This window comes from Rhineura floridana, chromosome 4 (genome assembly GCF_030035675.1).
Source record: "Rhineura floridana isolate rRhiFlo1 chromosome 4, rRhiFlo1.hap2, whole genome shotgun sequence".
Classification (NCBI taxonomy): Eukaryota; Metazoa; Chordata; class Lepidosauria; order Squamata; family Rhineuridae; genus Rhineura; species Rhineura floridana.
Genome location: NC_084483.1, coordinates 190,293,221 through 190,581,578, shown reverse-complemented (window position 1 = coordinate 190,581,578; position 288,358 = coordinate 190,293,221). Strand labels below are relative to the sequence as shown.

General features: G+C 42.9%; 3 protein-coding genes, 1 long non-coding RNA gene and 1 other non-coding gene across 9 annotated transcripts; 1 reads left to right on the top strand and 4 right to left on the bottom strand.

The window, feature by feature from the left end:
• The first annotated feature begins 9,867 nt into the window (after positions 1-9,867).
• On the top strand, positions 9,868-68,366 carry KCNK12 (potassium two pore domain channel subfamily K member 12). The gene is made up of 2 exons (XM_061626473.1): positions 9,868-10,210; positions 67,471-68,366. The coding sequence occupies exons 1-2, from the start codon at positions 9,868-9,870 to the stop codon at positions 68,364-68,366; spliced, it is 1,239 nt and encodes a 412-aa protein (XP_061482457.1).
• On the bottom strand, positions 14,975-33,628 carry LOC133384526 (uncharacterized). Its single transcript, XR_009762599.1, has 3 exons — positions 33,432-33,628; positions 18,243-18,346; positions 14,975-15,063 (listed from the first exon to the last, which is right to left on the bottom strand). It is a non-coding gene; the product is annotated as an uncharacterized LOC133384526 (long non-coding RNA).
• An 82,571-nt stretch (positions 68,367-150,937) lies between the features above and the next one.
• Positions 150,938-256,333, bottom strand: MSH2 (mutS homolog 2). 4 transcript variants are annotated; one of them, XM_061625640.1, is made up of 16 exons: positions 255,990-256,333; positions 248,567-248,721; positions 247,496-247,774; positions 233,048-233,194; positions 222,885-223,034; positions 217,599-217,732; positions 195,505-195,704; positions 190,732-190,841; positions 181,415-181,538; positions 178,877-179,027; positions 178,641-178,738; positions 165,857-166,102; positions 161,889-162,093; positions 160,119-160,366; positions 158,379-158,551; positions 150,938-151,828 (listed from the first exon to the last, which is right to left on the bottom strand). In XM_061625640.1, exons 1-16 carry the CDS (start codon positions 256,237-256,239, stop codon positions 151,658-151,660), a joined length of 2,841 nt encoding a protein of 946 aa, XP_061481624.1. In that variant the 5' UTR covers positions 256,240-256,333; the 3' UTR covers positions 150,938-151,657. The 4 variants fall into 4 exon arrangements, with proteins under 4 accessions (XP_061481624.1, XP_061481625.1, XP_061481626.1 ...); XM_061625641.1 differs by having other exon boundaries at positions 195,508-195,704; XM_061625642.1 differs by lacking the exon at positions 255,990-256,333 and adding an exon at positions 252,248-252,319.
• Positions 170,497-170,615, bottom strand: LOC133384652 (5S ribosomal RNA). The gene has a single exon (XR_009762640.1). It is a non-coding gene; the product is annotated as a 5S ribosomal RNA (ribosomal RNA).
• Positions 256,334-264,695: 8,362 nt separating the features above from the next.
• Positions 264,696-278,566, bottom strand: EPCAM (epithelial cell adhesion molecule). Of its 2 annotated transcripts, none has more exons than XM_061625639.1 (10): positions 278,447-278,566; positions 277,986-278,082; positions 271,416-271,520; positions 271,018-271,261; positions 270,301-270,366; positions 269,786-269,846; positions 268,961-269,062; positions 268,650-268,844; positions 267,117-267,158; positions 264,696-265,157 (listed from the first exon to the last, which is right to left on the bottom strand). In XM_061625639.1, the coding sequence occupies exons 2-10, from the start codon at positions 278,053-278,055 to the stop codon at positions 265,116-265,118; spliced, it is 927 nt and encodes a 308-aa protein (XP_061481623.1). In that variant the 5' UTR covers positions 278,056-278,082; positions 278,447-278,566; the 3' UTR covers positions 264,696-265,115. The 2 variants fall into 2 exon arrangements, with proteins under 2 accessions (XP_061481623.1, XP_061481622.1); XM_061625638.1 differs by lacking the exon at positions 278,447-278,566 and adding an exon at positions 278,275-278,433.
• Positions 278,567-288,358: the final 9,792 nt, after the last annotated feature.

Below are 288,358 nucleotides of genomic sequence, written 5' to 3'. Positions count from 1 at the left end.
TAGCACACATTTTAAATGTTCTTCTACAACAGGGATGCAGAACCTGTCACCCTCCAGCTGTTGGACTACAGCTCATCCTTGACCATTGGGGTCATCCTTGAATATTAACCTTACTGGGGTCCAGCAACATCTGAAGGGCCACAGAATCCTCACCCTTGTTCTACAGTCATGAGGACTATAATATAATTTTAAGTGAAATCTGAATTCACTCCATTTTATAAAATGGGCCAAGCCTTCCCCAGCCCCACCCCGGGAAACAAGGGTATGTTGTCAGCCTGTAACTCTATTGAGAGTTGCTCCATTAGAAGAAAATTAGAAATGTAATGCCACTCTGTATGATTACAAAAATTACTGAGATAATCTTCAACATGAAAGGTATAAAAAGTACCTGTGGATCCACTAGTAATTGTGATGCGCTGTTTCAAGGTAATTGATTGAAAGGAAACTGGTAAAACCTCACTTTTTAAAATGGTTGATAGCAGTGAGATGGGGCAGAACTGGAAGCTGAAATATCTCTTTTCATTTCAGCAACGGTTGAATAAGGACTTAATTAGACGTTACCAGAATCTTGAAGCTGCTGCTGTGGTCTCTCTTTCTCGCCTTTCTTCTTGTGTCACACAATGTGTGATGTGAGAGAAGGGTGAGGCAATGCACAGTCCAACATAAGAAGAGCCCTGCTAGATCAGGTCAAAGGCCCATCTAGTCCAACATCCTATTCCCATGGTGGCTAACCAGACATCCATAGTTAAACTATGGAATCTGCTCCCACAGAAGGCACTGATGGCCACCAACTTTGATGGCTTCAGAAGAGGATAGACAAATTCATGGAGGATAAGGCTATCCATGGCTATAGCCATGATGGCTATACTCTTCCTCTACAATCAGAGGCAGTACACTTCTAAATACCAGTTGCTGGAAACTGCAGGAGGAGAGAGTGCTCTTGCACTCAGGTCCTGCTTGTGGGCTTCCCATAGGTATCTAGTTGGCCTCTGTGAGAAGGATGATGGACTAGATGGGCTATTGGCCTGATCCAGCAGGGTTCCTCTTATGTTCTTGTGTTCTTATACCTATCAGAAACCTACAAGCAGGACATGAGACCCACAGCACTCTCCCGCTTGTGTTCCCCAGTAACAGGTATTCAGAAGCAGTATCTGGGCAGTACTGCCAGTGTGGTGTAGTGGTTAAGGTGTTGGACTACAACCTGGGAGACCAGGGTTCAAAGCCCCACATAGCCATGAAGCTCAGTGGGTGATCTTGGGCCAGTCACTGCCTCTCAGCCTCATGAAAACCCTATTCATAGGGTCACCAAAAGTCGGAATCGACTTGAAGGCAATACATTTATTTATTTTTATTTATTAATTATTAATTAAATTTATATACCGCCCCATAGCCGAAGCTCTCTGGGCAGTGCACAACAGACAGACAACCAATATACAATTAAAACCATATGTTAAACAACTTTAAAACAGATTCATTATATCATAAATTAAACATAATTAAACACAGAAGTAACTAAAAAAAAAACTCAGTACAAGATAATAAATATTAAATTAAATTAGTTAAGATATTAGGATGTGAAGATGTTAAGGTGTTAAAAATTACAATATTAAATATTAAAGGTATTAAAATATTAAAATATTAAAATGCCTGGGAGAAGAGGAAGGTTTTTACCTGGCGCCAAAAAGATAATAATGTTGGTGCCAGGAGTACCTCATCAGAAAGAGTATTCCACAGTTCGGGGGCCACCACTGAGAAGGCCCTTTTTCTCGTTATCACCTTCCGGGCTTCTCTCTGAGTAGGCACCCGGAGGAGGGCCTTTGATGTTGAGCGCAGTGTACGGGTAGGTTTGTATCGGGAGAGGCGTTCCAACAAGTATTGCGGTCCCAAGCTGTTTAGGGCTTTATAAGTTAAAACCAGCACTTTGAATCGAGCTCGGAAACATATGGGCAACCAGTGCAAGCGGGCCAGAGTCGGTGTTATATGATTGGACCGCCTAGTCCCTGTTAATAGTCTGGCCGCTGCATTTTGCACGAGCTGTAGCTTCCGAACCGTCTTCAAAGGCAGCCCCACATAGAGTGCATTGCAGTAGTCTAGTTTAGAGGTTACCAGTGCATGGACAACTGACGCAAGGTTGTCCCTATCCAGATAGGGGCGTAGTTGGGCCACCAGCCGAAGTTGGTAGAAAGCACTCCGTGCCACTGAGGCTACCTGTGCCTCTAGTGACAGGGATGGTTCTAAAAGAACTCCCAAACTACGGACCTGCTCCTTCAGGGGGAGTGCAACCCCATCCAGGACAGGATGAACATCCACCATCTGTTCAGGAGAACCACCTACTAACAGCATCTCAGTCTTGTCTGGATTGAGCCTCAATAAATGTCTTGCAAAAATGTGTATATTAGTAAAATAAAGCATATAAGAATGTGTTTATTAGGAGAAATTTGCACTAAAACGCTGAAGAATTTTCATGAGGATTTTTTTTAAAAAAAATTGCAAATTGTTGCAGAAATGCGGAGAACTGAATTTAAGATTGGAAAAATAAAAAACGGAGAGAACCGAAATTGACAGAACTTTCCATCCCTAGTGGGACTTCCTGTACTGAGTATTTTATAGCAGAAATACAGGATGAACATCTTCATAGTAATAATTAATAAAAGGATTGTAGGTGGTGGTGGTGAATTCCCAGACACATGGTGTTGGGACCAACCTCCAGAACCCCTTACAACTGGAAGAAGATCCTGCTATATCAAACTAAAGGTCCATCTAATAAAAAAATGATGAATTGCTGCAGTAATGCGGAGAATTGTTTTTAAGAATGGAAAAATGAGAACCTGGGAGAACCTAAAGTGAGAGAGCCTTCCATCCCTAGTTTGGACTGTACTGCTGCTTCTTATATGTAGCTGCAGTATTTTATTATCTCTCTGTGTTGCTTGTAGTTATATGGTCATGACTGCTATGGCCTTCAGCTAAGACAATAAAACTTTATGGTGTGGTATTTTGAGGAAGCAATTTGGGGGCTGAGCTGAATGTTCTATATCAAACATTTTCAGTTCAAAAAAGAACTTGGATGGCATGAAAGGTCCCTCCTTTTTGCCTCCCTTTTCACTGCTGCTTCCTAGTTCTGGCATCAATTGCAACTCCGCTGCCCAGTGCTGCTCAGTGCTGTTGTCCACTGCCCGCCCAGTCAGCTTCAGCACGTGGGTTGTATATGGGGATGGTGGGGGAAATGCCTTCTTGTCCTTGTCTTAGGCAGCAAAAGGTCTTGGTCCAGCCCTGCAGCTATGGTGCATGGAACCCGTGCCTGGAGAGCTGTGCATGTTGAGGGACGTGCACAGAGAAGGGGATGTCAGAGCCGCTGCCAATGCCGATCACCCCCCACTGTTAGGAGAAAACTCTTGCAAAAATCTGCAATTAGTCAAAACTGCATACAAAAATGTATTAGGAGAAATTCACACTAAAATACTGAAGAATTTTAATGATTTGGGTTTGTTTGTTTTTTTAAAAAGCACAAATTACTGCAGAAATGTGGAGTACTGAATTTAAGATTAGAAAAACTAGAAATTGAGTGAACCAAAATGGACAGATCCTTCTCATTTCTGAGAGCCAATGTGGTGTGGTGTTTAGTGTGTTGAACTAGAACCTAGGAGGGTAGGGTTCAAATCCCCACTTGGCCATGAAGCCAGTCACAGTCTCTCAGCCTAACCTACCTCACAGGGTTGTTGTGGAGATAAAATAGAGAGGGAGGAGAACTATGTACACCACCTTGATTTCCTTGGAGGAACAGTGGGATATAAATGTAATAATAAATAAACAAATAAATAAACATATAATGGCCTCAAGTCATTCAGAGCTTTAAAGGTGATAACCAGAACTTTGAATTGAGCACAGCCTGGAAGCCAGTGAAGCTGGTATAAAAGAAAAGTCACATGCTTCTCCTCCAAAAGACACCCTTGCTCAGGTCAGGACTGTATCAACTGTCTTTTGTACCTACTGAAAATTATTTGTGCTTTTCCAAGGCAGCTCCATACAGTGCAAATTGCAGTAATCCAACCTTGATGTAACTAAGGGATGTGTGACCACAACCACAAGCCTATGCTGGGCACAACTGCCATCTAAAAATCCAAGAGCAAAGTTGGGCCCTGGAGCATTTTAGAATGTCTGCCTCAATCCTTACAGCATGCAAGAGCAATTGTGGTGCTCCAAGTGAGTGGCATATGGGAGGGAACCAATGTCTACTGCCTTCTCAATGAGCCAAGCACTGCCTGTAGGCATGTTCAGATTGGCACCGTTGGTGATCCCCGATTTAAGACAGCAGGCACAAACACATTTTGATTACAGTCCACTCCATCTACTTCTGTTTGTGAGAAATGTCATATCTGGCAGCACACGTATGATGTGGGACAACTGCAGGCCTTCAGACCATCAGCCCCAGCCAGCATGGCTAATGGTCAGGGATGATGGGAGTTATAGTCCAACAACACCTGGAAGGACAGAAGTCCCCCATCATTAATGTAACAATTTTAATTTGTAATGTGATAATGAAAGTTTGAAAGTCATTAAATGATGAAATTCATAGGCAGATGTCCAGAAAGCCTGAAAACTCAAAGATGACTGTTGATGCATTCACCAGGATGATACATCATTGTTCATTTGGGAATGGAAGACTTCAGTTAGTTATCTGGGAAATACATGTATGCCCACAATTCCCAGAGTGATTTAATAATCAATCCCTCTGCTCACGGAACTATGGGAATTATAGCTCTGGGAGGGAAATAGCGGTCTCCTAACAACTCCCAGCACCCTACACAAGCAACAGCTCCCAGGATTATTTTTTTGGGGGGGGGGAGCCATGATTAATAGTGCTTTAAAAGTATGGTGTGGGAAACCTTTGGCCCTCCAGATGTTGCTGAAGTACAAGTCTCATCAGCCCCAGCAAACATGGCCAATGGCTGGGGATGATGGAAATTATAGTTCAGCAACATCTGGAGGCCCAATGGTTCCCCACATCTACTTTTAATGTATAGTGCCAATGGGGCCATAAGAGATAGAAACAGAGAGAGAATAAGGCACATGAGAAATCTATCTACTGGTGAATTGTTAAAGTACTAGTTAAAAATCACAACAACACATTTGTATTTCTTTAGCAGTACATGATGCTCTGGGTTCTGACCTGTTTTCAAGCTGGTGGTTTAATTAAATATCTAATGGACGCATTTCCTTTCTTTTGCATACATGTTGCTCCAAACAACCATACTAATACCATTTATTAGTTTATTAAGAATTGCCTCCATCAACCCAGGCCTCCTCTTTTTTAATAAAAAAAATGGTCCTGTGCACATAAACTCAGGAAATTGGGCTTCTGTTGCACTTATATTTTGTCTTCAATTAAAACAAGTTTAAATAATAATAAGATGACTGATAAAGGATGCAAGAATAAGAGGAAGAAAAACCTCCACTGCAGAACTGAGACGCAACCTGATTAGTATCGAATAAGGCCCAGTTAATTCTACATTATCATTGACTGTAACCTCATTTATCCAAGCGGCCGGAGGAAACCACTAAACCATTTGATTAACTGAGGCTTTTTACACAGTCACTCACCCTAAGATTAGCGGCACATGTCGGGACAACCCTTGAATTTGTTTGCACGAGTGTAATCAAGGAGTGAGGTCTGGTTTACGCATGTAAGTGGATTGCATCATGTGCAATCCATATATTTGAATCTTCCTGTATGAAAAAACCTCCCTGCAAGCAGCAAACTAAACAATGGGGAGCAGACAGGACAAAAATAATAATAATTCTCTTTGCTGTGATACTGGTGGGTTTCTTTTTCTTTTTTTAAACTTGCAAGGAACATCTACATTGGGAAACATTTTTAAAAGTTACCCTCTCCCTACAGTATGAAGTGGTACAGTCCACTCTACCCCCTGAGGATTCTACCACTTCGTCCTCCTGCTCCTGTAGACCAGCCCCAATGAGAGGGGCAGAGGCAGCAGCGTGCCATCCTGAGCTGTCATTTCAGGAGGCACATTGCCTCCCCAGTGGGTGTGTATCCAGGATATGATAGAAACTTTGCCAAGATTCATCAAACCCAGTGACCATTTTCTCTTCCTGCTGATTCAGTCTCTGCTGCTACCAGCAACACCATTTCAATACCCTGCTGTGGATCCTCCTATATCATATTAAGACTTCCAATTCCTGACTCTGCTATGGAAGCTTTCACTCTTAAAAGCTGTGCAGGCAAGCATTTTGCAGATTATGGCTTTTCCCACCATTGCGGCACAGTGACAGGAGAAAGTGCATCTCTACCATGTCACTGCTAAAACACAGAAGTACCTTCCAAGGCAGTTAAATACTTCTCTGGCTTCTTGTTAACCTGCCCCCCCCCAGGGATGCCCAGTCTCTACCGAACAAGTGTAAAACAGGAGAAGGAAAGTGCAGTTTGAAACAGAGAAGCAGCCCGTGTGTGAGGAGAAAATGCCTCACCCTTTCCCTGCTCACCTCTTCCCCCTTGCAGCTCCACACACCCACCCTCTTTTCTCCCAGCCACGTTCTGGACACATTTTTGCCATGTCCCAGGGAAATACAACTGGGTCTTCACTGTGTAGTACAGTGGTACTACCCTATCATAGAGAGCCAATGAGGTGTAGTGGTTACAGCCTCAGACCAGGGCTAGCGTGATCCAGGTTCAAATCCTCCTTCATCTATGACACTCACTGGGTGATCATGGGTCAGTCACTACCTCCCCAGCCTCCCCCAGGGTGATTGTGAGGACCACATGGGGAGGAGGCGAACCAATGCAAGACATCTTGAACTCTTTGGATGAAAGGTGGGATATCATTGTAATGAATAAATAAATGTCACCACTAAATCATCTGACCCTGCTGTGTACTGAATGTGCTCCCTTTTACAACTGGCTATCACACACCACTGAACACACAAAAATTCCAACGTCTGCATTATTACAGCAGCAGCAACAACAACAACATGCACCTTCCATTTTAGCGTTCACAAAGGCTTTTGGGGGGAGGGGGAGGGGGAGGGGGAAGGGCATTGATCAAACTGCTGAATAAAACCAAGCACCTTCTTTTATGTGCAGAGGGAATACATTTAAACCTTTCAGCCAACTTGCATCTATTGAGGCATTGCCCTGGGAGCGCAACTGTTGTCTGTAACCAAGATGACACATAGGTTGGAGTTAACACCATCGTTCTGGAGAGCTGTAAGCAACATAATGGAAAGGCCCTGGTTGCCTACCTTTGCTGTAAGCCCATATTTATTGTGTCCTATTATTGCCACTGGCTGAGGAGATTTGCAGTTTTGGAACTGCAAAACCTCTGGGTGAGAGAAAGACCGTGGAGTGCCTTCTTGAGGTCTGACAGACAACTGTCCCCAGCCAGAGCTACTTGGAGACAGACAGGTTGATACGGGCAGGGTGGGCAGGGGCGACTGGACCGCTTTTTCTATTTCGCTGCAAAGTTACTTTAGTTAGTTTAAAAAAAAAAAGACGCACAACGTTTCGATTAAATCTACACACGTTTCTGTGCAATCATATATGAGAGGTATATTGTTACAGGGATCAGACACGAGGCACAGTTGCTAAGTCATCGAGAAAGATTTACAAAAAGCTACCCTGGACTTTCCACGCCGAGAAAAGTGGCGCTTTTCGTTCCCCTTCGGCAGGACCTGAAAATGCCAACCCTCTTCCAGAAACCGAGTGGTTTTGCTGCTGGTTCTTTCACGGTCGCTTCTGGAAATAATTCTGCTCTGGACCAGCCTCTCTGCGTTCCTCCCGCTCCCGAAAAATAAATAAATGACTACCAAAAATGCCTCTCTGGCACAAACAGCAGCAACAACAACAACAAAAGAAAGGAAACCCTCCCAGTGGGCAAGGCGGGCACAACCGCCCCCGCCGCCGCAGCCGCCACCCCATTCGCTTCGGATTGGGTGCTCTGCCTGCTTGGCAATCAACAGATCTGCCGCGAAAGACATGAGAAAGGAGGAAACGATCATTGATCAACTCCCCAGCCGGGGTTGGAACAGCCCACACGCCACCCCCGCCCTCCCAAGCCCGCTGAGCTCAACTACAGGCGGGGACAGAGCCAGAAGTCGCGAGCGCACGCGGAGCTGCAGTGCGCTATCCGTGGTGCTGAACAGCCGCACTTCCTTGGCCAGCTATTCTCCCCACCACCCTCCCCACCGCTGCCAACTCGATCGAGGGGTAAAGGCGATTCACCAGCACCATCAGGTTTACGGGAAGCCACTTCGCTGACGTTTGGGACTTTAAAACTGCACGTTCCGGGGGATCAGAAGTACTTTGGAAAAGAACACGGTGTGTGTTTTCTCGGGGTTAGGGCTGCGTTGGGCTGCGATTGCCGGCTCCTGGAGAGGAAGGGAGGGAGAGATGAATAGCCAAACCAAAGCTTTTCAGAAGTGGAGGCGGAAAGAGATTGTGGGGTGGTGGGTAGATCTGCATGAATAAACAGAAAGGTAAAGAAAAGGAGGAGAAGTACGTTTGGCAAAGTGCATTTACTTCATACCCTTTGCTTTCCCCACAGTATAATCTAAATTGTGGGTGGGTGTGTGGGTGAGTGGGTGGGTGTGGGTAATCTGGAAGGGTTGAGTGGAGGACGGTTGGGCCCTTCCTTAAGCAAGGTGGCCTTCTGGTTCATTTTATCCCTTTTCGTTTCGTTTGTTTTCTGCCTGTCTGTCTTCATGTTGAACTGCATGCCCAAAGGTTGTTTGGTCGTTGGTTTGGGAGGGTGAAAGTGTGTGTGTGTGTGTGTGTGTGTATAAGGATCTAGTCAGGTTCTTGGAGTGATACCAGTATGCTAACAAAAAGAAAAGTCACACCACCTCACAGGCAAATGCTCTGTTGCATATGCCAAGCATTTTGTTGAACAAAAATCCATTTTGAGCACATAGAGCTATAAAAAGGGGGTGAGGGTTAGTCAGCTGAGGACTAAATGAAGTTCTACTGGTATCTCATTGATCTAGGTCTTTCCAACCCATGGAAGATGCCTGCAAAGTTGAAGCATTTGAGAAAGAGACAGGCTGGCTGGCTGGATCAAAGTGGCTTAAATACAGATTGGTGGTATCTCAATAAATGCCCTGTGTGCGTACACTCTTGCAGCCTCTGAAGATTGGGCTGAATGCAGCTGGTGTCTGCTGTCCTGTCCTTGCCTCAGGTAGCTTTCCAGATAAATCTAGTTCACAACTTCCCCAAAGAATCTAGGAGACCCAACAGAGAAGAAAGATCTATGTTGGTCATGCATAACTGAAGGAATTTGATCTCCAGGTCTGTTCAATTGAAAAGGAGGGAGGGGTGGCATGTACAGGGTGTGAGGGAGGATGGCCCTTCGCAAAAAGATCGCTGATGTCATTGGGAATCCTTCAGGAAGAAGAGGACACCAGATTCTGCTTGTCTTCCTGCTACACCTCAGTACTACTGAAACGGATTGAACACAGTTTTCTCCCCACTAGCCTTTGGTCCGCATAATGGCTGGAATACAGATAACATGGCCAAATGGAGCTATCTGGGATGGGAGGGTAAAGCCATTTCTTACACCTCAGTGGCCAATGCAGGCAAGAGCTCACTGCTGAGCAGCAAGAAAAACAGAACACCCAATGTGGCTCTAAAACAATCTGTGTGCCTAGGGTGATGTGGGGGAGCCCTATGGGACACAGATAGGTGGAATTCCGTATTGACATCAATCATGGCAAGCAAAGATTTATGACTCAGAAAAGAAACCCTTCCAAAGAACGATCCAGGTTTTCCCCTTGGACTCTTTAACTGGTTGGTAGCTCCATGCCGGTATCTCCAATGAGGTGTTGGTCGCTGTCCATCACCTCTATGGTGCTGAAATTTGGATGATGTCTATCAGGAGATCTAAGGGCTGCTGCTGCATGTCACATTTCAATGAGGACAATGGCAGGTTTGTCCTCTTAGCGCTGCTCATCATAGCATACCTGACAGCTGGAGCCACCATCTTCTCAGCCATTGAGAGCCCATCTGAAGCAGAAGCTCAGCATCGTTGGAACCGGACCCTTCAGAACTTCAGCCAGATCTTCAACATTAGTCTCCCTGAGCTAAGGGCCTTCTTAAGAAGTTATGAGGCAGCCATGGCTGCAGGCATCAGGGCAGATGCCCTCCGACCGAGATGGGACTTCACAGGAGCTTTCTATTTCGTGGGCACAGTGGTATCAACTATAGGTAAGTCTTTTTTCCCCTTTTCTCTCTGTCAAATACCTAGAGTCTACACCACATTGGCTTCCTTCTTAAGCAGTAAATGGGCAACAATGTTCTTCACCACATCATCCATACGCTCATCCTTCTAAAATGAAATCTAAAATGTTTCCCTTTTAGATATGCAAAGTGACTGTGTGCCCAAAGACAGAAGCCTCGTGAACTGACTCAGTTCCAAGCTGATGTGCTTATATACAAATAGGGTTGCATGAGTTTCTAAAAATTATTTATTCTTGTTCCTACCTGCCTTTCACCAGAAGGTCCCAGAGTGGGTTATATCATATGAATACAAATTACAATTAAAACAGTGATACACATCAACAACCCCACCCATAGCCCCAAGACAATAATTCCAAATGTTGTATACCTCTCTCTCTCTCTCTCTCTCTCTCTCTCTCTCTCTCTCTCTCTCTCTTACCTTCTATTTTTTACCCACCCACTCCCCAATCTCTGCCTCTCATTCCCTTTTTCTTGACTCCCACCCCCCAGGAACTTGCACTCCCCCATTCACTCCTGATTCAGTTTGAGCTCCTATGTATAATGTAAAGGATCCATTTCCCAAACATCTGCACTAAGGCTTTTTTCACACATTTTGTGTAAAATCACATGAAGCTTTCATGTGACTGTTACTAAAAAGAGGAAGAGAACTAATTTTAAATCTAAAGTACATTATGTCCAATAGAGATTTGACATTCAAATCACCACTGCTAGAAATGTATATATCATATCTGATTATATAACCATCTCTCTGAGACATGTTCAGGTGTGAGGCTGAAATCAGCTTAGATGTAAACCAGTCTTTGATGTGAATGGAACATTTCTACCTACTAGAGTACACATTCTGGTGGTGGCGGCGGCGGCGGTTGTTTCTGTAGCCATACCTGCATTAACAACACTCATGCAATGCACAAATGTTGCATGAGAGGCTCCAGTGCACTTTTTAGCATCACATGTGGAATTGGTCTCCCGAAAAGCAATGCAGTCAATATACACTGAAGAGGAGGGCATGGGAAGAGGGGAAATGTACAAGGATTTGATAGCATTTGAAAAGATTGCCACTGATCATATATATGGCATTTTGTTGTTGGCTTCCTTTCCCTCCCCCCCAAAAAGAAGGAAAAGCTTGAGTTGACTAGTGCACATGCACACACACACACAAACGTGTGTGTGTGGCCCTTTCAAAAATCGGAACAAACAAACAGCTGCTACACATTTTGACGAAGTAGATGGGTGAAGTTCAGAAGTGATGTGTGTTTCTAGAAAGCTTTCCTAAGTTGCTATAGCAACTGGAGTTTGGGAAGTGTTTCGAAAGTCAGGAGCTGGTGTCTCCCCACCGTGTGAGTAGCTGACTGTATTTTGGATCTGGAGTGAATGTAGGGGATGGAGTGAGGACAAATAGTCACAGTCCTGCTCTCTGTATCATCCTCTTATGGTTTTTGTATGCCTTATCCATTCAGGCTGCAAATCTATACCCATGAATTTCCAGGGGTCTAGAGCTGCAAGGTAATCCAATCTATCTGGGAGCAAGCATATCTGGGTAGATATGCACAGGTCTGTTCTGTCACTGTTGCTAATGCCTTTCTGTACTTTCCCCACACCTAATTTGAAACCAGGTTGAATTACCTTGCAACTCTAGATGTAAATCCATGCAAAGTGAAATTCTATTCAGTGCTAATAACATGTTTTAAATTTTGGATTCGGATTCCCCCCCCCCAAAGATATTCACCTTCCTCCCTACCCTTCCCCTACACTGATCAGCATAATTTATTTTATAATTACCTCAATGTGAAATGGAATTAAAAATTCATATCCGGAAGCAAGAAGTAAATAAATAATATCTGATAAAAATGGGATTAGATTATTTTTCAAGACTCTTTGTTTCCTTGTGATTTTAGCCTGAGACAGCTGATTAGTCTTTCTGGCGTGTGATGCATGCATGTGTTAAGAGTTGGAAAACTTTGCACAGGAAAATATGTGGCCTGATCCATGACTCAATTCAGTTGCAGTGACTAAATGAGATTTAGGATCGGTGCACAGCACCTTTGCTCAGCATTCACTCTGAGGTTTGCTGATATAACAGCCATACTGTTATGTTATGCCAACCAAAGATACATTAACTATCTCTATGCTTCTGGATAGAGCAAGGGTGGCCAACCTGTGGCCATCAATCTAACTTCATCCAGGTAGCAAGGGGAGAAAATGGGGAGAAGGGGTGGCACTTAGACAAACACACACACAGAGAAGGGTGTGAACCCACTTTCAGCTCCAGCCATACTCACCTCAGCTTTAGTCCCACATACTTTTGCCATGCACTCTCTACCTATCGCCCTCCAAAGGACTGTGGCCACCGCTCAGTGGTAGAGCATCTGCTTTGCATGCAAAAGATCCCAAGTTCAGCCCCTGGGACCTCCAGGTAAGGCTGTGAAAGACTCCCATCTGAAAACCTTAGAGAGCTGCTGCCAGTCAGTGTTGACAATATTGAGCTAGATGGGCCAATAGTCTGACTTGGTATAAGGCAGCTTCCTATGTTCCTATGACAGAAAAATGGTTTTTCCTTCTCCTTCCCCGACATAGGGAATGACTAAAGATATTCCTTTCATGGGCACTGAGGGTCAGTTGATGCTGAAGGTGCTTTTGATGGCTGGTGGCTACTATCTGCTAACAACATTCCATCTGGAGAGAAACAGTCACTGAAGCTGGAATGTAGCCTATGAAGCAGATATGCCTGAGGGTGGGTGTGTTTGTGTGTGTCTGCTGATAGGTTAGGAACTCCAAGAGCATGCTGTTTGCTTTTTTCAGTAGATTGATACTGCTTCAAAGTCTAACGCCATCATTGTTGGTATCCTCTGCTTTCTCTTTCGTATAATTGGCATCATTGTAAACATATTTGTTTATTTATTAGAAGACCAGTATATCCTCCCTTCTAAGCAAACAGGGTCCATAAAAGGTTGTTTGCCTGAAATGCCCTGTTGCTCAGAGAATGGGGGGAGTATGAAGCACCAGCTTTGACCTGCTGAGAGATACCATCTGTCTCAACAGTATACTTGAGATAGGCTGCACTTCCTTGTCTCCACTGATTTAACTCTAGCTACTGCTCTGTAGTAAAAGAGCTAGTGTGGTGTAGTGGTTAAGGTGTTGGACTATGACCTGGGAGGCTAGGGTTCAAATCCCCACATAGCCATGAAGCTCACTGGGTGACCTTGGGCCAGTCAGTGCCTCTCAGCCTCATGAAAACCCTATTCATAGGGTCGCCATATGTCATCAACTTGAAGGCAGTACATTTACATTTTTACTGCTCTGTAGTAGTAGGTGTCTAACTAACAACAGCTGCAAAGTTGCTGGTGGGCACTCAGCTCACTCATGGGATCGCAATATTGATCCTGCAGACAGCTGCACAAGCCACCAATTTGCTTCTGGGCACAATTCAAAGGTTTGGTGATTCTCTTTCAAGCGCTAAATGGCTTCGGTCCAGAATCCCTTAAGAATTGCCTGCTCCCAAAGAAGGAGAGACCCTTCACTGTGTCTAGGACAGAGGGTAGGCTGGGTGGGACAAGAGATTATGAAGCACCCAGATTAGGGAGCATCTCACCCCTTCAAGTGCAGTCAGGGGCCTCTACCTCACCTTTTTATTCTGGCCATCTTTTCTTTTATGCGACAGACAATCTCTCTCTCTCTCTCTCTCTCTCTCTCTCTCTCTCGTAAAAGTATTACATGGCTTTTCTGGAATTGTATTTTATATGTTGTAAGCTGCCCTGAATTGTGTATTTACAGTATATGGATAGGATATAAAAGCTTTAAAATAAATAAACAAACCCAACATAAAATCTTCAGAATACACACAGCATAAAATCACAACAACTGACCAGATTCATTCTTTCTATTGATGTCAGCCAGTCAGCTGCCTTAGGGAGACTCACAAGGGGGCTAGGATCCCTTGTTGTTATTCCCCAGGTGTTTTCAGGCTTTGTACAGCGACCAAACTTGGGAGGGGGATGTATTCCCTACCTATTGCTTAGTCCCATTTAAGTCAAAGAGGCACATGTTCATGCTACTCTAAATACATGCTGGAGTGTGCAAGTGCATGTGAACTAGTAGTGGTGCAGTGCTTAGCATGTTGGACCAAGATCAGGGAGGAGTGGATTCAGATCTGAACTCAGCCACGAGCTTCAGTAAGTGACCTTGGACCAGACATCATCTCCCAGACCAATCTACCTGACATGGCTGTTATGAGGAAAAAATGGTGGCTGGGGCGGGGGGGGGAGAACACTGAACTCCACCCTGATCTCTTTAGAGGAAAAGTTGGATAAAAATGTAATAAATTATTGACAGCACTAATCTCCATCCCCTTTCTGCTTTGAAATCAATCAGGTGCACGTTATCTCTCTACCGAACTTTTATCCGTAGTTTTCAGGCTTCTCAATGACCCATCTTCCACTATAATTTGCAAGACAAAATCCAGATTTTTTTTTTTAAATGTATATATCACCCTTTCTCCCTTTCTCTCTCTCTCATCCTTTTGTTCTCTTTCTTTGTTTAGGTATATCAGCACTGCAGCCATACTGGTTTAACTGTATTCTTTCTCTCTAGAGAACACTGAGAAATTGTAGTGCTGGGCAGACAGGCAGAGTTTTGTAGAAGAGGATTGTTAGCACCCGCACTAAACTATAAGTCCCAGAATACCAGGAGGGGAATCCATGCAAGTTAAACTACTACAGAATCATAAGGTTTCATGGCCAATTTAATGAATGTGAACAAATATTAACCAATAGGGCTGAGAGGTAAGAATGTGTCCTTGAGGCTCCTTTAATTCCGGTGTGTTACTGAAAGAGAGAAAGAAAAGAGTTAAAGTTAAAGGTGGCCTTCCCCACTTACAGTGACTGGTACATTTTGTTTATCAAATTATGAGTTATCTTATACTTTCTTCAATATCCCAGAAAGGCTCCCTATATTGAGATTGTTGTACTATGCATTAAAATGTAATTTGATTAACTATGCAGTTGACCAGTTAAAAGGCAGATTATCCATCAGTTAAAAAGCATTTAAAGTGATGACAGCCCCAACCACAACAAATAATAATTACATTTCAGTAATGATACTGTAGGGACTTCGTTATTGTTATTTCATTAGATTTATTAGTTGCTTGATGCCCAAAGGTCTCCAAGCGGCTTACAACAATGTTAAAACAAACAAAAATCATACTATAAAAAATAAAACAACAACATCACAACACCTCCCATGCAGTCACAGGAAGCTGTGACAGCATTCTAATATTGTACTAATGTTGGTTTTTTGGGGATGGGTGAGGTAGACACACTGTTGCCCAGTCCCACGTACATTAGAACCTTGGACTTTTCCATTGATGGCTTTGGACAGCCCTCTCCTTTGTCCCTGGAAACATGATAAAATGGTTTCTCAGGAAATGGCCTACCCAGACACAATGAGATAGCTTATTCTACCCTTTTCTATATCTGTATTTCTATTCCTCCCTTTCAAGCTGTTGCATTCCATTCCCCCCTCACCCCCCCCAAGGGTTTCCCTGCAGACTCTCAACATCGAGTTCTTATGGGGCTGTTTGGGAGGGGGTCCCCTCTCTTCCTAAAGGTGTACAGTACTTCTGCAACTCTCAGGATTACCAAAGGTCTGCTGATACCTCCCTCTTGTTTGTGGGTGATGTGGTGTTGGCTATATAGGCACAGGCAATCAGAAGACTCAAATCGGTATTAGTGTATTAAATGATAATACTATAATACCTCAGTTAACCAAGCCTCCAGGAAGGAAGCTCCTTTTAAAGGGAAGGCTTTTTTAAAGGTGAAACTGACAAGCTTTGCTTTACTATGGAATAAACTGTCAAGCCTGTGTCTTTGCTTTAAGGTCAAAGTGACAAGCCTGTGTATTTGCTTTGCATTAAAGAGATCTCTTGCTTTCTCCCAGGGCTGGGGAGGGAAGGATCCAATATGATTCAGGGGAGGGAGAAGGAAGGGGAGTAGGTGAGTGCTGGAATGACACCCTTTAAAGCCGAAGCTGCTCCCACCATCTATGAGCAGGTGTAGGAACCTGTGCCTACTCTTTCCATGTTATTCCTACCTCTGGTACCAAAGTTTCTGTTAAAGAAGTAATGTCCAGGAATGCATCTACTCTGTTGACTGAGGTGTTATTGCATACATCTGGATACAAGGTGCTGGGAATAGGGAAATGGAAGGGGCTATTGCTCTTGTGCCCTTTTTGCGAGACATCTGCCTTAGCCATTGCTGGAAATAAAGTGGCGAATGAGATGAAATCTCAGTCTCATCCAGTAAGGCAGTTTTTATGTTCTTTATGTCTCACGGGTTGGAGGAGTGGAGAGCACAAACCAATATAAAAATGGAATGAAATTGTACGCAATCAGCAGCAATCTATCTTCTCTGAAAGTTCTGCCTTTTTTTCCAAGTGGTACTGTTCTGTCATATATATCCCCCTCCACTTAGCTGAAATTGCTGTTCTGTTTGAACTCCCATTAGAAACAGCAAATTTCAGTTAACGCGCAATCAATGTTGCATTGAGCTAATGAACACTTCATTTGGTAGCTTCAGAAATGCGTTTTAGGTTTATTGGGGCATATCCTGGGTGGTGTATTCCTTTTGAAAACCACAGAAGACACTGAAATCTGAGGAGGTGGTTGAAATTCATTTGGTGTCTTTTCTTTTAAAAATTGGATCTGCAAAGAAAACATGCCTATTAACCAAGTGAAAAAGTATCTTATTCCTACAATGGCATCCTTCAGTCATATCCTCTTTGTTGTCTCCTGTTTAGCGCCTCTGAGTGATTTGCTTTATAGGATAATTACATGTTATCATTCTGATTGCTTTTTGAGTGAGGAATATTTTCCAAAGTTGCTCCAGGAAGGAAGCTAATTGGCTGTTACTCAAAGGGAATGATCACAGAGTCTTAAGTTACATCTGTATGGCCTATAAACTATGTGTGTTACTGGAACACAGACCAAAAGCAAATATTCATATCTTATTCAGATCTCCACTTTTAATAGGAAAGTTAGACAGCATGCACACTCCTATTTATTCTGCATCTAGTGCACTCCTGACACTGGTTTGGGAAGTGGTGTATGCATGATGTTAGCCACATTCCTATCATTTCTTAAATACTGTGTATTGATGCATTTTCCTCCATACTAGCTTCAATCTAAATTTAACCCAGTAATGTGTGCACAGCCTTACTACAGAATGGTTCAGACATGTTCATCATTTGATGAATGCAGCATCAGGAGACAACTAGAGATGTTGAGGAATTCAGTTTCTGTGAATTCCAGTGTGAACTAACCTCACAGACAAATGTGCAGATCAAAATGTAATCATTGTGCAGATTTTGCTCTTCTCCAAATTTTGAAGTACAGTTCTTGCCTCAACAAATGTACTAAAATGTGTGCATTGAGACAAAATACTTATTTAAATATGTATTTTGTGATAAAATATTGTTGCATTTTGTGTTTAAGTAATTTTTTCTGTATGGATTTTTTTTAAAAAAAATAGAGTTTAATGCTGAAATAGGATGGAACAGATTTGTGAATGAACATATATGAAATTCACATGGATTGGAAATAGACTGATCTCTTCATCCCTAGCAGCAACTTGCATGTTTTAATTTATTAATTAAAATGTTTAGATCTCACTTTTCTGTTCCACCCAGCATGGACCCCCTAAGGCATCTCCAACCAAAGTATAAAATCAATTGCAAATAAGATGATATTAAATTAAAACAGCAGCAGCAGCAAGAACAGCAGAACGTAGCCAGCAAATAAGAGGACAAATCTCATTTTTCCTCTGCCAAAGAAACAGCTGTTTTTTTAAAAAACTAGAAGTCCTCCTCCTCCTCCTCGAAATTTCTATACTGCCCTTCAGTAACAATTGCCAGGGTAGTTTATATAAATGTCAGCAGGGAGGAGCCTTCTGAATTAAGGAGTTGCATAGTATAAGTGCCGCAACCAAGAATGCCCTGTTTGCCTGCCTACCATCTGCACATCCATCAGTGCCAGAACACCAAGCAGACCCTCTCCTGTACTGTAGATCATTGTGATGGGTGGAAAGCTCATGTGGGAGAAACCATTTAGATAACCTGGTATGAAAGAAAGGAGATTTAAAAACCCACAAATTTAAAACATTTGTATCATTCTGCATTAACTTAAGCACAATGCTTTTTCATGGCATCAGTTCACATATCTGACTGTAGATCGCTATATCTTGAGTAATCAAATGTTGTACATACAGCGGAGACTGGTGGCTCTGATGTCAGTGGTGCAGAGAATCCACTCCAGGTGTTACTTTGAACTTTCAGAGCTGAACTAAACCCAGAGTGGATTCACTGCCGCACTGACATCAGAGCCACTAGTCTTCACAGGGTACATATATGTGTGTGAACAGGCCTTAGGAGAAGCCTTGAGGGAAGGGGGTAGCTTAATATGGTCAGGACCATCTCCAGGATTTTGGGGTAACTGATACCCAATATCCTGTGGTCATATCAAAACTGATAATATTGGGTTAGGATTGCCCATAAACATATTTGGAATTTTTAGAGAGTGTTGTGGGCATCACTCCCTCTGATGGCTTGTCTCCCCCAGACAGTCTTTCCCCCTCCAGACAGTCAGAAAGAGAGAAAGTGTGCACTAGAGATCTGCAAGAATTTCAATTCAGTTCACATTTCAAGCCAAATTTATCAAATTTGCACTTTCCAAAACAATATGAGGACCAAAATATAGCCATCCTTCAAAATTAACACTTATTTGAATTTTACAATTGAGTTCGCCATCCAATGTTTACAAAACTGCACATAAAAATGAATATATGAGAGAAAATAACATGAAAAATTCATTATATGACAAGAAATGGCTTGCAAAAATGTGTCTATTAGTCAAAACTGCCTACTAAAATGTGTTTGCTGGAAGAAATTCGCACTAAAATGCTGGATAATTTTTTTAAAAAAATCACAAATTGCTGCAGAAATGTGGAGAACTGAATTTAAGATTGGAAAAACAAGAAACTGAGAGAATCAAAATTGACAGATCTTTCCATCCCTAGTGTGCATGGACATATGCAAAAGTACAGATACACATGGTAGAAACACATGCACTGTCTCCACCTCTCTCTTCTGAAAACAGAGGCACACAACGATAGTCAAAATGAAACCCTTTTTACTCCCAAGCTGGTAGGAGCAGCTTGAGTATGTTTTTTTTTTTTTAAATTGCTCCAAAGAGATTTTGCAGCTGATTGGCAGATCAACCTGTTCCACCTCTAGGTGTGGCTAATGGAAACATGATGGATTGATTCCATAAGATGGATTGATTCCCTAAAGGAAGCCACAGACCTGAACTTACAAGATCTGAACAGGGTGGTCCATGACAGATGCTCTTGGAGGTCACTGAGTCATAGGGTCACTATAAGTCGTAGTCAACTTGGAGGCACATAACAACAACAATGGAAACACTTCGCTCTGGTGATTAGTGTGTTTACACCATCTCAGACACTTCACTTTTCCAAGGATTCTGGATAAAAGTCAGATCCAGCAGAATTAAAATAGTTCCTCTTGGATTTGTCTAGCTTTACATGGGGTCCCTCCAAAGCCACTATCACGTTAAAGCTTGCATAGTAAAAATTAAAGATCCAGTGCTTGCTAGCACTGGGAGTGTGCATCAACTCTGTGTGTACCCCAAATTACTAAATGAACCAAGGTAATTTGGGAATAGTTCTCACATTTCTCATCCTCCCATTAATAAAGCATCTTGAGACAGATCAGGGACTGCCTAAGCTTCCAAGCGGCTCTGTGACTTTAGCTGCCAAACCCGACTCCCATGGATGTGTTTTTTTCTCCTGATAAATTAAACAAAGGTAGCTGGGGAAACAGCCCGAGCTTGAAGTGGGAGTAGGGAGAAGTTAGGGATCTTTCATTTTGACAGTGCATTCTTTTCCCAGGAAAGTCCAATCACCGTGGTTTGGGGGAGGGATTAAAAACTGTTTGTTTTTCATGTGGATTGATGGGGAACCTTTGGCCATCTACCTGTGTGAGTTTCTGCAAGACCTGCTCCCTGCATTTCTGGCTGATTTCCACCTGGCCTGGAAGGGCGGGGCCCTGTCTCTCTCCAGCTACAAAAAGCAGCAACTGCTGAAGGGGTCAGAGACCATCTACCTGTGTGAGTTTCTGCAAGACCTGCTCCCTGCATTTCTGGCTGATTTCTACCTGGCCTGGAAGGGTGGGGCCCTGTCTCTCTCCAGCTACAAAAGCAGCAACTGCTGAAGGGGCCAGAGACCATCTACCTGTGTGAGTTTCTGCAAGACCTGCTCCCTGCATTTCTGGCTGATTTCTACCTGGCCTGGAAGGGTGGGGCCCTGTCTCTCTCCAGCTACAAAAGCAGCAACTGCTGAAGGGGCCAGAGACCATCTACCTGTGTGAGTTTTTGCAAGACCTGCTCCCTGCATTTCTGGCTGATTTCCACCTGGCCTGGAAGGGTGGGGCCCTGTCTCTCTCCAGCTACAAAAGCAGCAACTGCTGAAGGGGCCAGAGACCATGTGTGTGTATGTGTGCGTGAACCTGCTGCTCGGGATGTCTATAGACTACTGGGGTTTTGTTTAGTATTATATGTTATATTTTACTCTATGTTATATTTTAGTCTATGTACGCCGCCTAGAGTGGCTGTTAATTTGGCCAGATAGGCGGCCTAGAAATAAAAAATTTATTATTTATTATTATTATTATTATCATTCCTGGCCATTGGCTATGCTTGCTGGGGCTGATGGGAGTTGTAGTTCAGCAACATCTGATTGAAAGCTCCCCATACCTGACCTATGCATCCCATTATGCAAGTCAGTGGAGAGATTTCCATTGTATACCCCAAAAATCTGGGGGGGGAGCAGGAGCCCACACCCACCAATGACCGTTGGTGAAACAGGGTAATTACTGGGGTGGATTCCCCCAGTACTTCCTGGGGCTTTTTCACAACCGTCTTCCCTTATGCAAGTCAATAAAGATCTCCCTCTCTTCTAGAGAGAAGAGGCTGTATCCCCAAAACTCTGTGAGAGTCCTTGCTGGGAGGGTGACAGTTGCCCCATCTTTCCTGGGGATCCATGGTATTTTCTCACCTCACTTCTCCTCAGCAAGCAAATAGAGAGCTCCCCAGTGCATCTCAAAGAATCTAGGGAGGGGTCAGAAACCCAGCCCACCCTTGGGGTAACAGGAGCTTAGCTGGCAGGGTGACATTTCCCCTACCCGTCCTGGGGATTTTCCACTTCCCACCCCCCTTTATGCACATCAGTGAAGAGGCTTTGTAGGGTAAGCAGTGCTCAGGTCTGGGCTCTGAGGAGTTCACCAGTTCTGGATAGGGTTGAACTCCCTCTGAAGGAACAGGTGTGTAGTTTGGAGGTGCTCTTAGATCCATCTCTGCCACTGGAGGATCAGATGACATTTGTGGCAAGGACCACTTATTATCGTTTAAGCTGATGCAACAAGGGTTGATATCAAATCAATTTTGAAGTCTGTGTGAAGTTGACTTCAAGGTGAAACGCACTGCTTGAGCTGCAATTTCCAAGGTTTTAGAGTAAAAGGGGGAGGAGTTTTCAGAGCTTGGAAAAGTTACTTTTTTGAACTACAACTCCCATCTGCCCAATCCAGTAGCCATGCTGGCTGGATGGGAGTTGTAGTTTAAAAAAATAACTTTTCCAAGCTCTGGGAGTTTTGCTAGCATTGTGTGTCCCTGCATTCAGAAAATGAAGCCAGCACAACTGCTATTGTGCCTCTACCCTTAGTTGGACTTGTGGTACGGGAAATGATGCGAAAATACACTGGAAAGTGTGAGATAACCCTTGTTTAAGACAACATAGTCTAACCTTCCTGCAAACAATTCAGAATGATGCTCAGTAAATAGCCAACATCATTGAATCTCCCTGCAAAAAAATCAGGATAAATGCTCAATAAAGAGGCCCTCTGGTAATGGCCTTGGTTCCCAGTTTGATGAGTTTTAGGCATCAGGCCAAGACCCCCTTATTTACAGTATCCAGGCTCTTAATTTTCAGTAAAGTTGTATTTCTCTTTTAATGCTTCCTCTGTTTTTACAGCTGCTGTTTTATTAGGGGCTCCTGTGACTGAATTATTTTAACTGATTATTTTTAATTGTTTGCTTAGTTTTGTTGCTATGAGTTGCCTCTGAAGTTGCATATGGAGAGGTGGCAAATAAATATTTCAAATAAATAAACTATTTGGGTTCATAATTCTATCACTGTAATTAACATGCTTAATAGGCTGCAGCTTCCACTGAACTCCATGAGACTTACTTCTGAGCAAATGTATTGGGCGTCATGCCAGTAATTTTACATATTATATTATATTATATTATATTATATTATATTATATTATATTATATTATATTATATTATATGTCCCATCTTTCCTCCAAGGAGCTGAAGGTGTCATACAAACATGGTTCTTGCTCTCCTGCTTGTATCCTCACAACAACCCTGTGAGGTATGTTACGCTGAGAGACAGAGGCTGGCCTGAGGTCACCCAGTGATTTTGTGGCATTGGGTTCCAATACAACAAGCATGAGGAACCTGCAGCCCTACAAATGGTATATAATGGACTATAACTCCCATCATCTCTGACCATTGGCTATGCTGCCTGAGGCTGATGAGAGTTAGTGGGATGTGAATTTGGAGTTAATTCGGGGATGTGAATTCAAATTCAGCACCAAACACAAGCCCTGGTTTCAGCAGGGATTGGTTCCACTTAATAACTCGTGCAAATGGAACCAATCACAGTAGGGCTAGCATTGGCACCCAATGTACAAGCTGCTGAATGCAAGCACTGCTGCAATGAAACCAATCACAGCAGGGTTAGCATTTACAAGTCACCAAACTCTACTCGTAGAGGAACAATCAGTTGGGCACTTGAAGGCTCCCAATTTCAGCTGGGGCTTTCTCTGCCCCACACCTGATGTCAGCAAAAGTGACTCCACCATGTGGGGATGAGTCACTACTGGGTGTTGCTTACCAGGAGAGGGGAGGGGAAATCAGTGCAGTGCAAATGCAATGGTAGAGCCAATTTGTTGGGGACAATTCAGGGCTACTGCCAGTGCATTTGCACCGCATCAGCCTCCCTTCCCCCTGTCTCTCCTGGTAAGCAACAGTGACCGACATGCCAGAAAGCTAGTGTGGTAGCTCTGCCCCACTTGGTGAGTCGCTTATGGATGCCAGGAGTGGAGTGGGTGGGTATGGCTAGGGAAAAATGGCTCTGTGAGCCAAATTAGGACCACTGGTGTACCTAATTTGGCCCACAGGCCAGAGATTCCCCACACCTGGTGTAAGTCATACATTAACAGAGGGCTAATTTGTAATTTCCAAGTTTACACTCCAATGGCAAATGCAGAAGAAGAAGAATTGGAGAGATTTTACACAGAAGTACAGGAAGAAATTGATCATACACCAAAACAGGATGTGCTGATAATCATGAGGGACTGGAATGCAAAAGTAGGGAACAGAGAAGAACTAGGAATTGTGGGGATATGGGGCTTAGGAGATGGAAATGAAGCAGGAGAAAGACTTATTGAATTCTGTGAAGCCAATAATTTGTTTCTTGCGAACACATATTTTGAGCAACCAAAAAGATGACTGTACATGTGGACATCACTGAACGGTCAATATAGGAATCAAATTGATTATATAATTGGTAGCAGAAGATGGAGAAGTTCCATACTTTCTGCGAAAACAAGACCAGAAGCAGACAGTGGTGCAGATCATGAACTGGTAATATCGAAAATTAGAGTAAAGCTAAAGAAGAACAACAAATCATAATGCCAAAATACAATTTAAATAACATCCCAGAAGAATATAAAGATTAAATAAGGAACAGGTTTGAGGCTTTAAACTTAGTTGACAGAGAACCAGAAGAACTATGGACTGAAGTCAGGTACATTATCAGGGAAGAATGCAAAAAGACAATACCTCTAGTTAAAAAGAGAGAAAGACCTCAATGGATGATTGAAGAAACTCTTAAAATGGTTAAAAAGAGAAGGAAAGCAAAAGCAAAAGGAGATAGAAACACGGTTAGAACCCTAAATGCAACAATACAGTGACTAGTACGTAGGGACAAAGAGAACTAATGGTTATTGTATAGAAATAGAAGAGGACAAGAAAAAGGGTAGAACAGGAGCCCTATTCCAAAAGATTAGAGAAATGAAAGGGAAATTTAAGCCAAGGGTACGTATGTTGAATAATCAACAGGGGAACACACTGACTGACTGAGATAAAATAAAAGGAAGATGGAAACAATACACTGAAGAACTCTATAAAAGAGATGCCAGGATGACAGATTCATTCACAGAGGAACTGTATGATGAAGAAGAATCAGAAATTTTAGAATGTGAGGTGAAAGCTGCTCTTAAAATACTTGGAAGAAACAAATCACCAGTAACAGATGGCATACCAATAGCTTTTCTAAAAGCAACCGAGACTGAATCTGTCCAAATTTTGACAAAAATTTGTCAAGAAATATGGAAAACTAAACAATGGCCTACAGACTGGAAGCGTTCAATATACATCTCAATTCCAAAGAAAGGGGATTCCAGGGGATGCAGTAATTATCGAACTATTGCCTTAATATCCTATGCAAGTAAAGTAATGCTCAAGATTCTACAACAAAGGCTCTTACCATATATAGAGAGAGAAATGCCAGATGTCCAAGCTGGATTTAGAAAGGAAAGAGGCACGAGAGATCATATCGCAAACATACATTAGATAATGGAACGGAGCAAGGAATTTCAGAAGAAAATCACCCTGTGCTTTATAGATTACAGCAAAGCCTTTGACTGTGTAGATCATGAAAAACTATGGAATGCTTTAAAAGAAATGGGGATGCCACAGCATCTGATTGTCCTGATACGCAACCTATACTCTGGACAAGAGGCTACTGTAAGGACAGAATATGGTCAAACCAATTGGTTCCCCATCGGAAAGGGTGTGAGACAGGGGTGTATTATCACCCTATTTGTTTAATCTGTATGCAGAACATATACAGAAAGCGGGATTGGACCAAGATGAAGGAGGTGTGAAAATTGGAGGGAGAAATATCAATAATTTAAGATATGCAGATAATACCATACTACTAGCAGAAACCAGTAATGATTTGAAATGAATGCTGATGAACATTCAAGAGGAAAGCACAAAAGCAGGACTACGGCTGAAAGTCAAGAAGACTAAAGTAATGACAACAGAAGATTTATGTAACTTTAAAGTCGACAATGAGGACATTGAACTTGTCAAGGATTATCAATACATTGGCACAGTCATTAACCAAACTGGAGACAAATGGGTGTTAGAACAAATTAAACCAGAACTGTCACTAGAAGCTAGAATGATGAAACTGAGGTTATCATACTTTGGACACATCATGAGAAGACATGATTCACTAGAAAAGACAATAATGCTGGGAAAAACAGAAGGGAGCAGAAAAAGAGGAAGGCCAAACAAGAGATGGATTGATTCTATAAAGGAAGCCACAGACCTGAACTTACAAGAACTGAACAGGGTGGTTCATGACAGATGCTCTTGGAGGTCGCTGATTCACAGGGTCGCCATAAGTCATAAGCGACTTGAAGGCACATAACAACAAAATGCTATTTATTGCTTATTTTATATAACACCTTCATTATTTTTAATGAATGTTTACACTTTTTCACCATTTGCCTGTTATTTTAAGAAGCTTTAACTCAACTTTCCTTTTGGTATGGTCTGGCTCTTCAGTCACTATCCCTGTGCTCACTGGAGCAGTTTAATACAGAGGGAATTGAGAACCCACTCTTCATCCATTAGTATGGAATAGCCACCAGTCATCAAGGGCCATTAAGTAGACTCATCTTGCTAACGATGTTCAGCCAAAGCCAGAGAAAAGTTCATTTTGCATATCCAAAGAGAATACTTGCAACAATGTAATTAAAACCTTCGTTAAGGAATCGAGCCAGATTATTTTCAGCTAGCATCATTGTTGTCAAATTTAGTTCATGATGGGGAGTCTCAAGATTGTGTTTTGACAGTTCAATGAAAAACAAACCAAAACGGATAGGGGTTTTTTTGCTGCATGCGAGAGCTTCTGGGAGTGTTTTTATCAATCGTGCAGTTAATCACTGGGGAGCAAAAGAAATGATGAACATAACTGTGTTGATTAATATTGTCATATTTTTTTAACACTGCCATATTTTTAACGCTGAATAATTTATTTGTGCTTTCAGGCTAGACACATTTATGGTGCAGATGTACACTCTGGCAGCCTTGTCACAGCTAAAGTAAAGGGTCACAGTGCCGGTGTACAAGATGCCAGCGCTGGGGCATGAACCCAGTTCCATTCCCAGAGGCCATTCCATGACGAGTGTTGCATCAATGATCACTCACCCCATCCCTCCCTCCCCATGTATTAACATGCCTCTGCACTGGTAAGAACTCCATGAGCTACAGAGATTAGACAGGTTAATGGAGGATAAGGCAATCAATGACTACTAACCCTGATGGCTATGTTCTGCCTCCATTGTCGGAGGCAGTATGCTTCCGACCAACAGTTGCTGGAACCTGCAGTTGGGGAGAGCACTCTTGCACTCAGGTCCTGCTTGCGGGCACCCTATATTAGCCACTGGAAGAATAATGCATTTTATGTATGTATGTGCATAATGCATTTTATGCAGAGCTTGGAAAAGTTACTTTTTTGAGCTACAACTCCCATCAGCCCAATCCAGTGGCCATGCTGGCTGGGGCTGATGGGAGTTGTAGTTTAAAAAAGTAACTTTTCCAAGCTCTTATTTTATGTATTTTAATAGTATTTTATTCATTTGAATTTACTGTAATATTTTGTGGTTTTATTGTGTATTTTATTATATATGTGTGCGATTTTATTGTAGCCGCCCTGAGTGCTCTAGTGTAGGGTAGAAGGATGGGACAGAAATATTTTTAATAAATAAACAAATAAACAGGATGCTGGACTAGAATGGCCACTGGTCTAATCCAGCAGAGCTCTTCTTCTGTCTTTGAGAACAAAGTAGCACTGGATAACATCAGCAGCACTTTTTGTTTTAGTTTGCAGCATGGGTAGCAAATCTTTGGCTCAGTTTATCCTTAATCAGCCCTCCAGGGACTGCATGCCTGCGGTGGGTGTAGTCACCTCTAGGGATGGAAAGAATGGTAAAATGAGAAATTGAGAGAACCCATATTGACCAATCTAAACTTCAGTTCTTCATATTTCTGCATGAATGTGCTATTTTTTTTAAAAAATTCTCATGAAAATTCTTCAGCATTTTATGCAAATTTCTCCTAATAAACACATGTATTGTATGTAGTTTTGACTAATGTACACATTTGCAAGCAATTTCTCCTAATGTGATGCAGTTTTGAATGTTACTGTCACGAAAGTATTCATTTTTATGCACATTTCCCCCAAACATTTGCATTTTTTAAGCATTGTTTGGCAAGCTCCATCACAAAATTTGGATAACTGCAAACATAAGAACTTAAGAAGAGCCTGCTGGATCATTTTCATAGCAGCCATCCAAATGCCTATGGGAAGCCCGCAAGCACAACTATGGAAGCAGAACATAAGAACATAAGAAGAGCCTGCTGGATCAGGCCAGTGGCCCATCTAGTCCAGCATCCTGTTCTCACAGTGGCCAACCAGGTGCCTGGGGGAAGCCCGCAAGCAGGACCCGAGTGCAAGAACACTCTCCCCTCCTGAGGCTTCCGGCAACTGGCTTTCAGAAGCATGCTGCCTCTGACTAGGGTGGCAGAGCACAGCCATCATGGCTAGTAGCCATTGATAGCCCTGTCCTCCATGAATTTGTCTAATCTTCTTTTAAAGCCATCCAAGCTGGTGGCCATCACTGCATCTTGTGGGAGCAAATTCCATAGTTTAACTATGCGCTGAGTAAAGAAGTACTTCCTTTTGTCTGTCCTGAATCTTCCAACATTCAGCTTCTTTGAATGTCCACGAGTTCTAGTATTATGAGAGAGGGAGAAGAACTTTTCTCTATCCACTTTCTCAATGCCATGCATAATTTTATACACTTCTATCATGTCTCCTCTGACCCGCCTTTTCTCTAAACTAAAAAGCCCCAAATGCTGCAACCTTTCCTCGTAAGGGAGTCGCTCCATCCCCTTGATCATTCTGGTTGCCCTCTTCTGAACCTTTTCCAACTCTATAATATCCTTTTTGAGATGAGGCGACCAGAACTGTACACAGTATTCCAAATGCGGCCGCACCATAGATTTATACAACGGCATTATGATATCGGCTGTTTTATTTTCAATACCTTTCCTAATTATTGCTAGCATGGAATTTGCCTTTTTCACAGCTGCCGCACACTGGGTCGACATTTTCATCGTGCTGTCCACTACAACCCCGAGGTCACCGCCAGTTCAGACCCCATGAGCGTATATGTGAAATTAAGATTGTTTGCTCCAATATGCATAATTTTACACTTGTTTATATTGAATTGCATTTGCCATTTTTCCGCCCATTCACTCAGTTTGGAGAGGTCTTTTTGGAGCTCTTCGCAATCCCTTTTTGTTTTAACAACCCTGAAAAATTTAGTGTCGTCAGCAGACTTGGCCACTTCACTGCTCACTCCTAATTCTAGGTCATTAATGAACAAGTTGAAAAGTACAGGTCCCAATACCAATCCTTGAGGGACTCCACTTTCTACAGTCCTCCATTGGGAGAACTGTCCGTTTATTCCTACTCTCTGCTTTCTGCTTCTTAACCAATTTCTTATCCACAAGAGGACCTCTCCTCTTATTCCATGACTGCTAAGCTTCCTCAGAAGCCTTTGGTGAGGTACCTTGTCAAACGCTTTTTGAAAGTCTAAGTACACTATGTCCACTGGATCACCTCTATCTATATGCTTGTTGACACTCTCAAAGAATTCTAATAGGTTACTGAGACAGGACTTTCCCTTGCAGAAGCCATGCTGGCTCTGCTTCAGCAAGGCTTGTTCTTCTATGTGCTTAGTTAATCTAGCTTTAATAATACTTTCTACCAGTTTTCCAGGGACGGAAGTTAAGCTAACTGGCCTGTAATTTCCGGGATCCCCTCTGGATCCCTTTTTGAAGATTGGCGTTACATTTGCCACTTTCCAGTCCTCAGGCACGGAGGAGGACCCGAGGGACAAGTTACATATTTTAGTTAGCAGATCAGCAATTTCACCTTTGAGTTCTTTGAGAACTCTCGGGTGGATGCCATCCGGGCCCGGTGATTTGTCAGTTTTTATATTGTCCATTAAGCTTAGAACTTCCTCTCTCGTTACCACTATTTGTCTTAGTTCCTCAGAATCCCTTCCTGCAAATGTTAGTTCAGGTTCAGGGATCTGCCCTATATCTTCCACTGTGAAGACAGATGCAAAGAATTTATTTAGCTTAAAGAATTTATTTAGCCATTGTGGCTAGTAGCCTTTGATGTCCTTATCCTCCATGAACTTCTCTAGTCCTCTTTTGAAGCCGTCCAAGCTGGTAGCCATCACTGCCTGTTGTGGGAGTGAATTCCATTGTTTAACTATACGCTGCATGAAGAAGTCCTTTCTTTTATCTGTCCTGAATCTTCCAGCATTCAGCTTCCTTGGAAGTCCATGCGTTCCAGTGTCATGAGAGAGGAACAAAAACTTCCCTCTCTCACAATACAAGAACTCGTGTTAGAACACTAGCGAATTTTGAAGGATGGTTGTGTTTCCATTCTCATATTGATTCGGAAAGTGGGAATTTGATAAATTTGAATAGAATTTCTCCACCATCCTTAGTCAAGTCACATTCTTGCACGCACACAGAGAGGATGCACACACGCACACAGGATTGTTGAGCATACACACGTGCATGCACGCACAGCCCCTCCCCTCAGTAGCTGATCTAAGGAGCCTTGTTCTTCAGTCAGTGGACTTCAGCGTCTGGCAATTGACTGGGCCTGCACCTTTAGCTGCTGGCATTCCTCTGGACTTGGTGGCAGCTCTGCCTCTATGCAACAGCTCTCATGGAGAAGCTTGGGGCTCTGTGATCCCTGAAGGCCACAATCCCCCTGCTCTGTCTCACTGTCCATTGACACAGCCTGCTCCTCTGTAACATTTGCTTTGGGGAGTGCCAGGTCTGTGTCTGAGGAGGATTCCTCCAGTGGGGCATGATAATTACAATATCTTAAGAGGTGTCCAAGTCAGTCCAGTTTTGAAAGGTTTGATCCACCCTCATGACTCAAAATAGCATCCAGTTGAAGCCAAACATAGACCAATAGCTGCTCCTCAATCTCAGGAACAATAATTAAAAATTTGGTGAGAACATCTTAAGAAGTGTCCAGATCAGTGCAGTTTTGACAGATTTATTCTGTTTTATTGATTCAAAATGGTGTCCAAATAAGCAAAAGCCTTCTCCTCCATCTTTGGAACCATTGTGCCAAATTCTAAGAGCTGTCTGAATGCATAGAGAGGCCAACCGAGAGGTCTTCTGTATCTTTAAAAGTTGTGCAGGGGGAAGGGAGAATTCCACCTTGTGGTTTTTCCCATTATAGTGTTGCAAGAACACCTGCACATGGCTGACTTTCTCTTCTCCTAAAGATACAGGATCAGTCTCAGGCCCTGAGCCCGGCAACCCTATTCCCCACCCCTGGTTAAAAGGCTCAGGTAGCAGATGATGGGAGGAACTGTCTGTCTGAGACCTTAGGAAGCTACTGCCAGTCAGAGTAGACAGTACAGTGTCTATGGACAAACAATTTCACCTCATATAAGGTGGCTCCCTGTTTGCCTATGAACAATAAACTAGCCCTGGAGACTTGAACATTGAGACAACTCTGCTCTTGTTATGTTTGCCTGCAGTTTTTCAGCAAATGTTATTGCTAGGCATGGAGGCAAACACAGCTAAAGTTTATATTCTCTCTCTGATTTCAGGAAAAGGCATAGTTGAGCCCTCAGGGTCTTTCACAAGATTATACCCCCCTCCCCAACAATATTAATCTGACCCAGCTCCTAACACCCCACAGACAGTGCAAGCCTGTGCATGTTTACTTGGGAGTAAGTCTCACTGAGTTCAACTGGGTCTACTCTCTAGTAAGTGTGTATAGCTGGGGTAGGGAACCTCAGGCCCAGGGGCCAAATGCGGCCCTCCAGGTCTTTCTATCTGGCCCTTGGGACTCTACCCAAGCTACAGCTCTCCCTGGTTTCTGCTTCGCAACCTCCTTGAGTGTGTTTGCCTGGCTGTGTCCTTGAACTCTGATCATGCCCCTTGCTTGCTGGGATGGAGGGTAGAAAGGGGTGTGCAAGTATGCATAGAAACTAAGGTACAAAAGGAAAAATTCCATTCATTGCCTCCCCACCCATTTTTGCTTCTAGCCCCACCCACCACTAGCACGTGGCCCCCAAAGGATCTCATAGAACAGTGGTTCTCAACCTTTTTTGCTCCATTCCCCCCTTTCACCATTGTTCAGAATATAATTGCCCCCTTCCCAAGATAGTCTCTCATAGCGTGTTGACGTTTCGTGAGTGACGGTGGTGTTTCTCGTGAGAGAAAAATTTCTTATTTTATATTATAACAGAATTTCTTGGAGCACTTTCTGGTCTTTAAATAATAATTTAATTTTGCAAATGAAAATAATGCTGCATGTTCAAGAATCGATTTTAATCTGTGACATTCAATAAACTTCATTGAACGTCACAGATTAAATTAAAAACAAACTACAATTTTACAGATTGTACATAATCTACAGGACATCACACTTTGCTGAATAGTGGTCCCAATTCCCCCCCTGGAACCCTAAAATTCCCCCCCCGGGGGGGAATTCCCCCCTTGTTGAGAACCCATGTCCTAGAAGGAGATGTGGCCCTTGGCCCAGAAAAAGCTCCCCAACCCTGGTACATAGGATTGCAGGTTAAATCTATGTCCCACTGAATCCCCCTAAGGCTGCTGCGTGGACTTGAGAGTAAGCCCCATTGAACTCAGTGAGATTTAACCTTAGAGTAAACTTGTGTACCATAGGAGGGCTGCATAATTGCCCAGTGGATTCCCCAGATCACATCCTTTCCACCGCATGCTTTAGCTATGCCTTCTCCCTTGGCTAAGCCCTCAGTCCTTCTATCAATTTTTCTCTTGTAAGCTCTTCTGCTTGTGCTGATTACATATGAGCCAGGTTCAAGGTTCTAGTTTTAGTGTACAAAGCCCTATACAGCTTGGGACCAGGATACCTGAAAGACCGTCTTACCCCTTACATACCCAGTCAATCACTGCGCTCTGCAGGTGAGGGCCTCCTGCAGATACCATCTTATCAGGAGGTCCATTCTGCACAACATAGGAAACGGATCTTTGGTGTGGTGGCACCTACCCTGTGGAATTCCCTCCCCTTAAATATTAGTCAGGCACCATCACTATTATCTTTTCAGCGCCTTTTGAAGACTTTCCTCTTTCAACAAGCTTTTTAAGTTGAGACCTATCCCAGTTTGTGTCTGTGTTGCAATTGCTTTTTAATATGTTTTTTATTAAAAAAATATGTTTTAACCCTTTTTAAAATATGTTTTTAAAGCTTTTTTAAAAAAATGTTTTTAAAGTTGTTTTGTTATAATGTATTTAAAAGTCTGTTTTTATGATGTTTTGATGTGTTTTTAGAGCTTTTGTTTGCCACCCTGGGCTACTGCTGGGAGGAAGGGTGGGATATAAATCAAATAATAATAATAATATGAAAGGTAGGATGGCAGTGCGTAAATCAAATACGGTTCTCTTCTCTCTCTCCCACGCCCCACACACAGAGCAGTTCCACTGTTTGACCACAGCAACCCTGGCAAGTCAAACAATTTTATCTTCTTCTCAAGGGCATCCAAACCGTTCTGAGCAGGAATCTCTCTAATTTAGCAATTTGTGAAGACACAGACAGACAGCAATCCAGGAGACCAGCCTCTTGAACTTATAGCAGCTGCGAGGGAGGGATGATATCCATCAGGCTACAGCATGGAAAGAAAGGGCTTTAAAAAACCTCCCTGCACAGCAGTAGTGTAGCAGCAAATTCAGCAGTGCAGGATCCCTTCATGTTAATCACAGCCATGCTCCCTCCCTGCTTTTTTTTTGCTGTTGGGTTGAGAATGAGGTCCTTCTTAATGCCTAGGAACCTATAAGCATGAAAGAGAAGAGTGTTAGCACTGAGAAGAGTATTCTCAGTATTGGCTTACCTCCTTTCACTCTGTTTGGTTCCAATCAGCAGGAAAGGACAAGGAAGCATGTTAGAAGGCTCTTCTCAGTGGCTAATACACTCCTCTTGTATGTTGATTGGCTTGTAGGATGCTGGAGACATAGGGACCCTGCTGGGACCCTGCTCCCAAAAAAGTAAAGGGTCTAAAAAAAACCCGAGACCCTGCATGACTACGCCCCTGCTGCACAGACCTGATTTCACAGTGAAGCTGATAGCAACACAAGGAAGTGAGCCAGGACTGGGGAAAGAATGCGGACCTTGGCCTGAAAAAGGTTCTCCAGCGAAGCAGGCTTTATCCCTTTCTTGATATGCATTAATACAGTCATAACCTGGAAGATTGTCAAAGCCCCTTTCATATATTAAGCAGGACTTTAACAGGACTAAGATTTCAAACAAATGAAAATGCAACTGCAGATATTGAATCTGTACATGTATGGTGAATACTTTAGTTCATTGCCTCTTCTTTCCCCCCAGTCTGTAGCAGGGTTGGGGAGCATTGGACCCTCCAGGAGTCATTAGACCCCATCTCCAAGTCCAACAATATATGTGTGGTCAAAGGTTAGAAACTCCTGCTCTGTGTAATGATCTTGTCTGTCATGACCTAGAATTTCTTATGGGCCTACTTATACTTCTCAAAAACTCTAGGTAAGAGTGAAAAAGAGATCAGTTACTCACCAAGATCCTTTGCTTAGTATAGCTAAGACAATGCAAACCATGGGGGGGAAATGAATGTTTTATAGGGACGGGGGAGAAATTTTATTCGGTTCACATTTAAAGCCGAATCTTCCAAATTCATGCTTTCTGAAACAAAATGAGGAGCAACACATAGCCATCCTTCAAAATTTACACTTTATGAAACAATATGACCAAAACATAGCCATCCTTCAAACTTATCCGAATTTTGCAGTGCGGTTCTCCAACCAACCAATGTTTACAAAAATGCATATATTAGGTAAAAGTGTGCATAAACATGAATATATTAGTGAAAATAACATTATATTAGAATAGTCTTGCAAAAATGTGTACGTTAGTTAAAACTGCATACAAGAATGTGTTTATTAGAGGAAATTTGTGCTGAAACGGTGAACAATTTTCATGAGTTTTTTTTAAAAAGTCATAAATTGCTGCAGAAATGCGGAGAATTGTTTTTAAGATTGGAAAAATGAAAAACGGAGAGAACCAAAATTGACAGAACTTTCCATCCCTAGTGGGATTTCCTATACTGAGTATTTTATAGCAGAAATACAGGATGAACATCTTCATAGTAATAATTAATAAAAGGATTGCAGGTGGTGGTGGTGAATTCCCAGACACATGGTGTTGGGACCAACCTCCAGAACCCCTTAAAACTGGAAGAAGATCCTGCTATATCAAACTAAAGGTCCATCTAATAAAAAAATGATGAATTGCTGCAGTAATGCGGAGAATTGTTTTTAAGAATGGAAAAATGAGAACCTGGGAGAACCTAAAGTGAGAGACCCTTCCATCCCTAGTTTGGACTGTACTGCTGCTTCTTATATGTAGCTGCAGTATTTTATTATCTCTCTGTGTTGCTTGTAGTTATATGGTCATGACTGCTATGGCCTTCAGCTAAGACAATAAAACTTTATGGTGTGGTATTTTGAGGAGGCTATTTGGCGGCTGAGCTGAATGTTCTACATCAAACTTTTCCAGTTCAGAAAAAAGAACTTTGGGGGGTGCATGAAGGTTTCATGACAGCCTCCTTTTTGCCTCCCTTTTCACTGCTGCTTTGTGGATGTGGCAGCAATTGCAACTCCGCTCCCCAGTGCTGCTCAGAGCTACTGTCCACTGACAGCCCAGTTGGCTTCAGCACATGGGATGTATATGGGGATGGTGGGGGAAATGCCTTCTTGTCCTTGCCTCAGGTAGCAAAAGGTCTTGGGCCAGCCCTGCAGCTAGGGTGTACTGAGCTCAAGCCTGGAGAGTAGTGTGCAATGAGGGAAGTGTACAGACTGAGAAGGGGATGTCAGAGCCTCTACCGATGCCAATTGCCACCCACTCTGCCCCACAGGCTCAACAGAACCTGGAAGGGACAGTTCAAGCATAGGCTATATATGTGGTGTTGGAAGAGAGCTTTGGCATACCATGAATTGCGAAAAAAAAAATTGGTTGTTAGAACCAATTAAACCAGAACTATCACTAGAAGCTAAAATGATGAAACTGAGGTTATCATACTTTGGACACATCAGGAGAAGACATGATTCACTAGAAAAGACAATAATGCCAGGAAAAACAGCAGGGAGTAGAAAAAGAGGAAGGCCAAACAAGAGATGGATTGATTCCATAAAGGAAGCCATAGACCTGAACTTACAAGATCTGAACAGGGTGGTTCATGACAGATGCTCTTGGAGGTCGCTGATTCATAGGGTCGCCATAAGTCGTGGTCGACTTGAAGGCACATAACAACAACAACCATTATACACCAGAGAGGGGGAACCTCAGCCCAGGGTCCAAATGCAGCCTTCCAGGCCTTTCTGTCTGGCCCTCAGGACCATTCCCTGGCCACAAACACTCCCCTGCCACATCCCTTCTCCCCGGGCCATCGCCCCCCCCCACTAGCCCTGCTTCACACCCTCCTTTGTGCCTGGCTGAAATGTGTCCATGAACTCTGGTCATGCCGTTTGCTTTCCTGGATTGTGTGTGTGTGTGCAGAAATTAGCCTACAGTCCAAAGGTTGCTCATAAAGGGATGTAGCCCTCAGGCTGAAGAAGTTTCCTCATACCTGATACACACAGTACGTAACCAAGCCTGCAGTCCTAATCCCATCTACTCGAGAATAAGCCCCTTTAAATTCTATATGGTTAGGATTGCACTCTGTGCAACTAACGGCACAGTCCTGTGCATGCTGACTTGCAAGTATGTCCCACTGAGTTCAACGGGACTTTTAAGCCATAGCAAGTGTGTATAAAATGGGTTTCTATGTGATTGGCTTCTGGTTTTTTCCCCCCTGGTTAATTCCCAACCCTACCTTGACAAATGTGCAGTATTGCAATATTGCTGTAAGTACAAAATTGCAATATTCAAGGCTGCTCCTTTGCTTTTTGAATTGTAGCTTATGGCAGCCTCCAAAAGCAATAGGCCTGAATGGACATTCATGGATCCTTCCCCACCTCCATTCAACACCCACTCTGGCTTGCATTGATTTTCTAAGCATTTATTATTGTTGTTATTGTTGTTGTTGTTGTTGTTTGTTTGTTTTTTTAGATTTATATCCCGCCCCTCCTCCCAGTAGGCTCTCAGGGCAGCAAACAGAAGAGGCACTAAAACCACTCTAAAACATCATAAAAACAAAGTTTAAAATATATTAAAACAAAGCATCCTTAAAAACCTATTAAAACAAAATATCTTTAAAAACATCCTTTTTCAAAAAAAGCTTTAAAAACATATTAAACATATTAAAAAGCAATTCCAACACAGATGCAGATTGGTACTACAGACTCATTACTGGAAGTCCCTCATAATTATCAGCTGAGAAAAGAATCCAGCGTTATGCACTTTCTTACAGAAAGAACAAAGTGACAGGTCTTGGATAAACAACTGAATATTCTCGACAATCTTTCCAGCACTTGCGAATTTATTTATTTATTTATTTATTTATTATTGCTGAATGTCAAGAAGAAGCCATTTATTTCTACATCATGGGTTGTCTTCATGTGCTTTGATGGAAGTCAGATATAGACCAAACAGCAATAGTCAAACCAAAATTTTATTCTGTTTCCTACTCATCAGTACTAGGCACTTTGCATGCTGGCTGCTAAGCTTGTCGTTCTATGATCAAAGGGCCAGTCTGCTGGATGCTACTAGTCATGGCTACCTTTTTTGTCCTGAGGGGGGGAAGGAATCAAAACACAGGGGGAGTTTAAACCTGAGGGCGAATGCAGCTGCTGCACTGAATATAGCCATGGTCCAGCTCCAGCCAGTAGCCTCAGGATGGATATGCAGCTGAGCAACCCATCCACATCAAAAGGCACATCCAGATAGTGCAATGGGGCCTGTACAAGCATATGGAATTCACATAGGTTGGACATGCACAAAGCCTGATCCAGTACTCTGATGATGATGATGATGATGATGATAGTGAAAGTGATGGTCACTTTAATTTTTATGCCGCTTTCCCACTTAAATGCACCTAAAGTGGCTAATATCTCAAGAACATCAATACATATGGGAAGTTGCCTTATACAGAGCTAGACCATTAGTCCATCTAAGCTCCGGGGTTCCAAAACTGTGGTTCATGGGCCACCAGTGATCCATGAGCTTCATGCAGGTGGTCCACCACATGTCTGTAAAAATCCAATTAAAAATCATACAACATCTAGCACAGCATACTACAAATGCTGCGGCAGGCAGAAATATCATTAGGTGGTGTGCCAAGAAGAAACTCAGCAATCTTCAGTTTGGACTTTCAAAAAGCTTTCGACAAGGTACCTCATCAAAGACTTCTGAGTAAGCTTAGTAGTCATGGAATGAGAGGAGAGGGCCTCTTGTGGATCAGGAATTGGTTCAGGAGCAGGAAGCAGAGAGTAGGAATGAATGGACAGTTCTTTCAATGGAGTTATGTAGAAAGGGGAGTCCCCCAAGGATCGGTATTGGGAGCTGTGCTTTTCAACTTGTTCATAATGATCTAGAGTTAGGGGTGAGGAGTGAGGTGGCCAAGTCTGCTGATGATAATGAGTTGTTCAGGGTTGTTAAAACAAAAAAGGATTGCAAAGAGCTCCAAAAGGACCTCTCCAAACTGAGTGAATGGGCAGTAAAATGGCAAATACAATTCAATGTACACAAGTGTAAAGTTATTCATATTGGAGCAAAACATCTTAATTTCACATATACGCTCATGGGGTCAGAACCGGTGGTGACTGACCAGGAACAAGACCTTTGGGTTGTAATGGATAGCTTGATGGAGATGTCAATCCAGTGTGCAGCAGCTGTGAAAAAAGGCAAATTTCATCCTAGGGATCATTAGGAAAGGTTTTAAAAATAAAACTGCTGATATCATAAACATGTGGTGTGGCCACATTTAGAATACTGTGTACTGTTCTGGTCACCTCACCTCAAAAAGGATGTTGTAGAGTCGGGAAAGGTTCAGAAAATGTTTTAGAAATGTATAATGCATTAAAAATAAAAATAAAATGTACACTATTCCCTGACAAAGTTCTGGAGAAAAACGGCATAAAACTTTGTGTATAAATGATTTATCAAATAAACTGCAGAAGGCAGATGTTGACTGCAGGAAAAATAACTAACGCTACATAATAGCTGTCAGTTCCATCCTCAGTTGCATTTGGGTTTTCTTTCATAAGGAGATATGTGAGCTAGCCTAGTATAAGAAAGTGTAGGGCTGGGCTGGAGAGAGCTACATTCAAATCCCTACACAGCCAAGGTTCGAAAAAGGGCAACCAAAATGACCAAGGGGATGGAGCAACTTCCCCATGAGGAATGGTTGCAATATTTGGGGCTCTTTAGTTTAGAGAAAAGGCGAGTAGGAGATGACATGATAGAAGTGCATAAAATTATGCATGGCATGGAGAAAGTGAATAGAGTGAAAAATGTTCTCCTTCTCTCATATCACTAGAACTCATGGACATCCAATGAAGCTGAAGAAGCAGTGATGGCCATCAACTTTGATGGCTTCAAAAGAGGATTAAACAGATCCATGAAGGAAAATGCTATCAATGGCTGCAAGCCACGATGGCTATGCTCTGCCTCCATAGTCGAAGGCTGTATGCTTTTGAATACCAGTTGCTGGAAACCACAGGAGGGGAGAGTGCTCTTGCGCTCAGGACCTGCTTGCAGCCTTCCCTTGGGCATCTATTTGGCTGGCCACTGTGTGATGCTGTAGTAGATGAGGCCACAGGCCTCATCCAGCAGGCTCTTCTTATGTACTGATGTTATGTTCTCAAGTAGTCTGTGGGGGGGAAACATTTGGGAACCACTAATCTAGCGGTGTAGTGGTTAAGGAGCTGGACTACCACCTGGGAGACGTGGGTTCGAATCCCCACACAGCCATGAAGCTCACTGGGTGACCTTGGGCCAGTCACTGCCTCTCAGCCTCAGAGGAAGGTAATGGTAAGCCCCCTCTGAATACCACTTACCATGAAAACCCTATTTATAGGGTCGCCGTACGTTGGGATCAACTTGAACGTAGTCTATTTCCATTTTTCAATCTAGCTCATTGTTGTCTGTCCTGAGTAGCAGCAGCTCTCCAGGGTTTCAGACCAGTTCAACCCCTAGCATCTCCAGGTAGGGCTGGAAATCCAGAAGAGCCAATGCCAGTCAGTGCACCATAGTGGTAGCCCACGTGGTGCCCTCCAGATGTTGTTGGACTGTAACTTCCATCATCCTTGCTCACGATAGCTGGGGCTATGGGGACCTGTAATTCAGTAACATGTAGAGGTCAACCCGTTGGCTACCCCTGGCATAGACCTTAATGAGCTATGTGGGCCAGTGGTCTCTGGATAAAGCAGCTTCCTGCATTGGAATGCATTTTACCCAAAATGCACGTCTTTGTACACTTTGTAAGCATTTTAACCATTATTATTGGTGGTGGTGTTACCACCCACCTTTCACCCTGAGGACCCAGGATGGGTTACAACAGTTTAAATTGCTTCATTAAAAACATTAAAAAACACCTTAAAATCATAACATCACAAAAAATTGGGTGGGTCCTAGAAATATACATATCAGGTTTAAAAGGCCAGGGTAAAAAAAACCCCACTCTTTTTGTCATGCTTTTTGAGGTGGGCACTGTATTGTAAAATTTGGAGAAATGCAAAAACCGAGGATAACTGCATTTTAATCCACATATTCGTTTGGAAAGCATGAATCAGGCCAACTCCCTTAAAAATGTGGTCTGAATTCTCCAGCCTCTCCCTCCTTAATGGCAAATTATCGTAGGATATGGCACCAAGAAAAACAGGAATGCAATCAATCCACAGCATCCACTGATAGCAAGGCCATAACACCACTGTCAGCTGGATTTTAGAGAAAATTAAAAAAAACTGCAGGACAGAATGGCAAATGGGGTGTGAAAGCCACTAGATTAGCTTTATAGCCAGGTACGGCTATTACTCAAGTCTACAGGTCTATAGTTGGAGCCCCTTGCTCACATACTCACAAAAAGGTAACAGTATCTAGACAACAAATCTCCAACTCTCCCTGGCCTTGGGGCCAAGCAAGATGCACTGGAGTCTGGGGCAGCCACAAGTATTCACATGCCTGCCCTGTTCACGTATAAAGATTGGAAGAGAGATCTATTCTTTACTGGAGGGGTGGGCAACAATATTTCTATGAAGGGCCACATTCTCTAAAGGTAATGCATCAGGAGAGGAGTGTAGTGGCAAATTTAGAAGTGCAGGGTATCTTCATGATAGTCACAGCCATGCCCCCTCCTTTTTTCTCTCTGCTGCAGCTGCTGGGTTGAGAATGAGATGCTTGTTAATGCCTTCTTGCACAACAACAGATGTCCCTAGGAACCAATAAGCATGAAAGGAGAATGTTAGCTACTGAGAAGGGTCTTCTCCATGGCTGACGCACCTCCTTTCCCTCTGACTGGCTCGCATCAGCAGGAAAGGATAAGGAAGCAAGTTAGAAGACTTTTCTCAGCGGCTAACACACTTCCCTTTCATGGTGATTGGCTCATAGTATTCTGGAGAAACAGGGACCCTGCTCCCAAAAAGGTAAGACCCCAGACAACTATACCGCTGATCAGGAGCTACATGCCAACTTTCGGTGGGGTGAATGAGCATCCATAGGGGGCAAGGGGGGATATCTCCCCCCCAAATGAACATAATCTCCAGATCCCCAGTTTTCATTTTTTAAAAAGAATAAGTTTCTAGTATTTGTAGAAAATATATGAGACAAAATGTACAGGCACTATTCTCATGTCAAAAAAAAGAAGAAAGAAACTAGCCTGTTCCCCCTTTCAGTGTTTTACTTTGCCCCCTTCAAAAAATTCCTGTGGGTGCTTATGGTGAGGTAGAAGCAGTAGGGACTGGTGGTTCCGATGTCAGTGCAGCAGTGAATCTGCTCCAGGTTTTAGTCTGAACTTTCAAGGAGGTATTTTAGCAAGCAATTGATTCTAATATAATGCATTTGTAATGTCATTTTCACTAATATATGCATTTTATATACACTTTTCCTTAATTTTGCTTCAACACCCGACACCTGAAATATATGTTTTCAGGATGTACCCTATTTCTGTGACTATAATTAGTTTTAAACTGTCAATAACAACAACAACAACAATAATAATAATTTTATTTATTTATTATTTGATTTATATCCCACCTTTCCTCCCAGCAGAAGCCCAGGGTGACAACAACAACAATAATAAGCATTTTTGTACACACTGGTTGACTGGAGAACTGCATCACAAAATTTAAAGTGCAAATTTTGAAGGCTGGCTGTTTTGGTTCGCATATTGGTTTGAAAATATGAATTAGGTAGTTTCTCATTAAAATGCAAACAAAACCTAATTTCCCCCCCTCCCTAGTTGCCAGGGACAGCTGCAAGCACTCAGATGACCCCTCTTCTGAAGTCGCTGTACTGCTTGCCTCTTACCTTTCCAACCCAATTCAAGGTGCTCCCATTAGGGTTTACAACCCTAAATTTGAACTGAACTGAATTAGAGAATTAACACATTTATCTTTGTGTCCTCCCTATAGTGAGTAGTATGGATTATTCATTTGGGGGTTATTTGGGGGTTTGCACTGTGGTACACCAGTGAATGAAGGGCAATGAAACAGGCTGGACAATGGCTGGAGCTCAAGTGGCGAAAAATGTGCTGTGAGGCTGATCAGGCACGAGTAAAACATCATAACCATGCCCACTGTGTGGCGGTGAGGGTGGCGATGAAGGCCCACTTCTCTGCCTCCATCACATCCTCAAGTAGCTGTCCAGTGGAGCTTTTTCGTATTGTCAGGGGTCTGTTGACATCGACCCCAGGAAATGGAGTTTTAGACCCTTCAGAGGCCCACTGTTAATTGTTTGCAAGGCACTTTGAGGGTAAAGTTGCTTACCCCTGTAGCAATCGTGATGTCCTATCCACATCTGTGGTCCCCAGTGAGGTGTCCAGTGCAATGTCTGCTGCAACTTCTTGGGATCGTTTTCAGTAGATGCAGCCTGATGAAGAGGATAAGGTGCTTGTGAAGATGCAATCAGCAACGTGCCCTCTTAACCCTTGTCCTTCTTGGCTTATTAAAGCTTGGATCCAAGGTGTGGTCAACACGTCTTTGCAGGAGGGGGTGGTCCCAGCCACCCTGAAAGAGACAGTGATCTGACCGCTCCTAAAAAAGCCCACCCCAGACCCACTGATTTGTGACAACTCCTGCTTGGTCACAAATACCCCTTCTTAGGGAAGGTGATAGAGAGGGTTGTAGCATAGCAATGGCAAGTACTCTTGGATGAAACAGATTATCTTGACCCATTCCAATCTGGGTTCAGGCCTGGTTATGGGACTGAATCAGCCTTGGTCACCCTGATGGATGACTTTTATCGGAGGAAGGATGGAGGAGTGCAACCCTGTTATTCTTACTTGATCTCTTGGTGGCTTTTGATACTATTGACCATGGTATCCTTCTGAGACAATTCTGAGATGGGTATCTGAGACACTGTTTAACAGTGATTCCAATCCTACCTCCAGGAACATTTTCAGAGAATAGCATTGGGTGATTGTCTTTCAATCCCCTGGCAGTTGTGCTGTGGGGTGCCACAGGGTATTATCTTGTCCCCAATGTTGTTTAACATCTATATGAAGCCCTTGGGAGCAGTCATCAGGAGATTTGGGGTGAGGTGTCAGCAATATGCTGATAATACCCAGCTCTGTTTCTCTGTAACATCTGAATGAGGAGAGGCCGTGCAAGCCCTGGACTGGTGACTGGACTCAGTGGTGGGCTGGATGAGGGGCAATAAAGTGAGTGTGAATTCTAGCAAGATGGAAGCACTGTAGGTTGGTGGTTCCCAGGTTCAGATAATTGGTCAATTGCCTACTTTGGATGGGGTCATACTACCTCTGAAAGACCAGATTCGTAGTCTGGGGGTGCTCCTGGATCCATCTTTGTCACTCGAGGCCCAGGTGACCTCAGCGGCTAGGAGTACCTTTTACCAGCTTCGGCTGGTAAGACAGCTGTGGATGTTTCTGAACTAGGATAGCCTGACTGCCATTGTCCATGCACTGGTAACCTCCAGGCTGGATTACTGTAATGCACTCTATGTGGGGTTGCCATTGAGGTTGGTCAATGCGGCAGCACGACTGCTCACTGGGGCAGGGTATTGCCAACATGTCATCCCACCGCTGAAGGAATTGCACTCACTGCCCATTAGATACCGGCTCAAGTTCAGGGTTCTCGTTTTGGTGTACAAAGCCCTATTCAGCTTGGGACCAAAATACCTGAAAAATCATCCTACCCTTTATATTCCCAGTTGATCACTGCACTCTGCAGGTGAGGGCCTCCTGCAGATACCATCTTATCAGGACGTCTATTCCACACAACAGAGGAAGTGGACCTTTAGTGTTTGGTCACCTAACCTTTGGAATTTCCTCCTCTTAAATATTAGACAGGTGCCATCTCTGTTATCTTTTCGGCGCCTACTGAAGACCTTCCTCTCTCAACAAGCCTTTTAAGTAGAGACCTTATCCTAGTCTGCATCTATGTTGGAATTGCTTTTTAAGATGTTTTTAAACCTTTTTTTCATGTTTTTAAAGATGTTTTGTTTTATTATATTTTAAAGTCTGCATTACAGATGTTTTAGAGTGTTTTTAGTGTTTTGTTTGCCGTCCTGCGCTCCTTCTGGGAGGAAGAGTGGGAAAATCATCATCATCATCATCATCAACATCCACCCATCCATCAATCAATTATGATGATGCTCAGATACTGGAAGTAATCTGGGCAGGGAAAGAATATGTATGCAACAATGGAGCACAGCTCAGTAAGTGGAGAAGAGGCAGGGTTTAGCTTTGCAAATCACTTTGTGCTTTGTAGATTACAGCAAAGCCTTTGACTGTAGATCATGATAAACTATGGAGTGCCTTAAAAGAAATGGGGGTGCCACAGCATCTGATAGTCCTGATGCACAACCTATACTCTGGACAAGAGGCTACCGTATGGATAGAATATGGAGAAACCGATTGGTTCCCAATAGGAAAGGGTGTGAGACAGGGGTGTATTTTATCACCCGATTTGTTTAATCTAAATGCAGAACATATACAGAAAGCGGGATTGGACCAAGAGGAAGGAGGTGTAAAAATTGGAGGGAGAAATATCAATAATTTAAGATATGCAGACAATACCATACTACTAGCAGAAACCAGTAATAATTTGAAATAAATGTTGATGAACATTCAAGAGGAAAGCACAAAAGCAGGACTACAGCTGAACATCAAGAACACTAAAATAATGACAACAGAAGATTTATGTAACTTTAAAGTTGACAATGAGAACTTGTTAAGGATTATGAATACTTGGCACAGTCATTAACCAAAATGGAGAGAATAGTCAAGAAATCAGAAGAAGGTTAGGACTGGGGAGGGCAGCTATGAGAGAACTAGAAACAGTCCTCAAATGCAAAGTTGGATCACTGAACACTAAAGTCAGGATCATTCAGACCATGGTATTCCCAATCTCTAAGTATGGATGTGGAAGTTGGACAGTGAAAAAAGCTGGTAAGAGAAAAATCAACTCATTTGAAGTGTGGTGTTGGAGGAGAGTTTTGCGGATACCGTGGACTGCGAAAAAGACAAATAATTGGGTGTTAGAACAAATTAAACCAGAATTATCACTAGAAGCTAAAATGATGAAACTGAGGTTATCATACTTTGGACACATCATGAGAAGACATGATTCACTAGAAAAGACAATAATGCTGGGAAAAACAGAAGGGAGTAGAAAAAGAGGAAGGCCAAACAAGAGATGTATTGATTCTATGAAGGAAGCCACAGACCTGAACTTACAAGATCTGAACAGGGTGGTTCATGACAGATGCTCTTGGAGGTCACTGATTCATAGAGTCACCATAAGTTGTAATCAGTTTGAAGGCACATAACAACAACAACACTGTGCTCCATTTCATGTAAAAGTAGAATGGAATGCACTCTGCTAAACCAAAGAGAAGCTTTGCCTCACTTACAAATCCTGAAAGCCTTTAAGTAAAAGGCACTGCCACTGAAATGACTGAAAACCTGCCTTAATTCAATAATAATAATAATAATAATAATAATCTGAGCAAGTTTGCCTTAGCTCATTATGAAAGCTTGACAGCATCTTTCGAATGGTTCATTCTGTGAAGATGTTACATTTCCAGTGGCTTTGCATTCCAGGCCAGTCATCTCCTTACCTACTCGTATTGTTAATGATATCAAGGGTGGACATTTGCATCTCCAACGCTATATTTGCCTTCTAATGCGGGACATGGATGGGAGAACTGGTGCGTGGGAGGGGTGCTTAACCCTTTCTCCACCCACCAATTCTTCCCTGAAAATCCTCTGCTCTTGCTTTTATTTTCCATATTTCTCTCATCTTGCAATACATCGAGCTGGGGGAAGAGAAGAGGCCTGGGGAAAGGATGTGAGGGAGAGAGGTAGTATGTATGTTATTGACCTCAGAGCTTGGAAAAGTTACTTTTTTGAACTATAACTCCCATCAGCCCAATCCAGTGGCCATGCTGGCTGGGGCTGATGGGAGTTGTAGTTCAAAAAAGTAACTTTTCCAAGCTCTGATACAACTGCCATCAGCCCCAGACAACATGACCAATAGTCAGAGGTGATGGGACTTGTAGTCCAACAGCATCTGGAGGGCCACAGGTTGATTTCTAATATAGAGGATACCCTGAAACTCTGTAGGATGTGAGCACAATCAAGATGGCCAGTGGGCTGCTCAAAGTGGGCTGCGCCTGCCTCAGTTCTTCCCTATCTAAGGCCCCATCCACACTATACATTTAAAGCAGTATCATACCACTTTAATGAGGCATGCCTTCCTCCAAACAATCCTGGGAAATGTAGTTTGTTAAGGGTGCTGAAGTGGTTTAACAATCCAGGGAACTCTGGGAATTGTAGCCCTGTGGAGGGAATGGGGGTCTCCTTACAACTCTCAGCACCCTTCACAAACTACAGTTCCCAGGAAACCTTTTTTGTGTAGTCATCACAATACAAATACAGAATTATAGCTTCATCATTTTAAAGGAGATTGTTCTTCTCCCACCCTAGAACATCTCTTTCAACCTGAGTCAAATAGCAAAAACCAACTAGAAGTGGAGGAGGGAGAGACAGAGAAATCATATATATTTATTTTGTTTGATCCTTCTTGTTCTGGGGCAGCCCCTCTTACATGGGTACTGCTATTCAGTGGATCATAATCAGTTTGTTGCTAAATTGACCATTCGCAAAGGGTCTTTGACATCTGTGCGGAAAATGAAAATGTTGAGCAGTGCAGACATTGCTGGGTAGAGGGGGAAACGCTGCGCCTGCTAGAATCCCGTAGCTCCAACACTTCACAGAAGGAAATAATAGAGGTAAAAGGTTGCAGCGTGGTGTGTCCCGGTTCATGTCTCCAGCCAGCCAGCCCTTTTTCAGGTTGCTCCAATCCATTCCCCCTTCCTCTTCGTTTTCCATTTCCCCTCCACCAGTCAGTCAGTGTCTCATGCCCGTTAAGCATGTTTAATCGTCATCAGTCTGAGGTTTCGGGGAGAGGCAGGAAGAAGGTGATCCCTCCTTAATTTTTTTTAGTGATTTGTTATCTGTTTTAAGGACTGTGCTATTTTATGGAATTGTTTATATCTGTTTGCCTGTAGCAAACCACCCTTTGGCTTGGGCAAAGGGAAGTATCTAAATTATCAGTATGAATGAATGAATGTTCTCTCCTCCAAAGTAAGGCACACTAGGGTAGTGTGATGCCCCGAACTTCTCACCACGTGGGAAATTGGGGAGTGTTTAACAATATATGCTAAAATATCCTATCAAGTGTTTCCTCTAGCTGTCACTACTCTGTGAGAGGGATTCACCCACGATCTGAGAAATTTAGGCTTGCTCAGTTAAAATGGATTAAAACAATCTTGTACAACAAACACTGTTTTGAAAAAGTGGGCCTTTTGCGGTGAAGAAAGTGACTGAAAATGCACTATGAAGTGTGGGATAATAATCTATTGACAGGAAATCATATAACCTCCATGCAAACAAATCAGCACAATCAGCTCAATAAACAGCATGTGTTGTATGATCACCGTGCAAGCTTTGTGCAAACAAATCTGGACAAATTACAGGACAGGAGCACTACCCTCTCCCCCTAAAGAGGGGCCCTTCGGGGGGCCTCTAGGCCACAGGGGTCCTCAGCCAGGGCCCGACCTGGACCTCCTCTGGCACCAGACCTGGAAGGGTGGGATAAAAATTGAAACAACAAGCATCATCTCTGTGTAAGCTTTACGCAAGCAAATCTGGATGAATGCTCAATAAACAGTTGATCTTGAGGATCCCTATTTTTTATCATCTTCTTTGCTCATCTCTTTCTTTTTAAGAAACAACCTAGCTCCTCAGTAAGCCCCACATGCCCATGTGAACAGTTTTCCCCCATTGCACAAAATGTGTCCAGTTTAGGGTTGCCAAGTCTCTGGTTTTTGCCCAGGGACTCTGGATTTTTGGGGTCCTCTCTGGGTCTCCAGGTGACTCACCTTAATCTCCAGACTCTCAGCTTTCATTTTTTTAAAAAGAACAAGATATACACCAAAATGTCGGCCGCCACCCCCTGCAACTTCTGTTAAAGGAGCACGTAACTGGATGCTCTGACCCCACCCTTTCAGGTTTGTAGCCAATAAGTGAAGTTAGGGTTGTGATTGGTTGACAGGCAGTAGCTAGACTCCATTGCAAGGCCAGAAAACTGTTGTTTTTTCCTGAAAATCTCATAAATTGAGTATTTACTAATAAGCAAAAAACCTTGCAATTTAAGAACATACCTATAGCCAACAGATATTTCTATCAAACTTTAAAAAGCAGAAAAATGGGCAGCTATAGTGAATGCACCAGGGAAGCAGGAGACCTGACCTCCTCTCTGAAATATTGTACTGCCCTACAAATTTGTCAAAATGCAAACACAATTTGGGTTGGTCTTCCACAGTCCAATCCACTTCCTGTGAACGTTTTGTTCTTACTGAGCATGTCCAACATTATCATTGAGTTTAATGCTAAATTTCTTAAATTAATTAAAAATCAGCCCAGCTGCAGAAGATGAAGGACAGAGCATGGGGCAAGGTCAGTAACAGGATTACAGGTACTGTGAACATAGCAGATTTCTAATTAATTTCATCAGATTATGAGTCCAAAGGGGGTCTGGTTTTTCTCTTTCTCTTTTTACACTTTGAACTCTCAATTCTCTCAGACTGTTTTGTGTATCGCCATGAAAATTGAGAGGGTTGTTAAGCAAGCGTTTCTGAGTTCAGGACTGTAAGTTTTGTAAGGTTTTGTTTTGAAATGAGCTGATGGGCAGCATCAGAATGTCATGGGGGTATTTTCAATTTAACATTGCGGAATCCGAAAAATCCATGCTGACTATAGTATACAGCCACTCTCGTGGCTCTATAATATAGTTTTCAGTCTTTTTCTCTCTTGTGTGCAGTAGTCAAACAAATTTAAATTTTTCTGGGCTGTTAAAGAGGGCAGTGTTTTGAAAACTGTCCCAATATGAAGCTTTAGTCCACTTTTCTGGGAGTAAAGGTGCAATGCTAATCCTACTTATCCAGAGTAAACCCACTGAATTCAATAGGACTTACTTTTGAGTAGAAATGATTAGGATTGTGCTGTAAATTAATGGGGCTTTTGACTGTACAAAGCAAATAATTGTGTTTGTGTTGTAAATCTTTCTTCCCCCAATCATTTCTTAAAGCAATTAGGCAGGACTCACTTAGGTATCACAGCTTTTATTACGTAGGAAACTAATGCTGATTTTATTTTATTTTTTAAATGTTCTGCAATGACCTGTATATATGTGTGTGTGTGTGTGTGTGTGTGTGTGTGTGTACAAGTACATAAGTACAAACAGTTGCAAAACAGCTTAAAGTGGCATGATGCTGAATTTTGGGTTGGGTGACTGAAACTCCTTATGCCTTGAGGTTGCAATCCTGTGCACGCTACTCTATTTGAGTAAGCCCTATTGAAAACACTGGGACTTGCTTCTGAGTAAACAAACATAGGATTGCACTATAAATATATTTACAGGTTGTGTAAATAATAAACATATTTGACAGTCATTCTTATATAAATATTTCTTCATACTATGTCCCAATAAGTATCTGATTTCTCACAATGGTTGTATATTATTATTTCCTCTACATTTTAAGTGTGCCCTTCTTCCTTGGGGTGGCCATGGTTCTCCTCTGTTGTTTTCATCTTGAGGGGCAGATAGGCTGAGAGATGATGAGTGCCCATGGTCACCCAGTAAACATTATAGCTCATCTCCATTTTAAAAATTAATTAAAACAATTTACATGCAGGCAAAGTTTATTAAGTAGATCCACACAATACATTTAAAGCACATCCAACTCACATTTAAAGCACATGATGTCCCCTAAAGAATCCTGGAAGTGTAGTTTCCCCCTCACAGTTATAGTTCCCAGTACCCTTAACAAACTACAGTTCCCATGATTCTTTGGTGTGATCCATGTGCTTCAAATGTGTGTTGAATGTGCTTTAAATGAATGGTGTGGATGTGCATTCATTAGTGAATGGAAAAGAACCATTTTAAAAGATAGTTTTTTTAAACAGGGGAAGGGCTATAGCTCAATGGTAGGGCACATGCTTTGCATGCAAAGGGCCAAAATCCATTCTCTGGAAAAGACTATTGCCTGGAATCCTGGAGACCCAATGCTAGTCCATATCATCAGCGCTGAGCTAGATGGTACCAAACTGCCCGAGTCAGTATAATGCAGACTCACTGGAACTGAGTTGGCTATCAAAGTGAGTTTATAGTAGCCCACAGGGTAGACAGGAAAGGGTAGAGAAACTTCTTACTCATTACTCAAACCTCTTTCTGAAGTGAAGGGTCAAATCTGTAAAGACGTTCGGAGCAGCCATGTTAAAAGATAGGAGCAGGGCATTCCAGGCAGGGGCTTGCCAACCCTGCTTGGATATGGATATCTTTGCAGAGGATCCCTAGTCAAGCTTTACCAACAGCACAATCCAAACTATATCTACTCAGAAGTAAGTCCTATTGAGTTCTATGGGGCTTAGTAAGTGTGTTTAGAATTGCAGACTTCAGGGGCATCCATCGTTACTCTTGAGTGCTCCCATCTAACATCTCTACAACGCTAGGCTCCTTTCTACCTACAGTGGCCTTCTGATGACCGGGCTGGCCTGAGGGCACTTAAACCCTTCTTGCCAGAAGCAAGTAGGCTAGATTAAATGTTCCCTACCCAGGCTCCATGTTTTAGCTAAGATTTCTATCTTAATTTCCAATCAGGGAAATGTTTTTGTTTGAATTGTATGCTCCAAGCAACTATGGTTGATGCTTAATGTATTGTGCACAATGACATCACTCAGGCCAACCCATGTGATATCACTTGGGCCCACCCCTGAAATCTCCGGTTTTGGGATGCTTCTGACCTGGCAACCCTAGTCCAGTTACAGATTAGAATAAACTCTGGTTCAGGGAATGCCTAAAACCCTCCTGCTTCCCTCTCCACACACATTTCTGATCAATGGGGACAACTCAAAGTTGTACACCTCATACACACCGAGCCCTCTTTGAAAATGCACTCATAAATCTTTGCGTTCTGCTTGTGTCTGCTATAAATACTCCTATAAATCTTTCTTCCCTTTTCCTCGCTCCCTTGTGAAGGCCTCTATAAATCTCACAGTGTGTCTTTGCTTCCCCATGCGCAATGGCCTTTGTTCATAGAGTCCCCTGTGGGGGTCCTTTTGTTTCCCTCACTAAGCCTCAGGCATCCATTTCACTAAGTAGAACTTTGTCAAACATCAGCATTAAAGGCTATTTAGGATCTATTGTAGCCGCCACACAAATTTACAGCTGCAACGAGCCACAACACTGTGAGAGCTTGGCCTTACCAATAAAGATTGACCTGACACACCCGCTGACAGGCAGAATAACCTGCCGCCAGAAAGCAGTAGTCGAAGATTGCCAGCCAGCCAGCATTGTACTGGCCTGACCAAGGTGTTCCTGAGCTGTGCTTGCAAGGAAGAGTCAGGACTGGAACTCTGATGGGGGTGAAAGCTGCAAGAGGAGGGTTGTTTCAGGAGGAAAAGGACTAGCAGGAAAAGAGCATGCAGTATGCCTTTCCTTCCAGTCCCTTCTCCAACATAAATTAGCCTGGCCTGAGGGCTTGGGTCCATGCAGAGTCTACCCTCCTAAGAGGCACATGGAGCTTCTAAGCTCAGGCATCAGAGAGGCATCAGGATAATCCCTCCGTACCAAGAGTGTCTGCAGAAATGTTTTGGGGTGGGGAAAAAGTCTACGAATTGTTAGTACAGGTCATTGGCAACCTACTTCACCCACCATGAATTCAGGGGGGTGCCCCCTCCCCCCCAGACACCCTTGACCAGTGGCACCTAACTGAGGCTCCATCACTGGCCACGACACCTCTAGGCATCCTGCTGTATGGTGAGCCGAGGCCCAGGCTGGGTTCAGTCACTGGATACAAGGGATGCTGGGGTGGGGGGTCTCAGGCTGAATGCAAGGCTCAGGCTGTACTCTAGGAACACAGACCAGCAAGATACAAACTGAGACCGAGCCCCATATAGTAGCAGCATCCTAACTGTTAGCTCTGCCCATGCTGGGAGGGGCTGCTTTAATTAAAGGGGCCCAGCCCTCTCCAAGAGTGTCCTGCTGCGATGGAGGAGGGGAACCACTGGCCTTGCTGGGTTCTCAGCAATGGAGTCCTCTGAGTTTGAAGATGGCAGTGCCGCATCCTTGGCCTGGAGAAGCACTGGCCCTGCAGGCTCATCTGGTTATAGAACTTCTGTGGCTGGCCACGAATGCCCTTTACCTTCTCATTTGACATCCTTGACTCCATCACCTAAAGAAGAGGGATCAGACTCCTGGTCCCTGACACTAGAGACACTATAGCTTCAGCAGACCTTTACTTTATTTACTGTGTCATTTCTGCCTCAGGTAGCTGATTCTGGGTGTCACAAAAGAGCAGCAACACAAACTGTTGGTTATTTAATTTGTTAGTGTCTTTGTTTAATTGGTTTAGTAACAGGGATAGGTGAAGGCACTTCTGCAATTTTCTACCAAAATAACATGATCGGTGTCAAAGACTTGTCCCCCTGGGGTTCCTTGTCCTTAGTTCTCCAAGGGGGGTTCTTTGCTTCTGAGAACAGTCCCACCCTTCTGGGCCGCTGCTTCCCAGGCAAACTCTCTCTCTTTCAGGAGTAATTACTTCCGTAGTAACTGCCACCACCCTTCTGGCTAGGTTCCTTTCTCTGAGGGAAGGGACCTCAGAGCCCAATGTGAATTCCAAGGGATTAACACTCGTTAACTAACAGTAACAGTAGCGTTCAGCAGTCAAAGGACTAGATTTAGAATCCTTAGTTCCAATCCAATACGCAACATGTATAAAAGAGAATTTATTTAAATGTAAATGAGTTGGTATTTACAAAAGAGAGCAGTGGTTTGTTTCCTTAAAGCTAATCACCCTCAAGCGGGTTACACGAGGTACATTGGCATGACAAAATGGGAGAGGTTCAACACAGACAAAAGAATAAAACAAAGGACTTTCTAGGTAGATCCTATACTTACAGAGATCAGCCCGGTTCCCGCAAAAGGCTTTCTCTGTCGCATTTCAGGCAGGTCGAGTAGATGGAAAATAGGGAACTCTCTTGGAAGTTTATCCTTCCTTTTTTATGTAGTTTAACAGTCACCCAACAGGGGAGAAAGCAAACAGTCATCTCCCACCTCCAGTGGCGTCACTAGCGGGAGTGCGGGGCGGTGCGGACCTCTGACCCGCGCCCTTCCAGGTGCATGGACGGGGGTGGCTGGTTTTGTGTGCACATACACACACACGCACGCACTCACCACACGCTCCAGGCTAGTGGTGGAAGGCCTGTCCCAGCTTCACCGCCAGCAAGCAGGCGCCTGCTGTCAGTCTCGCCCGCCCGCCTCCAAGGAGGAGTTGGCTGCGCCGACCTGGAGAGCTTCTCGGCTCCTTTGCCAGCCAACGGCGTGGGGCGGGGCGGCTCTGGGTGTCACCCCCCTCAGGGTGTCACCCGGGTGAGGTCCGCACCCTGGTAGTGACGCCCCTGCCCACCTCTGCAGGGGTCTACTCCTTTGAAGCCTTTGAAGATAAGGGAACTAGTCAGCTCCCCCCAGGGGTTCTGATCTACACACCCCTTCTTCCTGACTTTTAATCCCAGGAAGCTGATAAGGAATAATAGCTAGAGATCAGTTACATCAACAAAATGTCTTGGGCTCACCCTATTTGTAGTAAATCCCTTTATCTCTCTCATCTATTTTCACACAGGATAAACCTGGATTAGGGATGGAGGAGAAATTTGATTCAGTTTACATTTAAAGGCAAATTTACCTAATTTGCAGTTTCCAAAATATTATGCAAACCAACACAGAGATATCCTTTGAAATTCACACTTCTCTGAATTTTGCAATGCAGTTCTCCAATAGAGACGGAAAGACGTGTCAGTTTCAGTTCTCTCAGTTTCTCATTTTCCCAGTCTTAGATTCAGTTCTCCACATTTCTGCAACAATTTGCATTTTCCCCCCTGAAAAAATCCTCATGAAAATTCTTCAGCATTTTAGTGAGAATTTCTCCTGCTAAACACATGTTTGTATGCAGTTTTGACTAACGTAGACATTTTTGAAAGCAAATTCTCCTAATAAAACATTTTTGTATGTTATTTTCACTAATGTATTCTTTTTATGTACATTTTCCCTAAATATATACATTTTTGTAAACACTGGATAGTTGGAGAACTACACCCCAAAATTTGTAAAGTGTGAATTTCAAAGGCTGGCTGTGTTTCAGTTCTCACATTGTTTTGGAAAGTGTGGATTTGATCAATTCTGCTTTAAATACAAACTGAAACAAATTTCTTCCCTATCCCTATTCTCCAAACAAGTAATGCATCCAAAAATGCAAATACCAAAGTGTACATATAAATGCATATATTTGTGAAAATAACATAAACATGCATTATATTAAGGAAAATTGCTTGGCAAAAATGTCTGTATTCAGCAAAATTGCATTTTAAAAAGCTGTATTAGGAGAAATTTGCATGAAAACGCAGATGAATTTTCATGATGACTTTTTTGAAAAATAAAATCACACTGATGTGGAAGTATGCAGAACTGAACTTAAGACTGGAAAAATGAGAAAGTGAGAGACAGATTTGTCCATCCCTAACCACACTTGATGAGGAGCCACAGCCAATTGTGTATTAGTATGATAGACAAGTTTATCTACTCACACTTCTACGTTTTCAAGTGCACAGTTAACATCATAAGTTTCACACCTAAAATAATACGTCTAAATCAACTTCCCACCCCTTTAACAAAAATGGCTAAATCAACTTCCCACCCCTTTAACAAAAATGGCAGATCTTCCATTCAATCCCACTGTAGGGAGGAGACATCTATAGCCATCCTAGTGGGAAAGGCTCTAGATAAATCAGTATAAGCTGCCTCATTCACAAGAAAACAGGATCATTTGCAGCGTCCTTTTCTGCTTCTAGAGGAGTGTTAGCTTTGCCCTCATCCTCTTTAATTATTTTTCACATGGGTCTGGAAGATGTGAAATTCTTGAGATTACTAAGCAAATGGTTATCTTCTCTAGTAGTTACAAAACTGCATGAGAATCTGGAACACTAATAGCAATATAACATGAAATTCAAATGTAATATGCAAATAATGCGCATATTAGCACAACAGAATTGTTGCATTGCTGTCTGCTATTCCATGACTGAAATTAAATTCACAGGTAGTTCCTCCTATTGTTAAAGATTGTAATCTTCACCCTGGAGAATTTGATTCAGCTGTCAGATTTACAGACTCACATTTGCCAAGCTCCATTCAATAATCAAAGTACCAAGGTACCAAGAACAAAGCTATCTGTGGCATAACATCTTTAAGTTCTGAAATAGATTGGGGGTTCACATGCTTCACACTAGGCCAGCACTGGAGAAAATTAAGGGGAAAATAGGGAGGTAATGTTTTTTATTCTTTTTCTCTGACCTCACCGTCCTTTATTTTAGAGATGTGTCCATAGGAAACCATTAAATAGTATTGGAGTTTGTTATATCTAGTGGTGGAGAGTGGAAATGAATAGTCTGGTAAGACTGGTGGTTGAAAAAATAAAGAAACTTAAGGTTTATGGTTCCCAGGAAATAAAGCTATTCTGAATACAGACATACATGTGTCCATTATGGAGTCATCACTCACATACACCAACTAGATCTAAATGCCATTAAAATGTGTTATGCGTTCATAATTATGAGAAGTCAAACAAGTTTAAATTTTCCTGGGCTGTTAAAGAGAGCAGGGTTTTGAAAACCTTCCCAAGGCTATGTTCTGATGGCACATGAGGCTAGCACCCTGCTGAAGCTAAGCAGCGCCAGGTCTGGTCAGTGCCTAGATGGGAGACCACCCGGGGTTTTTATCATGAAAAGAAAGGTGGGGTATAAATGTAACAAATAAATAAATAAAGATGAAGTTTTAATCCTATACTCACTCTTCTGGGCGTAAAGCTGCAATGCTAATCGCACAAACTGGGAGTAAGACCCATTGAATTCAATAGGACTTACTTTTGAGTAGACATGGTTAGGGTTGTGCTGTAAATTAATGGGAATTTGAGTGAATATAGCAAAAGATTGTGTTTGTGTTGTAAATCTTTCTCTTCCCCTCCAATCCTATTTTTAAAGCAATTAGACAGGGCTTACTTAGGTGTCTCTGATTTTATTTGGTAGGAAACTAATAATGCTTTTACTTTTAAAAAAATGTTCTGCAATGACCAACTGGTTTTGACAATAAACTATTATATGGGGTGTATGTATTTTACATCTTCAGTATGTGGGTATATGGAGTCTTTCCAACAACTCTGTGAGGTAGGGTTGGTGGCAGCTCACAGCAAGAAATAAATCCATTTAAAATCCAATAACCATAAAATGAGTATAAAACAGTTGCAAAACAGCTTAAAGTGGCATGATTCTGAATTTTGGGTTGGGTGAGTGAAGTTCTTTATCACTTGAGGTTGCAGTTCTGTGCACAATTCCCTGTTTGAGTAAGCCCCATTGAATACATTAGGACTTGCTTCTGAGTAAACATGAATAGGAATGCACTATAAATATCTTTATAGGTTGTGTAAATAATAAATATCTTTGACAGTCATGTTTATACAGTAGGGCCCCGCTTCTTGGCATCCTGCTTTTCAGCATTCCGCTAATACGGCACCAGCGGGGTGATCAGGTGGAGCAGGGGCTGGAGCTCCCTGCACTCCAGCTGATCTCGCCGGAGGAGGGGAAGATCAGCTGTAGTGCACTACAGCTGATCTCCTCCTCCTCCAGCACAATCAGCAGGTTAGGTTCCAGACCCCCATGCTACAGCTGATCTGCTTTTTGGCAGTTTTTGCTTTTCGGCGGGGGTCTGGAACCTAACCTGCCATATGAGTGGGGCCCTACTGTATAAATATTTCTTCATACTATGTCCTGACCAGTATCTGATTTCACTCTATTGTTGTACATTATTATTTCCTCTACATTTTAAGTGTGCCCTTCTTGCTTGGGATGGTCATGGTCCCCCTTCATTGTTTTTACCCTGAGGGGCAGATTAGGCTGAGAGATGGTGAGTAGCCCATGGTCACCCAGTAAACTTTGTAGCTGATTTCCATTTTAAAAAAATAATTAAAATGATTTATATGCAGGCAAAGCTTATGAAATCATGCAGATCCACACAATACATTTAAAGTACATCCAACTCACATTTAAAGCACATGACTTCCCTCAGATAATCCTGGAAAATATAGTTTTCTCTTCACAGTTATAGTTCCCACCACCCTTCGTAAACTACAGTTCTCATGATTCTGTAGTGGGATTCATGTTCTTCCAATGTGTGTTGAATGTGGTTTAAATGCATGGTGTGGATCAGCCCTAGGTATGTTGTGCATTCATTAGTGACTTGAAAAGAACAATTTTAAAATATAATTTTTAAGCAGGGGAAGGGCTGTAGCTCAGTAGTGGTGCACATGCTTTGCATGCAAAGATCCAAAATCCAATATCTGCAAAAGATTATTGCTCGGAATCTTGGAGAGCCAATGCTAGTCTATGCCATCAGTACTGCTAGATGGTACCAAATGGCCAGAGTTGGTATAAAACAAATTATTTTGTTCCTAAAAGAAGAAAGAGGTTTTGAGCAGCCATACATTACATGGCAGGGTCACGGCATTCCAGGCAGGGGGTTGCCAACCCTGTGTTGATATGAATATCTTTGCAGAGGATCCCTAGTCAAGCCTTATCAACAGCACAATCCTAATCATATTTACTCAGAAGTAAGTCCTATTGGGTTCTATGGAGCTTAGTCCCTTAGTAAGTGTGTTTAGATTGCAGCTTTTAGGGGCATCCACTGTTACTCCTGAGTGCTTCCATCTAACATCTCCACAACACTAGGCTCCCTTCTTCTTACAATGGCCTTCTGGTGACTGGCCTGGCCTGAGGGCACTTAAGCCCTTCTTGCCAGAACCAAGTAGGCCAGATTAAATGTTCCCTATACAGGCTCCCTAAGCAGATAAGAAGGAATGACCCCGTAACTTCAGCTGGACCTGGGAACAGCTAAGATTTCTATCTTAGAGAGAACATTTTTTTGTTTGAAACTCCAAGCAAGTGTGGTTGATGTTTAATGTATCATGCTTAATGACATCACTAGGTCCCACCCGTGACATCACTAGGGACTGCCCCTGAAATCTGAGGATTTGGGGTGCTTCTGACCTGGCAACCCTATTTTGTTGCCACACTTCATACTTCAGGTAGAAGGGTCACCATAGAGAAGCCCAGTTAGTGACCTCAAGGCACAGATAGATACATATAGAAAGAGGCACTTCTTTAGGTTCCAAGCCATGTAGGGATTCAGATGATGACAATGAAGCCATCAAGGATTGATTATTCCTGGAAAATACAGGCCTGTGCTATCTGTGAATTACCAAACAGATGAAGCATCCATCAAATCCAGCATTGTTGGTATTATTATACCAACTTATGCGACTTATGGCGACCCTATGAATCAGCAACCTCTAGTAGCATACTGGCAAACCAAATGTGTCTTGGAAGCTCCCCAGCAGGGCATAAAGGAGATAGACCTCTCCCACTCTTCCCCCCCCCCCAGCAACTGGTACGCAGGGTATACTGCCCCTGCATATTGTTGTTGTTATAATTAATTAAATAAATTTACACCCCGCAGTTCCTCCCAGTAGGAGCCCAGAGCAGCAAACATAAAGACGTGAAGGCTCCATGCAGCTCTCATGACTATTGATGGTCACCCTCCGTCAATCTGTCTAATCTGCTTCTAGTGAAACCCAAGCTGTTCGGTGGGATGGGTTGCAGGTTGTTCAGGCCAGCTGTATTTGCTTTATCTGTGTTCTGTAGCTTGGCCATTGCTTGTTTTTTTTTCCCTCTCGGGTTCCCCAGAGCTATTTCTGTCATTCGCTGCCATTTCTGCTTTCTGAGTATGATTCCCGTCTGGTTGAGCAGCACCAATCTAGCAGCACTGCAAACCTTCCCTTGCATCCCCCGGAGAGTCAGTAACATCATTTAGAAAAGTCAGGAAAACCAATCAGAATGGGAGAAATAGCAACACTTGCTTGGAGTTGTTAAAAGCAAGAGTGTTCTAATGGCGCAATGTTGGTGCACTTGGTTGTTATGGAGATTTTATGTTTACTTTGCTGTTATTGTAGAAAGAGCACTGAAAAGAGAACAGTGTTTCTCGATAAATCGGGAACTAGACATTGGGTGAAGTCCTGCAGATGGGAATCGAAGGCAAACAGCATATTTACTGTTGCCATCCATCTGTTCACTGGGGGCAGTTGCAATTTAATAATTGGAGGAGTTTACACAACGTCAGCCCAATATTTCTTTCTGAAAGATCCAACCCGCGTGGTACGGTTGCAAACTGCTTGATCACAGGAATATTTCATCCATAAACAACATTCATAGCTGCGAGCCTTTTAACAGATATTCAGATTTTAAGCAGGTTTAAACAAACTGATCCATCAACTTTGCTTACACGGAAGGGAAGGCAAATACAGGAAGCTGCTTTGTAGAGAGTCAGACTATTGGCCCACCTTGCTCAATATTGTCTGCACTGTCTAGCAGTGGCTGTCCCAGCTTTCAGGCAGGGAATCTTTTCCATCCCTTCCTGGAGATGCCAGGGATTGAACTTATGACCTTCTGCATGCAACGCAGATGCTCTTCCACTGAGCTATGGTCCTTCCCCATGGACCACTGACATAATCCACATGGGTCTGCCTGGTTTGTATTCCTTAGGGAGTTGGTTACTACAGCTTTCGCTTTTAGCCGTAGTAACTACCTCTGACTCTGCTGCCAATTACATGGAGCGCTGATCTTCCCAGCTGACATCAGACTGGGCCAAACCAGACCCCAGTTTTGCCCCCTTTATCTGCTTCTCTTCAGAAGATAGCGATTCGGTTAACAAGCCTTGGCGAAGAATCTCTTTGGGGAATCTCTGGAGCTCATCACTTGCGCCCCTCAGCACCAGCTCTGCTAACAAAAATAGATTCTGTTAACAACTGCAGCCCTAGTGAAAATGTTCTGCACCCCAAAAAAAAATTCTCGGCATTTCCTCGACAAGCTCCAATACTTTGGGGAAGCCCCATGTGCGTAGCTGCCCAAACATGAACACGGGGGAGAGAAAAAGTTGCCAGTTAGTGAGAAAACTTGGTGGTGTCCAATCATGCTTGATGGGATGCTGGTTGGTGACCATCCATGTTCCCACACTGAACATACGAAGCTACCTTACATGTTTAAAGTTGGGCCATTGGCCAGTAGCATCTCCCTGTGGCAGCAGCTCCCAGGGGTCTCAGTCAGAGGTCTTTCCTGTCACTGCCACTGTGATCCAGTCTGGAGAACTGATCTTTGGGCTGGGCTGTGGGCACTAAGCTGTGAGCCTCCTGTAAACCAACTGGCAGGAGGGTTTCTCTAGCAGTACAGTAAGGCTCAGATGCTTCATAAGGCAATGCGGGACTAGGGCAATGGGAAGCATCTTTTCTGGTCCCGTGCACCCCCCCCCCTCAATTTCAGCCTGAAAGATCAAGGAGATGTGCGGGTGCATGCAGGGTAAGTTGTAAGCATGCACTTTTGGGGGGGATTGCACAACATCATTATTGATCATGGGGTATGGCTATGACAGCACCGCCCTTAGCTTCCCATTTCCTGGCTATGTGGAGCTTGAGCCAACATGGAAAAGCCTTAACACTGGGGGGGTTCAGTCACCAGATTCATATAAAGGCATTAGGATGCTAACCTTTTCATCTGGACTAACTATAACGAAACATGTCATAACTATCCTCTTCAAAATTGTTTTGTTATTGTTCTCAAACAGGAACTTAACAATAAACACTTAGCTTAAGATTTGGCACAGCCAGGGCTGGTTCCAGAAGGCGGCCAGGTCGGGTCCTGGCTGAGAGGCCCCTGAAGGGCCCCTTCTTAGGATGGGTGGGTAGCACTCCCATTGCACGACCTGTGGCAGCATCGGCTCCTCCCACGGATCACAGAGAGGGAGCTCCCAGGCACCCCCCCACAACCATGCATGCCCCACCTACCTCTCCCATTGTGGTGAATGATTGATTTTCCTTTGGAATCCCCAGAGCCAATTAAAAATGCCAAAGAGGCTCGTGATGATACCTTCAGACTGTTGGGGGAAGAACACATTTTCATAGTTTTAAAAATAACTTCCCAGCAGTGGAATGTAATGTAATGTAACATATTCAATGTAATGTAACATATTCAAGGCTAGCCTTTTCTGCATATGAGCAAAAAAGGCTAGCCTTGAATATGTTTCATTAGCGCCGAAGCAGTTTCCCTCACCAGAAAGTTTTTTGATATGGGTCTAGCATTCAAATATGTCATTCCTCTATCTGCAGTCTCAGGTGGTACAGTCCTTCTGGGGAGGGGGGAATCCTTTGACCACACTGTCTGGAATACCCAAGGAAATGAGTGGGTAATTTGTTGCCCTGTGTAGCTTAGCTCACTTGCTTGGATCACTTGCTTTATTTTTTAAGTTATTTATTTGCACCATAAGTTTATTCTTCCAGTTTGTAGAGCATTATTGCTTGAGATGCCTAGTTTCATTGATAGATGATGAGGTGCTGACTATTCTCTGTTGGATAGCTGTATCTCCATGAGGTTCACTGCCTAGTTCCGATCCACTTGTATTCTGATGGTCCATCGTTCAATCCCGATCTGCCTTTTTTTGTTCCCTCTTCCTTTGGCACTTGCCGATTCGATTTGCTGTTGGTTTTGGGGGGAGTGGCAAAAAAAGTTATGTAACATAAATGCTTATGTAAATTCATCGAAGTTAATGGATGATAGCGACTGTAATTACAAAGATGAAAAAATGGAAATGGACTGCCTTCAAGTCGATTCTGACTTACGGCGACCCTATGAATAGGGTTTTCATGATAAGCAGTATTCAGAGGTGGTTTCACCATTGCCTTCCTCTGAGGCTGAGAGGCAGTGATTGGCCCAAGGTCACCCAGTGAGCTTCATGGCTGTGTGGGGATTCGAACCCTGGCCAGTCCGAAAAGACAGCAGACTGTCAGATTCTGTCAAAATCCAGTACTAAGTCTGATTTAGCGGATATTCTTTCCCATCTCTAATCTTCACTCATAGGAACATGCCTTATACTGACTAAGATCATTGCTCAGTATTGTCTATATTGATTGGTTGCACCTCTCCAGGGTATCAGACAGGAGGCTTTTCCAACCCTACCTGAAGATCCAGCGATTCTGAATACACAGCATGTACTCTGCTGCTCACCTATGTCCTGGGGTGTAGTCATCCAGGGGCTTGGAGGGGCTTAGACCCCCTACATTTTGGGGAGCAGGGTCCCAGCAGGACCCCTATTTCTCCAGCATCCTATGAGCCAATCAGCATGAAAGGGGAGTGTGTTAGCCACTGAGAAGAATCTTTTAGCACACTTCCTTGTCCTTTCCAAGAGCCAATCAGAGTGAAAGGAGGTGAGTCAGCCACTGAGAACACTCTTTTCAGTAGTTCAGTCACAGAACCACAGTTCCCAGGTTTCCATGAGGAAACTGAATGACTGCTGAACTAGCTGATGACCCTTGCCAGCATCATATATTCCTGGGGCCAGGCAATGATGGTGTAGGAAGAAACCCTGTTATTATCCCCACCCCAGGAGCTGGATATGTTTAGCCTGGAGAAGAGACTTTGACAAAGTGACATGATAAGACATCTCCAAATAGTAGAAGAGCTGTCACACAGATGATGGAGCAAATTTGTTTTCTGTTGCTCACGAGCAGGAGTAGCCAACATGGTGTCCTCCAGATGTTGCTGGACTCCAGTTTCCATCATCCCTGAGCATTGGTTGTGCTTGCTGGGGCTGACAGCCAGTGCAATGTAGTGTTTAGAGTGTCGGGCTAAGAACTGGGAGACAGGTTCAAAACTCCACTCAGCCATAAAGCTACCCATGGCCCAGTCACTGCCTCTCAGCCTAAGTTACCTCACTATTAAATGAAGAGGGAGGAAACCATGTCCGCTACTTTGAGCTTCTTGGAGAAAAGGTGGGATATAAATGCAATAATAAACAAATAAACAAACATCTGGAAGGCATCACGTTGGCTATCCGTACTCTAGAGGGCAACATTCAAACCGACCAATGCAAAATACAAGGAAGGGGATTTCAACTCATCATTAAGAATACTGGGTACAAGAACTGACTGCTTCAAAAGGTGGTGGTATCTTCTTCATTCAAGATTTTTAAGCTTGTAGCAGTGGATTTCCTGCATCAGCCAGGGGTTGGATTAGATGACTTTTGAGGTCCGTTTACCTCTCTGAGTCTTTGCATTCATTATGGACCATCATGGGACCAAATCACACCAAAGTGGCTTCTTCGCCACTTAGGGTAACAGATGAGGTGGGTGTCTGGAAACTGATAGCCGCCACTACGAGCCTATCATGTCATTTCATTAACTGTATGGCGGGCAGTAATTTGTAATCTCAAACCACGCAGTAAAACCACACTACTGCTGTCCTTCCATCCCCAGATTTGTTACACGGTCATCAAGTAACATGCCATTGCCTCTCCCTGTGGTTACCGATGCAGTGCTGTAAGCTTTTGAGCTGCTCCTTTGTGGTTTGCAATTAGCTGTTTCCATTCCTTGTGTTCCAGCTTTGGGTATAAGGCTGCTTTTGAAGTCTCGCCCTGTGATTTACTGGTGAAGGGTCTGAGAGCATAATTGGCAGCGTCTTATTTTCTGAAATGTCCTTGAATTGTTTGGACACCACAAAAAAGAACTTGATTGGTGTGGAGGCCAAGCAAGGGTGTAATTTTTTCTCCCTGTGAGAGCTCTAAATCTCTACAGCTGTCTGACTCCCTGGTAGTGTATTATCATACTTTACCCTCCTCAATATGAGGATTTGCTGTACATTTTGATTCATCCATCACCAATGTGTTATTAAAGACTTCCCGCTCCTCCCCACAACATCCACACACTAGCAAACAAGCTCTTGAATTAAGCCCTTGGATTGTCACCGAGTAAAGTACGAGCCGAGTTGCCAGATATGCATCTCAGTTTCAAGAGATACCGCAGAACTAGGCTGTCTCCATCCATGGAGTCAAAGTAGCACAACAGAGTTCACCAGTGAAGGATTGCCTGACACACACACACTGCAAATGGATGATATCTGGTAACCCTATTCCAGTGTGTCAAACTCTGAGGTTCTACCAACTATCCTTAGAAGTGGTACCTCACACATAGCTTGATTCTGGTTCTTGAGCAACCAGATGGAACCAACCAGCAAGCTAGGCATAGGGCTGCCAGCTGGTGCAGCGCAAAAATGAGTGGGGCAGTTTCATGATAAGCTTCATCAGAATGGAAAGAGCTATTTCTCTGTCAAAGAGACTGTTTGATTCTTAGTGTGGTCCCTGATTGGTTAGAACTGCCACTTATGTGACTAATGTAGGTAGCATCGCCCACACTCTTATGGATTTGCTTTGCTTTTAGTGATGTCAACATGTAGCTAAATCCAATTAACTACATAGTATTGTGACATCATCCCAGCTTGTACATGATCCCTGACTGGCTGGGATCACTCAAGGTGGAATAATGAATCAGCAAAATAAATGCCCCCCACCCCCCAGGCAACAGCAGCATAAGACAACAATAAGAAAGCAGGGGTTGTGAAAGTTCCAAATAAGCACAGAAAAGAAAGGATTACAGAAAAAAACCATCTTTTTTGTTGCAGTGGGATTCAAGGGATTCAAGTCAGGAGAACATTTGGCATAGCATTGTTGCCAACTATTTTATTTACTCATTTGATAATTTTGTCTCAGATTTGGTATCAGGTATTTTATCTGAGTACACCATGTGTTTTGAGCCAGTTTTTAAAGCAAAAATGTCTATTGTCCCCATACTCTGAACTGCAGCCTTCCCTGCTCTATGCATTAAAATCTGCCAAGCTCCATTGCGTCCCATGAAAAAATCACCAAGCTCCTGCTTTTGACCAGTTAAAATACTTCCCCTGGTTCTACCTGCTACCTCATCCCTAATTCTTCCCACTGACCAAGTATTTTTAAAATCACAACTTGGAAACATTAATCAGATGGTGCTGGCGAGCCTTCGTTATTACCAGTAGACAGTAGGTCCTATGATTTATACCAGAAGTATTTCATATAGTCTTCTTCTGGCTTTTACATAATTGGGCAGTCAGTTAGCTATTTCAGTGTCGTGAGTAGGACTTGTTCCTTTTAAATATAATGTCGGATGAGTATTGTAGTTTTTGTTTATTGCTGTTTTTGTAGTTTTTGTTGTTGCTGTTTTTATCTGATTTTCATGTCTTTGTTATTTTGTTTTTCCTGTTTAAGTCAATTTGAGGCACTTGAGTGAAAAAATGTGACATCATCAACATCATCATCATGGCATATAGTTTGTACCACATCCAGAAACTATCACTGAGTTTCACTTCCTGGTCTGTGCAAAATCAACCCTCTATTTAAAGATGTACAAGCATTTAGAGTAATTAGTGCAGACTGTGACGCCCTTCCCTGGCTCTCCCTGTCAGGTTCCTACCTGCGCGTGGCTACTGCCTGTCACTAGGCACCACCAGGGACTCCACCAGTCCGGACTGTCCTTTTTTATTGTTTCTCTCCCCGCTCTAGCACAGATCTCAACAGATCCCCCTGCTAGGCAACCACCAGTCACGTCCTAATACTAGTATTCCCAGAGACTCTGAATACTGGTATTGTTATTCTCTTCACCGCTGCCACCATTTGTTACAGTTTCCCTTCAGCCTTGGTCATTACCTTACCCTCCCTTCTGGTCTGTGAAACCCCAGCCAAGGATCAGGCCTTTGGTAAACCAAATTAAGTATTTATTACAGATAACAAAGCTAACAAGATTAACAAGATTTCTTCTTAAGGCACATAAGCATATGGTTTTACTCAATACTAATCCGAACTCCACCTCCCTCCTGGCAAACAACTCTCTAAACCCCACCGAGCAACCCACTCAGTTCTCTTCTCCCCCCTAGATTCCACTCTCACTCTTCCTTTTATATGTTCAGCCATTTTAAACACTCAGCCAATCATCTCGCATTCTACTGCCCATTCACTCCCCCTCTTTCACTCCACTTACCATGTATCTTCTAAACAACAACACTTACCATATATACATTAATATAGGAACATCACACAGACATAAGTGAACCATCACCTTTTGCGGGAGTGAATTTATATCTTGGTGTACAGAGCTGCAGAAATTTAATGTTTTTGATTGAAAAAATAAAAAAAGAGGGAAATAGGAATTCTGCATTGCCTTTATCCGTTATTTACTACAGGCACATTGAATGCTAACCATACTAATAAGATCTTTTTGCCTATTTCCTTTTTTCATGACACAGGTAGGGCTGCAGCGTTTAATTATGAATTAATTACATTCAGATCTTCTGATCAATTAAAATGGTCCATCCCCTTAATAGAGCAACAAATTATTTTTAAAAAACTAAAATACTTTTAATGTAATTACAAATCTATGGGCAATGGTGCCTGCTTAGAAAATGAATTCCCCTTCTGTCCCACAGCAGAGGGTATGCCCCATCTGAGCTGGTGGCTGCCAGCAGAGATGTATGAATGATCCAAACACAAATAACATGTTTTTATTTACAAGCATAGTTTTATCATATGCAGATGTATGCTGATTTAATCAATTAATTAATCAGTTAAAACTCATACAATAAATGGGGATTTTTTTTAATCAAGTGAAAGTTTTAGATCAGGAATGGGTAACCTGTGGTCCTTCAGATGTTGTTGGGAGTACCACAGTTCCCATCAACACCAGTGAGCATGGGCAATGGTCAGGGGTGATGGGAGTTGTAGTCCAACAACATCTCAAGAGGCACAGGTTCCCCCCTCCATTCCCTAGATGCATTAGATGGTTATGGACTAAGATGTAGGTGCACAATCAAGAATGGATTCATTTTACAACTGGAGCCAATGTTCCGTTAGGACAATTTTTAAAAAAAGATTACATTTCCATGAAAGAGAACCTGTAGGGTGCAAAACATGTTGGATTAATAAGCATCTCTTTTGTCTACCCAATTGCTTTTCACTCCTACTTCCAGTTACTTTTGGGGGTTCTCATTTTTATTGCCTTTGACCTTCTTCAGTTTGGGGTTACCATTCAAAATTCAGCAAACTGTCAATGATTGGATTTATTCTTCTAACTTTACCTGCCAAAAACGTTCATCCTCCAGCACCAAAATGTTATGGGTCATGTCTGTTTATAACAGTTTCATTCTCTCTTTGCTGCTCCAGGTTTCGGGATGTCCACACCAGCTACAGTAGCTGGTAAAGCCTTCCTTATTGTTTACGGTCTCTTTGGGTGTGCCGGCACCATCCTCTTCTTCAATCTCTTCCTGGAGCGTATCATCTCACTGCTGGCTTTGGTCATGAAGGCTTGCCATGAGAGGCAGCTGCGGAGGAGCGGCCTTCTACCTCCAACCTGCCGAAGGGGCTCAACCATGTCTGACGTGGACAGCCTGATTGGGTGGAAGCCATCGGTTTATCACGTAATGCTCATTCTGGGAATCTTTGCCATTACTCTCTCTTGCTGTGCCTCGGCCATGTACACAGCTGTGGAAGGGTGGAATTACATTGACTCCTTGTACTACTGTTTTGTCACCTTCAGCACCATCGGATTTGGTGACTTGGTGAGCAGCCAAAATGCCGTGTACCGAAATCAGGGATTATACAGATTTGGGAACTTCATGTTTATATTAATGGGGGTCTGCTGCATATACTCCCTTTTTAACGTCATCTCAATTGTGATCAAGCAGGTTTTAAACTGGATGCTCAGAAAGTTCCGATGCAGATGCTGCCCAGATTGCCATAAACCAACCTCTCGCCTTGGGCGGCGCAATGCCATCACACCGGGATCCCGTTTCCGCCGGCACAACATCTCTATGGAAACAGACGGACAGTATGACAGTGACACAGAGGGGAGGAGGCTTTCGGGTGAAATGATCTCCATGAGGGATCTCACCGCTTCTAACAAAGTCTCTCTGGCTCTTCTGCAAAAGCAACTATCCGAGACAGCCAATGGCTACCCTCGGAATGTTTGCATAAACACTAGGGAAAATGGCTTCTCAGGAGGAGTTGGGGCTCTAGCTATCATGAACAATAGACTGGCAGAGACAAGTGATTCTAGGTAGAAATTTTGAAATTATCTTCTACAAAACAAAAGGCTTTTTCTTATTCTTTCTTTAATAAAACAATATTTTTTAAAAATCATCAAGTCACTCTCAAGGGCAAGTTTATGGAACATTCTATGTTTCGTTTGTTTAAGAGGTTGGTGGGCAAGGTTTTTTTTAAGTTTTTCTTTAAAGAGTATTTTCATCCCCTCATGGTTTTGATTCCTTTGTAGGTAGCATCAGCAACTTATCCTCACTGTAAACCACGTGGAGATCTGCGGATAATATAAAGTGGTCTATAAATAGCCTAAATACACAAAATAATCAGTGGCTGGCTGATAAAGCAGTTTGCTAGTGGGAACAATTGACTACTGCTGTGAAGCTGTCAACAAGAAAGAAGAATTCTCCACCATTACTGGTAGCAGTTGGGTAGTGGTAGGAAGGCAGGGATGCTTCAATCACCACCATGCAAGTATAGGTTTACCAGGTTCAGGGCCTGAGACTGATCCTGTATCTTTAGGAGAAGAGAAAGTCAGCCAAGTGCAGGTGTTCTTGCAACGCTATAATGGGAAAAACCACAAGGTGGAATTCTCCCTTCCCTCTGCACAACTTTTAAAGATACAGAAGACCTCTTGGTTGCCAGGCCCGGCCTCCAAGAGGACTTCTGTATCTTTAAAAGTTGTGCAGGGGGGAGGGAGAATTCCACCTTGTGGTTTTTCCCATTATAGCGTTGCAAGAACACCTGCACTTGGCTGACTTTCTCTTCTCCTAAAGGTACAGGATCAGTCTCAGGCCAAGAACCTGGCAACCCTAGTACCATGCCACTTGTATAGTACAGGCTGCTGACATCAAAAGAAGATGACTAGCCAATCAACAACCACTTGCTTGCAAAGTGGTGGAGGAAGGAGGAACCACAGTCAGCAGCATGCAATCTTGTGGTTGCTGATTGGCTAGCCATGCCCTTTTGAAGAGCCCCCTGCCTTCACCACTGCTTCCTAATTGCTAAGGGCCAGGGATCTCCTTTTTCCTTGATCACTCCACCACTGCAGCCAGGAACTTGCTAGCTAACTGTTTCACTGGCCACCACTTGATCTAATATTTGATACAATGGGGTGCATTGCTGAGTAAAGGCAAAGTCTTAATTATTTTAAGCTAGCAATTAGCTTGATTAAAATAAAAAAAAGATGAAAATGCAACAACAATGGTTCATAACATGTTTTGCTTCTGTGGAAAGCTAGTGAATAATATGCACATGCAAAGGAACAGGAAAATACATTCATGTGCAAATAAAGTCTTAGAGCTGCTTTTCTATTAAAATAACAGGTGAGGGGGGTCAGTGTGGGCTAGCCCCATCTACCACTCCTGACACATAGTGCAGCCCAGTCTTCCACTGCCAGTGTGCATGGCAGACATGCTTCCCTGCCATCCACACATTTAGATAGTGTGGAAAAGGACTCCACAGGTACACAGATGATTTCAGGTAGAGAAGGAATGGGGTCCCTTTTGGCCCTCCAGATGTTGCTGAACTACAACTCCCAGCAGCCCTAGTGAGTATGGCCAATGGCCAGGAATGATGTAGTTCAGCAACATCTTGAAAGCCAAACGGTCCCCACACATGAGGTATAGCTTCTCCACGTGAGGAGGGACTGTGGCCCAGTCAATCAGCACTCATTGTGGGGCAGGATTAGCTAATGCACCCCTGTGATCTATTGTGAACCTCCTACATATTACCTTCAATTTCAAAATGCAGACCTGAGTTTACTGGTGGAAGGGTGGGGCATGAAATCCATGATAATAAAATCTCAGAATGAAAATACTACTGGTATTTAGCAGTTACATAGAATTAGAGCTTGGAAAAGTTACCTTTTTTAAACTACAACTCCCATCAGCCCCAGCCAGCATGGCCACTGGATTGGGCTGATGGGAGTTGTAGTTCAAAAAAGTAAATTTTCCAAGCTCTGCATAGAATTTTTAATTCTGCAAAATGGTTTATGGTGTGTGTGTTTTTAATGTAAACATCACACAATAACTGTGCAAGGCAGATTGTCTGCATTCCTACAGTTGAAAGATGAGGATTTGCCTAAGGCTACAGAATAATTGCTTAGCAGAAGTAGCACTAAGGGATCCCAGATTCACAATTAGCTCTAAACCCCCTAGATCTCATGTGTTTTCTCTCTCTCTCTTTTATGCACACACGCCTATACACACATATCTGAGGCCAAACCTCCCTAGCTTTTGATCTGTTCAGTAGACCAAAGAATATTTTTCAGCAAAATTAAAAAATATATTAATACTTGTTTCTGTGTTGTAGAGTGCTCTTTTGTTTCCCTGACTATCTTCTTCTTTGCCTTCACTACCCTTGGCTTAATTAGCCCTCACTGCACTTAACTTGGCTGTGGCAATCCTCATGTTGTAGTCAATGACCTCATTATGCTGCATCTGACATGATGGCATTGTGGATGCCATAAAATAAAGTCATGTGGGTCATCTCAGACTATCATATCAAAAGCAGTGTAGGCAAATGAGGTTGTGGACAGTGAGGGTAAATAAAAATAAAATGGCTGTAAGAAGGAGAGACAGGGTAATGGAAAGCCACTGAACAGCACTGAAACAATATGAACACTGTTGATATAATTAGTTGGGATGTCGATATAATTAGTTGGAGGGTTGGGGCAACCCCCAGAACAGATTTAGGGAGTGCAACGGGAGGAGAAGGGAGGAAGTTCCATTGCACAAGCAGCAATCCTTGAGCAGATGGAATGACTGAGAAGGCACTACATAGGATTCCACCTCTGATCTCCACAAGCCATCCAAACGGAGGTCTACAATTTGCAGTTATTATCTGCCTATCATAAATGATCATAGGGATGTAGGAATCTGCTGTATACCAGGTCAGACCATTGGTCCATCTACCTCAGTACTGTCCACACAGACTGGCAGTGGCTCTGCATGGTTTCAGATGGGGAGGCATTCCCAACCTACCACGAGAAGCCTGAGATTGAACCTGGGACCTTTTGCATGCAAAGCAGATGCTCTACCACTGATCCCTTCCAGCTATTCCCTGCCTATCCCTTCCGGCTATTCTCTTGCTGAGGGTGGGTGTATTTCATGCTTTCACAATTTCATGCTGTAGTGTAGAGAGACCTAAAAGAAACAGAGGAAGCTGCCCTGTAGTGAGGGCTCATCTACACAGTGATTTGCTGTGTGTTTGGTGCTACCCACATCTCCTTTAAATTTGCATAGTTCACATGACGTTACCAGGAAACAGAAGCTATCACACAGTTTTCTCCCTGCAAATCCATACTAACCCAATCCACGGATAACATGAAAAGGGAAGAAAAAAAGTCTTCACTCCCTTTCTCTAGTGCTTGCAGACACTTTGCTCCAACGCTTTTAGGTGGGTGTGTCAGTTGTTCCCCTCTCCACGCCCACTCCCTCCTCCTCCTTATTTCATTTTATTTCCTGTTGGCTGACAAGCAACTTCCGGTTGTTCCCCTCCATTCTGCTGGCCTTTTTTATGTTGTTGCAAACGGTGCTTTTATTTTCTTTCCCCCCTAACTTGTGCGCAAAAGCATAACACTGCTCAACCAAAGATTTGTATTTCAGCTGTATCCTACTAGGGAAAACACAGATATACGTGCTTCCAGGTTTGTTTGTTTTTAAAGGAACCTACTGCAGCTCAGTCACGTTAGCAACCAGAGGGAATGGAAATATATAATTAGAGGGTGGGGCCACAAGAAAAAAGCAAGACTAATCCTCCCCAGAGGAATGCCTGCTTATGTGAATGGGAAAAAGTGATTGGCAGCTAACATTGAGCAGGAACAGCAGATGATGCAAATGAAAAGTGAAGGTAAGAGAAGTTTTTTTCCTATGAAGAAATGCTCCCATGTAGATGAGCCCTAAGTCAGATCACTGATCCATCTAGCTCAGCATTGTCAACACTGACTGGCAGCAGCTGTCTGGGGTTTCAGGCAGGGAGCGTCTCCCAGTCCTACCTGGAGATGCTAAGGATTGAAGCTGTGACCTTCTGCATGGAAAGCAGATGCTCTACCACTGAGCTATGGCCCTTCCCCAGTATCTTCCATATTTGCTTAATCTGTTCAGATTGCAAAAGACAGATCTTGTTAGCATAGGATTTAAGGTGCTGCCTTACACACTTGAACCATCTACCCATGAACGATCTACTCCAGCTTTTCCCAACCTGCTGCCCTCCAGATGTTTCAGACAAGAACTCCCATCAATCGCTGGCCATTCGCCATACTGACTGCAGCTGATGGAAGCTGTAGCCCAAAACATCTCCTATGATTTGGAGGGCATCAGTCTAATAAGTCTAGAAGCAGTTCTTCAAGCCTCAGCCACAAGTCTTTCCCAGGAACTCTTTTTTAAGCAGAAATGTCAGGGATTGAACCAGGGCCCAACTACATGAAAGGTCTACCATCCCTTTTTTGCTACCTTTGTTCAAAATGTGAAAATATATAAACACACTCAGAGAGCTGTGTTGATACATAAAGTTGTATTCTGTGCCAAGAAAATATAAATACTGGGAGCAATATAGACTATGCAGAGTAAGTAAATTTGCACAGATCTGCACAATCCATTCTGGTTCTGCTGGTCACGGAGGGCAGAACAGGAGTTGTGCATGCAGTGAATAACTCCTACTCAGCATCACTGCTTTCATAGAATCATAGAATCATAGAGTTGGAAGGGGCCTTGTAGGCCATCGAGTCCAACCCCCTGCTCACAGCAGGAAATCCACAGCTAGAGCATCTCCCGCAGATAGCTGTCCAGCCTCTGCTTGAAGACAGTGAAGTCCTTAAGATGAGGAGTCCATGCACTTTGGACAATACCCTCGCCTCGTGCAGATGTGGGATCTGTGGACAGTGAATGCATGGAGGAAATAAATAGACTTGTGCCCATTGTCCCCAGGGACAATGGGTCTGGTGCCCATTGGGACTGGTAGGGCAGAAGGCAGGGAGCCAAAAATGGAGGTGGACCCAAACCGGTGATAGGCGGAACCAACTGGTTCTAGTTTGTCCCCATCCTCCTTCCTGCTGAGTTCTACAGGGGGCAACACTGAAACTAAGAAGGAGGAATCTGCAGCCAGGGCTGGTTGTAAGGAGATAGCCAAGTGGAGACTGGCCAAGGGCAGACTGGGCTTAATGGGGCAGTGTCCTACTTGCCACAGTTGACCAGCCTCCACTGCCCCAGCCCACTCCCACTCTAGCCTCCATATATCCATCAGATCTTGTGCACAGAGCTTATGCACTCACAAGTTGCACATATGTCGTCTCTTTGTGTGATTTGCACCCTGCAGTTTTGCAACTGTAAAACCCAATGCACAAAACCCAATGAACTGCTGGGAGCTGAGAGAATGATCCTTCTCCCCAGATGAGACGTTGTCAGCACAGGGATTCTCTTAACAGCCTTAAGGACCAGACATGTATGTGTTTGCTTTTAAATGGAAGCTGACTCTCACTGTGCAGACCTCTGTGCCCAGCTGTGCACTTATCTAGGGGTTGCACGACATCATAGAATGCATGCAGCACGTGATAATTGCATGAATGACTTTTTCCAAAGGGCATGGGGAAACTTTGGCCCTCTGGATGTTGCTGAATGACAACTCCCATCAGCCCCAGCAAGCATAGCCAATGGCCAGGGATGACAGGAGTTGTCATTCAGCAACATATGGAGGGCCAAAGCTTCCCCATGTCTGTTTTAAAAATAAATAAATAAATAGCCCAATCTGGGCTGAGATCCTGGTGTAGGGGGACTTTAGCCCTTCCCCCCCCTGTGGTTGTGGGTCAGTCCTCCCCCCAGCCCTGCAATTTGCACTGAGGGAAAACCTCCAACTGAAATGAATGGGACCTTCACCCATCCACCCCCAGTGAAAATAGAAGACGAAGGAGGTCTGATTTAAATCAGGACCACAGGCCAGGACAAAAGCCCCTGCTGTTACCCATACAAGGGCCCTGATCCAGTGTAGATCCCATCCATGTCTGCAATTTCCTTTTTAAAAGCTATCAACGCAATTACTACTAGTGTGAATGACATGCTATCTCATTTGGCCCTGAGCATACATGCTTGGTCCTGTGGGATAAGCCCAAGCTACACACGCTGTCTTCCACTTTTATGATGTGAGCACAAAAAGGATCAAGGATTTTTAAAAGGTCATATTTCTTGCTCCTTCAGTTTAACATTAAATCACCACACTGAAACTGTTGGAAACTCTAAGAGGAGAGACCAGAACATCAAAAGTAGCTCAAGGCGTTGCATAGGTGTTAGGCAGTTGCAAGTCGTATGGTGCCAACATCACATTTATGCCATAAATAGGAGATCCTTTTTAGCCCAAGGGCCACATTATTCCATGTGCACCCTTCTGAGGGTCATATGTCCATGGTGGGAGGGGCCAGGGGCAACAGATGTGATTCTTACTTTTGTACAGTAGGCTACCTTCCAGTCACGCAAAAGTCAGAGGTTCCTACACACACCTCCCTCCATCCAGACAAGCAAGTGGCATTATTGCAGTTCCAAGACACTTCCAGCTAGGCAAAAGCACTCAAGGAGGGCATGGAACAGGCCCAGTAGGGGCTGTGGCCGGGGGATGGGGCGTTGCCTTGGGAGATGCCTGAGGGCCAGACAGAGAGGCATGGAGGGGCACATTTGGCCCCAGCGTCTGACATTCCCTACACCTGATATACCCAAATCATCTGACATCGGCCTCGTGACAGTGTGTGTGCGTGTGTGTCATATAGGAGTCAGCACCAGGCATATGGGGGCAGCTGCTGGGGCCCAATGCCAATGGCTGGCTCTGCTCAGTGCCAATGGTAATGCATGCTGGGGCTCATCACCAATGGGAATATCTGCCAGGGCCTCCACTCTGGGCCTCTGGTCACAGTTGACATCTGCTGACTTACTTTTCCCAAAAGTTCGTAAGTTCCACTGTACTGCTCCATTGTGGGTAAAAAGTATTGCAGCCCCCAATGGAGGCCCCCGTGTTTTTGTGGTGCTGCCATGGTTTTTTCTTTAACCCACAATGCACCACAACAGCACATTTTGGGGGAACTATGTGGGTGGCTGTAACTGCAGGGGCAAAGGCCCCTCAGGCAGCACATTGCTAAAGGTCCACTCAACTCTGGAGCCGTCTCTGACTGTGCACACATACATGCATGTAGGTAGGGAAATACTGAAAGGGGCCAAAGAAAACAAATGGGAGCCAATCTGCAAGTGAATAAGAGCATGTGCATGCACACACCCTCAGTTTTCTTCATAGCATGTGTGGCTAGCAGTTGCGCTACACATACCTTAAAGGTAAGCAAGCATTTGGTGTGATTGGTGCTGTCCAGGTCTCATGTTCTTTTGGAGAGAATTAGAAAGGGGGAGACAGCCTCCCCACTTCCCCTTGACTTGGGTTTTTAAGTATAACTTGAAGTTTTGGGGGTTCATTTGTCTTCTCAGGGTCTCCAAGGGTAGAGGTAAAATCTCAGGGGAATGACCATAATCACTGGAGCCCTGTTCTCAGGACATAACCATGGTAAGTGGCTACGTTGAGGGGTGGGGAGGGAGCTATGTGCATTCAAGTGAATGTCTGCATATGTTACACAGCAGAAGGGGATTTGAACCAAGTCCTTGTCCAACGCAGTAACCCCAGCCTTCTCCATTCTGGTGCCCTCTAGATGTTGCTGGACTACAGCTCCCCTCATCCTTTACCATTGGCCATGCTGGCTGGGGCTGATGGGAATTGTTGTCCAGCTACATCTGGAGGGCTACAGCTCCCCCACCTCTGGCATAGAGTCTGCACATATAGATCTCTCTTTGCACAGTCAGGAGGTCTCCTGTTTGAGGACTCCCAGCTGCACAGAGAACCCAACAATTGTACACATGAGACCATGCAGATATTCAATGAAACATGCATGAGCAGGTGGTGAGGCTTGCCAGTCCCTCTATGCTGTTCCCCGCCTTTTGCATATTTATTCACCAGAGTTATGAGAATAGGACTTTATTCCAAACTAAGAATGCGAAAGATTGCTGCCCAAATTGCCTTCAGGCAGATAGCAGCCTAATCACAACCCTCTCCACTTTGCCTGAAGAAAGAATGCATATAGTCCTTTGTCAATAAATGTTGGTGCAATACATAGTCCTTGCCTTTTGGTTTCATATCTTTCCTGAAATGTCAATGGGTGACAATCCACTGTGGTCATCCGTGTACTTGGCACAGAGTGTACGAGTGAATTTGGACAACTAAACTGACAACACCTTCATGCCGTAAGTTCATCATGGGAAAGAATTTCTTCCACAGATGCTTACATGTGCTTTAAAGGCTAATCAAGGGAAGGCTAGAGGTTACATGTCTTAACATGTCAGTTCCAGGTGGCCAGGCTTCCATATAGTGCCTATAGTCACCTTGAAAAAACAGGGTCATGTAAAACCAGGGCTGACCCTATCAATAGGCAGAGTAAGGTGACCACCTCAAGCAGAGATACTGGGGGATGGACAGTGGTGATGAGATGAATCCTTACTCTGGATTAGGGATGGACAAGAAATTAGATTCAGTTCACGCTTAAAGTCAAATTGATCAAATTTTCACTTTCTGAAACAATATGAGATCCAAACCACACCCATCCTTCAAAATTCACACTTATGCAAATTTTGTGATGCAGTTCTCCAACCAATGTTAACAAAAATGTATCTTAGGGGGAAACATGCATTAAATGAATATGTTAGTGAAAATAACATACCAAAAATGCATTATATTAGAAGAAATTGCTTTAAAATGCACATTAGTCAAAACTGCATACAAAAATGTGTTTAATATGAGAAATGTGCACTTAAATGCTAAAAAGCATTCAAATTGCTGTAGAAATATGGAGAACTGAATTTAAGGTTGGAAAAAATGAGAAACCGAGAGAACCGAAATTGACAGATCCTTCTATCCCTACTCTGGGTGCATATTTTGTGTGCCATGTAAACCCCCCCATGTGTCCATAGAGCTGAAAACAGGCTGGTTCCTTATGTTTGGGTGATGTGGTTAGCAATTATAATGAAGCCTGCACAAATCCTACCAACTCCCCAAACTCAATGTATACTAATTGGTGTGGGATTCTGCAGCATCACATTGCATTTAATGTTAAGGGGAATCTTCTTCCATTATAAGCACAATGTGAGGGGGAGGGAGGAGGGGGAGGGAGGGCAGTCTATGGCCCAGTTTTCAGCCCCTGTGTGATCAGTCCTTCTCAAAACCAATATCTGATTTTCGCATACTGAGTGATGATTGCAATATAAGCTACTGTAAATAAGTCAATGGGCTTATGTGCCAGGAAATGCACCCTAAACATAGAAATCCCTTTGCTTTGAAATAATAAAGAGGTGATTGCCTGACCTGGGTTTGTAACTTTGCTCTATAATATAAGTATTTAGTAACCCTGCAACAAACGATCTTGGAATTAAAGTCACATCCAAACTATACATTTAAAACACATTTAAAGCACATGATTCCCCCCCCCAAGAATCCTGGGAAATGTAGTTTGCTAAGAGTGCTAGGAAATTCTGGAAGGTGTAAACTACAGTTCCCAGAATTCTTTGGGGGAAACCATGACTGTTAAAGTGATATAAACGTGCTTTAAATGTATGGTGTGGATGTGACATGAAACAAAGGGAACCTGTAACACATTACAGTGCAGGTGATGTTCACTCACTCACTCACTACTTGAACTCTTTCCTCAGGGGCCTGGGTTCTTTTCTGTGACAATAACAGGCTGCCTGCTCTGCCACAGAATCCCTTCTTAAAGCCTTTCCTGCTCCTTCTCTTCTTACAACAAACTCTATAACTGGGGCTATTTGACCTAGGCCAATCATAAACCTGCCTGACCAAGATATAAAGAAACATTTTACTTTACCATGATTGGTTTAGACTCCCTTACAGATGGGCTGCGGGCCTAGTTAATAAGAAGGTTCCTCCCAGCCTCCCAAAGATACATGTTACAGTCAGCTTAAGCCTCAAATTAGCATCTATTCTGTGTAAAGTATTTATTTAATCATGGCTGAGGAGAGTGATTTGAGCAGTTTGAATATCACAGGAACACATGGGGATTCTTGTACAACCTTAAAAAGCTTCCAGAAGAGATGCTTACTACCCACTGTATGGATCTACATGGAGCACTTACCAATGGCAACTACTCTGACATCAGTGGTACAGATCTTTGAATTGAGCTGGGCCATCTCCATCACATTCTACCTCCTGGAAAAGTCTTACCATGAGATGCCTCACAGTACATCAATGATTCCAAAATGACTGATGCCTTCCCAAATGTTCATGTAGCATTACAAATTCTCCTGACACTTTCAGTTACAGTTGCCAGTGGCAAGTGTAGCTTCTCAAAATTGAAGCTCATAAAAACATACTTGTGATCTACAATGGTGGATGAGAGGCTCACATCACTTGCTATCATATCCATTGAGAATGCCATTACTCTAAACCTTGATTTCTCAGCCACTGTGCTACAGTTTGCATAAGCCAAAATGCAAAAGGCCACATTCTGAGCAGTGGCAGCGCACTATGTAACACAGCAGAACTATCACAGGTTTCACTTTTAATATTATTTGCTTTGTAGCAGTTCCTATCTTTTAGAGAGCATTTTTTTATTTTAGAATATCCATTATTTTTATCTTTAAAAATAACAAATAAAAGATAAATAAAAGAGGTATCCAGGTGACCTCTTGTTGTTGTTAATATAGTGCTATGGTGTTCATAGTATTTGAAGTGATAAGTGCTTGGTAAGGGTGCCTCAAAGTAAATCTGTGTTCCAACAGGTGGAAACTGAGAAACATACTTTAAAGCTAATGAAAGGAAGATCATTTTTGTAGTTAGCACCCAAACAACCTGACACTTGCTTTATCCCACCCTAGCTCACTGCAGAGAGTACATTCCAAAAACACAGCTACTGAGCTCAGTTTGGCACCCCCTACAGCTCAGCTTGGAGCCCCTGACAAATATCCAGCTTACCCACACCTAAGGCTGGCCCTGAGCATCCTGGCTTTTCCCTCTCAGCTTTCTAATCTGGATCCAAATTGCCAGACTAGCCGTAGGAACAGGATAGGATGCTGGCATGACCTCAGTGTGTACTTTTTCCTCCCATTTGTCCTCCTTTGTCCTCTCATTTTGCCTTCCCATAAAACAACACACCTTTCAAAATGCCTCGCAGACCAGCTTGCAAAAATCCTTTCCTCCCTCTGCCTGCAGTCTGTGGTCCTGCAAACTGCAAATTGCCTGCTAAAGTGACAGATCCAATCCCCCACTGGCTTCATTAACTACCCTTATTAGTGATACTGATTGTGGTGGTTTTTTGCTTTGTCAGCAGTGGGGAGTCTGAGGAATATTTCACACTTTCTGTGATGCACAAGAAACATACAGAGAGCATAAGAAGCTACAGAACTGGAAAGCAAAATTAATTGCACCAAGTGGCATTTTCTTGCCATATAACCCAGAAGAGGTCCATTACTTGCAGACTAACTAGTCAATTACTTGCAGCATCAATTACATGAAGTAGTCAATTACATGAAGCTTTGGTTTGTTTGTCAGAATCAAGCAAGGCCTGCTTAAAAATCATGAGGACCCTATGCAGGAGTTACAAAACATTACGGACCCATGATTAAACCAGATATACTGTAATGCAGTTGGTACGGCGGGGGGGCTCTGGACTGTCAGTATGGGAGTGATTCAAGTGCATACTAGAAATTTAGGTTTGTGCAAGTAGAGTGGATTAAATTGCCCTGTCGTCCTAGTGCAACAAGCCCACTTTTAAAAAGAAGCGTGACTGTTCGCCGTTAGGAAAGTGACAGAGAAATGCATCTGAACAGTATGGAATGAAGAAATGATTAACAAGATGTGCAAACACCCTGCAAGCAAATCAGGATTAATGCCGAATGAGTTATCATTGCTATATAACATCCCTACAAACAAATGAGCATGAGTGCTCCATTATCACCAGATGTAATATAACCTCCTCTGTGTAAGCTTTGTGTGAACAAATCGGGATGAGCGCTGAATAAATTAGTCATCTGGAGAAGCCCGAGGGCAGAAGCTTTGAAACGATTTAAACAGGAACACAGGAAGCTCCTTCTATGAAGCAAAACCATCCATCCATCTAGCTTAGTATTGTAAACACCAACTGGCAGCAGCTCTCCAGGGGTTCCAGATAGGGGTCTTTCCCAGCCCTACCTGTAGAAAACAGGGACTGCTCCTTTCTCATTCCCTGCCTTTTGTAAGCGGAAAAGCAGGCCACTGCTGCAAAAAGCCACAATTGAATATAGCTGGATGAAATCGTCGTAAACACACAACATAGTTTTTTTAAAACACATTGCACCACTCAAAAATGGGAGAGTCCTCACATCCTTCAGGGGGTAAACAAACAGCCCCTGAAGATGTCCTTTTCATTGTGCATTCATGATGATTTGTGATCATTATGGCATTGGGGCAGTTATAAGCGATCCTACCGCTTGTGCCGGCAAAAGGTTCAGAGAAGACATGCGGCTTCATTTCCAGCCAGTGAGTGCCCCACAACTTCCTGCTGAAATGCTGTAATGTTGCATATCACAAATGTTCTGTGGGTTTCTTGCCCTGCGTTTGTGCAAGAGTGCCCCTCCAGACAGCAATAATGCATTGGGAAATAAGCACTGGGACAGCATCACAGAACAACTAATAAAGCAGAATGATGTGCGCATGGTCCAGTATAAAATTACCACCAATGCGCTATTATTGCATCAATAACATGTTGCAAAATACACCTCCCCCGCACACCAAAACAAAAAGCAGTCTGGAGGTGTCCAAAGAATGAGTTCTCACAAAAATAGCCTCACAGCTGCAGTGACATAACAGAAAAAAAGCATTGGCTCTTGTAGCAGCAACGCTAACCTTAGATGGTGGCAGGTTGGAGAACAGGGCCTTCCCGAAAGATTTCAACTTTTTAGTGAGTTTTGCCAATGTTGGCAAAGAATCACGGGGTGTCCTCGCAGCCTAGGCTTCTCAAGTTTTCTGACTCACAGCCACAAGGTTTCCTCCTTAAGAAAGGACACCATGCTGACAAGCATACTGGAACAAACTCTGAATGGCCTGACAAAGCTTGGCTGGCTTTAAGACAATCCCTGAAAATCCCCAACGTTCCATGTTTCTGGCACTGATTTCTATCCTACTTCGAAACACATGAATCAGCTTTTGGGTTGCATATTAACATTATATTCATAATTGCAGAAAACAAAGAGTCAACTCAGCAAACAATGGTTGGCCAATACTCTTGACTGATTAGCATACCCGAGCAAGAATTGTGCAGATCCTGTGTTACCCATAGGGAGACACCTTATACCAGGTAAGACTATTTGCCCATCAAGCTCAATATTGTCTACTGTTACTGAAACTAGGGTGGAGGGGGAAATTGGATTCAGTTAATAATTAAAGGCAAAGTTGCCAAATTTGCACTTTCCAAAACCACATGTGAACTAAAACAGAGCCATCCTTCGAAATTTGAAATTCTCCGAATGTTGCAGTGCAGTTCGCCATGCAAATAATGTGTTCAAACACACAATTTTATTTTTATTTTTCCATTTATAGACCACTTACTATCTGAAAGGTCTCCAAGCAGTTTACAATAGAATACACAAGGTACAATAAAAAACATATCAAATTAATTTACAAAGCAAAATACATGTACTAGACAGGTTTTTTTAAAAAAATGCATATGTTAGTGAAAATAACATACAAAATATGTTATATTAGGGGAAATTGCAAAAACGTGTATAGTAGGCAAAACTACATACAAAAAATGTGTATATTTGGAGAAAATTGCACTCAAATGCTGATCTTTATGAGAACCTTTTTAAACAAATAATTGCAAACTGGTGTGGAAATGTAGAGAACTGGAGATTAGAAAAACGAAAAATTGAGAGAAAGGAAATTGACAGATCCTTCTATCCCTTTCTGTGACCTTTTCACAACTAATGTTGGAGCTTTGACATTGATAGGGCTGGAAAGGAGGTATGCCAGGGAGACTGGGTACATGCCAGGGTGAGCCATGAGAAGGCTTGCATCCAAAATAGCCAGTGCCTTCCCAGTGTTCCAACACACCCTCAAACTGGGGAGGTACCTACTGCAGGCTTGGAACCAGCAGGGAACCAGGAGGGAAAATAAAGGAGAATTGCAGGAGGGTTCCTCCAGGGCATTGGATGAAGCAGTTCCTCCACCATCATTCCTCCCTCCCCCAAGCCTTAGGATTGCAAACTTAAGAACTTGGAAGATCCCATTAATTTCAATGAGAGAGTTAAATATACCCGTAACTATGTCAAACTGAGATCATCCTGAGATCATGTAAGCATTTTTCACTGTGGTTGGATCACAGCCAAAAATGTGCCAAAGCATATATATTAGAGTGACCACCTGCACATCCAAATCTGCATCGAAAACTTCATCTCACATCTTGCAGGCCTGCAGTTTTCTGGCTGTACAGTCTGCGGAAGGGAGTATTTTTAGCACAGAAATTTGTGACTCCTAGTCCTATTGAACTTGTCAAGGATTATCAATACCTCGGCACAGTCATTAACCAAAATGCAGACAATAGTCAAGAAATCAGAAGAAGGCTAGGACTGGGGAGTGCAGCTAGGAGAGAACTAGAAAAGGTCCTCAGATGCAAAGATGTATCACTGAACACTAAAGTCAGGATCATTCAGACCATGGTATTCCTGAGCTCTATGTATGAATGTGGAAGTTGGACAGTGAAAAAAGCAGATAAGAGAAAAATCAACTTATTTGAAATGTGGTGTTGGAGGAGAGCTTTGTGGATACCATGGACTGTGAAAAAGCCAAATAATTGGGTGTTAGAACAAATTAAACCAGAACTGTCACTAGAAGCTAAAATGATGAAACTGAGGTTATCATACTTTGGACACATAATGAGAAGACATGATTAATTAGAAAAGACAATAATGCTGGGGAAAACTAGAAAAGACAATTCTGTTTCTTTGGTGACTTTAACAAGTTCAGCTTGGTCATGTTGGATCTTTATAAACAAAGCTTTGCTTTGATTTGGATTCCTGCATTGGATTCCCTCTACTATTCTATGATTCTAAGCCCTTGTCATTTGGGGATAAGGCCTCAAGTTGAGTACGGATTCTCTTACTTCTCCATGCTGTTCATTCTGTTTCCTGACTCCTAATTGAGCAGAGCAGAGGGAGCTGTCTCAGTTGGTCCACAGGTGAGGAGATACAAGCAAGCCAGCTTTCAGAGAGCGAGCGAATAGAGCAAGCAAACAGGAGTTTGACAAAGGAGCTGCAACGAGGAAAGGAAAAAGGCCAAGAGGGCTCTGAAGCCGTGTGCTCTAAGCCGTATGCTCTGAAGGGTTCCATAGCAGCTTGATTGGAAGGGATGTGGCCTGATAGCTATTGGCTTAAGGGCGTGGCCTGAGAACTGCCAAGGGTAACAAGCAGCAGCTGTGGGTGCTGGGACTTTCTGTTTCCTGACTCCTAACTGAGCAAGCCAGCTTTCAGAGAGAGAGCGAACAGGGAGAGTAAACAGGAGTTCGACAAAGGAGTTCGACAAATGAGGTCAAGGGGGAGGTCCCTAAAAAAAAAATTTACTAATTCTCCTTGTATAGTGCACCGCATACCAGTTTACCCTGAAGTAGAACAGGACAAAACACAGGCCACTCCAAAACAAGTAGTTAGAAAGAAACAAAAGTAGAAGAGAGTATGAACAGGAAGGATACTCCAGTGGTTGTGACCTGCAAGGTGTGTGCCATGTTTGTTTTCTTGCCTGAGAACAACATGGCTTACACGTGCAACAAGTGCAAGCTCGTGGCACTGTTGAAAGAAAAAGTGAGAGGCCTGGAACAGCGGGTGGCCACACTGAGGACTATAAGAGAAGGTGAAGACTTCTTAGACAGAACGCTGGAACAATATCAGCAAAGAGAAGTGGAGGTGGAAGAGCAACAGTATGTGGTAGCAGAGGAGACTGCTTTGGAGGGGAACAACGAAGTGGAGGAAACTTCATGGAGAAGGGTGACAGTTAGAAGCATAAGACCTAGAAGTCACCCTAGGAGAGAACTAGAAAAGGTCCTCAAATGCAAAGATGTATCACTGAACACCAAAGTCAGGATCATTCAGTCCATGGTATTCCCAATCTCTATGTATGGATGTGAATGTTGGGCAGTGAAAAAAGCGGATAAGAGAAAAATCAACTCATTTGAAATGTGGTGTTGGAGGAGAGCTTTGTGCATACCACGGCCTGGAAAAAGACAAATAATTGGATGTTAGAACAAATTAAACCAAAACTGTCACTAGAAGCTAAAATGATGAAACTGAGGATATCATACTTTGGACACATAATGAGAAGACATGATTAATTAGAAAAGACAATAATGCTGGGGAAAACAGAAGGGAGTAGAAAAAGAGGAAGGCCAAACAAGAGATTGATTGATTCCATAAAGGAAGCCACAGACCTGAACTTACAAGATCTGAACAGGGTGGTTCATGACAGATGCTCTTGGAGGTAGCTGATTCATGGGGTGGCCATAAGTCGTAATTGACTTGAAGGCACATAACACAATAACAGTCATAGTTCACAGAAACATAAGAAACTGCCTTAAGTTGGGCCAGACCACTGGCCTATCTAGCTCAGTGCTGTCTATGCTGACTGGCAGCAGCTCTCCAGGGTTTCAGGCAGGGGTCTCTTCCAGTCCTGCCTGGAGATGCCAGGACATCGTCATTGTCATCATCACCCTCCCTTCCTGCAAAAGGAGGCTTGGGATTTGACTGTGGGATCTTCTGCAGGCAAGGCAGCTGCTCTGCCATTGAGGTACAGCCTTTCCTCTTGACAAATTAAGAGTTCACTCTACTTGACCCATCAGGGTTCAATCTGGGCATCTCAGACTCTGTGCCATTTTTGCTCTAAGTGAAAGCCTTTTAAACCAGAGGTTGCTGAGGTGTGTCTTAGTCTTGCCACTTCTGGAAGATCTAACTGTTTTTGAGCGAATGTGGGGAACCATCCTTGCAGAGCAAAGCCCATCCTGTGCTCAGTGGCTAATGCGTGCTATTCCCATTGGGACTGCTGGCCTGGAATGTTTTCAATCGGTTCAAAATATTATATAAAAGTGAATACTCTGCCCACTCCCTGCTGGTTCCTACCAGTGGGAGGATGGCTGAGATCATTAACTGGGGGTATGTTGTTACTAAATGTTCATGATTGAAAGGAGATCCTAAGAGACAATTATGCAGTTGCTGTTGGAGACCTTCAGCCTGTCAGACATAAGCTGTGCATTCTGCGAGCATAAACGGAACCCGTCTTTCAGAAGCATGCATTTCTCAGTCTAATTTGCTTTTTCTGTCACTTCTCAAGGCTGTTTCTTGGGGAAATCTGACACAGACAGGATTTCACTGAGTATTCCTAATTTCTTTGCACACTGCAGGGCCATACCTCAGTGGCAGAGCAAATGTTTTTGTTCAATCGCTGGCATCTCCAAGTAGAGCTAGGAAAACTGCGTGTCTGAAACCCTGGAGAGCAGTGGAAAGCAGGGATGGAGAACCCAGAGCCCTCCAGGTGTTGCTCAACAGCAATTGGCCTGAGACAGCAAGGTCAGGGATATAGATCAACATTGGGGGGGGGGACAGATTGTTCCTGTTAGGAATAAAGCATCAACACATGTTCCAAGTGACCTGAACCAGTGGGCACGATAGACAGAAAGGCAATCTTTTCTTTTTGATTCCTCCTCTAAAATGTTTGTTGCTTTTGCAGGCTTTGTTCCTCCCCCTCCTCCCTTCTCTTCCTGTCTTTGTTCTCAGTTATTAAAGGCTCCCTGAAGTGCATCCTGCATAGTTACTTCAGCCTGTATGATGGTATTACTACTCTTTGTAGTAATAAACCTTAACTTGCTTTATTTTTTTCAACTACCAGGCTTAACAGACCAGTCATTTCTGCACTCCGCTGCAATATATATCTACCCAAACCTCTAACAATTCCCTTATCCCTTGTGTAGATAATACGAAGTACAGTGGACCAATCAGCAGATTCAGTGTAAGGCAGCTTTCTATGTTCCATTTTTAACACAGCTGTACCAGTCCAATGCAATTGCCATGATGCCCCCAAATACTATACCACAATGACATCTTGAGTGTTCCGCAATAGTGAAGTACGTGTCATGACTCGTGTAAATGTCCTTATATCTGTTCACTTATTGACTTGCACTGCAGATTCTATGATCCAAGTTGGTGGTCTCAATGTAGTGTCGACAATATGACAATGGCTAAAAGTTATAACCGCATTGCAGAGACATACACAGTGTGAGAGAGGTGAGCCCACTCCAGAAGCATGATCAACATTTTCTGTTTAGATGTACAACCTTCTCTCCTGGATTGAGCTCAAGAGAAACCAGCTGCGTGGTTTTTACAGCAGAAGCTGGCTATGCACTCTGTGCTTATTATGGTCTGGAAACTGATGGTATTACTAACCCACCTCCTCGCAAAGTAGTTTTTCAACATTTTCAGAAAATTGATTCTAGTCTGTGTTTTTAAGGAAGGAAAGGACGGTCTTTTTACATGAATAAATGTGCATAAGGGCCTTTCAGAAAGATTAAAAATGGACAGCTCACCTGGCACGTGGAAAAGGGGCAAGACCTAGTAATGAATCAGTATCCAATTAGCTGCTCATTATATCCATCAAATGTGCTGCAAAGGTGACGGGAAGACAGGATCAAAAAAGATACAATGAGTCATGGTTTCCACATAGATCTTCTCTAAGCACCTTTATTTTAATTTAATTTATGTTTTTGGCCTCTCCAAGCTCTGAAGCAGAGATGTAATTAGAGCCACTATGGTATAATGGATAGGATGTTGGACTAAACGAGGGTCCAGGTCTCTGCTCTGCCATGAAGATCACCAGATCACCAGGTGACCTTTGGTATACCACTTACTCTCCCTTAGTCTAACCTACTTCACAGGGTGTTCACAACAGATGCTCTTGGAGGTTGCTGATTCACAGGATCGCCATAAGTTGTAATCGACTTGAAGGCACATTACAGCAAACAACAATGCATGCTGCTCTGGGTTTCTTGGAGAAAAGGCAGGATATAAATCTAATAAAGCCACTATGTCTAGCAACAAGCTTTCCATCTCATTCTCACTTGTTACGAAAAAACTGTAACAGTATTTCAGCAACATATTTCGTCAGGTCATTGGTCCATCTTGCTCAGTATTGTCTACACTGACTGGCAGCAGTCAGATTTCAGACAGGGGACATTCCCATTTCCAACTGGCGATCTGCATGCAAAGCAGATGATCTACCACTGAGCTTCAGATCCTAAGTGCCAGCAGAAGGGGGCTGGTGGCGGACAGTGACGTTTTCGGTCCCCTCCTCTCCCCAAGAAAATCAGGCAAAGGCACCTTTCATGAGTGGAACCCATTTTCATAGATGCTTCTCAGGAGCCAACCCTATACAGTTAAGCTCACCTCCAGACTGTCAGTATTTTACAGGAGGGATTTAGGCACACACCAGCAATTTCGGTTTGGACAATTATAGTTGATTAAAGTGCTTGGTTGTCTTGGTGCAAAAAAATCCCCCTTAAAAAAAGAGAAGGACTTTTTGCAGTTAGGAAAGTGACAGGGAAACACACTGAAGAATGTGGAATGAATGAACAATTAATAGGAAGACATAAAACTGTTGCAGAAGCAAATCAAGATGAATTCAGGATGAATGTTTATTGTCGTATAACCTCCCTGCAAACAAATCATAACAAATACTGGCCATAGTCTAACCTCCTGTAAGCTTTGTGCAAACAAACCAGGATGAATGCTCAGTAAACAGGTTGTCTGGGGGAGCACGAAGACAACACACAATGCAGGAATCATAGATATTGTTGACTGCTCTGGCCTCCCAGCTCTGCTTCATGAAAAAAACTATTTCACAGTCTGCTTGGAAGCATCACATACTGTAATGTGCACTCCCTGTTATTCCTATGATCTTCTTCATCACTCAACTAGGGATGCTTGCAGCCTGATCTTAACCACATAACTTGGGAACAAGCCCCTTGAAAGGAATTATGGAACTGTCATCCAAGTGATGTCATTTTAAAAAGAAAAAGAAAGGCTTAATGTAGGAGGTCTTTGGATTCAATCTCCAGTATTTCTAGATTAGGAAAATGGCTGCAAAAGATCTCATTTTGAGAAACTAGACAGCTTAGTTTGAGACAAGTTGGCAGTACATGGCCAGATGGACTATTATAAGCCAGCTCTTTCTAATCAGAGGTTCCTGAGATGCAGCATATGCAACAATGGCTTAATTATTACCATAGAGATAGTAGATGACACAGCCATGGATTATTATTTTTTTATTACTGGAAACCCATCATAACCCTCTTTAGAAAATATATTGCAAATGAAAAACCCAAGTGTCTGGACATACGAACTTACATCTCATGTGAATCCACCTCCCATATTGATTCCACTGTGGCTGTCATAAAGTATGGCTTGAAGTCCAATCCCCTGTCAGATGCAGTGGATGCATGAAATCTGCTGCTACAGTATCTCCTGATACAGAATCCCTGATAGACAGGTCCTTTTTAAGCCTCTGCTGAAAAACCAAGGAGAGTGTACAAATTCCGAGGCTGAAAAGCTTGTGCTATCAGGAAGTTCATTCTAATGGCTAGTCAGAATCCCCTTGTCATTTGAATGTGTTGGTTCAGGTCCAAACAACAGAAAACAAATTTGCTCCATCATCTATGTGGCAGCCCTTCAGTTTTTTTGAAGATGACATTGACACTCTGCAGGAGATGCTGTCTTGGCGGTGCTGCATCAACCCGGATTCTCATATCATAGAATCATAGAGTTTGGAAGGGGTCTATAAGGTCGTTGAGTCCAACCCCCTGCTCAAAGCAGGAATCCAAATTAAAGTACATCAGTGAGAAGCAGTTTGGTGTAGTGGTTAGAATGCTGGACTAGGACGTGGGAGAGCAGGGTTCAAATCTCCACCCAGCCATGAAACTCACTGGGTGGCCATGGGCCAGTCATTGTCTCTCAACTAGGTGTGTCTGTGAAATATGCATCAAGTGACTCCAAGCACGGATTTCCTCCTTTTTTTGTTTTGGATGTTATTCTAGTTTAAATAACTATTGATATTGTGTTTTTTATTCCAGTGTACACTTTTTTGGACCCTGATGTCTTTTTCCCCTGACAGACCTTACAGGCAGAGAGAAGAAGAAGAAAATTTACATATTATCTAAATCTTCTGTCATGCTGAGATTATGATGGGGGGGGTTGGAATCCAAACAGAAGAAGGACCTATTCTTTTCCTATCCTGGAGGGGTCCTTGCTGCTGCTGAGCAACTACAGCACTGTTTTCAATCCTGCCATGTCTACTCAGAAGTAAGTCCTATTAAATTCAATGACATTTATGCCACAGTAAATGGGATTAGGATTCTCATTGGAGAGGAACACTGAGTTTGGGGGAGGTAGCAGTACTTTTGACTTTTTCCTAACTGCACCATAGTTGGCTGATTTGCGACCATTTTTTCTGAATGGAGGGTCTAGCATTATGGTCTGAACTCATGCACACCTTTACTTTATTTAGTGGGTAAGTGCAGGAACAATAATTCTGATCATAGACCTGTATCCTTTAAAGTATCCATGCTTAATCTTGGAAGTGCCCTGTTGTTGGTGAGCACCGACAATGCTGCTTGGAATCCTGCATTTCTATCCAGAAATGTCATATTGAATTCATTGGGTTACTCCTAGGTAAATGTTGTTAGGATTCCAGCTGGGTTTGGCAGAGCTTGGAAAAGTTACTTTTTTGAACTACAACTCCCATCAGCCCCAGCCAGCATGGCCACTGGATTGGGCTGATGAGAGTTGTAGTTCAAAAAAGTAACTTTTCCAAGCTCTGGGTTTGAGAGGGATATGGAGCTTGGAGTAGGTAGGACTTGCTTTTGATGCTTTCTCAACTACACAATACTTGGTTTACTTGCAACAGTTTTTTCTGAATGAAGTGCTTACATGTTTAGGAAGAAAATAATGTTGCTGTAGCGAAAGGAAAACATGATGAAGTTAATTATGTAAAGAGCTATCATTGGGGAGGCGGAAGGGAACTAATTGTGGTGTTAGTGTGCAATGCAGGAAGCAAACAGCAATAGAACAGAAACAGACCTTTCTTTAACCAATACATGTTAAGATGGAAATTGACAACATCTGACATCCCCATCAGCCTAACTTATCTCACAAGGAGGTTGCAAGGATAAAATGTGTGTGTGAGGGGGAAAGAGATAACCATGTATAGGTGGGATCAGAGCTTGGAAAAGTTACTTTTTTAAACTACAGCTCCCATCAGCCCCAGCCAGCATGGCCACTGGAGTGGGCTGATGGGATTTGTAGTCCAAAAAAGTCACGTCTCCAAGCTCTGGGTGGGATATAAATGTAATAATAAATAAGCATGTAACAGACATGAAATACAATATGTGGCATCAGAAGGGAGGGTATTTTTTAGTACAGATGTCTCCATTGTGGAACTTCCTCCCATCCAAAATAAGATTGGCACTTATGAGTTTCTGGCACCACTTAAAGACCTGTGTATTTATCCATAACTTTTAAGGATCTTTTTTTCATTGAGTTTGTCTGATGTTTCATTGATAGCGATTTCTATTTTGTTTGGTTTTTATGATGGGCTCATCTACATGGGAGCATTTATTCATAGGAATTACACTGCATTTATCTTTGTAATAGATTTGCACCACCAGCAATTCCTGCTCAATGTTAGCTGCCAATTGCTTTTTCCCATTCACACAAGTAGGCATTCCTCTGGGAAGATTAGTCTTGCTGTTTCCTTGTGGCCCCACCCTCTAATTATAAATTTCCACTCCCTCTGGTTGCTAGGTGATCTAGCATGCTCAGTCTGTTCTACCAATTGCAGTAGGTTCCTCTAAAAAAAACCTGGAAGTGTGAATATCTGTGTTTTCCATGTCTATGGTTGGTAGGATACAGCTGAAATACAAATCTTTGTTTGAGCAGTGTTATGCTTTTGTGCAAAAGTTAGGGGGGAAAGAAAATAAAGGCACCATTTGCAACAACAGAAAAAAGGCCAGCGGAATGGAGGAAAGGAACCGGAAATTGCTTGTCAGCCTACAGGAAACAAAATGAAAGAAGGGAGGAGGAGATAGTGGGCATGGAAAGGGAACGATTGACACATCCACCTAAAAGCATTGGAGCAAAGTGCCTACATAGAGGAGGGAAGCAAAGCCCACACGTATTTTTGTCCCCTTTTCGTATTACCAGTGGATTGGGTTGGTACGGATTTACAGGGGGGGAAACTACATGATAGTTTGCCAGTAACATCATGTAAACCATGCAAACTTAAAGGAGATGTGAGTAGTACCAAACACATAGTAAACCACTGTGTAGATGAGCCCTATGTATGAAGTTTCAATGTTTTCTGGTTGTAATCTGCTCTGGGTTCTCTCAGAAGTTAAATCCCTGAGTGGGTGGCAAGGTGGTTGTACCTTGATTCCAGTAAGTGTACATACTGATAAATACATGCACATGTACGGGAGGCAGCATGCACAGCACAGCCTTCACACTGCAACTACGGAGGCATATTTTGAACAGTAGATAAAATAGTGTCAGGCAATGACGTTTGTCAAGTATATCTCAGATCAAAAATAACACCTCTTGGCTTTCAAATCAGAGTAGGCAGCATTGAAGCCCTTGGTCCAGTAGTGGGATCTTCAGAACTGCAGATTCTGAAGTGGGCTCAGATTGGATCAGGTGGGTCCACTCTAGAATCCCAGTTCTGCTGATTCCTCCTCCATCCCTAACTATGGAAGAGCCATGCTTTGCTCACTCATTTTGGAATGGGGCAAATGCTTAACATTCTTGCTCCCCATTTACCCCGTTCAGCTTCCTTTTTTCTTAGAGCTCAGAAATTCAGTTTAACACAATGGAATTTCCCCTCCCTGCACAAAATTCCCTCTCCTCTCCTCTCTGCGGTGCAGATGGTTTTCTATTGTGAAGCTATTCTGGCAGGTTATGGCCCGTATAGGTTGCTCAAGTCATTTCCTAGGAATCAACACTATAACTTTAACCCCTTTGCAAATAGCATTGCCTTTATATCCTTTTATATGCCTTGCTTTCTTTTTCTGCTTGCCCCCCCTGCACCACCTAATTGCTGTGGGGATGGCCGTCCTGACTGAGGATGCACTGGAACTCTGCCCGATTCGGATTTGTTACTGAATTTTCCATTAATTCGCTTATTCTCTATTGCTGCACATCAGATTTTTATGTAGCGATTTTCCATGGCTATTTTTGAAAACTGGGTTTTCTTTAAAAAAAAATCCTCCTCTAAAATATCAATATTAAAAATGATAATTTTATCAACATTTCCTTTCATTGATCAATGTTTCCTTTCAAAATATCAATATTTCCTTTCAAAATATCAATATTTCCTTTCAGAATTTTACTATTAATATTTTTTTTGAAGAGAAAAAAGTGTTGGTTAAAAGCGGCAGCTAGTGGAGAAGGAATGAATTCAAATCTATACTGGCCTGTAAGGTCGACGGAATGCTTTCGAACCTCCACCAGCCAATGGATCCCATTCCTAGTCTTGATTAGAGCACTGGGGGGAGGGGAGAGAGAGGTAGTATTTAACCCTTTCTCCCACTCAATGGTTCCAATGAAAATCTCTCCACCAAACATTTGGAGCTGAGGAAAGCCCATGTGCCTCCAAGATTTTATGTGTATTCTGGGAGTCTGGAAGCAGAGTTATTATATCACTTCCAGCTTAAAGCAGAAGAAGCCATGAATGGGTGCTGCTAAATTGTTCACTTCTACAATCACCCCTAGTGTCCGGGGAGCAAGTGGCAAATGAACCATGCTGTAAAAGGTGGTTACATAAAGTGTCCCCATAAGAATGTGAAAAAAGCATCATCCTAACTTTTCTTCCTAAGCCACATTCAGGTCACACTGCTAAGCTTCTCTCCTATTTTTGTTTTTTAAAGACCTTCCAAAACATATCTGCAAGAGATCATCAGAGAGTACAGTAGCAATTGCTGACTCATTGGTATAGTGAGATTATTTTTTTAAAAAAAATCTGCCTTTTAAAAACACTGAAGCAGGAGGGAAGACTTGCTTAGGACTTTTATGATTCATACAGAAGGGAATGAAAGTTAATGGGAATATTACAGAGAATAGACAGACAGACAGACAGATGATAGATGACAGACAGACAGACAGATTAGATGATAGATGATAGATGACAGATAGACAGGCAGGCAGGCAGGCAGGCAGACAGACAGACAGACAGACAGACAGACAGACAGACAGACAGACAGACAGACAGATAGATAGACAGACAGATAGATAGATAGATAGATAGATAGATAGATAGATAGATAGATAGATAGATAGATAGATAGATAGATAGATAGATAGATAGATATGTACCAAAAGACAGCCATCCTTCAAAATTCGCACCTCTCCGAATTTTGAGATACAGTTCCCCACCCAAACAATGTGTACAAGGATGCATATATGAGGGGAAAGTGTGCATATATTAAGCAGCATACACATTATATGAAGAAGAAATTCTGGCAAAAATGTGTATGGAAGGCAAAACGGCCTACAAAAATGTGTTTATTAGGAGAATTTGCACGGAAAATGCTGGTCGCAAAACTGCTGCAGTTTGTGGAGAACTGAATTTTAAGATTGGGAAGAAAATGAGAACCTGAGAGAAATCAAAACACACAGATTTGTCCATCCTCACTCTAAGCACTGTCCTCAAAGTGCAAGAAACCTCGAGACAAGCTTGACTCCTAAGATACCAGCAGTTGGGCTGCTCCATCTCATACTCCAACAGCATCATCTCCATCAGCATTTCATGGAGAACAGACATATGAAGAAGCAATTCTTGCAGCAGTGGGATAACATGTTGGTGACACCCTGCCCCAGTGAGCAGTTGCGCTGCCGCATTTTGCACCAGCTGCAGCTTCCAGACCAACCTCAAGGGCAGCCCCCATAAAGCGCATTATAGTAATCCAGCCTGGAGGTTACCAGTGCATGAACAACAGTGGCCAGGCTATTCCAGTCCAGAAACTGCTGCTGCTGTCTTACCAGCCAAAGCTGGTAAAAAGCACTCCTAGCCACTGAGGTCACCTGGGCCTCTAGCAACAAAGATGGATCCAGGGGCACCCCCAGACTACAAACCTGCTGACCCCATCCAGAGCAGGCAATTGACCAATTATTCAACCTTGGGAACCACCAACCCACAGTGCCTCCATTTTGCTAGGATTCAGACTCAGTTTATTGGACCTCATCCAGCCCACCACAGAGTCCAGGCAGCGGTCCAGGGCTTGCACAGCCTCTCCCAATTCAGATGTGACAGAGAAATAGACCTGGGGATCATCAGCGTACTGATGGCACCTCACTCCAAATCACCTGATGACTGCTCCCAAGGGCTTCATATAGATGTTAAACAGCATGGGGGACAAGATGGTACCCTGCGGCACCCCACAGCACAACTGTCATGGGTCCAAAAAACAATCACCCAGTGCTATTCTCTGAAAACTACCCTGGAAAGCCATCTCTGAGAGCGACCTTGGAGATCTCTGAGAGTGACCTTGAATATAGGATCAGAACCACTGTAAAACAGTGCCTCTGATACCCATCTTACCAAGTTGCCCCAGAAGGATACCATGGTCAATGGTATCAAAAGCTGCCAAGAGATCAAGTAAGGGTCACACTCCCCCTCTTCTTCTCCTCATAAAGGTCATCCATCAGGGTGATCAAGACCAATTCAGTCTCATAACCAGGCCTGAACCCAGATTGGAATGGGTCAAGATAATCTGTATCCTCCAAGAGTACTTGCAATTGCTGCACCACAACCCTCTCAATCACCTTCCCTAAAAAGAGGGTATTTGCGACCGGGCAGTAGTTGTCACTAACCAATGGGTCCAAGGTGGGCTTTTTCAGGATTGATCACTGCCTCCTTCAGTAGCATTCAAGGGGAATGTGTGTCTTAGACATTCCCTCTCCCATCTTCCTTTAAAACATTTTTGAACTATGACCCTTTTGTTTAAATTGAAAGATGTCCAGGAGCAATTGTAGTAAGATAATCCTTATACTTGTAATTGATCCCAAGACAGCGACTGCTAGGAAGCGATATCTTTCCACTTTACCTCCCGCACAGTAAGTACAGACATGAGTGTTCTCAGCAATTCCCAAGACTCCTTCAGCTCCTAATAAGCTCTCAAAGCCAATTAAGGGCAAGCATTTAGCATCTTCTCTTGATTTCATTTGAGATGCTTCAGATTCCAACCAAGGCAGGTGAACATAAATACCATCCCGTCAGTCAACGTGGCTTCATTTGTTGTCTCAGAGATCCCATTTTACAAGAATGGGATATTATGGGTTGTATTCAATATATCATTAAGACCAAGGTTCTGTCAGTGCAAGGATTTCTCTCCCCCCTCCCCACATATCTCCCTAAATCTGTCCTGGGTTTTCCCCCAACCCCCCAGAGCAGATTTGGGGATGGTGCAGGGCACACACGGGGGCTAGCACTAATCCTTGCATTTGCACAATGTTAGTTGAATACAGCCCAATATGTTCAGAAATGTGTATATTGAGCAAAAAAATTGTATTTAGATGTGTAGATAGTGATAAAATATGGATTTTCATACGGATTTTTAAGGGAATAAATTCACAGACTATTGCAAAAATGGGACAGAACAGACTTATGAATGAATAAATGTGAAACTGAGATAAGCCAGAAGTAGACTGAGGCTGCAATGCAAGCCCCCTAATGCCAGGCAGTGTGAGGACTGGATTGAGTTGAGGCATCCCTCTGTCTGCTTCAGCTGAACTGTGGTAGCCCTGGTGGGAGAGCCTGGCGGAAGCCCGCGAAACAGGGCATTCTGGGGTGGGTGGGGGTAGAGCTGAGTCAGCCCAGGATCCACTGGATTCCTAGCCCCTCTCACAGCATTCGTGCATCCAACCATTCCATTTTCCCAGAGCTTGGAAAAGTTACTTTTTTGAACTACAGCTCCCATCAGCCTAATCCAGTGGCCATGTTGCCTAGGGCTGATGGGAGATGTAGTTCAAAAAAGTAACTTTTCCAAGCTCTGCATTTTCCAAAAAGCAGTTCTTATGGGAGCTATTGACAAAACAAAAACTTTTTAAAAAATAGTTTGAAGCCTATCAGGCACTGTCTTCTGAAGAAGGGGATAAGAAAGGCAGCAAAACCTCAAATAGTAAAATGACCTTATAAAACCAGGGGAGACCAGTGGCTCCAATGTCAGTGGGGCACTGAATCCATTCCAGGTTTTAGTCCAAACTTTCAAGGAGCTGTCCAAGGTGCCAAGTCTATTTTGGGGATATGTTTCAGCACCGTGGATAGCTCCCTGAAAGTTCAGACTAAAGCCTGGAGCGGATTCACTGCCCCACTGACATCAGAGCCACCAGTCTCCACTGTATGAAATGTCTGATGTATTTCAGTAAGACCTTTATTTAAGGGCACAAGAACAGAATTGTCCTGTTAAGGCAACATCACCCCAAGAGCTCAAACTTCTACAGATGTTGCCTTAATAGGAAAACTCTACTCTTGTGTCCCTGAAAAACACAGGAAGCTGCCTTATACCAAGCCAGACAGCTGGTCCATCTAGGTCAGTACTGTCTACACTGACTGGCAACAGCTCTCCAGGGTTTTAGAGAGGGGTCTTTCCCAGCCCTACCTGGAGATGCCAGGGATTGGATCTAGGACCTTCTGCAAGCAACGCATGAGCTCCCCCGCTCAGGTATGGCCCAGTGGTTTTGCAAAACCCCATCAGGCATTTTATAAGCGGATTTTACTGTTTTACAAAAGTTCTATTTTTCAGTTCCATTTGAGAGATGGCCTATTACAGAGTGCGAGTAAGCAGCGATCATCATCGAGTGAGCTTTGTGTGTAAATCTTAATTAGGCTACCCACCTTGTCTGGAAGTTACTCACACAGAGACTTGAAAATAAAAAAGCTACATTATCATTATTATTACCCAACCCTTCCTCTCAGTAGGAGTCCAGGGCAGCAAACAAAAACATTAAAAACAATCCTTTCCCCCAAGAGAACAAAGAGAATAGTGAGTAAGGGGAGAGACCAGATATTGTGGTCGGCAACTCTAGGGTATCATCTTCCAGACAGGAAAGCTGAGTCAGCAGAGGTAAAGGATAGACATAGCCTAAGCATCTGGAGGTCCTAACCTCTGTCTACCTCTTAACCCTTTCAGAACAAGTTGGGTTGCTCTCCGACATGGCCTACTTGATTCCCCCCACCCCACCCAGGGCTTAGTGCTGCCTTCCTTTCCCACCCCCAAGGTTTTCTGCAGTGCAAGAAGCTGGGGTGAATATCCCTCGGGTTTTTAGAATATTGGGAGGGAGTCACTTGGCCCAAGTGATGATAAGCTTTAAAGCGATACAAAGACACACACTCAGAGATGAAGGTGTGGCTTCTCAAGGAGATAAGGAAGTCATTGTAAATCCTTCAATTCAATTCAGCAGCTCACCTCCTGCAACCTGTCAGATGCTGTCAGAGATATAGGCAAGGGCAGGCTTGATCAGCAAAAGGACAGTCTGTCATTGCAGGTTGCAAACAAAGGACAGATGTGTTGGGGGGAGGACAGGCATGAACTGCTAGGGGTGAGCAGCAAACCAAGTGGAACCTCAGCATCACCCAGCATCACCCAGCCAGCTGCAACCTGTTGTCCGCTTCTTCAAAAGCTTCTCTTTAGCTTTGGAACAGCTTAGCCACCTGCGGGAGATGAATGCAGCAGATCACCTGAACCATCTGGATGATCAGCTTTTACTCATCTGCAGCCTGGGAGGAGTCTGCAAAATTGGTTTATTTCTCCATGGGCATCCACGGGGAGTGAACCATAATCCCTGGATTCCTAGCTTTCTTGTAGAACCCAAGATACAAGGGGAAAGGTGCAGGCACTTTTCTGCCTGTCGATATTGCAAGAAACTAGCCTGCTTCTTCCATTCAGTGTTCCTGGCCAGTAAATAAATGAAGGCATAGCAATGATTGACATTTGGGAAAGCAGAGCTGGGCAGTTAGACAGAAATAAAGCCAAAATGATGCACCCACCGTCTTGAGAAGGAGCTTCTTCATTCATTTTAAAGCCTATTGTTATTGTAAACTGCCCAGAGAGCTTCGGCTATGGGGCAGTATATAAATATAATAAATAAATAAATATTGTGAGGGCAAGGGGAGGGGAGGATCTTCTCTGGATGATAAGTGATTGTTACTCCATAGAAATTAATCCAGGCGTCCTGGGTTTTAGCATAGCTGTGACTGGGTAGATCTGTGTCTACTGGGGGAGGGGGGGAAACAGAAGGTAGCAGCAAAGACAGGAGTTCATGACGTTTCTCATTCAGGTCTTATTTTATACAATGATCCCCCACTGAGGTTGTAAACATTTAAAAATATATGTTCCCAATACCAATGCAGATAAAGCCCCCCCCCATTATTATCACCAGATTAATTCCTAGAACCCTTGATTATAAAGTAAGAGGAGAGCTGAGTAGAATTTCCAGGGGTGAAGAAGACAGGATTTCTGTGACTTACAGCTTCACACACACACCCTAAGGAAAGATATTGTTGCACTCCTCCCCCAGTCTCTGAGTGGTGAGATTTCGGGGGTCCCTGTGCCCATCCGGGGTTTGGTTTCCTTTGGGAAGAAGGTCAGCTGAGACTGTGGTGTCTTTATGAAATATGGTTTATTTATTTACACACATTCCAACCTGAGCTCAAGGATGGAGGGGTTCAATGCATCAGCAGTCTAATATCCAGCTTTTCCATCTGAGTGCAGGGGCATCCTATGGCCATGATGCAGAGGGATAGCCTCTCTGCGTGCCTGCAGCCCCAGCCATTCTCTAGACACACTCAAAAACTACTAGCACAAAACTCTCCTCGGCTCCGGGGGGGGGGGGGCTCTCCTGAAGAGTTTCAGGATCTTCCTGGCCCATTTCACCAGTTGCCGGGGCAACTAAATAGGCCCATTAACTACCTGGCCACTCTTATTATCAAAACAAAGGACTCATCAGCCAGCAGAGCCAGTTCCTCATTCCAAGGTACAGGATTCCAAATCAGGGGCTGGAAAGGTGACCCATAGAAATCATCCATTCCAACCCTCCATGCTCATAACAATATGCAAATCTGCTTAAATCTGCAGAAATTACACAGGTTACAAAATTTGGGTTCCTGGTGCACAATTTAAGCAACCTTAGTGCTGCATTTTAGGGTTGTTGTTGTTTTAATTAGTACAGCACTAGTTTAAATCCCACATGTGATGGCAAGAATTATATTACCAAGAGCAGAAGAGCTCTCAAAACTGCAAATTGATTTGCAGCAACAGAAGGTGATTGGTTGACTCTGATGGTCCTCCCCAATCTTGAAAAGGGGGTGTGGCTGTGGGGACAGTGAAGATAGTGTAGATGTAGATACCTGATTAGGATGTGGAGATCTCTAAAACAATGGCAAATTTCTATATACTCAGGGGTCAGTTTATTCTTCAGACACTTGTTCAGGGGCTGGAACAATCTTTGGAAGATCAGTTCTACAAATAAAGTTATTATTACATTTTCCCCCCCTGGCCTTCCCCCAATCAGCTCAGAGCAGCATAACTGGCTTCCACCCACCCCTGTCTTTTCCATTTTATCCTAATGATTCTCTGCAGTAATTTAGGTTCATAGATAGTGATTGGCCCAAGGTTATCCAACGTGCTTCATGACTTAGCAGGGATTAGAACCCAAGTCTCCCCAATCTACAGCCAACACTCTGGTCCACGGATGTGGAACTTATGGCTTCCCAGATGTTGTTAAGACTCCAAGTCCTATCCTCTCCAGCCCACATCGTCAATGGTCAGGGATGATAGGAGTTGTAGTCCAAGAACATCTAGAGCTCCGCACATGCCCATTCCTGCTGTAGAGATTGCAGCACACTGAAGGCATAACCAAGCAATAAGGGTCACCTAGATCGGGAGTGTATGTATTTAAAAGGTACTGAAAATCTTTCATGGGGAGAGGGGAGGGAGAAAAGAAAAACAATTGCCTTGCAAGGCAGATAGGTGACGGTCCTTTGCAGTTCTAGAACATGTATGAGACAGCAGTGTAATCAAATGCATATGAAATACAAGTGGGGTCTCATCAACATTTATTACAAATGTGAAACTATGAACAAAGCAACAAAAAATGTTTGGACCACAACTTGATTTGGTAGCACCACTGAGCACCCCTCCAGACTGGTGGGTTGTGGTTTTTACAGGTGCATTCTGCAAAATGTCATTGATACAATAATCGTCCTTTACTGGAGGATTTATACTGCTCTGTCCAAACATCATTCTGCTTTATTTGTCATTGTGTGGTGCTTCCCCACTCTAATAACATTGTTGCATTATAGTGCACTCTTGCATTATAGCACAACAAAAGCGGGAGAGAACGCCGCTGCCACCACCACCAGCCCAAATATTTGTGGCATAAAATGTTACAGTATTTAGCAGGTTCTGTTTCAGAGTGGACAGCTGAGGTACATAATTTCATCAGGGATTTTGCTGGCCTCCAGACTGAGTCATAGACCCCCAGCTATCTTACCCTACATGCTAAAGTTTATAAAAATATGCATAATGTGAAAACTGTGCATAGAGTGAAGTTTTGCTCCCTCTCTCATATCATCCAATGAAACAGAGTGGCAAGAGATTCAAAACAGACAAAATTGGAAAGGAAGCAGTATGTTGATATTGGCAAGGCCAGCCCCCTTGTCAGTGAATGCACAGGGTTGAGGGTTCTTGCTTTCTCCCTTCCTCTGTATCTACATAGAGTCCTTATATGTCAAATGTTAGTCCACCAAAGCTCACAGATTATCAACAGCAGTCATCCAGTGCAGGCGGAAGATAGAGGAGACCCCACTCAAGAATTCTTGGGAGGTATCAGAAAGTTTCTATTTGGGAGTCAGACTTCAGACAGCAGAACAGTCTTTATAATATATATGCTATTTATTCATAACTTGCACACTACAACTAATAAAATGCATTCTAGGTGGCCTTAGCTATCATGCAGAAGCAGAAAAATAGAAATACATCTATATCAGCATAAAAGAAGTTGCTGGATATCCATTTAACATCAAAGACTCTGAAGGCACATCTTAGTTAAAACAAGTTACAATAGATGAAGGTCTGAGTTAAACTCTAAGTTCTATTACAGAGCCAAAGTTAAAAGTACATGGAAATACATGTTATAATACATAACCCATCAGACATCATGGATGGAGTAGATGGATGGTTCTCTTGCTTTCTTTGACACCCCCCCCACTCCAGCAGAGCTGAGGGGTAATGAGTGCTATAAAACCTGGCCTTTTATACACTTTCTTATCTAAGGGAAGGCGTGTTCCCATGGCCTTATCAATTATGCTGCCTGCTAGAAGCAGCCATGCCATATAAGGAGCTTCCTTTAAAAAAAACTGGAAAGTGGGACTTCCGGGAAGGGTGACTTAGCCTGTGCCTGCTTTTGAGACGGGCTCCTGCCTCAAAAGAAGCTTATTCAGATATATCAGTCAGTTTTTTCTTTTTTTTTTGACTGATTAAACTTCTCCCGGGTAGGGAGAAACGAAGAGATTAACCTCAAAGCCTATTTTTGTTGGGACGACCAGATCTCATTAATTTATGGGACGAGGTCCAGCCGACGAAGGTGGGACGGATTTTCAACAGCAAGCTCTATCTGTTAAAGCGAACGTTCATCTTATCTTCTAAGAGAGAACGCACTAACAGGCAAGCACCCTTCTTTCTATATTTTTCTTTTACTTGACTTAAATTGTTGCTGCTTAAAAGAGATTTGCCAGATTGATCAGTTTTTTGACATCTCACTGGGGAGCCATAACTTCTCTCTGCTACGCACTAATTAATAGCTTATCTCTGTTTTTGTTGCAAAAAGCTGTCCTGGATTTGCATTCTAAAGATATACACAGAAGAGGGATTTCTATTCCAGATTTTTATTTTGAAAAATATTATACTGTTTTGAGACTACTCTCTTTTTGGTCTATTTTATTTTGACGAATCTGTTTCTTGACGATTGCCATTAATTGTTTCGATCCTGGGAACTGCATTTTGTTTACTTAACTATTGGAGAGATAAGGCTGTCTGCTCTGTTTATACTGTGATGTCACCAAGTCTGGAGTATTAACCCAATTGTTGCTGAAATAAGAAGTGGTTTTCCTATATTTTTCTTTTAAAATGGCAATTAAGAAAGTGGCTGAAAATCTGGAAATAACTATGTTTCAGAAAATAATGGATGAGATTGAGATAACGAAAATTGAATTGAGTAAAATGAAGCAGGAGATTAAAGATATAAGGGTCCCTGTGAGAGAGGTGACCCTGGAAGGGGTCCCTGTGAGAGAGGAGACCCCGGAGATTGGAACAGGGGTCCCTGTGAGAGAGGAGACCCTGGAGACTGGAATAGGGGTCCCTGTGAGAGAGGAGATCCCGGAGATTGGAACCAATGTGGAACAGGAACAAGATTTGGAGTCTATGGACTTTAGAAATAAAATCTATTGTTTGGAACTCAATGTTATCTCTGAAGAAATGAATGAAGATTCTAGAGATAAAGTTATCAATGGCATGGATAATCTTCTGGACTGGAATGATGTGATGGAGCCCAATATAGAGAAAATCTATGGAATTAACTGCAGCCATGTGACAATGGAAAAACTTTTAAGAGATGACCCAGTGTATTTTGAAAAAAAGAACAGAGATATGATTTTACAGCAGTATTTCAGCAACCTATTCAGAATGGATGGCAAGAAAATATTTGGGATAGAGGTAATTCCCATCAGACTCTTACTATATGACTATGGCTTTGACAGCAAGATTATTATGGAATACTGATAATGGAAGATTGGATATTGAAATTACTGGACTTAACAAGACTACTGAAGATGGAAGATGGAAAATGGAACTAATAGAGATAATAGAACAATGGCTACTGAAATTATTGAACCTAACAGATTCTGAAGTGATGGATTAATTGAAATGTTTATTTTGACTATGGTTATGACAATAAGATTATCATAATTAGTAATGAGATGGATTAATCGATATGCTTATCTGGAAAAAAAATTGATAGATATATTTCTTAAAGAATTGAAACCTCTCTTTGACTTTTTGTGGAAAGAATAAAGTAATGTTTATGAGATTTGATGATTAAGTAAGATAACTACTGGAGGAAAGTGATTTTATAATATGACTTAAGAGACAGGATTGTTATATATTATAGACTTATAACTGATTTGATCTTTGACAAATGGGAAGTCAATATTTTACTCTTTATTTTTTTATTTTTATTTTTTTTCTTTTTTTTCTTTTTGTTTAACTATTTTTGATTTTGTTTTTTGTCTTTGAATGTTTTATGATTTTGTCTTGTATGTTTTATGAAAATCTGAATAAAAATTATTGAAAAAAAAAAAAAAAAACTGGAAAGTGTTGGCTGACTGCCTAGACTTTCTTATCTTTATGTGTGTTCCAGCTGCTTTCATAGGAAAATTACAGCTTTAGTCAGGAGGCGGTGGAAAAGGGGGGCAGTTTTAAACTACTTTTCTTTTATGTGTAAAGCAGACTTTATAAGCTATTTCAGCAAATCTCAAGCATATTCTAAGCTATATAAGCAAATATAAGCAGATGTAAATGATTTCAGCACATTTTAAGCATATTTCAAGCCAATATCTGGGCTGGGCCATTACAATGTCCATCCTGAAACTTTTATAGGTACAAACAGTATTGAAAGCAGAATTGCCCTGATACCCTCAAAAACACAAATCACCATGAAATCACAATAAAAAAGATGTCTGGAGAGAGCCTAAGAGCCCAGATAAAGCTGTTCTGGGGCCAAATGTGGTCCAGAGGCTGTTAGTTAGCCACCTCTGTTCTGAAGTCTAGCTAAGCCTAGGGAGAAATTCCATTCTTAAAATGGCATTCTTCGACTATGGTGTAGTGGTTAGAATGTTGGACTAAGGTCTGGGAGTCCAGGGTTCAAAACTCCATTTGGCCATGAAGTTCACTGGGTGACTTTTGGCACTGTCTCTCAGCCTAACCCACCTCACAGGGTTGCTGTGACGATAATATAGGGAAGGGGAGAACCATGTGTTTGTATGTCACCTTGAGCTCCTTGGAGGAAAGGTGGAACATAAATTAATAACAACAACTTTGTATCCTGCATTCCACACCTGGGCACCAAAAGACTCAAAATACAGTTCATGCATGACAACAAGGACAACTCCACAGTCTGAATGATCTCTTGAAGCTCTCATCCCATAGCGTTTGTCAATGTTTGCTTTTGCTGGGAATAAAAAAATTCAGCCCCAAAGCACCCCTTCTAACCAACAGCATTCAATGTACTTGGAGGAAAGTGCCTTTTGGGAAATCATTTGCATTGGAGCTACAGGCACACATTACCTTCTAGAAACTGGCTCAGAATCACAAGCAGCCATGTGGTTTTGACTGCAAAAAAGCAGGCACAAATCGCCAACCTGAGTTTTCTTTCTACACCTAAACTTCATATTTTGGGACCTTGCACGCATCCAAATTTAATGCATCCATTTGTGCCTCTTTTTGTGTATCAGTGTGACCTTTGACAAGGGCATTTCAAAACCAGTGCTCCGTGCTGAGCCAACAAAGGGATCTACTGATCTGTGAGGAACCTGTGAAGCAATCTCCATTTTTCTAATAACACAAGGACAAGCTGGAACTGCTTAATTGGGTGGGGAAAGCAAGCTTCTTGCCAAAGAAAATAAAACCTCCTGCTTTTGCTGCCTGAATAGGATTGCAAGAATGGGGGGGGTAGTCAAAAGGATTGCCAACTTTTTACTGGACCCATGCATTTTTACCTGCTCCCATGCATTTAACAACAGCTTCACAGGTAGAAATGTGGCAGGTAAAGCCTTTCCTGGCAAGGAGATAAAAGTAATAGGGAAAACGTAACCTTTGTAATTTCTCAGGCTGCTGTTGAAGACACTGTTACGAGGCAGGGCCATGGAGCCTGCTAAACTACAATTCCCACCCCACACCCCCACCTAATGGTATGGCTGGTTATGCTTTCCCACGAGGTTTTGTGCGAAGAGTAACAAGGGCAGAAATTAAGATACAAAACTAAAGCTACAGCATAAATGTTCTGCATAATTGTTATCTTGTTCTTTGGCAAATTTCCCTCACCCACAGTGAATCCCATTGTTTGTAAGGAGCCTTAGTTTTCAGGGTCAGTTAGAGATACACACACACATACACAACATCACCAGACTTTCATACCCTCTTGGCAGGAGGGGGAGAGAGGAAAAAGTATTTTAAAACCGAGGCTTGAAGGTAGAAAAGGAGAAGAGGAAGAAAGAGGAAGGGGGGCTGAGGAACATCAGAGCTCCCACACACACGTGTACAACGCTCTCAAGGAACGCATCAAGGAGTGCAGGGACAGAACCGGGGAGATTCTGGGTCTCGGTGCAAAACCTTGAGACCAAGAGATTCCTTCCTGGTTTTGGATCAGAGCTCTTCCACATAACTTCAGCTGTATTCAGCCACCCACTCCGGGCATAGGATAGGTAATCTCTCCTACCTTTCACCTCTTATAGTAATAGGGTCCTTTGATTTCTTAACTTTAAAGTTATGAATGGGTTAGGATATTAATGATAAATTCTGCCACGCACCCAAGTAATTCTGTAATGCTTTCCTACTCTTTCTCTCAATAAAATCAAGCTTTGCTTTATTTTGGTTTGGACCTGCATTCCTTGGGTTAAACATATACACCATTTAGGCACGTTTCAGGGCAAAGTGCTTGTTTTATCCCTAGCAAAAGATCCCCTCCTCTCAAGGAGGTGTGTTTCATGGGACATGAGGGTGGCCAATTCACACACTCAAGTTCCCAAGAGCACTTGTCGTAACAACACACTGGGCAGTCACTTTGGCTATTGGGTGGCCTTCAGTTTGATTGTCTACATGTCATGAAGGTCTAAACCAATAGACAAAAGCAAAACTCATCAACAAAATTAAGTGTACCTGGATGGGGAGACAGCCTAGGGAACCCACATACATTGGCTGGAGAAGAAAGGGGAGAAGAAATATAATGCGTGTGGTGTAGTGGTTAGCTGTAGTTCCGCTGGTTGCCAGCTCTTTTGGTTTTGCTGGTTGCCAGCACCAATTCAAGGTGCTCATGCTAGTTCTACCCTGGGACCTGCTGGTGAAGGGCAGGTAATAATAATAATAATAATAATAATAATAATAATAATAATAATAATTGGACAAGAGCATGAGAGACCAGGGCTCAAACCCCCACTCAGCCATGAAATTCACTGGGTGACCTTGGGTCAGTCCCTGCCTCTCAGTCTAACCTACCTCACAGGGTTGTTGTGAGGATCAAATGGGAACCATGTATGAACCATATACCCCACCTTGATCTCCTTGGAGGACAGGTGGGATATAAATGTAAAAATTAGAACAGGAGTGCTTGTGTCTCCCAGGAGGAAATTCCAGCTGCTATGCTTCTCTGTGATTATGCCAGAGATTGGCTACCAATGCATTTAACACTGGAAGCCCACCCACCCACTTGAGACTGCCTTTGTATTGAGCGTTCATCCTGATTGGCTTGCACAAAGCTTCCACAGAGGTTAGATTACATCTGGCTTTTACTGAGCATTCATTCTGAATTGTTTGCAGGATGATTATGTGACATTGTCCTGCATTCATCCCAGTTCACTTGTGGAGTGCTTATACCTCTCCCCATTGGTCATTTGCCACTCTGGGCTCCTACTGGGAAAATGGGTGAGATATAAATTTAATAAATTATAATAATTTGTTCTTTCCACTCTTTTCAGTACAGTTCCCTGTTACTTTTCCAAACTGCAAAAGGTCAAATTCTTTTTTAAAGTGGTTTTGTCAGCTAGGGTGACTTAATCCTCCTTAACTGCACAAGTTCTGAATCCCTCTCACAAAATAGTGACAGTCTAGAGCAGGTGTAGGGAACCTTTGGCCCTCCAGGTGTTGCTAAACTACAACTCCCATCATCCCTGGCCATTGGCCATGCTTGTTAGGGCTGATGGGTGCTGTAGCAAAGCAACACTTAGAGGGCCAAAAGTTCCACACTCCTGGTCTAGAGGCACCCTAAGCAAAAAAAGAAAAATAAGGAACAAGAAAATAAGATAATGATAATAAATTTATTTTTGTTGTTTGTCTCTCACCCAGAATGCAGGTCCTGAAACAGATTACATAGATTTTTTAAAAAAAACATACATATGATAAAACCATACATAAACAAATCCATAAAATCCTTAACAACATCAGTACAATGGCATAAGTGGATAGGAATTTAACAAAATGCTTGCATAAAAAGATGGGTCTTCTGCAGCCATCTAAATAGGGGAAAAGAGAGGGCTGATCTTACCTCAAGGGGAGGGCATTCCATAGTCTAAGGGCCACAACAGAGAAGGTGCTGTTGCGGTATTCACCAATCAGGCTTCAGATATAATTGGCACTCACAACAGGCTCTCTTCCCTGGCTCTCGTGCGGTAGGCAGGACTAATGAGGGGAAAGCAGGCAGACAGATACGTAGGTCTCTAACCATTTAGGGCTTTAAAGGTCAAAACTAGCACCTTGAATTGTTATTGGAAGCAAACTGGGAGCCAGTATGGCTGTTTTGGCATAGGCGTAATGTGCTCAAAATGGCTCTTTCTAGTTAACATCCTGGCAGCTGCATTTTGCATCAGCTGAAGCATTTTGAACCAGCCCCATGTAGAGAGCATTACAGGAATCCAAATGCGAGGAGACTAGGGCATGGATGAGGGTGATCAGATCTGAGCATCCAAGATAGGGCCACAGCTGAGCAAAAGCCCTCCTGGCTACTGCCGCTACCTGATCTTCTTGCAGCAAGGACAGATTCAGGAGTACTCCCAGATTGCTGACCTGCTCCTTCAGGGAGAGTGCAACCCCATCCAGAGCAGGCTAACAAGCCTAATCCTGGTTCACATTTCTGCTCACCGACACCACCTCTGTCTTGTTGAGATTTAACTTCAGCTTGTTCATCCACATCCAGCCCATTACAGCCTGAAGCCGCCCATCTAGCACCTGCCCTGCATCCTTGGGATCTGATGTGGCCAATATAGAGAGATGGGTATCATCAGCATACTGCTAGAAGCCCAGCCCACATTCTTGGACGACTGCCACAGGCCAATTGGTTGAGCAGTCCCCCACTACCACCTTCTGGACATGACCCTCAAGGAAGGCCCGGAACCAGTCTAGGGATAGAAACACACTCACTGTTCTGTCACTTCCACCTCCACCTCTCTCTTCTGAAAATGGGGGCACACGACACTAGTCAAACCCTGTCCTTTTTTACTGTAAAATTTGGTGGGAGCAGCGTGAGTGCTTTATTTTATTATTCAGCTTCAAATATATTTCCCAACTGATTGGCAGATCAACCCATTCCCCCTCCAGGTGTGGCTAATAGAAACATTTTGTTCTGGAGACTAGTGCGTTCACAGGCCTCCTAGCCCCAGTCCTCTAAGGTGGTCCAGAAGGATACCATGGTTGATAGTACTGAAAGCCACTGAGAGGTCCAGCAGAACCTACAGGGAGACACTCCCTCTGTCCAGTCCCAGCGTTGGTCATCCACCAAGGCGACCCAAACACTTTCAGTGCCATGATCTGGATGAAAACTAGACTGACATGGGTCAAGATAATCGGTTTCATCCAAGTTCCACCATCAGCAGGTTTGCTCAAGTAAGTTTGCTCAAGAAGGGCAAGTAAGAGACAGGATGGTATTTGTTAAACTGCAGTGCATCCAAGGAGGGTTTTTTCAGTAGGGGACACACTACTGCCTCCTTTAATGACACCTACAACCACCCTTCTCATTAAAGACGGATTTATGTTGTTACCAATCCATTCCCTCAACCCATTCTTGGCAGATTTTACTAGCCACGAAGGACATGAATCTGAGCACATCTGGTACCCCGAACACTGGAGAGGATCTTGTCCACATCTTCAGGTTGTACGAGCTGAAAAGAATCCATAATAACAGGACAATCCAGCTCCTTAGGCAGCTCAATAGGTACTGTCATAACTCTCGAATCAAGGTTGAAATGGATTGTTTGAACAAAACAGCCACATCTCCTTCAGCAGTTGAACACGTTGGCATTAAGTATGGATACATATCTAAACGACAGACTGTTCATACTACAAGGCACTCTTGCTGCCATTCTTTGTATTCTCATAATGACTCCTATAGGAAAGAGAGTGCTTGGATTAATGATGCTCAAAATAACCAATACACAGATCTTCAATAATGTCCAGCATGCATTGCAGTACTTTTACACCCAAACATTTATCATGTGGCTTCATTGATTGCATTTCTTTATTTAAACCGTCTTCTTTCTAACGAGGCTCTGATCGCCAAGCCATACAACAGGATAATGTATGATAAGCATGTTACTTGAAATACTTCCATTGATGGTAAAAATCAGCAAAGGTTTTGTGCATGGAAACTGATATATATTAGACTTGCTGCCTGTTCCATATTTAGTATTAAATTGTAGTATTCCTTTTCGATATGGAACATAGGTGTATGCTCTAATAAAGTACTGTTAATCTGATACCCACAATACCAGCAGTTCCACATGACCCATTTATTGAACATTCTTCTTGATTTGTTTGCTGGAGATTAGACGACATTGGCTATTTAGTGAGCATTCAACCTGATTTGTTTGTGGGGAGGTTAGGCAATGTTGAGTCAAAGCAAGTGCTATTCCACACTTTCCAATGCATTTCTTTGCCACTATTCACATCCCAAAAAGTCCGCTGTTTGGGGGGAAGTGGATTTGTTGCACAAGACCTCCCAATCAGCTGTAATTGTGTAACCTGAATTTACAGGGCTGTGACCGAATCCCACTAGAAAATAATGGCAGTCTGGCAGCGGCCTACGTCAGTTTCATACAGGAAGCTTCCAAACTGACACCCAATTCTAAAGGAATAGCTGTTTTAATAAAAAGAACTGTGCCTTTACTGGGGCATTTAACAACATCATTATTTTTCTTCACCTCCAGCTCTGGCAAAATGATATTGGCTTAAACATAACCAGACACAAAATATGTTTTCTCACAGCAAAGACACCGCCTATGCACATTCATTCTCTAAGTTTTACAAAGTATGCATCTTCTCAAAAGCACATACTGTCTTCTGTGCTGTGTTGCCAAAACAGAGAGGCTAAACCAAAGTCACTCTGAATGCTTGTGTTAAAGGTTGCACAGAAGGGAGACACAAACAGACAAGACAAAGAGAAAACCATCATAATCCATTCTACTACAGCTCTTTCCTCATCTCCAGTTGCAATATTAAACCTGAGAATGGGGCTAGGGTTGTGTACTTCTCAAATAATAATGCAGACTTGCTGGTTTAAGAACCCCTTGCTTATAACTCAGATGCGTGAGTGCACAATTTTATTTTTCTATCCCACCTTTCCTCCAAGGAGCTCCAGATGGCACACAAACATAGTTCTCTCCCTCCCAGTTTTATCCTCACAACAACCCTGTGAGGTAGCTTAGGCTGAGACCGTGACTGGCCCACCCAGTGAGCTTCATGGCCAAGAGAGGATTTGAACCCTAGCCTCCCAGACCCCAGTCCAACACTTTAACCACAAGACCACACTGACTGTCAATATCCATTGAATTATCCTTCACTTGCCAAAACAGCCCTTTAGATTCTCAAATCTGGATGGATACTGTTAACACAAGTCTCCTGGAGCAATAATCAGGGCTAGACCAAGACATTCTGCTGTCTGTGGCAAAGGACAAGATGTCACTCCCTCCCATCTTCAGAAGCCAACCAGGCTAGCAGTTGAATCTTATGTCAACACTAACAATGGCACAGCGTCATCTACTGCACCTGAGGGCAACAGACTAGTTTAGGGCCATGTTCTTAACATAAGAACATAAGAAGAGCCTGCTGGATCAGACCAATAGCCCATCTAGTCCAGCAACCTGTTCTTACAGTGTCCAACCAGATGTCCATGGGAAGCCCACAAGCAGGACCTGAGTGCAAGAGCACTCTCTCCTCTTGTGGTTTCCAGCAACTGATATGCAAGAAGTATGCTGCCTCTGACTATGGTGGCAAGGCATAGCCATCATGGCTAGGAGCAGTTGATAGCCTTATCCTCCATTAATTTGCCTAATCCTTTTTCGAAGCCATCCAAGTTGGTGGCCTTCACTGCCTCTTGCGGGAGCCAATTCTATTGTTCAACTATGCATTATGTGAAAAGGTACTTTCTTTTGTCTGTCAGTCTTACAACATTCAGCTTCATTGGACGCCCATGAGTTCTAGAGTTATGAGAGAGGGAGAAAAACTCTCTATCCACTTTCTCCATGCCACGCATCATTTTATACACTTCTATCTTGCAATTTGCTCTACACTAAAAAGCCCCAAATGCTGCTACTTTTCCTCATAGGGGAGTAACTCCATTCCCTTGATCATTTTGGTTGCCCTTTCTTCAACCTTGGGTCCCCAGATGTTATGTTATGGTAATGTTTATTTATACTCCGTCTTTCGGCCGTAAGGCCCTCAAGGTGTCTTACAGGAAAAGTAAACACAAATATAAAAATACATCAAGAAGGCAATACATCAATAAAGCAATACATTGTACAAAAAAATTAAATTAAATAGCAAATAACATTATATTAAGAAAAAAATAACCACAAAAGGCATTCTGTCTTGCCTGAACTTACAACTATTTCAAGGTGCGGTACACCAGACCGAAACAGCAACGGCCTGCGGCTCAGGCCAAGAATAGTACAGCTTAACGTTATTGCACCACAACTCCCATCACCCCAGACTATTGGCTAAACTGGCTGGGAATTATGGGAATTGTAGTCCAACAACATCAGGAACCCATGGTAGAACACTGGTTTAAGGAGTACATAAAAGACCGTGTGGCACACACAGCTTTGATCTTGCTCCATTTGTTGTACAGGTGGACTTTTCACCTTCTTTTAATGCAGCACACATACACATTTAGATTTACACCTATTAATCCTTCATCTTTCTTTCCCCCTCCATAAATTTGCAGTTCACAGACACAGTTGTAAAACTTCTCTGGAGAAATGAGAGGTTAGTGATGTCACTGGCGCTAACCAACAGGTGCCCAATACAGCTGTGTATGCGCACATGTGTGCACACTTTCCCACTTACAAACTGAACCATGTGTGGCTCATCCTTACTTCCAGTAGAGTTCTAAGAGCCGAGAGAAACAAAGTCTTGGTTCCATCAAGATCTGCTTCTGTAAAATTTATTTGTAATCCCGCCTTGCGCTCTCAGAAATGTTCCCATCGATTTCAGCGAGACCAGCTGGAAACATTTGTGTACCTCTGTCAGAGCTTGGTTGCCCTAAGGCAGCTGCTGCTGCTGTTTTATTCGACTGAACATTAAGCTCCTCAAACAGGACTCCCAGCAACAGCACAGAAAAGTGAAAGGTGATAACAGGCAAGCGGAAAAGATGAAAGCTGATACCAACATCTCATACAGCCAACAGGTATAAGCACACATTGCAACATAAAAGAAGCATGTGAAGGGGCAGAATAGTGTTTTTACAATGTATTGATTGAAAACCATGTCAGCACTGTGATTTCAACAAAATGCCCACTTTGTATAAGTCATTACAAGCCAATGAGAGGGAAAGGATGATAAATACAGGAAGGGCCCAGAGGCGTCATTTCAGATTTCAGTAAAGAAGATTTCAAGGGTGAGAATGCTTCTCAGTGAGATTCAAGTAATACTGGGCCAAAACTTTGGCTGGAAAAAAAATGGAAGAAGAAGGAGGGACCACAAGTTTCCCTATAGAAACAAAAACCTACATTTATCTTTTTTCAGTTAGTTGTACCTGTTTGCACATCTCTGCTGCTACTCTAAAAGTGAATTGTCCCATAACAATACTTACAGTGTGTACTATCAACTGGTTGCCAGGCTCAGGGCCTGAGAATGATTCTGTATCTTTAAGAGAAGAGAAAAGTCAGCCAAGTGCAGGTTTTCTTGCAACACTGTAATGGGAAAAACCACAAGGTGAAATTCTCCCTTCCCTCTGCACAACTTTTAAAGATACAGAAGAAGTCTTGGAGGCTGGGCCTGGCAACCAAGAGGTCTTCTGTATCTTTAAAAATTGTGCAGGGGGAAGGGAGAATTCCACCTTGTGGTTTTTCTCATTACAGTGTTGCAAGAACACCTGCACTTGGCTAAATTTTCTCTTCCCTTAAAGATAAAGAATCATTCTCAGGCCCTGAGCCTGGCAACCCTACTATCAACAGTTATTCAGATGCTCTTGAGAAATATTCACACATGGGCTGAAATGTACGGGTGTCCCCTTCTCTCTTCTCAGTTTGTTTCTGGACCCAATTCAAGGTGCTCACTAGGACCGGCTCCAGGAATGCCGGGGCCCTTGGGCATTGCGCATGCATGCACGCATACACCCCCACGCCCCCTACCTTTCTGCTGTCTTTTACCATTGCCCTTAATGAAGATGGGAGCCGCGGTTTCCCTAACGGGATGATGCCTCTGCCGCCATCTTTGTTGATGGCACGCGTGCGTGCTACGCGCACACATCTCTGTCATCAACTAAGATTGCAGCAGGGGCTTCAGTACATTAGGGAAACCACGGCCGCCATCTTCGTTAAGGGCAATGGTAAAAGACAGCAGAAAGATAGGTGGGGTAGGTGGGGGGTGGGGTTATGGGGGGCCCGCGGATCATGGAAGGGGAGCGGAGGGGCAGCTGAGGGGCCCCCTGTAGCTCCAGGGGCCGTCGGGCCAGTGCCCAACCTGGCTGCCCTTTAGAACCGGCCCTGGAAGCAATGATTGTTTAAAGTGGATCAAATGTCTGGTGTGGATGTGGGGCTAGAGACAACTGATGAAACCACATTTATAAACCCAAAGTGAACTTATGCTTTTTAAATACATCTGTTTTAAAATAAATATGAATTTGCTTTCACACACACATACCTCGTCATTGGTTATGCTAAGGTTAAATCAGCTACATGGTATCTGTGGTGGAAGGAAGTAAAGGATGTCGGGTTACAGGGGCTCAACTCATAGCTGTGAGCTTTAAAGAGAAAAAGTATCACGGGGGCAATGGTAAAAGACAGCAGAAAGGTAGGGGGCTTGGGGGGGCGTGCATGTGCGATGCATGCATGCGCACATGCGCACACACACACACCAGGGGCCAGGGCAAGCTGATGCCCAAGGGCCCCGGCATTCCTGGAGCCAGCCCTGGCCCAGTCACCATCTCTCAGCCTATCCTACGCCACAGGGCTGTCGTGAGGATAAATTGGGAGGGAAGAGGGGGGAGGAACCATGCATGTCATCCTGAGCTCCTTGCATGATGGGTGGAATGTAAATGTAATATCTAAATAAACTTTTCAGAACTGTAAGAGATCTGTCAAAATTTGCAGAAATGGCTGCAGGGATTCCACCAGTCTAGGACCCATGGATACCACAGCACCCTCAGACACCCTCCGTTTGCTCCACCAGGCCCCCTACCCTTCCCTTTTTTTAAAAAAAAGTGTGTGTGTGTGTGTGTGCTTGGCTTTTCCTAGGTAAGCGTGTATAGGACTGCAATCATAGTTAACTCGTTATATGAGAACATTGTAACACAGTTGTCCACATTCCACCAAGCATAGCCCACTAATGAGGGGATCCTTTTCAGCCTGAAGGCCCCGTTCCCTACTGGACAACCTTCCAGGGGCCATGCGCTTGTGGGGGGAGGCACAGGCACAAGTGGGCGGAGCAACCACTGTGAATTTCAGCTTTATACAGCTGGCTAGTTTCTACACAAGTCCCAGCCAGGCAACAATGAGCAAGGGGTGTGTGAAACAGGGCCAGTAGGGGTGTGTGGTGTGGGGAGAATCTTGAGGGCCAGACAGAGGTCCTGGGGGGGGATGCGCATTCAGCCCCCAGGGCTGGGACTACCCACCACCAGTGTAGCCAGTATTGTGAATCTCGTGTGTGTGTGTGTTGCACATACTTTAGAAACATGAATAAAGTCAGTGTCCAGATTTCTCTACGGACTCTCCCTATGCAGTGGAGAGGGATGGGGCGCTGCCCCACCATCCTCAGTCTGCTCACTGCCAGCCCCCACCTGCCTGCCTTCTTACTTACCGGGAACAACACTGCCTGTCAACTTCTTCCTCGTCCTCAGTGCTGCTCTTGTAGAATTCAGCAGGGAGGAGGACGGGGACGGAACTAGAACTACTCGGTTGGCTCTTGATGCATACTTGATGCACGAGGTATGGGAGCAAAATAGAGGGCCAACATGACCTCCATGGCAAGTTCAATCTATTGTTCAGCTAACATCATTTGCAGCATGGATAAAGACCTTGTTTCTTAGACACAGGCCCTCCTGAAAGTTTATGCCTGTCTTCACAATTAGATAACCAGGGGAACAGAGATAGCTTTCAAAATAATGTCAAACCTATCCTGAAAGGATTGGTCCTGAGGAGTAGAAAAAGGAGACAGGTTGGATAGGAGTGAGTGAACAATAGATTGACAATATAGTGATCAATAGATTTGGTAACAGACTACCAGTTAATAGACCGTCCCTCCTTTCTATGGCCATTTTCCAGTTTCCTGATAAGAGTCTTCTCTGGGAACATTTCAGTGGGAAACCTAAGCCCTATTCAGGCATTACACTCATGGGTAAAACCTACATGTGAATGGAACCATGCTGAGTAATCCTGTCCCTGACATTGTGTATACTGGCTGGCCTGCCTGCTGACAGCTGCCAAGTCTTTGGGGAGATTTACCAGACTCACTTTTTGATATCTTTCACATCAAAATTGAGAACAGTTTCATTTGAATCATTTTTAACATCTAGTTCTGATGGTGCTTCTGTTTGAATAATTGCTGTGTTTAATGATTTTTGCCCTAATTTGTATGTTATCGTTGAATGTATTATTTCTCTTTTATTGTAAGCTGCTCTGGGTTCTCCTTTAGTAGAAAGACAAGATAGAAATAATAAGAAAATACTAATACAATATAGACATCTATAGGGAGGGAGCTTTCCATAAGCCATAAGCCTCCAGTTATTTCTCTCTGCTTGGAATTACAAAGAGATGGAGAGACAAAGAGAGACAGATCCCTAAGCACCTGGCAGGCCACAATATATTGCTTGTGAATTATGTTTGGCTTAGTCATAGCGGATCATATGTTAGGCAGGCCTGAGATACGTGCACTGTGTGAACTTGCCCTATGGACTCTGTAAGAACTGTGTATACTTTAAAAAATCTGTGGAAAGTATTCATATAACATGTAGGAAGCTTGAGGTTGGATGAAATGGACTTTTGGCGTTCCCCTCCAAGCCTGTGATTTTATGGCTGTAAGATAGGATTTCTGCAGAGAAACAGGAATAGTAAAATAGTCAAACACGATGGCTTGTTCTGTTAAGTATCTGCTTTGTTATGTAAACTTGGGCAAAGGGTTCTGATAGAAATTAAATAGCCAAAGATGCTTCTGAAACATGAACTGAAGGGGGCATGTATTTCCCCCCTCCCTTGGCTGGAAGTGATGTCTTCAAGATGTTTGCTTGCTTGAGGGAAAGCAATGACTAGGCAGTCTCAAGACTGGAGATTATGATGGAAAGTTAATGCTATTTATTTATTTATTTATTTATTTTATAAAGTTAATGCTATGACCCTTGCATCTCATGCTCAGACTGCACATAATGTGTAAATAAATTTTATGTCCACAGAAACACCATAAGCCTCCAATAACCTTAATTCCAAAGAAATCAAACTGAGGGACAAACTAGGACCTCTAAAACCTCTCACACCACTCGGAGATAGGGGTACGCATAACAATATTAATAGTTGTGTTTAATATCATGCCACCCCTCGGCTCATAGCTGGCTCTGCAGTTAAATATTCCATTTTAGATAGGACTCCCATCCTCTAGCAATTGGGCCATGACCTTTCCTGGTCAAGAGCTTCTCATTAATGCCAAAAACATAAACTGTTCAATAAGAAAGATTTAAAACATGATAAAAGATCTTTGCAGAAATTGAATTTGTGTGATGAAGGAACAAGAACTTGGCCAACAAATGTTGCCTTCAAGATAACCACTTTATCAGACAAGAGATTTGCTAATCATTCCACTGCTAAGGAATTTAGTGTCCTGGGGTCAGCCAAAATATTTTGTTATTTTCTCTCTTTCTTTTTTACAACTTTCTTTGCAGTGAACCAATAGGTATGAGCCAGCAAAAGTTAAATAGCAAGTTCAGTTTTCAATGGAAGGGCCTGAAGCATGTGCACCCATTGAAGGGCTCAATATTAGAACATCTGCTTTGCACTCAGAACATCCGAGGTTCAACCCTTGGCATCTTCAGGTAGGACTGAGAGAGACTCCTGTCTGAAACCCCGGAGAGCTGGAGAGTCAGTATAGATGATACTGAACAAAATGGACTCGGGAGAAGCCAGCTTCCTTTGTTCCTAAATTATTGGATCTTAAAGTGCTTAACCTTTGGTGGGATTATGCCCAACATAAAAAAAGAGCAGAGCTTGGGAAAGTTACTTTTTTGAACTACAACTCCCATCAGCCCCAGCCAGCATGGCCACTGGAGTGGGCTGATGGGAGCTATAGTTCAAAAAAGTAACGTTTCCAAGCTCTGAAAAAGAGCAGAGCCTTTTTTGTGGTAGCCCTGATAGTATGGAACATTTTTCAAGAGCCGTTCGTACAGATTCCTGCATGCTGGCTTTCTGAAAGCAAGTAAAAAAATTCCTATTTTAGTTAAGAGAGTCAACAGTTGTTATGCTTGTTCTATATTGTTTTTTATTTTATTTTTGGTGGTGCTGCTCTTTTTTTTTTACTGTTCTGATTTTTTTCATTTGTATTGTATTACTTTATTGTTGCATTACTGTTTGCTTTACTTTCGTCAGTGGCAATGAAGTCCTGAAGAACAGCAAAGCAGACACATTTTTAATCAATACATAACAATAAAATGCCTCCATACTTGTTTTCAGCTATTTCATACCAACATTGTGATGTCATCATGGAACAGACTTCTGATTTATATCAAAGGGAAGGAACGGTAGCTTATTTTAAAAATTCATTAAAGTTTATATATTTAAAATAAAATATGTATTAAAAGTTAGTATTTCAAAATGTGCCTTGACTATCTTATGTTTATGGATTTGCAGAATGAGAATTTACATTCAAATTATGCAGTTTTGCACATATTATATTTTATGAGCAAAATCTGTTCAATATAAAATAGTCTATTATTTATTTATTCATTCATTAAATTTATATCCCGCCCTTCCTCCCAGCAGGAGTCCATTAATACCTAATGTAATATTTTCATTGAATAGTAAACCCACTGGGACTTAAACATTTTTTTAACATTGATTTCCCCCCCCCCCGAGAATTAAGCAATGCTCAGAACATATACAATCATGGACCACAGCATGACATTTGCATAATTCATCCTTCCCTTACATCAGAGGTAGAGGTCTTATGACCATCCACATGTTGCTGGACTATAGCTCCCATCGTCCCTGTCCACTGGAAATGCTGGCTAGGGCTGATGGAGTTCATACAGTGAAACCCTTTTAGCTTGTATTTTGGTGTAGCGCTTGATTGGGAAGGGGCTAAGGCGGGGTGGGGAACATTTTTCATCCCAAGGGCCACATTCCTTTGTAGGCAACCTTCTGGGCGCCACATACTTGTGGTGGGCAGAGCAGCAAATGTTAATTTGTTCACATATCCCCCTCTGCCTTCCATCTGGGCAAGCAAGAAGCATCATCAGAGTGCAGAGACCCATTCGAGCTAGGCAGAAACACTCATGGAGGGTTCAAAGCAGCGCCAGTGAGGGGTATGCCTGGTGGGAGGATTTGGCCTGGGGAGGGTCCTGAGGGTCAGACAGAGACACCTAGAGGGCCACATTGGGCCCCTAGGCCTGAGGTTCCCCATCACTGGGTTAGGAATTTTTTTTAATATACAATCTGTATGTCAGCTTCGGGACTGGGAGCTGGGCTGTAACTATTCAGCCAGCAGTTAGCTGGGTCATAAATCTGCCGAGGCCAGCAGATAACAGGAGCCAGCTGGAGAAAGGAATGCTTCTAACAACCGTACCAGTAGCAGTGTCCGAAAGTGTCATCAAGGTGGGGAAGCTGGGTTCAGAAAGCCAGGGGTTCAGTCCAAAAGGTCTGGAGTCTGCAAACTACATTTCATGTGGAGGTCACGCCCGACGTTGTAGTCAGCAGCCTGCTGCAGTCACAAACTGCCTTTTAAAACCCACTTCCTAGGCAGGTGCAGGTGATTAGTCTCCCAACTTCTCAGAACCACTTGTTCTTAAACAGCCTGACCTCCTCCTCCGTTGCTGTGATACTCGCTGGCATCCTTGCTCTGCAGGGGGGAGGGGAGCCTCCTGTTCATCCCCTGAATTTGCTTGAAAGGCTTCAGCCGGGACCTGGACAGCTGGGGAAGAGCTGGAGTTGCATCCTCAGGTATTCTGCTTGTTCTTTCTTCTGGGTCCAGCGCCGCTGCCTCTTCCTCCTCCTCCGAGGAGTCCTCTGAAGGGGCCATGACAATGTACTGCCATAAGAACTTCAGAAGAGCCCTGCTGGATCAAGCCAATGGCCCATCTGGTTCAGCATCCTGTTCTCACAGTGACCAACCAGATGCTTATAAGAAGACTGCACGTGGGACCCAAGGACAACAGCACTCTCCTCACTTGGGAATACCAGCAGCTAGTATTTGGGCATGATCAGTGGTGCAGTTATGTAACTTCATAAGGTCTTATGAGAAGAGTTGGGGGTTGTTCAGATGGGAAACATGTATTGCTTTATATACTTCCAAAGATAGTATGCCGGACCTGAAGGGGTTGGAGGGACTCCTGCACACCCTGCTGAACCCTGGACCTCTGCCTTGACGTCTTGCTGTGATGGCACCACATCACTCCCTGTCAAAGAGACTGTTGCATTCAAGATGGCATTGCCCATTCAGAGAATATCATTCCTTCGGTTTCCAATGCTCAGGTGTTAGGCAGGCAAAATGGCTCCATGCATGCACAAGAGGGAGGCATCAACAGGTTCAGGGAACTCCAGGGTTTGCAGAAGTACAAGAAAAACTTTAGGGGGAGACAAACTAAGGGGAAGTCCCCAAGAACAGTTAGGGATGGGGGAGGCATTCAATTCAGTTTGTATTTATAGCCAAATTCGCACTTTGTTAAACAATATGAGAAATGAACACAGCTATGCTTGGATATTCGCCTTTCCCAGAATTTTGCAAAGCAGTTCTCCAAACAATGTTTACAAAAATGCATATATTAGGGATAAAGTTATCAATGGCTTGGATAATTTTCTGGACTGGAATGACGTGATGGAGCTTGATATAGAGAAAATCTATGGAATTAACTGCAGCCATGTGACAATGGAAAAACTCTCAAGAAATGAGCCAGTGCATTTTGTAAAAAAGAAGAACAGAGATATGACTTTACAACAATATTTCAGCAACTTATTCAGAATCGATGGCAAGAAAATATTTGGGATAGAGGAAATTCCCATCAGACTCTTATTATATGACTATGGCTATGACAGCAAGATTATTATGGAATACTGATAATGGAAGATTGGACACTGAAATTACTGGACTTAACAGGACTATTGAAGATGGAAGATGGAATTAATATGGATAATGGAATAATGGCTATTGAAATTATTGGACAACAGATTTGATGAGATGGATTAATCGATATGTTTATTTGGACTATGGTTATGACAATAAGATTATTATTATTATTAACGAGATGGATTAATCGACATGCTTATTTGGAGAAAAATTGATAGATATATTTCTTAAAGAATTGAAACCTCTCTTTGACTTTTTGTGGAAAGAATAAAGTAATATCTATGAGATTTGATGATTAATTAAGATAACTACTGGAGGAAAGTGATTTTATAATATAATTTAAGAGACAGGATTGTTATATATTGTAGACCTATAACTGATCTGCAACAAATGGGAAGTCAACATTTTATTTTTTTTGTTTAATCATTTTTGCTTTGTTTTGTTTGTTGTCTTTGAATGTTTTATGATTTTGTTTTGTTTGTTTTATGAAAATTTGAATAAAAATTATTGTAAAAAAATGCATATATTAGGGGAAAGTGTGCGTTAAAATGACTATATTAGTGAAAACACACAAAAATATATAATATTAGGAGAAACTGTTTACAAAAATGTGTACCCTAATTAAAACTGCATATAAAAACATATTTATTAGGAGAGATTTGCATTAAAATGCTGAAGAATTTTCATGAGGATTTAAAAAAAAAAATCACAAATTGCCACAGAAACATGGAGAACTGCATATAAGATTGGAAAAATGAGAAACTGAGAGAACCAAAATCAACAAATGAGGATTGAGTAAGCTCAGTGGCCACAGAATTAGCTACCAGGCTAAGTTCATGGTGCTAGTTCTGATGTGTAAAGATCTATACAGATTGGGACCGGGATACCCAAAAAGGTGTCTCACCCCTTATACACCAAATAAATCACCGTGGTCTGCGGGATAGGGCTTCTTGCAGATACCATCTTATCAGGAGATCCATTCCACAAAATATAGGAAGCAGGTCTTTGGTGTCGTGGCACCTACCCTTTGGAATTCATTCCCCTTAAATATTAGACAGGTGCTGCCTCTGTTATCCTTCCTCTTCCAACAAGTAGATCTCTTTTAAGTAGAGATCTTTCCCAGTCTGCACCTATATTGGTTTTTAAGATGTTTCAATTGTTTTGTTTGCCATGCTGGGCTCCTTTGGGAGGAAGGGTGGGATATAAATTTAATAATAAACAAAATACTGACTGACAGGGGAAACCTAAAAGTGAGGCAGAATGGAATGGAGTGTGTTAGAGTGTTACGCCAAAAAGGCTCTTTACACCTGGAGGAAGCTTCAATAATCACCAGATGAGAAACCAGAGATATAAAACAACACCTTTATTAACTTCTTTTGCAAAAGAGAGACAAAGTATTCGGCTAATGCCCGGATCCTGGTTTGAAAGCATAGCTACACAGATTACATTGATATATGGCTTCCAAGTCCTCCTAAAACAGCCCCCCCATCTTGTTAGCAACACTTGTCAGCGACTCCATTGTCTTTGCATTTAGAGCGTTCTAATCTTGAGTGCTCCCTGTGCTGTTCCTACCTCCCCCAGGCACAGCATATTCTTCGCTCAGTCCCTATCTTCTTGGAAGGTGTCCCGTTACATGAGAAGAGCAAACTAGCATTTTAAGTATCAAAACAGCAACTAAGCATTTTGGCCTTCTCAGGCACTTTTAGTATCCACAGAGGAATTTTGCTTTTCTGCTTCTAAGTTAATTCAGGTTAATCCATTTTCTGCTGTGTCATATTAACACTACATACTAGAGTTCCCAAACTATATATCTCATTTCATATAAAGAGGAGGGCACTTAAAAGGAATACTCCACACTGCAACATTTTGTCCCACTTCTTTGTCAGCCAGCCAGTCTGATGGTTTGTTTTTCCATGCATTCTCTCGTTACAAGGCAATAATCTTTGCTCACATCAGGACTGTGGCTTGAAAACACCTGCCTTATGTTAGGTGCAGAGTTTCAGCTGCACTTCAAATGAAAAATAGGAAAATGAAAGAGAAGTCGGGCTGGAGCGAATCCCCCTGCAAAGCATCGCCTTTTCAATTTTAGTTGAAGGGGGGGGAGCCATTGCAGTTGAAAGAGCGCAATGTGGGAAGACAACTTGCAGGGCCCTCCAAGAGAATCAGGTGGCAGATCCTAGCAGGAGATCATTGAAACTGTAATATATTATTGATAGATACATGGATGCAGAAGGTAGAGGGAGAGAAGCGGAGCAGTCAGAATACAGGTTAAAATAGCTGGCACATTTCATAAAGAAGGGTTGGGGAGATCATGTGTAGCAGCTAACTAGTTTTATTTAAGAATAAAAATTGGAGAGAGAAAAGCTCTCTCTTCCCAGTAATGTCTCTCCTTGAATGAATGTCCATTTGTGGACAAAAATAAACATAGAGAAAGCAATCAGTGCTAATCATACCCTGAGCTTCTCTGGAAACATCCAGCAAAACTCCTTATAGCCCAATTAGAGGAGACTGGCGGCAGCCTGACATTATGCATGTGTCCTTGGAAGTAAGCTCCACTGAGTTGTAGGGGACCAGTCACAGGTACATGTACTGGGTTTGGGGTGTGTATTTGTTACATATTGATCCTACCCTTCCGCCAAGGAGCTCAAGGCCCAATTCTCCCCTCCCCTCCCCCATTTTATCATCACTACAACTTTGTAAGTTCATTTAGGCTGAGAGATAATGAATGGCCCAAGGTTATACAGTGAATGAGGATTCGAACAAAGTCCTATTCCAACACAATAGCCCTAGCCTTCCCCAACCTGGTGCCCTTCGAATGTTGCTAGACTACAACTCCCATCATCCCTGTTCAGCAGCCATGCTGGCTGTGGGCAATGGGAGTTGGAATCCAAACATCTGAAGGGCATCAGATAGGGGATGCCTGCTCTGACCACTAGACTACACTCTGATACTGGATTAGCAGGGCTCCCACCCCCACTCCTCAGAAATTTGAGCTGCATGGCAGAATTCTTTGAGCAAGACTCAGCAACAGCATTTCCCCTTAATGTGGATGCACAAATAGTAAATCCCACACACCTGCATTAAAGCACTAGGTTGCTTACCTCAGCCAAAGTGGGCAATTTCACATGTCATTATGTGGAAGACCACATGATGTGGTCTTGCATGTGATTATGCATGTGATTCCTCCATACTACCTGCATGTTCTCTTCTGAGCAGAAGACGGCAGGTTAGGTGAAGCTCAGAAGAGGTGGTGGAGAAAGAGCATTGTGATTGAACAGCAGCAGTTGCTATGGGGCTTGCTGCCCCACTTTCTTCTCTATGATGTTCCTCAACCTTACACTAGAGCCAAGCACAGGCTCATCCAACATACCAATCAAAACCCGCTATCTAAGCTTGAGGTTTGGCTCCACCTTCTGACATGATGGAGTCCCCTGGGGTCCAGTCCCTCCCAGTAGTGTACTGGCAAAAGCAGAAGTGCAGGGTCCTTTCATGTTAGTCACACCCATGACCCCTCACTAGGGTTGCCAGGTTCATGGCCTGAGACTGATCCTGTATCTTTAGGAGGAGAGAAAGCCAGCCAAGTGCAGGTGTTCTTGCAACTCTGTAATGGGAAAAACCACAAGGTGGAATTCTCCCTTCCCTCTGCACAACTTTTAAAGATACAGAAGACCTCTTGGAGGCCAGGCCCAGCCTCCCTACCCCTCACCTCTTTTTGAGGGGTTGAGAATTATGTCCTTGTTAGTGCCTTCTTCATCAACAACAGACATCTCTAGAAGCCAAAAAGCATGAAAGAGGAGAGTGTTGTCAGTGGCTGATTCACCTCTTTTCACTTGGAATCAGGAGGAAAGGACAAGGAAGCATGTTTGAAGACTCTTCTCAGTGGTTAACACACTTCTCTTTGATGCTGATTGGCTCATAAGATGCTGGAAACATAGGGACCCTGCTGGGACCCTGCTCCCAAAAAGGTAAGGGGTCTAAGACCTCCTGAGACCCTGGACAACTACACCCCTGGTCCCTCCATTCCCCTACCCAGAGATGGGAAGCATGTGGTTCTCCAGAACTTGTAGGAGTTCAGCTCCCAGCCCCAGCCAGCAGGACCAAGGGTCAGAGATGATGGGAGTTGTAGTCCAGCAACATCTGGGGGGGCCCAGGTTACACATCCCTGGCCTAAACTCTTTCACTGGCCCCAACCACATAGCAGGGTGTTGCTGTTTTTATAATAATCAAACATTGGCAGCGCTATACCGAGGACCAATCCAAAATTTTCTGAGCATAGTACGCTGCAATTAAATGAGCTTTGTAGCACATAACCCCAACTGTGCAACAGCTGCAGCAATTACCTGGCAGCAATTTCAAAAGGTGCAGCTGTGCTTCTTCAAGCCACTAAACTCATGGGGAATCACTGCTGGATTGCTGCTGTCGTATTTGTTGATGGGCCATGTTCACCACAACAATGAGTCCACAAGGACTGTCGGGATACATCATGCATAACAAGAGTCTGATGATGTGAAACTGGCCCCACAAAGTAGGTGTTCATAATCAAAGGCACATACAGTTTTGCTTTCCTAAAAATATAAAATAAAAAAGCACTGCTGCGGGATCAGAGCACAGGTTAGCTAGTCCAACATCATGTTTTTCATAGCGGCCAACCAGACACCTACAAAAATCTCACAAGCAAGACATTATTATTGTCATCAACATCATCATATCCTCCTCATTTCTGGGCCCAGTTTAGGATGCTCACACTAGTACCTAAACAACATAGACTAGGGTTGCCAGGTTCTTGGCCTGAGACTAATCCTATATCTTTTGGAGAAGAAAAAGTCAGCCAAGTGCAGGTGTTCGTGCATCACTATAATGAGAAAAACCACAAGGTGGAATTCTTTCTTCCCCCTGCACGACTTTTAAAGATACAGAAGACCTCTTGGAGGCTGGGCCTGGCAACCAAGAGGACTTCTATATCTTTAAAGGTTGTGTAGGGGGAAGAAAGAATTCCACCTTGTGGTTTTTCTCATTACAACGTTGCAAGAACACCTGCACTTGGCTGACTTTCTCTTCTCCTAAAGATACAGGATCAGTCTCAGGCCAAGAACCTGGCAACCCTAACGTAGACCCCAAGTATGTGAGAGACCACCCTCTTCCCTATAGATCCTCTCAGGTGTTAGGCAGGAGTGTAGAAGCAAATTCAGAAGTACAGGGTCCCTTCATGATAGTAACAGCTACCACCACCTTTTTGCTGCTGGGTTGAGAATGAGATCCTTGTTAATGCCTTCTTCCACAACAACAGACTTCCCTAGGAGCCAATAAGCACAAAAGGGGGAGGGGAGCGCTAGCTGTTGAAAAGAGTCTTCTCAGTGGCTGACTCACCTCCTTTCACTCTGAATGGCTCCAAACATTAGGAAAGGACAAGGAAGTACATTAGAAGTCTCTTCTCAGTAACTAACACACTCCCCTTTCGTACTGATTGGCTCATGGGATGTTGGAGACATAGGGAACCTATTGGGATCCTGCTCCCAAAAAAGTAAGGGGTCTAAGACCCCCAAGACCCCAGACAACTAAATCCCTGGTGTTTGGATTAGCAGAGGGGGCCTTCTTGGTAGTTCCGTCACCCTCAAAAATTTGGAGGATGGTGGCCTGGGACAAGGCAGTCTCTGTGGCAGGCCCTAAGTTGTGGAATTCCTTCTTCTCAGAGGTGAGCCTGGCACCTTAGCTGTACAGTTTTTGGTGAACGCTAAAGACACACCTCTTTACCCTGGCCTTTGGCACTTGAGAGGTATGCTTCAGGACTAGGGTTGCCAGGTTCTTGGCCTGAGACTGATCCTGTATCTTTAGGAGAAGAGAAAGTCAGCCAAGTGCAGGTGTTCTTGCAACATTGTAATGGGAAAAACCACAAGGTGGAATTCTCCCTTCCCCCTGCACAACTTTTAAAGATACAGAAGACCTCTTGGAGGCTGGGCCTGGCAACCAAGAGGTCTTCTGTATCTTTAAAAGTTGTGCAGAGGGAAGCAAGAATTCCACCTTGTGGTTTTTCCCATTACAGGCTTGCAAGAACACCTGTACTTGGCTGACTTTCTCTTCTCCTAAAGATACAGGATCAGTCTCAGGCCCTGAACCTGGCAACCCTAACCAGGAACAGATGGCATACCAATAGAGTTGCTACAAGCTACTGAGACTGAATCTGTCCAACTTTTGACAAAAATCTGTCAAGAAATATGGAAAACTAAACAATGGCCCACAGACTGGAAGAGTTCCATATACATCCCAATTCCAAAGAAAGGGGATCCCAGGGAATGCAGTAATTATCAAACTATTGCCTTAAGATCCCATACAAGTAAAGTAAAATGCTCAAGATTCTAAACAAAGGCTTTTACCATATATGGAGTGAGAAATGCCAGATGTCCAAGCTGGATTCAGAAAGGGAAGAGGCACCAGAGATCATATCGCAAACATACGTTGGATAATGGAACGGACAAAGGAATTTCAGAAGAAAATCACCCTGTGCTTTATAGATTCTAGCAAAGCTTTTGACTGTGTAGATCATGAAAAACTATGGAATGCTTTAAAAGAAATGGGGGTGCCACAGCAACTGATTGTCCTGATGCGCAACCTATACTCTGGACAGGAGGCTACTGTAAGGACAGAATATGGAGAAACTGAATGGTTCCCAATAGAAAAATGTGTGAGACGGGTGTATTTTATCACACTATTTATTTAATCTGTATAAAGAACATATACGGAAAGCGGGATTGGACCAAGATGAAGGAGGTGTGAAAATTGGAGGGAGAAATATCAATAATTCAGAGTTTGGAAAAGTTACTTTTTTGAACTACAACTCCCATCAGCCCCAGCCAGCATCACCACTGGATTGGGCTGATGGGAGTTGTAGTTCAAAAAAGTAACTTTTCCAAGCCCTGCAATAATTTAAGATATGCAGACAATACCATACTACTAGCAGAAACCAGTAACGATTTGAAAAGAATGCTGATGAAAGTTAAAGAGGAAAGCACAAAAGCAGGACTACAGCTGAACATCAAGAAGACTAAAGTAATGACAACAGAAGATTTCTGTAATTTTAAAGTCAACAATGAGGACATTGAACTTGTCAAGGATTATCAATACCTTGGCACAGTCATTAACCAAAATGGAGACAATAGTCAAGAAATCAGAAGAAGGCTAGGACTGGGGAGGGCAGCTATGAGAGAACTAGAAAAGGTCCTCAAATGCAAAGATGTATCACTGTACACTAAAGTCAGGACCATGGTATTCCCAATCTCTATGTATGGATGTGAAAGTTGGACAGTGAAAAAAGCGGATAAGAGAAAAATCAACTCATTTGAAATGTGGTGTTGGAGGAGAGCTTTGCGCATTCCATGGACTGCAAAAAAGACAAATAATTGGGTATTAGAACAAATTAAACCAGAACTATCACTAGAAGCTAAAATGATGAAACTTATCATACTTTGGACACATAATGAGAAGACAGGAGGGGAGAGTGTTCTTGCACTTGGGTCCTGCTTGCGGGCTTCCCCCAGGCACCTGGTTGGCCACTGTGAGAACAGGATGCTGGACTAGATGGGCCACTGGCCTGATCCAGCAGGCTCTTCTTATGTTCTTATGACATGATTCACTAGAAAAGATAATAATGCTGGGAAAACAGAAGGGGGTAGAGAAAGAGGAAGAGCAAACAAGAGATGGATTGATTCCTTTCCAATCAGGCTTCAGGACTGGACACGGAACTGAAACAGCCTTGGTCGCCATGGTGGATGATATGAGGAGGGCGTTGGAAAGGGGAGAATACACGTTCCTCGTCCTCCTGGATCTCTCAGCGGCTTTCGATACCGTTGACCACAGTATCCTTTTAAACCGCCAGGAGGGATTGGGAATAGGGGGCACTGTTTTACGGTGGTTCCGTTCCTATCTCTCCGGTAGACATCAACGGGTAGCATTGGGGGATGAGGTTTCAGACCCTTGGCCTCTCAATTGTGGAGTGTCACAGGGTTCTATCCTCTCCCCCATGCTATTCAACATCTATGTGAAACCGCTGGGAGCAATCATCAGGAGTTTTGGGTTGCAGTGTCACCAATATGCGGATGACACTCAGCTCTATCTCTCATTTAAGTCCTCACCAGAGTTGGCTGTGAATACCTTGTCCAAGTGCCTGGAGTCTGTAAGTGGATGGATGGGAGAGAACAGGCTGAAGCTAAACCCCAACAAGACCGAGGTGTTGCTCGTGGGTGGTAAGAGAAGGTTGGGAAATTTAGACTTGGTGCTTAATGGGGTGAGATTACCCCTGAAGGACCAGGTCCGCAGCCTAGGGGTCATTCTTGACTCCCAGCTGTCCATGGAGGCTCAGGTTTCGGCAGTGAGCCGGGCAGCTTGGTATCAATTACATCTGGTACAGAGGCTGCGACCCTACCTTCCTGCACATCTGCTCCCACGAGTGATACATGCCCTAGTCTCCTCTCGCTTAGACTACTGTAATGCGCTCTACATGGGGTTACCCTTGAAAACGGTCCGGAAATTGCTGCTGGTACAGAATGTGGCGGCACGCTTGATAAAGCAGAGCCGTCGCCAGGATCATATCACCCCAGTGTTGGTAGATCTACACTGGTTACCAGTTGTTTACCGGGCCCAATTCAAGGTGTTGGTACTGACCTTTAAAACCCTATACGGTTTCGGCCCAGTTTATCTGAAGGAACGCCTCCAGTATCACCAATTATGCCATCAAACAAGATCAGCCTCACAAGACCTTCGCTCAGTCCCACCGGTGAAAACAGCTAGGCTGGTGCGGACCAGAGAGAGGGCATTTTCGATTGTGGCCCCCACCCTCTGGAACTTGCTTCCTTTTGACCTCCGTCATGCCTCCTCCCTGATGGTTTTTCGCCGAGCCTTAAAGACCTGGCTATTCAGGAAGGCCTATGGGATTTCTGGGGCGGATTAGTTTTTATAGTGTATTAATTGAAAGATGGTTTTAGATTAATTGATGTTGATGTTATGATTTGTTGACTGTATATTGTTTTATATTGTATTTTGTATTGTTGTACGTCGCCCAGAGTGTCCGTTAATTCGGACAGATGGGCGACTAACAAATAAAATTTTATTATTATTATTATTATTATTGATTCCATAAAGGAAGCCACAGACCTGAACTTAGAAGAGCTAAACAGGGTGGTTCACGACAGATGCTATTGGAGGTCGCTGATTTATAGGGTCACCATAAGTCATAATCAACTTGAAGGCACATAATGACAACAACAAGAAGGGAGCAGGGGACATTAATACCCACAAGAGTGAGCCTTCTGTCATAATATCTCAAGTAGTGGACTCCTTTTCTTAGAAGGTCTATTTGCATGCTTAAAATCAATAGTGATCCATGAACGTGCCTCAAACTGTTCTGACATTCATTCATAATTTCTTCTGGTACGTTCTACTGCAACTAGTTTATTTTGCACAAGTCTTCCTTTCATTTCATCATCCACTGATGTGTGTGTGCACATATATCTCAGCAATCAACACATGTTTGCAAATCAAGCCCCTTTTCCCTTTCAAAGTTAATGAATTTCCAGAGGGGTAGCCCTGTAAGTCATTTGCAGCAACACCAACCCAGAGCCTTACGGCACCTTAAAGAGAAAGTTAATGAAGTGGCTGTGGCCTATCACAAAGCTATCTATGGCTGCAGTTCTAACCATGTCTACTCAGATCAGGTAGCAGGCGATGAGAACCCACCTGAGAACCTGGAGACTTGCTGCCAGTCGGTGTAGGCAGTATCAGGCAAGATGGGCAAATAGTCTAACTGGCATTAGGCATCTTCCTATGTTCCCCAGAGGACAAGCTGCCTGGGAGATTACAGAGCACTTTTAGTTGTGGCTCCACACCTGTTTTCCCTGCTGATGGCTAAAAAAAGTTGCTAATTCAGTTATTGTTGAGATTTCCTTACTGTTGACAGTTCCACTTGTATTTTTAAAGAGTTTTTAAAAAATGGCTCTCCACTTTGAGAGCTCTCCTGAATTGGAAAGCAGATTCTAAACTTTCACATGAAATAAGTAAAATCAAACTCAGCCACCCTCAGGGCAGCTTCACCATAACACATCCTGCATTAATTGAGGCCGTACAGGGCAATTGTGTTTTCAAGCAAGCATGATTTTTCATAGCTAACTGGATCATTAACACAACAGTGTGTGAGGAATAGCACTCTATTCCACTTGGTAGGCTGAAAACCAACTCTGAGGGCATCAGCAGCATATCTTTTTATCTCTGACAGGATGTGTAAACAATACCATTGGCAGCCAGCATTTCAGCAAAGTGATGCTATATATATATATATATGGAAAAAGTTAGAGGGATCAATTTATAATTCAATTAAGATCAAATGTCTAGACTCTTTCCTTACAAGGTTAAAGCGCAACATTATTTTTTACTCCCCAGGCACACTATGTTTGATTTCAATCCACTATGAGATAAATATATATGTTGTTACTCAAGGGACAATAAGTTTTCACTGGCCACCTTCAGCAAAGGTCCAAGTAAACAACTTTGCTGAAAGTGGAGATCCCTCCATAAAATGGAAAGAAATATTTCCAACCGTGAAGGTTTCTGGCCCATCTCTCTTCTCACTCATAATGCCCCTTGCCAGAAACGTTAAAGATGGACAGTTTTCTTTCTGTTTAATAGAGGAATCTTTATGCTCAGCAAAGTTGTTGTTTCGGAAAGTTTGCATTTGATATATTTGCCTTTAAAAGTTAACTGAATAAAATTTCTCCCCCAATCCCTACCAGGGATGGGCGAGAAATTTGATTCAGTTCACATTTGAAGCCCAATTGATCAAATTTGAACTTTCCGAAACAATTTGAGAACCCAACACAGCCATTCTTTGAAATTCACACTTATTCAAATGTTGACATGCTGTTCGCCAACCAGTGTTTTAAAAAATGCATAAAAATGAATGTATGAGGGGAAATAACATGAAAACGGCATTATATGATGAAACATTGCTTGCAAAAATGTGTACATTAGTCAAAACTGCCTACACAAATGAGTTTATTAGGAGAAATTCACACTAAAATGCAGATTGCTGCAGAAATGTGGAGAATTGAATTTAAGACTGGAAAAATGAGAAACTGCATGAACCAAAATAGACAGACCTTTCCACCCCTAATCCTTACACAGAATACAGCAATAATCATTGGTTTAGATGGCATTAAAAGGGGCTTAGATAAATTCATGGAAGACAACCGCTGATTGGCTATCCTTGAGCTACTAAACCAGTCCAGACTCTGCAGTCTTCATCAGAGGCCCTCTTCCATGATGTGCCCCACCTGAATGAGGTGCAGAGGGTGTCCTAACAAGAATGGGCCTTTTCAGTGGTGTCCCCCTCCACACTGTGTGTGGAACACTCATTCCAGGGAGACATGTCTGCAGCCATCATTGGCAGTGTTTCGGCGCCAGTCTAAGACCTTTTTGGTACTCAGGCCTTTGGTAATGAATTTGCCTCTTTTTTTTTTTTTCAATAATTTTTATTCAGATTTTCATAAAACATACAAGACAAAATCATAAAACATTCAAAGACAAAAAACAAAATCAAAAATAGTTAAACAAAAAGAAAAAAAGAAAAAAAAGAAAAAAACAAAAATAAAAAATAAAGAGTAAAATATTGACTTCCCATTTGTCAAAGATCAAATCAGTTATAAGTCTATAATATATAACAATCCTGTCTCTTAAGTCATATTATAAAATCACTTTCCTCCAGTAGTTATCTTACTTAATCATCAAATCTCATAAACATTACTTTATTCTTTCCACAAAAAGTCAAAGAGAGGTTTCAATTCTTTAAGAAATATATCTATCAATTTTTTTTTCCAGATAAGCATATCGATTAATCCATCTCATTACTAATTATGATAATCTTATTGTCATAACCATAGTCAAAATAAACATTTCAATTAATCCATCACATCAGAATCTGTTAGGTTCAATAATTTCAGTAGCCATTGTTCTATTATCTCTATTAGTTCCATTTTCCATCTTCCATCTTCAGTAGTCTTGTTAAGTCCAGTAATTTCAATATCCAATCTTCCATTATCAGTATTCCATAATAATCTTGCTGTCAAAGCCATAGTCATATAGTAAGAGTCTGATGGGGATTACCTCTATCCCAAATATTTTCTTGCCATCCATTCTGAATAGGTTGCTGAAATACTGCTGTAAAATCATATCTCTGTTCTTTTTTTCAAAATACACTGGGTCATCTCTTAAAAGTTTTTCCATTGTCACATGGCTGCAGTTAATTCCATAGATTTTCTCTATATTGGGCTCCATCACATCATTCCAGTCCAGAAGATTATCCATGCCATTGATAACTTTATCTCTAGAATCTTCATTCATTTCTTCAGAGATAACATTGAGTTCCAAACAATAGATTTTATTTCTAAAGTCCATAGACTCCAAATCTTGTTCCTGTTCCACGTTGGTTCCAATCTCCGGGATCTCCTCTCTCACAGGGACCCCTATTCCAGTCTCCAGGGTCACCTCTCTCACAGGGACCCCTGTTCCAATCTCCGGGGTCTCCTCTCTCACAGGGACCCCTTCCAGGGTCACCTCTCTCACAGGGACCCTTATATCTTTAATCTCCTGCTTCATTTTACTCAATTCAATTTTCATTATCTCAATCTCATCCATTATTTTCTGAAACATAGTTATTTCCAGATTTTCAGCCACTTTCTTAATTGCCATTTTAAAAGAAAAATATAGGAAAACCACTTCTTATTTCAGCAACAATTGGGTTAATACTCCAAACTTGGTGACATCACAGTATAAACAGAGCAGACAGCCTTATCTCTCCAATAGTTAAGTAAACAAAATGCAGTTCCCAGGATCGAAACAATTAATGGCAATCGTCAAAAAACAGATTCGTCAAAATAAAATAGACCAAAAAGAGAGTAGTCTCAAAACAGTATAATATTTTTCAAAATAAAAATCTGGAATAGAAATCCCTCTTCTGTGTATATCTTTAGAATGCAAATCCAGGACAGCTTTTTGCAACAAAAACAGAGATAAGCTATTAATTAGTGCGTAGCAGAGAGAAGTTATGGCTCCCCAGTGAGATGTCAAAAACTGATCAATCTGGCAAATCTCTTTTAAACAGCAACAATTTAAGTCAAGTAAAAGAAAAATATAGAAAGAAGGGTGCTTGCCTGTTAGTGCGTTCTCTCTTAGAAGATAAGGTGAACGTTCGCTTTATCAGATAGAGCTTGCTGTTAAAAATCCGTCCCACCTTCGTCGGCTGGACCTCGTCCCATAAATTAATGAGATCTGGTCGTCCCAACAAAAATAGGCTTTGAGGTTAATCTCTTCGTTTCTCCCTACCCGGGAGAAGTTTAATCAGTCAAAAAAAAAAGAAAAAACTGACTGATATATCTGAATAAGCTTCTTTTGAGGCAGGAGCCCGTCTCAAAAGCAGGCACAGGCTAAGTCACCCTTCCCGGAAGTGGTAATGAATTTGCCTCTTACAGTGCTGCTCATCTTTTAGTGGGGTGAACAGAACTCGTCCTTATTAATGATTGTTTATTTTTAAATTGATATCCTGCCCTTCCTCCCAAAGGGAGCCCAGGGGTAAGCAATTTGTGTATTTTGTGTGTCATTGCATGAGCACTATATATTTGGTGTTGTTCATTGTTTTAATTTTTTTCTCAATTTTTTTATCTATAGTTTATTAGAGTTTTTAATCACTTTCATGTATTGTATTTTAACTTGTTAAGTCACTCTTTCTTTTGAATAAAGCAACTGACAAATGCAATTAATAATAATACATCTATGTGTTACACTTAGGGTTGCCAGGTTCTTGGCCTGAGACTAATCCTATATCTTTTGGAGAAGAAAAAGTCAGCCAAGTGCAGGTGTTCGTGCATCACTATAATGAGAAAAACCACAAGGTGGAATTCTTTCTTCCCCCTGCATGACTTTTAAAGATACAGAAGACCTCTTGGAGGCTGGGCCTGGCAACCAAGAGGACTTCTATATCTTTAAAGGTTGTGTAGGGGGAAGAAAGAATTCCACCTTGTGGTTTTTCTCATTACAACGTTGCAAGAACACCTGCACTTGGCTGACTTTCTCTTCTCCTAAAGATACAGGATCAGTCTCAGGCCAAGAACCTGGCAACCCTAGTTACACTCCATTTGTTGTTGGAATGCAACTCCCAGTGTGGCCAATGATTAAGGATGATGGGAGTTATAGTCCGGCAGCATCTGGAGGGCACCACATTGGCTACTCTGTAAAAGCTAAAGGGAATACAGGAAGCTGCCTTATGCCAAGACAGACCATTGGTCCATCTAGCTCAGGACAGGGGACTTCCCTGTCGCTACTTGAGATATTGAAGATTGAACCTGGCACCTTCTGCACATAAAGCATATGCTCCACCACCAAGTTATAGACCATCCAGACTGAGAGGAGTATGCCCCAGACTGCCAGTTGCTGGGATAGGATGGGGGAGCAAAGGGTGGAAGAGGGCTATTGCCTTCCCATCCTTCCCATGGGCATCTCATTGATCTTCATGAGAAACGAGATGCTAAAAGAGATGGGTATTAGGGCCTTTCTATCATTTCTGATATTCAAGGCAACATACAATAAAATCATAAACCAATCAACTAAATGTATATAAAAGAGACAAAAAGACAGTTCCTCCCAAACTAAATAATACAAAGAGATAACACACTATTATACCACATCCAGTGCAAAGGCTCAACTAAAGAGCCATGTTAGGGTCATGTGCTGAAAGATGATCTGGTATGGGGTCAGAGAGGACTCTTTGGAAAAGGAATTTCAGAGCTGAGATGTAGCAATCAAAAGCCCAGACTTGGCTGTGCTTGGCCGCAGAACATCAGCAGGGCTCTTCTGATGTTCTTAAATGAAAACTCAAAATGATCAAGATCTTTAAACCTGTGCTCAATTTCTGATCAGGAGGGTTATGGAATCCCAGAACGATCACAGTTTTTGCTATGTGAGGCCAAGGCTGCATGAGGAACAGAAGCAGCAGTGGAGACTTTCAGTGGTTGGCTGTTCAGAACATTCTTCCGGAACAGCACCCAAGGACACACGTCCCATTTGCCCAATGGAAAAAAACAACAGTCCTGCTGTTTGGAAAGAGGCACATTTGGAAGAGCTCTAAGACTAAATTTAATACAAAACTTATTGCCTCCAGGGGTAAAGGGTTGTTAATCACCTGAAAGAGTGACATGGGGGCATTATTTGTCCCCAGAGGAAAAATTACAAGAAGTCCAATGGCAACATTTTAATTTTCCTTTCTCATTAGCTGTTTTATGCCAAAGCTGGCCATTTGTGTGTGTGTGTGTGTGTGTGTGTAAGAGAGAGAATAAGAGAGAGAATGAGAGAGAGAGAGAGAGAGACAACACACTTGCTCCATTTGGGCACACTGCCTTATTAGTGACAAAATTATTTGTGTTGTGTTTCTCTTTGCAGAGCTGCCGCCAAGAGGCAATCGTGCGTGATTGCCTCCCCACTCAATTTGTTATTGTAATTACTGCCATTGCCATTTTAAAAATTAAGCAAATAAAAGCCAAGATTGGTACCTGGCATAACAGTGATCACAGTAATAGAACAGGGAGGCATAATCGTGGAGACGTTAATTCAAGGTTACCTGTTATAGCCAGACCAGAATATAAATAACCACATCAGATGGGGAGAGTGCCCTTAACCCAGAGGAGAGACAGAGATTGTCATTCTTTATATTTTCAGGCCACTAGAGAGGGGTGGGTTTTTTGCCTTTTTTCTAGCTCTCTGTTCTTTTTAAAATTGAGAGCGGTCAAAGCGAAACCTGCATTTCACCCTTGGTCCTGGAAAAAATGGTGCACAGACTTTGATCATTCTTTTCACATGTGCACGTAAAACCAACAACTGATAGCCTCTGAGGCAGGAGAACCTCTCATTATGCTCTCTATTTTCCCTGCAAGAATACCACCATTAAAATCATCTCAGCGTCTGATGCTGGAAACCCATTAGAACCTTGGACCTTGCGGCACGAACAGAACAGCTTCTTCAAACAAGTTCCAAGAAAATGATTTAAATGGTTGACGTTGAGAAAGTGTCCAATGCTGGCTTGTTGCAATTCTCAGATGGCCAAGTATAGGCTGGATACACTGTTTATTCTCCAGTCAGTCAGCTAAACGCCAATTTCAGAGTTGTGGCAGCTTCGTGATAACCTCAGATCAAAACTGCAACATGAAGATGGGACCTAGTTCAGGGGTAGAGCATCTGCTCTGCATGCAGAAGGGCCCAGGTTCAATCCCCAGCATCTCCAGGTAGGGCTGGGAGAGAGTCTCTGCCTGAAACTCTGGAGAGGCGCTGCCGATCAGTGTAGACAATACTAAGCTAAATGGACCACTCAGTATAAGGGTGTTTCCTACGTTCCTATAGTGTTAAATAAAAAGCTGTTTCTTCCTGAGAACTCCAGAGTCCCATCCTATTAAAACAAAGGAATATTTACTAGCACCCCAATACAGTGGCCCAAGGGCAAAGGGGCCATCAGTGCTCAAACAGAGCAGTCCCACTTTCAGTCTTCCCACTGACCTCAGTGGAGGGAGCAGGGATGCGTATACAGATAAGCACGTGGACATTTTATGCCTTCTGTTGAAGTGAATGTGGAAGGACCATATGCCTCTCATCCAACAGCCAGAGCACACCCTAACAAACCCATTAGGGTTAATCTAAGCATTCAAGACAAAACTAGACCATGGTCACACTCATGCCATATATTTATTCCACCTTAAACAGCCACGGCTTCCCTTAAATCTTGGGAAGTGTAGTTTGTGAAGGATGCTGAGAGTTGCTAGGAGAGGCCCTATTCCCTTCACAGAGCTTTAATCAGAGCAACTGACTGTTAAACCACTCTGGCCACTGGAGCTCTGTCAGGGGAATAGGAGTCCCCTAACAACTCTCAGCACCCTTCACAGACTACATTTCCCAGGATTCTTTGGGGGAAACCAGGACTGTCTGTTGTTGTTGTTATGTGCCTTCAAGCTGATTACGACTTATGGCAACCCTATGAATCAGTGACCTCCAAGAGCATCTGTCATGAACCACCCCGTTCAGATCTTGTAAGTTCAGGTCTGTGGCTTCCTTTATGGAATCAATCCATCTCTTGTTTGGCCTTCTTTTTCTACTCCCTTCTGTGGTGTATTGGTTAAGGTGCTGGACTACAACCTGGGAGACCAGGGTTCGAATCCCCACACAGCCATGAAGCTCACTGGGTGACCTTGGGCCAGTCACTGCCTCTCAGCCTCAGAGGAAGGCAATGGTAAACCCCCTCTGAATGTCACTTACCACAAAAGCCACTTACCACGGGATCAACTTGAAGGCAGTCCATTTCCATTTCCCCCCCTGTTTTTCCCAGCACTGTCTAAAGTGGACTAAATGTTTGGTGTGAATGTGGTCCATGTTGTTAAATCACATGACTGGCCCTTCAACATTTGTTGTTGTGTTTTCTTTATCAAATACCTGTCACAGGCAAGAGGACCTGGAGTGATACCATGGCTCACCACCACCACCACCACCCCCGATCCAGATCACACACAGCCCATGCAGGTGCTATTTAGTAAAGGAGGGGGGAAATAAGAGCACAAGGCCCATTCATGTGATTGTCATCAATCATTTCTCATTTGGCTTTGAGTAAAATTTTATCATAGGACTCTCTTTGGATATACCACTTTGTATTTATATACTGCCCTCTCACAAAATATCAGAGCAGTGCACAGTAATACAAAAACCATTAAAAGCAATAAATTGCCCTCCAGATGTTGCTGGACTATAGATCCTGTAATCCCCGACCATTGCCCATGCTGGCAATGGGGCTGATGGGAGTTAAGAGTCCAACAACATTTGGAGGGACACATATTTTCTCCAAGAATAGAAAATATATCTGCATATAGAAAACTTGCACACTGGAGACAGAACTGGACTAGAATATAGAGGAGACTTTATCTTAATTTGGAGTAACATTCACAAGTACCATCACCTTCCCACAGTCTATGAAGTTTTTTTAAATGTGGTTACATATAAACTAGGTTTTTAGATCACTAATCTAGGTATTATAGACTTTTAAGGGTTGGAGGACGCCTTGAAATCCAATCCAGCCCTTTGTTCAGTGAGAGAATCGACTCTACAGCATCCCTGGCAAATGCAATCTAGCCTCTGCTTAAATACCTCCAAGCAGAGGAGAGCCCACCACCACCCAAGGCAGCCTGTTTCACTCTTAAATTAGGAAGTTTCCTCCAATGCTTAGCCGCAATCTGCTAATTTGCAAATTTCACCCATTGTTCTAGTCCTGCTCTCAGGAGCAACAAAGGACAAATCTGTTCCATCTTCTGCATGTGAGCCCTCCAGATATTTGAAGACTTCTATAATACTCCTATTAGATAGGCCAGTAGCCGCTGGTGGCTCCAAGTCAGTAGGGTAGTGGAATCCACTCTGGGTTTTAGTCTGAGCTTTCAAGGAGCTGCCCAAGGTGCACCTTGGACAGCTCCTGGAAAGTTCAGACTGAATCCTGTAGCAGATTCCACTGCCCCACTGAAATGGAGCCACCAGCCGCCGCTGATCTGGGCTACATATACAGTAAATAATTCTTTCAATTGTTCCACATAGGACTTGGCTTTCAAAACCCTCACCATCCTGTGGGCATGCTCCAGCTCAGCAATGCCCTCCTTAAAATGTAGCATCTGGAACTGGACACGATACTCCAGATGTGGTCTGCCCAGCAGAGAATTCCTTCATTCCTTCATTGGCGATCACTTGTGGCAGAGTAAGATTGTCTTCCAAGATAAGGTCTTTAACAGTGGGTCCATAAGTGACTGTGGAGGCCAATTCTGGATCCGCACAGCAGAGAATAGAGCAGAACTATTGGGTTATTTAGAATTAATTCATCCTTCCTGTTGCTAGAAAAAAGTATCAGGAAATAATGTGGGAGAAAGACGATTCTGTTAAATCGACAAAGAAAATGTTAAATTCTAATGTTAGAAATATTTGTGCCACCTTGCTAGATTTATTTTCAATGTTCTCTTTAATAAGCATCTTTTGAGTGCGCATGAGCAAAAATGAGGATTTTATTTTCTTCCTTAAATGTCGTTTATTTTAATCAGTGTGATGACTTGTCAGAATGCACTCCTTGCGCATCTCGCCATTACCCAAAATGAAGATAAATGCCAAACTGAAACACACAGATGAGAAAATATATTTAGAAATCGGACATAGAGCAATACAGTAAAAAAAAAATGCTGAAGGAGTGGGAGATGCTAAGAGAAATGCAAGAGCAGGTTATTTCAGAAACAAACACTTGTTGCAATTGTAGCAGCTAGATCAGCAGCATACAGGGCAGAACTAATACACTGATCTATCATTATCTGTGTTTCCACTGAAGAGTCTCAAGCAGTATATAGGGCGACCAGGTGGTGTTCAGTTGAGACAACTTATAGCAGTGCAATGGTGCACTTTAAGACCATTCCCTGGGCTGTTATGCTTGGAGTGGCCAAATGGCTATCTATCTTGTATGTCAGGAGTGGGGAACCCCCAGCCTGAAGGCCAAATTTGGCCCAGCACACATCTCAATTTGTCCTGTGAAGCTGTTTCCCCAAAACCACACCCACCTACCCGATGTCACAGGTGGCATTTAATTGCTGTAAACCACTAAGAGAGCTTCGCCTATGGGGCAGTATATAAATGTGATAGTAATAATAATAATGATAATAATAATGATAATGATAATAATAATAATAAATAAATAAAAAGGCCGGTAGAGATGCAGCTTAATCAGCAGTGCAACCATGTTTCCTATGGGGAATTCAGTCGCACAGACAACCCCTGCTGAAAGCAGGCGTGGAATCACCATCCATCAGCTGATCAACAGTGACTTCCAGTCTGCTGAATCAGCTGTGTGGCCAGGTTCCCTCTGGGAACTCAGTCATGCAGCCGATCCCTGCAGAAAACACTGCCCATCAGACTATATGCAATGACTTCAAACCTGCTGATCAGCAGCGCTTCAAAGCACTGCGCAGGGTTCTTTGCAAGCCCTGCGTGGTGCTTTGAGGTCCTGATGATAATCACCTGATGTCATCAACCACATGTCAAATTTGACCCATGAAGGGGAGGGGGAGATAAGGTCCCCCTCCCCTGTTGTATGTTTTATTTTCTGTAAGCCAAAGGGGATGGAGGACACAACCAAGCCATAAAGGCCAATGGTTTGTATGCAGGAAGTTCCTGGTTCAGTCCCTGACATCCCTAAGACGATATCAAGTAGCAGATAAGGAAAATTCTCTGCCTTCTGATCCTGGAGAGCCTCTGCCTGATATAATTGACACCCCTCGACAATGGGGATCAATCTGTAAAGCAGGGTAAAAAATGTATGGCCTTATTTATTTATTTTATTTATTATTTGATTTATATCCCACCCTTCCTTCCAACAGTGTGGCCTTCTAGATGTTGCTGGATTACAAACTTCATGATCCCTGACAGTTGGCTATGCTGGCTGAAGCTGGTGAGGAGTTAGAGTCTGCCAACGTCTGGAGGGCCATAGCTTCCCCAGCTCAGATGTAAAGCAAGTTCAAAGCTATTGTTGTTTCAGACTTTGGTCCAGTCCAGGGGTCACTAACCTTTTTGGGCCAGAGGGCACATTTCAACTTTTGAGAGACTGCTGGGGGCACCAGTCACAATATAGCTGCTATGGGGGTGTGGTGTAACACAAAAATGGCTGTCATGGGGGGGCATGGCATAACACAAAATTAGAGAGTGGCCATGGTGAAGCTTTTCCCATAATTGTATTTCCATAGTAGAAAAGGTTTTACCTGTTGAATTTCTGCATGCCATGCAGCTGTTAAAGGCGCAAGGACCCTGTTTTCCCCAGTTCCAACCCCAAACCAAAGCCTAGGCTGCCATCCTGTACCCACTTACCTGGAAGTAAGCCCCATTAAACAAAAAGAGACTTACTTCTGAGCAGACATGCATACCATTGTAAGTTAATTCTACAGCAAAGTCTTAATGACTCCCTGGTCTTTAGCTCCCGGAAAGCAGGAGATATGCCTAATCCTCTTTGCAAAGTTTTCACATTTACCTTCGGGGGGGGGATTCTTTAACACTCACCCACACTTATTGTATTTGCAGAAAATAACTTCTAGGCATTTCCTGATTTCAGGTGAACCCAGCACACAGATAATGCATCCTGGTTGCTAGAGACTAAGCAGGGGCAAGCTATGGAGATTCCAAGGACTAGGAAAAAAGACAGAAGCAGGATAAGTGCACTAAAAGGGAGAAGGAACTAGCAGCTCTTTAGGACCCCAGGGATTCTTATGGCCTGCATCCACTTATCAGTCACAGGTCTGACTTCATTCATTGGCTGATAACACTGGCAGGCAAGAGCAGCCAGGCTGGCTCATTTCACAAGGATACCTGCACATTTTGCTCCATAACCTTCTTTCTAGGAAGGCCACAAACTTACTTTAAAAAAAACAAAAACAACTCAGACTCTGGGCTACCTGCTTGAGGGCACCTCTGAAGGCAATCCCTGGTCCGGTCCCCTCAATGAAAAAAGGAAGGAGAGAAATGTTGTGTACCCCAGGGTCTCCAAGTGAAGATTGCAGGGTTTTAATTCTGCATTTGTTTTTCTTTCAGAAAATGAAATGCTGAAAATGCATTTGCTTGCATATAACACACAATTCTACTATTTACTATCCTAATTTTCTCAGCGGAATGGAAGCAGAAGTCTTCATTTTCAAAGATGATGGCATCTCTGAAATTACTACAGGCCAACCAAATGCTGTTCTCCCCGCATTGAAAAGCCACTGAACACATCACTGATATTGCATGTGCCTTAAGTATTCATTCCTACTTGGCAATAGAGACTAGTGGCTTTAATGTCAGTAAGGCAGTAAATCCACTCCGTTTTTTTGTCTGAACTTTCAGGGAACTGTCCAAGGTTCTGAAAGCTCAGATTAAAACCCGGCGTGGATTCACTGCCCCACTGACATCGGATGCACCAGTGTCTACTGCATTTGGGGATTGATTTATTTTATGTATTTATTAAATTTATACCCTGCCCTTCCTCCCAGAAGGAGCCCAGGGTGGCAAACAAAATACTAAAACATCTTAAAAACAGACTTTAAAATATATTAAAACAAAACATCTTTAAAAAACATATTAAAACAAAACTTCTTTAAAAGCATCTTTTTAAAAAAAGTTTAAACACGTCTTAAAAAGCAATTCCAACACAGATGCAGACTGGAATACGGCCCCTACTTAAAAGGTTTGTTGAAAGAGGAAGGTCTTCAGTAGATGCCAAAAAGATAACAGAGATGGTACCTGTATAATATTTAAGGGGAGGGAATTCCAAAAAGGGGTGCCACAACACTAAAGGTCCGCTTCCTATGTTGTGCAGAACGGACCTCCTGATAAGATGATATCTGCAGGAGGCCCTCACCTGCAGAGCACAGTGATCAACTGGATATATAAGGGGTAAGACAATCTTGCAGATACCCTGGTCCCAAGCTGTGTAGGGCTTTGTACACCAAAATAAGAACCTTGAACTTGGTTTGGTAGCTAATGGGCAGCCAGTGCAATTCTTTCAGCAACAGGGTGACGTGTTGACAATACCATGCCCCAGTGAGCAGTCATGCCACCGCTTTTTGCACCAGCTGCGGCTTCCAGACTAATCTCCGGGGCAGCCCCACATAGAGTGCATTACAGTAATCCAGCCTGGAGGTTACCAGTGTGTGGACAACAAATTATGGAATGATCTCCTTGACGAGGTGCGCCTGGGGCCAACACTGTTATCTTTTTGGCGCCAGGTTAAGACTTTCCTCTTCTCCCAGGCATTTTAACATGTCTTTTTAAATTGTTTTACATTTTTAAATTGTGTTTTAAATTGTTTTTAAAAGATGTGTTTTAAATGTGTATATTTGTTTTTAATGTTTTAGTTACTGTAAACTACCCAGAGAGCTTCGGCTATGGGGCGGTATAAAAATACAATAAATAAATAAAATAAACAGTGGTCAGGCTGTCCTGGTCCAAAAAAGGCACTCCTAGCCACTGAGGTCACTTGAGCCTCTAGCGACAAAGCTGGATCCAGGAGCACCCCCAGACTATGAGGCTGCTCTTTCAGAGGGAGCAAAACCCCATCCAAAGCAGGCACCTGATCAATTCGAACTCGGGAACTACCAACCCGCTGCAACTCCGTCTTGCTAGGAGTCAGACTCAGTTTATTGGCCCTCATCCAGCCCACCACTACCTGCGTGAATAAAGCAAACCAAAGAAAGAAAATCTCATCTGTACGCAGGGCTAGCAGTTAAGTGACACTCAGGCTCTCTCAAGAGCAGCACAATTTCAGCTGCAAGGCTTTGATAATCCCTGATTCTTGCTGCTGCAAGGGAGGAGGGAAACTCAGAAATTAGAACAGCTCTTTTGTCTTTCTACTGGAAAAACATGAGAAGATACGGCCTGCATGGTGTCTTACCTTTCAGTTTGTGGAAGAGATTGGTTTTCCCTTTGCCAAACAAAGGATTTTACCCTTGGAATTAACCCACACTGAGGTGGAAATCTAACACTTGGGTAAGCTCCATTGAACTTGGAAATGGAAATGGACTGCCTTCAAGTTGATCCTGACTTATAGCAACCTTATGAATAGGGTTTTCATGGTAAGCAGTATTCAGAGGGGGTTTACCATTGCCTCCCTCTGAGGCTAGTCCTCCCCAGCTGGCTAGGGCCTGCTCAGCTTGCCACAGCTGCACAAGCCAGCCCCTTCCTTGTCCGAACTGCCAGCTGGGGGGCAACTGGGCTCCTTGGGACTATGTAGCTTGCCCACGGCTGCACAGGTGGCAGGGCACATAACCCCTGAGCCACTGACTGTGGGGGTGATCTTTAGCTGGCCCTTGACACCCAGGAGACACAAGCAGGGATTTGAACTCACAGACTCTGGACTCTCAGCCAGGCTCTCCTGTGCTATACCAGCTGTGTCCATTGAACTTAGTGAAATTTATTCCCTCACTGACATGCATAGGATTGGGCTTCAAGAGGCACTTCTGATGTTACGGATTGAATCTAAATGCATTCTGCTCAGAGTAGACCCATTGGAATTAATTGATCTAAAATAGATATGTGCCTTAATTTCAATGGGTCTAATATTAGAATCAATTGTACGTTTCCCTGTGCAAAAAGGTGTGGGGAGAGAATAGAGTGCCCATTTTCATACCACCCAGAGCCTGACATCTCCTAACGATACTGATTGACAGTAGGCTGAGGACAGCACAATTGCACACAGGATATAATTAACATATTAAATCCATTACCAGAGGAGGTGGGCAGAAGATCGCTCTGTGAGTGATTTGCAGTGGATGGGCAAGGATTTCTGACTCTCAGGCAACAAGAAGCCACTCCCAGCCTTTCAAGCTCGGTGTCTGAAGCCAGGTATTTCACTCAGCCTTCCCTCTTTCAGAGAGCCAGTGTGGTGTAGTGGTTAAGGTGTTGGACTACAACCTGGGAGACCAGAGTTCGAATCCCCACATAGCCATGAAGCTCACTGGGCGACCTTGGGCCAGTCACTGCCTCTCAGCCTCAGGAGAACCCTAATTCATTGGGTTGCGATAAGTCGGAATCGACTTGAAGGCGGTATATTTACATTTCTCCCCTCTTTCAAGAGCTTGTGGTTCTTAAATGGCCCAGCTGCCTTTGCTTGACCCGCTGGTGTCTCCTCTCTGCTTGGGTCAACAAAGCTTTTCAGTTGCTCCCTGAATCTGACAGGGTGGCTCCAGCAGGGTCCTTCTCCTTCGTCTGATGGTGAAGGGTCCTGAGCTGCCTCTCTGCTCGTCCCTTGTCCTGGGTCTGAGATCTCCCATTCCCCTTCATCCTTTGCTGAGTCCTCCAAGGGAGGCATGACACCCGTGCAATCATGCATAGGATATGTGAAAGTGGCCTTGGGGAGGGGGAAGGGGAAGGAGATTGGGCATGTGAGCACTGGGCAGAGGCAAAGCCTCTTTCTTTGCCTAGAACAAAACATTGTTAACGGTATCGTTATTTTGGGGGGAGGTTCCTCCACCTTTTTATTCTACAGCAGACACATGTAGTTCCCCCACCCAAATTTAAACTAAAGCTATCTCTGGCCACATCCACACCACACGTTTATTCCACTATAAACAGTCATGGCTTCCCCCAAGGAATCCTTGGAAGTGTAGTTTGTGAAGGGTACTGAGAGTTGTTAGGAAATGCCCTATTCCCCTCACAGAGCTACAATCCCCAGAATTCTCTGAGAAGAGAGGCTGACTGCTCTGGCCGCTGGAGCTCTGTCAGGAGAATAGGAGTGTCCTAACAACTCTCAGCACCCTTCACAAACTACATTTCCCAGGATTTTGGGGGGAAGCCCTGACTGTTGAAAGTGAAATAAATGTCTGGCATGGGTGTGGCCCCCTGATTAGCCAAGCCAAACAGCTATTAGTCTGGCTTTTAGAACACTGACAGTTGGTTCTTACTGAGCATGCCTGCGCTATCATAGACTCCAGTGTTAATTTTCTTTAATTAAAAATCAGCCATGCATTTTTTAAACCTGCAGTTTTTTAAACTGCAGAAGATGGCTCAGTCTTCTCCAAAAAGAGGGTCTATGACCCTCCTGGGAAAAGTGAAGTTGAAGTGGCAGGATTGCAGCTTAAGATTGATAGACAAAGGGTCAAGGAACACCTAATCACTTTGAACGACTTCAAATCTCCACGATGAACTGCATGCTACAGTATTTAAGTATGCTCATATGCTCAGAGGCACATGTTACCAAATTCTTCCAAGCTACACAGGAAGTGGATTGGACTGTGAAAGACCAACCCAAATTGTGTTTGCATTTTGACAAATTTGTAGGGCAGCACAATATCTCAGAGAGGAGGTCAGGTCTCCTGCTCCCCTGGTCCATTCACTATAGCTGCCCAATTTCCCTGCTTTTTAAAGTTCCATAGAAATATTTGTGGGCTAAAGGTACGTTCTTAAACTGCAAGGTTTTTTGCCTATTAGTGAATATGTATCTTGGGATTGTTGTTGATCACAAGCTGAACATGAGCCAACAGTGTGATTTGACTGCAAAAAAGGAAAATGCTATCTTAGGCTGCATTAAAACAAGTATAGTTTCCAAATCATGTGAAGTATTGGTTCCCCTCAATGTGGCACTGGTTAGGCCTCATCTTGTGTACTTCGTCCAGTTCTGGACACCACACTTTAAGAAGGATGCAGACAATCTAGAACAGGTTCAGAGGAGGGCAACAAGGATGATCAGGGGACTGGAAACAAAGCCCCATGAGGAGAGACTGAAAGAACTAGGCATGTTTAGTCTTGAGAAGAGAATACTGAGGGGAGATATGACAGCACTCTTCAAGTACTTGCCACACAGAGGAAGGCCAGGATCTCTTCTCGATCATCCCAGAGTGCAGGACATGGAATAATGCGCTCAAGTTATAGGAAGTCAGATTTCAGCTGAACATCAGGAAAAACTTGCTAACTGTTCGAGCAGTACGACAATGGAACCAATGACCTAGGGAGGTGGTGGGTTCTCAAACACTGGAGGCATTCAAAAGGCAGCTGGGCAACCACTTGTCAGGTATGCTTTAATTTGGATTCCTGCATTGAGCAGAGGGTTGGACTCAATGGCCCTATAGGCTCCTTCCAACTCCATGAAGGTCAGGGTGCGGGGCAAGGTCAGTAGTAGGATTACATGTACTCTGTTAACATGGCTGATTTTTAATTTATTTCATGACAGCACTGACAGAAAAAAGTGCAGCGGGGTCTGGATTATTTTACTCTTTAGACTTCGAATTTTGGATTCTTTGAGTGTTTCGTGTATCGCCATGAAAACTTAAGAGGGTTCTTAAGCAAGCGTTTCTGAGTTCAGGACTATAAGTTTTGTAAGATTTTATTTTGAAATGAGCTTATGGGAAGCAGCAGAATGGCATGGGGGTATTTTCAGCTTAACATGGCGGAATGTGAAAAATCCATGCTGGCTACTGTATACAGACACTCTTGTGGCTGTATAATTACAGTGCACACCTATCCTCACATCCTGTAGTGTATAAGAATTCGGAACTCAGGTAAAGCTTGTTGCCTTGGCCTCCTACTAGGAGAAAGGGCGGGATATAAAACTAATAAACAAACAAATAAATAATAATGTTTCTGGTGGCAGCAAAACGCAGTGTGGGTTAGAAGACATTGCCTGTTGTGGGCCTGGAAGGACAGGGTATTGCCTTTGAAAGTGAGCAGGAATGCCACAGTATGTCCTTTGCAGCCACCTCTGGATGGTAGATCTCAGGCTTCTAATAAATAAAAAAAAGATCCCACAAGCTTGAAGTCTGCCCACCTCTGCACTACCAGAATGCTACTTCAGATTACTTTTTAAAGGCATTAAGCAGGGACAGGTCCAGAATTGTTGTCCATTGGTCAAGCTGGCTGGGATTGATGGGAGCTGGGAATCTAACATCTAGAGGGCAACAGGTTTCCCATCTTCCAAGTTTATGCAAGGTGGGTCAATCAATAGCTGTGATAGCTAGAACGTTCAGATGCAGGCAGTGCTTCTGCCTACCCAATGTTGGGGCTGAACAGCAGCAGAGAAGTACTGTTGTTTGCAGGCCTCCTAGAAGCATCTGGCTGAGTTTATGGAAGCAAAATCCTGGATCAGATGGCCTGATCCAGTTGGGCTGTTATCTTAACAATTTACTTAGTTATTTAAAGATTTCTATCTTGGTCTTCTAATGCATCCACATAGTGCAGAAAGCATTCAAAAATCAAAATCCCACAGTCCATTAGGAAACACAAAACCTTAACAATATAAAAGGCATGTTCAGAAGACACAGTGTTCACCCTATGAACTCTCATCTGCTTTCAGCATGACAAAAGTTTGCCAGAATAGAAAAGTTTTCACTAAAGAGCAGGAATGTGGCCAAACGCACCTCACAGGGTGAGGCATTCCATTGGACAGTCCTTGCATGTAACAAATATATTATACACAGCACAGCGACTAAGGACACATGTCATGATGTCTCAGTGTGTGAAAACATTTAAACAGAGGCTATATTCCAGAAACACGTAAATATGATTAGGGAGTCTAGAAGTTCTAAAACTAACCTACCAAACTTCATAGACAGTTGCACATTTGAATCCCACATGCCCTACAATCCTTAGCCCATAGCAATGCTTGTTCATGTGTGCTGAAGGGATGATATAATTGAGGGGCAAGCTTGGAAAACAGGGCAGGTTCTATGATCCAAGGCTGGAATGGATCTGGCAGATTGTTTTGGCTGAGAAACTAACTCACCATAGGAAGGTCAGTAGAGCAACAACAGTAAACCTGTGGCCCTCCAGATGCTGTTGACCACAACTCCCATCGACTTCAGCTGTTGGGCCTGCTAACCAGGGCTCTTGGGAGTTAAGAGTCTAGCATCTGGGAGGCCACAGGCTCTTCCACTCCTGGGCTGGAGGTGCCAGAGATATATGAGATTGTATTGAATGGTGGCATTCTGCTGGTGGAAGCATTTCTGCGAGACCAAGGTGAGACATCCCATTTTTACCAATCCCTCCCTACCCACTGCAGCCCTCTATGCCATAACCCATACTGCTCTAGAGGACCCATCCACCCACAAGAGCTTTTGGGGGCACTGGGCTACACTAGGTGGGTGGGACTGGCAGGTGCCCTGTGAAAGGCATCCTTGGGCTCTGTCCCCGCCTGGCATTCTTTCATCCTAGAAAGCTACTTTTACTTGGTTTGCACTGTTAATTGCATTGTAACTCCCCATCTTCCACTACACACCAGTATTTCTCATTTAGTCAATATTGTAATCTAGGTGTGCGGGACCTCAGGCCAGGGTCTGTCTGGTCCTCAGGACTCTCCCTAGGTCTTGTTCCACCCCAGGCCATGCCCCCACTGCCCTTTTGAGTGCTTTTGCTTGGGTGCAATGTGTCCTTGAGCTGTGAATGCTTCTTGCTTGCTTGGATGGATGTGTGGGTGTAGATTCTTGTGACTTTTGCATAGCCAGAATGTGACCCACTGTACAAAGGTAAGAATCCAAGCTGTTGTTCCACCTACAGTTGCCTCTGGCCACATCCTCTACTAGCACATGGCCCCCAGAAGGCTGTTCTTGAAGGAATACTGCCCTCAAACTCAGAAGGGTTCCCTGCCCCCATGATAAACATTGGAATATTCAACTCATTGTTGTGTTTCAGTTGTTAACTTTATATGAAAACCTAATTAAAATATTTTAAGGGTATTTTGTACCAAGCCATGTACAGTGTGGGACCAGGATACCTAAAAGATTGTCTTATCCTCTACATAACCAACCAATCACTGTGTTCTCCCAGAAAGGGCATTCTGTGGGTACCATCCAATCTGTTCCACATGATGTCAGAATTGCGCCTTTAGTGTGGCGGCACCAACTCTTTGGAATTCCCTCCCATTTCATGTCAGCCAAGCACCTTCTCTATTTCCTTTTCAGCACCTACTACAGACATTCCTCTTTCAATAAACCATCTAAATAGAGATATTTATCTCAGTTGGTATCTGTAATGAATTTAATTGATTTTATCTCTGTGCTGGTGTGTGTTTCTGTTTTATTGCAGATCACTTTGGGATGCCACATGGTAAGAGACTTATAAATGAAATATAATGGCAAAAGTATGAGCTACCAAATGCTTGGGGGGAGGGAAAGGGACTCAATTGACCCATACACATTTGTTGCTTATAAAACATGAAATACGGCTAATCTCATGTCATATCTGACCAGATTTCAGGAGAGTGCTTCAATTAATATGGTTGCAGTATGACACTGGGAGAAGATTTCCATTCACAGTGAGCAGAGTCTCCAATTCTATTTTCTTGCTGTTACTTATTTAAATATTTCTGTATGAAGTGGAAATAAAATAAGGGATAAAAATCCAAACTATGATGTATTGCATTTATTTAGGGGCAACAATTTCAAAGTTAGAACACTGTAGAATTATATTCAACATACCCATAAGCATCAAGTTCGTCTTTAATGGGAAACATTATTTTGTTGTGCCTATTTAAAACAGTGCCTACCACTATGATAGGCACAGGTTAAGCATTTAAAGTCAGACTGGATGGTGAAGTTGTATGACTGCTTTTGCTTCTGAGAAATTAACATGCCTTATGATACTTTGGGGGAGGGGGGAGACGATTCACTCAATATCATAAAGAAGGAGACTGTTCGGCTATTGTTACAAACACCTACATTTCAGCCATAAAAATTGAGACAAGGGTTGTTTCAGAGGTAACAGCAAAACTTTACAAAACAAGATGAGGAAACAGCTGTTGATTCTGTTGAGGCCAGTGTATAGGCCAGAACCAGCAGTTCTGCAACAACTTTCTCCCCATAACATTTTAAGTAAGGCAAAACATATGGTGGGACTTCACTGCATTGCAAATTTCCCAAACCACTTTGCTGGGTGTTGCTGACGCGGGTGGAAAAATTCACGATGTGACATTATCACATCATGTGTTCTGCCTCAAGTTACAGGGGGGAAAGAACAGATGAGGGCATGGCATGATCGCCTTTGCCAGCGGCCTCAGTTTGAGTGTAATGTGTAGTTCCGACTTGGAAAGCATGAGACCAAGTGACCTCTTGTTTAGATCTCCTCACGTCACGCAACAACTTTTGTTCTGGAAATGATTTCATTTACAAAGCTGTTGTTTTTTGCCAAAACTTCATCTTTTAGTTGCTTCAGTTTGGTTCTGATGTCCTCTTCAGACATGTCCGTCAGTGGCATTGCTTTCACTTTAGAAAGGAAATCCAGGATTATTTTTTCACCTTCCTGAAAATGAAAAGAAAATGATGTTCAGCTTTTGATTTCTTACTTCCTAGATTCCTTTACAGCAGGGAAACCTCAGGCCTGGGGTCAGGGGGGCAAAAGTGGCCCTCAAGGCCTCTTTATCCAGATCTCAGGACTCTCCCTAGGCAATGCATACTACTGAGGCCACATCCACCTATAGTCACATGGTGAAAGGCCATAGCTCAGTGGTAGAGCATCTGCTTTGTATGCAGAAGGTCTCAAGTTCAATTCCTAGCATCTCTAAGTATGACTGGGAATGCCCCCTTTGTGAGCCCTAGAAAGCTGCCTTCTGGTGCCTCGACAAATGGAGATCTGCATCGGGAGGCGAGGGTTGGTAGGCGGGGAGGGGGTGTGGCAATTATCTATCGGGAGTCTTTGATTTTTACCAGACCTCCTCTCCACGAAACCACGTTTGTTGACTGCATGTACTGGAGGTTGGGCCCAAAGGGCAGTTTAGGAATTCTGCTTGTGTACCGCCCACCCCGCTGCACTGCAGACTCCCTGACCGAGGTGCTTGAGGTTGTCGCAGATGTGCGGGCTCTGTCCCCTAACCTAGTGGTTTTGGGGGATTTTAACCTGCACGCTGAGGCAGCTCTCACAGGAGCTCCTCAGGATTTCTTGGAAACCATGACTTCCTGGGAACTGCACCTTAGTAATACGGGGCCCACCCATGTACCCGGTCATGCTCTTGACCTTGTGTTTGTCTCGGGAGGGGATGGAAGTGCTCTGAAAATAGGGGCTGTTGTTGTTAACCCCGTGTCATGGTCAGATCACTATCTGGTAAATATAGATCTCTCATTGCCGCACACCCTCCGCAGGGGACAGGGACCTATTAGAATGGTCCGTCCCAGGCGCCAGATGGAGCCTAAGGGATTCCTGAATGCACTGGGAAATTTGGAGTTGTCTGAAGGTCACCCGGTCGAAACCCTGGTGATGGAGTGGAATAGGGAGATCACCGGGGCAATTGACCAGGTGGCTCTGAAACGTCCTCTCCCCCTGAATAGAACTCAGACTGCGCCCTGGTATACTCCACAGTTGCGGGGTCTGAGACAGGAGGTGACGACTAGAGCGCCGGTGGCGGAAATCGTACTCTGAAGAAGATCGGACACTGGTTAGAGCAGCAATTGCAGCCTACCAAGTGGCAACGAAGGCAGCAAAGAGGGATTTCTTTGCTGCCTCTATTGCATCCGCAGAGTGTTGTCCCAGGAGGTTGTTCCAAGTGGTCCGAAGCCTGGTCGGTCCAGTTGTGCAGGAACCCATGGAACTTTCTAAAGCCTCCTGTGACACATTTGCTAAACACTTTGCTGATAAAATTGAGCACCTAAAGAGTGCGATTCCGTATGCCGTGGATACAGGAAGTGTGCCAGAGTCGGCCAGTTGCATTCCGGTCTGGTGGGATCGGTTTCAGCCTCTTCCCTCTGAGGAAGTGGACAAGGTGCTCTCTACTGTGAAGCCAACCACTTGCTTGTTTGATCCTTGCCCTACATGGCTCATTTTGGGCTGTAAAGAGAAACTGAGCAAAGGGATCAAGGCAGTGGTGAATGCTTCTTTAGAAGAAGGTGTGGTGCCATTAGCCCTCAAGGAGGCGGTAATAAAGCCCATTCTGAAAAAGTCCTCCTTGGATCCCCAAGATTTAAACAACTTTCGCCCAGTTTCTAATCTTCCATTCTTGGGCAAGGTCATAGAGCGAGTGGTGGCCGAACAGTTAAAGACACACTTGGATGAAGCAGATTATCTGGATCCATTCCAGTCTGGCTTCAGGACTGGTCATGGAACTGAAACAGCTTTGGTCGCTATGGTGGATGATTTAAGGAGGGCGTTGGATAAAGGAGAACATGCATTCCTCGTCCTCCTGGATCTCTCAGCGGCTTTCGATACCTTTGACCACGGTATCCTTTTAGATCATCTGGAGAGAATGGGAATGGGGGGCACTGTTCTACAGTGGTTCCGTTCCTATCTCTCAGACAGACATCAACAAGTAGCATTGGGGGATAAGGTCTCGGACCCTTGGCCTCTCAATTGTGGTGTGCCACAGGGTTCTATCCTTGCCCCCATGCTATTCAACATCTATGTAAAGCCGCTGGGAGCCATCATCAGGAGATTTGGGCTGCGGTGCCACCAATATGCGGATGACACCCAGCTCTATCTCTCATTTAAGTCCTCGCCAGAGTTGGCTGTGGAGACCATTTCCAAGTGCCTGGAGTCAGTAAGTGAATGGATGGGAGGAAATAGGCTGAAGCTAAACCCTGACAAGACCGAGGTACTGCTCGTGGGAGACAGGAAAAGATTAGGAGCTTTAGACCTGGTGCTCAATGGGGTAAAACTGCCCCTGAAGGACCAGGTCCGCAGCCTCGGGGTCATTCTTGATTCCCAGCTGTCCATGGAGGCTCAGGTTTTGGCAGTGAGCCGGGCAGCTTGGTTTCAATTACATCTAATACATAGGCTGCGACCCTATCTGCCTGTCCATCTTCTCCCACGGGTAGTACATGCCCTGGTCTCCTCTCGCTTAGACTACTGTAATGCGCTCTACGTTGGGTTACCCTTGAAAATGGTCCGGAAACTGCAGCTGGTACAGAACGCGGCGGCACGTTTGATTACGAACAGCCGTCGCCGCGATCACATCACTCCGGTGTTATAAGATCTACACTGGTTACCAGTTGTTTACCAGGCCCAATTCAAGGTGTTGGTACTAACCTTTAAAGCCCTATACGGTCTCGGCCCAGCTTATCTAAAGGAACGCCTCCAGCATCAACAAATATGCCGCCTGACTAGATCAGCCACTCAAGACCTTCTCTCGGTCCCACCAGTCAAAACAGCTAGACTGGTGCGGACCAGAGAGAGGGCATTTTCAATCGTGGCCCCCACCCTCTGGAACTCTCTCCCTTATGATCTCCGCCATGCCCCCTCCCTGCCAAGTTTTCGCCAAGCCTTGAAAACCTGGCTATTCAGGCAGGCCTACAAGATCCCTGGGGTAGCCTAATTTTATTGGTTTTAGCTCTGGGTGGGTTCGGTTTCATTTTATATTGTAGTTCTTGGGTTTTTATGTAGTTTGTATGTTGTATTTTACTTGATCTTGTACGCCGCCTAGAGTGGCCGCTTGTGCAGCCAGATAGGCGGCCTAGAAATAAAATTTATTATTATTATTATTATTATTATTATTATCATCATCTTGTATTGTGAATGGTTCTGGTCGCCTCACCTCAAAAAAGATACTGTAGAGTTGGAAGAGCTTCAGAAAAGGGCGAGCACAACGATAGGGGATGGAGTGACTGTCCTATAAGGAAAAGTTGCAGCATTTGGGGCTTTTTAGTTTAGAGAAAAGGCAAGCAGGAGGTGACGTAACAGAAGTGTATAAGAGTATGCATGGCGTGGAGAAAGTGGATACATTATTCCCCCCCCCCTCATAACACTAGAACTCATAGACATCCAATGAAGCTGAGTGTTGGAAGATTCAGGGCAAACAAAAAATATACTTCTCATGCAGCACACAGTCAAACTATGGAATTTGCTCTCACAAGAGGTAGAAATGGCCACCAACTCGGATGGCTTTAAAAGATTAGTCAAATTGATGAAGGATAAGGCTACCAATGGCTCCTAACATGCTGGTTATGCTCTGCCTCCGTAGTCAGCAGAGGCAGTATGCTTTCGAAGATTGGTTCCTGGAAACTGCAGGAGGGGAGAGTACTTCTTCGCTCAGGTCCTGCTTGCAGGCTTCCCATGGCCGTCTGGCTGGCCACTGTGAGAAGAGCAGCTACTAGGCTATTTCTTAGACACTAATACTGCATTAGTCTCACACTAGAAATAACAATTCCAACAATTAAGAATTTGTTATCAATGATTTAAACTATAGAAAATGACAAATTAAACAGACAAGATACCCAGACTTCCTGGATTCAGTTGTTGTTATGTGCCTTCAAGTAGACTATGACTTATGGTGACCCTATGAATCAGGGACCTCCAAGAGCATCTGTCATGAACCACCCTGTTCAGAGCTTGTAAGTTCAGGTCTGTGGCTTCCTTTATGGAATCAAGTCACCTCTTGTTTGGCCTTCCTCTTTTTCTACTCCCTTGTTTTTCCCAGCATTATTGTCTTGTCTAGTTAATCATGTCTTCTCATTATGTGTCCAAAGTATGATAACCTCAGTTTCATCATTTTAGCTTCTAATGATAGTTCTGGTTTAATTTGTTCTAACACCCAATTATTTGTCTTTTTCACAGTCCATGGTATCCACAAAGCTCTCCTCCAACACCAGATTTCAAATGAGTTGATTTTTCTCTTATCTGCTGTCCAACTTTCACATCCATACATAGAGATCGGAAATACCATGGTCTGAATGATCCTGACTTTAGTGTTCAGTGATATATCATTGCATTTGAGGACCTTTTCTAGATCTCTCACAGCTGCCCACCCCAGTCCTAGCCTTCTTCTGATTTCTTGACTATTGTCTCCATTTTGGTTAATGACTGTGCCAAGGTATTGATAATCCTTGACAAGTTCAATGTCCTCATTGTCAACTTTAAAGTTATATAAATCGTCTGTTGTCATTACTTTAGTCTTCTTGACTCCTACTTTAATTGGGATGGGATGCTTCTGGTTATCACAGAATATATCCACTTTGGTGGCCATACCCAGTGATTTGTACAAGTCCTGATAGTCCCTAACACTACATATCTGATGAGGTGGGCTCTAGTCTGCAAACCAATAAACCTGTTCATCCTTTTTAGGTGCAACAAGACTATTTTTGCTGCAGCAAACTAACACAGCTACCCATTTGGAATTTAGCTCATAAAGCATTATTTATAGTTCTGTTTTATAATGTTCAGCATTATCTAGAGACTGCAGTCATTGATGAAAGGGGTGGCATCAACCTAATTGAAGAAATTAAAGAACAAATTTGAATGCCTAAAAGGATTACGCATTAAACACACATTGGTGAGTGAGTTTTGCAAGCCAGTGCTTCAAGAACACAGAGAGTATCATCTAGGCAGTTTTTAATGCAGCAGCAATAGTTCACCAGCAAATATTCATCATAAAGCAAGGAAGCCACAGTATGAAAAATTCTCACTGGTGCAATAAACTAACTTCCTGTTTTTGGTAGAGTTCTTCCAGGGAGCTCAAAGTGGTACCAGCCTTCCAATAAACTAGAGTGAATAAGAGACAGAGCAGGTGGGGGGGAGACTGTGCGCTATACATCCTGTAAAGCAAGGACAGGGAACCCTTTTCAGCCCAAGGGCCACGTTCCTTTCTGGGAAACCTTTCAGGGGCTGCATTCCAGTGATGGGCAGGGCTGGAGGTCAAAGTAAGCACAGGAATGGATGTGACGCTGGACTTGGTATAGTAGGTTAGCCAGACAGAGTTAACTGTGAGAACTGACACAACTCCCTGTTTGTGCAAAAGATGGGAAAAGGGGGCAGGGACAGAGAAGGAGGTTGTGTGTCAAAGAGATGCTGGGAGGTGGGTGAGAGAGAAGAAGAAGAGATTAAGGAATTGAAACAAGGGATGGATGAATATTCTCCCTGCAACTAATATTGACACAGGGTTGTATTCAACTAAGTCCTACTCAGAGTAGGCCCATTGAAATTAACGAACCTAAGTTAGTAATTCCCATTAACTTCAATGGGTCTACTCTGAGTAGGACTAGCAGTAAATACAACCCATGTATCCAAGATGTGTGCTCTCATCATCTACATGTATTTTACAAAGCACTTCTCCTATGAGCCCTTTTAAGATCTTCATTTAAGATCACTATTAGGAACTCCACTCCAAGAACTCTCTTTTCAAGAGCTAAAAACTCTCAATGGTGAAAAACAGGAGTTCTTTCAGTGGTTGCCCCGGCTTTGCACAATGACCTCTTCCAAGTGGTCCAACCAGCATTTTTCTTTCTAGAAGGTCTTTGGGTAAATGGGAGATGAAATCACACTTTGGTCCTGGTAGTGCAGCTGTCTTAAGGTTTCAGTGTTCCCAGCTGCAGCATTTACATTCTGTTTCTTTTAAAACCATGACATGGTTTTAAAACTGATATCATGATCCATCTTGAGATATTCTGTTTTATAACCCTCCATTTTTTATTATTTTGATAAATTTTATGCCAATTTGTTTTTAATGTCTGATTTTATTGGTGTGTGTGTCAGTTTCTAGGCAGCAGGCTAAGACATTTTTATTTACGCAGGCAGGCAAGTGAGCCTCTGATGTGCTGCTCATCTTTTATAGCAGGGTGAGGTAGGACGTGTCTTTCTTATTGTATTGTTGGATGAGCGTTTTAGGAATTTGTATTGTATGCAGTTTTTAATTTGGCTTTTAACTGATTTTACAAACAAGTCACTTTGAGACTTTTTTATATGAAGTGATCAATAAATGCAATAAATAACAATGTTGATGTTTTTATGTTGCTGTTCTGTTATTAGATTTTATATCGTTTTATGTAAACAGCTTAATGGTTTCTGTCAACAAGTGGTATATAAATCTTGTAAATAAACTATGGAAAAGCAGGATATAAATGATTTCAACCAATAAATATAAGGGTTAACAAACCTGCTTCTCTGTGTGGCATCTCTTGGCTGCTGGCTCTTCATCCTCCTCCTGTGGATTTCCAATGTTCTGGAACTCCTCCAACTCCAAGGCCTTTGCCTTGGCATTCTCTATCACATGTTTGGGAAAGGCAGCCAGCTCTGCTACATGAATACCAAAGCTCTGGTCGCAGGCCCCTAGAAGAAGAAGCACCACTGGCGTCAGTCCTCAAAAAGGGGCAAACACGACAACTTGTGCGTGGGTCCTGACTTCTAGCAGCCAAACAAAATCCGATTGATCTTGAGGCTGGACAAATCTGAAACTCAATCTGACTCAGGGGATTTCAAACACTGCTGCAGTGAACAGCACTAAGGAACAATCAATTATCAAACTGTGACAGAAGTCCAAAAAGGAAAAGGTCCATTTGGGGTTGCATTACCAGAAGCGTCATCTGCAAACCATTAAAAGTAATTTGTGGAGGGCAGGGGCAGAAATTGGAAAATATTTAGAGGGCAGAAACGGAAAAGGGTATTGCAATACACACCACATCCAGTCCAGATGCAGGCCACCACTGAACATCTTGCAAGGAGGAAAGGGAGTTGGGAAACCTCTACTTTTAGTTAACTGTGACTTCCTATGTCATTCAAACCGGGAACAATTGTTAACACTAACCATGGTTGTTTCGACAAACCAGCTTCTTAAACTACAGTTTGAAGTAGGCTTGTTTGAAACTAACCAGTTAGTGTTAATTAACCAGTTTGCCCTCCAGAAGATATGGCAAACTACTAACTAAAAGCAAAAGCTTCCAACCTTCTGGCCATGTGGAAGGGATGGACGAAATACAAGTCCAGGAGGAGGCTAGGTAAAGGGGAAGGGATCCTATGACCCCCAGGTGATGTTGGACTCCAGCTCTCATCATCCCTGCCCTCTAGCTATGGGAGCTGGAGTCCCACGACATCTGGACGACGACTGGTTTTCCGCCCAGACGCTAAACCATGTTTTAGAGTAACCTTCCCCAGCCTGGTGCCCTCCAGTTGCCGTTGGGACTCCAACTTCCATCAGCCCCAGCTAGCATGGACAATGATAAGGAATGATGGGAGTTGTAGTCCAGGCAGTCTTAGAGCAACATCCAAATGTGCCTACACTCTCAGACCATGGTTAGCAAATTGCTTCAAATCCCAGCTTCCCATTCTGATTTGCAGCTAGAGATGTGAAGGCCTGGGGGGGGGAACTGAAAAAAATCAGAAAAAAACACATTTTCCCACTGATCCCCATTTTTTTCTAGAAAACACACACACACACACACACAAAGAAAAATGGGGGGACAGGGAAAAATCTTATGTTTTTCCAGTTTTTTTCTCGGCCTTCACATCTCTATTTAAAGGCACTCATGGTTTGGTTATTCATGCGAACTTCTAACCATAATGAAATACTGTATCAGCAACAAGTCATATAAGGAAAGGAATAATTAGAGCATAGTATGAACAAAGAGGGGGAAATGTGCAGATTCTGCGACATACAAAAAGTTGTCTTGGAAACAGCCATTCAACTTCATGAAGAAGGAACTGTATATTTGTTCTACAGCAACTTCTGCCATCTCAGTGCCATCCTGGTGTTGGGACTACAATTTCCATCAACCCTAGCCAGCATGGCCAATGGATGATGAAAGTTGTGATCCAAAACATCCGGACAGCAACAGGCTGACAAAGACTGTTTGTGACTACAGTAAATGAGGTTGATTTATTCTGCCATAGTGCATCTCACCTTTTTTCACGCGATACAGCATCGTCAAGGTTTCCTCTGTGGTTAGCGCTGTGACATGCAAGTTATTCACAGTGGAAATTTGGTCGGCAAGTACCGTCAATTCATGAAAATGAGTAGCAAACATACAAAATGCTCCAATTTTGCTGGCAATATATTCTGAGATTGCCCATGCCAATCCAAACCCATCGTATGTAGATGTTCCTCTCCCAAGCTCATCAATAATTATCAATGAGTTTTCTGTTGCAGTTCTAAAATAAAAGACATTTTATTGGTCTCTAATTTTAAAGTGGTTAAAACTGGTACAGCTCCAAAACTAAACAGCCTAGCAAACACATCACTGCAAACATCTAAACCATCAAGAATACACAAATGCTAAGTTATAAATGTTACTTTCACAAATCAACACTCCTCTCATTCAGTAGCCCCCTCCAAATATCATTCCCTCTATATTTCCAAAAGTTCAGAGGTGAGTGTGGACCCCGCATAGGCCAAGCACCCCAAAAACAGCCCAATGAGGACTGAATGTGCTCAGTAGCCACAGCATGTCAATAACTGAGTGTTCTGGAGAGGAGGATGAAGAACTAAGTGGGAGGGGAAATGTAATGTAGTGTCCTGGAGAAGGGCATCACTATCTGACTGAACAACATTGAACCAAGAGCACATCAAGCTGCAGCATTTTGTTGTAGGACCCACTTATCTATTTATTTATTTGTTTGTTTGTTTGTATCCCGCCCTTCCTTCCGGCAGGATCCCAATACTGGTAGAATAATCCCGGGCATATCAGTTTGGAAGCAAAATGAGTCCCCCTTGAAGTAAAGTAGAGGTTTTCTTTCTACATACTTGGGGATTCCTCAGATCACGGGTGGGGAACCTCTAGCCTCTGGACCAATCACGGCTTCCCAGGGGGTCTCGTTTGGCCCCCTGAGGCCATTTCTCCCAAACCATGTCATCGGGTGGAAGGGACGGCAGGTTCTAACCCTGCCTTGGCTGCATGATCCTGTTCCAACAGGGAACAAGATTGTGGAGCCAAGGCAGCAGGATGGTGCCCTTTGAAGCAGCTCCTGTGTGCAAGCTACTTCAAATATGCTTTTTAGAGGCTTTAAGACACCTCTTGTGCTCCCATTTGTTCAAATGAAGGGGCTGTCTTAAAGCCTTTTCCAAGTCTCCCTGCACTATCCTTAATTCTTTGCAATCAGGGAATTGAAGAGGGAGGGGGGTAAGACTCGGAAAACACTTTCCCAAATCCCCCCATCCCCTTTAAGTCCCCGATCACAGGGAATCAAAATAGCAGGTCTGAGGCATATAGGCCGCTCTGAACCTGAGCCCTTTAGCACTATATATTACCTAGAAAAGGGGGGACGACACCTAAACAACGGTACAATGCTCATGTTTACGCCTGAACAGACAAACTCCTATCAGAGAGAAGGGCCGCAACTGACTGGGAGAACATCTGCTTGGCATGCAGAAGGTCCCAGGCTCAATCCCCGGCATCTCCAGGTAGGGCTGCAAGAGACCCTGGTTTGAAATCATGGAGAGCCACTGCTGCCTATATCGCTGTGGACAATACTGATCTGGATAGGCTAGAGGTCTGACATGGTATAGGGCAGCTTCCTATGTTCCAGTAGATGAGGCAACTATGAAAGATAATTTGTCCTACACGCAAAGCAGATTATGAACACTTTGGAAAGTGGGGAGCAGGTCACTAAACTTGCAGAAATACTTTTGCACCCTGCACATCTTCACCAACAAAAGCCAACACAGCTCTCTTACCTAAGGATGGAAGATGTCTCCAACATTTCTGCCATGAAGGTAGAGACACCTTTCAGCTGATTGTCTCCAGCTCCTACCCGAGCCAGTATACAATCAACAATGGTGATCTCGGCGGAGTCGCATGGCACAAAACACCCAATCTGGGCCATAAGAACAATCACCCCGGTCTGGCGGATGTAGGTTGATTTCCCTCCCATGTTTGGTCCTGCAGAGCAAGAATTACCAGGAAATGAAACAGCACTTCAAAACATGAGCCAGGAATGCCTTAATATCAGCAACCTAATATTCACTCTTGTCATTTTATTTTTATTTATTTATTTTTATTTATTTATTTTAAAGCATCTCTAAAAACACTTAGTATTTCAAAAATCTGCAAGCAGTGTACGTTATATGTTCAATATACAAACGATATCCATTAAAGTAAAATACAACCTAAAACCAATAAAACAGTAGCATAAAAACATACAAAAGCAAATAAAAAAGAGATTCAGGGAATTTGTATGCATAAAACAGAGTCCTATTTTATGGGTCAGGGAAAGACTGGGAAGAATGATAGGTGTTCACAAGACATCCGAAGCAACTGGTGGTTGCTGCTTCACACGGGGCAGAGGAAAGGGGATTCCACAGTACAGGGGCAACAGCAGAAAATACCCCACTCTTGGGTCACCACCCTATGGTATTCTGTAGGGTGTGGTGCCACAAGAAGAATTTTCCCAGACGATCTATGGTCTTCAACCATAGTTCCCCAGATGCTGTTGGACTACAACTCCCATCATCCCCAGACAGCATGGTTACTGGTCAGTGATGATGGGAGTTGCAGTCCATCAACATCTGAGGACCCAAAGTTGAAGAACACTGATCTAAGTGACTTTGCAGGTCTGCACAGGGGCACGTCGTCTTTTAGGTAACCTGTTTCGAGTTCTTCAGGGCTTTACATGTTAACAACAACACTTTGAATATGATCTGGTAGCTGATTGGTACTCAATGCAGTTCCCTGAGCATTGGGTGCAAAAGAAGAAAAGTATCCAGCCCCTCTTCAGCTAGCATTAGGACTTACCCCTAACCCCATTGGCGGGGAACCTTTTTCAGCCTGGGGCCCACAATCTCTTCTAGGCAACCTTCGGAGGGCCACACACCAGTAGTAGGTGGGGGCACAGGCAAAAGCGAGCAGAACATAAATGCCAATTTTATCTTTGTAAAGCAAGCTCATTTCTACACACACTTGCACACCCCTCTCTGTCCTCCATCAAGGCGAGCAAGAGGCATGATCAGGGTTCAAGGGCACATTCCAGCCAAAAAGCACTCAGGGTGTGAAGCAGAGCCAGTGAGGGGTCTGGCCTGGGGAGAGTTCCAAGGGCCAAACAGAGAGGCCTGGAGGGCCGCACTTGGCCCCCAGACCTGAGATTCCCCACCCCTGCCTTACTCTCATGGAAAGGCAGATTGGTCATCTTCCACACATCTTTCTAAGGAGAAGGTATTTTGTAACCATTGCTACATTTAGCACGTCCCTAATTTAGCTTTTGAAAAAACACACATCATCGTGACACATATAAACCAACGAAAATCAATGAACACCTAATGGTTAGTAGTTATTGTTATATGCCTTCAAGTTGATTTCGACTTATGGCAACCCTATGAATCAGTGACCTCCAACAGCATCTATTATAAACCACCCTGTTCAGATCTTGTAAGTTCAGGTCTGTGGCTTCCTTTATGGAATCAACCCATCTCTTGTTTGGCCTTCCTCTTGTTCTACTCCCTTCTGTTTTTCCCAGCATTATTGTCTTTTCTAGTGAATCATGTCTTTTCATGATGTGTCCAAAGTAGGATAACCTCAGTTTCATCATTTTAGCTTCTAGTGATAGTTCTGTTTTAATCTGTTCAAACACCCAATTATTCGTCTTTTCGTGGACCATGGTATGTGCAAAGCTCTCCTCCAACACCACATTCCAAATGAGTTGATTTTTCTCTTATCTGCTTTTTTCACTGTCCAACTTTCACATCCATACATAGAGATCAGGAATACCATGGTCTGAATGATCCTGACTTTACTGTTCAGTGATACATCTTTGCATTTGAGGACCTTTTCTAGTTCTCTCACAGCTGCCCTCCCCAGACCTAGCCTTCTTCCGATTTCTTGACTATTGTCTCCATTTTGGTTAATGACTGTGCCGAGGTATTGATAATCCTTGACAAGTTCAATGTCCTCATTGTCAACTTTAAAGTTACATAAATCTTCTGTTGTCATTACTTTAGTCCAACGTTATAATCAGCAGTGGCCACTGCTTGCCAATTAAGACCTGGCCAGCAACTAATTTTTAACACAGGCCACATTTTAACTGAGCACTGGCTGAATCGCTAGCAGCAGCCGTGAACTAACCTGCTAACGCACACTCATGCAAGTCAGTGTACAAAGCAGAAGGCAAAGGGCTCCTCTTCCCAGTGTGCATAGCAACAGAAGTCTTGGCAAAGCCCTTCCTTTACTGTAGACTTCCACTGCTGCTCCAAGCTGACTCGTGAATGATGAGCTGATGTGGGTAAGGCCAGAACTCTGCCAAAGCTTCTGTTAATGGACATGCTGGGGTGGAGGGGGTTAAAGAGCCTTTTGCCTATGTTCTGGCTTGGGAGGACCATAAGAGGACAAGGAGGGTAAGGGGCTATCCTGGGGGCGCGATGGGACAAGCCAGGGCCAGATTGGATGTCTGGGTCACCAGTTGTATGTCCCTCTTGCGAACTCAGAAAGTTTTTACATAATCAAAAGAATTTATAATTTTCAAGTTGTGAGGTCAAAAAAGCAAAAGGACCACCAACGAAAAGAAGTTGAAGGGTGTTCATAAAAAGGCACTGGGGATTGACTTAAGCTGGAGTAAAGGTAGGGGGAGATGCTCCTACCTGGAAGTTCCTGGCAGAGGAGTTGAAAAGGAGGAACAAAAGAAGTGAATTGGAAACAAAAAGGAATAGGCTGAAACAGGAGGGGTTTACTCCAGACTTCTTTCACAGTGGCTCAGTTTGCATGTAATGCTAAGCCAAACCATGAATTAACATAAGTGCACAAGTGTGTAGGGTTCTGGGAGAGGAGATCACAGCTGCTTTGCTCCTCCCCCAGTTCCTTGCTGCTGCTTTGAGCGAAACCATGGCTTGATTCATCCAAACCTGGGCTCATGGTTTGGCTCGTCCCAGACAAACCACAATCTGTAACAACAGTCTGCAATGGTTTCCAAATTGTTTTTCCTACAGACCATTTGAAAATCGCTGAGGGTCTTAGCAGACCTCTTAATGACATTTCTGCCTGTTGTGGTCATTGTAATGCGCTGTGCTAGGTGCCGTACAATGTTCAATTGTATTTTTACCGACATGAAGTGGACCACCTGAATAAAGCTCACAGACCACTGGTGGTCCATGGACCACACTGTGGGAACCTCTGACCTAAATGAAGCTCATGGTCCACTGGTGATCTGCAGACCACACTTTGGAAAGCCCTGACCTAATGGTCTGTGGACAAGATTTTGGAAACTCCTGTTCTATGACTCACCGCTCTTGGTTTGTCTGGGAGCACTCACGCTAGTGCTAAGCCAAGGTTTGGTTTAGCGTTATATGCAAACCAGGTCAGTACGTGGCACCACCACCAATGCAACCATGGCGGCTCCATCTTTATTGCTTCATTTGCCTATCATGAAAATCACCACCAGTAATTTATATGTTAGGCCACTGTGCATCAGCCACTCTTCAGAACTGAAAGCTGGAACGTTAGGCTTGCCTGAAAAGTGCCTCCTCCCTCCTCCTCTCCTGCCCAAATCAAACACCTACCTTAACACAAAACCCTGTTGTGGAGAAATCTTAGAGGCTCTGTTCCTTTCTGTTTTGAGGCTAGGATACAGACTTATTTTAAACACATGTTCATAAAAACACATACAACTCAGACGATAGAGGCAGGTGGGAGGAGCATGGCATATAAATGAAGTCTTTACCGGTAATGATATGGAATATCTGCTTGCCCTTCTCAAAGGTCACATCATTCGGGATGAAGGCAACATCATCTTGAACTTCCATGCAGGGGTGTCTCGAGCTTTTCAGCACAATCCTCCCTTGCCCCTTTTCCAGAATTGTTGGGCGTACGTACGGCAATGATGCTGCATTTGACGCATGAGCAAAACTGACAAAAGCATCCAACTGGGCTACGACATCGTTGAGGACCTGTATGGGCTCCTTATACCCTGTTGGAAAAGCAGAGATCAGTGATGTTGCCCACTCCACAGCAGCCTAAAGGGAATCCCAACATGAATCAGCACACGATGAGAATTATAGCTGGTGATTGGATCAGCTTACTTGGGGGTGTGAAGACAGCATACCTTTTTCTTTGATTGATTATTTTTATTACGGTCATAGACCAGTCCATACAAAATTGTACAAGTGCAAAATATAAAAAAAGTAAAATACTGTAATTCTTGTACGCAATACAACCTAGCAAACCACAATAGATTTCCTGGTAAAGCATAAAAGTATTAAAAATTAAAATTAAGAAAATATTATTTAATCCTTGCTCTCCAACAACCAACAGAAGCTGCAAGGAAGCTGGCCACTTTCCTTGTGACCCAGGGGTTCCAGTCAGAGAACAAGTATTCCAGATAAAATAAATCAGATCTGCCGGAGGTTTTGTTAATAGTGGAGTAATAAAAATAGCTCTAAAATCATGACTAAAGGAACAACAGAATAACACCTATGTATATCCCACGAGGAAAGGCAATTGGAGGTCCTTGCTTAGTGGTCTCGGGTACAGGGGTTTCAGGTCTGGAATATCCTTGGTTGCTGGATTCAGGATCAGCTTCAGGGCTCAGATCTAGCACCTCAGTGGGCTGTGCTGGTGACCCTCCCAATTCATTGGGCTCCTCTCCCTCTGGGCTCAGTGTCCACAAAGGAACAGAGGAATCTGACTCATACTAAGCCAGTAGTTCCCCATGGGACCCTTGAAAATTGCTGAGGGTCTTGGTGGACCACTTAATTATTTTTCTGTCTGCACTTGATGCTTGTAAGGACTTTTAATTGTATCTTTACAGGCATGCCGTAAAGGGAACCCCTGTACCAAGTCACACCCCTGGTCCTCTAGCTCAGTATTGTCGACAGCGACTGGCAGCGGCTCTCCAGGCTTCAGGCAGGGGACATTCCCAGCCCTTCCTGGGGATACCAGGGACTGAACCTGGGACCTTCTGCATGCCAAGCAGATGATCTGCCATTAAGCTACAGCCCTCCCCTGCCACCCTCATTTCAACTTTGAAAGCAGCCAGATGGCTTGACTCAGTCATGGCTGACCACCTACATCAAAAAGGACACACACACCAATAGCGCTCCTTAAGGAAATCTCTTCCTACTCTACCCTCCCCAGACACGCACAGACTGAACACAGCCTTTACCCCTGAAGCCTGTTGGGAACCCTAACCTCACCATCAGTTCTCAAAGTGAAGGAAACTGCCCCACGTCAGTGCGACTCCTCCCACTCAAGTCACCACGGAAGTCTGGGTCATAAAAAGTGTGGCGCTCTCAATATGAAAACGGCAACCAACTCCACTGCTTTCGCTCTCTCAACCCCAGATGCAACCATGGATTCTCTATGCATACGCCAAAAGACAGTTAAGGGTGGGATAAGGGCTAACAAACCGAACCTTAATCCAGGCAAGAAAGAAGTGATAATGGTGGACCAGTCCAAAACTGGTGGGGCTGCAGCTTTTCCTGTCCTAGTGGGGCTGGATTCCCCAGCAAGGATGAGATTTGCAGCCTGGGAGTGCTCCTAAACGCCGGACTGTTGCTGGACTCTCAGGTAGTTGCTAGGAGTGCCTTTTTCCTGGCTTCAACTACTGAGCCACTGTGATGCTCCTTTCAGATAAAGAGTTCACCTCAGTCACCCACGCTTTAGTAACTTCCCACGCAGGTTACTGAAACATGCTCTACACATATTCTCCCTTTGAAGAAGCAGCTAGAATGCTGCAGCTCAAGTCTGCTCATAGTGGGAAGCTGCAGACAGAAGAACAACCCAATCCTAGCTCAACAGCACTGGCTGCTTCCAGGCCCAGTTCAAGCTGCTGCTGCTGATCTTTAAAAGCCTACATCAAGGGGTGGAGAGCCTCAGATCCGGGGGCTCAATGCAGCCCTAAATGAGACTCTCCCCAGGCCAACCCCCCCCCAAACCAGCCATATCCCACACACTACTCAAACTGTCCTTTAACTGTGTTCTTGAACTAATACTTCTCGCTTTCCTTGATGGAGGATGCAGATATTGGGGGTGGGGGAGAGGTGGAGCAGAAGCCTCTTGTCTTTTGCGTGGCTGGCATGTGGGGCCCTGAAGGTTTGCCCACAAAAGAATGCGGCCCTCAGGCTGAAAGAAGTTCAGTCTAGGGCAGGGATGGGGAACCTGTGGCCCTCCAGATGCTGTTGGGCTACCTCTCCTATCAGCGTGGACAGCACGGCCAATGGTCAAGGGGAGCTGCCGTAAGCCCAGCAACATCTGGAGGACCACAGCTTCTCCTCATCCCCGGTTTAGAGCCTGCATCTCTCTCCTGATGAATACCTTTCCCATTTTCTTGGACCAGGAGTAGGGGAGAGTTCTGCACCCCTCCTTCCCAGAAGTGAAGACACAGAGCTGGGCTTCTTCTGTGGTGACATCAACACAATGGAAAATCCTTCTTAGTGGGGGGGTCTCCTCTGCCCGCTGCTCTTCCGCAACTAGTGTAGACCTGACTTTTTCGCAAGGCATTTCCTTGCTGGCTCAATGGAGAGCTTTCAAAAAGGTGGCTGCTTTTCATTTGTATGTGGGCCTCTCCTCTGCTATCCTGTCTGCGTTTTACCAATTGACTGTTGTTCTTACAAACATTGGGAACCGCTATGAGACTGGCCAACAATGCTGTTTCAGGTGACACTTTGGGAAAGCTGTGCTAATGAAGCATTTGCTAGTTACGGGAAGAAATAACTATTTCGGATGCAGAAAGCTTCTGTCTGGACAAGACTGAACTACTGCTGCGTCTTCACTCCCGGTCAAGACTCAGATGAAAACTGAAGTGGGAGAAGTAAAAGCAGTAAGAGGAGAATCCTCCCTCTCTCCATTCTCCTTAGAAGGCCTACATCACACTCCAAGATCCATGAGCCTTAAGCAGCGAAAGGCTAAGAAGGCAAGATGTGAATGTGTTATCATCGCTATCATCCCAACACAAACGTCCTCTAGGTTCTTCAACCTTAGGTCCCCAGATGTTGGACTGCAACTCCCATCAACCCCAGCCAGCTTAGCCAATGGCCAAGGATGATGGGAGGTGTAGTCCAACAACATTCCTGCATTGAGCGGGGGGGGGTAGACTCTATGGCCTTATTTGCTCCTCCCAAATCTGCTATTCTATGATTCTAACATTTGAGGACCCAAGGTTGAAGAAAAATGCTCTAGATCATTTGTCTTCAGCCTCTGCGGATCCAGGACCCATCTTTGGACCAAATATGCATTTGGGGAGCTACTTCTTAAGTTTGGTGTGGTGCTGCTGTTGTGACCCACCTTAGGTCAAGGCTGAGAACCAGTAGAGCGACCTGACCCACCTGTTGAAGACCATTGTTCTAGATAGCAAACAATAACAAAAGAACCATCAAAACTGACACAATCATTAAAAAATGAAACCATTCAAATATACACAATGGCACCAGGTCATAAATAAGACTGTTTCACCATCTGAATATGAAAACCCACATGGAACCTTGTTAAGCCTGGGCTCCCAAAAGTAGCACTAATCCATGAGGATTGGTGGGATGCATCTACACGTTTCCAAGCACACAAGTGTTTCAATGCAGGGTGGGCAAAGCAGTCTGCCCACCCAGACTGGTAACCTATACTGGTTAACTATACTATGCTCTAGAGCTATGAGCCAAAGAGGTTCAACTTGACACATTCCCTCCTTGTAGCTCAGAGTCATTGGTTACTTTCTGGCTCTCAGCAAACCATACTTTGCTGTTGCATCCGACCCAGTAAAGCATGGTTAGCGCTTGCCCTGCCAATGTGGTTTGCCAAGAAGTGGTCACCGTCTCTTAACATGTGATGGAAGCAGAGAGTGGGAGTGAGCAAGTCTGAGGCTCCTTCTGGCTTGTTCTTGTAGCACAGGGGCGGTGACCCTTTTTCCAGGGTGAGGGCCACATTCTCTTCTGGGCAACCTTCCGAGGGCCACATGCCAGTGCTGGGCAGGGCCAGAGGCAAAAGCAGGCAGAGCAATGAATCTAAGACTTCGATATATTCTCTATCCAGGAAAGGACAAGGCATTATCAGAGTTCAGGGACACATTCCAGCCAGGCAACACCACTCAAGGTACAATGTGAATCAGGGAAAGGAGGAGTGTGGCCTGGAGAGGGGGTGTGGCTTGGGGAGAGTCCCGAGGGCCAGATAGAGAGATTTGGAGGTTCTTCATCCCTGTTGTTACACCAAACCATGATGTGGTACTACATCAAAACTGAGGCATCAGCTAATTGTTGTTGTTATATGCCTTCAAGGTGATTACAACATATGGCAACCCTATGAATCTTTTGGATATATTCATAGGGTTTGCATGGTAAGAAGTATTCAGAGGTGGTTTACCATTGCCTTCCTCTAAGCCTACAGCATCTGGTATTCCCAGGCGGTCTCCCATCCAAGTACTAACCAGGCCTGACCCTGCTTAGCTTCTGAGATCAGACGAGATTGGGTGTGTTCAGGGTAGTATGGCCGTAGGCGCACCAGCTACTACACTGTGCTAATTGTGGGCAGCACTCTTTTGCATGCAGTTAACTCGGGACTGCACCAAAGTATCATCAGGCTCCAATTAAGCACTGGAAATCGACTACACTCAACCCAATGACACCGCTCAGAAAGGATCCCATTGCTTATTTGCTGAGAGTTAAGGGTAAGTAAATTATGTCAGGTGACATCATTTTAGTACTTAAAAAGTTCATTCTTGCAAATGCACATCAGGGAGATCGCTCTTGCACGTTTTAGTATTCTCTCTGGGAAGTTTTCCACTGAAACCCTTTCCCATCTCATTGCACTGGTAAAAAGCAACAGTTAATTAAAGCCACAGTTATCTATCATGACAAAGCACGTTGCTGGTTATGACACTCAGTACATAACCAGCTGACAAGACAGACCTGCTATAATTATTATATATGTTTTATATCTAACCTTCCACAGAAACTAATTTTGATCTTCTCGGCTGCATTTTCTCTCCGTGCCCCCAAAACCAAACACTCCAATTCACTTTTGCGTAGCTTCCCTGCCACGTGTTTTATTGCCTAAAAACAGAGCTAATAACTACTGTGCAAATAAGTTTGGCCATATGTTCAGAGACCGATTTATGCTCATAAGAGGCTATGGGGGAAACAATCACTTAGATATTACCCCAGAAGGAGATGTTAGAGTTGTTGGTGTTAGCTAATACAATACGAAAACCACCATTAACGTCTTCATGGAGATGTTTGCAAAACTAAGAGGCATTTGCCTTAGTAGCTTTTTCTGAAACTACTGCTGAACATGCCAGTGTGGTGCAGCAGAGTCGCTTCAACTTTGGGTTAAACAAAATGAGACAGAGATTCAATCACTGATCTCCCGTTTCCAGTGGAAGCTGGTGGCTCCATGTCAGTGGAATCTGCGCCGGGTTTTAGTCCGAAGTTTGGACAGCCCCTTGAAAGTTTGGATTAAAACCCGGAGAAGATTCCACTGTCTCACTCATATGCAGCCACCATCTGAAACTGCCCATTTCTATTTTTCTTTTAAAAAAGTACTTTTAAGTTTCCCGTAAAGGGGAAAGAAACATAGGAAGCTGCCATATACAGAATCAAACCGCTGGTCTGGTACAGTCTACAACCGACTGGCAGAGGGTCTCCAAGGGTTGCATCCATGGCTGCCACTCTACTTGCCTCCGTTTGCGCAATGAAACCTCCCCTTCCTCTTCTCTCCCATACAGCTCCCCGTGCACCCTCAAATTCTGCTGGGGGAAAAGGCTGGGAGACTCTCCAGAGGAGATTTTCGGGGCATGCGGGCAGAGGAGAGGAAGGGGAAGTCCCACCACGTGGGGGGAATGATGCTGATGCAGCACTGGATGCAGTCCCGGGATGTCAGACCCTGGTTTCCCAGACCCACCTCAAGATGCCAGGGATTAGGCACAGGACTTTCTGCATGGAAAGCATGTGCTCCATCACTGAGGCATGGCCTTTCCCCAAAGTAGCTTCCAGAGGCAACTTACATTGGGATAATCCCTCAAATTAAAGGTAGAAGGAGGATGAAGGAAAACCCCTCCGCAGCATTGTGCCCTGATCTGATTCCTCCCTCTCCCAGCAGGTGCATTAAACACATATATATGCTTTTAAACACCCAAAGACCATTCACACATCTCCCACGTTCTGTCTAGCTTGGACTCCGGACAGAGGAGACGTGAGTTCACATCCCCATTCAGTCATGAAACTCAGTAAGTGGTCTTGTACCAATCACCTTCTCTGCCTAAGGCACCTTTGCAGAGTTGCTGTGAGAAAACTGCCCCTCAACTCACTGAAGGTTAGTATTATTTTGTGTTCTTTGTCTGTGTAAATTGGTCCTTGACTGCAATAAAACTATCAACTTGCGAAGTCAGCGTGGTACAGTATAGTGGTTCGAGCGTCAGACTAGGCACTGGGAGGCCACTAGGTGACCTTGGGCCACGACCACGATACCTGTTGGAACGCCTCTCCCGATATGCACCAGCCCGTACACTACGGTCTACTACGAAGGCCCTCCTCCGGGTCCCGACCCATAGGGAGGCCCGGAGAGTGGTGACAAGATCTAGGGCCTTCTCAGTGGTGGCCCCCGAACTATGGAATAGTCTCCCCGAGGAGGTGCGCTTGGCGCCGACATTATCATCTTTTCAGCACCAAGTTAAAACCTTCCTCTTCTCTGAGGCATTTTAATTTAAGTTGACTTAATTTTAAATTGTTGTATCTGGTTTTAGATTGTACAGTTTTATATACTTTGTTCTATTAGATTGTGTAATTTTATTGTATTTTTTTGATGTTCACCGCCCAGAGAGCTATTGCTAGTCGGGCAGTATATAAGTTTAATTAATAAATAAATAAATAAATAAATAAATAACTGTCTCTCGGCCTAACTCATCTCACAAGGTTGTTGTGAGGATAACATGGGAAGGGGGACAACCACGTACACCACCCTAAGCTCCTTGGAAGAAAGGGGGAATATAAAGGTAATCAGTAAAAATAAACGTGTAACCACATTTTCTCACATGCATCCCCTTGCTACTTATCCTTTCTCTTCCTTTAGCATTTCCTCCACCACTTACATTTTGATTGTAAGCTCCTTAGGGCAGGGAGCTGTCTTTTGCTTATGTAATTCTGTAAAGTACTTTGTACGTTCCACGTCAAGTCATAAAACCAAAAATCTGTTTAAAAAAAAACCCAGGCAATTCCGCAGCCAAACTCAACAGCAAAATAACTACAAATGAAGAATGAAAAGATTAATTGGAACAATCTATTTCTCTGTTCATTAGGTAGATTAAAAATAGCAATTTTATACAGGTTTTTCATTAGAACTGTCCTCAATGAAATTGTCTCAGCACTGGCTAAATTGCCTATATCTTTTGGGTAACTCGGCACAAAACAGTCCCCACAGAGGCCATGTCATGTACCTTCCCATCACAACCTGTGACAGCACGAGATGTAGCCTGCACCATAAGGGAGGGGAAGGGAGCTTAACCGCTAACTAAACCTCATTTTTGGTCCTCAGTGCTATCAGCAAGTTACCTTCTCCTGGCTGCCATTGCGAAAACTTTGTTGTCTCCTATACGCTTCCTTACTGTCCCAGCCAACTCAACGTATTGGGTAGGGTGGTAAAAGAATTAGGCATGAGGTGAAAACCAAGCCACGATTAAACCGATGACAAATTTTGCTTTTAAGGAAAATTTGGAAAACAGAAAACAGTCACTGTACTGAGCTTTCGGGGGGCGGGGTTAAAAAGATTTAGCACTTCGGATAGCAAAATAACATTGAAAAATGCATCCATCTAATCCCCCACCCCCATCTAGACTGTTTCCCTTTTTTAGCCAAGATCTTAGCAAGAAAGCAATTTCTTTCAGCAACTCCTAGTTGGTGATGCAACTTCCAGCCTTGTTGTTTTCATCTTACTGGTGTCCCTGGAGTCTGGATCCTCTGCAACATTCTCTGTCATGTCTTCTTCTAACTCACTTGCTTTCAAACTCCCAAACAACTTGGTAACACTGATCTTTCCTGCTTCACTTATATACAGCATTTTAACTCCCTCTTCTAACCACTTGGCCAGGCCAAAAGGCTGTAGACCCTGAGGTCCTAGTTTCTGGGGCTGACCTTTTGCACCTCCTGGCAAGAACAGTCTCTAAGCAGCCATTTTACAACCAAGAAAAAAAAATGGTTGAGGAATTTTATTTCTTCATGCAAGCAACTGACACACACACCTGTTTAAGAACTGTATACCTCCACCCAATTAAAAATCCTCTAGGTAACACATAAAAGGTGAGTTCAACATTTAAAGATGACTGTTAAACTACATATAGTCATAAAACAGCCAAAAAGAAGAAAGCAGCAGCAGTTAGAACAATAAAAAATGAAACAAAGCTTCAAGACAACAGTGAATAAAATATGAGCCCCACAGATCAGGGAATTTTCTCCACGCCACTGCAAAACCCTGAAACTCTTCAATCTGCACGTCAAGCTAGAACAGGGGGTGGTAAACTCTCATTACATCAACTTTCTTTCATTCAGTGAATCATAGAACAGTAGAGTTGGAAGGGGCCCATAAGGCCATCGAGTTCCTGCTCAATTCAGGAAGTTAACGTATACCTGACAGGTGGCTCAATTGTCTCAGGATCCAAGCCTGGATGCTTTAACACCTTATCTTAACTGCCACATCAACATAAAAACAGCTAATAAGTGTGCGTTTCACCATCTTCTGGTCATTTAAAAAGTAAAGGTGTCCCCACACTTGTAGTGCGCGTCGTTTCCGACTCTTAGAGTGACGTCTTGCGACGTTCTACTAGGCAGACTGTATATATGGGGTGGGATTGCCAGTTCCTTCCCCGGCCTTTCTTTACCCCCCAGCATATGCGGGGTACTCATTTTACCGACCACGGATGGATGGAAGGCTGAGTGGACCTCGACCCCTTTCACCGGAGATTCGACTTCCTCCTTCCGTTGGAATCGAACTCTGGCCGTGAGCAGAGCTTCGGCTGCGTTACCGCCGCTTACCACTCTGCGCCACGGAGGGCCTTTCTGGTCATTTAGATGCCCAATATCTTGGGCACAGAGTTATTTTATTTTTTCCTTCACAAATACTTTAATCAGGGTCTGGCACCAATGTCTTTTTAGGAAAAAATCCCTCAAATTAAAGAAAAGATGGTAGCGGGATGGTGAAGAACTGATCCTCATACTGTAAGAAAATACATGAAGTATGAAAATGGCACAGCTTAAGAACCTAAGAGCAGCCCTGCTGGATCTGGCTAATAGCCCATCTAGTCCAGCATCCTGTTCTCACAGTAGCCAACCAGATGCCTATGGGAAGCCTGAAAGGAGGACCTGAGGACAACACCACACTCCCTGCTTGCGATTCCAGTAACCAGTATACAAAGGCATACTGCCTCCAACAGTGGCAGCAAAAACATAGCCATTGTGTCTAGTAGTTGCTGACAGCCTTACCCTATATGAGATGTAGACCTTTATGAAGGGTGACTTTTTCAGCTGCTACTAGTGACATGGTGGCCACCAGATTCAGGAGTTTTTCGGAGGGGCAAAAGTGGGGAGGGCTGTTTCCTTCATGACCTGACTGCTGGACTAGATGGACCTTTGGTATGATCCAGCAGAACTCCTCTTACTTTCACGGGTGACGGGGAGGAAAGTCTGTATTTTTAGAGCCCTTTGAGGGTCAGGTATAACCCTTTTACACACTGGGAGCTAAAAAAAAACAATCATTTGTGAATACAGTTAATGCAACACAAAATGGGTAAAATAAATGTATACTGGAATGAGAGTCCCTAGGAGTTTGGCTCCGTGAATCAGTGTTCGACCATTTGATGCTTTGGTTTTTCTGTTTTAACAGGACTGCCACTGTTTTATTGTTTCTTGGTTCCTTTGTTTTTCGTTGACGCTAGCCACTTTTGACACTTCAGTTTGGAGCATACAATCAGGGTGTTAAACTCACTATAAATTAATTGGAAGCTAAATTGTCTGAAGAGGTCCAATACAAAAATGGACAAACTATAATCTTTGGTTGCATACAAGCTTTGGCTGCACATACTTTAAAAACTTGGACCCCTTCAGAAACCATCTAGTTCCACTCAATCCAACCACATGGTAAATGCAAGAGTCAAGGCACATGGTGAAAAGGGACAGGTTGTGGGAATATTCCATTAAACTGGTTTCTAAACGCTTTTTTAAAAAATGACAACTCTTTCTCAAAATGTATGTATTTGTTTGCTCTGTTTCATTTCAATGATTTATGTATGCTTAACACCATAGTTTCTAAATGGTGAAGTATCATTACCTCTCTGCGTGTTTTAGTACAGAAAGCAGGCAGTATAATATGCCACTTCAGTTTCATTCATTACAGCTATTGGCAAAATGCAAACACAGTCCACAAAGGTAAGTGCTGCAATGAGCCCAATCTGACACATTCAACAAGGCTGACTGTTTGGAACACAGTGTTCCTTTAGCTACCGTGTTGAAATGTTTAGGTGGTCACTAGACCTGAGCGCTTGTGCAATCTGGGATAGGTTATGCAAGAGGAAGCCATAAGCTATCTTTATTTGTGTCACTATCTTACTTATGCTTATGTTGCCTATTTGTCAAAGCCCTGCTGTCCAGATAGAAAAGCTCATTCTGTAAAGACAAATGCAAACAGAAGACAATTTTGAACTCGAGATGTTTGAATCTACATCCAATTTATGATTACAGGGGCTTCGGTATAGGTGCCATTTTAGGACAGTGCAGAGATGCAAACTGCCAAAAGAAAAACAGGCAAGATGTAAATGTGTCAATGTCAGTGACAAAAATGGCCGAAGAATGTTTTAAAACACAGAACAATATTTCAGTATAAAAACAGAGTATGGCCATTCCTGACAGTTTTAAAGCTCTCTCTACCTGTTGGCTGAGCTAACACCAAAAACCAGTTATTTTCCCTGAAAATACATATGATCGGGCACCATTAGAAAAGTACAACCTTTTATATTAGTTCACATGATCAACATTTGGACATAGCAATTTTACAGTTATGAGTGGTTAGCTCTCCTCATCATCTGTGCACATTAGCAAAGTGGCAATTTTTTAAATTATTATTATTATTGTTGTGACAAATTGTGTATTAAAAATTTCTTGACCACTGAGGAAAACCCACTGGGTCAAAATGTGTCTAGTCTCAATAAATCTGTTCATTGTTTATCACATCAGTATGATGTTCAGGCATTATCCTGCACAAATGAGATTATATATAACTGCATTTTCGCAATTTTATTTATACTATCATTACATGTTTAAATTATCTTGTGGGATTAAAGTTGTATTTTACTCTTGCATAAGTTTTAGCAGCATTCAATAATAATATTTTTGGGCTGCTCTGACTTCAAGACACCTGATGGTCAGAGCTGCCAAAACACCTGTTTCTAGAAGCGAGACCACCCAACGTTGGCTGAACGGTTGTGTCATCATCATCATCAGGGGATTTTGTCATCATCATCATCAGGGTTGTGATGTCAGGGAATGTTTGTGGGAAATTGGCTTAAGGACAGTCAAGGCCTGTTAGCTGTTGCTAGGAAAGGAGACAAAGATGGAAGGAAGCCTAACTTTCTGAAGTGCCTTCTGTTTCTTTAAGCAGCAATTGTGTCAATTGCTGTTACTGACTTTTTATATAAAACTAAATGTTGAGCTAAGTACTATACAGTCTCCAGAGGAAAGCTAAACAAAGTTCTGCTTGGGCGGGCATCTCAACATCTTGGCATGTGCTGTTGATGGAAGGGATTAATTTTAGAATAGAAGCGTTTTTTAAAAAAATGCCCAGTAGTGGCTGGTAGGACTGGTACCTACCATTAGGACTGGTAGGGCAGAAATCAGGGAGACCAATAGAGCCAGAGCCAGCAGGAGCCAGAGAGCCACAGACAATGACAGGCGGACCCATATAATTCTACTTTTGCCCCCATCCTCCTCTCTGCTGAGTTCTACAGGGGGCAACTCTTGAGACTCAGGAGGAAGAAGCTGACAGGCAGTGCCATCCTCAGGATGGAATGTAGGTAAGAAAGCAGGCTGGCAGGGGCTGTCTGATGGCAGGCTGAGGTTGGTGGGGTAATGCTCCACTCGCCCTAATGGAGCAGCCTCATCTGAACACGCCCAACTTCTTTCATGTTTTTTAAAACTATTCCAGAAAGACATTTATGTAAGCACTTTTGCAGCCCACGTCAGGTAAACAAGATTTGGAAGTCCTACTGATTTCAGTGGAACTTCCCCGCAAGTAGACATACGACTGCAGGCTGTGTTTGCAAAATGCTTTCCAGGGTTAATCCAGTTTGTTCTCACCATGAGACTGGTCTCATTTCTATTTCACAGAGGACCTAAGCTGAGAGCAGACAAATAACTTTTGTTCCCCCACCCCCCGCCCAAATCTTCGTAAATGGTGTCTGCCAGTTTTACATGGGAAGAGCTGTTCAAAACACTTCCTCGGAAGGCGTCTGGTGATTTCAGGTATAAGCACACAGTGTCCCTTACCTGATGCAACACTGATGATTTCTTTAACAACCATGGCCTGATTTTTTTCATACTCTTCTCGGATCTTTATGTATTCTTCATTGATCTCTTTCAATTGACTGCATGTGAACAGAAGAAAACAAAAATGTTGGCAAACCTCTGTAACCTGGCATCATTCTTCACTAATTTTCCAGGAAGCATAGAGGACACCTCTGCTGGCATTTTGAGGTGAAGGCAGTGATATGCATTTCACATACCTGTTGGAGAACTTCACTCCATTCTTCTGGGTCTCCAAGATCTTATATTTCAGATTGTTCCGTAGAACCTTCTCCTCCCTGTAGGTTATCCGGAAAAAATGCCCAAACTGCGCATTACATTCTAATTTGATGCTCTTGCCGGCTTCCAAACCTGTTCCATGGGAAGGGATGGCGGGGAGGGAGGGGAGATAAAATGCAACTGATTGTAGCATTATAAACACAAACAAATCACATTTTCATTATCCCCACTCAGTGAGTCAAATTGCTCTCTTGGCTGGGTTTCGCTGCTTGATACTGTAGCAGACCACCTGCTGAGAAATTAACTCATAGTCACAGGACTTGGAACAAATCCTAACATCTAGCTGGCCAGAGTTTGAGGAGTTTTAAGCTGTGGTTCCACTTAACACTTTAAGTGTTAAGTGGTATTCCTGGTAGTTGAATACCATACAACCCAAAACTATCCAAACTGGCAAGAGGGAAGGGGACATTCTAGGAGCATGTATTTAATGACATTGGATTGATATGGCCATCACAGAGGATAAAAAAAAATACAGATGCCTATTCTTCAATAGACAGCGTGAGACACATGAGGCCCACTGAATCTGTCTTCTACTGCCCTCTGCATCTCACTTCACAAATCTATGGTGCAATTGCACTTGAATTACTGTGTACAGTATTGACACCAGGCAGGCGCCTTCGCTGTATTCCTTTTGGCACTTGCTTAAAACTTTTCTGTTTAGGCAAGTTTTTCCAGACACATAGATGTTGATCTGTTTTAATGTTTTTAGTTAGTAGGTCTTTCAATTGTTTACAATATGATTTTTAATTACTTTTATCTGTTTTATTGATAAATTTTTAGGTTTTTTGTAAACTGCTTAGAGGTCTTTACATTCAAGCTATATATAAATTTTGTTAAATAAATAAATTAAATAAATACAGTTCTGGCTCCCACACCTCAAAAAGGATATTTTAGAGCTTAAAAAAGTGCAGAAAAGGGCCACGAAAATGAACAGGGGCCTGGAGTCATTCTCTTGTGAGGAAAGGTTACATGGGTTGAGGCTACTTGGTTTAGAAGTAAGGTAGGCATGACTAAGGTTTACAAAATTATTCATGGTGAGAAGAAGTTTGAGAGAGAGAACTTTGCCTCCCTCTCTCATATAATACTAGAATCCAGGGTTACTCATCAAAGCTGATTGGTGGGACATTCAGGACAGACAAAAAAGGTACTTCACACACTGCATAATTAAACTACGGAATCTGCTACCTTATGATGCAGTGATGGTTGCAACTTGGACAGCTTTAAAAGGGAATTAGACAAATTTGTGGAGGATTAAGCTATCAGCGGCTACTAGTCATAACGGCTACACATGCTGCTTCAGAATCAGAGGCAGCATATTTCTCTGAATATCAGTAGCTAGGGGTTACAAGCAGGAGAGGGCTATTGCCTGCAAGTCCTTTTTTTAGGGCTCCCTATAGGCAGGCATCTGGGTCAGCCCCTGTAGGAAACGGAAAGCTGGACTACAGGTATCTTTGATCTGATCCAGCATACGTTCTTAGAATTTCAAACTTTCTAGGATAAGACCACCAGCTTCTGCATCTTCAGCGACAACTTTATTCTCCAGAAAGTAGTCCAGGGTTCGGAAGCCTGCCACATAAACCAACTTTTTCCCAGGCTCCATAATAAGACTGATAGATTTAGCATCAACACTTCAAAACTGTGGGGCCCACTGACGTAGAGACACAGCTTGGGCATTACATACTTAAGCCCACCAAGACATGCCACACAGAAGTGTGGGGCATCTCTCTCACAACTTCTGTAAACCATTTTAATTTTCCTGACCAGTGAAACCATGAGCTGTTTTACTACAATTGGATACAAGTTCAACATTGTTTCCAGGAATCAAATGAAACTGATTGACACTGGGGGGAATGGAAGCTAAAATATCAAGACATGGGCACACCTGACTTTTAAGCTTTCTGTGATCACATCCAGGCCATACATTTAAAGCACATGGCTTCTCCTAAAAAATCCTGGGAACTACAGTTTGTTAGGGATGCTAAAAATTGTAGCTCTGTGAGGTTTAAATTGCTGTTCTCAGGATTTGGAGGGGAAGCCATGTGCTTCAAATGAGCACATTAAATGTGCTTAAATATATGATATGGCTTTGTGACCTGACTTTAGGGCACTCTTTCCACATCACTTTGCATACCGAGGGTCTGCCAAGGAGGGTCTTCACATTGCAGAGAATTCTGGGTACTGGAGAGTAGGTTTGCACTGAATTGAGGCAAGCTGCTGGTTAGGTCTGTTGGGCTTCGTGCATATATGAATTAAGAGTAGGCCTTACAAGATGCCTAATCCTCTGTGGTTATGTACTATGGGAGAAGCTTCCAAGAATACAAAAAACCCAAGTGTGTCACTGTATTTTAAACTGTGAAAATGTGAAGCACTCTTTAACATCAGAACACTGATCAAAAGTGACTTTGAAAAAACTACTGTAAATAAAGCATGTTGATAAAGTGAAGCCCATCCCAACATACTTAGTTCCTTAGCTGCAATCTTTAGCACACCCTGCATTTTTTCCTCTAGTTTATCCATATTCTCTCTCAGCTCAGCAAGGCTTGGGTCAATGGAAGATTTCAAGAGGTATTCATGGCTTTCCACCTGGAATATGACAGAGATCATCCACAGATCAGTTAAAGGAGCCACTGAGATTCTATATTCATATTTTTCTTGTAATCATTAAGCTCTTGAAGTCCACATCTAAAATAACTTCCTGTTAGAGGGGTACATCAATGGAAACAATTATCTAGGGTGGGCTCTCCAACTCTGGAGGCATTCAAGAGGCAGTTGGACAGCCATCTGTTGGGTATGCTTTAAGTTGGATTTCTGCACTGAGCACTCAACGGCCTTATAGGCCCCTTCCAACTCTACTATTCCATGACTCTATAAACGACTGTGACTACATAAACTCAGTAACAAATGCGTGAGATTAAAACTTTTGATTAATAAACATTTTTTTCAGACACTTAGATTAAATTAAAGAAATGTTAGGTTCACAGAGCATTCTGGGTTGCACTTTACAGGCTGATCAACACTTTCAGCAACAAAAAGAAAATATAGTGAAGCCTTTGGGGTCTGTACCACTACAGAGCACTTTTTAAAAAATATTCTCTCATGTGAACTGCATGCCTATAAAAAAATTAGCACATTTGTATGCTGGTCTAGAACCTCTCTCCACCAGTGTGACAATTCCTCTCCTGCTGTCTGAAGTTACATAGCCCAGGAGAGAACCTACAGCAGCCTTCAGCAATCTTGTGCCCTCCTGTTAGTTTAGACCACAACTCTTGCCAGCACAGGATGTCTAGAGCTGCTGGGAGTTGCAGTCCAAAAGAGCTGAAGGGCACCCAGCTGGCAAAATGCTCTGTAGTGCAATTCTGTAGGTAGCTCAGCTTTCAGACTCATGAATAACACCACCTTCCCCATCCACCCAAAGTGGCAAATGATTCAGAATACTAAGGAACTTCAGACACACCAGTCATGCTAAATCAATTCTACAAGCGCCTCAAAGGACTGCAAAATTGTAACAGCCACACCCAATAGGCTGAAAAACTAAATGCTCCACTGCGTGACTAGATCTCATGATTGCTATGATAATCTTCTAACTTGGAAGACAGAACCTCTTTATTAAAAAAAAACAAAAAACAATGCCCAGAGTTTTTAAACTACCAGGAATTATTTCTTGAGAACTCATCTCATGTAAGGTACAATATAGCATTCCTGAGGATCTTTGCTATTATTGTCCTTTTTTCAAAAACAAATTCGAGTCCTCAAGGTGAGTCACCACCTCTCCCAAAAGTACTTTTCTTCTTTCCATGCTGTACCAGAGCATTGCATTTTGATTTGTTGGTTAACAAATAAAATGCCCTTCAATATCCAGCGCCTGATCCCTCTCATTCATACACTCTCCATCTACCTGCCCACAACATGCTGACTCAAAGTATCAACCCTTGGGTATAAAGAGAAATTCTGCACTTTTGAGAAGTTCATACAAAGTGCTTCTGAAAGCAAAATTCAGAAACCATCTATTAAATGTAGCCCTAGCATTTTTTTAGAAAGAAAAACTGTTAACTTGAAGCTGGCTAGTCCTTGCACTGCTCACAAGATCTGTGTTAAAAAGACATTTTCCAAACAGCCATTTCATCAGGGAAATGGGTATCTTTCGGGTCACACTGCTGAAAATGGGACAGGGAAAGTGGGGAGGGGAAGAGAACCTCACTTTTATCACAAGCTTTGGGAAAATAACAAAGAGGTAAAAGTCTCGTACCCCATCAGCTCCCTTCATTCTCAAAACTTGTAATGATGATTTTAAAAAATCACGACGAAATGCTAAAAAGGATGCATGTGCTTCCTGTACCTAGCCACATTATATTCTAACCTGCACTTGCAGCAAAGAAAAGCCATCTAGAGCCTGCAGGAAAAGGGAGGAGGGGTGAAGCTTTAATAAATAATAATAAATTTAATTTCTGTGTCGCCTATCTGGCCAATGGCCACTCTAGGCGACGTACAGCAGTTAAAACACAATAAGATAAAATACAATAGTACAATAGAAAAACAATAGAAAAACAGTACAGCAGCAGACAACGATATTAAAACAGGGTATTAAAACAAGATAGGAGGCAATTCAATCCAGTAATTAACCCTCCCCTTTGTCATCACGCTGTACTATCAGCTCCTAAAAAGGGATTCTTTGTTTGCTTGAGGACTAAGAAAAGCCAGTGCCACCACAGTGCCAAAGCAGACCTCGGTAAAAGAGAAAACGGTTGCCCGGGGGAGCTGCAAGATCTTCCCTTACCTCTCCTGGGACGTGTCTAGACTAAATTCAGGGGCATACCAATTATCTCTCTCTCTCTCATTCACTCCGGTCCTCTTTGGTACCATAGCTCAATGGCAGAGCTCATTCTTTGCATGCAGGCACTCCTGGCTCAGTCTCTACTATTGCCAGTTAAAAGGTCAGGCACACAGGAAGCTGCTTTATAATGAGCCGGAGCAACGGTCCATGTAGATCCATGGAACTGTCTACACTGGCTAGCAACAGCTCTCCAGGGTTTCAGACAGGAAGCCTCTCCCAGCCCTATCTGGAGACACCAGGGATTGAACTCAAGACCTTCTGCACGCAAAGCAGATGCTCTGCCACTGAGCTATGGCCCTTCCCCACATTCTCAGGTAGCAGGTCATGCACCTGAGACCTCTGGGAGATGTTGCCAGTCAGACAGGATACCTGTATTTTAACTTCTTGTTGTTATATGTCTTCAATTCAGTTACGATTTATGGCAACCCTATGAATCAGCGACCTCAAAGAGCATCTGTCATGAACCAACCGGTTCAGATCTTGTAAGTTCAGGTCTGTGGCTTCCTTTATGGAATCAATCCATCTCTTATTTGGCCTTCCTCTTTTTCTACTCCCTTCTGTTTTTCCCACCATTATTGTCTTTTCTAGTGAAATGTCTTCTCATGATGTCTCCAAAGTATGATAACCTCAGTTTCATCATTTTAGCTTCTAGTGACAGTTCTGGTTTAATTTGTTCTAACACCCATTTGTCTTTTTCGCGGTCCATAGTATGCGCAAAGCTCTCCTCCAACGCCGCATTTCAAATGTATTTTAACTTTTAAATAAATAAATCAATGGACTGAAGTTTTTAACTCTGTTTAATTACCCATTTTAACTGATTTTTTATTTGTTGCTTTCATTGTATATTTACTGTAATGTGATTATCATCTCTTTTTTTATGCGTTAAGTTGCCCAAAGAACTTTTGTTATAGGATGGCATATATATAATGAAAATAAAAATAAAACAATTAACCGACATAAGGCAGCTCCAGCTGTTCCATTATATAACAGAGCTGATGTCCAACTGAAAACTATTTTGTCCTGTTCCAGTGATTGCTTTTTACTGGGGGCCAACAGACAGCTCGCATCTCTTCCAAAGCTTTTGCCATATTTTGAGTAATTATCCAGGCTTATTACAGAGTATTGTGGCCTTGACTCCCTCTTAGTTTCATTTGCTCTTCCTCTCCAAGTAAAAGTGTAATTACCAACTTACTAGTTAGTGAAACTGAGTCTTGGGGCCAATTTATATATGTTAATATGTATAAATGCATAAATACTTCAACAAATAAAAATGTCACAGGAAGCTGCTTTATAGTCAGGCCATGGGTCCATCTAGCTCACTATTGTCTATACTGGCTGCCGCAGGGTTTCAGGCAGGGGTCTCTCTCAGTTCAGCCTAGAGATGCTGGGAATGGAACCTGGGACCTTTTGCATGCAAAGCTGGTGCTCCACCATTGAGCCACAGCTCATGTTGTTGATGATCCAGTGGATGCTACTTTTGAAAGCGCATAAATGTGCTGGCCCAGTTTGGACAGTATCCCCCCCCCCCGTTGCAAAGTTGCACCATTGCATTCCAGTTCCTTTTTCAACTTTATCCACAGCCTAGGGCCCAAATATTTTGAAACCCCGCGTCTGGAGATCTGGAGCAAGGTGTTATCAGCGTGTATGTTATCAGCAATATTTGTCCTTTTCCTTAGATTCTGGCAAGGTAGTGAAAGTGTTAAATCAGTGCTTGGGACCAGTTAATGGACTGGATCAGGGCCAAACCTGAAAGCCTGCCTGCCTCCGTTTATTTATTTATTTGATTTATATCCCACCCTTCCTCCCAGCAGGAGCCCAGGGCAGCAAACAAAAGTGCTAAAAACACTTTAAAACATTATAAAAACAGACCTTAAAATACATTAAAAGAAAACAGCATTAACAACATCTTTTTAAAAAGGGTTAAAAACATATTGTTAAAAAAAACATATTAAAAAGCAATTCTAACACAGATGCAGACTAGACCTGTAAGATCACTTAGATCAGGGCTGGGGAACCTGTGGCCCTTCAGATGTTCCTGGACTCCAGTTCCCATCAGAACCAGCCAGCAAGGCCAACGATCAGGGATGATGGAAGTTGTAGCCAGAGCGAGGCTGACCTGTGACAGGGACTTTTCAGTGATGACTTCCCATTTGTGGAATACCCTCCTCAGTGAAGTGTGTCTGTCTCCATCACTGTTGACTTTCAGGAGGAATTTGAAAAAGTTTCTGTTTAACCAGGCATTTGATGGCTGAAGGAGACTATTCCCGGCAACCCGAAGATCACTGATGAAAGTTTTTAACTGTACTTTAGAATTGATTTTAACTGTGCTTTAGAATATTTTCAATTGTAATTGTGTTTTGGAATGTTTTTGACTGTTTGTAGTATACTTTATGTTTGCCACCCTAGGCTCCCTTTGGGAGGAAGGACAGCATATAAAGTCAATAAATAACAATATCTGGAGGGTCAAAGTTTCCCCAACCCGATTTAGATCATCTGGGGAAATTCTATTTGTGGCACCACACCCTACAGTATATCATAGGGTGGTTACCCGAAAACAGGCATTTTTCGCTGTTGCCCCTGTACCATGGAATCTCCTTTCTTTTGCCCATCAGCTGATTCAGACATCAGCTGATTCAGATGTCTTGTAAAGATGTATCTTTTTGCCCAGGCTTTCCCTCACCCCTAAGATTGGATACTATTTCATGTGCATGAATTCCTGAAATCTGTTTTCTTTGCTTTTATATGCTTTTATATGTTTTTATACTGTTTTATCTATTGGTTTTAGGTTGTATTTTTGTTCCAATGGAAGCTGTTTGTATATGGTACATAGTGTACACTGCTTAAGAGCGTCTTAAAAAAATATTAAGCTATTTATAAATGCTTTTAAATAAAAATAAAATAAATAAATGGAACCCAGTCCAGACTAGAAAGTTACTGTGGGCTGGACTGAATAATACCTGTTCGTGACCTGGCACATATGAAAAATAACAAGGGATGGGAGCCCACCTTTGACATCCACCAAGTCATTTCCCCTATGGCCTCTGTGTACATAAATCCCAGACTGTGTGACCAGTTCCTGGATTTTATCTAGTAAACCAGGGTAGGGAGCCTATGGCCCTCCAGATATCGTTGGACTTCAATTCCCATCAGCCCCAGCCAACTTGGCCAATGATGAGGGATAATGGGAGTTGGGAGTCTAGCCATGCCTGGAGAGCCACAGGTTTCTGCGGTACATCGACTACACAATCTGGGTCTACACGGGTTGGATTTTTATGCATCTAGGCTGTATTCAAATGGTATATCCCTATAGGAATGTGGGTGGTGGGGCAGTTGTGTTGAGTGGCTGGGGAAGGGAGGCTCGTGCACTCACTGCCAAAAACAGGGATGGGCCAGGTCAAGGGCAGAGCCACTCTGCTCCAGTCTAAATTGTATTTACGTTCCCCATTCCACTACCAGTTTTCTCTTTTCAAAAAGGTAATGACCATAATACCTCTATAGGAAGAGGACAGAGTCTGCTGAGACTGACTTTATATCCTTTTGCATATAAGTGCAATAAGACCTGCACCAGCATTTGGAACTTCCAAGAGGCTGGGGAAGAGGACTTGCCCTCACTGCCCTCCCCAGCATTTCTCTTTTTCTGCCATTTGTCTCCTCCAGAGGAGAGAAGAGGGGGCCAGTTGTAAGCCATGTAGCCTGGTGAGAGGAGCCCTCTTCCCCTCTGAACTCTAAGCCAGAGCCTGTGGCTCCTTGGAGTGCCATAAGGCCTGCACCAGCCGTTGTCACTTTGGTTCACTTTTTTTTGCTCTGTAGTCATGCATTTAAGTCTAGATTATTTCTTTTGTAATACTGTGTTTATTTTGTTTGTTAAATGGTTTGTTTTTGTTCAATGTGAATTTATTGTTACGCTTTGTATTTTGAATGTTTGCGGTAAGCCGCTTTGAGCACAGCTTGCTGTGGAAAAGCATATAAATAAATTCAATAAATAAATATGCAACCCTCAACGACATACGGCCAGTTTACTTAAGGGATCACCTTGCCCCATACATGCCCTTTTAAAAGCACCACATAATGTCTGTTCTGTCCTTTAACGTGGACAGCATCTGCCCTCTGAAACTCCCTGTGTAGCCCACTGACAACAGACCAGGTGTGGGGAGGTTTTGGCCCTCCAGATGTTTCTGAAGTACAACTCCCATCAGCCCCAGCAAGCATGGCCAATGGCCAGGGATGACAGAAGTTGCAGTTCAGAAACATCTGGAGAGACAAAGCTTCCCACACCTGTTTTAAAGGCCTTCTGAAAATATTTCTGTTCTGGCAAGCCTACCAAGACACATGATTCAGTTACCTATATTTACTTTTTATCTCTGTTTTTAAGGATGATGGTTTTTATGTCTGTTTGGCTTTACTCGGTTTATGGGTTTTGTTGTTGTTGTTATGTGCCTTCAAGTCGACTACGATTTATGGCGACCCTATGAATCAGTGACCTCCAAGAGCATCTGTCGTGAACCACCCTGTTCAGATCTTGTAAGTTCAGGTCTGTGGATTCCTTTATGGAATCAATCCATCTCTTGTATGGCCTTCCTCTTTTTCTACTCCCTGCTGTTTTCCCCCAGCAATATGGTCTTTTCTAATGAATCATGTCTTCTCATTATGTGTCCAAAGTAGGATAACCTCAGCTTCATCATTTTAGCTTCTAGTGATAGTTCTGATTTAATTTGTTCTAACACCCAATTATTTGTCTTTTTCGCAGTCCATGGTATGCTCAAAGCTCTCCTCCAACACATTTCAAAGGAGTTGATTTTTCTCTTATCCGCTTTTTTCACTGTCCAACTTTCACATCCATACATAGCGATCGGAAATAACATGGTCTGAATGATCCTGACTTTAGTGTTCAGTGATACATCTTTACCTTTGAGGACCTTTTCTAGTTCTCTCACAGCTGCCCTCCCCAGTCCTAGCCTTCTTCTGATTATGGGTTTTAGCTGCGTTTTATCTATAATTTCATTTTGCACACTGCTTGGAGAGCTTTTTGATTGAGTGGTTTATAAAATGGCCTGAATACACACATAAAATAAAAGCTCAGCCTAGCAAACATCTTCCCCTCTTTCTGTTTCTCCCACACACCTGCCAAAGTTTGGAACAGACTGTGAGTTCTTCGTCACAGGAGGCATGTGATATTACTCTGTGAAGTTCCACATGCTCCAATGGTATTATACAGAGTTAGACATCAGCAATATATGCACACTACATAATACAACTTATCTGTGGCTCTATAAACCCAAGTTCAAAAGCACAAAATTTACTGACACCATAGACCAAGCAATGTAATTTAGTTGCTACGGCAACTCACAGCTTTACCATAATCTATTAAAGAGGAGATTCTTACAGGTCTTAACACTAAACACAAGCACATAAAATCGGAACCAGCAAGATTCCGATTTCTCAAACAATAAGGACAGTTTACTGTTCTGGTAACCACAGCTATCCCTGCAACATCGGCCTTAATTAACTTCCATGGATTTGCAAATGCAAACAATACCTGACACAGCATGTTTTATGAGGCTTCATTAAAACTATCCACTCTGTTGTTGTTCTTTCTTTAAAAACAAAGAGTACACACAGCTGATCCACATGAAGCAGCCAAGGAACTGGAAAAGCAAAGGGGTTGACTGGTACTCAGAGAACAGAGACCCAGAAGGGTACCAAAAGGAGTGCTCCAACTAGAGTGAATCGGTTTGTCTCTTTACCAACATCACACAATAAATTCTAGTTTCCAATTTGAATTGTTTTTTGCTTTAAAAAAAATAGGGAGGGGAAATTATTCATACAAACAAAGAGATAATTATTACTTCTTCAAAGCCAAGTTTATTTTTGTTTTGAAAAGGTTTATCCCTAGCTTCAACATGTACCTGTGTAATATTTCTGGTATATGAAGTAGTTGTCCAGCAGTGATGGGGAAACTCGGGCCTGCAGGCCTAATTAGGCTCGGTAGGAGGGAGAGGGTTCCTAATTTGGCCATTTCCCCCAAATCCTGCCCACCTTTCCAGTACCTGACATTATATATATGACATCACGTGGGGGACAGGCAACACATGGCTGCAAAGGAACAGTTGGGAGTTTAAAGTGTTCCATGGCAAGCAGGGCAAGCTGATTGGAGCTGACAGCTAGCCCCTCTGAAGTTGTCACTTGACAACTTCCCACCTACTTATCTAAGGGGCCCACAGCGGTGGAGGTCACCCCTGTTTTATATTACCCTGTAAAACAATCCCCACTCCTGCTTCACAGTGTTCTATCTTTTGTACTCACAGCCTCCCATCAATGACTGATGTGGCTCCTACTGGAGCCAGGGTAGGGTAGCGGTTAGAGTGTCGGACTGGGACCTGGGAGGCCAGGGTTCAAATCCCCACTCGGCCATGAAGCTCACTGGGTGAACTTGGGTCAGTCAGTGTCTCTCAGCCTCACCTCCCTCACAGGGTTGTTGTGAGGATAAAATCGGGAGGGGAGAACCATGTTTGTACATCACCTTGAGAATCTTGGACGAAAGGTGGGATACAAATGAAATTACATAAATAAATTCAACGATCATTTTCTTTCAGGCACAGCAGCTCTGACGCACCTACAGAGCACTTTGCCACTCACAAAGGCTCCCCGCTCTATTGAGGTGAACAGGGAGGCCTGCTTGTGCGGCAATCCCACACAAGAAACTAGAGTGTATGTGAGGTTCTCAAACTGGGGAAAGGAAGAACATTTTCACAGGCTGGAAACGTCTCCTGGAAAGAAAAAGAGTCTCATCCAGGCCTCTCTTACTGCTTCACTGGAGTCCTGCTCTTTAAGAACATAGCCCTCGTGTTCAAATAAGAGGCAACAAAGGTCTTTCTTCTCTACCAAGAGTCCAGGTTCATATCTGCAGTATCTTTTAAGTCATGTCATTCTGCTTTTATAGATTACCGTATTCATGTCCAAAGTTTCGTCGATCATGTTTTGGAAATTGGAGAAATCAGTGAGCAGCTCCCTCAGTGGTCCTGTGAACACTGCTTGTACTAATGTAACATGGTTTCCTGCAAAAAAACCAAAAAAACCCACACAAAAATATATTAAGAACTATCTTGCTGGGTCAAACCCAAAAATACAGCTATCCCAGTATTCTGCCTCCAACAGGAGATAGCCAGATGCCCGTGGGAAATTCACAAGCAAAACTTATAATCTATATCAGGAAAGAGGAATCTTTAGCCCTCCAGAGATTGAACTACAACCCACATCAGCCCCAGCAAGCACAGGCCAGGGATGATGGGAGTTGTATGCTAGCAATATCTGGAGGGCTACAGGTTCCTCACTCTTGATTTATATAGCCAATTTAATTATCCAAAACCTTTCACATAGTTTACCACTGTGTTTGGCTTTGGTCAGACCTCACTCAGAGTGCTGTGTCCAATTAAGGACACCACAGTTTGATAATGACAAACAGGAACATGTCCAGATAGTGAGGAGCTTAGACACCACATATTATGAGGAAAGCTTGAAGAATTAGGCATGTTTAGCCTGGAGAACAGATAATAAAAAGGCAACATGGCAGCCATTTTCATCGATCTGAAGGGCTGTCAGATGACGGAGGAAGTTTGTTTTCAAATGGGCTCAAACTACAAGAAAAAGGATTTGGACTAAACATGAGGAAGAATTTTTTGGAAGCACAATCTGTTTGACGCAGAAACAGAGTGTCTTGGAAGGCGGTGGACTCTCCTTGGGATTGTTGTTGATTGCAAGCTGAATATGAGCCAACAGTGTTATATGGCTGCAAAAAAAGCAAATGCTATTTTAGGCTGCATTAACAGAGTATAGTTTCCCAATCATGTGAAGTATTGGTTCCCCTCTATCCGGCACTGGCTAGGCCTCATCTTGAGTACTGCGTCCAGTTCTGGACACCACACTTTAAGAAGGATGCAGACAAACTGGAACGGGTTCAGAGGAGGGCAATGAGAATGATCAGGGGACTGGAAACAAAGCCCTATGAGGAGATACTGAAAGAAATGGGCATATTTAGCCTGGAGAAGAGAAGACTAAGGAGACATATGACAGCACTCTTCAAGTACTTGAAAGGCTGCCATACAGAGGAGGGCCAGGATCTTTTCTCGATCATCCCAGAGTGCAGGTCACGGAATAACAGGCTCAAATTGCAGGAAGGAGATTTCAACTGAACATCAGGGAAAGAGCGGTATGACAATCGAGCCAATTACCTGGGAAGGTGGGGGCTCTCCAACACTGGAGGCATTCAAGAGGAGCTGCACAGCAACCTGTTAGGTATGCTTTAATTTGGATTTCTGCATTCAGCAAGGGATTGGACTTGAAGGCCTTACAGGCCCCTTCCAACTCTATGATTCTATTGTTCTAATCTATGATTCTATGATCCCTTTGGCAGACAGTTATAAGCAGACTACCTATCTGGGATGCTGAAGCAGTAGATTCCTTGCACTGGCAGGGGGTTGAACTAGATGACCTCTGAGATCCTTTCCAACTTTATGATTCTATGTTTATATTACGATCCTTACAAAGAACCAGTAAGATAGGTTCGTATTATTATCCCCCTACTGCAGATGAGAGTGCTGAGGCTGGAAGCACCCAGCTTGCCACTTAATGAGTTCATGACAAAAGCAAGCTGCAAGCCAGCTACTTCTAGGAATCATAGTTTGGCCTCGTAGCTGCTACACCAGGGATGGACTAGAATCCCCAAAGTCTACCAGCTACAGCAACATGCAGAATAGAGGCTTTGGATGCAGGTGGACGATATAAGAGTTAAGAAATACGTTTTTTCTGAGTATATGCTCAACCCAGTAATGATAATTATTTTGGGGTATCAGAACTGAGTTCACAAACCTTACACACAAAAATACACTCCTGGTCTCTAATACCCCTCCTACTTTTCTTAGTTCCATCAGCCTAATTTAGAAACAAAAACAAAATGATTTTTGTTGTTGTTGCTATTGGGAGTCAGAGGTCACATCTGCACCTATCATTTAAAGCAGTATCATACCACTTTAAACAATCATGGCTTTCCCAAAGAATCCTGGGAAGTCTAGCTTGTTTAGGCTGCTGAGGCATGTTAGGAGACCCCTTTTTCCCTCACAGAGCTAGTTCCCAGGGTTCCTTAGGAAGAGAGGTTGACTGTTAAACCACTCCCAGTGTGCCTCCTGATGTTGTTGGACCACAACTCCCATCAGCCTCAGCCAGCATTGCCAATGGTCAGGAAAGATGGGAGTTGTGGTCCAACAACATCTGGAGGCACACTGGTTGGGAAAGGCTGGAATAGAGGGTCTTCTAAAAACTCCTAGCATCTTTTACAAACTACACTTCTTTGGGGGAAGCCATGACTGTTAAAGTGGTATAATACTGTTTCCAGTGGATGGGGCAAATGTGGACAGAAGCCCTTGCCAATCTACTGCAAGTTATGCAGAGATCCAGATGTACATTTAGCCTGCCCTGCCCTACCCTATACCATCTCTTGCCATTATCCACATTGTCCACAGAAGCGAGAAACATACAGGCAAGGTTCTTCTGGAAAACTTTGAATCACGAAAACACCAGTTAAAAATTTCCACTATTCCAAATAAACCATCAATATAGGCTGCTTATCTACTATATATTTTGGAAAATATATAAACATTAGTTGTGTTTTATAGAATGTGGAAATTCTCTGGGAGTTTTTGTATTGTGTATTTAAGAAGTTTTAATCTATGTTGTAGATTGCTTAAGAGTTTTGTTTAAATATAAGCAGTATATAAATTGTCCAAATAAATAAATAAAGTTATCAGTATTTTTATTTGTTCTCTATGCATTTGGACACCTCTTAAGATATTCCAAACAAATATTACACGATGGTCCCTGAGATCAAGGAGCAGGTTTTCGTATATGTTTAGATACAACTGGATGCCATTCTGAATTAAGATGGCAGACTGAGCTTTTTAAAACTGCAGTGATTTTAACCGATTTCAAATCTGAGCTGATATTTATTTTTTTGTGGTTTCTTAGAATTGCGGCGCGACATGGCAACCAATCTTCAGGCACGCACAGTAGACAATGCAGACATGATTGTAAAAAAAATAACAATAGCACACACTCACACACAATGTACTTCTCAGGCTGCCAAACGAAAGAAAGTTTTTATCATAATTTCTTATTTAATTTTCCCAGCTACATTTGAGTCAGAAGAGTACATCTGCACAGGTCAGCAGAGTCATCCTTTTACTTCACTTAATGAGCAAGGCAGATCTTTTATGTTCACCATTTGGCTAAAAAAACCCGTCAACCTTAAATTGCCCAGGCTGCAAAGACACGCTTATTATACCGAAGCGGGGGGGGGGGGGGGGGAGGAAGCAGCCTGGCGATTTTGCTTGAGAAAAATGTCACTCTAAAATCTTTTAAAACTGGGGAAAATTTATTTTACAAATTAGTCCTGCAACAGCAACACTTTCTATTTTTAAGAAAAAGAAAATACTGCAGTACAAGATAAGACGTAGCACAAAGATGAGGCAAAGGGTGCAAGTGTATTTAATAAAAGCTTTTGACTATCAACATCAAGGCACCCATGCAAGCCCACCCTGTTCCTAGAAGATGAGAAGAAAGAACCCCTTTAACTTTGATAGATATAATAACATTCAGGAAATGTCATATTATTTAAATCTGACTGCCAGTCCAGTTCCAGGCATGATTCGAAGTGTTGGCTGTTACCTACAAAGCCCTAAATAGATTGGGACATGGATACCTAAATGACTGTAGCTTTCTCCTGCATGGCCTTTACTTTCATCTTTGGAAGCCCTTCGCCGAGTACCCCTAACTTTCAGAGGGGAGCCCAGTAGTGAAAAGAGAATAAGGCAATCAATGACTACTGGCCATAATGGCGATATGCTACATCCAGTGTCAACAAAAAAGATAAGTTTCCCAATACCAGTGCTGGGAGAAAACTATTGCATCTGGTTAGCCACCATGAAATAAAGAAAACTGGACAAGAAGGCCTTTGCCTGAACCAGCAGGATTCTTCTTACATCCTTATGTTTAGAGACAGAGCTTTTTCAGTTCTGGTCCCCATACCAGGAATACCCTTTTCAGGAAAGAGCACAAGCTGTAGACCACAAGTTATGCCTTTTCTTTTTTTTTTGGTCCCAGGTAGAGACCTTTTTGTTTGCCAAGGCCTCTCAGCATGTCAATTAGCTGCTTTTAATTGCCAGGCCCTTCAGCTGGTTTTATGGTTTACTGAGCTTTTATTGCCTTTACTGTTTTGCTTGGTTTGCGTTTGATGGTCTTATGCCTCCACTTTTATGAGAGTGCTTTGGAGATCTGAGCAGCAGCCCTGGGCGGCCCCAAATTGATTCCAAGTCAACTTAACAAGCAGAATCTTCTGCTCTTGTCTTCTATACCCCCTACCCTCCCTTTGTTTTCTCCTTCTTGTGTTAGAAAAAGAAAGGAAAAAGAATGAGATGAAGACCACCCCCTTAACTGGAGGACAATTTCCTCCTCTGGCACTCTAAGCCCAGGTGGCCAGCATACACAAACACAAAACACACAAAGGCACATTTGCAGCCCAAGCTTTGGAAGGAGGAAGGGTAAATCAGTCCTCCTTATGGAATCCATAAATGAACTAAGCCCCCAAGCAGCTGTGTTCAATTCTTTGTCACCTCCCAGGCTTACAAAATTAGCCATCCCAGAACTAGAGTAAGAGGGAAAACACATCACCACCATCAGTTTTGTCCAGCGCCTGCACCACATTTGGAATCTGATTAATAGCCTGGTATATTTTGTAACAGTCCTGCAGAGTGGCTTTCTTCTGAAATTTTTTCGCTATCCGACTGAAGTCTGGAAAGCGACGGAGCAGGTCTTCTTGAAGAGACTGCCTCAGCTCTGCATCTTCCACAAAGGCCTCCACCAAGTTTAGCCTAGGGAAGGGACAAGATGAAAAAGAGAAAAATCAGTTTAAGCTCACAGGGCTTTCACAGCCTTGGGAGATAACTACAGTGCCTTTCTTTTCTGTTCTTTTCTTTTGATTAATGAAAACACAGGTTTTATCTTGCACCAACAGCCAACTCCCTGATGGTGGCTGAAAATCACATTGGGCAGAGCCAGCACTGAAGATCTTGACAGCTTGTAGCCACTTGCTTGGAAGTCTGCTTTGCTACCATCTAAAATGTTAATGATAAATGCCAAATAAAGACTTGAACGAGTTTTCAACTTGAGTCAAAACAGAAAAGTGTATCTTCAGAAAGTTCAGCAATACTGTCCCTGAGGCCAAACTCCAAAGCTGAATACAATTTTCCATTATCATCATCATCAATTTTATAGTGCTTTAGGGGGTTCCCAGCGATATATGTGGATCTTTAAAGAGGAATGGGGAACCGGTGGCCTGTAGGCCAAATCTGGTCCACAGGACCTTTGGATGCAGCCTATGGCCTCCTCTCTAGGGCCCTGCCACCCCCCACATGGCACTCATTAGGAAAAATCAGCCACTGACGCCAATCTGTGGAGACCGTAGGCTCCAATGTCAATGGGGCTGTTAATCCACTCTGGGTTTTACCTCCGAACTTTCAAGGAACTATCCATCCAATTAGCTTCTCTATTTAGCGATGCCAGTGAAACATAACTCCTTAAAAGTTTGGAATAAAACCCAGAGCAGATTCACTGCGCCACTGACATCAGAGTCACCAGTCTCGGCTGGTGCCAATGGAAATTTTTTCATAAGCTTAAGTACAGACGGAGTGGTTTTGGGGGGGGCAGTTATAGCTAGGGAGGGAAGGGTGAACTGTCCCCTACCCATGTACTGTCTCCCCCCTGCAACTCAGCCCCCCAGACAATAATTAAGTTTGTGGGGGGAAGCTTCCCTTGGCACAATAGCTTTTCCCACCGTAAGCCTAACTGCTCTGAGTCAATCACCTGACATCATTATGACAACAGATGACTGACAGATGGGTGGTCCCACCACCTGTCAAAAGCCAGCCCATGCAGGGGGGAATAAAGATCTCTGTGTTCCCCCTCTCCCAACCAGGCTATAAAGGTTCTGCACCTACACCTTCCTCAATTTATTCTTGCACAAGTGAGACCATAAAAGTCCCCTGTGCTTTGATAAAACTAGTTCAAAAAACACTTAAGAGTGTGCCATGCCACTCTTGTTTCCGACACCGCCCAGAGAAAGCATACTGGGAGCAATTACAGCAGCATATTCCCCAACTAAGCCTCATTCTTCCTAGCTAAAGGTGGGAAGATTTATGTTGGGTATAAACAAGCTTGCATGCTTTAGTAGGGAGATGTCCCCTCTAGCTAGAATTTGGGGACACCTTTATGCTTGTTTACTGTGATGTAACTTCCTGTTGATCAGGTGTTATTTCCCCCTTCCCTTCCTCGTTTGTTAAGAGTTGTTCGTTTTTATGCATTATCTTTCATTAAGCCACAGGACAGACAAGCCTCCAGAGGCTTCTCTGCCAGAACATCCCAATCATGGACTAAAATCTGCTGCCTGCTTCTGTCCTTTCTCTCCAAGCTAAAGCCTATGTTTCCTGAACATGTGATGAAAGGTTGTGAAAAAACATTTTAATACTTCTTACCAAAGACGACTGTATCTGTTGCTGTTATTCAGCTAGTCTGCGTGAGAGGAAGGTTAATTCTCATTCCGCTTTGCTAAATATACTCTGCTAAGAGACAGAACTACTAAGCTGCTTCTATCTCATTTAAGCCCAATAATTTATGCCCCATGATGCTTCTCCGCAGAGGAACAGCATATTGAGCTCTTGCCCCGGCCCAGCCCATTAAAAAGACAAAAGACTACCAGACTCATCAGGCTGCAAAACCCAGGAGAGGCCACAAGAGGAGAGACAGACTCAACAGCAAAAACAGGCTGAGGTTCTACATCTTGTAGCATTCCTAAGTAAGCTTATCAGTGCATGCATTTTGGGGGGGCGAGGGGAGAAGAACCTCTGTCTTTTCATTAGTACATCCACCTACCCTTCCACCCTTAATAAGTACCACCAAGACCATCAACTTTCTTTGCTTTCTTTTCTTTTTGCAGGAGGCTACTTGGAAGAAGGCAGAAAGCCAGGCTGTGATGTGTATGTGTGCAGGAAGAGAGACTGGAGAATGTTTCTGTTTTTCAGATCAGGTGCCGAAACGCCACCTCAAGAGAAACTGCTGAGGTCAAAGCACATATCCCATCCTCCTTCATGAACTCAGAAGCAGGGATATGAGGGAACAAATTCTAGAAAACGCTACCCGCTTAATTCTCTGTTCTTCCCATTGTTTGTCATCGTGAAGCAATTTCTGGGGGAAAACACCCTTTAAAAGGGTCATAAAGCAAGGACTTTTCTACTGCTGTATGACAAATGAGTCCTGCAACTAGTGGATTTTATTTTCTCCAAAACATAATGCAGTCTCTGTAGATTCCTCCAAAGGATAATTTTTCTTCCATCGTTGCAATAATTCCTTAACGTTAAAATTCCATCTCCATCTGCTTCTGCAACAGGGCAGTTGTTTTTGTTGTGGTGGTTGCTTCTCTCCCATAAAGGGGCCTACCCCTCCCCTTCTTATGCTCCAGCTTTTTTGTACTAGGAAGAAGAAATTAATACAGGCTCTGATGGCAACCAAGGCACAGAGGGCTAAGATGTGCCATCAGTTCTGTGCACAGCTGTCCTGTGAAATCACGCTCACATATAAGCAGCCAGTTTCTAAGGCTGACACTTCAATAAATGCTTTTGGAATTAAGTACAAACTTTTCAATCTGATCTTGCTAAGAGCCTTACTAGTATAACTAGCATTACCCTTTCCTTCTTCATAGACCCAATTGGGGCTTTTCGAGCAATTAGGTTAGAGTTCAGCAACTGGTGAAACGAGACACAGATCTGGTCCTAACAAGATCTTTCCTTGCAGATCAACAGACAACCTTTCCCCTCCTTATCTCAGTGTGGAGATTTGGGGAAGGGCCTTAGCTCAAGTGACAGAGCAGCTGCTTCGCATGCAGAAGGTCCCAGGTTCAGTCTTCGGCATCTCCAGGTAGGGCTGGGAATGTCCTCCATGTGAAACCCTGGAGAGCTGCCACAAGTCAGTACGGACAATACTGAGGTAGATCTGACCTACTGTAGGGTCTGATTCAGTATAAGGTAGCTTCCTATGTACTCACTAGTTTTTAACTCACTCACTCACTCACCACCCCTTGACCTCTAGCTGCTTGGAAGAGGAAGGGAGAAAGGCACATCAGAAAGGAAGGCTCTGTCCTTCCGCATCACTAGAAGCTAAAGGGTAATCAACAGTCAATTTATCTGCAAACCAGTTTATTTCTTCAGCAATAAACACAGAACAAGGAGGGGGAAATAAAACGTATGAACTCAAATCAAAGGACAGTGGGCTAGACAGCAACACTGCAGAGAACGAGGGAGACGATCCAGGAGGCAACTGTGAATCACAACCGAATGCAGCACAAACATCATGATGATGAGGCTTAAAAAAGGAAAATGACATTTCAGATTCATGAGCGGAAGCATCTTATCCCATGACTTATCCAGTCATCGTTGTTCAGCAACAGTCAAGCCTTGGCTGAAATAATTCCAGGTGCCATGCTCTTATGGAAAATTCCAACTACAGCAGAAGGCACAAAGGGGAACAGGAATCCAGAACACAAGGAACAGAGGAACATACCTTAGAGTGGAACGACTGAAGGGACTTTGGGAAGCAAATTAAAATCTCAAGGGGTGCAGCTAGGCATCTGGCAAATTATCTGTTTCTGCATACAGATCACCTCTTCAAGGAATATTGGGTTTGGCGTATCAAGGGGTACTGAGTGTCTTAGCACCACATGATGTTTCTCTGTAATGTGTTAATGCTAAACGTAACTATTGGAGGAAATGAATATACTCCATTTATTGCTCGTTGGTTAAATAAAAACACACCAATGCAAACGTCATCAAATTTTACACTGAAGATTATGCAGACCTGGTCTATTTGCACAGAACTGCTTAGCATCCATAAGTTTATTCTGCTTCCATGATTTGGCATCAAAAAGAAAAGTGAAGGCAAGGTAAAGGAATAGGTAGACATTTCCATAGCGTTCCATACAAACATGTGGAGCAAGAAGCTTTTTATGAGAAAATAATAATTTAACCAACAAAAGCATTTCATGTAAAACTTGAAGTACAATAATTTCCTCCAATAGTTATGTTCAGCATTCACACATTTTAGAGAAATATGATTCGGTACTAAGACTATACCACATTCCTTAATATGCCAGATAATAGATTCTGCATTTGTGCACCAAACCCAAGGGATCCATGCAATTCACACAACCCTCTCTCTCTCGCACCCTGAAAAGTTATGGATCTCTTAGAAGCTGCTCATGCTGCAGTTCTCCAGCAGCGGAGGGTCCTACTGTTATGATCAAATGCCAGCACTATAACAACTACATGAAGAGTGGCTTTGAAGTTAGATGCTGCGGCATGAAGGCAAGGTACAGTCCATGCATCTTTTGCTAGTGCTCAGCAGAATTTGAGGCTTTCCAGGGAGGTAGCAGTGCGACGCAGCAAACACAAGTAAGTGTTGTAGCATCTTACAAAACAGACTTATCATGGCACAAGCTCTCAAGTAAGAAAATCCACTACCTTCATTTAAGGTGCCATAACGCAGATTATACACACATTCACACGAGAATAGAGAGAAACAAATTGTATAAACAAAAAGCCACAAATTAAAAGGGTAGCAGGAGGTCTGTGCAACTTCCAAAAAGGCACAAGAACAGAACAGAGGGACCCATTCAAAATAGCAGTTATAACTAGAAAAGATATAATCACCATAAGATACTGCTCACACCTGTGGGGAAAGAATAAACCAGCATCTTGATTTAGTCTGAACTGAGTGGAATCGAATTTGCTAGTTCAGCAATTTCATGCTGGAGCTTTCTATGAAGGATTTTTGTGAAAGCTACAGTGACTTGGAAGTCAGCAATAGAATGTTCTGTAAGGACATTAGTTTCCCAGGTTTATGGCTGTTGCTAATTTTTATGTCACATTTGAGACCCAAGTCCTAAAAACATAAACAGTGCAAGTTACTAAACTCTGAAATAGAGAAAAAATATTTCCCCTTGGCTGATATTTCACATTCATCTTTCCTGCTACAGTAAAGCACATCAGTTAGCTCAATATTCATTTTAGTTGCTGCTCCAGATTATCAAAACATTCATCTGTCTTACTTTTTTGTAACCAGGGCACGGCAGGTCTGTTTCCAATCTAACAATTCTGCATTAGAGAGCTGAATATATGAAAGTGCATGTCTGACTTATCTAATCAGAATGATGCTGCCCTACAGCCCTATCCAGAACTGCCAAGGGATATACCTTCCAGTTTTCACAGTTGCCTTTCCTTGTGATAAATAGTCTTGGGAGAAACAGGGCTGTGAAAAGTGTAGTTAGGCAGTATTTTTTCCCTCTGGTGATAATCTAAAATTAAAATGTGCCACTAGGGTCATTTAAAAGCTATGTGTTCTTCTTTCTGTTATAAGTATCAACAACATGTCTCCATTCCATCCATATTTTCCCCCCACAGTGCACAGGCTTTTGTTGAAAAATTAACAAAGTAGATTTTCAAGTTACTAGCCCTCATAATGTACTGGGGTAGATGAGACTCAAAACACAACTCCTCAGAGATTTAGTTTATATTTAAAGAGATGTAGACTTTTAGCTCCTGATCAGAAATCAATGTTGCCTTTAGTACCACCTGAAGACAGTGTAAGTTAATGGAGATTTTTTTATATATCCACACATATAATCATAGATATTAGAAGATATATGTTTTAAAATTACAAGGAACTAAAATCCTAGCATTAAAATCAGGCCTGTGAGTGAGGTCTGGATAGCAGGCAATGGTCAAATTCACTTCACTTTGAACTCCTGCTTTTGCCAAAACAGGCCTGTGTGTGATTAACTTTAATTAATGAGTATATTGTTCGGAAGCAAATGAGCATGTAACCCATAATAGATATTTATGTACATACATATTTATGTACCTTTTATGTACACCGCCCAGACAGCCTTCGGGCTTAGGGCGGTATATAAATTAAATTAAATAAAAATTAAATAAATAAATTTTAAACTGTTTGATCCTGGGAAACTACTTATAAATGAAGGAAAATAGTTGGCAATCACATATATTTTATTCTTGTTCTGGTATTCTGTACAGCAATGGCTCCAACTAGTGGAAAAACTTTGTAACATTATCAAATAGGAATGAGATAAATTTTCAGTTTAGCACTCATTTCTAAGATGTCCCTGTGTGTTTAATTTCAGTCTTGATAAATAGAATACCAACTTTGTAAGTGGGTTTTCATGGTAAAAAGGTATTCTGAGGTAGTTTGCCTTTTCTATTCCTCTGAGGCCGAGAGACAGTGGCTGGCCAGAATCACCCAGTGCCTTTTCTTAACTGTGTGGTCTCCAGCCATAGTCCAGTACTTTTAATCATAACTCTTTCTCTATAGCTATGCATCTTCTTTAAGTTAGGAATGGGATTTCTAAGAAATCATAAGGAATAAGAACCCCTATAGCAAATTAACAGAACTGTGGTACTCATGAACTTCCAGTCACCCTAACTGGAGCCAAACCCAACCTGGTATCGTTGTACCACTCAAGGAACATGTTCTAATATCTCCAGGTGTACTTGGGTCAGCCTGGCCGATCAGGAACAATGGAATATAGAAAGTACCGGGTATGCATGAAGGCCCACTCATAATAGTAGAATGTAGCATATGGTAGTAACTGGTCTCAACTGGCCTGGAAGAGCATTAATCAAGGGGGACAGTAGAACAATGGTGATATTAGTAAGATGGACAGAATATTGGAATAAGAAGTATATTAAGACAATGACAAATTACCTGTACACATGTTCATGTAACTTGAGAGTAGAATTACCTAATGTTTTCTGATTGGTTTGGAAATACTGCAGAGAGGAGGAACTGTTGTTATGTGGGAAGGAACTTGTGGGATTGGTGTAAAGATGTCACATGCTGCACTTACTACTGTATAAAAGAGCCATGCAGACTGAGCCTCATTGCAGTCCTCACCAGGAACTCTGAGAGGATGACCCTGCGTACGCTTGTAAAGGATAAAGGCCTACCTTTTTGCTTCAAGCCTGTGTCTTCAAATTTCTTCAAGGATCCCCAGTCAAAGAGCCCAAAAGAAAAATTCTCCATCAAAGTCACTAAAGATAAAGACAAGTGGAAGCATGCAAGGGCATGGGGGAGACAACTCCAGTTTCGCTACTAAATAACATGATTTACTCTGCCATAGCCCTGCTTAGATGCCGGCTGTGCTTTCTTATTCCATCAGAGCCAATGAAAGCTGACAAGCAGTTAGAATTGCTCCTTTCTTTTTTTTTTAGGGCACACAACACACAGACACTACTGACTTTTCCAGAAGAAGCCAAGCTGGGGTCAGAAAGCAAACCTCCAATTATTATCAGGTGGCGACTTCCAGACTACGATGCGATCTATTATTTAATTTTATTGTAAGGGACAGCCGGCTCATCTCTCTTGATCTGCTCCCCTAAAGCTCCATCTCCTCTGTGCACCTGAAATTCCTGGTGGTTACAGAAAGGCCAATCTCATCTGTCACGTTTCCTTGTTAATTTCTACATAGCTGTGCATTATTACACCAACCAGCCACCTATCCTCAGCATATCACTGGTGCTGGACAGTCAGAAGGAAAAGTAGTATGCAACTGGTTTTCTGTTGTGCTGGGCTTTTGAAAGAATGCTGCTCTGAATGGCTATTTTAAGATCGTCACAGTGACAATTCCTCTCCCTTGCCTCTGACTTTGTGCTGCTTTTTAGAGGTGCTCAGAATGCCTCCAAACTGCAAGGAAAAGCCAGGTGTGAACTCCAGTTCTTCTCAAAGCCTGGGATTCACACAAGATAAAACAAAACTTGCGCTACACTTTGGAAGGACTCAGAATGTCGGAATGCCTCCATAGCGTTTGCTCAAGGACTCAGCATCACTGCATCAGTGAAAACCCCAACTCTTGACTGGTTTGCCAAGCCCAGCCAACATCTGTGGTCCATCTTTAAACTTTAGAGAATTCTGGCAGTCTTTTCTCTAGTGGCAAGATGAAAGGTCTTGTAAGCAAAACACAGAGCTATTATCTGTTCACAGTCAGAATGGCCACTACCAATTAAAATGCCTTTAAAATACTTAATTCAGCTAGGCTGGCATAATTCCACCCACCCTCAGCACAGCTGTATTTTGTTTAATCAAATTATTCCTCACTTTGGGCCTGGCCAGACCATTTCATCACAAAAAAGAGTATAAAATGTAACTACGCAACACAATGCACCATCCTTCCCCAACCTGGTGCCCTCCATATGTTTTGGACTACAACTCCCATCAGGGATTTAATAGGTGCCATCTGAAGTGCAGCTGTGGGGGGGGGGGTGTTACACCTTGAAAAATAAATAAATGGAGCTGCATAAAACTAACCTGCTTGCTTTGGTTAGCTGCAGGAAGAAAATGAGTTACATGCCAGATATCTAATTTCTTGACTGCACAAGAAGTTCATGCTTGCATCTCAAAGACAGCCATGCCACCACCTTTATGTCATAGGCCCCATCTGCATCAAACATTTAAAACACTATTATACCACTTCAAACAGTCACGGCTTCCCCCAAAGCATCCTGGGAAGTGTAGTTTGTAAATGCGCTGAGTTGTTAGAAGACCCCTATTTCCCTCACAGAGCTACAATTCCCAGGATGGTTTAACAATCAAACACTCTTCCCAGGGAACACTGGGAAGTATATCTCTGTGAGGGGAATAAGGGGTCTCCTAACAACTCTCAGCACCCTTAACAAATTCCAGTTCCCAGGATTCTTTGGGGAAGCTATGACTGTTAAAGTGGTATAATAGTGTGGCAGCACCTACTCTGTGGAATTCCATCCCCTTAAATATTACACAGTTGCCATCTGTTATCTTATTGGCGCCTATTGAAGACCTTCCTCTTTCAACAAGCCTTTTAAGTAGAGACCTTATCCCAGTCTGCTTCTGTGTTGGAATTGCTTTTTAATATGTTTTTAAAACTTTTTTTTTAAAAACCCCCAATGTTTTTACCTTTTTTAAAAAAAAAAGTCTTGAAAGCTTTTTAAAAAAATGTTTTTAAAGATGTTTTGTTTTAATGTATTTTAAAGTCTGTTTTTATGATGTTTAAAGTGTTTTTAGTGCTTTTGTTTGCCCGCCCTGGGCTCCTGCTAGGAGGAAGGGCAGGATATAAATCAAATAATAAATAAATAAATAAATAAATAAATAAATAAATAATGCTATTGTAAATGTATAGTGTGGGTGTGGCCATCTGTGGCATCCAAAGAACCCCACCATCCTTTATGTTCAATGTGCAGGGCTAGATTTCCCTGGAAGACACATAGAGATGCCTGTACAGATGGAGGAAGAAATGGTTAGCATTAATTATGGTTAGTTTCAGGCAAGCCAACTTATAGCCAAGTTTTTCAGAACTAGCTTGCTGAAAGTAACCATGGTTAAGTATTAACCACAGTTCCAAAAAGACAGGAAGTTGCACTTAAATAAAGCAGAAGCTTCCTCCTCTTCTCAGCTGCCTGAAAGGAGGGAATGTGCGAGCCCAGCAGGAGGCTAGTCTCATTGATATCATTCCAAATCATCATTTAGCATGACAACCAAATGTAGCCTGCATCTGAACCTTTTCCATTTCTGTCTTCAGAACTCCTCCAATTTGTCCTCTGGCCATTATCTTTAACAGCTTCTGAAGTTGGCTTGTCTGAAACGAAATGTTAACCACAGCTCCAGGTCTGGATGACACAGCAAACTGTGGTTAAGTAAAAGCAGAAGTGGAAGTTTTCTGAGGCTCACTGTGCCTTGTTTTTGTTTGTGCATGTCACACTAAACCATAGCGCAGGGCTCATCAAAATGGTGTCCTCCAGATATCATGGCCTATGACCTCCATCAGCAGAGCCAATGTTCCAGGATGACAGGAACTGTAGTTCACAACACATGGAGGACACCACACCAGCTACCCGATCTAGCATGGCATGTCAATTCAGCCATAGTTTGAGACTTTAAGACCAGAAGTACCTAAATAGCTCCACCTGTGGAGCCACTGCTTGCTGGGGCAGGGGCAGGGAAAGACTCTGCCAGAACACTGCCTTAAGGAAGAATATAATAAAAGACCTACAGACTATTGTTCTAATTTGGTAGGGAATAAGGTAGCATTAGTGGCATTTCTTCTGTTTAAGCTTTAACTGTGTTGCTATTTTGGCAAAACAGGCAAGGGAAAGGGGGGAAGGAAAATTACACAACTCATCTGCACTCAGTTTACTTGCAAGACACTTGTTACTTTTTCACGTTCATTTTAAGCTGGTGTGCTTTGGGGATTTGGAGTAGGTGGTTAAGTGCCAGTTAGAAGTTGCATTTTTCCACTAAAACTTGCTGCTTTGGGGGGCACTTAAGGAATCACTTGATGGCTGTAATCCAACTTCAAGGGATTTATGCTCATCAGACTTTGGATCCGGGCACCATATAGCCTAAAGAAATGGTTGTTAGCATATAACTGTGATTTTAAGGACGAGACGCAGGGGCAGTTTTATTATAATAAAATGTGAAAGTGTGGAGATATGTTAAGTGCAAAGGAGCATCTGGTTTTCTGTGCATGGGAGGGGGGTGCATAGAGGAATATTTAATCACATGGAACCCTCCACCCTGCATTCTAAAATGATACAGCCCAGATATAGGATTTTTTATTTATTCAATTCATTTAAATGTTTCTAACACATTCATTTTTTAATCCCCAAGGCACCTTACAAAACATGCTAAAACAATTAGTGCATTGTATAAACATAAAGCATATTAATGGAAAGCCAAACCTGAAATTAAATCAACAGCAATCACTTGTTATTATTGTTATTATTATTTTAAACTTATCAGAGGACCCCAAAACGCCCTCTGGAAAAAGGTAACCTTTGCTTGGCATCTAAATATGGGAGGCTACCTCATACCAAGTCAGAATATTAGTCTATCTAATCTATTAGTATTGTCTACACTGGCTGGCAGCATCTCTCCAAGGCTTCCGGCAGGGTTCTCTCCCAGCCCTACCTAGAGATGCCAGGGACTAAACCGGGGATCTTTTGCATGCAAAGCAGACATCCTACCACTAAGCTACAGCCCTTCCCTACAAGGAGTAAAGTGAGCTTCCCAATGGGGCAAATTCCTTAATCGCAGTACCATCTCAGAGAAGACCCACACCTGCTGACAGGCTGGCTACAAGCCTATAAACCTGAGAGATGCTCCACCCAAACATGGCCTATATGATTTTTAAAATGGCTTCACTCTGGTTCATTTTACAAAGATGCTGCTTGAGACCTGATGGAAAAGAGTAGCTGAACGAGTTAAGTCTATCATTTCAACCGAGAGGATGATGCCAGTCATATGTGCAGGTCATGGATCCAATCAATGCAATCCCAAAAGTAATTGTAAAAGTTTGTCCCTCGAGAGAGAAGCCCCTTGTTCAAACCTCATCAAACTAGCTAAAAGGTGAATGTCAACACCTGTCTTCACAAAAAAAAAGCCCATTACCCTGCCCATATAATAGGTATGGAAATTAAGGATGTACCCAATCAATTCTGCATTCTCCTTTGGGGCTTTTGTCCAGAAAGGTATAAAAACTGGACTCCTAGAGCCACATTCTGGCTCCTGGCTGCCCAGTTCCACTATGAAATCACCTGCTGAATTGCTGTTCTGGGCTCTGGGTCCTGGTCATCCAATTCCACTCTGCTGAATATCACTCTACCTGAAATCATTTAGCCATCCATCACTCAGGGGTCTGACTTTTCCTTCACTATCTCTGGACTTCTGCCTACTGAAACAGAGGTCCCCGCTTGCTGAAGCTGGTTCAAAAGCTCTTTTCGAGGCTCCACTACTTTTCCTGCTTTGTTCTGGACCTTTGCAAACCATAGCAGAGATCCAAAAAGCCATTTCAGGGCCTGCCTGCTGCATCTGCTGTTTCCCTGCGTGACCCAGGAGTCTCAACGTGCTAAAGTTTCATTTCTAGATTGCCCATCAGGGCTGGGAAAGATATAACTCGCTCCCTATCCTGTCTTCTGCAGGTCCTTTCCCTACAAATTATAGCCTCCACATCTGCTCCCTCTGCCTATCTTTGACTCTCTGTGTGTGTGACTATCTCAGAAGCCATGCTCTGGTCCTCCCTGCCCAGCTGCGTATGACTGAGGCCTAGTCTGCAAAGTGAGCCCAGAGAAAGGGCAGTCTAGTGCACTTTCCTCAGTTGTGCTGAACTCAACTCCCACTCCCATCTCCTCATATGCCTTGTGTTTGCTCCTTCATGTGTGTTTTGAGAGTGTATGTGAATTTAGTTATGATTATGTTTATTTAGCTAGTTTCTTCACACATATTGTTACTGAGCCAATCCCCACTGATGTCCATAGATATATGTTACTGAGCTATTCCCCAATGAAGTGTTAAATGTGTATATTTTGATTCTGTGTGTATATACACAATAAACATCCCCGTGTTTAAGATCTGTGTGAGTGCAGGCTACCAGGTAAATCTGCCAAGATGCACTACTGCCAATGTCAAAAGATCCTAATTCACAAGACTTGCTGAATGTGTGAATGTGAAACACATGTCTACAGAGGAGTCTTGCTAACACACCTGCATTGCCACAAACACCTTGGCAGCTGTTTGTCAGAAACAGAGAGAGCTATGGACTAAGTCTACGATTCAAATCTCACCTCTATGATGAACTTAAGACAGCTTACCATGTATTAGTTAGGCTGCACTCTGTCAGCTGGTCATAACACAGAGAGAATTGTTATTAGCGTTGTTCCACTTATTGCCAAAGTTGGGTTCTAGGTGCTTTACCAATTACGCAAGTTTTTGCTAAGATGCCGACCATGCTAGGCAGCTCTTCTGCTGGTGGAGTCTGTTACAGAGGGCTATAGTGCAAGACAAGTATTGCCGGCGCCAAGATTCCTCCGCCTGGTTTGGGGCAATTCCCCCCCTTGCACTGAGTCCTGTGTGACACAACCCCCACTTTTCAGGAGGCCCCCCTGACCCTCTGCAAGTCATTTCCAAGGGTCCAGGGAGAAGAGTGGAAGAGCAGTCTTGCACTTGCACATCTGTTGGAAGCAATCATTACTTTTTAACTGGCTGCTGCTTTTGTCTTCTCTCTGTTGTCGGTATGTTAGTTTATTGTAAACGTGTGGTTTTATTGTTAGCTGCCTTGGGGTTTTACTTCAGATAATTGGACATTTACTTTGGAAAAGCATGATACAATTTTTTGTAATAAATACTTTTATAATAAATAAATATTACTTCTGCTGTTACTGAATAGATACTCAGATTCTTTGCCAGCCAGCTTTTACCGCTGTGTTTGATGTTTTTATTGTAGTGCAGATTTTTTACTCTGCATACTGCCTTGTGATAATTTATGTAAAAGTACAGCCTATAAATATTTAAACAAATAAAATACTATGAGCTCAACTTGGTGGTGCTGGGGAGATAGATTATATCACAGCAAAGGACTTTGTGTGCTTCACAATCTTCATAACAGTCCCAAGGCCCAAACATGAGGGCTCCCTAGAGATTTGCCTCTCCACAGCTGAGCGAGGTTTGGATCGAGGGTTCTATGCATCTTAAATTTATCTCGCAACAACGGTTGTTGTGCAAGCTTCTGCCCTAAGTCAATCCACATTTGTTTAACAGGACTTGGAAGTATTTTCCCCTTGGGCTTTAGAAGACATTCATAGATCTTCCCACACAAAGTTTTCTTATAAGCCCACATGCTGCCTACTGAAGCCGTTGGTCCCTACTGATAAGGTTAAGGAAGATCTGTTCTGAATAAGAGCTGCTTATTTTTGAGCAGGATGGTGATACTATCATTCCATCTTCTATCGCACAGTTGTGGAACCTCAGGCCTGGAGACCACATACAGCCCTCCAAGCTTCTCGATCCGGCCCTTGGAACTGTCCCCAGGCCACACCCTTTGCTTGCCCTGCTCCTCACTCCACGTTTTTGCCTGGCTGGAATGCGTCCTTGAACTCTGATAATGGCCTTTGGTTGTCTTGATGGAGGGTAGAAGGGATGGGGGAGTGGGTGTAGAAAGATGAAGATGGACTTCAAGTCGATCCCAACTTATGATGACCCTGTCAACAGGTGTTTCATGGTAAGCGGTATTCAGAGGTGGTTTACCATTACCTTCCTCTGAGGCTGAGAGGCAGTGACTGGCTCAAGGTCACCCAGTGAGCTTCATGGCTGTGTGGGGATTCGAACCCTGGTCTCCCAGGTCGTAGTCCAATACCTTAACCACTACACCACACTGGCTCTCAACTAGACTACTGTAAGAAGGCAAAAATTACATTTGTTGCTCCGCCCACCTGGCCCTCGGGCCGAAAAAGGTTCAGAGTCTGTTCTACAGATTCGCAATGTGTCCTTTAGTGAGGGGGAGGGGGTAAGAGATGCCTCTCCTTCAATACTAAGAGCCACTGCGGAATAGTGGGACATCTGGGGGCATGGGAAGCAGCCAACCTTCAACTTATATATATTGTTATGTGCCTCCAAGTCGACCGTGACTTATGGCGACCCTATGAATCAGCGACCTCCAAGAGCATCTGTCATGAACCACCCTGTTCAGATCTTGTAAGTTCAGGTCTGTGGCTTCCTTTATGGAATCAATCCATCTCTTGTTTGGTCTCTTTTTCTACTCCCTTCTATTTTCCCAGCATTATTGTCTTTTCTACTAAATATAAAAGTTCATATTAGGGGAAGGGTCGTAGCTCAGTGGTAGAGCATCTGCCTTGCATGCAGAAGGTCCCAGGTTCAATCCCCAGCATCTCCAAGTAGAGCTAGGAGAGAATCCTGTCTGAAATCCTGAAGAGCCATTGCTAGTCATTGTAGACAATATTGAGCTAGATGGACCAATTAAGGCAGCTTCCTATGATCCTGTGTAATATGCTGCAATATGTATGCTGTGGTTCCAGTCCTTCCTGGGGGGCAGATTCCAGAAGGTGGTCTGGGGGCTGGGTGGTGAAACACCTGCACTAAGTATTGATATTTTGGTCTGTGGAGAAGTGGCCAACATGGTGCCCTCCAGCTGTTGTTGGAATGCAACCACCAACATTCCTGATCGTTGACCATGCTGGCCTTGGGTGACAAGAGTTGGAGTCCAACAAGATCTGGAGGACACCTTTTTTATTACTTCTGGTCTATGGTATCCCACGTGATTCTATCTTGTCCTCTATGCTATTTAAGACATACCACTAAGGAAGATGGTTCAGAGACTTGGACAATCCAATGAAGTCATCCCGTCCACCCAAGGGCGTCCACCTGAGCAATGGAGCTTTCCGTCTCCTCAGCTTTGTTCAGGGGCTTCCCCCAAACCTCTGGAGAAGATTGGGTGGGTACGGGGGGGGAGGGCAAACAGGGAAAGGAGAGGAAGGAAACTCCCATTACAGAAGTGGAAGTCCTTGCAACAACTCTGGAAAGCTTTGTTGGATACAACCCAATGTGTTGACACACAGTTCTCACTCGCTCTCCCCGCATTTCAGTCCAAGGAGACTGTGGTAGTTCTGAAGCTGTGTCTGGAGCCAGCGATGGACTAGATGTGGACAAAGGAGCTGAACCTTAAATATGGACATTTAAACTGGGAAAATTTAATTTCCCCAGATTTTTAATTTGAAATGTAACCTGGGGAAGGAACCTACCTCAGTGGTAGAGCATCAGCCTTGCAGGCAAAAGGTCCATCTCCAGGTAGGGCTGGCAGAGGCCCTTGCCTGAAACACTGGGGAGCTGCTGCCAGTCAGTGTAGAAAATATTAAGCTAGATGGACCAATGGTCTGACTCGGTATAAAGCAGCTTCCTATGTTCCTAAAGAGGTAGCCTAGGCTAAGAGGACTACTGATCCAGCAGCACAGTGCTGGCTGGTTCTGAATAGGGTTGCACCCCCACTGAAAGGTCAGGCTCGTGCTTTGGGAGTGTTCCTGTGTGGCAAATATTCTTACTTCTAACCTAGCTGGCCCCAGAAATTATGCAGGATTCAGAGCTAATATTCATAGTAATTATTTCCCTCAACCAAATGGGGCATAATTAAACCTAATACACAGGGAATAAGCATCCCTTTGTCTATTCACAAAGGGCCCACAAGTATGACACCTGATATGAACCAGAACACCTTTGTTGCCACACTAAAACTTGTCCAGCCATAAAACCATAAATTTCAAGATTATCTCAAAGACATAAAATCTCAGAGTGACTACCATCAATTAGGAGTAATTAAATCACACTGATAATAAGGCCATTAATTACCTATATCGTGGTTCCACTTAATCGGACAATTGTTTGTATAAACATTGAAAAATGTTCCTAACCTGATCATTTCTTTATATGTTCATATGCATACTGGATATCTTCCCAAGTCTAAGCGATTTAATATGTTATTCTGTAGCTGAAATTTACTGTATTTGTTTCATGTATTTAGATAAATTGAGGAATGTACCATCTTGTTATATTTTACACTAGTTAATTTTTCTCTTAACAATTGCAATAAGCAGCAATTAAGCTAGGAATGTTTCATTAATTTCTGATCTTCAAAGGAACATTTAGTATAAATATTTTAGTATCAAATCAGTCTTCTCCTAGGAGAGGCTCACTAATGCTTGCATCCCCAGATAGCCTTGTAAGATCCAGGTAGGTTAAGTAAGTGAGGTACCTCAGCTCTGCATCAAATAAATTGCATAAATGGGTTAAATCTATGCTTATATATCCAGATTTTAGATCTGTTATGCTTTAGGATATGTAATGCCTTAACTTGCTTTTATTTTGATTCTATGCTGGTTAACTTTTATTCTTTCTTATGGAATGTTTAAATAGTTTTATAAGTAAAGGAAACTTGTTGAACTGATCTTATCTGTCTGAACACTTGTTCCCGAATCCAAAATTTCCTGTGTGCTAATACAAGGAGGGGGCTAACTCTCTCCCCTTTGACGTGGCGTCTATTTCAGGGAAAGCTCAAGTGAAGCTTAATTGCCAGGCTCATAGCCTGCTACAAATACAGCATGCTCAGACTTCTACCCTGAACAGAGCAAACCTGTCACACCTGGATGCCGAAGTGGCAGCTCTGGCCATGAATGTTTTTGTATCAAAATGTGCAGGCGCATCAATCGAAAGTGTTTCCAGACAGGGTGGCTGGATTACTATAATGCACGCTACAAGAGACTGCCTTTGAAGACCATTCACACAGTTTAGCTAGTACAAAATGTTACTCCAAGAATTCTGGTTGATGCCAGGTTTGCTTGGGATCATGTTTCTCAGTTGATAATAGCAACTGCACTGGCTACTGGTCCATTTATGAGCAAAACTGAAAAAGCACTGACTGTTATCTTCTAAGCTCTGCATAACTAAAAGACCACCTTTCCTTCTCCCAGTATCAGGGGTAGAGACGCTTTTTCATCCCGAGGGCCACATTCCCTCACCGGCAACCTTCCAGAGGCCACGTGTCAGCAGTGGGAGGAGCCAGAGGCAACAAATGGACAGAGCAACGGACATGACTTTTAAACCTGTGTTCAGGAGGCTGTGTATCCACCACACTAATTCAGAGATTCCTTTCTTTATCTCTCTGTCTTCCCACCAGGCAAGCAAGAGGCATTCTCAGTGCAAGGATGCTTTCCAGACAGGCAAAAACACTTGATGAGGGCAAAAAACAAGGCCCATGCAGGGTGCAGCCTGACTGGGGGGGGGCATGGCCTGGGGAGTGTGTCCTGGGGGCCAGATAGAGAGGCCAAGAGGAGTGTTTGGCCCTTGGCCCTGCTTTCCACAGCATTGCCCTATATTAATCTGCCCATCTTCTGAAATTTAACAAAATTTATATACATGATTGTAAAAAAAACCCTCTAAGTGGTTTACAAGGACAAAAGCAGTTAAAACAAGTAATTAAAATATTTTTAAAGCTATTAAAGCAGCAGTAGACTAAAAAAGATATTTAAAACATATCAACATGTATGTGTCTGGATAGGCTGCCTTGACATTAGGCAGGCATCAAAAAGTATACAATGAAGAGATGCCTGCCTGATGTCAATAGGCAGGGAGTTCCAAAGTGTAGGTGCTGCCATACTAAAAGTGGGACGAGTATTGTGTTGCACCTGTAACAGTGCCAATTCTGACATCATCCAGGGAAGCACTTATGATGCATGGTTAGCAGGGCCACGTGAGATGATATCTTCTGTTGTAATACCCACAATGTGTCCTGGAAGGGCTGTTTGGCTTGCTCTTTCGTCAGTGCTCTGCCACACTGTCTGAAGACTTGCTCTTCCAGCAAACCTTTAATCCAGGGATGAGGAACCTGCAGTCCTCCAGAAGTTGCTGGACTACAACTCACATCATCACTGACCACTGGCCATTCTGTGTGTGGCTGATTCCTGCTTTAATCTGTTTACAGCTTAAGTTTATTCTATTTTTCATTGGCTCCTCATTGCTTAATCTTCTGCTTCTTGTTTTAATGAGTTTTTATTATCGCTTTATTATCTTAGTTACATAAGCCACCTTGAGCACTTCTTTTGAATTAGAAAGGTAAGTTAAAAAAAGCTCGAACAAAACAAAACAAAACCTCCTAAGAGGCTGGCCTCCAATCCTCTCTCAAACAGTACAGTCCAAGACACATTATTCGCCGCATTAGCTAGGAGCAAGCAAATGCAAAGCCATTATTTGATCAGGGTCAGAATGGCCACTACCAGTTAAAATGCCTGCTGGCATGATTCCAGAACAGTTTTATGCTATTTAACCAAATTATTCTTCACCTTTGGCTTGGTCAGACCATTACATCATGAAAAAACTGGCGATAAAATAATGTACAATGTACCAGCCTTCATCTTGGTGCTCTCCAGATGTTTTGGACTGCTGCTCCCATCAGTCGTGTTGCCTGGGGCTGATGAGAGTTGTAATTCAAAACCTCTGGATGGCGCCACACTGGGGGAGGCTGCAATATACATTATACTAAAATACCAACAAGACAACAAGATCTTTATCAACAGCAGCAACTGGATTCACTTAGGCACAATCCTGAGACAGCATTTTTCAGATGGGTATCACCAGGACTCTGTCCCCAGCACCGCCTCAATCACCAAATCTCCAAGACTTGACAATCTAGAGTCACAGAACACTTTTCACTCCTGCTATCTGTTTAGCAGCAGGCTAAAGTTGCACGCAGCTTTCATTTTTATAAGGCAGTCCCATTGACATATCATACTGGCATTCTCCATTTCCTCAACTGCTGCACAGGTTAATGCACACAGACTATCCCGCTTTACCCTCACAACCACCTTTTGCGGTAGTTAGGCCAAGAGATAATGACTTGCCCAGAGCAGGGGCAAGGACCGGAGCCTTAGCTCCCCATTACCACCTCTGTTCATGACTATCCCATGTTCATTCGCCATAAGGGTCACTTATCAACCTATGCATCATCACCCAGCATAATATTTCTCCACAGTAATTAGTTATGTAACAGTAGCACACAGGCTAGGATGCAAAATGCTGCATGCCGTGGTCCTCATGTGCACTGGGGGTTTTCCGGACCTCCCTGCTGCAATCCTTCCTGCCTCCAATGAGCTGCCCCTGAAGGCCAGGGAACCATCCCAGCATTGCATGCAGTGCACAGATATGTGCAACCACGATAAAAGCTGGTGACACCTAAACCCCACCCTGGCAGGCTCACGAAAATGCCTCCTGCTTTGGGCACTCTGGATCCTGGGGCGGTGTCCAACCAAGCAGCTCTGTCAGCGCATGGGCTTCTGGCTGTGCAATGGGACTTCCCCTCCCACTCCTTTCCCCACACACCTCCTAAATCTGTTCGGGGAGGAGGACCCCCAACTCTGCAGAGCAGATTTGGAGCGAGCTTGGGGGTGTGCAGGAGAAGGAGAGGGAGGGAACGTTGGGTTGTGCAAATGGAAATCCTTGCACTAAGGGAACTTGGCTATCATTTCCACGTCTAATCATTATCTAGCCTCTTTCCTTCCAGAACTAAAGGGCTAAAACTTAAAATTATATAGCACAGTATCAAAGCCAGAAGGCGCTGGTGCCAAACTATTCAATGTACTGGGATTCATTAAGCTTAAGCATCCATTTTTAATTGTCCAAATCCATTAAGTATATCCTCATGAAAGTCAGACAGTCCATTAACATATACTGTAAATCAGCCCTGCAGACCATCTCTGCTGGATCTGCTAGAGGAATTTTCAGAGCTGCAAGACTGAGCTGAAGCCCCTTGGTTATGCAAACAGAGCAGGGGGCACCAACTGTCATTTACAATCTTCGTTTTCTGTTGACCCACAAGTGAATCACACAGCCTTGAGCTGAACTGGGAGTTTCTGTCATTTGTAAGATTGGGGGTGTAAATAAACATTACTTTTTTAAAAGGTCAGATGCTCAATTTCACTGCACTCTGCTTTCCCCGTTATGTTCAACGTAATACCAAGTCTGGTGCCGTGAAGCAGATCATCATGTTAATAGTTTAAGACACACAGCGTTGGAAGCATGACAGCAAAAACTAACACAATTTTAAAGACAAAACAAGAAAGCGGAGTACCTAGCATGCTACTGGTTCTGTACAGTGGTAGAAGTAGCAGAAAACTCAATGGGTTGGATTCAGAGTAAGTTAGCTGCACTTAAATCCTACTGAAATCAATGGGAACTCAGTGCAACTAATTTAAGCCCAACGCCTCTTTATCATAAATACAAACTCATTTGGGGCAACATAAAAGGAAAATGTGGCTCACAGCAGAGGAAACGCAGTAAGGGTGGCTCTAAATAATAAAAATGCCACTTCGGTCACCGCCGCTAGATTTTCCAGCTTTACTCAAGACTCCCTGAACCAGTTCCCTTTTAGCTACTGAAAAGCACCTCTGCCGTTTTGGAATCTAAACGATCATCCTCTAAAAGGCAACCAACTCAATATACTCAACTGTGAGGGGGGAAAAAACTGATTACAACATGTTTTCAAAATGGTATAAAAGGAGTAGTGTATTTTTTAATCTAGACCAGTGGCTCAATTCCCCCCCCCCCCATACGGACCACTTGAAAAATGCTGAGGGTCTTGGTGGGCCACTTAGTGACTTTCTGTCAGTTGTAGCAATTGTACTGTGCTGTGCTAGATGCTGTATGATTTTTAATTGCATTTTTATTGCTTCTTATTTTTTTATTAAATTACAATTTGAATTCCATAGAATTCCAGTTGTGATATAATATAACAAATAAAATAACTAATACAAATACAATTAAAATCAATATATTTATTATTATTAATTATTATTTATTAATTAAATTTATTGCCCGCCCTTCACCATTAGGTCCCAGGGCAGGTCACAGCAATATAAAATGCATTAAAAACGGTATAAAACAAATTACATTCACAATTAGAGAGGGTTCTAATGTCAAAAACCAGGGTGAAAAGGTACTTCTTCAGCATACAACGAAAGCTGTACAGTGAAGGTGCGACACACACCTCTGTGGTGAAGGAATTCCACAACTTAGGGGCTACCACAGAGAATGCCCTCTCCTGGGCCAACACCCCATTAATGCCACAGATGTGCCACAGACCACCTGAATGAAGTTTGCAAACCAGAGTTTGGGAACACCCGATGCAAGAAATCATCCTCTAAAAGACACGCCACTCACTATACTCACTTAACCATAAAAAAACTGATTATGACATGTTGAAAACAAGATGTTTTCAAAATGGTAGAAAAGGAGCCGTGCATTTTCTAGACATTTTCGTCAGCATTGACACAGAGAATATTTACCTTTCCTCTATTTTGTTCTTGTCCACTAGGGGCTGTTTGATCCACTGATTTACCAGCCTCTGTCCTTGAGGTGTTTTGCACTTATTTAACAGTCCAGCCAAAGACTGTGTACCTTGGGCATTTTCTGAAGAACCCTGAGGGGGGAAAAACACAGTACGGCAGAAAGTCAATAAAAACCCAGCATCCTTTACGCAGCGTCCTTTAAAACCTCTTTAGAAGAGGAATGGTGGCAAGAGAGAATGTTTGTGCACTTTGTATTTTAGGACTTTTTCTGAATTAAGGGCCAGTGTGGTGTAATGGTTAGAGTGCTGGACTATGACCTGAGAGACCCAAGCTCAAACTTGGCCATGAAGCTCATTGCGCCACTCACCTTCTCTCAGCCTAACCAACCCCACAAGGCTGCTTTGCAGAGGGAAGGGGGAGAGCCATGTACACCAACTTGAGCTCTTTGGAGAAAAGGTGGTATATAAATGTAATAAATAAATAGTACGATAAATATTTATTGCTTGAAGCTATAAGCCACTGCAAATACAATAAAATACACAAACAAAGCATAGATAAATATTAGCTCCCCTTAGGATAAAATCAGAAGTTATCTTAGGACTGCTTTTAATCTTAGCTTGCTCAAATTAATGAGTCACCTTTTCAAGCCACTGACATTTGGTTCAAAATTCTCGCCTGGATTTTCTTCACTGCAAACAGTGAAACATGATAGGACATATATACTCATATTCATCAGATAACAGATGGATCACGAAGCCCTGAATTGGCCACCCGCTACACTGCAACATAACATAAGATAACAATTTATTTCTAGGGCAATGCAATGCAATAACGAATGAACTAAATTCACTATGCAACCATTTCAACAGATACACAATCTATTTCTTACTGGGATATGATGATACCTGCCAACCCTATAAGCAGAGGACAGCAAAAATAAATATAGAAAATTATTTTATTATAGTATACAAATTGACGCTTGGGTAGACAATCTCGGATTCCTGTGTACCCTTCCAGTAACAAAGGAGGAGGCTCGAAGGGAAGACAGGCAAGCTGAATGGAAAGAGGAAGAAAGAACAAGGGGGCTGGTCTTTCCCCTCCAAGTGTATCTGCACAAATGTACTATCTCGGTAAAAACAAGGAACCAGGAGCCAAGCCGTAAAGCAAAACCAGAGAACAGCACATTTTTAAAATGAATAAAGCCACTTAGAGCTTTGAAATAAAACACTGGGCTCTACAGGGGCATATTCCAAGATCGATACCACTTTAAATCTTCCCTAGCTAGCTTCATAATGTGACTTACATAAGCCTTTCCTTATGTCAAGGTAGATACTGACCTATTGTGCGGATTAAAGGTTTACCTTCCCAACATTCTTCTTTTAAAAAGCTTCCTGATCCATCGATGCAACACCAAACATACTCCCTCAACAGTTTCTGCACATATTTTATTTATCTAGGCTTTGCAAACCTAATATATTATGCAGGAGTGGCTGCAGGACATCTACATATATTTGCATGTGCCCATCTGTCCCCATCCCCTGCAACATTTAGTCTATCTAATCAGTTAAACCAGCGGATGGGGAAGTTGTGGCCCTCCAGAAGTCACTGAACTACAACTCCCATAATTCCTGAGCCTTGGCCACACAGGCTAGGGATAATGGGAGTGGGAGTCCAACAGCCTCTGCAGTGACATAGGTTCCCCACCTCTGGATTAATCAACAACAACAAAATCATACACATTAAATGAAGATAAGGCTCAGCCAAAACAGGACTGGGAGGAGAAGCAGGCTGTTCACGTGTTTCCCACACACACACCCTGTGAAGCACCCTCCCCATGGCAGTCTTGGGGTGAGACAGTCGGCAGCAGCTCTTCAGCATGGGTCTGATCCGCTACAACATCAGTACCATTTCATTCTGTTCAAAATGTGGGCCTAAGACAGGGCCTTTTTTGACAGGTACATGTGCCACCTAAAAGAAATTCAGCCTTTTTCCTAAAAAAAACTATTGTATTGTTTTTATGCAAATTCATGTAGATTTGAATAAATGAAAACTTATACAGTTTATTATTATTTCTTTAATCAGTGGGTTATATCCATCTAAATCATTCACAGAATAGATCAACTGAAATTAATGGATACGACTTACCTATGAGCCAGACTGGGACCTGGGAGACCAGGTTTCAAATCCCTACTTGGCCATGAAGCTCACTGGGGGACCATGGGCCAGTCAATGTCTCTCAGCCTAACCTACCTCATAGGGATGTTGTAAGGATAAAATCAGGAGGGGGAGAACCATGTTTGTATGCCACCTTGAGTCCCTTGGAGGAAAGGTGGGATATAAATGAAATAAATAAAATAAGTAAATAAGTCTGTTAGGTTGCATCTAATACTGCACTGCCCTAGTGTTTGTGTAACAGACTCCTTCCTTTCCTGCCTGCCCCCCGTGCACTTCAAAATTGCCCTGAAGGTTTGGGAGACCCTCTGAAGCAGATCTGGGAGCACACAGGATGTTGCACGGGGGGGAAAGCAGAAGAGAAAGTCTTACTGTGCAAGCAAAGTAAACTCACACAGCATTGAATACAACCTATTCATTTCTGTGATCTACTCTGAGTATGACTTAGCAGGATACAACCCAGTCATCACCTTAATCAAGACAGGTTCCCATTGTGCAATTCTTAACCAGGGCTAGCTCACAAGACTATTGTACTCTTAAAAGATTCAAATGAACCAAGAAAAAAATTCAATCTACGATTTGCTCCTAGCTTGAGCTTGTGTTCACATTTCATCATAATTTTGCATACCATTTTTCCACAAAATTATGCTTTAAAAAGTGATTAAAAAGTGACAAAACATCTGAGTAAATTTCTGCAATCAGGAGAGCTGGAACCTTTTTCTCTTAAGTTTTCAAAAAGGAAAGGAAAGTTGGTATTTATTACGTTTATACCCCATCTTTCTTTTCATGATGGAAACCCAAGGCAGCTTACATCTGGTTACCAAGCGTCTCTCATCCAGGCACTGACCAGACCTGACCCTGCTTAGCTTCAGCAGGGAGCTGGCCTCATGTGCCTTCAGACCATAGTCTTGGACCATAGCCTAGGCTCCTGAAGGGGAAAACAAGAGCCTACTTGCACATAAGTGGCTAGCCTCTGGGTGATCATTTTTATATTTTGAGATATGATATTTGTATAAGACACCTTGAGCCCCTCAAAAATAAGCAGGATATAAGTTTTTAAACAGTATTAATAAGAATGCTGCTTGGTTACAATTTAATGGCATAGATAGTACAGAATCACCAAACTATAAAGCCGCTGATAACAGGTTTGTAACAGGTCTAGAAATCTCTCACTCTGCAGTGACTGTTGGTTGCAACTGTACAATGAAACCTCACCTCCTGTTTCTCTGGATGACTTGAAATTGTGAATTTCTTCAAGCCATCTTTTTAGTTGTCGTAACATTTTATGACAGCACAGAGCTTACTCCTCCTAAACGACTATGCCTTGCATCTTTACCCCAACCCAATTAGACTTGTCTGGTGGAAGTAAGAGGTTCCCTCACCTCCTTGCCCAACTATTAAACATTCAAGATCCTAGTCTCTTTCTCTCTATCTGGTGAACCAAACAGCATCCAATGGTTAACATGGCATCGTACGATGATGCCTCTGTCATTACCATCAGTTACTTGCTTCAGCCGCCTATTATTATTTCTGTTAAATTTATATCTCGTCTTTCCTCCCAAGGGATAAAACATATTAAAAACAATCCCAATACAGACGCTGATTGGGAAAGATCTCTACTTGAAAGGCTTGTTGGAAAAAGGATGGTCTTCTGAAGACACATTCCTCCCCCCCAAGGCTTTCCCTGATAGTCAAAGCAGAATCCTGTCTTCTGTATGTTATAATGGTTTATTGCATTTCTGTACTTTTTACTTGTTTTCTTATGGGTTTGTATTGATGGTTTTATTGCACATTTTGTGCGATTTTTGTGTGTTTAAATTGGCTGCATACGACTTACAGATATTTCATATGTTAAGGGGTAAAGAAATGGCCTTAAATCATTGTGAAGGGCTTACCCTTGCCCCACTCCCAACAACAGACAAAAAACCTCTCTTTTGTGCAATTCAGCTTTGTGCTCCTGAGCACAAGGTGCATCCGAAGACTCACACAGAGCATCAGGAGGCTCAGAAGACGCTCAGGACAAGTAACACATTTACCTCCCGAGCCATTTCCTTGCTTTGGACGTGCATCAGCAAATACTGTGCCTTCACTGAAGCTATTCAGGCAGCAAGTGACTGCAGGAGTCTGATATTCCAAAGCAGCTTTGTTTCAATTGGGAATGCACTAAAGAGCAGGCAGTGGGGCACTGGATTTCTCCAACTTAAAAACAGCACATGTCCTCTCAGAATGCAGGTCAGGGACTGTATGTCTGAATGGCCTTCCAATAATAAACACTCCACACTTGGGGGGGCAGCACATCAAGAAACAGGTTTAAGGAAAGACCTTTGTCCCAGGTAAGCCAACTTTCTACATTCATCTGAGGGGCAGGCTATACCATGTTTTCCCCCTGAATTTTTACACGTTGAAAGGTGCCTTTCTTATGCTAAAGGCAGGCGTACGCAGACATGTAATTTTATTATGTGCATTTATTTTTAACACCTGTTGATTTTACCTATATTTGGGTAATTTTATTATGTCTGTGTTTTAAAGTGTTTATAATGACTATTTTATACCATTTTATGTAAACCACTTAGAGATACATTTTTGATTAAGTGCCATTTTAATTTTCTTAACCATTTTAATCTTTTAATCCGTATTTTTAATTTTTGTCGTATTGTGTTTTTGTAGTGTTTTTTGTTGTTTGTTTGTATATGTTTTTATGATTTTTATTATGATATATTGTATTTTATCTTGTTTGTTCACCGCCCTGAACAACAGCCTTAGCTATTCTGCTAAGGGCGGTATATAAATTGAAATAATAAAAAATAAATAATAAAATATAAATCTTGCTAAAGAAAATAAAAATGTACATAAGCAAGCGACTCTTGCCAACAAATGGGATGGAAGTCCCAATCCACAGAGAGTGCACTGGGTCCAGAAAATCCTGCTGGCACCCCATAGCTCAGAGTAAGCACTGAAAGCAAGAGCCACAATTAGGTTTTTGCCGCTCCCAAAGTCAGCCTAAGTGTGCATCTACACATTTAAATCGGCACAAGCAAATGTTACACAAGTTTGTGTCATGGGCCTGTGCCCTGAGCCTCTCTCTATGCACCTAGCAATGCCCCAGCTTACCTGGAAAAGGTTAAGTGCTCTGACAGCAGCATGATCCAGTGTCATATACTGATTGAGGTCGAAGGTGGAGAGTTCAAATTGCCCAAAATTAGATTCATCAGTTAAGAGTTCTAAATACTTAATCACTGCAGACAAGGAACAGATGGCAACCTAGGGGGGGAAAATGCAAGAGATGAGTAACTCTGGATGCAGCCAGACTGGCAGCTGGCCACTAGCGTAATGTTGGAACTAGAGTTTGGATATGACCTAGCCAACCGAGAGTTTGCATTTGAGAAGCACAATTTCCAAGCAAAATTATTGTTAGAAGCTCTGCCATGACATGACTCGGATGTAACATTAAGACAAACCCCATGGCTTAGTGAAAACAAATTAACTAAACTTACAGATTTCGGGAGCAAAGGCTGTGGTCACTGCTCTCATCCCCTAGTCCTACTGCTGCCACATCACCCAGACCTAGGCTATAGTCTGGTTTAGCATTACAACAGAAGCTGGACTCATGGTCTGTCATGCTCCAGACAAACCATGGGAAGCCACAGAACAAACCTTGGTTACGGCATGTGGTTTGTCAGAAAGAGGCAAACCATGAGCATGGGTTCAGACAAACTATGGTTTAGCCCTGGGTAGTACAGCAGCTGCAGTCTTCGCGCTGGAAACACACACTGCTGTGCTAAGCCATAATTTGGCTTAAAGTTACAAACAAACTGGGCCATGCACTTCTTGAATGAGACGGTGAATGGCCAACAGGATAAAAGTTAAGTACCCTGTTCTATCCTGGATGAAAACACTGGGTAGACTGTGCCTATCAAAGCCTCTATCCTTCACCTTCCTACAAGTGTACAGAGATCTGAAATAGCCACTATTTGCAATAGGAGAGCAAAATAAGAACAGTAGCAGCCATTTATTCCACAATGACACAGCTATGCAAATAGCAGGTTAGTACTTTAGTGCTGAAATGCAAAAGTAAACTGCAGTTGCTTGAAGAGGTAGCCGCCAAGAGATCTTGTGAGATTAATGCCTGTTCTCTCTTTTTTTTAACAAAGGTCATAAGAATATAAGACGACCCTGCCGGATCAAGCCAACAAACCCCTCTAGTCCAACATCCTGTTCTCACAGTGGCCAACCAGTTGCCCACAGGAAGCCCAAAAGCAGACCCTGAGCACAAGAGCACTCTCCCATTCTGCTGTTTCCAGCAACTGGAATGCAGAAGCATCCTGCCTCTGACTATGGAGGCAGAGCACGGCCATCATGACTAACAGCCATTCTGATAGCCTTATCCTCCGCGAATCTGCCTCATCCTCTTTTAAAGCCAGCCAAGTTGGTGGCCATCACTGGCTCTTGCGGGAGCGAGTTCCATAGCTCAACAATGCGTGGTGTGAAGAAGTACTTTCCTCTGTCTGTCCTGAGTCTTCCAACACTCAGCTTCCTTGGATGTCCACGAGTCCTTGTGTTATGACAGGGAGGAAAACTTTTCTCTATCCGCTTTCCCCGTGCCATGCATAATTTTATACGCTTCTATCATGTCGCCTTTTCTCTAAACTAAAAAGCCCCAAATGCTGCAATCTTTCCTCATAGGGGACAGGCACTCTATCTCAGCACTACTTTCTTTAGCTGAAATTGCACGCTTAGTAATATCAATAAGCATTTATCCAGTGCAACCCAAGTGCTCAGAATCACCCTCCCAGCAGCCACTAGACTATTGTTACCTTCAGATCACAGACTGGGGAGGGGCGGGAGGCAGAGCCAACAGCAAGCTTACTTTTGAATTCACAGCAGAGGTGAGAACTGAATAGGGGACTTCTAACTCACACTACCACATTCCAGCTTTCGCCAACCTGGTGCCCTCCAGATGTGCTGGACTACAACTCCCATCAGCCCCAGCCAGCACAGCTGATGGGAGCTGTAGTCCAAAGTATCTGGTGAAGGCTGTGCTACTCTCTCCCAGACCTGAGTTCACCACCTCTGCTATGGAAGGAGAGGCCACTGTAAACAGGAACAGAAAGCAATAGAACCCAACCCCACCTCTCAAGTGAGGCTCAAAGGGTGGGGGGATATTAGTTTAAAAAAAGGAAGCCTCCAACATGTTTTCAGAATATTATTAAAGTTGCAAGCAATCTCCCCAGCAGGTGGAAGAAGAAAAGCGACAGCCATGGCTCATGTGTGTTAATTTAACATCGCCCACGCACTGAGTTGTTTGTGTATGCTTTTAAGGGGGTGGTGGAGGGAGGGGAGGGAGAAGAGTTGTTTTTTTATATATATAAAGTAAATTTAAAAGATGTCAGGAATCTTGCTTGCAATTTCTTTTCTCTTATGTAGAATGAATACAAGACATTCAACATATCTCTTGCAGATTTTTTGTTACAGTTTTCAAAATATTTGAAGGGCGAGTCTCCTGAAAGAAACAATTAATTTAATCTATTGGCATCCCCCCATCAGTCACCTGTTTAAAGCATTTTAAGCCCTGCTAATGTCAGCATTCTTTAACTCGGGGACAATTCTTAACCTGGAAAGAAGCAGCAGGGCTTGATGAGGCAGTGAACATGAGAACCTAAGAACATAAGAAGAGCCCTACTTGATCATGCCAATGGCCATCAAGTCCAGCATCCTGCTCTCAAAGTGGCCAGCCAGATGCCTAAGGGAAGCCCAAAAGCAGGACCTGAGTGAAAGAGCACTCTCCCCTACTTGTGATTCCCAGCAACTGGTCTTCAGAAGCACATTGCCTTTGCTCGTGGAAGGAGAGCATAACCATCACAGCTAGTAACCATTGTTGGCTTACCTCCATGAATTTGTCTAATCTTTTGAATCCAAGTCGGTAGCCATCACTGCCTTTTGTGGGAGCAAATTCCATAGTTTATGCGCCGTGGAAAGAAGCACAGTCTATGCTCTGGGCGAAGAAGGTGCACTCAGCACTACTCCCACAGCTTCTCTTTGCTCTACCAGTTCCCAGGCTGGCACAGTGAAGAGGTTCAAACTGGGCCCATTCCCACCACATGATGGCGGCATGGGTCACACAGGATCCAGCTAATCCTGTGCAAACCTAGCCCTTCTCCACCCCCCAAAAAAAATCCTATTACAGGATTTTTCTGATACCTATTGCAGCAGTAGCTTTCGCCCATTTGTCATTTGGGCAGGCACACTGGGACAGTTGTCACCAGTAGTGTAGTGGTAAATTCAAGAGAGCAGAGTCCCTTCATGATAGTCACAGCCACACCCCCATGTAAGATTATACAGCCTTCTAAGGTTATAGAATAAACTGGCCAGGCTTGAATACTGCTTTCTGCTTCTCTCTCCGACTGTCCTTTCTCACAGTAAAGAGATATTGCTTGAATTACTGAATTCAGGGTCTACATGTTTATCTCCTGCTGTTACCAAACAGCTTGATGATATCGATGGGGTGCTATCATCAGGATTCACTGTTTCTTCTTCTGCAGTTACAGAATTCTCACTCTCCACAACTTGTCTTGGCTTTTTGAAGTAGGAACTAATAAAGGCTTGCTTGCAATCGACACTCAGTGACTAACACACTCCCTTTCCACGCTGACTGGCTCGCAGGACACTGGAGACATAGGGAGCTTACACCTGGCTCCCAAGAAAGTAAGGGGATCTAAGACCTCCTGGGCCCCGGGCGACTACACTCCTAGTCCTCACTTCTATAGCTCCTCACTCCACCCAAACCCCTTCTAGCATGGCAGTTCCGACTGCTCTGTTAGAGCAGTTTGCTTTTGCCATCTGTTTAAATTGGCTGCTGCTGCCGTTTTACTCTGAGATTTTAATTGGCTGCATTCATTTGTATACCTTTTATTATTATTTATCATTATCATCATTTTAAATCGTGCTTACTGTGTTAGCCACCGGGGGAACATCAGTCTACGTTGAAGGTGCAGGATATGAATTATGTAAAAAAAAAATCATAACAACTTCCTTCAGCAGATGGGTCATACGTAAACTAGACGGGCCAGAAATATTCTCCCAAAATATTCTTCACACATCAATGCCAGCAATCGCATCATTTTATATCACAATGTCAATATATAAAGAGGGTTTTTCAGCCTTATCTTTCACATCATTCTAGTGTTATAGATGAAAAAAAAAAATAGGGGCTTTTCCAAGGCCAGACAATGAGAGTGCGTTCACACAAGACATTTTGCCTATAAGTCCCATGCAGAAACACACATGTGCACCATTGTGGGCGAAAAGCTTGTGTCTATTTTGCTATGACTACATGTGCTTTTAAGTCTCTCCTGTAAATAAATATCAAGAAAGAGCTATTCACTGTTTTCAAAGATTATTAAAATCAATACGGAATTGCAAAATGCAATTTTGTTCTGTCTTTCCAACTTCCTCATCCCCGAAAAAACAACAGGTGCACATTTATTTTTACACCTCGCTCAGCATTGTGGAAAGAACAGAATCTAGTCCGGGTGTTTCTACAAGGCAAAGGGGAAGTAACAGTACCTCCAGTACAGACTCAATGCCAAGGTTCAGGTGTTCACGGGTTTCAAGGCCACACGGGAGTAGCTAAGTGTTCCAAGGAGTTTCCCTGCCTACCCACCAAGCTTTTAAGCAGAGCAAAGAATGCCCGGCTACTCATGAGAATCCCTTCCCCTGCAGGAATTCCTGGTCTGAAAGCACGCACTCTGCTAGGGGGATGATCCTCCCCTTTTCTCTTGATGCACCACCTCTCTTCTGGAGAAACTGCCAGACCCACCTCCTCATCCACTGGTGGGGAAGGAGGCTCCTCTGTGGGTGAGGAAAAGGCGGCCTTAGAGATGTGAAGGCCTGGAAAAAAACCAGAAAAATTTGGGAAAAAGCTAGTTTTTTCCCGAAGCTGTTTTTGGGTTTTTCCCAAAAAATGGAAAAAAAATTGATTATGGAAAGTTTTATTTTAGCATGATGAATAAAATGTTTCACTGAATCTTGGTGTCCCCCCCCCTTTTCTCAGTTCTTTTTATGGGAATGGATGCTTGATTTCTGCTTGACACTGTGGAGGACTAGTAGAGACTTAAATAATTTTCTTTGTTATTAATGTTGATGGTTTTTGGTTTTTTTAATTGTTTTTTGTCTGCTCCTCATAAACTGGCAAAATGAAGGAGGCTCCTTACAGTTCAGGTGTTCCTTACAGTTCAAGATCTTGTAGATCCATGTTACAAAAATAACATAAAAAATTTAAGAAGTAAATTCAATTTGTAATAATTGTTTGAATAAAATGTACTTTTAATATACCAAATGTGATAATTTTATGCCAAACCAACTTGCACATAATTACATTTTATGTTCCTGAAGTAACAAACTGACTTTCAATCTGTAAAAAGTGCTAATATTGCATTTTTTTTCAATTTTTCTGAAAAGTTCCTTTTTTCTGGAAAAAACGGTTTGTTTTCATGGCTTCAAAATTTCTGGAAATTTTACATCTCTAGGCAGCCACCTGCCTGATTAGGAAATCCAGGTGCATCTGGAGGCAGAGAGGGGGTTTCATCAAAAGGGCTCTGCTCCTTTGCCTCATGCACCTCCCTTCCTCAAGTGCCTCCCACTCCTGGTCTGAATCAGAATACTCAAGAGGGGATCGTAACAAATTTATTTGACCTGGTCATATCAGTTTCTACCATACACCCCATCTAATAGAGCAGCTGGGGTTGGATCTCGAGGCCAAAGTCCGGGATCCCATAACCAATTTTATAGTTAGGGGGAGTGGTCAGGCTGGTACATGGTTACAGATGCTCATTTTAGGTGTTATCATTTTCTACAACAAAATGGCTCTTATTCTCAGGTACGTGTGTTTAGCATAGAGTTAGAGATGTAAAATTTCTGGAAATTTTGAAGTCATGGGAAAAAGTTTTTTTCTGTTTTGTATTTTTGTTTAGGAAAAACAAATTTTGGGTGGAAATTAAAAATACGTAATACTTTTTAAAGCACCCTTTACAGATTGAAAGTCAATTTGTTACTTTAGGCATCTGTTGAGCCCCAGCTCTCCCAGGAGGACCAGGGAGAGGAGTCGGTCGAGCCCCAGCTTCCCCAGATAGAGCAGGGGGAGGAATCAGAGGTAGATGAGGCTTTCGAGAACAATGAGGGAAGGGGTGCGGTTGACAGTCTGCCAGATCCCACAGACAGTTCTCCCGCCGAAGCAGACCTCGCTCCACCTACAGATGCCCCAAAAGAGACGTTGGGGGATGACCTGGCGCGCACACCAACTCCACCCCCCCCAGGACTCCCCGCCTGGCACTTCAAACGCTTTCCCACCTCCTGAAGCCGAGCCAGCACCTATTGAGCCTGTACTATCAGATGTGCTGGCAGAGGCTTGCCCCCCTTTGCCCACGAGACGCCGCAAGAAGTGGGACAGCAAGAAGGTGGGATTTCGAAGGAGTCAGAGATTACTAGTGAAGACCTTCCCTACTTAAGGTGGTGCCCCCGACTCAGTTGCTGAGTCAACTTTCTTCACACACTGCAGAGTATGCCTAGGTAGCTTAGTTAGGGACCGTAGTGAGTTAGCACAGCTAAGCCTATGAAGCATGCTGCCTTTGATGTAACCATTACTCTAATAAAACAGGAATTAATTCCAGTCTCGCCTCCGTCTCGTGTCTCGCACTCTGGGCAGGACAGCACCTAAAATATATTATGCATAAGTAGGTTTGCCCATAAAAGTATCATGTTTGATATATCAAAAGTACAGTTTATTTAGACAATAATTACAAATTGAATTTACCTTTTAAAGTTTTGTTACAAACCAAGGTACAAGCTGCTGAACTGGAAGGAACCTAACATCCCTTTGGTTTTGCCAGTTCATGAGGAGCAGGAAACAAAACAATAAAAACAGAAGAAACCATCAACATTATATTTATTAAATGTATATTCTGCCCTTCCTCTCAAAGGAGCTTAAGGTGGCAAGCACACAAGCAATAAGAACATAAGAAGAGCCTGCTGGGTCAGGCCAGTGGCCCATCTAGTCGAGCATCCTGTTCTCACAGTGACCAGCTAATTGCCCATGGGAAGCCTGCAAGCAGGACCTGAGCACAAGAGCACCCTCCCCTCCTGCGGTTTCCAGCAACTAGTTTTCAGAAGCACACTGCCTCAGACTATGGTGGCAGAGCACAGCCATCATGGCTAGTAGCCACTGATAGCCTTATCCTCCATGAATTTGTCTAATACTCTTTTAAACCGTCCAAGTTGGTGGCCATCATTGCCTGTTGTGGGAGCGAATTCCATAGTTTGACTATGTGCTGCGTAAAGAAATACTTTCTTTTGTTTGTCCTGAATCTTCCAATATTCAGCTTCACTGGATGTCCACAAGTTCTAGTGTTACGAGAGGAGAAAAGCTTTTCTGTATCCACTATCTCCATGCCATACATAATTTTATACACTTTCACCTCTTACTCACTTTTACATCTTTAAAACATCTTTAAAAAGTAAAACAAAAGAACATTATTATGTATTTTGAAAATTACGTCTCCTCCAGTCCTCCACAGCGTCAAGCAGACATAAAACACTCATTTTCACTGAAAGAGCAGAGAAAAAGAGGAGGTGGGTAATCCAAGACTCGACGAATTCTACTTGAAATTTAATCAGTCTCATTTTCTGAGCTGTCACTTTCAGTTTCCGCTTTTTTGTGTTGCTCTGTACTTTCGCCCACTCCCAGTCCTTTGAAGCCTAGTCAAGAAGACAGAAGCAGATTCCCTAAATATGCCTACATGAGGAAGTGCACAAGCAAAGGAGGCAACAAATCCTCCTTCCTTTCCTTGTGTCAATGGCAGTGTCTCCTAGAGACAGAAACACACCTTGCTCTCACATTTGACAATTGTAGTAACAGTGTACAACTCAGGACTTGCTTGTTCACACTGTAAAGGAAATGTAATGATCTGATACTGCACATAAAGTCTTCCTCTTACTTGGTTTTTATATCAGGAATATAGAAGCACCTGTAAGCATAGCACAGGAGTTGGGGGCAGGGAGGAAAAATGTAATACACATGGCCATCTAAAGGGAAGGGCCCTATAAGACTATTAAGGACAGGGTCTAAAATTACCTAGCTAAACTACTGATCCCATTCTTAAGAAAGTATATTCCTCCATTATCATCCAGATTAGCCAGTTCACATGCCCTTATGCTAGGGTGACCCCTCGTGGCAATTGTGCATTATAGCAGCCAAGATATGAGCCACAAAACACTGCAAATAATTAGGGTGATGTTTACTTGATCAATTAAAAACTTTTAGGTGACTAACAATATGCTCCCGATTAATCAGGTAGCAGTTTTTATATATGTTACACATATATTTAAGTGATTATTAAAACAGTGGAATATGCAAGCCTCATAAGAAGCATTCCCTTCCTCTCACTCGCATACTAAGGAATACCTCTTGTAAAAGGATGCCTCGGTGCATCATCTAAAAGCAAATGATAATGTGTGCATCATCTAAAAACAAAATAACTGTTTTACCCACATGCAAATTTAATTGACAAATTAAACAGTTAAATAAACTAACATTCCTTTGATCAAGTGGCATCCCTAGAAACAAACCAATGCTGCCTTCATACTACAGCCTGCTTCAGGCACTCATTAAGACAACACTCCAATTCATTGGGAACAATACCACAAGCCTTTCCCTCCAACAGTGATGGGGAGCCTTTCTCAGCCCAAGGGCTGCACATTCTCTCCTGGGAAATCTTCCAGGGATCGCAAGCCAATGGTGGGCGGGGCCAGAGGCAAAAGAGGGTGGAGCAATGGATGTACATTTCACCTCTGTATATTAAGGAGTTGCTACTCACATGCCACCTATCTGACACCCAAGCAAACTAGTCATCATCAGAGTTCAAGGACCCATTCCAGCCAGGCAAAAACACTCAAGGGGGGTGTGAAGCAAGGCTGGTGAGGGGTGTGGCCTGGGGACAGAGCCAAGGGCCAGATACAGAGGCCTGGAGGGCAATGTGCACATGAATGTCACGTGAGTTGGGCCCTCTGTACCAGTACCCACACAACCACTGCGTCATGTACACTGTACCTTGAGGAACCTGATTTATACAGGCCTCCACATGGAGCACCCACCGACATGTGACACAATGCTTGAGGGACTAAAAGGAACAGTTCCACCCCCAGCCCCACCATGAGAACTGGCCCTACAAACCGTGCAGCAGAATTACTATTAATATTTCTCAAAAAAACACAAATCCAGCCTTTTGCCTGAAAGGTCCCCAATTGGAGGGTTGGTGTTTTTTGTTTTCTTCGTGTTATTGTTTTGTTTATTTTGGCAGTGGGAAAGAGGAGGAAAGAGGAAAGTGGCAATCCCTGATAATTCCAGTAAAACGTTATCCAGTTAGCAGGTGATACAAAAGACCTAGAAAGACCAATAGCCTGATTCACTGCAAGGCACCTTCACATGCTCTCCATCTGCCCCCTGCCCAGATACATGTATACAAAATATTCATTTATTTGGTAACCCCAAAACAGCCCCAAAGCAGCACCCAAATTGCCTGTAAACTGGGTTTTGCAACCTACATATTCTAAGGTGTGAAACAGGAGCACAATCCACTACCACCCCACCAAATTTAGAAATGTATTTTTTCATTGATAGGCAGGCTCAAAAAAGGTTGTGCTCCTAACTTCCGTGTGCTTATTTGCAAAGGTTATTTACGATATTTATAACTGGCATATAAACCACTCGCTTGTTTTTCTTTCTAAATTAGTGCATTGAGAATACCGTGACTATTATTTAAATTTTATCCTACTTTCCCCCGAAAGAGCCAGAGAGCCAAGCACACCAGCAATTACACAATTAACACATCTAAAACAATTCCAATACAGATGCAGACCGCACGTTACCACTCAATCACGGTATGCAACTTTATTATATCTTGATGTAATTAAGATATCAAGATACAACAAAAATATTTTTAAATCTCCAGAGAGGAATTGTGACTTACTAAGGCACAAAGCAGTGGGCAATACTGAATTCTGGTCTAGAGATTCTAAACATTACTCCGAAGCCACATGAAGAAGCAAAGTACTCAAACAGGTCTGGCCATTTTCTCGCCCACTTCTTCCCTTCAAAAAGATCTTATGTGCAAGCTGCCAAAATGAAGAGTGCTGAGAAGAAATGCCATTAGATCCAGAAGTTATCAGGCTACAATGAGACTTTTATGATATGCTTCCCACCCTCTCCTAGCCTGATTACTCACCTGTTGGTCCATTTCAGGTAACGCTGCGCTAGACACATGCTCCTTCTCTTTCGATCTCAGCAAGCGGTTGAGATCTTGAACAACATCTTTTGTTGAAAAGTCATTCTTTTTCCTCTCTGTAATCAGGATCCCTCCTCTTTGAACAACCTGCACACATAAAAAAAAAATTGTGGTAACTTCTCTTCCGTTAAAACAAGGGTGGAAAACCTGCAGCCCTCAGATGTTATTGGACTCCAACTCCCATAATTCCTGGCCATTGGCCGTTGATGGGAACTGGAAGTTCCCAAACACCTGGAGGGTCACAGATTCCCCTTCTGGGGTTTGAGCCTGTGAAGCAAAGCACATTGTGATTAATACAGTCTTTTCCTCCAGTCAGTCTTTTTCAAATTGTTCTCATTTTCATGCGTTCATGTTGGCATATACATATGCTTGCTTGTATTTATTTATTTATTACATTTATACCCCACCTTTCTTTTCATGATAGAAACCCAAGCCAGCTTACATACAGTTCCCAGGCAGTCTCCCATCCAGGCACTGACCAGACCTGACCCTGCTTAGCTTCAGCAGGGAGGTGGCCTTAGGTGCCTTCAGACCATAGCCTGGGACTGCTTGTATTGATCCTTTGTATTCAAGGTCCTTATGCTGAAACATAGCCCTAAATATTTGAAAGAAAGCCATCTCCCACATCAACCTGTCCGTGTGTCCTGCAAGAGGAGGCCTGCTTCTAACCCCATCACCCAGGGGAGGTTCAGTAACACAAACCAAAGGCATATTATCCATATTTCTGTATCCCTTCATATAGTACTACCTTGCATATTTTCTATTACGCCAAGGGTTTTGAGATTTCACCTCTATATTCTTATATAAATATAGCTGGTATAGCACAGTGGGGAGAAAAGCCCGACTGGGAGTCCAGAGTCTGCGAGTTCAAATCCCCGCTCGTGTCTCCTGGGTTAGGGCCAGCTAAAGATCACCCCCACAGGGAGTGGCTCAGGGGTTACATGCCCTGCCACCTGTGCAGCCGTGGGCAAGCTGCATAGTCCCAAGGAGCCCAGTTGCCCCTCAGCTGGCAGTTGTGGACAAGGAAGGGGCTGGCTTGTGCAGCTGTGGCAAGCTGAGCAGGCCCTAGCCAACTGGGGAGGACTAGCCTCAGAGGCAGGCAATTATAAACCCCCTCTGAATACCACTTACCATGAACACCCTATTCATAGGGTCGCCATAAGTAGGGATCAACTTGAAGGCAGTCCATTTCCATTTTTCATTCTTATATAAAGTTTGTATTCTTACATGAACCTTCTAACTAAGCCAGGATGCTGATTGCAGCATGATGCTTATTATGCCTATTGTTGATATGACTGGAAGTTTCCTGCCATTAAATCCTAAACAGTGGAAATGGCAAAATATTGTTGCTCTTTGTATCAAGCTTCAAGGCATGCAAAATGAATGCTTGCTTTACAAAATTTACTAATTGGCTGAGGTCGCAATTGTAGCTAGCTGTTTATCATAACAAAGGGATAATAAAGGAATCATGAGTGTGTGGGCGTGAATGGAATTTCTTTCTAGATAACAGGCCTGGAGATGGTGGGAGAAGGACAGGAGTGTTGACAAAGGCAAAGGATGTTTAAGAACATTTGGTGTCAACTAGAAAGTAACCACGTATTAGTCTGGGCCCCTCAGGCAAGGAGAGAATGCCCCATGATCAATAGCCCTGACCGGTAGCGATAGAGGCACCAGGGGTGTGGAGGAAAGTTGTAATACTGATGTGCGGAGATGCTGCCGCATTCCTGACACACTTCCTATATTGTTGCCATTACTTGACCACGGGAAAAAGCAAGGCCCAGTACAGACATCAAAGAGCCCTCAAGGTATAAAATTCCCCCAAACCTAGAAGTAAGGTGGAGATCTACAATCACAGCTTCCATCAAGACAAGCAAGCGCATTGCTATGCTTCAGTCTCTACGACACGTTACAGCCTACCTGGCTAGGCTTGCGTGAATGTGAGTACTCATGGTTAGGGAGGGATATTGGGGAACTAACCTGCTTCCTGGGTGATTCACAAGAGCACCTTTAGCTTTGAGTTAATTGGACATTTTTCAATAAACCTTTAAAACTTATATATTGGTATATTTATTAGACACCTCAACTTTTCCTGGCTTCCGGTTTCCGGCAATGGTGGTGTTATTGTCAAGATCCCACTCCCTGTTGAGTATTTCTAATTTTATCTGGGTTTAGACAAAGACAGAACAAAACAAAACAGACATAGGAGTTTGTTTTATCTGTGGTGTTCTCCTGGTATTTTATCAGTGGAGGATGGAGTCTTTTGAAAAGGAAGAGCGTAGGCAAAGCAAGAGCCTGTGACCACCGAGAGGAGCCGATTAAGGAGAGTAAGCAGTGGGTAGGAGTGAGAAACGGAATCCTCTCTATCTCAAGCAAAGGAAACCTTCCTGTTTTGTTTTAATTATTGCTCATAAAACCTGCAGGAAGCAAATCAGAAAAATTTCAAGTATGGCTGAATAGGTTCCCTGCTCAGCAGCAGCAATTTTACCAGCTTGAGACCCTGGACATGTAAATACCCCTTAATGAGACTGGGGTGAGAGGAACTGAGAAGCAGTATTCCCCAAATAATCTCAGAAGTGGAAGGGACTCGCTATACTTTCTTCTGTCCTTGTAATATGGTCTGATATATCGACTCTCGTGATGCGAGGAGCTCCTGCAGAGATTAAGCTATTGGAGATTTCATAGAGATATAGCCTCCTCTGGGGGAAGAAATAAGAGAAGAATACAGATACCGATGCAATTACAGCAGCAGCCCATGCAGAGTTCGATAAGAATATAAAGCCACCAACATAAACAAGGAGAAGGAGAAGGAGAGAGCCAAGAGTGGAGGAGGAAGCTCCCTGGAACGCCGAGACCAATAATACAAGGCATGTCGAGGACACCGAGTTCTGTGTGCAGGGAACAGGGAATTGCCTTGTCTGCAAACCTTATCAGCTATTAAGTGAAAGACATGGCTGGAATTAGTTTCTGCTAAATGTCTACCAGGTGAAGGTTTTAAATGACTTTTTAAATACGAAACGCAGTACTATCATTTTAAATTGTTAAACTCTCTTACTGAGCAGCACAGAGCTATTTCGAGCTACTCAGAAGAAACAGGACAACTAAATGCTGTTCAGCTCTCTACCGCTGTAACGACTCACCAAGGACTCAGGGTGCTTTTCTTCTCTTTTTCTTCTCTTCTCTATTAACATCTTCATTCTCTATTTTTATTTTATTTTTCTATTTATTTTATTTATTTATGCTTCCCTATTCTTTTTGCTCTGTTGCTGGATTGTTTTGCATATTGTTCTGTTTATTAATTTCCTGAAATCCCCTGAAGCTTCCTGAAGTTCTCTATCTGCCTATTTGCTGCTCTTTGGCTTTAATTAGCTTTTGTGGTTTTAACATATGATTCTTTGCACTGCTGCTTAAGGCATTTATGAGTTAAATGCTCTATATGGTTGCCCTTGTATTCTGCTAATACTGAGGTACAGCTCAGTAGAGCTATCTGCTTGTTCAGACTTCCCCTGAGAGGGCTACCCAAACATTTCTATACCTAATATTGTTATTCCCCTCCCATCAATCTAATTTACTGTGGCACAATTGTCCTTACTAGAGGAGGATATAAACAACTGGGTTTGGTCCCAGTGACGGAAGATGTTAAGTCCTTTGCTAAAGCCCACAACCATCTCAAAATTACAGACTTTTTCTGTACTAACTCAGAAGAAAGTGCTCAGGTAATGGTAACTGATGAAATACCTGATGAAGAGATATTAGACTGGTCTGTGGGCCCCCAATGTATAATGAAAACTATGGATTGGGAAATCCAGGAGGAAGGCAGGTGTAGCTTGGCTGCAGAATTAGATCCTGCTGATGCTCCTACAATACTCAGACAGCAGGATAGCTGGCATGAATCATTACAAGGGAGCTTTAAGAACCCTAAAATGCCAATTTCTCCCGGAGGCTCTATGAGGGAAGATTGTGTCCCGCCTCCTTTACAGCCAAGCACTCTTCTACCTCCCCCTGGTGATAAGAACACTGTCTCCCATACGGTAACAAATCTGTTTATTAACCAACTTGAGCTGATTAGGAGTCTGTTTGTGAGGTGGACAGAAGATATAACTCAGATTAAGAGTTTTCTTTCAGAGTGTAAGGGGCTCTTGACCACCCTAACAGATCTAATACTAGATCAACTGGGGGGGGGGGGGAGGCCAGCCAACTTCAACTTCATTAGAAATTAAGGACTTGATGCCAAAGCTCAAGACAGATCATTGTGTCAGAACTGCAAGTGAGCCCTCTTCTCAAGCAATTCAACATGGCAAGAATAGTAAAAATCTTAGTAGCAGGAAGTGCGGTAAAGATATCACAGGTACGGCCAGTAGGAAAAAATATTAAGGCCCTCATGAGTCTTAAAAAGAAAACCAAAAATATAAAAACTACAGCCAGCACTAACAACTGCTCTAAAATGAATTTTAATAAATTATTTAAGCTATTGGAAGCAGAGGGTAAGAGGTAGAGAGTCCCTGACCCTGAGAGGCAAGATAAAGTGAACAAGGATACACACAAAAGGGCATGCCTGACTCAGCAGTTAAAAAAATCTCTCCCAACATGATATTGCAGTTGAGCTTGGTGAAATACAAGATTCCTGGTCAATCTCCCAACTTCCAAACAAGATAACATCGCTTACTAGGGAATACATGGAGCAAGAGTGTTCAGAGAATCCTACTCTGACAAACAAAAAATGGCACTTACAGCTAATGAAACAGAATCTGGTTTTTATCAACTACCCAAAACCAGCTGGCTGGTTGGCGCAACAGGACTGCAAAGCACATTTGGTGCAGTTTATATCAGCTTCCCTTGCATTCTCCCTAGACCCAAAATCTATTCGGAAGATGAATGAATGAACTGCCTTCAAGTCGATCCTGACTTATGGCGACCCTATGAATAGGGTTTTCATGGTAAGTGGTATTCAGAGGTGATTTACCATTGCCTTCCTCTTTGGCTGAGAGGCAGTGACTGGCCCAAGGTCACCCAGTGAGCTTCATGGCTATGTGGGGATTTGAACCCTGGTCTCCCAGGTCGTAGTCCAACATTCAAACCACTACACCACACTCGAGAGGGGAGCAGACATCTTTCCTTTGTCTCTCCCTCTCAACCAGCATGAGAGCTGCACTGGGACCAGTGCAGGCTGCTCCAACATAGCTAGTTAGCTAGATATAGAACTCTTTCCTATCAAGCACGTACTTCCAGAATAAAGTAGTTCTTTCTTATTTTACAGCTTAAAGTCTCTGTCTGACTAATTTACAGGGAAGGTAGAATCTTAGCAAAGATTCAGCTGATAAAATATACTCTGCCAAAGAAATCTTTAAAAGACAAGGTGTGGATGTTAGGAGACATTTTAGGACAACTCCCCTGTCACATCTCTGGGAACCTTAAGGGAGATGAAGAGACGTCCCTTTACCTCAATGTATAAGGAGCTACCGACTGGGAAGCTAACTGAGCTAGGTGAGACCAATGACTCTACTTCTACTCCGTCCCACCATTTAGGCGAAGTAACCCCAGTTTCAGGAAGTCTCAGGGGTACAAACAGTGCTGGGAAGGTCCCAGAGAGTAATGATAGTTTCACTACTGGAAACTTTGCACCAGAAGAACAAATGTTAATTAGAAGCTTTGGCGCCCTCCCTGAGCAGGAACAGCAGGAGATCTTGTTGTGACTCTCCTCTTTAAAAGAACTACAGTGGGGCCCCGCTTTACAGCACTTCACTTTACAGCGTTCCGCTAATACAGCGGTTGTGAATTATAGAAAGGTGAATTTCTTTCTTCCCAAGCTTTTAATAAGGCTAAACAGATTATCATTACCCGGCTTCAGGACATTGACACACAAGCTACGATTCAAGCAGCAGCAAAAGTCTGCGCCCCTATCCATCATAATCTGAGTTTCCATCATTTAAAGTATGCTCCCTATCTGGAGGCTCTTACGAACCCCAAATATCGTTTGGCCTACTCTAAGGCACGCTTTAACTGTCTAGAGTCGGCTCTTCTGGAGGGTAGATTTCAGGGTGTTCCTCTGGAGCAACGTCTATGTCCGTGCAGTGAAGGATATGTAGAGACGCTTACCCATGTTCTTTTCGTTTGTCCACTATATTCCATGGAAAGGAACCAACTTATTTTACCTTTTATCCAAGAGTACCCTAATTCTGTAGAGCACTGGACGTCTAAGCTTTTGTCTGGTAATAACAGCTTACATCTGATATCTGTCGCTAAGTTTTTATACATATGCCAGTGTAAACGTTCTGTATTTGGTCATCATCACTCTCCTTAATTGTTATGTAATAGTATTTTAGTAGTTTTAGTGTATAATTTTAGTAGTTTTAGTCCAAATTGATACAAGTGTCTAGATTTGTTTGTATCTGTTCTATTTTACCTTTTTTGACGGGTCATTGACCGTAATAAAATCTGACTGACTGAATTGTAGAAAGGCCCCGCTTTAAAGCGCTTGTTCCACTTTTACGGCAGTTTTTTGCTGCCGGGCGCCATTTTGGTCAATGTAAGTCAATGGGATCTGCTTTACAGCGGCGGTCCGGAACGTAACCCGCTGTATGAGCGGGGCCCTACTGTACTCCTAAATATGTGCAATCAGGACACTGAGCCCAATCTAATCAATACCTGCCCGCCTATTTCCAACACTGAAAACGGAGGAAAAACCACTCCAGCTTGGAAAAGATCTGTACAGATCTCAGTGAGCCCCCTAAAGACCTCCAACCAGACAACAGATTGCAACATACCTCAGGGAAAGCCCTCAATAAATAAGTTACAACATTTTAATACAAAGGGGTGGCTGGTTTTAAGCCCTGAAATTGTGATATTGCAATCATCTAAACTGTCTCACAATAGCACTACCTTTAAGCCTGGAGATTTAGAGATCCCCCCCCAAGTCACCAACATTTACCAAAGGTGACAGTGAATGGAAAAAAATTGCCTCTGCAGATTACAAAAACTCAGATGCCAAAAGCATCGATTGGATAGCTCTGCAATACTTGGAACCACATGAGAGTGGTTCACAAGATTCCAATAACATTGCACATAAACCTTCCTCTATAACACCTACCCCCTGTGCACCATCTTCCAACTGCTGTGTCTTGGGGAATTTTGGAGGCAGCCTGGACACAATTGCAGAGCTAGACTGACCACGACAGGGGAGTGGTAGCACTCCCTTAAAACTTCTTTCTTGGAATATTGCTGGGTGGAAATCTAAGTGCAGGGATTCAAATTTATTATTTATTATTTATTTAAAATATTTATACCCCGCCCTTTTTCCAAAGAACCCAGGGCGGCTTACAAAAATAATCATGAAGAGTTAAAACAGTAAATATACAGAATTAAAATAGTTAAAATGACTTAAATCAAATACAAGGTAAGAGTTAATTACCAATTCAATTAAAAGCCCGTCTGAATAGGATCGTCTTCACCTTAGCACGGAAGGAAAGAAGTGAGGAAGCTAATCATACTTCACTGGGGAGGGAATTCCACAATCTGGGGGCAGCCAGCGAAAAAGCCATATTTTGTGTCTTTACAAGAGAAACTTGTGAAAAAGAAGGAGTAGAAAGTAAGGCCTCACCGGATGATCTCAGAGTCCGGGCAGGATCATAGGGGGAGATACGATCTAACAGATAACCTGGACCTAACCCGTATAAAGCTTTATAGGTCAAAACCAACACTTTGAATTGTGCCCGGAAACATATTGGCAGCCAGTGGAGCTGGTACAACAAAGGGGTTGTGTGTTCCCTGAGCCCAGCTCCAGTTAACATTCTGGCTGCAGCTCTTTGTACCAATTTAAGTTTCCGAGCAGTCTTCAAAGGCAGCCCTTGTCCTTGCTTATTTGGACAAATTTGATATAATCCTGCTCCAAGAGACATGGTGTCGTGACCACATATACGTCAATGTGTTTGTGACCTTTTGTATGCCAGCACTCTCCAACAAGGGTAAGGGTAGGGCCAGCAGGGCTGTGGAGTCGGAGTTGTGGAGTCAGAAGCAATTTTGGGTGGAGTCAGAAGAAATGTACCGACTCCGACTTCAAAATAAATTTTGATTGACAAATTTTTTAAAATATAAATTCAAAATGTCAAAGAAGCTTCCCATGAAGTCAGCTGTAATTGAGCCTTTCACCATAACTCAAGATGGAAAACATTTTGTGTGTCAGTGTATGACACAGGACTCAGATGAAGACAAATGCTGCGATGCCAAGATCAGCGCATATTCACGCAGCGATAAAAATGCTCCTATGAGAGCTTCCAATTTAAAAAGACATTTACAGCCCTTTCCAGGGCTGTGGAGTTGGAAGCAATTTTGGGTGGAGTCGGAGTCAGACAGTAGAAAAATAGAGGAGTCTGAGTCGAAGGTTTGGCGTACCGACTCCACAGCCCTGAGGGCCAGTCAGGGACTATATATCTTGGTCTCCTCTTCTCTTGATGCCAAGATAATTGAGCTCCCTAATTGTGATTCCTCTCTGTTGGCATTGATTTTGGAGTTGAGAACCGCTCAGCTGACCCTGCTTTTACTCAATGTCTATTTCCCCCAGTGGCCCGTAGGGTGGATGCTATGCTAAATTGGATCAAAGCCAAATGTTACTATGCACACTGGACGGTCAAATTTTCTTATGCATTCCCTATCATCGCAGGAGATTTTAATGCAAGAACCGGAACCTATCTGGTGGAGGTTTCCACCTCAGGTGTCCATCCTTCTGTAAGTAAGGACCAACTTAAGGCCAGATTATGTCACTCAAAAGATACCTTTCTAAATCCTGCAGGGGTAGGCTTGCTTCAGTGAGCTTCAAAAACTGATTTGTGCATTCTAAATGGCTCTAGTGCTGGTGATGATTGGGGGGAGTTCACTTATGTTTCTTCTAGGGGATCGAGTGTGGTTGATTATATTCTTATCCATAAGTTCCTGAAAACTCTGGGCTATAATTTTAGAGTAGCAGATTGCTCCGACAGCGACCATCTGCCGTTGGAATTATCTCTTGCTATACCAGGCTTGCTAGAGCTAAATATGCCACATCATTTACCTTCCAGCTCACCCATCATGGTCAGCTCAAAAAAGATCATATGGTCTAATAAAGCAGGGCAGGCCTTCAATACCTTTGTTCATCTTCCTCATATAATAAATGCTTTAGAACAAATAACAGTAGATAGCTCTCCAAAGAAGGGTATAGTGGCTTTTGAGGAGGTGATGCAGAATATGTATTTCACTCTCCAAACTTCAACTGGCACTACAAAACAACTGACAGACAGAACAAATAAGTGGTTTGATAGGGAATGTGTTAATCTTAGGAAAAGAATTTACTCTGCTTACTGCTTTTACCGTGCAAATAATGAACGCCAACTCCCGCATTCTTATTATGCATTAAGGAAAGAATACAAGAAGCTTTTATATTGGGAAAAAAGTGAGGCAATCAGAGACTCATGGCAAATGCTAATTGCAGCATCTGTCACTCGTAGCTCTAAATCCTTTTGGAAGCTTGTTTCTGGTGCTCTAAGTGACATCAACGGAAATCATTGTCATATCCCAGCAAATGCCTGGGAAGACTATTTTCATGCAGTTTTTCACAATCCAAATATATCTAATTCTAATCCTTTGCCTTATTTGCACTCTGATACCCCCGACTGGCCTCCTGTTGATACTAATATTATCAAGGAACTATTACTCCAGCTAAAGCCAGGTAAGGCTTCTGGAGCAGATGGCATCCCCTCCGAGTTGCTGAAAAGCAACATCAGTTGGTGGGTCCCATTGTTGGCCTCCCTTTTTACTTTAATAAATAAATCTGGCATAATTCCCATAGCCTGGCTGAAAGCTTTTATTGTTCCTATCTATAAGAAAGGACCTAAAGATAATCCAAGTAACTACCGACCCATCAGTTTATTATCAATAGTAGGAAAGGTGTACGCCAACTTTCTAGGCCTTAAACTGAAAACGTGGATAAGTGACAATTACATCTTGGTGGGAGAGCAGATAGGATTTAAAGCTGGATGCTCTACCCTTGACCACTGTTTAGTACTGGCCCACCTAGTGCATAAACACTCAGTCTAAACCAAGAGGAGGTAAACTTTTCACAGCATTTATAGACCTAAAATCTGCCTCTGATTCCATCTCTTGTGACCGTCTGTGGAGTAAACTGGAACAGCTCTCCATTGAGAAAAGGTTACTGTTCCTGATCTGCAATCTGTATCAAAACACCTCTGTTCAGGTACGTTGCAGTAATCGAGGTCACTTTTCCAAGGAGATCACCTCCTCAAGTGGTGTAAGACAAGGGTGTGTCCTTGCCCCTACCTTATTTAACTGATCTCCCCTCTGTATTGGGGACAACTCAATCCCATCCACCTAAGATTGCGTATATAAAGGTATTTATCCTGCTGTATGCAGATGATGCAGTTTTAATTTCCCAAACTCGGCTGGGTCTTAAGAGATTATTGAGTGGCTTCGTGGAATACTGTAAAGAAAACTTTCTCACAATTAACTATTCCAAAACCAAAGTAGTAGTATTTTCTAAGAGGAAGGTTAGATACCCTTGGTTTATAGGGAACGACAGAATTGACAAGGTCGACTCCTATAAATACCTCAGTATCTGGTTCCACGAAGCAGTAAGCTAGAGAACCCAAGAAAAATATGTCAAGGCCAAAGCCGAGAAAAACATGGGCGCATTGACCAGCTTCTTTTATATAAAGGGCGGGAAATTCTTGCCAGCTGCCATCCATGTTTTCAGAACCAAGATTGTCCCTTCAATTCTTTACGGGACACCAATCTGGTTTCCATACTTCAAGGGTTCACTTGAAGGAATTCAATCATTTTTCCTTAGGTCCACCTTTGGTGTCCCAAGATGTGTCTCTGGATCTACCCTCAATTGGAAGGTTGGCCTCAACTCTCTGAAATGCTCAGCTTGGATTGGTGTTATCCAATATTGGCTTCGCTGCTCCCTTGTATGCACCCACAGCCCTTTTACATCCCTGGTAATGAGAGACTCTGTTGAGCCATTTTGGACAAAGGTGGTAGTGAAAAAAGTTATGGCAGTAAGCCTCTCTCCCTCCGACTTGCTCTCTATGGAGCTTGGAAGCGCCAAGGCGATTGTTAAACAGAGGCTAGTGGACATTGACACCCAAGAGCTCTCGGCAGCTGCCCCTGGTCCCTGCTCCCCCCAGTCATTGGGCCTATCAGGTCTTCCTTGTAAGGATGGCATGCCCTATCTATTGCTGGTTATCCGTTCCCAAGTATAGGAGGGCATTCTCATTGGCCCGATTCAGTGCTTTACCTTCTAAACTCTTGGAGAGTAGATATAACAAAATCCCAAGCAACAACAGATACTGTCCCTGCGATAACAACGAAGTGGAGTCTATCTTACATGTTCTGTTCAATTGTAGATACTATGAAGGGGCCAGAAAAGATCTAACACACCCAATTACGCAGTCCTTCCCAGGCCGCCCCCTTGAATCTCTTCTGACTGTTCTACTCCAGGGTTCTGATAAGGCAATCACTGTGCAAGTGGCAAAATTCTTGAATCTGGCCATTTTAACCAGACCCTGTAAGATCGTGAATGGCAATTAACTTAATTGGACTGTTCTCTGCTTGTTACAGTTTCTGCTATCGAGCAGTTTTATTTTTTAATATTTAATACTATGCTCTGTATTGGTGGTCGGTTGACTGTAAATAAAGATTGTTGTTGTTATTAGACACCTCCCTGCAAAGGTCCCACACCCTAGACCAGCCTTTCCCAACCAGTGTGCCTCCAGATGTTGTTGGACCACAATTCCCATCTTTCCTGACCATTGGCAATGCTGGCTGAGGCTGATGGGAGTTGTGCTCCAACAACATCTGGAGGCCCACTAGTTGGGAAAGGCTGATCCAGACTGATCACCAATCATTGGTAATTTGATAATTCTCATGTCATTGGGGGGTGAGCATGTGTGAGAGGGTCTTCCCTGTGGCAGCCCCACACCTATGGAATGACTTTCCTTCTGATGTGCATCATGCACCAACATTATTGCCATTTCATCAATGGGAGGATCCACAGCTTTGATGAGGTCTTTGGGAGGAGGGAGGCTAATGTTTGAAGCTGTACTGTTTGAATTATTTGTTTACCTGCTTCCACAGAGAATGTTAATGAAGGGTTTAGGCACTGTTTTTTGTTTTATATATACAGGTTTTTAAAAATATTGTTAATTATTGTTTTAATGTTCTGTATATTTCTGTCCTGGAACTACCACATAAAGGATGGGTTATAAGCACATAAGCACACCAAATTAATAAACAACAAGGAATAAAAAGGGAGGCAAATATGTACTTGGTGGTTATTTGCTGGTATTTTTTACCTGATTATTTTATCTGATTTTATTGCTGCTGTTATTTCAGTATTCTCAATGCTATTTTTCTGTAATCTTATTATATTGTAAGCAGCCTCAGGAGCATAACTTTGCCATCAATTCTTATCTTGAAAGTTGGTTTCAAATTGTGTTATATACTGTATATAAAAATAGATGACGAAGCTATCATTTGGAGGGAACCAACAATCTGATGGCAAAATCTGGTCAAGAGGGCCTGAATTTATTATTATTAATTGTTAAACACATAAATAAATGTATTATACCATAAAAACAAAAAACAACCACCCCCACCATAACAGGCACAGGAAGTTTTGGCAGCAGATGAATAACAATCAATATCATCTCAACACCGCAGACCCTTCATGGAAGCATAAGAACTGCTACCCTACTGATTCTTCATGAACTCCTGTCTACTACCACATTGACCCAAATGTCATGCAAGATCTGAGAGAAAGAGGAACCTCCACATAGGCCAGCCTCAAGCATCTCAGCCAAACCACAGCCCGGCTCTTGGGAATGTGCCTTGGGCTTCCTCAAGTGCACTTCCTCCTCCTTTTTCTTCAGGCACTTCAATTTCCTGCCTCACTTCCTGATCCTCAGTAACTATACTGCTGGTGTGGAGAACCTTGGGCCCTCCAGATGTTGCTGAACTACGGCTCCTATCACCCCAGTCATTAGCCATGCTTGCTGAAGGCTGCTGGGAAACACACTTCAGCAACATCTGGAGGGCTGAAGGTTCCCCATGTCTGCTATAGTGTCTTGTTGTATCATCATCAAATTTATTTCCTGCTCTTCACCAGTAGATCCCAGGGCAGGTCACAATGATCTGCAGTTCTTACATGCCTGCATGCCTCCGACTGCTATGCAAGAAGAAAAAGCAGGATTTCTCTCCTACTGCATGCCTCTATGTGTCAGGCAAGACCCCTCTCCTCCCTTGAACGCTTCACGCTTGCCAGAGGGCAAGAAACAGAGTGAGACAGCCATGTTTCCTGTGAGTGAAGAGGGCCACCTTTTCCTCCAGCTAGCATAAAGGGCCTTGAAGAGTCTGGGGATTTGTTGCCCCTGTCCCTCCAGCTGTATCTGAGTAAAGAAGTGCAGGAACTTCTCCAGCCATTTCCCAACCTTCAGCGTGCTTCCACACAAGTCAGACCAGACCCAACCACATCGAGGCTATCAATGGATACCAGCCCAAGAGCGATGTTCTACCTGCATTGTCGCTGCTTCTGAATACCAGTTGCTGGGAATTGCAGGTGGGGAAAACGTTGTTGCGCTTGCAGGCTTCCCATAGGCATCTGGATAGCCACTGTGAGAACAGGAAGGTGGACTAGATGGGCCTTCAGTCTTACCCAGCAGGCTGTCCGTATGTTCTTACCACCTCTCTCCCAAGCTTTCTGTGCTTGCCAGGCTTGGGAAAGACGTGGAGTGTGGTCACTAGCGCAGCAGTTTAAAGAAGGTTAAAAAAAAAGCAGGGGGAAAAAAGACTCCTATTTTTTCCTTCGGTTCTCTGCATCTGCAGAACAAATTAAGATAAACTTGAAGCCAGAACCCTGGCCACTTCTGGAAGCCCTCAACCAACGTAAGAGGGGTGGGAGGTGGAACTGGCAGAAGGAGAGACCAAGGCTTGGCTGGTAAGCCCAGCTGATATTTGTAGACACCTGGCAGGAACCACAGCTAGCCTGATCCAAACATAACGCGTCCCAGGAAGCAAAAGAGGGAATCTGTGTGGATGAAGGGAGGAGTGTATGACCCCAAGGGTCATACCATAGTTTGAGCATGACATTTGAGAGCAGTCACAATAAGAGTACTTGCCCAGCAAAACTTATGGGCCTGGGACAGAAGGCAGCAACTGGAAGTAGCAGTATCAACCACCTCCTCCACCCCAGTAACTCAACTAAAATGAGCCAATTGCTGCTTAAGCCAATTAAAGCTTGCAGGCCTGTTCAAAAGTATTATTCAATCAGAGTTGCTCTCTCCCAATTTTAAGTTTATGTAAAGTCTACAGCCCACAGACTGTAGAGAGGACAAAATGTCCATGGCTTACCTGTCTCAGTTTGTCCATATCCCCAGTAGCCTCTCCCACAGGTAGCAGACATTCTTTGGGTCCCATCTGAACCAGCAGGGATTCAAGGTTTGAAAACTGGTCATTATCTGGAAACTCACACACTTCCAGCTTCCTCACTAAAGAATCCACAAACCCAACTCCGACAACTTTTTGCCCATCAGCTGAGGACAGCCTAATGCCCACAACACCAACAGTAGATGACATATTGTGGTTACCAAAGAGAATGTCCTCAAACTGGGAAAGGTTCCCTGGTGAGCCCTATTTGAGAAAGAGAAATCATAGGTTGAGATCTAGTTTTGATTAACAAAGCGAACTTAAAATACACACGTAACAAACTGTCACAACAGTTTCTTCACTTAAGCCATGTTGTTTTACATATTACAATATATTTTATTTAACAAAATTCATATACCACTTGATTGTAACAAAACCTCTAAGCTGTTTCCAAGAAACATTAAAATTATCAATAAACACAGTTAAAAACAAGTAATTAAAAACATTTAAAAGCTGCAAACAGGGATCAGCCACACTCAGGAAAACCAGCTAGTTTTGTATATACACAGAACGTTTTTTGTATAGAGGACAATTTAAACATGTGAGCCCACACACACATATAGCCCTGCAGACACAGGTGTACCACCTCGTTAAGATCCTAACCTTTTATACATCCAAAATAACCACTCAGCCTTCAATAGGACTATTGCCTTGAAAACTGATGCTGACTCCTGAAAACATTTGTTTGCCTAGCCCTGTGAGGCACCTCCAATTGCTAAAGAATAGAATCCATCATCCTAATGGATGGCAGAGAGGTACTGGAACACGCATCTGAATGATTCATAAAGCCTAACGATTGTATTCAAGTCTTAGAGTAAACCCACTGAAATTAATGATCCCGAGTTAGTCATGTTTATTAACTTCAATGAGTCTACTCAGAGTAGGACTAGCATTGAATACCACCCACTATGTTACATGGAAAGCATGCACAGATCTGCAATCACAGCAGTTCATATTTTATTCACTCCAATGATTTATCATGACATGAAGACGTACCTTATAGGCCAAATACCACTCGCCCTCCTTGGTGGATTTATTTCCTGCCTTATTCTTGTATACCTCAGCTCTGTACTGACGAACCAAAAGCAGATCCCTCAAATAAGATTCGAAGTTCGTCTTGCTAAGCGCAACACTCTCTAGCTTCCGTGTTCCTAAGGGATGAAAAAGCAGCATAAGTCAGGTGGCTGACATACTACAAACAGAAGGAATGATCCAATCACGTGAAGCACATCGATTTTGATGGGAAGGTTAAACAGGTGCACAAATGGCTCCTGTTGAAAACAAATGTGTTTAAATTGGGGTAGATTACTGTGATGATAGTACCTACACTTGCTGTGGCAAGCCATTTTCAAAAAGATTAATTGGCCTAGAAAGTAAACATGGCAGAGCAATAGACAAACAAGAATTCACAGGAAGTATGCCTGTCCTATTGCATATAGACAATACTGGTTCCATACAGAATCAAGAGTGGAATTTGGATCAGCAAGTTGAGCATTTTAAAATACTTCCAACAGTCAATTTGTCTTCAAAATGCTCAGATACAGTAACTACTGAATCAGAGAAAAAGTAATCAAAACAAGTAACAGTTCAGTTCATTATTTGAATCACTGATGGAAACAAGTTAATGAATAATCTTATAGCCCCATCTTAAGCATATTCATTTAGAAGAGAGTCCCAGCATGTTCAATAAGGATGACTCTCAGGCAAGTATACACAGAGCTGCCGCCCAAGTTAAGTCTATTCCCCCCCTTCACACACACATATATTAGTTACATCCATTTTTCCTCCAAAGAGCATAGCAGTGTGTACATGGTTTTTATATCTGTTTTGTAGGTTAAGCACAGAAAGAGCCTAGCATAAGGTCTCCCAATGAGCTTCATGACCATGTGGGGAATCTCTTGCTCTGGTCTTCTACCCACTGCAGCACATTATGTCTTGATTCCACTGATAAAAGTATGAACAGACATTTGCTGTCTTGAGCTTGATTTTGACACCTTAGATTTTATCTATGTAAAGCATCATTCTATACCTTATTTTTTATAAAGTCGCTGGCATCATTTGAACTCTTAGCAAAACACTAGAAGTTTCTAATCACTCTAATTTGTGCTTTTCCGTATTGTCAGGGGTCTGTTGACATCAACTCCAGGAAATGGAGTTTTAGACCCTTCGGAGGCCCACTGTGAATTGTTTGCAAGACACTTTGAGGGTAAAATTGCTCGCCTCCATAGCAGTCTTGATGCCCCCTCCACATCGACTGTAGTCCCCAATGAGGTGTCCAGTGCAACGTCTGCTGCAACTGCTTGGGAACGGTTTCAGTTGATGCGGCCTGATGTACACAAGGTGCTTGCGATGATGTGGCCAGCAACATGTCCTCTCAACCCTTGCTCTTCTTGGTTTATTAAAGCTTGCGGAGGGTGTTTGACCGAGTGGATCCAGGGTGTGGTCAATGCATCATTGTGGGAGGGAGTGGTTCCAGCTGCCTTGAAAGAGGCAGTGATCCAACACTCCTCAAAAAGCCCACCCTGGACCCATTGGTTTGTGACAACTACCGACCGGTTGCAAATACCCCCTTTTTAGGGAAGGTGATTGAGAGGGTTGTGGCACAGCACTTGCAAGTACTCTTAGTTGAAACAGATTATCTTGACCCATCCCAGTCTGGGTTCAGGCCTGATTATTGTTCGGTATTCTAAAAATACCAGAGAGATATAGGAACTAATTTGGTTGGTCCTATTTCTTAGCAGAGATATAAAAATACAAGCAGCAGAATGAGAATGTAAACCAGGCCCACCTTTCTCTATATAAATAACAACAGACACAATCTTCTTAGGTAAAAGATAAAACATTTACTCACGACCTCTTCACATGTTAGAAACATAGGCTGTAGCTTAGATGAAAGAAAATATAGAAGTCTCAGTCCATCTTGGTGTTTGTATTGATGCTCTTAGCAGACAGCATCATGCTATGCGGCCTCTCTCAAAGGTAGGAAGATCAGCAATGGAGAATATTCAAAAATCCCCCAGGACAAAGGAGGAGGAAGTCAGGTAAGTAACCCCACCCATTAGGAAGTTACATCATGGTAAAACAGGTACATGGGATATTTCCCCAAATATCCCTTAAAGGGAACATGCAACATTTGTATTCCAGTTATGGGACTGAATCGGCCTTGGTTGCCCTGATGGATGACCTTTATCGGGAGAAGGACAGGGGGAGTGCGACCCTGTTATTCTTACTTGATCTCTCAGTGGCTTTTGATACCATTCACCATGGTATCCTTCCGGGCCGACTTGGTGAGACAGGTATTGGAGGGAATGTTTTACAGTGGTTCCGATCCTATCTCCAAGGACAATCTCAGAGAACAGCACTGGGTGACTGTCTTTCGGCCCCCTGGCAGTTGTGCTGTGGGGTGCCGCAGGGTACCATCTTGTCCCCCATGCTGTTTAACATCTATATAAAGTCCTTGGGAGTGGTCATCAAGAGATTTGGGGTGAGGTGTCAGCAGTATGCTGACGATACCAAGCTCTATTTCTCAAATATTTTTTTAAGGACCTCCAACAAAAGGTCTCAATGGAGAAAAAATTCTCCAACATCTGCTGGGAGGAAGGGCGGGATATAAATCAAATAATAAATAATAAATTAAGTCTTCAATCCAATACATACTTACCTGGAAGTAAGTCTCATTGAACTCAATGCAGCTTACTTCTGAGTAGGCATGTACTGGATTGCAGCCCAAGCAGGGTTGGCAACTGGACAAAAGGAAAAGGTTAAGTTCTCTCTTTAGCAGAGGTTTGATAAACAGTAGTAGTTTGATATGGAACTAGACTTGTTCAGATGCTCATTGCTGCATTGCTGGACTGGTGAAGCTGGGTCAACTGGAATATGCCTTCTACTGTTTTATTACAGTTTTAGTGGCTGGTTTATGTGATTGCAAACCAGCCAGAAGTCAACCAAAATAGAGCAGTTTTTTAAAAACAAATTCAAAGTATTTGGGGAGAACTTAGGAATGGAAAAAGATGCCTTATCTCAGCTGCCTTGCTGACTCAGACCAAAGGCCTATCTAATCCAGCGTCCTTCTGATGATCCAGATACCTATCAAGGCATACGCACAGCAGCACTCTTCCACTGTTATTAGCCAGCAACTGGTATTCTGAAATATAATCCTTATTTAGATGCGTCATGCCCTTGCACCCCCACGGGGTCAAGTACATGCTTCAGACCCAATTCCCCACCCTGGGCAATTGATCTGAAACCCAATATCCCCCTTGCCAAGGCTGTGCAAACCAACACCAACCCTGCAAGGTAGACGATAGGCTGCCACCACCCCTTCAACTGGTTCCACTCTGAGTTAGGGGAAACCCAGAGCCCAGATATAGGTAAACCAAAGATTCCTAAAGACAAGAGCCAAACAGGCACTCCTTGTCCAGAAGCCTCTGGTAAAGCCAAAACACACACTTTTCGTAGTTGTGGTCAGTGGTCAAGGTGCTGGATTCAGAACCAAATTGGTCTCACTCAATGAACAGACAAAGTAATAAGACGTAGCTTTATTAATAAAATATAAGTACACAGTTAACAGCAGCAAAACAATTCCTCAAAACCACACCCAACCAGGGGTTTGGGTAAAACATAAGAGAGTTCAGACACAACAGAAAAATAACAAACTAACTAGCCTATTCTACTTACTGAAGAGGTAGTTGTTGCAAATCTCATCTCTCCTCAGAGAGGCATCATCAGGATAGTAAAAGGCAGTGGAACCCCACATGGCATCCAGGGGAACAAAGGCTATGGGTCTCATCCCCTATACTTAAGGAAAAAACCCCAGCAACAGTTCATAATGATACAGCCAATCAGGGGGCTTTCTGATGAAGTAATATTCCCGAAGCTTCTTCACTTTTCGCGCCTTGGCAGCCCCCCTCCCTTCCTGATCTCAAACCTTCTCAGGCCCGCATGGCCTTGAGTACCAGGCTCTCACCAGATAACAGAGATAACCAGGTGCTGCTCTTCAGGCCTCCTAATTAGTTGCAGATAAGAAACAAGACATAAAGTTTTCCACTCACACAGAGGCCCATCTCCTCCCATGATGAAATCCCCACAATTCTCTGCATCTGAGCCATTTTACATAGTTCATTTTAAACCAGTTTGAACCAATGTTGCGATTTCATGACAAGATGCTTATAAAACATACACATCAAAGACATCTGAAGAGAGACACTGTGTATACACGTTTATATGCTTAACACTAGACACCTCCGAGCCAAGATGGGCAAGCTGGCATACTTGGCGTCAGAAAAGAGCATAGATATAGCAGGAATAAGAGAAACCTGGTGGAAAGGAAAGAACCATCAGGAACTGTTATCTCGGGACACAGACTCTATAGAAGTTACAGGGAAGGGTGAGGTGGCGGTGGTGCCACTCTGTATGTCAAAGAGGGCATTGAGTCCAACAAGCTAGAAATCCCAACAGGGGCAGACTCTGCCACAGAATCACTCTGGGTGGTGATACCAGGACCCAAGAGTAATTTAGTACTGGGGACGTGCTACTGTCCCCCTGAACAAAATGCCTAGGGTGACTCTGAGATGAGGCATGAAATCAAGGAGGCATCCAGAGGAAGAAGTACTATAGTAATGGGTGGCTCCCATAACCCTCACAGAATGGGCTCATACATGTGTCAGTCAAGACAAGGTAGTAAAATTCTAGTTACCCTAAATGACTGTGCCATAGCACCCTGGACTTAATCTAAAGTGGTGCCCAGGACCTGGTGCGAGTGAACTGTTGTTGAACTGAGAGTGAACAGTGCCCACAGTGCAACAATTTCAAAATACACATTGCAGTTGCCAACATACACTGCAACATACACAGTTGCCAAAGAATTCCAACACAGTTACATTTGACTTCAAAGGACAAAACTTCCCAAAAAAGTCTAAGTAAGAAAAGACTGAAGCAAAGGAAAAGAGAAAGCCCAGAGCTTTAGAAGACAATGGCCTGGTTCACACATAACACTAAGCCATGGTTTATTATGGATTATGTGTGAACCCAGCCCAGCAGCCTAACTATGGCTTATTAGCTATGTTTGAAAGCTACTCGTTATCGATGTTTGTAGAAAATATATTTTCATCTTCTTGTGGTTACATGTGCAGATGCACAAAACCCAGTAATGAAAAAATCAGGCTGGGGTGTTTATTGGCTAATGGTAAGTTACTGTTTAGTATACAATACCTAATTAATTTTGTTTAAAGCTGTCACTGTATGGCCTGATGAAGGGACAGAAGTCACCAAATGCATTCAGAATTCCACATATTTATGGCCCAAAGTTATTTGCAGAAAAAACAGGAGCATACTTACTTAAAGGAGCAGAAAGTTTTTTGCAATGGGACATGAAGAAATTAGAATTAATTGTACACAACCAAGACAAAAATGTATGAGTACACCACAGTGCTTTCAACAGCACTGTTGCATTATTATTATTTATTACAAATATATGCCATCTTTCCTTCAAGAATCTCAAAGTGGTGTACACGGTTCTTCCCTCTCCGTTTTATCCTCATAACAATCCTGTGAGGTAGTTTAGGCTGATAGACAGTGACTGGCCCAAGGTCACCCAGTGAGTTTCGCAGCTGAATGGGAATTGGCCCAGGTCCAGCCCTCAGTGTCCAACAAAATTGCTATTCACCACATGTAATGAAAGAGTGATTGACCTGTGGCAAATTGGTGCTTTACATCTACCACCTATTTTTAATACAAATTTTAATAAAATTATTTTATATATAAACCAGTTAAAAAAAGCTTCCACCCTCTTCCCTAAACAACAAAAGATTTGTCCGTGTTCCTATGTGCTGCAAAATGCACTTGCACTGTGGGCAGAGTCCACACATGGCCATTGCCTTCTAACATTACATATATAGGTCACAGATGCTGGACCAAAATTTGGAGGTGGAGTTGAGATATAGTAGTCTTTCCCAACCAGTCTGCCTCCAGATGTTGCTGGACTACAGTTCCCATCTTTCCTAACCATTAGCAATGCTGGCTGAGGCTGATGGGAGTTGTGGTCCAACAACATCTGGAGGCACACTGGTTGGGAAAGGCTGAGATTATACAGTAGGGCTCCACTTTACGGCGTTCTGCTGATGCGGCGGCTTTCATTTTCAATTTTAAAGGTATTTTTTGCTCTTTTGCAACGTTTTTGCACGATGCAGCCCATTATAATGAATGGGGTTCCGCTTTACGGCGATTTCCGCTTTACAGCGGGGGTCCGGAACAGAACCCGCAGTATAAGCGGGGCCCGCCTGTAGTCTAATTGATTTTATGCCCAATTTCCCTGCAATAGTTAATGAAAAGATATGTCAGGATTCCCATTAATTCTATCAATACATAATTCAAAACAGTGTGTATTTTTCTACCATCTACTTTTATTTTGTGACAAAAATGTTAATACATTTGCCACAGTTTGGGCAGGTATGAAAAAAAGTTGGATACCACTGCTCTAACCATTACACCACACTCTAGGGATCCCTTTGAAAAAATACTCAGAGTATATGATGCCAACCACCTTATATGCATAGTAAACACATTTTCCACCTGGAAAACAAGAACATAAGAACAGCCCTGCTGGATCAGGCCAGTGGCCCATCTAGTCCGCCATTTTGTTCTCAGAGTGGCCAACCAGATGCCCATGAGAAGACCACAAGCAGGACCTGACTGCAAGACCACTCTCCCCTTCTGAAGTTTCCAGCAACTGATATTTGGAAGCATACTGCCTCCCACTATGGAGGCAGAGCACAGCCATCATGGATAGTAGCCACTGACAGTCTTATCATTCATGTTCTCATCCATAGTGTTGTGTTTGAACCCTGGTCTCCCAGGTCGTAGCCCTGCACCTTAACCACTACACCACATTTGCTTTAGCATCTGTTGTGAACCACCCTGTTCAGATCTTGTAAGTTCAGGTCTGCGGCTTCCTTTACGGAATCAATCCAGTTCTTGTTTGGCCTTCCTCTTTTTCTACTCCTGTTTTTCCCAGCATTATTGTCTTTTCTAGTGAATAATGTCTTCTCATTATGTGGCCAAAGCATGGTAACCTCAGTTTCACCATTTCAGCTTCTAGTTATAGTTCTGTTTTAATTTGTTCTAACACCCAATTATTTGTCTTTTTCACAGTCCATGGTATGCACACAGCTCTCCTCCAAATCCACCTGTAATTACTATTACCAAATCCTATACACACTTAGGAATAAGTCCTATTTAACTCAAGAGACACTAACCCAGCCCTACCTGGAGATGCCCAGGGATTGGATCTGGGCCCTTTCTGCATGCAAAGCAGGTGCTCGAACCACTGAGCAACAGCACTCCCCCAACCTAGAAGAGAAAACCCAACACAGAGAGCTCCAGTAACCTGAAGTCTCCCCCGGGAGAAGGGGAAGCGCCCTACCTGCACCCAGCATCCGGATGACCGCCCGCGTTTTGAAGAGCTCGGCCGCTACCAGCATCGCGTCCACGCCGTGCACGGTGTAATAATCGCCGCGCTCGAAGAAGCGCACGGTGGTCTCCGGCTTGGCCGGCAGCGCCAGCACCGCGCGCACGAAGCCGCTTTCGGCGCCGGCGCCCTCGGGCCAGCAGCCTTCACGCGAGGAAGAAGCCGCAGGGTCCATAGGGAGCACCATGCTGAAATCGGCCGCCATGGCGAAATCTCCCGCCAACCACAACAGCGCTTCCGCTGCGCCGTCTCGGCTGCCGTAGCAATCACGTGCTTCTCGCGCCGCTTTCTGAGCGAAATGAGGCCCCGCCCCGCGCTGCCCGATGTCATGGCAACGAGTGGACGCCGGGAGGGGGCGCTGTTGCAGGCCCCGCTCTGCGCATGATCAGGAAATGGCGGCGGCAGCTCGTGTTTTGGTTCTGCTTTGCCTTTAAGCGACGCTGGACTAAGGTTCTCAGATATGTTCTTTCAGTGTGAGCCTGTTGCATGTTTGCTCGGAAGTAAGCCCAGCTGAGTTCACTGGGGATCGTTCCTTACGGAACCTTTATTCCTATACAGGGATGTAGTCGTCCAGGGTCCTGGCTTACTTTTTTGACACCAGGGTCCCTACGAGCCAATCAGCATGAAAGGGGAGTGTGTTAGCCATTGAGAAGAATCTTCTAAAATGCTTCCTTGCCCTTTCCTGCTGATTGGCCGAGTGAAACGAGGTGAGTAATGGTTTCTAGGGACATCTAGGCACACATGGGAAGGACTGAGGAGTGTGATGGTGGAGAGCAAGAAAGCAGAAGAGTGGCTGTGGTTGTGAGGATGTGGTATGACTATCATGAAGGGGCCCTGCACTCTGAATTTGCCACTACATTACTATTACTGTATCCACTGAACATAGTGAGGCTTGCTTCTGAGCAGACTTGTATAGGACTGCACTGTAAGTGTGCTTAGTAATACAGCCCCCCCCAACACACTTTAGAGGTAAAGCAGAAAGGTGGGGGCACGACTGTCTGTAAATTAATAATAAATCCTATGCGTGCTTTCAGTGGAGTGAATTCAGTGGGAGTTGTTACTAAGGAAATGTGCATCAAGTAATAGCTGCAGCCAAGGACATCTTTTTTGTGTGTTTCTGTGTTGTTCTCCAGGTTTTTCCTGCCTGCAGCCCAGTCCTATGACGTGTTTAGTCAAGATATTCTACTTTGTTCAGTAGAACTTACTTCCAAAGAGGTGGGCATAGAATTTCAGCCTTACAGCCAAAGGCAGTAATCCTATACAGATTGGCAATAAGCCTTATTTAACTCAGTGGTATTTACTTCTGAATAAGCATGCAGAGGATTGCAGTGCACATCTCCCATGTTTATGCAGTGGCATTTTCCCCTGGGCAACCATAAACTACATCAGTGTTTCAGTGCTTCTTACTCACAAGTAAGTGCATAGAATTACAGCCTTTATTCCCTGTTAATTTATTTGTGGAAAATTGGTTTCTTTATCAATTTCTATTGACTTTTAAAATATAACAGCAAATTAAGATTATATTAAAGGCATGCATAACGTTAAATTAAAATATTAAAGGCATGCATAACGTTAAATTAAGATATTAAAGGCATGCATAATACACATATATCAATCAACACAAAAACAGAAAAATATATTGGTTGGTATTCAATGGTAGTCCTACTCAGTGTAGATCTATTGAAGTTAATAGGCATGACTAACCTAGGTTCACTAATTTCAATGGATCTATTAAGAGTAAGGCATATAGCCCAATCCTATGCATGTTTACACATGGAAAAGTCCCGCCTTGGTCCACACTGCTTACTCCCAGGAAAGAATGCACAGGATTACAGCAGCAGTTGAATACAGCCCATTGATTTTCAGAGCCCATTCTAATTATTTTTGCAGAGTTTTCTTGAAGGAGTTGGAAATTCCAAAGATGTTGAGAACCTATTTCAGCTATTGGTTGTGCCATATACTCACCATACTGTGCTGGGGCCTTAATTTCCTCATTAATACATTTAATAAAAGCAAACCATGTTGACTAACATCTGTTTTTTGACAAACATCTGTACAAATGTAGCTTTTAGGATAATTTTTCTGATGATGCTAAAAACCAGACCTTTGCTATACCAATATTCAAAAGTTGCATTTTCCAAATGTTTCCAAAATCTCATAATGGTTAAGCTAGCTGCCAACAAGAAAACACTAATTAAATCTTTATGGAAAGTTGATTCTAAGTTTACTGACTAGCTAAACCTGCCTAGCAAGAATATGAGTATCTTTTAATAGATTCCTTTAATCCTACCAGAGTTAAGAGCACGTTCACAGGACTCTAGTCATACATATTCTGAAGTAATTTGCTGCCGTTTTTAAACATGTCTGTGCAATTATATTTTAATAGGCTTTTGTATGTGATAGTTTGCACTTTCTAGAAACTGCCTAATGTTTTAAAAAGATTTCTCAAAGATCACCTTTTTTAATGGTACGCTAAAATTTTGAGCCCTTGCAATTTCATAATTATGTTATGTGAATCATATTGATGTCGAAGCAGTAGGTTCTAGTCCTATCTGGTCAGCTATCTCCAGAGAATAGTGCTTTGGGGATGCTGCTCAGCCCCATGGAGCCTTCGATGTGGGGTTCCATAGCGGTCAGTCTTATCTCCCATGCTGTTTAACATCTGTATAAACTGCTGAGGTGGGTCATCTGGAGATCTGGAGTGCATTATCATCAATATGCTGATGACACAGCTCTATTTCTCCTTTACATCTGCAGGTGTGGCAGTGGATGTACTGGATTTATGTCTGGCTTTGGTAATTGACTGCATGAGAGCCAATAAACTGAGGCTCAGTCTGGATAAGTCTGAGGCAAAGTTAGTAATTGGCTCTCTAAACAGGATGAGTGGGGTTCAGCCTGTTCTGGATGGGGCTACACTCCCTGCTAAAGGAGCAGCTGTGCTGCTTGGAGAGGTTACTTCAGGATCCACTGCTATCGTTGGGGGCACAAGTGGCCCCAATGATGTGGAGTGCTTTCCAGCAGCTTATGGGGGTGGCCCAGCTGGGACCCTGTTAAGACAGGGATAAGATAGCTTCAGTTGTCTATGTTCTGATAACCTCTAGATTAGATTACAGTAGTGTGTTACACATGAGGCTGCCTTTGAACACTATTTATTTATTTATACAAATACCTGTATACCGCTATTTCATTAAAAACATCAAAGCAGATTACAACATGGTAAATACTACCACCACAGAATAAAAAACAATAAAAACAAAGGTCAACTGTTGTGAAAAAAGCATCTGTTCAGAAACTCTTGCTAGTGTAGAATTCAGTGGCTAGATGACTAACTGGGACTGGAAAGTCTAAGCACATTACACCAGTTGTGGCCCAACTTCACCAGCCACCAATTAGTTTCTGGGTTCAATTCAAACTGCTGTTCTTGGCCTATCAGGCCTAGTATGCCTCAGGAACCTGATACTTCAAGAACTGCCTCTTCCCACATTAACCGGCTGTTACACGTTATAGGAGAACTGCATCTCCCATACAACTATCTACGCATGTTTTGCAGGCAAGTTGACCATCTGCACAGGAATATAAGAAGGAGGAGGTGCTTCCACTTCTGAGTCTCTATGACTGTCGTAGATTCATCTTCATTTACAGGAACATATAGAACAACCCACCAAACATTTGCTTATCCACATTCTGTTCACGTAGGGAATCTATTCTCCCTGCTAACCTAAAGCATCCTCTGATAGAATAGCAGTAGCCACGATGGTTTGTCAGATATAAACCCCAAACACAAGTATAAAAGCATTAACTAGGTTAGCTCACATATTACTTTTACACACATAATTATAAGATAAAACAATTAGTTGCACACACCTCCAACTATAGAGGGCTTTTTAAATTAAGGCCATGTTGACAGCTTGGCATGCTTTTGGCAACCCCCCAGAGGAGGAACCTTCATCTGATTTATGATGAAAGTGGAAGGGGTAACTCAAGTACTATTTCTTAAATACTCTTGAGATTGGAGAAGCACTATCTTTGCCAACTCATTTGTGTTTATATTGAAACTTGTCCAGAAATACCAAGACAAACATTAACCCTTGCCACTTTGTCAAAAGGCTGTAAAACTACTCACATAATCTGCACAAAGGAGGCATCCTGGAACATCCAAACACAGAGGAAGAGGTTGTGTCTTTATTGCCGTTGGAATAAGAATAAGAATTGCACCAGATGAGAGAGGTGCATGTTGTTGGAAGTGGGGCAAGAGCAACTCCTATTTTGTTTTGTTTTTTGTTTGTGCTCCAGAAGGAAGATAGAGCTAGGGTCCTCCAGATGGATAAGCTTGTTTACCTTTACCTATGGTGCTCTGACTGACTTCCTTCTATCGCTAGACTGTGACGCCTTTAGGGAAGCTTACCTGCCCCTCCTCCTTCCGCCCTTTCCATTCCATTCTTCTCTGGCTGTCCGTGAGAGAGGAGACATCCCTTTGTCTCTGCTCTCTCTCCAAGCATGGGGCTGACTCCTACACCTAGGAGTTATGCCTCCAACTTAGCTAGTTAGTTAGAACTAGGTTTGCCTTTTTCTATCTACTATGTATTTCTATAAATAAAGTAGCTTTTCTTATTTTACTAAGTCTCCAGTGTCAGTGATGCTGATGCAGGGTAAAAGCCTGCTTTCTTAGGCAAACGCATGCACACGCTGGCACACTCGCATTTCAACATCTGCTGTTACTCTCTGCTGCTGTGGTGCTGCTTTTAAATGAAATTAAGCAACACAACTACACACAGCGCAACACATGTAAGAGAGCATCTGCTACGATCCTGAAGAAATCTTGCCATTTCCTACACAGGGACTGACTACTATTCTGTAACTGCACTGGAAAGTTTTTATCTCCCACTGTAATATGTAGTATGAACTAATGTGTTTTAATGATCAATATTGATGCAGAACCCTTTAAGCACCCTGGCCCCAAGCAATTTGGGCCCTTGAAAAATGATGAAGGAAAAATTGATTTCTTTCTCTCATTCACACACAACAGGCATTAAAACAGGCCTGCGTGTAGGGAAAGTAGAAAAAAGGTTAAGCTCACCTTGCTGCAAATTCCTGAGCATCTTTCTGTGCCAAGAATGGCTAATGCATGACCACAGATCATTAATTTGGTATTGTTTTAAGTCAATGCATACTGTCTCTTGGTTAATATATTTGTTACTGTCTGATCTTGGAAAATGAGGTTTCTGATCTAGTATGCTGCCTCAGCTAACGGAAGTCTTTATAACAGAATCAAGGTGGAAATGAGATAAAATTTTAGCTTGATACTGATGTTTTAAAATAGCACATGTATAATTTTATTCCATAAATGTAGTAAGTGTGTGGGCAACCTCCATCCCTCTGTGTTTGATGGAGAGTGGCTGGCTCAGAGTTACCCCTTTTCTTTACTGTGTTCCCTAATCATCCTTTATATTGTGTGGCTTTCAGCTATAGTATGGTGATTTAAAATTAATCTTTCTCTATAGCAAGGTAGTTACAAGCAGAATTTCACATAGAACTTCCAGTCACTCTGTGTGAACCAATAACCTGGCCTTGCCTCATGGTATCACTCAAAAGAACATGTTGTAACGTTCTAGAGGTGTTCTTGACCAGCTTGACTGGTCGGGAGCCATGATAGAATGGAATGTATGGTACATATTGGTTTCAAAACAGTACAAGATCATCAGTAATGACATATGATAGTAGAATAGGGGTAATATCAGACAAGGGGACAGATTGACATCAATCTGAGAAGACAACAACACAATGAGATGGGAGGTATCTGTAAAACTATGAATATCCATGAATTCATTAAAATAAAGCTATCTGGTTTGTTGGAAATATTTCAAGAGGGAAGAACTGTTACGAAGAACTTAGAGGATTGGTAAACTAATGTCACATGTGTATTCAATAAGGTATAAAGGATCTGTGCAGACTGTACCTCTTTGCAGTCCTCTCCAGATTTCCTGGGGGACTGACCCTGCATATGCTTGTAAGTAATAAAGGCCTACCTTTTTGCTTTAAGCCTGTGTCTTCCAACTTATTCAAGGACCCCCAGCAAAAGATCCCAAGGAGAAAAATTCTCCATCAATATTGCCTATTCTATAATGAACACAATGATCAACATGGTTTATTTTGGAATGAATTTGCTAATTACAATAAGCCTACTTATTGTGATTATGAACTGATATGTTTTTGCTGTTGCATTATACTTACACTACAGGAGACACCCTTCACTTTGAATCTTTAAAGTTATAAATCCTAAAATTTTGGCCCACTGTGATTGGAATTAGTCTGCACAGGGCCAATTCTGCCTTGGGCAGCCTTTGGTAGTCCTTTTTGAAGATGCCCTTAGCTTGTAGAGACAGTAATTGAATTTAAATGCAGTAAGTATTTTGTCTGAAGCACATCATCACATATTTTAGAGTGAAGAAATGTTTATGCAAGTATGTCGGTGTTCAAGAGTCTGCAAAAAATGGGGGTTCTTACATAAAGAACAGTATGGACATTCCCATGTAATACTTTTAGAATTGTAATGTGAGCTGGGATGCTTTGTTATAGAAAGGAACATTATGGCTTCAGTAGTCTAGGTTAAGCAGTCATGATGCTTAACCTAGCCTCTGAATTCTAACTATATATTTTATGCACGTGTATTGGAAGAAGCAAAGACTACAAGTGTTGAAACAATGATCCTCCAACATCAACTTAGCTGGACTGGCCATGTTGTTCGAATGCCTGATCACCATCTTCCAAAGCAGCTACTTTACTCCCAACTTAAGTATGGAAAATGGAGTATCGGTGGACAGCAAAAGAGGTTTAAAGATGTTCTTAAAGCTAATCTAAAAAAATGTAAAATGAGCATCGAGAACTGGGAAGCTTTGGCCCATGAGCGTCCCAATTGGAGGTTGGCCATTATCAAAGGTGCTATGGACTTTGAAGAAGCACGAGTACAGGGCAAAAGGGTCAGACAAGATAAGCGGAAGGCACGTCAAGCAAATCCTCGTGACCATCTTCCATCTGGAAACCTATGTCCTCACTGTGGGAGGCTGTGTGAATCCAGAATTGGCCTACACAGTCACTTACGGACCCACTGTTAGACCTTACCCTGGAAGACAATCTTACTCTGCCACGAGAGATCACCAATGAATGAATGCACATGTGCACAAAAATCTGTTAACTTGACATAGTGTACTTGGCCTTCCAAAGTTTTTTTTATAAAGTACCTCACTAAAGATTCCTGAGTAAACGTAGCAGTCATGGAATAAAGAGGAACGGTCCTCTTGTGGATCAGGAATTGGTTAAGTAGCAGGAAGCAGAGAGTAGGAATAAACTGACAGTTCTCCCAATGGAGGTCTGTAGAAACTGGAGTCCCCCAAGGATCAGTATTGGGATCAGTGCTTTTTAGTTTGTCATAAATGATTTAGTTAGTGGTGAGCAGTGAGGTGGCCAAGTTTGCAACTAAATTGTTCAGGGTTGTCGAAACAAAGACTGTGAAGAGCTCTAAAAGCACCTCTCCAAACTGAATGAATGGGCAGTAAAATGGCAAATGCAATTTAATGATAACAAGTGTAAAGTTATACATATTGGAGCAAAAACACTTAGTTTCGCATATACATTCACAGGGTCTGAACTAGCAGTGACTGACCAGGAATGAGACCTTAGGGGTTGTAGTGGGTAGCTCAATAACAATGTCGACCCAGCATGTGGCAGCTGTGAAAAAGGACAATTCCATGCTAGGGATCATTAGGAAAGGTACTGAAAATAAAGCTGCTGATTTCATAGTGCCCTGGGCTCCTGCTGGGAGGAAGGGCAGGATATAAATCAAATAATATAAATCTATGGTGTGACCGCATTTTGAATACTTTGTAGAGTTTTGTTTCTCTCACCTCAAAAAGGATATTGTGGAGCTGGAAAAGGTTCAGAAAAGGGCAACCAAAATGATCAAGGGGATGAAACTACTCACCTATGAGGAAAGGTTGCAGTATTTGGGGATTTTGGTTTAGAAAAAAGGCAAGCAAGAGGTGGCATAAGTGTATAGAATTATGCATGGCATGGAGAAAGGCAGAAAACCTCTATGCACTTTCTCGTAACACTAGATTTCACAGACATCCAATGAAGCTGTTAGAAGATTCAGAACAGACAAAAGGAAGTGCTTCTTCACACACTGCATAAATTATGGAATTTGCTCCCACAAGAGGCAGTGATGTGGCCACCAACTTGGATGGCTTTAGAAGAGGATTTAACAGATTCATGGAGGATAAAGCTATCAATGGCTAGTCACGATGGCTATGCTGTGCCTTCAGAGTCAGAGGCAATATGCTTCCAAATACCAGTTGGTGGAAACCGCAGAAGGGGAGAGTGCTGTTTTTAGTCAGGTCCTGTTTGTACACTTCCCACACATTTCTGGTTGGGCACTGTATGAATAGGATGCTGGACTAGGACCACTGGCCTGATCCAGCAGGCTCTTCTTATGTTCTTATTACCATTTTAAAAACATCCCATGGACATCAGTGAGAATTCCAGGTGATATATACCTTTTTCCTAAATCCTGATCTAATCAGAGTTATCAATTTATTAGATTAAGATGATGATATTAGGAAGTGTCCCATGAAGGTCAGTTGTAGAAATACCACAGAACAGCACAGAAAAGTTTCAGAATTTATTAAATTCATTACTTGTAAAAAAAAATTCCAGCAAATCTGAAGAAAAATATTTACAAACATTAAAAACACATACACCATACTCCATCATATGCCAGGGATGTGAAGTGGCCAAAAACATTTAGTAACTTACTGGACACCTCAAAAATGTTTATATGAAACAGTGTCATTTTGTACACATACAATAAGGCATCACTAATGTTACACAAAGGAAGGACATTCATTTTGCCAAACTAGTTCAAACGTTTAAAAATGTTTTTCAGCCCCAAAATGCAATCTAGGGTCAAAATTTGAAGTAATCCTCTTATTATAACTATAAGGACATATGTTTTTAAAAAAAGTCCATGCAAGTGATCTTCAGTTGACATACTTTTACCATGTTCATCCTTGTTTCAGGTTACAGCAGTTATGAGTTTAGTTCTCTGTGCATTTCATTCATTTCCTTTACCTGAAGACAAAACCCAAAGTTTTATTCCTTCCTAGTTTTAATCCCTTTACAATAAGTTTATCCTATTAATCTTACCAAAAGAATGTATACCAGTCACCATCCTAGAAACAGAATATTTCTTGCTTTCATGTAAATCTCCCCAACGTAAAGCTCCCCAACAGCTTTACCAGTTTACTACGGGCTGGCTCACACATAACGCTAAGCCATGATTTGTTTAACCAAAGTTTGGTTTCTTTGAACCTCCATACTCAGTCCAGCACAATAACCATGGTTCATTTTCTGGCAACAAAGAATGATGTGAAGCTATACCTTGTTGACATACAAGTAATTTTAACTATGACTTGCTATTTATGTCAAAACCAAACAACTTTGCTTAACTGTGGTTTGTTTTGACCACCCCACCCCAGATACTTGCAAGCTACAAAGGCACAAAGCAGAAGTGAATGGAAAACAAAAGCAGTCACAAGTCAAAGCAGCTCAATGGTGCTTTTCCTAAAGAAGCTCTCAGGCCTAACTCTGCAAAGCAACAGTGTATTTTCCCCACCCAACTCCTGCAACAAGTCCTCCCAGACAAGTCAGCTCATGGCTGCAAGAAGAGGGGCGAAATTTAAGGGACCAATCTGCATTCTTACATTCATCTATCCAGGGCTGTCAGAGCAATAATTAACTAAAACCCAGCAAACTCAAATGTTATACCTACTTCCAGTAAAAGAACTCTTCACTGGAGCACAAACCTTGGCTTATTGTTCATACTTTGTTTGAATTAAAGAACAATTCAGGTTTGCGCTGCATGCTACGCTATGCTATGGATTGTTTGGGCCTCGTGTAACATCCACCAGGGAGGGGGCACATGTACAATTAAATCATGGCTAAAACAACCTGCAACTTTGCATGAGTATGAACTCAGCCGATGCTTGCTTAGTGAAGGCTATGACATTAGTCAAGTTTGCCGGCGTGCTTGGTCATATATTTAACAGCAATTGTGGTTAATATTAGTAGGCTAGACTCTTGACTAGTCTAAGATGGGATGTAATTATCAGAAGCTTTCCGAACACGACTATGACAAAAACATTGTGGAGAAGGAGTAGTCTGTTTTGTAACTATAAGAACTGCACAGAGTTGTTCACCACTAGCCAAGATACAATCAAATTTTTGTTCAGATTTTTGGCTGAACTGGTCTACAGAAGAATCTACAAGCCTGTAATTTATACGGTTTTGCTTTTTCACAGCAGAAAAAGGCTCTTTCCCGGTCTAATATACACACCAGATTCTGGCTCCAGAGTTCTTCCTATGTGCGGTATACAAGTTATACCCATACAGTTAGATGTCAAAACACATCACCACTACACACACAGAATATTGGCCATACTTGCTACAAACATTGCATATGAACCTTTCAAGAGCTTATTATACGACAGTTAAGTACTAGACGTTATTACGACATTGAAAATTGTTACAGTTCACTTTCTGTGCTACAATATATGCTTAGAGGAGCTCATGTAGTAAGCTATTTGGTTCTATACTATGGTTTAAATATTAAAATACCATCATGGGTGGGGCATTTCCAGCTACGCCGCCACCCCCTGCCTCTGGAGGGCTTATAAGAAGCAGCTGCAGGAGTGGGACTCTGAATACCATCATGGGTGGGGTGTTTCTAGGAGCAAAGTTTAAACTATCTTGAATTTTCTCCTACTTTTGCTATATTGCCAAGAAGTGTAATGTTGCCGGCTAACAGATGTAATGTTGTTATATTTATAGTGTTCTAAAGATTTTTGTGTTTGCTGCGATATTTGTTATGTTACTACTGCTGTTTTATTATTTTAGTTACTACGAATTTTTTTTGCAATTGTTTTATTGTAAGCTGCTTTGAGCAGAATTTTTTTTTGGAAAGGCGGCACACAAATAAGAAGGATGATAATGAAAATATTCCTTTAATATTTTTTTTAAAAAACCACTTACTTCAGCTTTTTCATATTTTCCCCTCTTTCTTCTAGTAAAGACCTGCAAGGGGAGCAGTGGGATATACTTTTTCAGAAATTAACAGTTCAAGGATCCAAGATTAATAGAACAGCCATGTAACATGCAAAGACTTCCAAGGTACCATTCACTGAAATTCCCTAATGATAAACACTTCTAACCAATCAGATCCACATTGCATAGGACACACAGACCACCAGAGCAATCCAACTCATGGGAAGGTGGCAGAAGAGGAGCCAGCAGGAAGCTCAGTATCATCCATTTGTCATTTGGGAGTCGCCGGGCCAACTGAACGTCGGCTCGGCCAAGAGCTGCGTGCAGAAATAAAAAAGAAGCTGGATCTCACAAACACCCCTACCAGCAAGTAAGCACTTCCCACTGACTTCCATTTTATTTTTTTAGACTGACCTTTTTTCCTCAGTGTAACTTTGGCCTGGTTCAGGCCCCACAGCACTCCCAATGGGAATTGGATGTGGTGTAAGTCCCCCCCTCCCGAGTGCCTCCAACATTCCCCTGGAATGCCCCTTTGTGGGGCCTTACACCAGCTTCCGCCAGCACCCCTTCCGCCATGGCTGGACTTCCCCAGGGACTCCTGGCTGAGTCAGCAGGGTCCTGGTTCCACCATGACTGAGCTGGGATGAGGAACTTCTGCTGATGGAGCCAGACCCTGTCAGTTCAGCCAGGGGTCTGTCATATCCAACTCCCCTCAGCCCAGCATAAATACAAGTTGGATTGCTCCCCAAGTCACCTTTGCCTACTTATACTGCTCCATTAGGATCACTGCAAGCCAGTCACTCTGAGAAGGACTGCAGCTCAACGGCAGAGCACATGCTTTGCATGCAGAAGGTCCCAGAAGCGGCCTCTGGCATCTCCAGGCAGGGCTGAGCAAAAACCCTGGCTGAAACCCTGGACAGCCACTGCCAGTGTAGGCAATACTGAGATAGATGGGTCAGTGATCCAACCCTGAATAAGCAGCTTCTTTGGTTCTTACTGTTATTTGGACCAAGATATGAAAACTGGGCTGAAATGGGCTTATAACTTGCACAGCAGTTACCACCCACCCCAGTGCTTGCCTCTGTTATAGACTTACAAAAAGTTCTTATGCAACTACTTTAACAAATTGGGCATTTTTTCCCACCATGATAGCTTCCTATTACCAAAATTCAGCCTATAACTACTTGACCTTCATGCTTGCTATCTCCCATAGTCTTATTCTATACAGGACTGAAAACTATTTCCACATAGAATACTACTGCCTCACAAGAGCGTCAAATAGTGAATCTGATATAACACATGAACCTGCTCAATTATCCTTTCAGGAGGCCCTTCAGGTCTCTCCATCTTCAGAACATTCTCCTAGGGAGGGTCCTTTATATTTTAACTGCCTATTTTATCTCTTCTGTTCCTCGTGTTTTTGTTATCATTACTGTGTAACAGTTATCCTGGAAGGTTTTTCACCTGAATAATGGGGTTAAGAATAGGGATAAAGCGTCTGATAAAGTTAGAAAAACATACCAGTACAAGAATACCAGCAACTATTGCCAGTACTACAACCACAATTACAGCAATAACTCCAGCAGTCAAACGTTTCATTGAAAATGTTGGTGCCTTCTCATCAATATAGTATATTAGAACACCATCAAGTTGAAGAGGTTGTCCTGAAACGTGTAAATAAAGTTTCGGGCCTACAATCACAGAGTCCCCTTTGACCTGAAAGAGCAGAAGCACAAGTTACTTAGTCCAAGCAACACAAATATTTCAAATATAGCACTGAATTCACATGAACAATTCCATTCTACTTTGCACTAAAGGACTGGCATACTTACATCTTTTTCAAAGTAGTACGCCACATCAGCTATATCCACATCACTGACAGATTTCTGTGTAGCATTTTGTTTCAGATCAATAACAATGGAAGGCTTTTCATACTGAATGAATAAAACAAATTAATTAGCGCCACACAGCCAAGTCATATTCTGGGTTTTTTGCTAGGTTTTTAGAAGTCTCTTACGTTTAAGAATTACGTTCCTTTTGAATACTACTGTACATTTCAGTGCAAGTGATTTATATGTTTCAAAAGCCTGTATTCAAACAGATTGATATACTGGTTCAAGCATCTTAACTACTTGATAAGAACATTAACCAAGTGTACAAATTCTCAGCTTTGATAACATGCTGATGACAGATCCAGAACACTGAAATGCAATTCATTTAATGAGAATAGAAAAGTCTTGAACTAGCAGGGTATCAAACTAACATGTGGAAGTTAGAAAAAGGTCCTGCTTCTTGTTGCAGTTCCAGAACTGTACAACACTCTCTTTTGGGAGATTCAGATGGCTCCATCCTGAACCTTTTAACTTCTCTTTACTGTTTTGCCTTCCTTAGTAGATTATATATTGTTGTTTTCACTAGGCTTTAATAAACTGGTACTTTTAATTAAATTGATATAAAAAGTTTGTAATAGAGAGACCTTGATATAGTAAAATAAAATATTTAAATTTAACATTGGGGTTCGAGTATGTTCCTCAACTTGTAAGTTCAGAGACCACTGTTTTGAACAGTGTAAACGCTACTAGCATGAAATTGCATGTCGGAATCAAAGACGACAGGGCAATCCTGCCATCAGAACTTCCAAGAATTGCTATTCATACCGTAACACTTATGTGCGTTCGATTCAGTTTGTAACGTTGAGAAAGTTCATCTATGAAAGTCCTGCAAAGATAAGAATTGGAAACTTAGTACTTGAAGATGTGATTTAGTACTGAAACCTGTGTCATCATCTAACAACTCACTCACACCTTCGGGTTATCCAAGGGACATATGCAACATTCAGCAACTTAGTGGTTCCCTGCCATCAACTCCCATATTTGCAACTGCATTTGCACCTTTCCCCATATTTGGCACTAGCAGCAACAGAGGCAGAACTTGCTTAAACCAGTTCTCCTATCCTGCTACCAATGCCAATTAAACATGCAAATATTTAGGCAAAGTGTAGATGCAGTATGGAAAGAACAATGGCTTTGGATAATGTAACACAGCATTATGTATATACTAAGCATTTTCTTTTGAGTTACATTCCAAAGAACACTCCATCTTTAGCAATTGTATACTTTGCAGACCTAAAGTTTTCCAACATACAAATAGACTGAGGGTTAATCAGAAATACCTCTCAACGGAGTCTTTGTCCAAATCAGTGTCCCTCTCAAGGTGCTTCATTTCAATCATAATCCAGCTGAAAAATAAAATATTGCCCTCAAGAACTTAGCTGATGGTTCTGCACATTAATAACAACCTTAAGAAAGAAGATGTCCAAGCTGTTTATTTAAGATGAAACTTTTATTTTTAAAATTTAAATAGGAACAAACGTGACAATATAAGGAGTGGCCAAACCTGCCCCACCACTATTCTGAGGGCCACATGTAACAGTGGCTGGATACTCAGGGCTATGAACCATCGGGTATGGCCAGCAAATTGTGTGGCTGGCTGTGGGTAGGACTGTAAATACACATACTCACTCTTTAACCTGATGCAGACAAAGTGTCCATCCTTAAGCTACCATTAGCAGTGTGGGGACAGCATTTTTAGTTGCATTAGGAGCACAGGGTGGGGAGTAGGTAAGAACACATACACAGCTCCCTGTGCAGGGGAAATCACTATTCCTGCCCTGAGGACTGATCAGCTGGGCAGCAGAAGGAAGTAGTGGGGCTTGGCAGGCTGCGGGGGAGGAGCTGAGGACTGCACATGGCCTGCTGATTTGCCCAGTTGTGACTTGTGACATATACCATTAAAGTTTTATAACTATACATTTATATCTTTCCCTAAAAATACTGTGGCAGAAAATATATATTTCAAAGTACATGCAGTTTCATATTAGGAGCCTTACCTTGTCCTTACTACTTCATCGCAGGTCATGTTTTTATCCCCCTTTTCTGTTCTTCGTACTCCAGCAGTGTTCACACACCAGCAAGTATCTGTCCCATTGCACTGCTTAGCTTTAAAGTTACCTTTGTCATCACATTCTGGATCATAAATGCCATCATTGTCTAAAAAAGCAGATTTTGGCTTGTTGCTTCTGCCGATCCTTGTGCCATACACTTCAGCTTTCATCAGTAGGCATTTTGAAGACACTAAAATAATGTAGTAAAGAACCATACTGAACATTGCTGAACTATTTCCGTTTCAAATGTTTCACTAATTATGCTGGAAGGTAGCAAAGCATTTCCAGCTCTTATTTGAAATTGTGAAACAAGCTATCCAGGCTTGTTGTGCTTTTATACTCACATGTCCCACAGTCCACTGTGACATTTGACCCAAAACTTGTACATTTGCATGTATTGTCAACTGAAACACAGTTTTGTGTCCGTTTGTTGTTCGCACATAAGCAACCTGTAATATTTAAATGTATCAGTTAGGGGGAAATCCCATGGGTACCATTCACCAAACAGGCAAGCAACTCTCTTCACTTCTGAGGGAAGGAGAAAAATCGTTTCCCAGTGGATCTCTGGACATTCAAGATAAAACCAGTCATCCTAGCTCAGAGGAAGTTATTTTTTTAAAAAATAAATCATTCAACTCAAACGTACTGGAATTTTGACGTCCTAAGAGACCATTCCAAAATAGTTTTCTATTCTTATAATAGTTTTGAAAGTACTTTCTTATCGTGCATTGCGATTACGTTATCAAAATGGTCCAGTTTGCATTTCACAATAAACTATCGTTATACTGTTTACCATAAACACACAGAAGACTCCTGCTTTGCTTCTTCCTTCTAGCCAGAGGAACAAGCTACATAAAATTGCAATCCCTGGTTCTGATGTTGTTTTGCTCAAACTACATCATAGCTTCACTCATGACTTGTTTGGAGCAAAGCAAACCACAATGCCACCCTGGGCTCCTACTGGGAGAAAGGGCGAGATATAAATCTAATAAATAAATTAAATAAATAAATGCCCAGTTTGGGTACAACAGTAAGTCAGAAATCAAAAGTTTGTTGCTCCCACTGGCTAGAGAGAAGGAACAAAGCAGGAGCCTTCTACATGTGCATGGTTTAGTGTGAAGCACAAATGCTGCCATTATGTTCACATCCTTCAGTTGGCCTTAATAGATAAGAAGAATCTAGCCTCTGTAACTATCATTTTAAAAATCATTTTGCCACATTTTCAGATTTATGAAAATCTGGGCTCCAACTGGAAGAGCAGGACATAAATCAAATAATAAATAAATTAAATAAATAAATTTATGCATCACTTTCTGTTATGCACCTACATGGAATAATTTCAAAAAGTATCCTATGTATGCAGGCATGTCAAAGCTGGTCTTGAAGTACTGCTTCAATTGCAAGCTTAACATTTCCAACACAAAAAGTCCTGAGCTTTGGCAACTGCTTTCCTTGACATCTCTGGCACAAGATGTATAGAATGTTGTAGAACTGCGAGTACAGAGCTGACACATTTTATAAGCCTCTCAAGGACAACTGGCAGCTCTAATATAAGCTCAGACTTAGGCTGCAATCCAATAATACTTACCTGAGAGTAACTCCTATTGAACCCAATGGAGCTTACTTCTAAGTAGACATGTTGTGGATTGCAGCCTAAGCTACTTTAGTGGCCCCAAAGGATTTTTAAATGTTCCACTAGTTTTCTGCACTAAAGCCACATTACAGAAATCAAAACAGTCCATAAGACATATAGGTAAGAATTATTATCATGGCTTATATTCTTCTAAGGCACAGTATATGGCTTTATTTAGGAAAAAGAAACTCTAATTTTGCCTGGTTATAAGATAAAGCTGCAAGCCATCGTATATCACAAGCAGGTCTTATCTGAAAAGTTCAGTTCTCTAGATCACCACAGCCTCCCAATCACGCTATTAATTTCCAAACAATCCAAAATAGAACCTTATGTCTTAATCCATCTGCTCTTGCAACATTTATTTATAAGCATTTCTAAACTGCTTAGTATTTAAAACATTCTAAGTAGAATACAAAACCATAAAAATAACAGAACAGTATCATAATAGAGACAACATAAAATCAGTAAAACAGTATTTTTAAGAAAGATAAAAACTGGAATTCACTAATAACATGGCCCACTCTTATGGGTCACAGAAAGCCTGGGCAAAAAGGTAGGTCTTCACAAGACATCTGAAGGAAGGGGATTCCACAGTGCAGGGGCAACAGAAAATGCCCATTTTCAGGGTCACCACACTGTGATAGTTTGTAAGGTGCAGGACCACTAGGAAGATTTCTCCAGATGTGCCAACTGATCTCACAAATGTATACAGGGACAGACAGTCTTTCAGATAATCTAGCCCCGCTTGTTCAGGATTTTTGATGTTAGTAAAAAGACCTTAAACATGGCCCAGAAGGAGATACAGACACTCCTTCCTTTGACTACGCATCTAGAGTACCATACAAGATGGCCTAATGATAGTTGCCCAGATGCACAGCACGATTTATTTATTTCATGGAAGGATGTGAGGGCTGTCCACCCACTCCATCATGCAAAGACTGTGGCTACCTAGGCAAGTGACTATGCTTACACAAAGCATATCTGAAGCCCTAAATAACACATTAATATATTGTTGACATAGGAATTATATCAACATCTTTCTAACATACCCTCTCCCTCCTGCACTGGCAGCTCATGTGAATATTAAAGCAAGGTTTCCATCTCAAATCCAAGAGACCTCTATTTTATCCTAAGTATAATGAATACTTAAGAATATAGGCAAGAAAAATAACAAAATATCCCCCCCCATTTTAGTGAATGGGATCCTCCAGAAGATGAAGGAAAAAAGGTTTTGTACACACATGACCCATGGAAGTACCTAGTGGTGCCTACTCATGTTTTATTAACATGGCTTACAATTAGAGCTGCCATCCAACTAGTTAATCGTATTTTTAGTCAATAAATCTTCACAACTTCCTTCAACATTTTATGCATACTGTTTTAGATGAGATGTAGATATTGCAGCAGGTATCACCTTAGAACAGGCAGGTGTTCCTTCTGCAAGAGGGAAGTGGAATGCCTCTTCCAAGATGGTGCTTGCCATCCAGTGTTTGGTAAATTCCTGTGTTTGAAAAAGTTATAACTGGACAGATTTTTTGAAAATATCAGTGACACCTTTTAGTGGAATAAAAGATCAATTTACTGATTAACCAAACACTGCAGCCCTATTTACAACCATTCTATCCATCATTATATTGTGAAAAGTCATAGCAATTATGACTACAAAATGTGGTAAAAGCATATTAGAAACTTTAATTACCCCTTAAAATGGAAATGGGCTGCCTTCAAGTCGATCCCGATTTATGGCAACCCTATGAATAGGGTTTTCATGGTAGGCGGTATTCAGAGGCGGTTTACAATTATTGCCTCCCTCTGAGGCTAGTCCTTCCCAGCTTGCTACAGCTGCACAAGCCAGCCTTCCTTGTCCACAACTGCCAGCTGGGGGGCAACTGGGCTCCTTGGGACTATGCAGCTTGCCCACGGCTGCACAGGTAGCAGGGCACGTAACCTGAGCCACTCCCTGTGGAGGTGATCTTTAGCTGGCCCTTGACACCCAGGAGACATGAGGGGGATTTGAACTCACAGACTCTGGAGTCCCAGCCAGGCTCTCCTCCCCACTGTGCTATACCAGCTGTTAATTACCCCTTAAGACTACTTCAAATGATGTTATTTACAAACATAGAGAAGTAGTGTAATATCATATTGAATAAATCAAGTGCAAATAAATTCTAGACCCAAGTTCACCCATTCTGGTCTCAACACTCAAAAATGGTGTAGAACAGCACTCTTCAGCCTTTTCAGACTCAGGGCCCACCTTTAACCCAAACATGTATTTGGGAACCAATTTCTGTCTTAGATTAAGGCTACGACCCAGTAATGTATCCCAACTCACCAGTTGAGGACCAGTGGTTAGAGGCCATTTTCAGGATATATAATTTAAGAAAATCAAACATTAGCATGAGGATTGCTGCAGTAAGCAGGGGGTTGGACTCGATGGCCTTATAAAGGCTCCAGCTCTACTATTCTATGATTCTCTGATTCTACGACTGCAATTTCAGTGGTAGAGCAGCTGCTTTGCACATAGAAGAACCCAGGTACAATTCCTGCCATCTCCAGGTACGGTTGGGAAGGGCTCCTGTCTGAAACCCTGGAGATCTGCTGCCAGTGAGCATAGACAGTACTGAGCTAGATGGACCAATGAATGGTCTGACTCAATATAAGGCAGTCCTATGTTCCACTTCCTAGTGGTTTCCTCTCAAAGTCTGAGAAAATAAGGTTCTTGGGTATCAAGTAAAGGGTGTCACTAATAAAATTATAAAATAAAATGTTAAAACTTGCATGTTGAATAATATATACTTAAAGAATCTAATTCTCTCTATCCAGCAAGAAAATGTCTCCTCCCCCCCCCATTTTTAAACAAAGTTTGGGATGCCCTAGTAACTGCAGATGAGATAATTAGCCATTCATTTTACCAAAGCTCAATTTTAAAACTAGGGTTCAATATTTCTGACAAGACGGCTGTACTAAAAGAAAGGCACTTCAGATGTACTAAGAAACATTCCCACTTCAGCAAAAGTCGTAATGCAGAGACATTTTTTCACAACTGATTTTACAAATGTTGTTTCTCCCCCAGTAGAAGACTAGGTTTGCCCTCAGGCACCTTCCCTTAATCATAGGTACCGTCTCAAGGCTCCTGAGGAAAGGCGCCAGATGCATCTCTACTCAGCTCTACCAAGCACCCCTCCCCACCAGGAAATGAGAATTCTCACAGCAACTTAAAGGCCCCACTGGTGCTGACACAGATGAAAAAGGAGAAAAGTTGCTAGCTTGTTCCCTCCAGGGTTCTTAGAACCATAACAGGGAAGTCTCTCACTTCCTGATGGGAGAGGTGCCCAGCAAAAGGAGCTCTCAGCTTCTTTTAGCCCATTTAACACCATCAGCTTGCAAGGAGTGCATAAGAATCATGCTCTTCTCCTTTATGCAGACACCTCTCCCATCAGCCACAGTAGAGGTAACAAACACCGTAGAGATAACAAACACTGATGAGCTTTCTATTCACACAGGTTGGCTAAGTCGGCCACAGCATACATGGGGAAAGGAGAGAGAACGGGTTGGTTTGGTTAATCAGGTCATTTATCAGTAAATGTCAGAACCCTAGAAAGTTCCAGTACCAGGGCTCGCTCAGTAACTTTTACTGCCTGAATGAAAATAATAATAATAATAATAATATTTAATTTGTTTTGTTGCCTATCTGGCAATTAGCCACTCTAGGCGACGTACATTAAAATGAGATAAAGTACAAAAATTTCAAATGCAATCACATAATAACAATAGATAAAATATTGGACAGTCATCGATACATATAAAAACAGTTGTATTAGCAGCATACGACAGATGACAAATCATGGAGATTTACCCATCCCAAGGACCTCATAGGCCTGCTGGAATAGCCACGTCTTCAGGGCCTTGCGGAATACGTCTAGGGAAGGGGCATGTCGGAGATCACATGGGAGGGAGTTCCAGAGAGTGGGGGCCACCACAGAAAAGACAAGATGATGCCCACTCATATTCCACAAACAGCAGCCCACTGGACTAGCAGTTTAATGTCAGCACTGGCAATGGGGTCAGTGTTTGCCAATCACACCTGAGGGCCACAAGCTAACTCCATAGTACACAGAGCTCTGTTCGCCAACATCTCAACTGCTCTCAACATTTGTTGCTTGAACTGCCTCTCTCCGCCTAGTGGTAGGGCTGGCCCTACCCAGCACTAAGGCTACAAAGAAGTGCTAATTCATCAGCCATATTATAAATCTACTTCCTCTTTGTTATGTCACTGACAGAGCCCCCAACCCATAAAGTTTTTGGCAAAAGCTAAAGACACACTTCGTAACCCTGGCCTTTGGCTTCTGAGATTTATGTTTTCAGAACCCACCTTATTCTTTTAAATGAAATGTGTTTAATTCTTGTTAATATTGTATTTTAGATTTTGTAATCCGTCCTGGGACCTATTGATGAACACACACACACACACACACACACCCAAAGAAAAGCACCTATGGCAATGTTTGGATATCTATGAGGAAAAGATTCCCCTGAGTAGGGAGGTTCTTAACATGATCAGAGGAAGTTCAAGAAAGGAGCAGGTGGCTGCCCAGACCAAGATGGCCTTATCACCCATTTCCTTAGACAGGAAATCATGCATCTTGGAATAACAATGTCAAAGTGTTACTCACCCAAGATTCAGACACACCCATATACTATGCTACTGAACAAACAAGGGTCCTATAAGCACCCCAAAATTAATACAAATTTTGAAGGAAAGCCTTTAAAAGCTTGTTCCAGAATAGGACATGTTTGGGTTGCATCCAACTAATAAGACTGACTGAAATGAGCGGATCTCAGTCACATCCATTAATTTCGATGGGTCTCCTCTACCCAGGGCTAACATTGAATCCAACTCTTTCCACGAGGGAGAAATCAGATGATCATGATGAAGAAAGGCTATGAACAACGCCCCTCGAAGGGCGTTGCCTCCAGCTCTTTCCATGCAGTCGGATCCTCGAGGGGGCCGCCAGTCCCACACCAGCCTCCCTCCGGTCCCCACCGGTTGCGTGCAAACAGAGTTCTCCCACCCTATATGAGATGAACAACCTCGTCTCTTCTTCCCGCACCCCGACGAGGCGCCATTTTGTGGCGAACGGGCATCGCTTGACTCCCTTCTAAAAGGCGCTCGCGGGGCAAGGCGCCATTAAACCCCCCGTGGACGCATAGACGGAGATAGGATAGGTTGAGAGAAACCTGGAAGAAAAGGGGGGAGAAGCCTCCCTGAAGTTGTACGCACTTGATTGTACAGTGGCAGCGAGCGCCAGCACCGCCAGTAGCAGCAAGACAGTCCCACGGGGCAGCTCCATCGTCAGTAAGTTGAAGGAACAGGTAGACTAAAAATAAAAATAAGAGGTGCGTGAGGAGCGCCGCTTCGACGCGTCTTCTCCTCAAGACTCCGCTGCGCCCCTTTTGCTCTCTCAGGCTGCTCAGCAGGTTCCGCAGGTAAGCCAAACTCCTCTCAGCCGGCCGCGCCCGCCTTCTCAAGTTACACCAGAGGGCCCCCCTACGCCGCCTCCCTTCTGCACCTGCGTCGCTCGCGCTCCGTCGGCTTCCTCCTCCTCCTCCTCGCGCGAAGAACAAATGAGCCTCGCTGCTGGGCTCCTCCGAGCGCTTATAGCCCTCAGCGCCACTCGAGCGAAACTGGGAGTGGCCCCCACGGGACTAGGCGGGGAGAGTCCGGCGGCGAAAGGTACTCACCGGCGTGCTTGGCTGGCCATATATAGACTTTTCCGGGCGAAGCACCTTTGGGCAGGAAGGGATAGATGCCGAGGTAACGTCCAAGGGCAGCGCCTGAGGCAATACGGGTGAATTCTACAGCGTCGTTAAAAATATCATAGTAGGAGGAGTTGTTATACAGTAATGATAAAGCTAGTTGTATTCTGCTGGTCGGCCCTCGGAAAGGCAGGACTCTCAAGGTGGCTTCAAGTGCTTAAAGCATAAGATACAAAAACGAAAAACGTTAAGGTGGAACACACACCCTTTCCCCAAAAAAATAGAAGGCAAGGAGAATTTTAAACTGGTCAAAGAGTAAGGACGTTTTGGTTGCCTGCCTACCCATAGATCCTGCCCTTCAGCGCTTAGCGTGGTTCATAAGAATGTACAATAGCAATAAATCAAATACAAAGTCAAACATAAAACAAACAGTAAATAGGGATTGTTGTTACGTGCCTTCAAGTTGATTAAGACTTATGGCGACCCTATGAATCAGCGACCTCTAATAGCATCTGTGGTGAACTACCCTGTTCAGTTCTTATAAGTTCAGGTCTGTGACTTCCTTTATGGAATCATTCCATCTCTTGTTTGGTCTTCCTCTTTTTTTACTCCCTTCTGTTTTCCCCAGCATTATTGTCTTTTCTAGTGAATCAGGTCTTCTCATTATGTGTCCAAAATATGATAACCTCAGTTTCATCATTTTAGCATCTCGTGATTTTGTTGTTGTTATGTGCCTCCAAGTCGACTACGACTTATGGGGACCCTATGAATCAGCGACCTCCAAGAGCATCTGTCATGAACCACCCTGTTCAGATCCTGTAAGTTCAGGTCTGTAGCTTCCTTTAGGGAATCAATCCATCGCTTGTTTGGCCTTCCTCTTTTTCTACTCCCTTCTGTTTTTCCCAGCATTATTATCTTTTCTAATGGATCAGGTCTTCTCATGATGTGTCCAAAGTATGATAACCTCAGTTTCATCATTTTAGCTTCTAGTGATAGTTCTGGTTTAATTGGTTCTAACACCCAATTATTTGTCTTTTTCGTGGTCCATGGCAAAGCGCTCCTCCAACACCACATTTCAAATGAGTTGATTTTTCTCTTATCCACTTTTTTCACTGTCTAACTTTCACATCCATACATAGAGATTGGGAATACCGTGGTCTGAATGATCCTGACTTTAGTGTTCAGTGATACATCTTTGCATGTGAGGACCTTTTCTAGTTCTCATAGCTGCCCTCCTCAGTCCTAGCCTTCTTCTAATTTCTTGAATATTGCCTCCATTTTGGTTAATGACTGTGCCAAGGTATTGATAATCCTTGACAAGTTCAATGCCCTCATTGTTAACTTTAAAGTTATCTAAATCTTCTGTTGTCATTACTTTCGTTTTCTTGACATGTAGCTGTAGTCCTGTTTTTGTGCTTTTCTCTTTAACTGGTTTCTGCTAGTAGTATGGTATTGTCTGCATAACTTAAATTATTGCTATTTCTCCCTCCAATTTTCCCACCTCCTTCATCTTGGTCCAATCCTGCTTTCCGTATGATATGTTCTGCATTTGGCTTAAACAAATAGGGTGATAAAATACACCCCCTGTCTCGCACCCTTTCTGTGAACATTATGTGGATTAATACAATTGATGGCTTTGGTTGGGTGGCTTTTTTGCAGAATACTGTTCACTGTCCGGAATGGATATCAGAACATGGTTTCTGTGGACATTTTTTGGCTTACTGCATAAATCCCATCTAGTAATGTGTGACTGGGGAATTTGGTTTGGCTAGGTCAGAAGTTGCCATTCTGTTCTGTTCCAGATGGGTTCTGGGTGTGAAGGAGATAATAAAAGTATAATATTGGAATACTAAGATACTGTATTCTAAGTGTTTCTAACACTGTTTTTTGCATCATTTATATTTATTCTGGTTCTAATCCATTCTGGCTTTTACACCATCCTAACAATAGAGCAACAGTATACTGAGAAATACTTAATGGGATTAATTACCCCTAAAGCAGGGTTGATAAACATTTTGCCTCCTGGGATGGGGATGGCTGCAGCCAGCAGTAGACAGTGCCTGGGCTAGTGGTAGGTGAGATCAGATTGTTCACACACACTCATGGAGAGGATATGATACAACATAACATATGAAGAACCTTGATAGATGAGATCAAAGGCCCAACTAGTCTGCATCTGTTTCTCACTAGATGTCTATGGGAAGCATACAAGCAGGACATGAACACATGTTCCCACTCCTTTCCCAATGCAACTGCTGTTTAAAAGCATACCACCTCCAATTCTGCAGGTAGTACACAGCCATTGTGACCACTGATAGCCTTATCCTTCATGAATTTATCTTGCCCCCTTTTAAATACATCCAAGTTGGTGGCCATCGCTACATCTCATGGTAGCTAATTCTATAGCTTAACATGGGGAATATATGCGTATCTGAGTATAGCTAGGGCGTAATAACTTTGGCCTAAATCCTAACCTTTTAATCTGCTGAAGAGCCCACCTCCTATGCTTGGTTCCCAGCTGCAAATCCCACTGTTTATCTAACAACTTTCTCCACTTTTCACTATAACATCTTTTCGGATGTTTTTGGTTTGGCCGTCGCAAATAACGCGGCTCAGGCGTGCAATAATCGGCTGCCGTCCAAAAGTTGGGAGGTGGTTGCAACCTCCACTTATAATAAAAAATTGAATATACTGGAAGCCGAGAACTACTTTCCTCTGAAGTCTCCTTTTCCTCTCCACTTACCCTATCTGTTTCCTTGTCTGTGGCTGTGGACATTACCCGGGAATCCTGGACTCCCACCTACTTGGGCTAACCTCCGACAGGATCCCACAATTTTCCTCCGATGGGACCTAGATGCTAGCCTAACTCTGAAGGGACCTAGCTCCTGGACAATTTACCTCCGAGGGAATTTAAATCTTGGCCTGACTCCGAGAGGATTTAAATTCTGGACTACCTATTCTCCGAGGGGACCTAAATCCTGCCTAACTCCGAGGGGATTTAAATCCTGGACTATTTCCTTAATTCTTTTAGTTCCACACCACCTCGCTTACTGGGTCATCACCTTAGCCATAACTCTCGCCCTTATTGGATCCTCAAGTTATTAACCTTGGCACAAGCCTCTTATCATTTACTACTTCCTTTTCTTCTTTCACTTATTCAATTCCCAATGCCAGTTGCACCAAGCGAATATTCAAGCCTGCATTTGCAGAGAGAGCTCACCCATTCAATTCTATGTGTCTCTGTCACAGCTTCCCCTCTGACACCAATTCAGCCAGAGTTGGTCTGACAGCCACACATAACCTTTAATTTAAACAGACAAAGGAGAAGGGAATGGGAAAAAACAAACAATTCTCAGTCATGCAGGGCCGTTTGACCGCTTTGGGGTCTACAAACTCCTCATTCACGGCAAGGTGGTAAACGCCGCTATGCAAACTCGCTAACCACTGAGCTCAATCAGCTGTATTCAAATAGAAGCCCCCTTTTGGGGGTCTCCAGGGTTGATACAGGGGAAGAGTCTTGAAAGCGAGTTCACATACCAGGGACCCCTATGCCAACATGAACATTCATCCTTCCGTTTGCTCTACATATCCTACAACGAATGGCATTTTCCCCTTTTTAAAACCCTAACGAAATTTATACTCACCCATTCCTCAGGAGCTCTTGAGCTCGAAGTTTTTATTGATGTTCTCCAGCAAAGTTGCAAAACACAAACAAGACAAACACACAAATTCCTATGTCCCAGGGAGCAACAATCTAGTGGTGGTCTTTTGGCAGGAGCCAACAGGCCGAACTCCGATGTCTCCCCAAGGGAGATCACCAGGCTCAAGTCCTGTTCTTGTCCTGCCCACCCAGGGATGCCAAATTGTTGAAGGAAAAACTTTCCAGACCAAAGATTGTGCTCCAAAAGACAGAGGTTTATTGGTCAATAAAAATACAAAGACCAGTAGCACTAATGGGAGAGGAGGGGTCCATTCGAACCACCCGCACTCTGCCCATGTCAGGCAATACAGAGCTTTTTATAATAATCAATATGTCATACATACACTGTACCTCCTGACCCCTTGGTGCCAATCCCCACCATGGTATCCTCCCCTGAGGGCAGGCTCTTGGCCTAGGCATCCCAAACTGTTTTCGTCCGTACATAGAAAGAGGAAGTACTTTTACATTTTTCTGACCCCTGTTTTGACATCTCACAAGGTACAAGGCAAGACATTCAGAAACAGCTAAAGATAAACACTTTTCAAAACCTCACTCAATATATAATCAGCATATGTAGCTTCTCCAAAGAAAACATTCTGTAGCTAGTTCTTCTTTTAGTACTGTGTTACTCTGACAATGGACTCGGGAAACATGCTAACTGCAAACAACAATCGCTTCTTCCTAACAGTTACAAAGGCATCAAAACAATTTTGCTTCTTCTAACACGGCAAACAGTTATATGTTATAATCACAGCAAACCAAACAGAATTAAATTCAATACAGCAGTTCTGGGGAGATAAAAATCAGAATTCCTTTCACAACTATGTGCTATGTAAAAATGCACTTCCTTTTGTCTGTCCGGAATCTTTCAACATCCAGCTTTATTGGATGGAACAGGATATATAGTATTAGTGAGAGGGATAAAAAGCTCTCTGTCCACTTTTTCCACATCACACATAATTTTATACACATGTCTGCCATCCTCCCCTCCCCCGCTCACCTTTTCTGCTCAAAATGTGGCCTTATCCACAGAAGAGTCCCTTAATCATTTTGGCTGCTCTTTTCTGCACCTTTTCTAGCTCTATGATATCCTTTTTAAGATGCAGCAATCAGACCTGTACCACAGTATTCAAAATGGGCAACACAATAGAACTGTATAACAGCATTATGATTTTTTGTATTTTTATTTTCAATCTCTTTCCTAATAACATGGAATTCACCTTTTTTACAGCTGTCGTGCTGGAGGAGAAGTTTAACCCTATGCCCTGTCCTCACCATCACAATTGCACTCCTCCCAGTCTGCCAAACAGTTGTGGGAAAGACAGCACATAGGGGTGACCTTTCTCATGTGCTATCTTCACCATTACAATAGTACTGCAAGAATTGGTGGCATCAGTAAAATCAGTGGCAAGAGGAAATATTCAGGGCACTGGAAGGGACTCAGAAAGGCTACAGGTTGCCCACGTGCCTTAAAAGCTCATGCTCAGGATTGTGAGCTGCATATATTATAGTTCCTTCTGGTATTTATTTATTTATTATTACATTTATATCCCAGCTTTCTTCCAAGGAGCTCAAGGTGGTGTACATGGTTCTCCCCCTCCCAAGTTTATCCGCACAACAACCCTTTGAGGTAGGTTAGGCTGAGAGGCAGTGACTGGCCCATGGTCACCCAGTGAGCTTCATGGTTGAGCAGGAATTTGAACCCTGGTTGCCCAGGTCTCAGTCCAACACTCTAACCACTACACCACACTGGATAATGAATGTATAATTAGGGGCTTGTAGTGGAACACGCTGGTGTCCACTTTGTTACTTATTTAGTCCCTTAGGTATGTTATATTTCTCTATGTATGTTTATTTATTTATTGAAAGCATACATCTCACTCTAGACAAACATAGCTCCAGCTTACAAATATCTGTGATAAGACAGTCCCTGTCCTCAGGCTTACAATCTAAAAAGTAACAGAAAAGGAAAAATTAATTGGGAGGGAGGAGGAAAAGGCAAATCATTTCTTGGTTAGAGAGGTCTATAATGCCTAGACGGAATAGAAAGATTTCAAGGAGAGGAGGAGCCAAAAGTTGCTAGCTTTTCAGCAGAGTGATAGAGAAGCCTTGTCTTCTCCCTCACCTATAACCTGATGGAATAGCTGCTGTAAATGACCACTGAGGGATGAGACTGATGAAACTGATCTTTTAGCAAAGTGGATGGAGATACCCTATACTCCCATTTCTCCACCACCACCATCCTACTTATGTTAGAGTTAGTAGAAGGCTGCATGAGCTGGTCTGCTTACAAGGAGGTTATGTCTTACTGTGTTGTTCCTATAAAAAAGGAAGTGGTTTTCAGTGCCAAGTGCTGACCTGAGAGCAGAACCTGTAGAAGCATAGAAACCTGATAAGTACTTCACCTCTGGGCCTACTGGCAAAGAGAGAATATTGTACTTCTTAATACCAAGCCATTTCTGTTGAATTCACTCTCAGGAAAGAATTTTCCATCCTTTCTATACCTCCACCTGCAAGAAGCTGCTTTAGGTTGGTATTTTCTGCTTGTCTTTAGAAATTTTGCTTTACCAGATATATGAGAAAAACCTGGGATTCACTCACACATCCATAATCTGCTTTGAGATCCTCTTAACTTTGAAGGTATGATACAGAAGGTGGTTCTACACACCTTAATCTCTCTTTTGTATTCAGAAATGGCATAGTCAAGATTAAGTCTCCTGTTTTACAGGAGTTCCCAGCACCCCGTTTCTTATTTGCATTTTCCTTCGTTTCTTATTTGCAGTACAGAGGAGCAGGTAGAAAGAAGATAATCAAGAAATATCAATCAACATCCAACAAGCTGAATAAGGAAAATGAATAAACACAGAAAGAATTTTTTGTCACCTTTAAAGACACACATATTGTGGGAGGAGCTCTGGCAACAATAAAGGTTATACCACAATAAAATTGTCAGTCTTTAACGTACCATAAGATAAAACATGGAGCAAGGCCATAGTTCACTGAAAGAGCCATGCTTTGTATGCTTAAAGTCCCAGGTCCAAACCCTGGCCTCTCCTAAACAAGGTAAGTTTTCTGCCTGTTCTTAGTACAAAAAGTTCATACCCTCACTACCAAGTTTAAACCACAAGAAAATATATAGCATTTTAAACAGGGCCAGACATGTTCCCTCAAACCAGGACTGGCAGACCTGTGGTCCTCCAAATGCTCTATAATTCCCACCATCCCTAACCATTGGCCATGCTGGCTGGGGCCGATGGGAGTTGGAGTCCCAAAACATCTGGGCTTCCCACCACTGCCCTAAACATGTAGTAGAAGCACTGCTGAGGAATTGGGGCTCCTCATCACGTTTAGATTGAGGAATTATCTTGATTTTTATTGAGCTGTAAGCTGATCTGTGGGCCTTTTCTCTTGAAGAACAGGGTAACAATACTTTAAATAAATAAATTTGGGAACATAGGACTGTCCTTCACATATAAAGGAAATACTGGTGTAGCTATATAGTGTGAAGCAGTAAGCATACACCAACCCCCAAAAATCAAGAACAGACCTGAAACCTTTGGTATTCAAACACATGAATTCACTTTCCCAAACTCCATAGCTTCCCAATAATTTATTTTATTATATTTCATTCTGCTTTTCAGACAAAAATGTCTCCCAAAGTGGCTCACATAAATCAAAAATAAAGCACTAGTGACATACTGTAAATAAAAATGAGGCATAGGCTGTCAGGCACAGAAACAAAAAGGACAAGACACACAAAGTAAAGTGGAGTGAATGGAAAAAGTAGAGGAGGGAGATCAATCTGGCAATGCCAGAGTGAAGTTGTGAGTTGTAAACAGGCATTTATAACCAATTGGAGCTAGGCTGATCTGCCTTGAAAGTGTTCTTTCTTGGATAGAAGTGATACATATACCAGGTGGCCCTTGTTCCTCTGGCCACTTGCAGAAGTCAGTGTGTTCTTCATCTTGCTTTTGCAGTCCTAGAGTAACCGGGAGTTGGAGTAGCATTCTTTCTGGTGAGGGAAGGCAAGCTCCCTGCAGTGACTTGTGCTCTGGTTGATGCCTGGGACCAGGTTGGTCTTCCTCATGTGTTCTTCCTAGATGGAAGGCAAGGAATGCTACCTCCCCATGTCCCTTTTTCCTCTCTTCCTCTGGTCAGTGGCAAATGCCATAAAGTCATTCCCCTCATTTCTGCAGACCCAGGGAAACAACACCCTCTTTTCCTTCTTGCTTCAAATTCTACGGAGCCCAAATAAAAACAAATACTCTAGGAACATAAAAAACTGTGATACACAGATGAGCCAAGGATTATAAAACATTGTATACTAAAACATATTCAATAACAGGCAAAAAATCTTGCAGTTAATGTACCTATAGTCCAGAGATATTTCTATCAAACTTTTAAAAGCAGGGAAATCGGGCAGCTATAGTGAATGCACCAGGGGAGCAGGAGACCTGACCTCTCGAAGATATTGTACTGCCCTACAAATTTGTCAAAATGCAAACACAATTTGGGTTGGTCTCTCACAGTCCAATCCACTTCCTGTGTAGCTTGGAAGAATTTGGTAACGTACCTCTAAGCATATGGTGAGTGGTGGGAACACCTGCCATCTCCAAAGATGGAGAATTGTATTTTTGCATGTTTGTTGGTGTTCTTACTTTGTTTCTTTCCTGTGTTACTAATGTTTCTACAGAGTAATCTAGAAAATTTTATTTCCTTCATTATTCATCCTGAAAATCTGTGTCAAATTTATTGTTACTAATTTCAGAGCCTTTTTATTGGTCAATGTCATACGATGGTGAAGACAGCCTTTTGTGTTTCAAATTGGAAGTTATGTTCTATTTCTATTTTGGGTGCATTAGCAGTTGAATCTGAAACTGCAGTTTGATGTAAAATCAGACTAATTACAAAATGTTGCTACTTCAGCAATAACTAGCTGTTGGAAAAAGAGGGTGCATGTTTTCAGCCTGCTATGTTTAAACCACTTCATTGAAGGCAAGGTGGTCACGGTCAGTTAAAAACATAGAGCACACCTAGAATTTTACTAGAATATATTTTACCTCCCACTGTTTTATCTTGTGCAAACTGAGACACTCCCGGTGGCCACTGGACGCTAGTCTGCAGAAGAGTCAGTGCCATTATTCCACAATTATTTCTGGAGTTTTTAGTGTAAATTTTGCAAGGTATTGCTGTACTTCACATATTCACAGAAATAGAAACAAAAGAATATGATTTCCTATAGGAAACTTCACTAAAATGGCAAAGTAAATCAGACATATTTAAAGTGACCATCTGAACTATATCATCTGTCTTAATGATGTTGCTTCCTCCCTGCTAAAACAAGATCAGCACAGCACACATCTTGTTTCTGTTATTTGGGCTGATTGCAGGTATTGCCACCACTCTCAGAGGCACATGTTACCAAATTCCTCCAAGCTACACAGCAAGTGGATTGGACTGTGAAAAACCAACCCAAATGGTGTTTGCATTTTGACAACTTTGTAGGGCAGTACAATACCTTGGACAGGAGGTCAGGTCTCCTGCTCCTCTGGTGCATTCACTATAGCTGCCCAATTTCCCTGCTTTTTAAAGTTTGATAGAAATATCTCTGGGCTATAGGTACGTTCTTAAACTGCAAGGTTTTTTTGCCTATTAGTGAATTTCTCTGCTTTTTAATCAGGGAGGTACGGAATGGGATCCTGTGCAAGTTTATTTTATCATGTGCAAGATTATTTGCATGCTTATTGAGTTCAGTGGGATTTACTTCCCTGCAATCATGCTTAGAATAGGTGAAACTTACCACAGGGAATGGGGAGGGGAGGAGGTGGAGGGGAGCAGGCAAGAGGGGGAGGGGAGAAGTACAGGTTTGATCATTTGCATGTTTATTGAGTTCAGTGGGATTTACTCATGCTTAAGATAGGTAAAACTAAAATGGAGGGAGGGAAGGCTGGAGTGGGCAGAGAAGGAAGGGGGAGGGGAAAGGCAGGTCTGATCATTTGAATGCTTATTGAGTTCAATCGGATTTACTCCTATGCAATCATGGTTAGGATAAGTAAAACTGACCAAGGGGGAGGAGGAGGGGGAAGAAGCAAATTGGAGGTGGGAAGGGGGAGAGGAGGGAAGGTTTGATCATTTCCATGTTTATAGAGTTCAATGGGATTTACTCCCTTGCCATCATGCTTAAGATAGGTAAACTG

Excerpts from the sequence above, each read along its gene's own strand:
- KCNK12 (XM_061626473.1), top strand. The coding sequence starts at position 9,868 with ATGATGTCTATCAGGAGATCTAAGGGCTGCTGCTGCATGTCACATTTC. Across the intron at positions 10,211-67,470 it reads CACAGTGGTATCAACTATAG|GTTTCGGGATGTCCACACCA; the intron begins GTAAGTCTTTTT and ends TTGCTGCTCCAG.
- MSH2 (XM_061625640.1), bottom strand. The coding sequence starts at position 256,239 with ATGGCGGCCGATTTCAGCATGGTGCTCCCTATGGACCCTGCGGCTTCT. Across the intron at positions 195,705-217,598 it reads AAGAACAAAATAGAGGAAAG|GCTAAACTTGGTGGAGGCCT; the intron begins GTAAATATTCTC and ends TCCCTTCCCTAG. Across the intron at positions 151,829-158,378 it reads GATGCCACACAGAGAAGCAG|GAAGGTGAAAAAATAATCCT; the intron begins GTTTGTTAACCC and ends TTTCATTTTCAG.
- EPCAM (XM_061625639.1), bottom strand. The coding sequence starts at position 278,055 with ATGGAGCTGCCCCGTGGGACTGTCTTGCTGCTACTGGCGGTGCTGGCG. Across the intron at positions 269,063-269,785 it reads GAACGCACATAAGTGTTACG|TATGAAAAGCCTTCCATTGT; the intron begins GTATGAATAGCA and ends TTATTCATTCAG. Across the intron at positions 267,159-268,649 it reads TTGCTGGTATTCTTGTACTG|GTCTTTACTAGAAGAAAGAG; the intron begins GTATGTTTTTCT and ends CTCCCCTTGCAG.